This window comes from Pinus tabuliformis, chromosome 5_2, assembly GCF_031772625.1.
Source record: "Pinus tabuliformis cultivar Carrire ecotype Pingquan chromosome 5_2, CPIR1, whole genome shotgun sequence".
NCBI lineage: Eukaryota > Viridiplantae > Streptophyta > Pinopsida > Pinales > Pinaceae > Pinus > Pinus tabuliformis.
Window position 1 is genome coordinate 84,456,262 of NC_142306.1, and position 288,358 is coordinate 84,744,619.

The following is a 288,358-nucleotide window of genomic DNA, read 5'->3' on the forward strand; positions in this document are numbered from 1 at the left end:
AACATTTTTCTGAGGAATTCCCTAGCTCATATTGCTACACTTTAGCATCAATTTTTCATCTTGACGAGTTGGACCTCCTCAAGCAAGCAAACACTTCCTTGACTTGGCAATTTTATCCATATTTTGAGGATTAATAGAGGAGTGTATTAGGAAAGGAGTTTCCACATGGCATGAGGATGATTATTGCATGATCAAACTAGCACAAGACAATGCAACATCTTGCATGAGTAGAGGACAAGTGGCACTCCCACTCATTTTTTCTAAATATTTTATTAAGGTGTAGTTTCACTTATCTCTGAAGAGGTTTTGAAGTAATACTTACTTTTCTTGGAGACAACTAGACCTAGATTTCACTCAATTATATTTTATTGTAGAAGTGATTGAGTAAAACTGTATGTAAATAGTAGCTCTCTCATTTGTTTTTCATGGTTGGTGATGAGGCTAATCAATAGGTACATTATAAGGGTTGTGATGCCATCCTCCAACTTTAGAACTAGCTCTTTCTCACATTTATTTACAATTTTGTTATATTATGCTTAGTGAGAAGGGTAAAAGATGTTTTCTATGTCATGTGGCATAATATTGTTTAATTGCATGAAATGGAGCATTTTTTAGATGATTTCTATGCAAGGGCTCGAAGTAGACAACAGGGAGAGATTCTAGGGGGTTGTCCACCTCTTTAACTCCTTCAATCAACCCAAGATCACAACACTCTCTCTCATCAGCTCGAGGTCATTGGAAACCAAGAAAGACGAGGTCATTGGTAGCCAAGCAAGTGCAGTTAATGAGGAACAAGATCCACCATTCTCGAGTTGTGGGAGACAAATATTCCTATTTTCTAGGGAGCTACTAGTAGCTACCCTCTTGTATAAATAAACATGTAAAATAGCTCATTAGGATTCGAGTTTTGTTTTCATCTAGGTAGCTATTGAGATCAAGTACTTGGCACTGTTATTTTTAAATTTTATGTGATGTATTATACATTGACGCGATGATAATGAGAAGTTGCTTATTGGTTCATCACTGAGTTAGTTCCAAAGGGCTGAGGCTTTTGGATTTGAGCCCAACCCCAGTGGATTAGGTCCTTCTTGTGTATTTGTATCTATTTTAATTCAGAATGCTTATTATTTTTTTTCATTTCATTAGAGAATAATCCATCAAAAATATGTGATTGCAACCTCTACCTCATCTCTCTCATGGGAGCATGAATAGAAGGATTTACAACCACAATCCAAAAATATTATGTTTATGATTTCTTGGAAGAATATTGATGTTGGTTACCTTGTTTGCATGTGATTTTTATAGCTTAGGAGTTGATTTATTGATTAGATCAGAGTTTTTGCATAGATTAGATAACATTTAAATTCAACTCATCTTTTCCACTATTAGTTGTTTCATTTTGTCAATGATAAATGGGTATATGCATGTGATGATTACAGGGATATTTGGATCTATAGGTAAGGGCACCTTAACCACGTCCATCTTGGACTTCCTCACCTTCTCTTATGAATCCAAAATTCTATCCTAAAAGTTATGTTCATGAGATCATTTTCCTAGACCACCATGAGCATCTCTCTTAGTGAAAAATAGGCCTTCAAAAGGCTCTGAGCTTGGCTAGGGGATTTGGCCACCCTTCATTCATTTACCTCAACCTCCATCCACCTTTCCATACCCTGAACCCATCATTTCCACCTCATAAACCTTCTTGGCAGTCTTCCTATAGCATTACAGGCCTTCTTGTAGCAATGCAGGGCACCTGTAGCAACCTGTAGCAGTCTATTTCTTCACCAGTTTTGACCTTTGTTGCAATTTGGAATCAATTTAAAACGATGTTGTCCCCCCATATATGACTCCATGATAAAGGGCAGCTCTTATGCCTCTCCAAACCCTCCTTTCCCTTCACTGCAAAACATAATAACATTATTTCCCTTAGCACAAATTTGGAACAAATAGAACATTGATTGATATGCAAGTGTAAGCTAGATAGATGATACATAGAATCTTGAGCTATGAGTTGATAGGTTAGCTTCTTGTCTACAAGTAGATTTGATACCTAGATGGTTGATTGCAAGATAGTGTAGTTTCCTTTCTGCAAGTAGTGTAGCTCTTGCCTCTTCATGAATTGATCCAATAGAATTTGAAAGTTGAAGTTAATAACATTTCCATTTTCATAGTTAGAGGTACCTTCTAAATTTCACCTTCATTAGCTAGTTTTCATTCCAATTTAGTAGGAGTAATGGTCTTGGAGCACTATTGATCAAATGTCTTAGTTGAGGGTGACAAAGTGAAATCCCATGTATTGTGCATATAGCACTCTTGGTGCAATACCAAGGCTCACCAGTTGGGTTTGTGAGGAGATCCCATCCAAGCCTAGTTGAAGATCTTTGTGAGAAAAGTTAAGGGTCTTATTCCATGTGAGATTTATCATCTTCTTTAATCATTCATGGATGGATTCTTTTGCTGCAAAATCTCTTGCAAATATGTTGTAAATACCTTTTGTTAAGGGGTATTTTTTCCTGTGGAAGAAGAATCAAAGGTTGAGGTTAAATCCTCCTTGTTCTTGTGTTTGGTTATATATACTATATTCTTTTGATGTTGTCATTTATGTATATGAGAGGTTGCTACTTTATTTATATGATCATGATTACACAACTTTATAACTGATTTTTAATGGTTTTCTAAGGCATGCCTTTGGAAGGACCCTGTTACGCACTTGACCTGACATGAGAAAACCAGAATACTAGAAATATGAAACAATATAGCCCGAAGCACAGAAATATCACATGAATTGAGACAAGTTGCGAAAGTATTTTATTATTCAGAAACATAATACAATGTTACTTGCCTCTTCGAGGGGGAAACCTCTAATAGAGTATTTCTCAATTACAATAAGACTCGATGTTTCTTCTCCTACTATCTAATACTATTTATAGTTTAATGACATCCAAAACCCTAACTTCTAGTGGTCCCTTTCATAACACGGGTTAACCACTTTATTTATTAACTATGGCCCATCTATAACTATTTGTGGTCCCTTTTCTATAATGCGGGTCAACCACTTACAATTATTATTAATGTGGATAACCACTTATGGGCTTTATTCGCTCAACTAACTAACTATGTCTTTGACCATGCCCCTTGGGCTTATTACATAGATAATTGGGTTAGGGTTGGATCCTAACATGTCCCCCCCCCATCAAAAGAAACCTTGTCCTCAAGGCTGAAACAACGGAACAACTGAAGAATAGTGGTTGGTTCCCATGTCGCATCTTCTAGAGAGGTATCTTTCCACTTGATGAGGACTTCCTTGATTGTGTGGCCGCAGATATATCTTTCATGAGTATCGAGTGTTAGGGTCCTGTATTATAATGATCTTAGTCATTTTAGTCTTTCTATGTACTTGAAGTCAATTTGTAAAGTATTAGTCTTGATCTCATGAATATTATCGTCTAAAAAGGGTCATTTGTCAATAAAAGTCTAAGGTCTAGGTTTTAAGTGGCATATAAAGGTTCTAAGGTCCAAAAAAATCTCAAAGGGGCCCATTTAGAAAAGTAAAGGTTTGGTGTCATGTGATGCCATGAAAAGAGAGAAAGTGGGGGTTCATTTGTCATCGTGAGAAAAGTAATGAAATATGTCATATCATGAGTGGTATCAGTTATTATGGGTCAATTATGATGAGTCATAGAGGTCAATTGTAGGAATCATATCTTCATCATCACAACAAGGAATGCTCTAGACTTTTTTTAGGAATAAATATGCATCCTTGTTTTCAAAATCACTCACCAAAGGCATGCATTTGTTCCTTGGACACTCTTGGAATCCACAAGAAGCTCGCTACGTGTTGTCTGCAGGGGTGTTGTGCTTCTACCATGGCATCAATTTTTTGGTAATAGAGCATGGTTTTTGGCACTAATTCCTATGTAGGAAGGTACAAGGAGGTTTTTTTGAATGTCAACATCATCTCTTAGTGATTTTCTCAATCAGAAGGTCAACATCGGATCAAATAAAATAGATGAAGGTTTATTGCGAAATTGTGTTACATTTTTGCTACAAGGAGAGTTTTTTAAGCTTGGAGGTTTGCGCTTGGTTTACAACTTGTCTGATGGATTTGCAAGGTTGCATGGATCATTCCACACCAACCCATAGCCTTCATCATTTCAAAGGATGAACAAATATAGTTCAAGATTGGAGTGTTGCGCAAGTACGTTGCGCATTTGAAGAAACACAACACCGATTGTAGAAATTTTGAATAATATGACACTTATTCATAGAGATTATCCTGATTATACACTATTGCGGAATGCATGCATAATACATAACCTCCTCTACGTTGATCATCAATTTTGCGGAATTAAAAACAATGAAACATCAATCGCATGCACACATAAACACAGTATGTAACCCGGGGAAAGCATACAGCTGAAAACCCCACACTATCTGTATATTATAATGATTGAGAACATGTAACAATACATAGTACAATACTCCTCACAAGTACTCAATACTATCTCCACCTGTTACACACAAAACTAGCTCAGATCTGAATCAATCACAGGTTCAAATCTCCTCCACTGCTTTGCCTGCCTCCACTGCGCAATCCTGCATGAGAATAATGATGAATGGCTGAAGCAAACTCGTATTTCCTTGGCTGAACCACGCAATCCTCATTGGCATTACTCAATCCCATTGATTGTGCAAGATCTCATGCACAACTATAGTCACAACTGATAGCAATCTCAACCTCTAACACCTGTCTCCATTGAACTGTCCATGCACTGAGTTAACTGATGTATTCTTTAGTTGCTTTATGAGTTAATAATTAGTGAATTAATTTAACAATTAATTCACATCACTCATCACTAGTGTATTCTGTAGTTAGACTAAATACAACTAGTTTAACCAAGTCAAACTGAACACAACTCCATCAACTCCTCAATCAACTCCACCAAAACTCAACCACTTGAGTTCTAACTAAAGTCCACCATGCAATAGCTCAACTGACCCACAAGAAAAGCGTATTTCCTTCTAACAGCTGCATGTGCCACATCTGTAGCTCAAACTGAAGTGCTCCAAGAGTATAAGATAATGTTTATAGTCCAAATATTATTATGAGCTAATAATATTCGACTGTTCTATTTTTAGCCTGGCAGTCTAAAAATAGAATCCGCCCATATGTCTAAAAATAGAAGTCCATCTATTTTTACCAACATGATCAATCATCCACAAATAGCATCCTGAAACTCATAGACCATGATCCATATGTCTAAAAATAGACATAGTCTAAAAATAGACTTTGCGCCAAAAATAGCCTGCGGGCCCACTTAGTGAAGACGACTCCTTTCCACTAAGCTCCATCATCTTTTTGCATTTTCAACACCGATCACTGTGTTTTTAGACAATCAACATATTTTCACCTTATCTCTTAGACCTTGTACCCATTTTACCTTAAAATTGTATAATAGATGCATGGGGGTGATATGAATAAAATCAGTAAATTTCAAGTCAAAATGTTTCATGGTTTTCGAGAAACAAGCCACCGTCATCTACAACCATTTTTGGATTTTCTCGAAATTCGTGAGACGGTTTTGGCTCAAATTATTTGTGGAGAAGAACTATGATGATATTAACCCACTGACCAAAAATAAGCTCAACCTAATTCAATGTTTAGGAGATATTAAACAAATATCAATCATAGGGGAAGTGTTGCACATGTTTGTTGCGAATCTGATAACAAAGGGAGATAGTGTTTTCAAGGCTTACTTTTAGTTTTGAATATGTTTCATGAGTTCATGAGCTTCTCATAGAAATTTCAAGACAACCCACATGCTTCATAATGTCAAATATGGACTGGAGATATGCACAACTTGGATTGCTGCAAAACTGGAGATTCATAGCAGATTTGTTGTGTTTTTGACACAGTCGACATTTCAACATGCTATTTCAAATTTTTGGTTTCTACAAGCTATTTTAATTATTTTATTAGGTGTCATAGAACTTTAGGAGAATGTAGTTATGCACTGTTGTGGAAATTAAATGCTTTGATGATGTATCAAGTTAAGATTTGCAGTAGGTAATTAGTTCCTATTTTTCAGCATAGTAGGTGAAAATGCAATGTATCTGGTTGTTGACTAGATTTCTTTTGAAAAAATCGACCTTGCTAGGTGGGAGTGGAATATTTTGATGTATATAATATGTAAAAAACAAAGAAAAAAAAATTTGGGTCAGATTGGAGAAGAAGAGACTTGTGTATGTTGTATTTTGTTTTTGAATATTTACTAGCGAATGAAAGACATAGGTGATTTGTAGGGATTCATGTGTCATATCTTGATGGCGTTGTGCTTATTTTGTGTTGTAATTTTTCCTTATGTTATTTGCATATCTCAATTGTATGTCTTCATGCTTGGTTGAACCTATTTCCAGAATTCATCTAAAAGGCACTATGTTTAGTTTAGCCAGTGATCTATGTTTTCTTCTTAAAAGAACATTTAGAATTTATCTTCATTCTGATTCTCTATATATTGTTCCACCTTTTCTCACACTAACCCTCCTACAATGAATTAATTTGATTCCATCACTAAGGTTGCCTACCTTTCCCCTGTAGAAGATCCTTTCCCTCTTCATCTTATCACTGGAAAAATAATCAACATAACATGACTCCATGCTCAATGGACCTGTCTCCTTTTTTACTAGAAAATCTTTTAGAATCACACCCTATTGAGAACTATAGCTAGCCTAAGATCAGAAAATCATTCAGTCATCTAATTGACTAAGAAAACCTTAGTGAGAGAGCCCTCTCCAAGGCTAGATAGGCTAGATTCTAGCCTAAAAGTGGTGTGTGGTTACCTTTGTAATCCTTTCTCAGCCTAAAGGAAATTACAGAGTGCTAACATTTTGGCGCTATTGTCGGGGAATAAAGGTTTCATCTTCTACGGGAAAGATCATCAAAGTTTCTAATTTGACTGTTGATGGTGGACAACAGTCAAACACAAAAAGGTTGAATTCACCTATTGACTCCAAAAGTTTGAATTAGATTTGGAAACTCCATTTGAAGACAAGCCTTGTCAACATAAAGATGGAAGGACAGTAAGTGAAACTCAGGTACTTAAACTTGAATTTTCCTCAGGATATAATATTATGTTTTATCAATTGCCTCCGTCCTTTCTCGAAAATGTCAAAAGGATTTTCCTTTATCTACCATATCTGAATTAAGGCTACAAATTTGCACATGATTCCCCTTTTAAAATTGCATATCATTCCTTTGAAGCTGCAAATGCATCTCTTTATTGTATTAGTGATCTTGACCAAGATCCAAATGGTAATCATATTCAAGCAAGTACAAGTCCACCTCAAAAAACCACAGTCATGGTTGTTGCCCGATATGCTCCATTAAATCTGCAAGCTCCTTTACATGATTTACCAAAAAACTATGGTCAAAGGTTCCCTCAATTTAATGGCACAAGAGAAATTATAGCTCAACAAAATGCAGACAAAATAATTGATTCATAGATCTAGAGGAAGTGGATCATGAAGATATCAAATTGAGGCTTTTAGCTCAAAGACTTTCAGGAGTGGTTAAGGAGGATCATTTTCGTCATCGGATCATAAGCTGGATGCATTGGTGAAAATCTTGGAAAGGTTGATGGAAATGTTCACTTTGCAAAACAACCCTGTTGTTAGAGATTAGCGAAGAAGACATCATTTCCAAGAAAATTTGCAAAAGAAGTAGAGGTCGTTGATTCATGTCATGAACTAGAAACTAATTTTTTATATATATTCACTTGAAGACAGTCATGAAGAGCAACAAGCAGCATGTTCTCAGCAAGAGGATTTTCAATTTCAGCAATTTAAGGAAAGTAGTCAACCTGCGTATTTCAGTCAAGACAACAATGAAGAACATGAAGAAAATAACGAATTAGGTGAAGAAACTTTTCTCTTGTGTTTTGCTTCATTTCAATTACTAAATCAGAAATTTTATAGTGTTATAAGTCATATGTCTCATAGTCTTGACATCAAACACGAGGAAAACAATGAGTTTGCTAATGGAAACCATCTACCCTTATATTTCGCTTCATTTGAATTGTTGAAAGAAAAATATAAGATTACTAATGAAGCAGGAAATCAAGATGACAATAGCATAGATTGGCCGCAACAAACTTATGTATTTGATGATCATGTTACTTGTTATATGGAAGAATTCATTCAGTTCAAAATCGTAGCCATTGACTAACCATGAGATTGAAGATGCAGTTGGAGGATTGAAACATGAAGAACATTGTGAATTAATTCAAGGTAGTTCTTTGCCATTTACTTTTGCTTCTTTTGAGTTCCTTAAGAAATTTTTTAAAACTATCACTAAAGCAAAAGATGGTGAGCCTATGAAATATCATATAGTCTCATTGGAATTAATACACAATAAATTACTGCAGTCTTCTTAGGTTTTCAATGATCCAATAGATAGTTATTTGGATGGTTTATCTACTCAAAATTCTCCTCCTTTAGCTAGTTGTGAGCCTGAAAATAGGGGTGAGGAAGACTTAGTTCGACATCCATCATCATTTTTTTGTCTAGCAGGGGTCCCATTAAAAAATTCAAATGAAGGTTTGCAGCCCTATCATGACAGTTATAAGATGAAATTGCATGAAAGCAAGGATACATATAAAGGTTTGTTTTCATGGTATGTAGACCACCTAGAGCAAAATTATAATATGTCGAATGAGCTTAACTTCAGTGATCATTCATTTGAGGATCCTTTTGCAGCATTCTTGGAGTCAACAAGTGGGCTTGAGTTCTTAAATTCTGTCAAAGTTGAATTTGTTTGCAATTCTTTGTCATTCATTAGGTTTTCTAATTTTCTCATGAACAAGTACATGTAGAGAATTCAACCAATGAATAAAGTGCTTGCATGGTTACACTAGTTGTTTGAATTCACTAAATCAAATAGCTTGTGGATCAATTAGAGTGCATAGGTGTGATGAATAATCTCAACACCCTGAGAATTCTTTTCATTTTCAGTTTGCAACAAAGGTTTCAATGTACAATGTAAGTTTCAGTTTGAAGAATGGATTTGGTTCAGTTTGAGGATTGGAATAGGTTTTCAGTTTGAGTTTTAGTTTGCATTTGGCTTCAGTTGAAAAATCAAAGCATAAATCAATTTGCAGGTTTTCAAGATTGGGAACAACCCAATGGATTAGGCACTTGGTCTACGGTGTTCTTGGCACCTCATAAGGAGGATGTCATTCCCATTGGAGCCAATGTTTGGGTCCTATATTATAGGGATCCTAGTCATTTTAGTCTTTTTATGCACTTCAAGTCAATTTGTAATGTATTATTCTTGATCTCATGAATATCATGGTCTAAAAAGGGTAATTTGTCAATAGAAGTCTAAGGTCTAGGTTTTAAGTAGCATATAAAGGTTCTAAGGTCCAAAAAAATATCAAAGGGGCTTGTTTAGGAAAGTAAAGGTTTGATGTCATGTGATGCCATGAAAAGAGATAAAGTGGCGGTTCATTTGTCATCATGAGAAAAGTAATGAAAGATGTCATATCATGAGAGGTATCAGTTATTATGGGTCAGTTAAGATGAGTCATAAAGGTTAGTTGTAGGAATCATATCTTCATCATCACAACAAAGAATTCTATAGAAGTTTTTGTAGGAATAAGTATGCATATTGGTTTTCAAAATCACTCACCAAAGGCATGCATCTGTTCCTTGGATGGACCTAGAATCCATAAGAAGCTCATTGCGCGTTGTCTACAAGGGGTGTTGTGCTTCTACCAAGGCATCAAATTTTTGGTGATAGAGCATGGTTTTTGGCACTACTTCCTATGCACGAAGGTACAAGGAGGTTTTTTTGAATTCCAACATCATCTCCCAACCATTTTCTCAATCGAAAGGTCGAGCTTAGATCAAATCAAACAGATGAAGGTATGTTGCGCAATTCTGATACTCATGTATTGTTCCACCTTTTCTCACACTCACCCTCCTACAACAAATTAATTTGATTCCATCATCAAGAATTCCTACCTTTCCCCTGTAGAGGATCCTTTCTCTCTGCATCTTATCATTAGACAAATAATCAACTTAACATGACTCCATGCTCAATGGACCTGTCTCCTTTTCTACTAGCAAATCTTTGAGAATCATACCCTAATGAACTTTATAACTAGCTTAAGATTAGAAATAATTCATTCATCTAATTGACTGAGAAAACCTTAGTGAGAGAGCCCTCTCCAAGGCTAGAAGGGCTATACTATACCCTAAAAATGGTATGTTGTTACCTTTGTAATCCTTTCTCAGCCTACAAAGTGCTAACATCAATGACCTGTTATGGTCAGAGCCAATGTGAGTCTTCCTCATCCAATTATGGCAGTGTTGTTGGGAAAAGTATCCAATACGGAATGACCCTATCCCACTCTAAGGGTGATAGTTCCTTAGCAACAATCAAAGCAAAGCTATTTGAGATTACTTCTTTATGAGATGTAAAAGAGGGGAGAAAGAGATCCACTAACTGATGTCTTTCGCTAATGATTGATCCAATCTTCTCTCCTTGCTACTTGCCCCCAACTCCTTGCTCTTTCACCGGCCCAGCTACACCAAGATCCTGCAAAATGGCAAGAGAGGGAAACTACAAGAAGCATACATTCATAATTGATTCAAGGATTAGAATAAATCAAATACACAAGTATAACAATACACCATTGAGACACATGCATATAGAAGAACCTCAAATGCTTTATTAATGGAAGAAGTAAGATTCAGGAAGTGATACAACCATAAGAGGCCCAATCCAGCATCACCTTCCCAGCAGAAATAAATCTCCTCTTCACCTCCTTCAAAGCAAATCACCCAATAGTTCTAAACTCAAACCAACAGCAATTCTTTACATTCACAAGATTCCAGCCTCCCTAGACCTCATGAGAGAGATCTATATATAGGAGTTTTGGAGAAAGGATGAGTCAGCTTGAGGCTGGCATGAAGCTGACTAGTGTCCTCTCCCACTTTAGTTGTTGAGTCCACTTGGAGGTTCTTGCTTCCACTTGGAGATTTGGAACCTCTTACTCATCACCAGTCGAATTCCTTGATCCAAGTGTCATTTTGGAAGCTTCCTGGGCATTGACAACTTGAGGAATGACTTTGCCACATGTCCAAACTCGCCCAGCGCAGGTAGCCTTCTTTGCAGTTAACATTCAACGCAGGTAGACAGTGGAGCAGTTGACATTCAGCGCAGATGCTCAGTGGAGCAGTTGACATGATCCAGAATTGCCTTGTTTTTGAGTGTTTTCAGGTGGAGAACTTTTGTTCAGTGCTGTGGTTTTCCGGCCTTGTTACTCTAGGGGTAGGAACAACATGTTTAGGGACTTTGGATCCCTTAGATTATGGACATTTCATGCTTCATGCTGTAAGGCACAAAAATGTCTATAACAGTTGCCCCCTAAAGTATGAGGTCGTTTATCGGGTGAAATGCTTTATCAGGAGGATCCGAAGTTCATTCAATCGCTGAGAGGTGACCTATAATAAGATACAATACAATACATTATTTTTCATACTGCTTTCATGATCTAGCTGAGGTGGGCATTCCCATGCTCAGTTTTATAAATACATTTTTCTGTACATAGAACAGACAATCGTCTGATGGTAGACTGATAATTCTCTGTTGAAATTATCATCCTTTGAGTAGGATGATCATCTGTTGCACATGTCAATGTCTTTATTTCCTGAATATATATCGCAGCCCGGATGGATGAAACTAGATCCGGGGTCTTCAAACTCATCCGATCTTCACTCTAAGTACAAGTCGATCCATGTGAGAATTTCTTGGAGTCGAACATGGAAAGACATCGCTTGATTACCAGTCAATGATGTAAACTGTTAACAAGCGCGAGAGGAATCACCGATAATGATGATGACCCTCAAGGTACGGCAGTACAATCCACGTGGTGTGAATAAAGGACTTGGCGTCGAACACCACACAAAATCTTTCGGTCGAAGGTCATTGATGTATACCTATCGCCGGAAGTGAGAAACTTGCCATTGAGGCATGCAAGCTTCAAAGTACTGAGGGGGTTGTTCCTAGATCAACTTCTTGGATAATGAGCTGAAGTCGACAAGAAGCGATCCATCAAAGGAGGGCCTTAATGAATCCCACATCAGTGACACGGAACGGAGCTAATGATTGTGATGGAGGTGAAAACGATCTGTGAAATATGATTCAGGGTGGCGGTCATGAAAGGATGAAAGATGATGTATGGTAGTGGATGGGACACGGTTGACTCTTTCTGAACAACATCTCTTGAACATATAACGACACTGATGCAATGGATCGGTAGCATTACCCCAAATGTGGATGGTTTGGCGAGACCATGGTGATGAGACCGGTGAATGAAACAACCCAACCCGATGTGGTACGGAAAAGTGTCATGTTCAAGAGCGACTTGCTACCATTAAAGCTTTGAGGTTCTCCCAATTTTTCCCAAGTCATTTCTGACCAGTACCTCTTTATTTTTGTCAAGCTTGAGGAGGATAACATATGCTTGTTCTATAACCTGCCCTTCGGGCAAGCCCATCGCTATGTTTTAACGAGCCTAGCGATAGGGAAACTCGTTCTCGTCTAAAGACAAGTTTGTCGCTATTTAATCATTTTAACGAGTCTAACGACAAGGAAAACTCGGTCCTTTTCATTTTTAGAGAGTCTGAAAAGGTACATAAAGTCAACTCCAAAATTCCTTTTTCGTCATCTAATCCCTTAAGTCCGAAAAAGTATAAAACAATGCAGAAGGGATGAGTCTTCGATATCTTTAACGAGCCGAATCAAACAAGCGCTCGATCTTTTTGTGCAATAATCCCTCAGGTCCAAAAAGATTAAAATCTAGAGGAGGGATAGCTCTTCTGGTCCTTTAACGAGCTGGAAGGCCACAACTCGGCAATCTTTTCATATTTTACGAGTCAGTTGAAAAGAGCTTAAAGAAGACTCGTCTTTTGAGGAACGAGTGATAAACAGGGATAGCAACTGATTCCAGGTACAGGTTGGAATTTTCCAATCACGGCAGTGTCACAAGGATGGCTAGGTGAAATCACTCTTCGCAGCTGTTCCTCAAAATGGGTAAACAATCATATGGAGGTGAACGATCGGCCAAATGAAAGTGGAGGTGGCAGGTGCAAACACAACCAAGGCTTTTTATGGCTGATAAATTTACGATCACAATGGTTATTTACCGGGATAGGTTCATTTTTTATTTAAAAATGAGCTTAAACTCTGGAGGGAACATTGCTCACTGCTTATATTTATTTTTTAACAAGCATGAAGACCGCGTTAAAACTGCTCGGATCTTGCGTTTATTTTTTAACGAGCATGAACTTTATGCTAAAACTGCTCGATTATATAGTCAAATTTTGATTTTTACCATAAATAGCTTTTCTCTTTTCAAGGATAGTACTGCATTCTCAATTTCTGCAACAAACTTTGTTAGAAATGAATAATATTTGCATGAAAATGAGATTATAACCCTAATATTTCGCTTTGAACTACGTAAAAAGCCATTAAAAGGTGTTTTTACCTCTCATTTTACCATTTCATTTGAATTTGGTTTGTTGGAGCTCTGGAGGTGCCTCTTCCCCCTTGATTTTCACCAGCCGATTCCGGGAGATTCTGTGGACGATTCTCGGCGCCGTCTGGACTAGGTAGGAGCTAAACCTTAGCTCTTTCTTTTCATGGTTTCCTTTCTTCATTCTATGCCTGTTTTCCAGTCTTTCTGAGCCTCAGGGGTTTTGCCAGGGCGCCCTAACTTCAGCGCAGGTTGCCCATTCGAAACCTGCGTTGAATGTCAAGCTGCCTTAAGGCAGCCTGACCTTCAACGCAGGTAGGACACTATCTGCCTGCGTTGGGCTCAGAAAACTGAGTTTTTAGCACATTTTTTGATGAATTTTTGCCAGTTTTTCATCAAACTCAGGAACTTACTCCTTCTCATGTTTGTTTTGCAGGGAACTTTGAACAAAATGTCCCTTACATGGCGAGAACGAGAACATGAAGAGGAGGACATGATTGCCCTCCATGACCCCGTCACGGTGAACGCGCTGCGGAACTGTGGCCTGCTGAAGTTTTTCCGTATCTCTAGCATGAGAGCACAGATCACTTTGCTGCAGTATATGCTTGATGCTTGGGATCCCATTAACCAAGAATTCCAGATTAGGGGAGAATCCATCCCCTTGACCATAGAGGACATTTACTTCTTGACTGGATTGTCAAGGCGAGGCGCCCCCATTTCTTTGTCAGGTTCAGCCCGAGGGACTGATTCCGTGAGAGATTATGTCCGCCAGTATTGCAGGGAAGGTTCCCAGCCGAGCAGAGACGGCAAGGTTGTTATCCGTGAGATTACTAATAGGTCTCTCAGGTCCATTCTGTATACCATTGGTAGGATGGCCGGTAGCGCAGCTCTACATGTTGCCAACAGATCTTATGTGCAGCACGCCTTGGAGTGTCTCCAACCGAAAGTATTCAAATGGTGTGATGCAGTACTTGTTCAGATGAAAATTCAATTGACCAAGGTAAAGGACGGGAAGCTGAAGAACTTTGGATTTGGTTCTATTCTGACTGCCTTCGCCTTGGAGAAAATCCCACTGATGCAGCCTCAGTATATTATACTCGACTTGCCTTCTTCGACCGAGCCACGCATGCAAAGGTGGGTCGATCATATGTCTAGGCATGTTGGTCAACCTCAGATTACTTTCACTAATGCCTTCTTCAGGTGGTTCGAGCGCCAGGAGATGGTCTTTTCCGAGTATCCATATGTGGGTATGGATTTCCGAGGTGATCCGGATTTGGTGTTACCGGATGGCGAACAGTGGGGCGCTATTGGTAAACTCTTTGACCATATCACTGTTTACTGCTCTTATTCATAATGTTGTTGTGCTTCATTCTATCAAGACTTTTAACCATACTCTTGGGTGCATGCAGATGTTAGTCCTGTTCGCCCAGCAGTTCGTCCGAGACCGCCAGTTGCTGCCCCGGCAGTGGAGCCTGCTAGGAGAGTTATCCTTCGCGACCTTGATGATACTGAGACCCTTACAGCTGTGCAGGAGCAGGTTGAGAGCCTTACTCTCGGTATTCCGGATGTACGGATCGATGAGTTACCTTTACAGTTGCAGCGGCATACTACTGGTGTGCCTAGACGATGGACTTGTCTCTTGCGCATGATTGCACAGGCCGTGACGTGCTATCATGAGCACCACTAGGCTAGGGTGCCCCCTAGCACTTTTGAGTTTTTGGGTCATATGACCGATTTTGTCTTGGTTACAGAACATTATGTATGAACGATAAATAGCTTATATATATTTTGATTTTCGAGTTTTATTCTGGTTGAGTTATATGATCCATATGTACAATTATTGATGATGTATCCCTTTTTACAAATATCGCAAATGTCTATCTAACACATAATTTGCTAATGAGTCGGTTAATGTGTTTAAGCTTCTGGAAATATGCTGGTATTGAATTGAATCAAACTGTCTTTCCAAAATCTTGACCCTTAGGAACATGCGATAAATAGCTGGATTGCGAACGGAATATATACCGTTGAGCTGTAGTATTACGAGTTGTGAGTCTAGCCTGACAATTAGTCGGCGTATGCCATGTGTGATGGCATCAGAGAGTAGTTCTATCAACGCGCTATACTCAGTGATGTTGTTCGTTGATTGCCCAATACACACACCTCTGAAACTTACTAACTCGCCGCTTGGATCAAAAATGGCCCAGGCTGCGGAAGATAGGTTCCGCGAACTATGACTCGCTCCGTCGGTATATCCAACACATGTCTCTAGGAGGTTCGACATCTGCAACAAATGAAAAAGGTGGATCACTCGACCAGAACAAAATACAACAAAAGCATGCAGGTTACTATTTAAGCATAGTAACGCTTGAGGTACAACCTGTTACGGGGCTGCGCCAGTGGAATTCCGTCATAATCCATTAACTCGTAGGCTCCTTTTGCTAGCACCCTTTTAACAATATAGGGGCCCATCCATAAGGAATTAAATTTACCTGCTCCCAATTTATCGGATTCTTGGTCATAAAGCAAGACCAAGTCACCTTCTGAGAAGACACGGGGTTTGACATTTTTGTCGAACTGCGCCTTGACTTGTTTCTTATGGACTTCGTTAGCCAAAGCGGCATCACGACGGGTTTCATCCAACTGGATCAATTCCAAGAAACGAGCCTCTTCCTCTGAAGTTCCGGGGAGAAGATCAATTGCGAGTTTAAGCGACGAAATTTCGCACTGGATTGGCAAGACTACTTCCAGGCCATACACCAGTTGAAAAGGTGTGAACCCGGTCGCGTTCTTTACCGACGTTCGGTAAGCCCACAAGGCTGAGTACAGGATTAGGTGCCATCTTCTTTTATGAACCCCGATCATCCTTTGCAACATACGCTTCAGGACCTTATTGATTGCTTCAACTTGTCCATTGGCCTGCGGATAATACGGGGTAGAGCTGTCGTGAGATAGCCCTAGCTTGGCAGCTAATTCGACCATCATGTGATTGCGAAAATGCGATCCATGATCTGTAACTATAGCCTGTGGTACGCCGAACCTGGCGACTACATGATTGAAAAAGAAAAGGGCAGTTCTTTCACCAATGTTATCCAATGTAGGCATCGCCTCAGCCCATTTGGTAAAATAGTCAACAACGACTATAATATACCCATGCCCCCCGGTCGAGGTGGGGTTACATTGCATGAAATCGATGCCCCATTTGGCGAAAGGCACAACAGCAACTATCGGCTATAAAGGTGCGGGCGGTCTTCTGGTTTTGCTATCAAAAATTTGACAAGCGTGGCAACTTCTGACTGCGATTATGCAATCTTTGAACATGGTTGGCCAGAAGTATCCTGCTCGTAAGATTTTTTGTGATGTTGCATATCCAGATTGATGCCCCCCACACGCGCCTGAATGACACTCATTCAGGGATTTTTCGGCCTCCTCATGGGTAAGGCACCTCCTCAGAACTGTATCGATACCACGACGGTAAAGTGTATCACCGACGATCATGTAGTCTTTTGCTTGGTATCGTATACGTTTTTGTTCGGAGTGAGAGGTGTTTGGCCTGGATTTTTGGGTTTGGAGATAAACTATGATATCTCCATACCACTCATCGCTTGTAGATATCAGAAACAAACTTTCGTCCACGATTGACTCTTCTGATGTTTCATCGTTGGACGACGATGGGAGATCACACAATAATTCTGCGAAAACTAGAGCTTTCTTTGATTTGGATTTTACAAATTCCAGATCAAACTCTTGAAGGATCGCTATCCATTTTGAATATTTGCCCCCCAGCAACTGTCACGACAGCATATAAGTCATGGGGTTGCAATCTGACAAAATGGTAGTTTTCCAAAAGAGGACATAATGTCGAAACCTTTGAATCGCTTGAACAGCTGCAAGCGCTAGTTTTTCAACATAAGAATATTTACTTTCTGTATCATTTAAGTTTTTACTTAAATAATATATAGGATGTTCAATTCCATCGACTTCTTGAACTAAAACCATCGCAATGGTCGTATCCGCTGCAGCCAGATACAGGTTAAAATCTCTTTGATAGTCTGGGGCGCACATTAATGATGCTTTTACTAGACAATCTTTCAGAGCATCAAAGGAAGCTTGCGCCACCTGGTCCCAGACGAAAGGTACATCCTTTTTCAAAAGACGAGTATAACCTTTAGCAAGTTCTGCGTAATTTGGAATGAACCTCTCAGAAAGTTTGCTTTCCCTTGGAGTTTCTGAATCTGAAGCAAATTTGAAGGTGGAGGCAAATTAATGATTGCCTGAACCTTGCAAGGGTCGAGACGAATCCCATCCTTAGAGACTACAAAGCCAAGTAAACGACCAGAACCGACGCAAAACACACATTTGTGTGGATTGAGTCTTATCTTGTAGTGTCGGCAACGTAGAAATATCGCTCTTAAATGCCGCAGATGATCAGTCCGCTTTCGCGAATGAGTCGGAAGGTCGTCGAGATAAGGTTGAACAATGTTCTTGATGTCATGGAAGGCATAATTCATTGCCCTCTGAAACGTCACCCCTGCGTTCTTTAAACCAAAGGGTAATTTTCGATAAGCGAACGTGCCCCACGGACAAATAAATGCAGTCTTCGACTGGTCCTGTGGGCGGATATTTATTTGATTATACCCGGAAAATCCATCCATAAATGAAAAGATTTCACATCCGGCGCATTCATCAATTATCTGGTCGATGAAGGGTGTAGGGTAGTTGTCCTTCGAACAAGCTTGGTTTACATCCCTATAATCGACACACACTCTAATCGTCCCTTGTTTCTTCATAACAGGGACAATATTCGATACCCAATCGGTTAGAGGAACCAGGTAGATGAATCCAGCATGGAGAAGTTTTTCAACTTCTGCCTTAATGGCAGCGGCTTTCTTGGGGTGCACCTGCCGAAGCCGTTGTCTTACTGGTTTGACATCAGGATACATTTTAATTTCATGTTCAACGATACTCGAGTCAATGCCTGGCATTTCATCATATGACCAAGCAAAGACATCTCTAAATTCGCGAAAAAGAGCGTTATATATTTCCAGTTCTGAAGGGGAACAACCTTTGCCAACATAAATATTCTCTACAACATTTGTTTTAGTCGAGATATTTATGGCTATAGTCTCTTCAATATTGGATAAGTTTCGCTCGGGATCCACCGTATTTACAGTATTTGTTAGGAATTCAAAAACTGAAGGGTGATAAAGGTCACATTGAGTATCTTCTTCATATTCAGGAAGAAGGGAACGATGGTGGTGATCGTTCCATGGCGCCCCCTCAATCAACATTGATTGTAAGATTCCTTCGTCGGTCCCATGTACTTTCGACCAAGGATCTAATGGGGTACCATATTCTCTAGACCTATCTACCCAAACGCTTGACGAACGTTGATTTGGGTTCGCCTCCCATGCTTGAAACATTGATTGCTACAATATTTCTAAAGGGCTTGGGGGCAAAACAATTGCATGATCCATGTCGACCTTGTCTTTTGCGACCTTCGTGGAAGATATCATGTTGCAGGTTGCTACAAACGGTATATTTCCTATGTAAATAGGAGGTGGTAGCGTGAAAGTTTCCATCAATGTGGGGTCTTTCAATAATCCTACTCCGATATCTTGAAGCGAATGGTTGCTCTCATGGATCATGGGAATGCTTCCTGTAACCTGTGAACTATTAGGGAGGAAGTTCTGTTGGTCGACGACCGTAATCCCTCCTTCAAACGGGAATGCGATCTTCCTAAAATAAGTCGACACAACAGCTGCCATGGCATAAATCCATGGTCTACCCAGTAGGATGTTGTAGTCAAGATTTCCATCGATGACCTCAACATCAATTTCTACTGTTTTTCCTCCCAGTTCAACTTTCAAGTTATTAAGGATACCGTATGGGGTATAAGTCCTTCCGTCGAAAGCTTTTAATGTCGTCGAAGATCGCGACAAGGTTGGAGATCCTAAAGTTTTCCAGCAACTCATCGACATAATACATGTAGATGCTCCCTCATCAATAATTGTTCTGTGAACAGTTTTGTTGAGGGCTTTCACTTGAATAAGGAAAGCTAGTTGAGCTGGTAACTGAGGATCGTATCCTTTGTGATCAAAGGATACAAGATTGGAATCCTTGGGATCAACCCCACCAATAGCCGATAACAAAGCCTGCCTTTGGGATGGCAAATTTTGTAGTACTTCAAGAGTCGACATAGCGAATGGCGATTGGGCCAAATCTTCCACTATGTTATAATGTTGCGCCGCCCTGGCGCGAGGATTAAATGTCGACTTGTGTACTACTCCCTTTGGCGGTTTTATTGTTAATTCAGGAATGATGGGCGGTACAACTTCTGTCGAAGTTGTTGTCGAACTACTGGGTTGGTCTTTACCTTTGTCGTTCGACAGCTGAGGATTCCCGTAATCTTTGTTCCTCGTCGAAATCAAAGCATCATTCTGCTGTTTTGAAACCGACAACATAAGCACTTGAGACAGGGAAGCATTTCCGCTATCAACCAGATTTTGACCTGGGTTGGGAAATGGATCAGTTAACACAGCTGAGGTTTGGGAACTTTTAAAGAACCTCTTCAACTCAGCTTTGAATGGACAATTCCTTGTGTAATGATCCTCTTCATCACATACTTGACATGGATAATTTGGTTTCCCTTGCCCAGGAGGGTTTGAAGAATTTTTTCCAGGAGATGATTCACCCTGTTTCTTCTTCTTCCCTTTATTTTGCTTCTTCTTGCTTCCTGGTTGATTGGTTTCTTTGCCTTTATCTGCTGATACGGCATTTACTTCCGAAGCAAGAATTTCTTCTTTTGCATTTTGATCCGAATTCTTACGGGCTTTCTTAGACGAAGCCTTTATCGATTTCGCGTTTGCCGTGCCAATCATGCCATCACCGGCATGAGAGTCACTATTGGATTTTGGAGGAGGAGGAATTGAAAATTCCGGTCTAGGGGCGTCAGGTATTTTGTCGTAGAGCGTGCCGGACTGAGTATAAACTAAGTCCAGATACTGTGCACGAGCGATAACTTGCTCCTCTGTTACGACTCCCCCCTTTGCCACATCTTCCGTTATAGCAAGAAGTAACGACTTTATAAACCATTCAGCTAATAGCTGATCGGGAACGTACGTTTTTACCATCCTTCGACGATGACGCCACTCATGTATATGATCAGATATGTGAGTAGCGGTTGTCTATTTGAAGTTGGTTAATATTTCTGTTCCCATTTCATACCTTATCGGTAATTGAAAATGGGTTAAGAAAGTCGTGGCTAAGGAACTAAAATTGTCGAAAGAGGCTCTAGGTAATTCAATATACCATTTAGCCGCTGGACCTGTCAATGTCCTCTGAAAAAGGCGAAGCCTTATCGAATCGTCGTTCAGGGTGTTCGACGAACACCACAGATGAAAAGTCATCACATGATTCGATGGGTCTTCACCTGGATTTCCATTGAATTTAGGAATGTCAGATGGAAGTTTGTGAGGAATCGCTGGCCACCAAGGGGCATAAGCAATCGGATCGTTGGTTAACCGGTGTAAATCGGGTAACTCTAAAGTTGCCACGAATGGTAACTGTTGATTCAGGTTAGGCGAAGCGTAACCAGGGTACGATGGAATCGCTTGAGCAGTGGGCCTTTGCATACCAGCATAATGTAATTGATGTTGGTATGATTGATACGGTTGGTGGACTTGACCACTGTAAAGTGGTTGGTTTTGACCGTTTTGGATATACGGTTGTCCACTGTTCGCAAAGATCTGCTGCTCAGAACCTTGGTACACCTGCTGGAATTGTGGTTGTTGGTATTGCACTAGCCACGGTTGTGAAGCCATGTTCTGTTGTGCTATGCTAACCGTTGGACCAAGGTGTGGGGTAATTGTACCCGTTTGGACCTGTGTCGCCCCACCAGTTGGCGATTGTGGTTGTGACCCATGGTCAAGTGGCTGTTGCATTACAACCTGAGAAATCTGAGGCTGACATGCAACAGGCATCGCTTGAACTTGTGACACTGTTACAATAGCCGGTGTGGTTGGGATGTTTGTCATAGGTGCACACTGTTGCATAGAATATACAACCCTTGGTTGTTGAGGTAGCATAGGTACCCAACCACTTGATGTAATTCCAATATAACCTGAATACTGTTGCGAACTCCCATATGGGTACCCTCCCGGAGGGGGTAATGAAAGGGCATACTGCCCCCCATACGGTAGCAATCTGGAACTCAAGGGGATTGATTGTCCTTGGGGACTGGATTGCCCAAATTGACCTCCAAATGGATCAATTTGGCGAGTCTCAACATAAGAGTTGCCGGATATTACTCCGGATGAACAAACTGGAACAGACCACACTGTCGAAATAGTCCCTTGGTGGACTCCTTCTAGCGGTTGTGAGCTAGTTGGGACAGATGGTATGCCGGCAAACATTGTTGGAGTGACGGCAGGGGCTTCTGCTGTCGCTGTGTCGTTTGACATAGTCCTAGATGATGACGGTTGTTCAGACATTTTAAGTCTATCCAATAGATTGCCTAGCGATTCTACAGGAACCTCCACTTGTGGTGGATTAACTTCTGATGAAGGAAATAGAGTGACCCCGACTCCAAAATGGGTTGGAGTACTTGCTTGCGGATCCTCTGCAATTTCCTCTATCGCAATCAAACCCGGTGGAAGAGGAAGACCGTCAGGTCCGTAAAATATTTCTGATGCCGAAGAAGGGGTTGTTTCGACAGCGACAGTTGTTTGAGGAACAAAACTTTCTGGACCGGTTGCAGATAGAACTGGTTCAGTTACACAAGTATTTGCCCCCAGACTAGGACCAGTATTACTGTCCTTCTGTGGCTGTTGAACTTCTTCTATAGAGGCAGGGTTTCCAGAAATTTTTGGAGTGACCGGAACCTCAGATGTAGTTGGAACACTTGTTCTAACTTTGATAGGAGATTTTGAACCGGTTAAACGAGTTCGCTTTGTCCGTACTGTTTTCGATTCTGGAGACAAAGACGGTTGACTCGTAAGCCTCCGCGAACGACGGGGTTTCAATTGACTTTCTTCGATGATTGCAGATTACTCGATCAACCAAAATATTAAAAGGGGAAATTTTTGTTTCCGAACTGAATGAATTTTATTAGACGCTTTTAGACACAACTTGCTTTTTCAGTTTTAAAGAGTCGAGAAAAAGCTAAAGATGACTCTAGTCTCCTTCGATGTTTTAACGAGCCCGAAGTGACAAATGCTCGGATGGACTTTTTCTGTTATAGAGTCCGAAAAAGGCCAAAAGAAACTGCTCTGGAGATCTAGGCAGAGGGTGTGCCAAACTTTTCGCAAAACCACAAAATACGTTTTACGGTACGGGTGGTCGATCTTCGTGAATGCTGTGTTCACTGCATTGCGATCAGTAAGGCGGCCGACACAGCTTCCTAAGGATAAAAGATATATGCCTATAGGGGTCTCCCAATATATACGCAACGGTACGTGGGAGGACAATCCGTATTAGCGCCACTGACTCTCAGGAGGAATCACCCACCTTCTTCGAGATCGACAGTCACTATGTTTAACGACGCCGGAACACGTCTCTAGCCTAGACCTCTATGTTGTGCATTATGTTACAAAGCGTTGTTAGGTTCATTCAGTTTATTTTAGGTTGATCTTTTTAAAGTTTGCCTTTCAAGTTTCACCACGAGATGTATGATACAAATTCCTAAATGCAGTCTAAGATGATAAGCAAGCTTTACAATCTTTCAACTTTGAAAATCCTAGCTACTAAGGGAAAAGAGAGCGACTATCTTTTCTCAAAGAGCAATCAGCACACTCTAATGCACTTTCCCTAAATCCAGCATGCAAACTTATCAAATGCAAAATGCACAATGCAGGTATTTATTTTCTCTTTCTTAATGTTGATGTACTACAAAAAGAAAGTTGTTGTATAACTTTGAATTCAATTTCAAGTGAAAGCAAACAAGCTTTTGTCCAAAATCAAAAGACACCTTAAGATTTACTTGTTTCAACACTAGAAATACATAAATTCAAACCATATGACGAAAGAAAAAGCTCAATCAGATATGAACAGCAAACAAACTAACTCTTAAGATCAGAACGACACTTATCACAGGTCTAGATCTAAGAGGCCACAGCAAGACTAGTTCACTTTCGTTATGGGAAACTGCAAATGATGTAAGAAATACACAAAGAAAAAATACAGTTTCTCTATACAACCGAGGCGGAATAGTGGCAAAGAAAGGTGGTTTCAGATAGGTACATTGACTGATAACAGGCTGCAAAAACAGGGCTGAAAACAGGGCAACAGAAAGCAGAGAACCCCAGTTGCACAAGGCCACACTGGTTCAGCGCAGGTAGAACACTGTCAGTTTGACATTCAGCATAGGTAGCCCCTTTGGGACCTGCGTTGAAATGCAGACTGCCTTCACAGTGCCTGCAATGAAGGAGAAACTCTCGTTTCTCTTAGGTTCTGGGTCACAGATTTCTCAAAAATCAACAGTTTTTGGCCAAATCAAAGCTACCAATCAAGTACACACTAAAGGATGATTCAAAGGAGGATGAAAAGCTATCACTAAGAGCTGTTCAGAGTCCTTGTGGATCAGCTCTTCAAATCATAAACATGCCCAGAAACTGAGCTAGAGTAGCTGCCCTCTACTTTGCATTTGAAAGATCCAAATGCAGTTCGATTCGGTACTCCCTGTGTTTAGGAAATGAATAGCAAAAACACAAACAACCAACAAGATACGTTCCCCAGTGGAGTCGCCAATTTGTTGTTGGGAAAAGTATCCAATACGGAATGACCCTATCCCACTCTAAGGGTGATATTTCCTTAGCAACAATCAAAGCAAAGCTATTTGAGATTACTTCATTATGAGATGTAAAAGAGGGGAGAAAGAGATCCACTAACCGATGTCTTTCGCTAATGATTGATCCAATCTTCTCTCCTTGCTACTTGCCCCCAGCTCCTTGCTCTTTCACCGGCCCAGCTACACCAAGATCCTGCAAAATGGCAAGAGAGGGAAACTACAAGAAGCATACATTCATAATTGATTCAAGGATTAGAATAAATCAAATACACAAGTATAACAATACACCATTGAGACACATGCATATAGAAGAACCTCAAATGCTTTATTAATGGAAGAAGTAAGATTCAGGAAGTGATACAACCATAAGAGGCCCAATCCAGCATCACCTTCCCAGCAGAAAGAAATCTCCTCTTCACCTCCTTCAAAGCAAATCACCCAATAGTTCTAAACTCAAACCAACAGCAATTCTTTACATTCACAAGATTCCAGCCTCCCTAGACCTCATGAGAGAGATCTATATATAGGAGTTTTGGAGAAAGGATGAGTCAGCTTGAGGCTGGCATGAAGCTGACTAGTGTCCTCTCCCACTTCAGTTGTTGAGTCCACTTGGAGGTTCTTGCTTCCACTTGGAGATTTGGAACCTCTTACTCATCACCAGTCGAATTCCTTGATCCAAGTGTCATTTTGGAAGCTTCCTGGGCATTGACACCTTGAGGAATGACTTTGCCACATGTCCAAACTCGCCCAGCGCAGGTAGCCTTCTTTGCAGTTGACATTCAATGCAGGTAGACAGTGGAGCAGTTGACATTCAGCGCAGATGCTCAGTGGAGCAGTTGACATGATCCAGAATTGCCTTGTTTTTGAGTGTTTTCAGGTGGAAAACATTTGTTCAGTGCTGTGGTTTGCCGGCCTTGTTCCTCTAGGGGTAGGAACAACATGTTTAGGGACTTTGGATCCCTTAGATTATGGACATTTCATGCTTCATGCTGTAAGGCACAAAAATGTCTATAACAGGCGAATTGCTTGAACCATGCAATTGTTCCCGACAACTTTCTTGAGGCACAATACATGGAAGACCAAATGGATTTTTGAAGTATTGGAAAGGCTAGTTTTTAAGTGTCTGCTCCTATACACTGAAGTACCTGATAAGGCCCTTAGAATTTTGGTGCTAGTTTCTAGAAACCCTTTTCTTTGAGAGAGGTATGCTTATACGATTGGATTTGTAGGAACACTTGGTCATGTACTTGAAATGATTGCTCGGAACGAAGTTATTCATCCTATTTATTCATTCCGTTTTGAGCTTGATGTAGATTATCTTTGAGATGAGCGATCATGGCAACGCGGCTCTGTAGGAGTTGATCAAACGTCTGTTCTTTGGAACATCTGGGGATATAAAAAATATGGTGAAGGTGGGATCTGGCCATACACTGCTCATATGGCGTCATCTTGGTGGCTTCATGATAGTTACTATTTATACCACCATTCAGCTAAAGGTAGCCATTGTACCCATTGATGTTGCTTGTCTGAAGTGAAGCACCACATTAGATCTCCAAAAAAAATTTGACTGCTTTTGTTTGACCATCTATTTCGGGATGATAAGTTGTACTCAGTTGGAGTTGCGTACCCTAGAGCTTGAAAAGTTCCTACCAAAATTTGCTGGTGAAAGTGGGGTCTCGATCAGACACAATGAAAGTTAGCATGCCATGTAGTTTAAAGATTTGGTCCATGAAAACTTGAGCCACCAATGTTGGGGTAAATGGGTGTGGTAGAGAGAAAAAATTAGCATATTTGGAAAGTTTTTCAACAACCAACATGATGATTGATTTGTTTCCTAACTTTGGGAGACCTATAATGAAATTCATGGAAACATTCGTCCAGATTGAAGCAGGGTGTGGCAATGGTTGTAAGGTTCCTAATAACTTGATCATTTCCTGTTTTTTGTGCTGGCATACATCACATTAAACTACAAAATTAAGAATGTCGTTCTTCATGTCAGTCCAAAAGAAAGAGCGATGTGCTCATGCATAAGTCTTCTGAAAACCTGAATGTCCTACAATTAGAGAGGAGTGAAATTATTACAAGATGTGGGTTTTGAGTGTGGAGGTTAGGGATAACACTACCCGATCCTTGTAGCAAAGAACCTAATCCTTCCAAGATTAGTCTTTTGAGCCATTAGGATTTTCTCTTAAGTTATTAATGAGTTGGGATGGAGAGGGTTGGGGGAACCATTCATGGCGGGCCTCTTCAATCCAATTTGGTATGGGTAGAGAGAATGATAAAAGGGTGCACTCATCCTCAAATTGGTGCGATAAGGCATCAACCACTACATTGTCACGCCCCTTCTTGTAAATTATCTCATAATCATATCCCAACATTTTTGCAAGCCATTTATTTTGTTGTGGCAAATATAGACATTTATTTAGAAAATATTTTAGACTTTGATGGTCAGTGCGGATTTGGAAACCTCGTCCCAATAAGTATGGTTGCCAAGTGTCTATCGCATGTATGATGACCATCATTTCTTTCTCATATGTAGATTGACCCATATGTTTGCCACTAAGTTGTTGATTGGTGAAAGCCAATGGTCTACCTTCCTACATTAATATTGTGCCAATTCCCGTACCTGAAGAATCACATTCAATCACAAAAGATTTGATGAAGTATGGTAGCCAATATTGGAGTGGAGCACATGGCCTGTTTTAGAGACAAGAAGAACTGTTGAGTTGCGTCAGTCCAGAGAAATGAATTTTTCTTGAGAATATTAGTGAGGGGTATGGAAATGCATCCATAATTGCGGACAAATTTGTGATAGTAGCTTGTGAGATCCAAGAATCCCCACTGACTCCTCAAGGTTTTTGGTTGGGGCCAATCTTGCATTGCCTGAATCTTTTTCGGATCAACCCTCACTCCGTCACGACCCTCAATGTGTCCCAAATACTCTATTTCTTTGATGCCAAAGGAGAACTTGAATAATTTGACAAATAATTTGTGATATTGGAGTAATTGCAATATATGGTCAACATGCTGAAGGTGTTTGTCCCATGTTAGATGAGAATGTCATCGAAAAATACCATGACAAATTTTCTGAGATAGGGTTTCAAAAGGTGGATCATGAGGCTCTGAAAAGTAGATGGAGCATTACAAAGACCAAATGGCATGACTAGGAATTCATAATGGCCTTCATGAGTTTAGAAGGTTGTCTTGGGAATGTAAACTTCCTTCATGTGTATTTGGTTATAGACCGAGTGGAGGTATAGCTTGGTAAAAAAATTAGCACCATGCAGTTCATCTAGTAGATCATAAACTACTGGAATAGGAAATTTGTCCTTGAGAGTGAGCTTATTAAGGGCCCTAAAGTTGGGAATCATGCACTATTCTCCATCTTTCTTTAGAACCATGACCACTGGAGATGAATAAGGGTTGGTTCTAGGACACATAAAGCCGGGTTCGAGGAGTTCCTTGATGATTTTTTCAATTTCATTCTTTGTGCAAAATTATATTGGCATGGGTGGACATTTATCAGTTGGGCACCCGAGACCAAATGGATGCTATGATCATGTTCACCCTTAGAGGGTGGGAGCTCCTTAGGTTTGTCAAATACCCGTTGGTGGTGATCTAATACCTATTTCATATCAGGATGAATATGAGGAGGAGTGGATTCAATGACCTAGATGGCATTAAATTGGGCTACTACCCCATGATGGCCCTTTTTTAAAAGCTTCTCCATTTTATGTGAGCTGATGATAGTAGGAGCACCTGCCTAGATGATCCAAGTGGATGTGGTTGGAGGTTTGCATATTCCACTGGGAACCCCCACCACTGTCTCTTTCAGTTTTTCAATTTCCTTAATTGTAGCACAATTTACTATTTTTGGCAGTTTTTTGGGTCCTAAACTTCTGGAATTGTTTTAAGGCCATAAACGACATTTTTTGGGAAAATTGAGGCCAACAAAGGCTTTGGATTAGTTTTGGCCAGTTGGAAGTTGTAGTCCTTGGATAGATATTTCTAACGAGGTATTGTGCACGTCAAACGAAGATTGTATGCCAAAGTTACAACCCCGTGAAGTTGATGTACCAATTTACCCAAACGGGGCCCATAGTTTTGGCGCTTCATCTCTTAGGGTTGGATTTTTTGGATGTTTAGGGTTTTCCATCATTTCTCAATAATAAATAGGCCTCCGAGCCTCATTGTAGCAAAGTTCAGAGGCATGTAGCCACCACATCTCTTTTCAGAGATAAGCTACCATTGCCCGAGCTAGTCTTATTTCCATTTTGTTTGTAAGCATATTTTAGTATTTGATATTAATGAAATGAAGTGTTATTTTTGTTGCATATTTTTACTTATGGTTATATCTGTAATTTTTTGCATTCCTATTTAAATTCAGATTAGTGGTATTAGAGTGGTTTTCTCTTTCTATGTTTTTCTTTACATGTCTCCAACGAGGTCAGGATATAAGGAGTTAGGGCTCAAACTAGTTGAACCTTTGCAAGACCAACCTCACAAATCTTGATAGCCTCCCATGGCAGAAGAGAAGAAAGACAAGAGGGTAGGAGATCCTTTCAAAATCTTGCTCGAAAAGCCCTCGAGCAATAGAGGAACACGATAATGGAAAACTTTTCCCAGATCCTTCAGCAGCTACCCAAGTGCGACGTATCTCCTTCTAGAAACTACTCGGGAAGCACCACACCCTTTAAGGTAAAAGTTAACTTTTACATCCCCATATTTGAGGTTTAGATAGATGCTAACATTGTAGATAAATGGTTAAATCTGCTAGAAGGATATTTTTTATTCATGATTTTTCTAGCTGGGAAAAGATTACTTTTTCACTTCTCAAAGCCGCCCCCCACATCAAGGACTGGTGGGAAACCTATTGTGAGAATAAGGAGAAAAGTACACCCTCACTATTTTCATTCGCACCTGTTAGGACTCCAGGAAACTCTCCTAGGTTGTAGATTGGAGATGCCTCGTAACATATAATCTTCAATATTGTTCTCTGAACTATTGGAATAAATGATGGTTTGGATCAAGCCAGATAAACATTTGAACTATGTTTTTACTCAAGACATGCATGAACACCCTCAGCTTACAATGCTTTAGACCACTAATGCTCAACAGTTTGTAGTTTCAATGAATGGATGGAGAATACTGACCATACCGGCAGATGCATACATAAACATAAATGAATGGCTAGCTACAGGCAACAATAGAAAATACTAACTGTACCGGCAGATGCATATATGACCACATATGAATGGCTAACTACAGGCAGCAAATAAGCTTCTAAATCTAATTTATCAAAGAAAATATAACTTGACAGTTATCTGGCCTTAGACACAAAAGAAAACATGAACAAACTATTCAAGTGCAAGCTTAGAGCAGAAGAGAAAATGGAATATTGAACATATAACAACAAAAGAAGCTTGTATTACTAATGAATGAAGATGAGACACTTGAGTAGCAAAGTCTCTACAGTCTCCAGAAGTTTGAACCCGTATTACATCTTACTTTTAGCTATTTATAGCCTGTTTACAATGCTCCTGAGCTCTAAGAGGCTCGGAGTCTTAATCTATCTGATATGTCTTGTTAACTGATTGATTCCCTTGATAGGAAAGCATGGCTCAAAGGTTTTCCCTTTCTGACAGAAGAGTAACCGCTTTCAGATATTTTGGGTAGTTTGTTGCGCTATCTGGGAGCTCTCTCGTGCCAGAGATGCCCCACAATTGATTCTGTTGTTATGGATGAGCTGCGTTGTGCTGTTGATCCATGATCACTTTCTGGCCTTTGTTTTCACGGCAAACTATCTCCCGGACTATGCTATGAGGTGGAAAGGGTCCTCAAGCCTCTGTTTTCCCTTTGAAATGCAAACAATGACTACTTTCTATTATAAACAGAGAAATGATGCAATACTGAAAAATCCCGCCTAATCTGTGTATTTTGGACTTCAAAAGTCCTAAGAAATGGTTTATTCACCTATCGGGTTCACCCTTAGGGTTATCGCAAGTCGCATTCGGCCCGAGTCCCTTGCTTCCTTTGTATTTTGACTTACACCTGAAAAAATCTGATAACATGGGAAAATTGGCCTTTGGTGGACTTCAAAATATATATATTTCACTTCCCGAACCCTTTCAGTTCCAGGCTTCATCGCAATCGGTGCTGCCTTGTTTCCCTTTGTATTTCGTTTAAACAACGAAATACACAAAAAATGCATTAGAACTGGCTTTGGCGTGGACCTGAAATCTTATGAAACATCATTTAAAATGTCGTTGGATCCGCTAATCGGGTCGCACATATGTATATGCAAAGGCCTTGCCCCATGGTCAGCACCGATAGTGATCCTGCGATGTAACGTGGGCAGTCGATCTGCGCACATGATCAATGGTCCACGTTTAATCACCAATCGAAATCACTCATTTTGTATTGTAATTGCCGATACCTCTGCCGATGCGACCCGCTGATCCGATTATTGGTGATCGCTGATCGGAAGTGTCTTGTGCCAATTGCCACTACCCGCCTGTGCTGATTAGATCTGCTGATGTGATTTACCGCTTAGATCTGGGTTTTTGATTGGCCAAATCTAACGGTGGCTGTGCCTTCTCAGTTTTAAGCCTACGATAATGGTTTTTTGTGATTTTGAAGTGTTTTAGCCTCTCGATAGTGCATTTATGCCCTTCCAAGGGCTCTCCTCCCTCGCTTGTTTCGATCTTTGGATGATCTTAAGTACTTTTGAAGACTTAGGGAGCCCTTTGGAGCATATTTGGATCCATTTGCATGATTTTAAGCAAACTTTGGAGACTTTGGGAGTGTTTTGGGTCCATTTTTGGGCCAAACGCCTCCAAGGCTAACATTGGCTCCTTCTGGGGATGAAATCCTCCCTGTGAGGTTTCAAGAACTACAGAAAAATGTCTTTCATGTAAAAAACAAGATCAAATCTTCCTCCTAGTGTTGCATTGGGCATGGAGTCTATTTAGCATGAAATAAAAACTTGAAAAAACATATTTACAATACCAAGGCTTGAAAGCCTTAACTAAAATAAAGTTTCAAAAACTGCCCATTGACTGGGCCATCAAAAACATATCCTTCCTTTGATGCATCTCTTTTGAGAGAACAGTCACCAAACTGAAAATTGACCCTTTTTACCTTTCTATCAAAGACTTGCAAAAGCCTATTGATTTGATCCTCTACTTCAAAAACTTTCCAGCATTTGACATTATCAAGCAGAGATGGTCTATATTTCACCTCATCTCTGTATGCTTTCAACCTTGGATGTTTTGCTTGGAAGGTTTTGTACACCTGTTGAATGATAAGGTCTGCTTCATACTCTGTTGTGTCATTTGTGACTTGAAAAGTTAATATAAAAGATGAATCAATGCATTCTTGTGTGGGGGACACAAGGACTTCACCTGTTCTTGCAACTTCCTTAGAGCAAGCCCCATCAAAGAACATGTCCCAAATCTGTGGGCCTTCTTCCTCTGTGACCTGGAAAACTGGCTTTTTAAGCTGAGTAGAGGCCAACTGATAAGGCTTGGTAATTTCAAGACCGAGCTTATCCATGACATCCTTGGGCATTGGATTATGGCTGGCTCCAGTGTCTAGAAGGTAACTATGAAGGATTTTATCATGAATAGTTAGAGAGACATAGAATGATGGGGAGTTGTCTTCACAATTTTCAATCATTGGGTTGATAATAACAGCTGGTTGGTAATCTTGTAGATTTACATAGTCAGTGGAAGCTTGGATGGCATTAGGCTCAAGAGCCTCAAGGATAGATTTCTTGAAGGACTCATTCATCACTAGTTCAATCAGAGGCATAGGTATTCTTGGCTTCTGAATTTCTGATTGAAAACTGAAAGAAGAAGGGGACTTGTCAAGGCCTCTTACCTCTATGGCCGGAGCTTTGAGGATGGTAGGATCAACTGTTGGTTGCTTCTGCTTATTAGCTTGTTGTTCTGCAGGGACAACAGCTTTATGAACAAGAGTCTCCTTGACATTATTTATCTTCAACCTCAGATTATATTGGTGTTAATCTTTAGTTTGTAGAACAGCTTCACCATCCCATTCTTGTTTGATCTGGTAATTGAATAATGAATTCTCATAGGCATATTTTGTTAAAAAAGTGGTGCTACCTTTGTCTTCCATACAATGGATCTCATCATCTTCTTCAAACTGCTCTTCTTCCATGACTGCATTTTGAAAAGAGGTCTTCACCCTTTGGTCTTCATTGGCATCTTTGTTTCTTTGAAAAATCTGCAAGTGCTCATTTTCTCTTCTATATGGATTTGGATTTGGAGCAAAGGTATTAGGAACCCTTCCTTTCCCAGAATGCTGCTCAACCTTTAATTTGGCAACTTCAGAGGCTAATGACTCTATCATCTTGGCCATTTTATCAATCTTGGGATCTGAAGATGATGAAGGCTCGCCCCTCTGTCTTCTTCTATCAGCATTACCTTTGAGCTTTTCTAAAACCATGATGTTTGAATCTACTTCCAGGGCTGCATCTTGCATATCAGTAAAAGAAGCACATCGCCTCTCCCTCAACAGTAAACAGAAGTCAGAATCAAAGGTGCTGGCATAGATGAGTCTATTAGAGGTAGTGGTGGGTTTCACTTCAGCTGGTATCTTGTTGTACATGCAGTTAACTCTCTTATTAAAATCAGACAGCAACTCACCATTTTCCCTCTTTAAGTTCCCAAACTCAGTGTGGTAGTAGAGGAGATCCTTCTTATTACCCCAATGCTTTAGAAATGCATCATCCAAAGCCTCAATATATACTATAGATCTTGAGGTCAGTTCTCTTAACCATTTTCTAGCCTCTCCACCTAGGCTTTGGACAAAGACTCTCATCCAGACATCATCTTCACTAATGTCCAGGTTATCAGCATAGTTATAGAATGACTCAAGATGTTCTTTAGCTGAAACACCTTCAGTCCCAGTGAACTTAGGCATATACTTCTGATATTCTCCAGTAGGCATAACATTCAAAAGAGTGGGCAGTATTAGGGGTCCATACCTAGCAGCTATGATTCTTTCCATTTTGGTAGGTGCTTGTGGGCCTGCCATAGCTGTGGTGGCTAAAAGAGTACTGGCAGCCTGAATGATAAAGAGCTGAGGAGTGGCTGATAAGACTAAAGGAGTATGATGGATAGGAGGTGAGGTTTCCTTTGGGCATACAACAAAAGTAGAGCCTAAAGAATAAGGAGCTTTATGAATCTCTAAGAGTTTTTCTTCGCTGCTAGTATTAGAGGCTATACTCTCAACATATATTTGCTCTATTACAGGCCTTTCTTGAAGAGATATAGAAGATTGTTTAGGTTTACCTGAACCTGATGCTCCTTTCTGCAATACCTTTCTTTCTTTGATGATCTTTTCAAGGTCAGGTACTGGGTCAGCTTGTAGCTTCTGAGGATTTCTCCGAGTATGCCTCACAAAATGAGCCAGAACTATGAAGTGGAGTCACCAAGAGGTTCGACCGCCAGTAGAGTTGCCAGATAGATGATTACAACCAAAAATGTGCCCAGAATATGTCTATCATCAAAGCTAGATCTGTGTCATTTCCCAGGGAAGCTGAGCTTCAGTTTCCTCTCCCCGGCAATGGTGCCAATTATGTTAGGACTCTAGGAAACTCTCATAGGTTGTAGACCGGAGATGCCTGGTAACATATAATCTTCAATATTGTTCTCTGAACTATTGGAATAAATGATGGTTTTGATCAAGCTAGATAACCATTTCAACTATGTTTTTACTCAAGACATGCATGAACACCCTCAAATTACAAGGCTTTAGATCACTAATGCTCAACAATTTGTAGTTTCAATTAATGGATGGAGAATACTGACCATACAAGCAGATGCATACATAAACATAAATGAATGGCTAGCTACAGGAAGCAAAAGAAAATACTGACTATACCGTCAGATTCATATATGACCACATATGAATGGCTAGCTACAGGCAGCAAATAAGCTTGCAAATCTAATTTATCAAAGCAGAGATAAGATGACAGTTATCTGACCTTGGACACAAAAGAAAACATGAACAAACTGTTCAAGTGCAAGCTTAGAACAGAAGAGAAAATGGAATATTGAACATATAACAGCAAAAGAAGCTTGTATTACTAATGAATGAAGATGAGACACTTGAGTAGCAAAGTCTCTACAGTCTCCAGAAGTTTGAACCCGTATTACATCTTACTTTTAGCTATTTATAGCCTGTTTACAATGCTCCTGAGCTCTAAGAGGCTCGAAGCCTTAATCTGTCTAATCTGTCTTGTTAACTGATTGATTCCCTCAATAGGCAAGCATGGCTCAGAGGTTTTCTCCTTCTGACAAAAGAGTAACCGCTTTCAGATATTTTGGGTAGTCTTTTTGCACTGTCTGGGAGGGCTCTCATGCGAGAGATGCCCCACAATTGATTCTGTTGTTATGGATGAGTTGCGCTATGTTGTTGATCCATGATCACTTTCCGGCCTCTGTTTCTTGGCAAACTATCTCCCAGACTATGCTATGAGGTGGAAAGGGTCCTCAGGCCTCTGCTTCCCCTTTGAAATGCAAACAATGATTGATTTCTATTATAAACAGAGAAATGATGCAATACTGAAAAATCCCACCTTCTTTGTGTATTTTGGACTTCAAAAGTCCTAAAAAATGGTTTATTCACCTATCGGGTCTGCCCTTAGGGTTATCGCAAGTCACATTTGGCCCGGGTCCCTTGCTTCCTTTGTATTTTGACTTATGCCTGAAAAACACTGATAACACGAGAAAATTGGCCTTTGGCGGACTTCAAAATATATATATTTCACTTCCCAGACCTTTTCGGGTCCAGGCTTCATCGCAATCAGCACTGCCCTGTTTCCCTTTGTATCTCGTTTAAACAACGAAATACACGAAAAATGCATTAGAACTGGATTTGGCGCAGACCTGAAATCATATGAAACATCATTTAAAAAGTCGTCGGATCCACTAATTGGGTCGCACATATGTATATGCAAAGGCCCCGCCCCATGGTCAGCGCTGATAGCGATCCTGCGATGTAACGTGGGTCGTCGATCTACGTGCGTGATTGATGGTCCACGATTAATCACTGATTGCAATTGCTCATTTTATATTGTAATCGCCGATACCTTTGCCGATGCAACCCGCCGATAGTGACCTACCGATCCGATTATCGACGATCGCTGATCGGCGGTGTCTTGCACCGATTGCCACTACTCGCCTATGCCGATCAGATCTGTCGATGTGATTTACCGCTTAGATTTGGGTTGTTGATCGGCCAGGTCTAACGGCAGCTGTGCCTTCTCATTTTTAAGCCTACGATAATGGTTTTTTGTGATTTTGAAGTGTTTTAGCCTCCCGATAGTGCATTTATGCCCTTCCAAGGGCTCTCCTCCCTCGCTTGTTTTGATCTTTGGATGATCTTAAGCACTTTTAAAGACTTAGGGAGTGCTTTGGAGCATATTTGGATCCATTTGCATGATTTTAAGTAAACTTTGGAGACTTTGGGAGTGTTTTGGGTCCATTTTTGGGCGAAATACCTCCAAGGCTAACAGCACCCACTTGGAATTCATTTTGGGATGCCATCAAGGAGTAGTACTACCCTGTCAGGAACTAAATACATAAAGTGGACCACGCTATGACAGGGTGCAAGAGTTTATCAATATTTTTCATACCCTTCGTACGAAGTTGGGTATCAAGGATTCTAAGCGGAATTTGGTACTCAAATATCGCAGTTTCCTACACAGGTACATCCAGGACGAGATGGAGTTCATAGATATCTCCTCGCTCGGCACGACATACTGATACAATTTCAAGTTTGAGTAGAAGTTCAAACAAAATAAGCGAGACTTTGGATCTTCGAATCTGAAGTAAGGGAAAGGTTCCCCCAAACCAGAGAAAAAAGGACAAAGCCAAGGTGAGGTGACGCAAGACAACCTGTCAAAGCAACAAGAAAATAACAACACCACGAAGTCAAAGAAGGACATTGGAAAGTGGTGTTAGTTCCATAAGAGCCCCACTCACAACAAAAGTGAGTTTCGGGCCAGGCAGTCGCTGGTGGCTAAGTTGAAGGCTTCAGAATCAGATGCATGTTTCGAATCATAGTCAAAACCCGACAAGAGGAATGACAAAGGGAAGCAAATTATTGATGTCGAGTCCAACGTGATTATTTCCACCACCAAGATCCAAAAGAATGAGCCCGAAGATCCAGAGGAGGGGGAGCGTCTCTTCCACTCACAGATGTGGGTGAAGGGTTTGCCACTGCAATCCATTGTCGATAGTGGGAGCCAAAAGAACCTCATTTCACCAGAGGTCGTGAAGCAGCTAGGCCTACCGACCACACCACACCTGCAGTCGTACAACATCAAGTGGCTTCACCAAGGACGAGATCTTTGAGTTAGCCAGTAGTGCCACCTTCCCTACAGCATCAAGCCCTTCACAGATGAGGTATTGTGTGATGTTTCTCCTCTTGACATTTGTGATGTATTATTAGGACAACCATACTTGTGGAAGCAACATGTTGTATATAAGTCGAGAGCTCACTTTATTATTATTTCTCTGGGTGATACATTATACAGGATACCGGAGGTAGCTCTGCCTACCGCCATCTCTTTTATCTTTGCTAAGAAATGCAGTAAGATCATCTCCCAGACTGGGAAATTTGTTTTCTTTTTTATTCACTCTCAAAGTAAGGGAAAGATCCTAGCCACATCCATGGCCCCTGGGAAGGTTTCATCCACGCAGCAGAAGCAAGTGGATACAGTTGTCTAAGAACATAGGAACATCTTCTCCTCTACCACATGGGTACCCTTGCACTGTCAGTTCAAGCATCTGATCAATCCCAATCTCGGAGCACCTCTACCTAACAAGCCGATATATCACCGCTCCATTATGGAAAATGAACAAATCAAGCGGAAAATCCAAGGTTTGTTTCAAACAGGACACATCCACCAGCAAGTTCACAACATCTTGGAGAATTTAAATGCAAAGTACAAGCAGCAACATTATCAACATCGAGCACCACACAAGTTTTAGGTGGGCAACAAAGTTTGGTTGTATTTGCAGAAAGAACGCCTTACCGAAGCCCATCAGAAGCTCAGACCACTCTGATATGGTCCTTACACTATTACCAAGGTTGTGGGAGACAATGATTTTGAGCTTAGAATTCCCCCATTCTTGGCCTACACCCATTTTTCAATGTGGACCGCCTTCGACCATATTTTCCACCATTACTGGACACATAAGACATTGCAGAACAACTTAGACCAACAGAGTTAAACCCAGACTGCATGGAACAAGCCACAATTGGTCGGATTATAGAAAAACAGGTCAAGAACACTTGCCAACAGAATATCCAATTATATCAAGTTGTCAAAGCTGGACAACGCCTGCCCCAAGGAAAGTGGCTCACTAGGGACCAAGTTCAACAAAAATTTCCCTATCTCATGGAGGCACTCAACGTAGTGGGGACCATTGCTTACTAAGGGGGGAGGATTGAACCAAGTGGATGTGGGTGGCCATCCACCTATTCCACTAGGACCCCCCACCACAGTCTCTTTCATTTTTTCAGTTTCCTTAATTGTAGCACATTTTACTATTTTTGGCAATTTTTCGAGTAATGAACTTCCATAGCTGTTATGAGGCCCTAAACGACATTTTTTTGGGAAAACTAGGGCCAATAGAGGTGATTGACTAGTGTTGGCCCATTGTAAGTTGTATTCCTTGGATAGATCTTTCTAACGAGGTATTGTGCGAATCAAACGAAGATCGTATGCCAAAGTTACGACCCCGAGAAGTTGATGTACCAATTTACCAAAATGGGCCCCATAGTTTTGGCGCTTCATCTCCTAGGGTTAGGTTTTGGATGTTTAGGGTTTTCCATTATTTATTAATAATAAATAGGCCTTCGAGCCTCATTTTAACACAGCTCAAAGGCATGTAGCTGCCACATCTCTTCTCAAAGATAAGCTACCATCGCCCAAGCTAGTCTTATTTCCATTATGTTTGTAAGCATATTTCAGTATTTGATATTAATGAAATGAAGTGTTATTTCTACTGCATCTTTGTATTTATGGTTACATCGATAAATTGTTTCATTCCTATTTAAATTTGGATCACTGGAGTCCCCTTAAAGTATGAGTGTGGCCATTCTTCTTAAAGCTCATTTATAACTCTTGGAAATCCATTGTGATAGGGCCCATTTGCGGAGCCATTCAACACCAAGGACAATGTCGCAACCACCCATTTCAATGAAAAACATGTGGGTTTTGAGGTGAAATCCCCTATCTGAAGCTTAATATTTTCACAATTTCCTTCACATTTCATGGTTCTCCCATCAACGATAAGGACTTGGAAATTAGATACCACTCGTACAAAACAATGAACGACTTCTACTACTCTCTTATGGACAAATTTATGAGTGTTGCCACTATCAATAAACACCACCACTGGCCAATGCTTAATAAAACCTTGGATTTTGAGAATCTGAGGCGAAGAAATTCTAGCCAAGGAATGTAGTGATATAATCGGCTCATTTGGTGAAGCTGTGAGATCATTGTCTGGGCCAGTTTTGGGTTCACCCACTTCTTCCTCAGGCACTTCAGTGGATGGAGCTTCATCGACTGAATTGTTTTCAATAGCATCAATTTGAAATAATTTTGGTTCCTTGCATTTATGTCCTGGGAGTACTTGTCATCACAGTATTAGCAGAGTCCTTGTTTCCTTCTTTTGGCCATTTCTGTCGGCGACACCTTTTGAACCTTAAGTGTTTGGGTGGGGCCTGTAGCCGGGGTGGGACGTGTCTTTGCGATGAAATTTGGACGACTAGACTGAGAATTTAAGGCAACTTCTACATCTAAGGCCTTGTGGCATGCATCCAACCAAGTAGTTGGGTGATGCATTTGAACATGGGCTTGGATGGCTTCCTTTAAGCCATTGATGAATCATTCAAAGTAAAATTCATCTCCTAATCTGTTAGTTCTGATGGCCAATTGTTCAAAAGCTGCAATGTAGTCCCTTACTATACCTGTTTTCCTAAGCTTAGTGAGATGACCCAAAAAGTGAGATTCCCGATCAAAGCGGTCACATATGGATTTTGAGAACATGTTCCAAGTTGGCCTCCCTAGATAACATTTTTGATGCCACTACCACCACTTCAATTTCTCTTGGTCCAAGTAAAGGGATCTAACATGTATTTTAGCTCCATCCTCCCAGATATTATTAAGGGTGAAATACTATTCCATTAATACCACCCATACTGCGGGGTTAGAGCCATCAAATTTGTACATGTCTAACTTGGGTTTTAGGTGGCTCGAAGATTGGTGAGCTCAATGGAAATGAATGTGATGGTTGGATTCCCCTTCTACATGTGCACCAACACTAGGTTCTTCCTCATGGGTTCACGAGACCTCTTCAGGTCAATCAATACTTCAGTGATGTTGTTGAGGGATGCCTGGAAGGTCTTGAATTTTTTCTTGAGGGTGACACCTTTTTAACCTTAAGTGTTTGGGTGGGGCTCGTAGTCGGGGTGGGATGTGTCTTTGCGACAACATTGGACGATTGGATTGGGAATTTAAGGTGACTTATGTTGATCAGTGGTTGTCATTGATGTCAACCCAAACAGCACCAGGGGCTACCCCTATATTGCATGGGAATTTGACTTGACAACTTACTCTATTATGAGTCAAGGATATTCTAGATGGATTCTACTCATCAAGATGTTTCCGTTGATATATGACACACCAAGTAATTCTTCACAGTTTGAGAGATATTCATGTTTGAAGTTAGTAACCCCAATTAGTGGGATAAAACCCTATGGGGTTGTGGCATGGCATTCATAATTGACATTCACTTGTTGAGGACCCTCTCAACTCAAGACATTCATATAAACAATGACCCTCATATCCTCCTCTAGTAGGGATTTTGTGGCTTCAAACAGGTCATCATGGAATTTTCACTATAACTTTTTTTCTGCGAAGCTTCAGAATCTGAAATTAAAACCCATTTGAGCCAAAATATTGATGAACCTTGTGACCAAATTTAAGATCTTGGTACGCTATATTTTCGGAGATATGATCTGAGGAAGTTAGGTTTTTGCAGGATCTCGAATTCCATCTCAAACAGGCGACGTTGGGAAAATCATCATAACTTTCTCTCTGAGCATTGGATTCAAATTTTGTAAATAGTCAAAGAAAGAGAATGGATTGTATTTTGTTGAGTAGCATTTTCAGGGCCGAAGGTCACGATAGTGACACGTGGAACTTTGTACAAGTTTTCGCTATTGAACTAGTCTATAATCAGGTCATCGTAGGAGATTGGACATAACTCTTTCTTGAAGAATCCAATCTTGATCAGACCTGTGGAGTTGGAAAGAGGACTCATAGGACTACCACACAACGAAATTTTAGACCCTGGAGATCCGAAATTACATAAATAAAATGAATTCAATATCGAGCTCCTAGAAGGCAAGAAAAAGAATGCATTCAAGGATCACTACAGTAAGGACCACACATCAACAGTCAAGGGTAAGTCTCCTACAACAAGGTATGTATGATTACTATTTACATTTGAAATATGAGTATCATATCTGACATATGTTTGTGCAGGACAACGTAATTATATATAGTGTCTTAGTTATATCTCTATGTCTCTATATGTCACAGTTATTTTTTCGGATATCCTATTCTTGATACTACACATTTGATGCTACATATTCTTTATGCTACACCAAGTCTGCTAAATCTATATGATGTCGTAAGTTCATGTTACTTGTCTTGTCATAGTTGATATAATGATCTATATTGTTGTACTTAGAACTTGTTCCATCACAAGTCTAGGGTTTGTCATCAATTTTTTTTGTATATATCTTTAGGCCAGTTTTGGATATAGTTTTGCATAGAGTCCAGACCTATATCAAGAGTGAGAGTCTTTGTCTACTGCTGCAACAAGTCAACAACAAAAGTGAAAAGCACACACTAGGTACGCATTGTAATTTTAATTTGTATTTATTCATTATTATGCACTTACATGTGTTTTGAAGGCAGAGGTAAGTTGAAGGGTATTTTGTTTTGTTTTGGGATTGGTTTCGCCAGGAAAATTTTGGATGCAGGTAGAAGAAGATTCATGTACAACTTCAAGCAAGAATCCAAGAGAAGAAGTATCAAATCAAAGGAAGCATTGCAACGAGACATCCTTTGAAGACATGACAACCATCCATATATTGTGAAAAAGTGTCAAGGCCAAGAGTCATCATTGTAAAGTTGTAAAAGAGTCATTTGTAAAAGTGTCATCATTGGAAGAGTCATTATTGTAAAAGAGTCAACCTGCCTACAGTTGAAAAGGCATTATTGGGAGGTATAGGAGTCTCAGTTGGAATGATGTCATGGTTGGGTTGCAAGTCATAGTCTGATTGGGTGTTCGGTCAAAATCATTGTAAATCATATTGTATCGTGGATCGTTGTCCCTGGTACGAGAATCCACACTCTTGTCTCATTTCAGTGATTATAGGGTGGTAGGGAGGTGCTAGGCTGGTGCATGAAGTCGCCTACAGGTTGGAGCCTGTGAACACTTCAGGGTGGTAGGTTGGTCTAGGATGTTAGGGCATCCATTTAGTTGACTATTGAAGAAACCAGGGCATTGCGGAATCCTTCCAGTGGGAGATGGAGAAGAATGTTTTTCTAGAATTCTAGGAAGTTTTTGCTTTCATTTCAGTTGGGGCTGAAGATTAAAGAATTTATTAGAAAAAAGTTCGGTGGTTTTTGACCCGGAGGGGGTTTTGCACCTAAAATTATTGTGTCTATTGTGTTATTTTATTTACTGTTATTATTGCATAAACATTAATAATAATTGAAGATTAACTAATAATGATTAAAAGTTAAATTTGCTAATTTCTAAGGATATTCATCCCCCCCCCCCCCAGTATTTCCAACCATTGGTATCATAGCTTGGTTCCTTCAATAACATCTTAACCGCTGGAAGTCAATTTGTAGAGCATAGAGATGAGAAAGTCAAAGAAGCATGTTACAAGGATTTCAAAGGAAGGTACAGGTACAACAAAATCTGAAGAAAGTGAGTATTGTGTACCAACCCCTGATTTTGATGCAGATAATTACTGGATATGGGAATCCATGATGGAAGTACATTTGCAGACACATGGAGTATGGGAATCAATTGTTTTTGGAGACACATCTACCAATGAAGTGAAAAGGTACAATTTAAAGGCCATGAATGTAATTTTGAATGTTTTCCCAAATTCTATGAAAACAAAAGTTGGTCAATGTTCAAAAACAAAAGCTCTTTGGGAAAAGCTTCATAATATCTATTCAACAAAGCAATCAAGTCAAGATTTTATTGAAAATATAGATCCTTCTGATTATGATGAAGAAATGGGAGAAATGAGTAAAACAGAGTTTCAAAATCAAGTGATCAAGGTGATAAAGGAACTCAAAAGTAAAAAGGAAAATAGAAGGCTTTTGGAAGTAGAATTCAAGACAAAAAAAAAACTCATCAAAGAAAATGAAGAGTCCGAGAGGATGATTAGTAGTCTTAGAACTCAATTGTAAGAAATCAAGAATACAGTGACACGAGACCTCAAGAGAGAAGTCCAACAGAAGCAACAAGAACTCGACACAGCGTTTGCAGAGATTAGAAGGATCACACAACAGATGTAGGAAGCAGAAATTGAAAGGAAGGAATCTGATCAAAGATACATATTCAATGTTGAACAAAAGAAAAATGAATTAGAAACACTTCAGTAGAAATAAGTAGGCTCAGGATTGAAAATGAGAAGCAAAAGGAACAGATACAGGTTCTCAACAGAGAAGTAGAGAAGACCAGTCTTCTCAAGCTACAAGTTGAGGAGGCAGAAAAAAAGAAGGAATATCTAGAAAAGATGGTTTCAAGAAGATCTTTCTCAAAAGCAAGAAGAACTTGATGCAACTTGTGACGAGATCAACAAACTCAAGGGATCACAAAAAGAACACTTACAAGAAAAGACAAATGAAGAAGAAAAGATGAAGGCAATTAAAGATGGTAAACTCCAGTTAATGAAGGTACAAGCTCCACATCTTCACAGGATTATTCTAAGAAGGAAGTTGATCAAATTGAAAAGCCAAAGAAAAATGTTTCAACTCCAAAGAACAAGACCAAATCAATCAAGAACAAATGACCACAACAAACTACAACACCACCTCCAAAGAAGAATGAAAAATCTTCCAGGTATGTTTGTTTATTTAATGGTTATTGTTTTTCATGTGCTAACTATGGACATATGACCAAGGATTGTAAAGTTATTGACATGTACAACTATCAAGAACCATCGCATTCGAATGAACGATTAAGGTACACACATTTATTTAATGGTTAATGCTTTTTATGTGCTAAGTATGAACATATGGCTAGGGATTGTGAAGTTTTTGACAGGTACAATCATTGTCTGCAAAACCCTAGAAGTAAGTTTGCAGGATCACGAGTAAGGATCCACGATGATTTTGTCATAAGATAATATGTGCTAGATGGGCCAAACATTTAATGTTTCAAATTCCATAACTATGGCCATAGCGCTCACAGTTGCAGATATCAGATGGAATCACCTATGGACAACATTGAATGCTTCAAGTGTCATAACTATGGGCACATGGCTCAAGATTGCAGGTATAAGAAGGTCTAGAAAAGGAAACATGTACATGAAGACAAATCAGATAACAAGGTTTCAGCAGTTATGCTTCCAGGATTTGTAAAAGCAAAAGGTCATGAGGAATTAACAGTTGCTTCAGATAATGACTCAAGTCAAGATGGCTTGTTAGGTGACTCACTATTTTGAACAATACGGCTTGTTGACTCCTTAATGTTTGTAGAGGATGAGTATATGCAGAAGTATATGGCACAAGTCTACAATTGACAGGAAGGTAGTTTGAACAAGATGGCAGTTTCATTACAAGTTAAGGGGAGCAAAACAGTTGAATAATTACAGGTTACCAGGAACAAGGCAAGATTAGTCTGCAAAGGATATGCACAGGTTGAAGGAATCTATTTTGAAGAAAAAATTTCTCCCATTTCCAGAATGGAAGCTATCAGGATGTGTCTTGCTTATGCTTGCTTGAGAAAAATAAATGTCTACCAAATGGATGTTAAGTTAGCTTTTCTAAATGGTGGATTGGAGAAAGAAGTTTACAATGAAAAACCCGAAGGTTCTCTGCTCTCTGACAAACAAGACTATGTTTTCATATTAAAGAAGGCTCTGTATGGTCTCAAGCAAGCACCTAGGGTTTGGTATGCTCATCTTGACAAATATCTACATCAATAGGGATTCAAGAAAGGAAGTGCTGACAACAATCTTTATGTGAAAGTGGATTGAGATAACCTAACAATTATCGAAGTATATGTGGATGATATAATCTTTGGAAGCAGTGATGACATATTAAGTAAAGACTTTGCCACAAAAATGCAAAGTGAGTTGGAAATGTCTATGCTTGGAAAACTAACATACTTTTTAGGGCTTCATATTTCTTAGCACGATAAAGGAATATTCATATATCAAACCAAGTACATCAAATAAATTCTCAAGAAATTTCAGATGGAAGATTGCAAGCCAGTTCTTACCCCCATGGTAACAGGTTGCAAGTTAAGCTTAGAAGACTCATTAAAGGATGTGGATCAAAGTTTGTATAGATCCATCATTGGTAGTCTCCTATATGTGACATCCTCCTGACCTGATGTGATGCAGGCAATTGGACAAGTAGCAAGATTCCAAGCAGCACCAAAAGAATCTCATATTATTGTTGTCAAAAGAATTCTTTGATATCTCAAGGGCACAATGGAATATGGTCTATGGCATCCCAAAGGAAATGATCTAGTCATCCAAGCTTATATAGATGCAGACTAGGCAAGAAGTGTTGATGATCGTAAGAGTACCAGTGGAGCAACATTCTATCTAGGTGGTTGTCGTGTTTCATGGTTAAGTAAAAAGCAATCTTCAATCTCGTTATCCATAACAGAAGCAAAATATGTCGTGGAAGTAGCTTGTTGTACTCAACTTCTTTGGATGAAACAAACTTTGCAAGATCTTCAAGTCAATTTCGATGAGCCTATTCCCATCTTTTGCGATAACACCAGCGCCATCAGTATATCCAAGAATCCTGTGATGCATTCCAAAACGAAGCACATTCCGATTAAATATCATTTCGTTAGAGAGCAAGTCGCTGAAAAGAATATCAAGATTGAATATGTTGGCACAAAGGAACAAATTGTTGACATCTATACCAAACCATTACCACGTGAAGCATTTGAGTATCTTTGCAAAATCTTGGGATTCTCCCAAGTTTTCATTAGACTCTTTCTCTTATCTACTTGAGTAGAAAGGGGCAGTGGGGGTGTGTACATGTCCTAAGGATAGTTGTTTGTCAGGGGGAGTTACCCTTTGCCATTGATGACAAAGGGGGAGAGAAGGCAGTAGGAAGAGGTGTCATGATCGCATGGGGAGTACTTATGTTGCCATCAATGCCAAAGGAGGATATTTTTGATAAGTGGTTGTCATTGATGTCAACCCAAGCAGCATCAGGGGCTAACCCGATCTTGCATGGGAATTTTGACTTGAAAAATTATTGTATTCTAAGTCAAGGACCTTCTATATGGATTCTACTTGTCGAGAGGTTTCCGTTGATATATGGCATGCCAAGTAATTCTTCATGGTTTGAGAGATATTCATGTTTGAAGTTAGTAACCCCTGTTAGTAGGATAAAACCCTATGGGGTTGTGGCATGGCACTCATAATTGGTTTTGGTCATTGAATAGTCAATAATTAATAATAAAAAAATCTCCTAAAAACTCTCCAACGTTAACTTGTTGAGTACCCTCTCATCTCAAGACATTCATATAAATAATGACCCTCATATCCTCCTATAGTAGGGATTTTGTGGCTTCAAACATGTCATTGTGGAATTTTTTCTATAATTTTTTTTTTATGCGAAGCTTCAGAAGAAGAAATTAAAACCCATTTGAGCTGAAATCTTGATGAACCTCGTGACCAAATTTCATATCTTGGTTCGCTATATTTTTAGAGATATGATCTGAGGAAGTTAGGGTTTTTGCAGGATCCTGAATTCCATGTCAAATAGGGGACGTTGGGAAAATCGTCATAACTTTCTCTCTGAGCATTGGATTCAAATTTCATAAATAGTCATAGAAATGGGATGGACTTTATTTTTTTGAGTAGTTTTTTCAAGGCCGAAGGTCGCAACAGTGACATGTGGCACTTCGTACAAGTTTTCTCTACTGAACTAGTCTATAATCAGGTCATCGTGGGAGATTGGGCATAACGGTTTATTGAAGAATCCAATATTGATCGGACCTATGGAGTTGGAAAGAGGACTGAGAGGGCTACCACAGGAAGAAATTTCAGACCCTTGAGATCCAAAATTACATAGATACAACAGATTCAATATCGAGCTCCTAGAAGGCAAGAAAAAACATGCATTCAAGGATCACTACAGTAAGGACCACACATCAACAGTCAAGGGTAAGTCTCCTAGAACAAGGTATGTATGATTAGTGTTTACATTTAAAATATGAGTATCATCTATGACATATGTTTTTGCAGGACAACGTAATTATATGCAATGTCTCGGTTATATGTCTATGTCTCTATATGTCACAGTTAGTTTTTTGGATGTCCTATTCTTGATACTACACATTTGGTGCTACATATTTTTGATCTACATATTCCTGATGCTACACCAAGTCTGCTAGATCTATATGATGTTGTAAGTCCATGTTACTTGTCTTGTCATAGTTGATAGAATGGTCTCTGTTGTTGTACTTAGAACTCGGTCCATCACAAGTCTAGGGTTTGTTATCAATTTTTATTGTATATATCTTTAGGTCAGTTTTGGATATAGTCTTGCATAGAGTCCAAGCCTATATCAAGTGTGAGAGTCTTTATCTACTACTGCAACAAGTCAAAAACAAAAGTGAAAAGCACACTTCAGGTACGCATTGTAATTCTAATTTGTATTTATTCATTATTATGCACTTACATGTGTTTTGCAGGCAGAGGTAAGTTGAAGGGTATTTTTTTTTGTTTTGGGATTGGTTTCGTCAGACAAATTTTGCATGTAGGTAGAAGAATATTCAAGTACAACTTCAAACAAGAATTCAAGAGCAGAAGTATCAAATCAAAGGAAGCATTGCAGCAGGACATCCTTTGAAGACATGAGAGCCATCCATATATTGTGAAGAAGTGTTAAGGCCAAGAGTCATCATTGTAAAGTTGTAAAAGAGTCATTTGTAAAAGTGTCAACATTGGAAGAGTCATTATTGTAAAGAGTCAACCTGCCTAGAGTCGAAAAGGAATTATTGGTAGCTATAGGAGTCTCTGTTGGAATGATGTCATGGTTGGGTTGCAGGTCATAGTGTGATTGGGTGTTCGGTCAAAATCATTGTAAATCATATTGTCCCTGGTATGAGAATCCATACTCTTGTCTCATTTAAGTCATTATAGGGTGGAAGGGAGGTGCTAGGCTGGTTCATGAAGTTGCCTACATGTTGGAGCCTGTGAACACTTCAGGGTGGTAGGTTGGTCTAGGATGTTGGGGCATCCATTCAGTTGACTATTGGAGAAACCAGGGCGTTGGGGCGCCCTTCTAGTGGGAGTTGGAGAACAATGCTTTTCTAGAATTCTATGAAGTTGTTGCTTTCATTTTAGTTGGGGTTGAATATTAAAGAATTTATTAGAAAAGCGTTCAATGGTTTTTGACCCGGAGAGGGTTTTCCACCTAAAATTATTTTGTCTGCTGTGTTATTTTTATTTTATTTACTGTTATTACTACATAAACATTAATAATAATTGAAGATTAACTAATGCTCTGAAAAAGATTTAAAAGTGATAATTGCTAAGGAATACTGATTCACCGCCCCCCCACCCCTCTCAGTATTTCCAACAACTTCTACATCTAAGGCCTTGCGTCATGTGTCCAACCAAGTAGCTAGGTGATGCATTTGTACATAGGCTTGGATGGCTTCCTTTAGGCCACTGATGAATCATTCCAAGTAAAATTCATCTCCTAGTCTGTTAGTTTTTATGAGCAATTGTTCAAAAGTTGCAATGTAGTCCCTTACTGTACCTATTTGCCTAAGCTTAGTGAGACGACCCAAAAAGTGAGGTTTGCAATCGAAGCGGATGCATATGTCTTTTGAGAACATGTTCCAAGTTGGCCTCCCCGGATAACATTTTTTGATGCCACTACCACCACTGCCATCTCTCTTGATCCAAGTAAAGGGCTTCCGCATGTAGTTTATTTCCATCCTCCCATATATTATTAAGGGTGAAATACTATTCCATTCGTGCCACCCATACTACGAGGTTAGAGCCATCAAATTTGTACATGTCTAACTTGGGTGTCAGGTGGCTCGAATATTGGTGAGCTCCATGGAAATGAATGTGATGGTTGGATTCTCCTTCTACATGTGCATCAATGCTAGATTCTTCCCTCATGAGTTCGCGAGACCTCTTCAGGTCAGCCAATGCTTCAGTGATGTTGTTAAGGGATGCCTGGAAGGTCTCAAAAATTTTCTCGAGGGCTTCGAATCTCTCCAATGCCTTCTTTGCAGCCATAACTTGAGACCTGGTACTTTACATACACTAGCCCCAGTCAATTTTTGAGCTTACTTGAGAGTAGTTGGTTGGAAAGAGGGAAAGCTTAGGAGTCTAGTGACGTGGGTCACTTGAAGGCGCATCGGGAAAAATTTAGGACTGCACGAAAAGTGGGGGCTTACAATTGAATGGTACCACTGTGACCAACTTGTCATCCTGAATGTTATGGGCTAGGTCTCTTGCAAGTGTCTTGAAATGGGCCCAATTTTTTTTTTACTCCAAAAGGATTTTTACTCCCAACTGATCAATACTGCAGTGGACAAATTCTAGAAAGCTTGATACTGCCAAATAGCCTGCAAAAATAGGGCTTGGACTGTAGTAATAGATACCCCAAGGTCTTGGTACTGCAAAATGTGTTGTAACAATCTGATCTGGACTATGACAGCCAAAACCAGTCTGATCTACATTGTGAAAACCCCAAATGTTGAATCTAATTTGTATGACAAAGGCAAAACCCCAACTGTTGGATCTAGTCTAGACAACGACAATCGAACCTCAACAACTGGATCTGATTTAGAATAAAAGGTGGGGGTGATCTTCAGATGGATGAGGGAACAAGTTCTCAAAGGAGTTTCAGGTGCTATAGATCACAATATATGCAGAGGTCCAACAATAGTACTCGGCCCAATCTTTCAGGGTGTTAACTATGGAGGATCGACCATACCCTTAATTGTACTACCTGACTACCCTATTGTATGTGTAAGTAATCTCCCTGAATGTTATTCTCAGTGTATTATAACAGTAAGACAGTCGAAGACTTATCTAAGGTTAGGTTTCAGGTTACCCTAGGGGGCTTCTGATATCCCCAAGGGTATATGGAAGTCCAGTATGTGTGTGGTTCTGTCTAATGCACTACTACTCAAAGGGGTACCCACAGGGGTTACAAGGGATTCCAACAAGTGTGACCACCTCTTGTAGTTCATGCATGCATGCCTCCCCAAATCTGCAGGTTTATATGCTCAACGATAGATCCTATGGTTTAAAGACGTCAAAACATGTCTCTATCCTAAAAACAAATTGTGAAAATTGGAGGTAGAATTGGCCTTGGAAAGTGTTTTGATACCAATTGTTATTCACTTGGCCTGTGATAAAACCAGAATACCAGAAATACAAAACAATATAGCCAGAAACATAGAAATATCACATGAATTGAGACACGCTGCAAAGGTATTTTATTATTCAGAAGAAAAATACAATGTTCACTTCCCTCTTTGAGGGGGAATCCTCCAATAGAGAAGTGCTCAATTACAGTAAGACTCGATGATTCTTCCCTTACTATCTAATATTATTTATAGCTTAATGACATCCAAAACCCTAACTTCTAGTGATTCCTTGCATAACACGGGTTAACCACTTTATTGATTAACTATGGCCCATTTATAACTAATTGTGGTCCATTTTCTATATGCGGGTCAACCACTTACAATTATTATTAATGCGGATAACTACTTACGGGCTTTATTTAATTAACTAACTAACTATGACTCTTACTAGGCCCCTTGGGCTTATTACATAAATAAAGGGGTTAGGTTGGACCCTAACATACCCTTATATTACTTCTACATATTGATTAAGGTTATGTGGTTGATTAGTGCATGTTGTTAACGGCCCAGTTACACCTCCATTCATTTAAACCAACCTTTTTGAATCTTACCTTGACTTAGCTACTCAATTGATAGGCATTGGTCTTGATCCACCATCCCATGTTTTCTAAACTTTATCTTACACCTTACTTAGGGATATCCGCCATATACGAGAGGAGAGCCAGCCAAAGATGAGAGAAGCTATTGTGGTGACAATGTATAGTCCTTCTAAGTTCTATGTATCACTAGAGTGCAGGTTTCAGAGGTACCAAAGATCATAGTTTCACGCTTTTATACTTAATGAATCATACATGTTTCTTTTTTAGAAAGTACACCAAACAATAAATCATAATGTAGGCATAGTCAATATTCCACATTATGAACTTGATTAATCAAGTTAAAAATGCAATACTCATAGAATTTAACATCAATTCAAAGAAAAAAACTACAATGAGAACATTCAATGCAATGTTCTAAATTGACAAGTCATGTAAAATCATTTACACCTAAAGATTTTATAGCCTCTCAACATTGGCAACACTAAAAAAATATACTAACATTATTAAAAATACCATTAAATATTGTGTAACTTATAATATAGAAATTGATTTCTTATATACTCTATTGTAGTAGGGTAAAAACACACTAACAAAATGCTTTTCTAGCGAATCCACATAATCTTACATAATACCTATGTGACCATGCGTCTTCATAAGTTTTGGAGAATAATTGAACATGGGATTGCTTTGTTTACTTGTATCACTAGTAGTTAAAGCATTTGTTCATTGCACTGAGAGTTGCATTCTACACCCCAGTATGAGGGTGATGTGTAAGCATGTCACGGTCCAATAAATAAAAATAAATAAATAAAATTGGATAATGTGGGGTTTAAACAAAAATATAAATAACCATATAAATACACAGTAAAAATCAATTTACACAATAATTTGAATTTGAGTTTGTATAATATCTTGATTTTATAAGAAGTTCAACAGAGAAAAGTTATCTATCTATCTATGTATCAATCGACGGATCAATCGTTGAGGACAAAAGTAGGTGGGAACATGAGGATGTTTGTGCAAAACTATTCGCTAATTAGATTTCTTCTTCAACATGTTGAGGCTACAATTAAAAAGATAGATGAGTCAACAGGTTTGGTCAGATCGACTCTTGTAAAAACCCTAAAATATGACAAAAAAATATATGGATCCCTCTCACTAGACTACACAACACCATGAATTTTTTCTTTTAAAATCATATGTCCATTTAATAATCACCCATAGTATTGTTGTTGATAAAGTGGATTGCATGACAGGTGAGATTAAATAATTACAGATAGTCTTCACAACCTGGATTTAATTATACAATGCCTTTATCAATAGTAGCTTTTGTCAAATCCATTGTCTTCATTATAACGTTACTTGAAATTTGGGGCATTTATAAACATTATAAACAATTGTATAAGCTGTAAAAGTCCACCTTTTAATGCATTTTTGTCTTTCATTCTCTTGATAACTTTGTAACTTGCAATTGATATGTGGATCAAATACCCCAACAATTATTATTGCAGCTCATCGTTTCATACAACCCAATTAAATTCAGATCAAGTCAACGAAAGCTTTTGAGCTTTGGAAATTAACGAGTTTGTAGATTACCTACCAGTGTCACTACTATATTCATGTATCATACTAAAGTTCTTGAGTTATTTTAAGCAATATTAGATTACAAATATTATTCGCTAGACTCAGTGCCAGTATGACTCGATAAATTACTGATCCATATAATTTATAATCCTTCAAACACTTTGAACTTCAAATGTCAGAGGTATTGAATCTCACTTGGCCTATGTCGTGACCCATTATGATAAGTTATTATGGCAGACAGAGATCTCTTTTTGCTTCATCTTAATGTAATCAAGAGAATTGTATGTTAGGTCTATTAAGATATAGACAAACTCAGATAAATATACTTGCTAAATCAAAAGAAATGTAAGATCATAAATATCCTTGCTAAATCGAAATTAAATTAAAATTATAAAAATATAAATTTGTATTCTTCCCATCAACCAACCTAAATAACCACATATAAATAAAACTTGAATTTTCCAAAATTTGATTTTTCTATTTTTCCCACTTTAGTAATCACATTGGTCGTCTCCAAGAAAATTTGAAAATGGATAAAACTTAAATTTGTCAATTTTTCATTTGTTCATTGTATTTGCTAAGATAGAAGCTGACTGTCCAATGTTAATAATGCTTTTTACCAACACCAATAGACAACATTTTTATATGCCGTTCAATAATGTAATTATAATATATTTAAAAATTTTAGTTCAACAAAATAAATTCTTCATTTACGGATAAGATTTTCCTTATAAAATATTTTTCCCATTTATTAGAAAACAAATCATTTGAAAAAAAAAATATTATTAAAACAAAAAATCATTTAATTCAAAATCATAAATAAATTTGGAAAATTATAAATTTTATATTTCTCATAATACAATTTTAAATATATAGTATTTAAATTTTAAATTTCCAAAATAAATATGAAAAGTTTAATTTCACTTTTTCAAAAAAAAATATGATTTTTATCATTCTTACGGTACAATCTTAAATATATTGTATTTAAATTTTAAAAAGTAAATTTCCCTATTAAAGATAATACTTTTATTTAATTAAATCATAAATATGTAAATTAAATTATTAGTAATGTTTTATATATTTATTTGTTTTTAATTAAATGGGTAAGAATACATAAAGAGATAAAGGTGTATAGAGGGGAGTGACAAAGAAGAGATGGAGAGATTATTTATGTTTAGGGTGAGACAAAGAGACAAAGAATGAGAGAAGGAGAGAGGGAGGGAGATAGTGACAAAGTTGGAGGACGGAGAGAGAGTGGTGGGGGGAGTCGAGGGAGGGAGGGGAGAGAGCAGGAGGCAAGAAGAAATACATAAAGAGAGAGATAAAGACAAAGAGAGAGAGAATGAAAAGGGAGAGGAGAGAGAGTGACAAAGGGAGGAGAGAGGGAATGACAAGGGAGAAGAGAGGGAGTGATAAGGACGAGATGGAGAGAAATTATATATGTTTGGGGGCGAGACAGAGAGACAAAGAAGGAGAGATGGAGAAAGAGATGGATATGGTGACATAGTTGGAGGACGACGAATGAGAGAGGGGAGAGAGGGAGATTGGTGAAAAAGGGAGAGAGAGGACTTGAGAGAGAGGAGAGAGGGAGGGAGAGAGAGACAGAGTTGGAAAGGGAGAGAGAGGGAGGCAAGAAGAAAGACATAGAGAGAGAAAGATAGAGATAAAGAGATAGGGAATGACAAGGGAGACAAGAGAGAGTGACAAAGAGGGGAGAGTGGGAGGGAAGAGAGGGAGAAGGGGAGAGAGGGAGAGAAGGCAAAGAGAGAGATAAAGGGGAGAGAGAGAGAGGAAGAGGGGGAGAGAGAGTGTCTGTGAGTGTATGTTTGGGGGATGAGATAGAGTGACGAAGAAGGAGAAACAAAGGGAGATATCGATATATATGGAGGGGGGAGAGAGGGATGGAGTGAGAGATAGATAAATATGGAGAGAGAGAATGTGTGCGTTTTGGGGGGGTGGGGGGGTGAGATAGAGAGACAAAGGAGACATGTGTTGAGAAATCTATTAGGGTAGTTTTTATTATGATTTCCCTTACCTGAAATTTACTTGTGAAATTATATTTGTCTTATGTTGATTATATTATTGTTTTCATCATCAAATAAATGCCAAAAATACAATGAATAAGATATATAGGCACTCAGCAAGGGAAAAACCCCTGAGGAGGGGAAAACCCAATCAAACTATTCCTTAATAGAATCAAAATCAAGTTGAGACATATCCAAGACCTTCTAGACTAAGATCCTCCTCCATCAAGTTAGCCTCCTCAGTCCTTGTAACTTTGCTTGATCCATAATAGACTTGACTCTTCCTATAATTGAAGTTTGGTCCTTTACTACTATTTCCTTTGCCCTCTTCTGCAATAGTGACTTCAGCCCTATATTGTTGTGCCTTCAGCCCTTTTACCTATAATAGAAACTTTGATTCTTGTAGTGTTGTGCCTTCTACTTTAAATAGTAACTTCAGCCTCTTTGTAGTTGTAATTTCCCTCCTTTTGACTATTTCACATCCCTTGAAAAATCGTAGATAGAACTTATTGTCCAACTAGGTCGAGCTCACTTTTCTATATATAGTTGTTTACACTTGTTCTATTGGCGTCGACATGAAGGAGGACACAACCAACTTGATGGAGGAGGATAAGACATAATTTTTACATAGAAATTTTATTTCTTGGCTTTAAGGAACCCAAGAAGGGTCTCTTACAAAAATTGACTTTTACTTTGACTCAAAAATCCTAGAAGCCTACAATGGAGGCTTAACGTATTGACTATTGACCCATGCTTTAATAAGTCAAACTCCTTTAATAATATTTCTTTCTTTCTTTCTTTTGACCAACACTAGTTACATTCTTCAACACTCCCTCTTAACTAGGGAGGTATTCATCATACATATATACATAGGTACATGGAATATCTCAAAATGATATGCTCTATGAAGAGGTACAACACACGCAATGCTACAAATTAGATACCTATCCAGGGTACTCTAATTAGGTGGGACAAAGGTGTACTCAAGCTTATCCACTCTAGGTACCATCAAGCTTTTAAGCTCTAACACCAACCCAAGGATCTAGGTGTGTATCCAAGGTAGGAGGTCCATGACCAATGCCACCCTCCCCACTTCAGGATCTAGACATCAACACATAGGTCGACCAAATGTCCTCCCAAGCATCTTGTTGCCACAAGATGCTTCATCTCTCCTTATCAACTAAATCGGATATATATCCATGACTCCAAGCATGCTTCAAATATTCAATCCTTTTACGAAGAGATCTTGTACATTCACAACCCCAATTAGTAATAAACCTTCAAATATATATACAAGTAAACACAAACCTTCGGGTCTTTAAACATTTTGATGCTACTTATATCATCATCAAGTTATCCAAATACAACTTATCAGAAGCTTTCTTTCTTCTTTCACTTCTTCAATAGCACCAAATACAACTTCAATGCTTCTCAAATCTATTTGTAGTACTTTCATTCATTCTTCAGTTTCATTCTTTCGTCAAGGTATTTACTATGACCGTCATAATATGGCCTCCCTCTTAACTGGGGAGATATACCCTTTCTAAGCTCCCTCTCAATTCAACAGTTTCCTTCTTTTATAACATTGGAGAGGCTTCAAACTTTCAAGGCTTCATTTATTTCTCATGGCATCAAGGTCATCTTGATCATCATCATTTTGATAGCTTCCTTCATCATGCTCGTTATTATTATCATCTTCAACATCTTGGAGATTATGTACTTGCAAAACTTTCAATAGCAAGTACAACCAAATACAGATATATAGAAGCATGAAGTCAACCATATCAAAATCATAATGGAAGCATTAAAACATTCAAGCTTTAAGCATCAAATACCTAAACCAAGTTAGGTTCATAATTAGAAATGGTCAAATATTTAATATACTAGACTTAAACATCTTGCTAGGGTTTTGTCATAAACCCTAGACTTCAAAAAGCTTTAGATATCAGCGACTCAATCAATCTAATAATAAAGTTTCAACAATGCGATTTTAGAATTACATGTCAAACTCTACCAGGGTTTGTTGCAAACCCTATATTTCATCATCAAAACTAAATCATATCAATAATTGAAAACAATATATTTCTAGGATTTCATTGTCATGCTCTAGAATATCAATCTCTACTAGGGTTTTGTTATAAACCTTAGATTTCATTAATCAATAGTCAAGTTAGCATACTCATATATACATATCTAGGGTTATCATGCACTAGCATCTCATATCAATATCCAAGATACAAAAATCAATACATAGAAACTAGATATACAATAATTTGACCAGGCTAGGGTTTCAATCATACCGATGAATATACACCAAGGGTTTCATTCCTAGGATCTTACTTTAGTTATTACAAGGGTTTTGTTCATAAACCCCAATTCACCAAACCCTAAAAATCTAGGATTTCATATATAATCAAAACCCTAAACTTAAAAAAAAAAAAAATAGGATTTATTATTATTATCAACAACCCCTAACGGTTTCATTATTAACATTGACATACCCTTAACATCAAGAGGCTTAGGGTTTTACAATGAACCCTAATGGTTAGGGTTTCACCAAAAAATGATCAAACAAGAGATATTATGATGAGGATAGATTCAATCTAATGATTAATCACCTAAACAAGAATCTTGATGATTCAAAATCCTAAACATGAGAGAGTTAGTAATATAGAGAAAATTTAAAAATGATCGTAACTTTTAATATGAAGAAGACTAATAACAAATTATGTGGTCTTAAACATACCATGAGTTGCTCCTTTTTGTAAACCTTTTAGTATCTTCATGATCATATGAGTCAAGTATCAATTTAATTCACCAATCCATCATTCTATCTTATCTTTGTTTCCTTCAATATATACATATCTCTACAAAATTCTTTGACAAACACAACCAAAACATACAAGCACAATAGCGTGATGACTTTCTAGGTTATTTTTATTACCTTTTTGGAGAATGGATTTTTAGTGATTTAGAGCACAAACCTTAACTAGCTCTAAAAAGCAATATGTCATAACTTAGACATTATCCAATTTCATTCATCTCAAGTAATGTTATATATTTTACAAACCCTAGACATTAGGAATGTTGAGAGAAAACAAGCATATGATGTTATCATAACTATGTACAAGAAACTAAACCCTAAAGCATTTTATACCTTGTCTTTCATGAATGGAGAATTGACATTTCAATTGAGTTTGATGCCTTTTCTTGCAAACTGAAGACACATATTAGATAACTAAAAACACAGAGTTATATCAATACTTACTTGGGTTAACTGAGGACATCAAGTTGTTCTCAAAATGCTAAGTGCCTTCTTTTGTCTATAGAGACTTCCAACGAAGAGCTGCTACATGACACATTGTAGTCCCGGTTACAGTTCTTAAACTTTATCCTTCAACAAGACTCCTAAGCCCATACTATACTTCTCCTTGCTATCTTTTATCCTTCTTCCAAAGAATGCGGATTTTTACATTCTTGAAGATGCCATACTTTGTTGTAGAAATTGAGATTGTAGGTCACTATATTTCTGAGATTACTATGGTGATTTTGACTTTTTGGTTAGGGCATGGAAAGATCTCTCAAGAACTGTGGTCCTTCCTGTTATCACCCTAAGAAACTCTCCTAGGTCGTATCTCGGAGATGCTCGGGAACATTACAAAACTCAACAAAATGTTGGAAATGGATTAATAGAAGGGATGATGCATATTCAACCCAGATAACCACTTCTACTATGCTTAACCCAAGACATGGGTGAACACCCCCAGACTACAAGGCTTAAGACCACCAATTACTCACAGTTTGAGGATTAGGTGAACATGGAGAATACTAACCTCACCAGCGGATGCAGAAGACCATGTGATGGCCAGCTGCAACTAGTAAAGAGGCCTGCAAATCTATTTCCTAATGCACAGACAGGATGACAGCTCTCTGGCACTAAGAAAATAGAAACCTGCATAGCATATTCAATGATACATACTAGATTCTAACACCCAAGTGGGATGACAGCCCCTCTAATGCTAAACGTCAAGAGCACATGAAAGATGCATAACATGCACAGCGTGAAACAAAGAAGAAGTGGAAAGTGAGCAATTAACAGCAAAAGAAGCTTGTATTAGCTAAAAAAGAAGACCAGACGCTGCAGGTATCACAGCAGTTACAGTCTCCAGAAGTTGAACCTTACATCAAAACAACCACCATCAACCACATTACATTGTCTTTTTTGGGTATATATAGAGTTTGATTACAAAATTGCTCTACTGCTCTATGCGTGGAGGGGTCATGATGGACCACCAACCACATTAACTTTTTGATATGGGTCTCTGCTGCAATTTGCTGGCTTTAATGAACAAATTGACCTTTTCTGTTTTTCAGCGGTCCTTCTCTGAGCAGGTGGAGTGTTGACAGAAAGAAGCTCCATAACTGATTAATGCTTTGATCTGCTCGAGGTCGTCCTTTTTCTTCTCGGCCATCCTCTTCCTTAAATACAGTTGTTGAGGATTTATTACGCAGAGTGCTGGATTCTGGCCTTCTTCCTCCTTCGGGTACACTGGACAGGCTATGGACACAGGTAATATGGCGGAGGCATGGTGGAGAAAGATCAATCGTTGATATGCATGAATTGACGGCGAAGAGCGCTTACTAAGGAGTATAGGGAGGTATGAAATGATCGGACAATCATGGGCCGTCGGATCGCAGTCGGGCAGATCCGACGGCGATCGGAGGTCGAAAGTATGCGGGGGTTAACAGGCGGGAGACGGGCGAGACGGCGGTAAGCGGTATTCCCCGCACCACCTTTGGAGTTGCAGCAGTTTTCGTATAATCCCGTGCGATTCCACTCAACACGCAACGCGTGGCGGACTTGACGGGCGAGAAACCGCTTTCCTCGCGCGTTAACGAGTAGGCGAATCACGCGATCGAGAGGAGCGACTACCGTTAGATCTCATAGTGGATGCGATTGACGGTGGGGAAATGAACAGGGTTTAGCACGCGGGAAAAAAGGGATGTGGTGGCGGGGACCGTTGGATCAGGATGATCAATGGTGGGGATTAAATCAACGAATTATGAAAGCGCCAAGTCATACGGTCGGGTCATATGGTGGATTTAAACTTCGCGCTTAGGAGTAGGGCTAAAAAAAGGGGTTTTGTCGAATTTTAGAGGGTTTATTCGGGGAATGGAGAAGTTCTATGGAAGAAAAAAGAGATAGCAGGGCTAGGGGAGTATAAGGGAAATGAAGGAGGAGGGAGGAAAAAACTACAGCAAGCTTTCTTTAAGCACAAACAACACGGCGGAGTTGGTATTTTGTCCCCCAATTGCTGAAGTTTGTAGCAGAGCTAACAATGGCTCCTTATGGGGATGAGATCCTCCCTGTGAGGTCTCAAGAACTGCAGACCAATGCCTTCATACAAAACAAGCTTAAAAACAATGCCTAGTATCCATTGGGCATGGAATCAAATTAAGTCTACACTAAAACCTGTAAAAGAAAATGCTTACAATCATTAAGGCCTGAGGACCTTAAACAACATAAATATTCAAAAACTGGCTAACTGATGGGCCATCAAAATTGTTTCTCCTCTTTGAAAGAATAACTTCGGCGTAAATCACATGTAGACATACATTTGTCGACGCGTTTCGAACCAACTAGTGTGGTTCATCGTCAGGATAAGTTGAAAAAACAGATCCAGCTTAGCATGATAAATAGTCTGAGCAAAGTCTCCAACGGCTAAATCGGCTAATTTTGACCTTAGGACCCAGGTCAAATTCTTATTTATTAATTTAATATTATTATTATAATTAATATTATTATTTTTCTTATGGAAATAAGTTAAATTAGGTAAAATGGTTGTTTTTAAAAAGAATATATTTATTTATTTATTCAACTTATTAAATAATTATTATTGGTATTATACGTGTATATATATATATATTATTAATTAAAATCATAATACTAGGTTGACTAGTATTTTTTATTCAATAATAATTCAATGGTTAGTTTATTTATATGGAAGTTAGTTAAAATATAATTTTAAGGTTAAAGATATATATATATATATATAAATCATAGATTGAGAAAGTAATTAAATAATTTATTTATTAATAATCAAATATATATATAATTTTAAAAAGTAATTTAATAATAATAATAACAATAATAATAATTAATTAATTAAGTTAAAATAAATAATGGAAGGTTAGTTTAAAAAGGTAATTTATCTAATTATTTATTGCTAATATTATATATATTATAATATTAGGATGCTTTTAAAAAATAATAATAATAATAATAATAAAATAAAAATAAATAAATAAATAAAATTGGAGGGGGCAGAAAAAACGACTAAGAAGAGAGTGTTGGAATCCAGCATCTACTGATTTTCCAACCATCATCTCTATTGAGATTGCTCGGCCTCTTCTCAATCTCAATAGCTTCCCTCAATTTACGATGGTGAAACTGAGCGACTTTGGCAACAACCTTGGCCTCCTCAATACACACCTGATGCTTGGTCTTTTCCACATGCTCTGCTAATGCTGAAGACCTGGATCTCCCATGTCTTAGGTCGGCTGCATGCTCGCAGATCCTTTGATGGATGGAGCGTCCTGTTTCCCCAATATAGGGGGTCCCACAAGAACAAGGGATCAAGTAGACACCCTTCATGTCCTTAGGGTTAACGGGATCTTTCACCGATCGGAGGGAATTGCGAATGGTGTTGAGGGGCCTAAAGGTTGAGGGAATTTTTTTTTTAATTTATTTATTTATTTATTATATTATTATTATTATTATTATTATTTTTAAAAGCATCCTAATATTATAATATATATAATATTAGTAATAAATAATTAAATAAATTACCTTTTTAAACTAAACTTACATTATTTATTTTAAATTAATTAGTTAATTAATTAATTATTATTATTATTTTATTTTTTAAATATATTATTAAATTACTTTTTTAAATTATATATATATTTGATTATTAATAAATAAATTATTTAATTACTTTCTCAACCTATGATTATATATATATATATATATATATATATATATAGTTTTAATAATAATTATTAAATAATTTAAATTAATTAATTAAATTATCTTTTTAATCTAACCATTGATCCTAACTTTTACCTTATAACCTAATATTATAACTTTAATTATAGAATATATATATAAGTTAAATAAATAATTACATCTTTAACCTTAAAATTATATTTTAACTAACTTCCATATAAATAAACTAACCATTGAATTATTATTGAATAAAAAATACTAGTCAACCTAGTATTATGATTTTATTAAAATATATATATACGTATAATACCAATAATAATTATTTAATAATTTGAATAAATAAATAAATTATAGTTTCAAACCAACTATTGAAATTATTAATCCTAATTTTACCTTAATAACCTAATATATAAATTAATATATATATATATATATATATATATATATATATAATTTTAATTTAATAAATAAATATATTCCTTTTAAAACCAACCATTTTACCTAATTTAACTTATTTCCATAAGAAAAATAATAATATTAATTATAATAATAATATTAAATTAATAAATAAGAATTTGACCTGGGTCCTAAGGTCAAAATTAGCCGATTTAGCCGTTGGAGACTCTGCTCAGACTATTTATCATGCTAAGCTGGATATGTTTCTTCAACTTGTCCTGACGATGAACCACACTAGTTGGTTCGAAACGCGTCGACAAATGTATGTCTACATGTGATTTACGCCAAAGTTATTCTTTCAAATATTATGGATCACAGAAGCCTCAATTCAACTAATGTTTCTCCTCTTCTCGGTCGGTTCATCATAGAGCTGCAAAACTGGATTTATTTAATCATCTACCTCAAAAAGTTTAGGACGTTTGAGCTTAATAGGTAGATATGGATCAAATTTTATCTCCCTTCTGTATGCTCTCCTCCTTGGATGTTTTTCATGAGAGCTTCTGTACACCTGCTGAATAACCATGGTTGTTGTGTACTTGTCTTTGTCATCTGTGGCCTGCACAATTAGTATAAATGGTGTACCAATGTATTCATGTGTGGAGGACACAAAGACACCATCTGCTCCTTTATTTTTCTTAGAACAGTCCACATCCAAGGAGGAGTTCCAAGACTGTGCACCCTCTTCCTCTGTCATCTGACAAGCTGCCTTTTCAATCTGTGTGGAGGCCACCTGAGCAGGCATCAGAATATCAAGACTGAGATGATCAGTATCAGCCTTGGGCTTTGAATCATGGCCTGCCTCAGAGTTCAGGGGGCAACTTTGAAGGATTGTCTTTTGAGCAGGCAGAGGGACAAAAGATGATGGGGAGCTTTCCTCTCCTTTTTTGATTACTGGTCTAGGGATAACAACAGGCTGGCTAATTTGTAGATCTGCATAGTCATTGGAAGATGGGCTGGCTTCAGGCTCTTCGAGGATGGTTGGACCTGCTGCTGGTTGCTTCTGCTGATCAGCTTGTTGTTCTGCAGCTACAACAAACTGGTGAGCAGTGCCTATAGATAATGACTTTTCATAGGCAGCTCTGGTTAGGAAGGGGGCACTGCCCTTATCTTCCAAACCATGGACCTCCTCCTCTTCTTCATATTGCTCTTCCTCCATGACTATAGTTTGAAAAAAGGTTTTCACCCTTTTTTCTTCGTTTGTATCTCTACTTCTTTGCAAAATCTGCAACTGCTCCTGTGCTTCTCTATATGGATTTGGCTTTGGAAGAGTAAGGGAACAAGGAGCTCCTGCTTCCTGAGAATACTGCTCAGCCTCCAGTCTGGAAACTTCAAAGGCCAATAGCTCTATCATCCTGGTCAATTTATCGATCTTAGGATCAGAGGATGATGAGGACTCACCCCCCTGTCTTCTGCTTTCAGTATTATCTTCGAGCCTCTCTGCAGCTATGATATTTGATTCTACTTCAAACGCTACATCTTGCATATCAGCCAAAGAAGCACATTTTCTTTCTCTTAACAACAGGGAGAACTGAGAATCGAAGGCATTGGCATAAGTGAGCATAGCAGAAGTAGGAGTGGGTTTCACTTCATATGGTATTCTGCTGTACAAATGGTTGAATCTCTTGTTGAAATCAGACAGCAACTCACCCTCTTCTCTCTGCAAGTTCCCAAATTCAGTATAATAAAAGAGCAGATCTTTATTATCCCCCCAATGCTTTAAAAACACATCATCTAAGGCCTCAATGTCTGCAATGGACCTAGGGGGTAATTCTCTGAACCATTTTCTAGCTTCCCCATCTAGGCTTTGGACAAAACCCCTCATCCACACATCCTCTTCATTGATATCCAGGTTATCAGCATCGCTATAAAAGGCCTCAAGGTGCTCTTCATTGTTACGCCTTCTGTACCAGTAAATTAGGCATATATTCTTGATAATCTCCTGTAGGCATGGGATTTAAAGGAACAGGCAGAACCAGGGGTCCATACCTGGCAGCTACAATTCTTTCTATCTTCGTAGGTGCTTGTTGGCCTGCCATGATTGGGGTATATGAAAGGATACTGGTACTCTGAGTGGTATGGATCAATGAAAAGGATGACAGAGACAGAGGAATATGATGGACCGCATGGATGCTTCTTTGGACTGAGATCCGAAAGGGAAATGAATGACTAAGGAGCTTTATGAATCTCTGAAGGTGATTTTCACTAGTAGAGATACATGGGACTTCTAAGGCTTACCTGGTCCTGATGCTCCTTACTACGAAATTTTCTTCTGCTTAACGATCTTCTCAGGGTCAGGCACTGGTTCAGCTGGTGATTTCTGAGGATTTCTTCGAGTATGCCTCACAAACTGAGCTAGAACTACAATGTGGAGTCGCCAAAGGTTGGTCTTCCTCCAGTGGAGTCGCCAGATAGATGATTACAACCAGAAATGTGCCCAGACCTTGTCTATCATCAAAATCTGGAACTGTGTCATTCTCCCAGGGAAGCTGAGCTTCAATCTCCTCTCCCCGGCAACGGCGCCAATTAATGTTATCACCCCAAGAAACTCTCCTAGGTTGTATCTCGGAGATGCTCGGGAACATTACAAAACTCAACAAAATGTTGGAAATGGATGAATGGAATGGATTATGCATATTCAAGCCAGATAACCACTTCTACTATGCTTAACCCCAGACATGGGTGAACACCCCCAGACTACAAGGCTTTAGACCACCAATTACTCACAGTTTTAGGATTAGGTGAACATGGAGAATACTGACCACACCAGCAGATGCACAAGACCATGTGATGGCCGACTGCAACCAGTAAAGAGGTCTGCAAATCTATTTCCTAATGCACAGACAGGATGACAGCTCTCTAGCACTAAGAAAACAGAAACCTGCGTAGCATATTCAATGATACATACTAGATTCTAACACCGAGGTGGGATGACATCCCCTCTAATGCTAAACGTCAAGAGCACATGAAAGATGTATAACAGGGATAGCTTGAAACAAAAAAGAAGTGGAAAGTGAGCAATTAACAGCAAAAGAAGTTTGTATTCACTGAAAATGAAGACCAGACACTACAGGTATCACAGTAGTTACAGTCTCCAGAAGTTTAACCTTACATCAAAACAACCACCATCAACCGCATTACATTGTCTTTTTTGGGTATATATAGAGTTTGATTACAAAATTGCTCTGCTGCTCGATGCGTGGAGGGGTCATAATGGACCACCAACCACATTAACTTTTGATATGGGTCTCTGCTGCAATTTGTTGGCTTTAATGAACAATTTGACCTTTTTTGTTGTTCAGCGGTCCTTCTCTGAGCAAGTGGAGTGTTGACTGAAAGAAGCTCCATAACTGATTAATGCTTTGATTTACTCGAGGCCGTCCTTTTTCTTCTCGGCCATCCTCTTCCTTAAATACAGTTGTTGAGGATTTATTACACAGAGTGCTGGATTCTGGCCTTCTTCCTCCTTCGGGTACACTGGATAGACTATGGACACGGGCAGTATCGCAGAGGCATGGTGGAGAAAGATCAACCGTTGATATGCGTGAATCGATAGCGGAGAGTGCTTGCTAAGGAGTATCAGGAGGTAAATGATCAGACAATCGTGGGCCGTCGGATCGTGGTCGGGCAGATCCAACAGCGATCGGAGGTCGAAAGTACGCAGGGGTTAACAAGTGGGAGACGGGCGGGACAGCAGTAAGCGGTATTCCCCGCACTGCCTTTGGAGCTGCGGTAGTTTCCGTATAATCCCGCGCAATTCCACTCAACGCGCGACGCGTGGCGGACTTGACGGGCGGGGAACCGCTTTCCCTGCGCGTTAACGAGTGGGCAACTCACGCGATCGAGAAGAGCGACTACCGTTAGATCTCACAGTGGATGCGATCGATGGTGGGGAAATGAGCAGGGTTTAGCGCGCGGGAAAAAAGGGCTGTGGTGGCGGGGACCATTGGATCAGGACGATCAACGATGGGGATTAAATCAATGAATTATGAAAGCGCCGAGGCATACGATCGGGTCATATGGTGGATTTAAACTTCGCGCTTAGGAGTAGGGCTAAAAAAATGGGTTTTGTCGAATTTTAGAGGGTTTATTCGGGGAATGGAGAAGTTCTATGGAAGAAAACAGAGATAACGGGGCTAGGGGAGTATAAGGGAAATGAAGGAGGAGGGAGGAAAAAAATGCAGCAAGCTTTCTTTAAGCACAAACAACACGGCAGAGCTAGTATTTTGTCCCCCGACTACTGAAGTTTGTAGCAGAGCTAACACTTCCCTTTTCTCCAATAACTTTTTTGGGTCCTTTAAATAGGTCGTTTCAGATTCCTCAGTATTTTTTTTATTTAAGAGAGTTCTCCCAACCTATCACAACAAAGTAATTGGAAATACTACCCAGGTCTTGACCTAGAATGTGACTATGTATTTCAGACTTCAAGATGTGTGGATATTATGTTCACTTCACAGTATCTTGTAAAGTTATGTTCGTTGTTATAGAGCTCTCGGTGTCTCTTATATTAATATGTATAGGTCTTTCAATTATTTCATACCTCAGAGATGATCGACTTTGTTGGCCTATGATACTATGTCTTGGTTCCTTATTTCGCTAGTTAATGGGACTAATTTTGGTCCATGAAAGATTTTTTTAGACTCGTGGCTTGCATACACAGACTTATGAATTTTTTAATCTTCTGAAATGATATTACATACCATAATATACATGCCCACGACATCGCTTCTTCAACACAAAGGATTTGGTTATGTCAAGTCTAGTGATCTAGCCTTGAGGATTTCCAAAACAATGCTTCTTGGCTTCCCTAAGTACTTCAACCTATAAGCTCAGGTTTGTATCCTATTGCACATGTATATTTGTAAACAAACCCAAAAATGAGTTTCCTCAATTCAACTCTCTTTTGAGATGATCCAATCTTCAAGATTAGGCTTAAAACCTCTTTCCTTAATCACATAAGTGGTTTCCTTGCTGCCTTTTATCCCTTGACCTTAGCTCTGATACCATGTTGAGAAATCTATTAGGGCAGTGTTTATTATGATTTCCCTTGTGAAATTGTATTTTTCTTGTATTGATTATATTATTGTTTTCATCATCAAATAAATGCCAAAAATACAATGAACACGAGATATAGGCACTTAGCCAAGGCAAAAACCCTAAGGAGGGGAAAACCTAGTCAAACTATTCCTTAGTAGAATCAAAATCAAGTTGAGACATATCCAAGACCTTCTAGACTAAGATCCTCCTCCATCAAGTCAGTCTCCTCAATCCTTGTAACTTTGCTTACTCCATAATAGATCAACTCTTTCTGTAATTGAAGTTTGGTCCTTTATGACCGTATCCTCGACCCTCTTCTGCAATAGTGACTTCAACCCGTATTCTTGTGCCTTCGGCCCTTTTTCCTATAATAAAAATTTTGGTTCTTGTAGTGTTGTGCCTTATACTCTAAATAGTAACTCGATCCTCTCTACAGTTGTAATTTCCCTCCTTTTGGTTATTTCACATCCCTTGAAAAATCGCAGATAAAACTTATTGTCCAACTAGGTCAAGCTCGCTTTGCTATATATAGTTGTTTATGCTTGTTCTATTGGAGCCGACATGAAGGACACAACCGACTTGATGGAGGAAGATAAGACATAATTTTCACATATAAAATTTCTTTCTTGACTTTAAGGAGCCCAAGAAGGGTCTCTTACAAAAATTGACTTTTAGTTTGACTCAAAAATCCTAGAAGCCTACAATGGAGGCTTGAATTATTGACTATTGACCCAAGCATGAAACTCATGCTTTAATAAGTCAATTTCCTTTAATAATATATTTTTTCTTTCTTTTGACCAATACAATTATGAAGACCGTCACTAGTTACACTTCAACAAGATGGAGAGAGATATAGATATAAATGGCAGAGAGAGAAAGAGAGGGAAGAAGAGAGAGACAAAGAGAGGGAGGGAGAGGCAGAGAGAGGGAGAGGGATATACAGTGTTATTCACTTAAATAAATGCATTTATTTCTGTGAAGATGTTGACTCCTAATCCTATTTGATTGATTGCACTAGCTGCATTGATTTTAGTGTAGTTGTTGATTTTTAATCTTATTTGGTTGCTTGTACTAAATGCATTGATTTCAATGTAGAGGTTGTTTTCTAGTCCTATTTGATTGAGATGCATTGATTTAAGTGTAGATGGTGATTTCTAATCCTATTTGATTGCTTGCACTAGATGCATTGATTTCAGTTAGATGTTGATTTCTATTCCTATTTGATTGTTTGCACTAGATGCATTGATTTCAGTGTAGATGTTGATTTCTAGTTATATTTTATTGCTTTGCACTAGGCACATTGATTTTAGTGTAAATGTTGTGAAAATGTTGATTTCTAATCCTATTTTATTGCTTGCATTAGATGCATTGATTTCAGTGTAGATGTTGTTTTCTAACCCTATTTAATTGTTTGCATCAGATGCATTGATTTCATTGTAGATACTGATTTCTGATTTGATGTCACTGGATGTATGATGGTACCTTAAAGTGAATGGATTAACAATGTGCATTGATTTCAGTATAAGCACAAACAAATTATTGACAATGTGCATTGATTTTTGTGTTATAGTAATTCAACCTTTTAATATTGGAGAACAAGAAAGACAAGGTATGGTGTTTACTACAATAGCTTGAGTTAAAGATCTAAATGGTTTACGATTTCAATTGCCCTTTTCATATAATCAATATGAAAATATGACAAAACTAACATGGGTGACAATTAGAATAGTAGAATACAATAATTTGAGATTGATCAGAATGAAAACTATTTGTAATTGACTACATTCTTATTATTCATATTTTCTATCATTCAACACTATTACGTTGTCACTTTGCATTCAAAATTTGTATTTCATCATTTTTCATTATTAAAGTTATTAACAATATCTATCATTTCAACACACTGAGTTAATTGAGCAAATTTAAAATTAAAATGACTAGATTAATCACAGACATATTTAGCATATTTATAATGGTTAGAATAAGTAGATGTTCAACAAATTTTGTGTGACTACGCATGACTAAAACCAACCTAGATCCATCTGACACCGAATCTATCATGCGTTGAGAGGGATCATATCTCTCGATGTGCAAACATTTCCTCAAATTGTACACTCGTATAAATCTTGCAACTGTAAATTATTAAAAATAATTTTCAAGATATTCAAAATTAAATGAAATAGATGTGCAATATCAATCCTCTTGCAAACTATTGACAAGATTGTCTCCCTTCTTCATCACCAACTAATTACTAATAAACAATTACATACACATAGAAATATAACACAACAACTATAACATTCACAAACATTACCATCCAAATCCAAACACATAAACACACAAACCACTCAAAGTATCCAAACGCAAACATACAAACCATTCAAAGGAAACAACACAAACTAAATTAAAGAAGATAATGATATGGCCATGTCAAGCAAAGAAAACATAGTGTAAATTTCAAAGTAAGAAGTTTATCTCAAACATATACATAATAATGATATTCTAAAAACATGACATTGTTGCCCGGAACCAGTGTAGATCCATCTAATCCATCTTAACACCGGATCTATCATACACTGAAAGAGATCAAATCTCTCAAGATAGAAACCTCTTTATTTTGTACAAAACCTGAGGAAAAGTTCACACTTCGATATCTCTCCGCCCATGATAAATCCAGTAGTATTGTTATTCAAACGATTAAAACAATAAATGCAGGATCCTTTTAGTAAAATGCTCATCAATAATTTTATTTTTATTTCTATAAATTAAACGGGAGACATAGAACGAGGAGTACGTCAAGGAATCAAAAAATGACATTATCTGACCTGAACACCAAATTACCAGATCAAATCAACTTAAGAAAAGCAAAAAAGCCTTGTGTTCCTCGCTAACTCGGATTTTATAGTGATATTCAATAGATTCGCTCTACAGTTGAAACTGGACGAAGAAAAATAACAATTACTGTTACATTATCTTTACTCCCTCTTTCCACGGCCGTGGTTGCAAGTCTTTTAGAGCACATGCCGGGTTCTTTAACAGTATCTTTCATAAGAGATATCACTTCTTCATTGCTTATTGTATCCCAAAGTCCATCACTTGCCATCACCTGAAGCAACAAAAACTATTCATTTTCTAGTGGCTCTTCAACATGAATAATGAATTGCATTGAACCTTCTACAATAGATGGTTCCGGGATGGATGAATTTTTAATAAAGCGTATTATGTTTTTTCAGAGCCATCTAATAAGCACTTCTAGTAATATTTAAATAAAAATTGGAAAAAGAAAAGGGAATACCAAGAATTCATCATCTGTTGATAATAGAGTCTCTGTAATTTCTGGCTCCGCAGTTACTGCTGGCTTCACATCGTCGTCACCAATGGAACGTGTAACCTGCTAAGAATGAGTATAACTAGTAAGCATTAGATTTTATTATTCTTGTCAGTCTTTCTGTATTATTACTCAACCATAATTCAAACTATAATTTTCAATGTAAAAGCCAATACTACGTTTTCTATCTTGCATATTCGCATCTATGGTATTTTAGATAATAACAAAAATTATCCAGTTATGCACTATAATTGTTCCGACTTTTTTGTCTAGACATACTCAAATTTGATTTGTGAGAAAATAGAGTGACTACAAATTTCATTCTTCAGCCTTTTTCTTTCATCGTTCTTTTCTATGTTTTGCTTCTTTACATTTTTTTCCATAAAGGGCTTAGGGGATGGTAGAATTATAATATTGTCTCAATTCATACAGTGCATGAGAAAATGAATATACACCCTTAATATTTGCTTGAGATGTAAATCGTTTCATAAATAAACTCAATAAGAAATAAAGTTTATCCAAGTTTCAATTCAAGGCTACGAGAATCTTGATCTCAATGGAGCATGAAAGCATGTTCAATAGAGGTTTTTGCAACGTCCTTTTAGGTGCAATGAAAGTTCGTCTGATGAGAATGGTGGAGCTTAACATTAACGGCCTTGATACAGCAAAGGTGTTTGCATTATCAATATACCATAATTAAAGTATAGATAAGAAAAAGATGCAAGAAATTGGGGGAGAGGGGTTCACTAGCAATCTAATATGAGGAAACACTGGTAAAATGATTGTAAGAATTTTCTCTCACCCCACATATTCTGAGTACAATAATTTAGATGTTCTACTAGCAATCTAATATGAGGAAATACTGGCAAAATGATTGTGAGAATTTTCTCTCACCCCACAGCGAATTTTTTCCACCGAAATTGTCTCCCTAGCCATACGTTGAACCTTCTGCATCACCCTCTACACAGTGCTTGCGCAAAACCTCTGGGGATTTCGGCCTTCCTCTTACTGCCTCTTCCCGAGACTGGAATATTTCCACCTGGAATGCTGCTAATCTCCTCTACCACCTGCTACTCACCCTCTGGCTCTATCTTCTCTGCTAAATCTTTGCCATTGAGAAAATCGAATTGCCTAGACAACTCAATATCTCCACTGGTGTATTCTTCATCACCACATCGATCCCTTCTTATGTCTTCCTATTGGGACTCCAACGGCCAAAATTAAATCTTAATCAATGGCTCAAATCATTTCTAGATCGATCCGTGTGAGTTTTTAGACTATTCTTGTTAGTTTTGTAGCATCAAATCTGTTCTAGCCACGAAATTTGGTGGCAAGACTAGAATACATGTATTCTCCAAAACCCAGAAATCATTTTTGGAAATTCCATCTAAAGACGACTTAATTAAAATAATTAATCTTTTTCTAATGGTGCGTAAGTCTAAATTTAGGAAAACTGATAAATTAAAGGGTATTAATTAAGTCATGGTGAAAATCTTCTAGAAGAAGACATGGGTCGACTTCTAGTTAATCTTAGCCATCGATTATGTTTTAATCTTGGTCGTTGATGTCTCACTCAACAAGAGATTATAACAAGAAACTCAATGGGGCTTGGAGAAGATACACCAATGCAAATACTCAGTTGCCCAGGCAGATCGATTCTCTCAGTGGCTAAAGTTTAACAAGAGAAAATAAAGCCAGAGGATGAGTTGTAGATGAGAGAGAGAGGGCATCAGCAGTAGTCCGAGAGCGCAGGATAAATTCTAGTAGGGCCAGTGTGAGAGAGCACGCAGTTCATCAGGGCACTGCGCAGTCACTGCACAGAGGATGACGCAATGAGACCAGCGTAAGGGCAGCGGATCCGTTTCAGGGTCAGAGAATCGCTATGGAGAGTGAGAAATTTATTGCTAAATTTCTCTCAGTGTTTCTTTCTCTATTCTTGTTGTCTGATATCTTGTATATGAATTACTCTTGAAGATTAATAAAGAAACCCTCATATATTGCACCGGTTTTCCTGCATTGGATTTTTCCGGAGACGATTGTCCAAAAATAACTGTGTTAATGTGTTTATATGTGTGCTAACATTTCTATAATTTTATTTGCATTTATTTTTCCACGGTATTTTAACTTGTAAAGGCTACAATGTATTTATATCACTATTTGCCGTAAGAAGCTGCAAATAATTTGTTTAATTTATTTAACAAATAGAAGAGATAATATCAGTTGCTGCAGTAAGATCCCAGAGTAGGGAATTTTCACATGGTATCAGAGCACAGATAGAGCTAGGGAAATCTCAGTTGTAGGTAAGAAGAAGGAGCTTTGAAGTAGTTGTTGACCTCTAAACTCCAGGAACTGTGCAATCCACTTAGCCATAAAGCCAATTTTTGTGGAGAATTTTACTTCTTTGAGGGAGTCAACAGAGAAAGTAACATCTCCAGATCGAAAATTGTCAGAGGCAGAGGGAGCCGCAATAATTCTTTTGGAGGGCATATTTCTAGCTAGGACGCAACATTTTGCAGTAGCAAAATCAGCGTTGAGAAGGAAAGGAGAAATAACACAGAAAAATCATGGATAGAATCAGCAGCCATGAAGCCTCAGAATTGTCTTCCAGATTGGAAGATGAATTTGCATGCTTGTCAGGTTCAGCATCATCTAGTGTCTGGTATATTGATAGTGGAGCTTCAGCTCATATGACGGGAGTTAGAGAATATTTCTCTAGCTATCAGGAGGAGCAGATGGACTTCCAGATCACTATGGGGAACATAACTAAATGTACTCCGATAGGGAGAGGCACCATAGAGTTTCAGACTAAAACAGGAACCAGCACTAGTGCTACTAATGTACTGCATGTGCCAAGATTGGGTATGAACCTAATTTCAGTGTCCTAGTTGTAGGACAAGGGGTACGATGTACACTTTGTGGGGAAGAAAGTGTATGTCAAACACTCTAGTTGGAAGAAGGTGAGACAGAATGGAGCTAGAAGCAACAGGTTGTACAAGTCGCGGATTGATTCTCCAATGGCACTGATAGACAAGGACAATAGCAGTGGGAAGGAGTTGAACGAACTATGGCACAAGAGGATGGGACATTTACACCATGGAGCACTTAGGATGCTTAGAGAAACTGTAACGGGTGTTCCAATCCTCGGTATAGAACACGACGACGTTTGTAGAGGTTGCGTACTTGGGAAGTACGCTAATGCAGCATTTCCCAGAACTAATAGCAGAGCAAAAGGCGTGTTGGGATTGATACACTCAGATATTTGCGGCCCTATGTCCACCAAAGCTCTTAGTGGAAGTGAATATTTCATCACTTTTATTGATGACCATTCCAGGAAGGCCTAGATCTATTTTCTAAAGACCAAAGATGAGGTATTTGATCGGTTCAGCAAGTTCAAGGCTCTCGTAGAGAAAGCGACAAGAAAAAAGATCAAGGTGTTGCGTTCAGATAACGGTGGAGAATACACTAATAAAGACTTCACAGGTTTTTGTGCACAGGAGGGCATCAAAAGAGAATGGACAACTCTTACAACCCTCAGCAAAACGGAGTAGCAGAGCAGAAGAACAGAACAATAGTTGGCATTGCAAATGCTATGTTATATGACCAGGATTTGCCTAGATTTCTATGGGCTGAGGCATGCAACACAATGGTGTACATTCAAAACATAACACCTCATAGAGCATTGGGGAAGTAAACGCCAGAAGGAGTCTTCAGAAGGAAGAAGAATGAAGTAAGTCATTTGAGGATCTTTGGGAGCATGGCTTACTGTCACATCCTAGATGAAAAACGAAGTAAGTTAGATCAGACTACAGAGAAGGGGTTCCTCATAGGATATAGTGAGACCTCAAAGGCATACAGGATCTACATTCCTAGCAGTGGGAAGATTGTAGTAAGGCAAGATACAAAGTTCATGGAAGACAAAACTTTCAGAAAATCTCGAGAGATGCCTGCAGGAGATCAGTCAACAGAAGTTTTCTTAGTCCAGCAGCAGGGACAACAAGTTGGACAAGCAGGACTACAGTCACAGGGATCAAGTACAGTAACCAGTATCAACATCTCCTCGAGAGTAGGAGATCCAGGAAGTCCTCGGCAGACGGCGCAGCAAGAACAGGAGGAGGAATTGACTGAACCTCCCACCACCAGTGGTAGAGCCAGTAGAGAAGTCCTCCAGACCTTGAGAGACGCAGAGGAGTTTGTCAGAGCTCCTAGGACAAATAAAAGACAGCGCAGGCAACCTGATAGATATCAAGCCTTGGTAGCTCAAGTTGTAGAACCTTCTAGTTTTTCAGGAAGCCGCACAGCATTAGGTGTGGGTGGATGCCATGGTAGAAGAATATAGCTCTATCATGACAAATGATGTTTGGGAGGTAGTGCCTCGTCATGAAGATAGATCGGTTGTAGGTTCCAGATGGATTTACAAGATCAAGTACGATGCAGATGACAGTGTGGAGAAGTACAAGGCTAGATTCGTGGCAAAGGGGTATGCACAGAAGGAAGGAATAGATGATGAGGAGAGCTTCACCCCAACTGCCAGATATACCTCTATCAGATCCGTCATATCCCTAGCAACACAGATGGGATGGGAAATTCACAAGATGGATGTCAAAACAACATTCTTGAGCGGGGTGATAGAAGAAGAGGTGTACATAGAACCACCTGAAGGCTTTGAAACTCATGAGATGCACACTCATGTATGCAAATTGAAGAAAGCCCTATATGAGCTTAAGCGGGCGCCTAGGGTGTGGTACAGTCGGATTGACAGTTACTTGCAGCAGTTGGGACTCATCAAGCATGATGCATATCCCAATCTCTACTATCTAATGGTGGAGAATGAGTCTCTTGTTGAAGAATCTAGGGCAATTAAATTAATAAGATTCTTCTCACCATAATAACTATTTGTGAGGTACTTTTAATTTTCCTTATTAGCACAATCTTTGCTTGTTAATATTAGAGTGTGTCTTCTTAGTTCATCAAATAGTTACCAAAACAAAAGAGACAAGAACATAAGATGTTGGCTTTCTACCAGAGCCAAAACCTCTCACTCTTTGAGAGGAAAACCCACACAAAATTCTTCTTATAGAGGTTCCAATTGACGAATACCAAGACCATGACCCTTGACCTATTTAGCCCCTCCAAGACCAAGACACCTTCCTCTTCTTTGTCATTGCTGAGATTATCATTATCACTGTTGCTTCACCGAGGTCATCATTATTGTACCTTCACTGAGATATTCATCCTAACAATGAAATCATTGCTGCTACACCTTCACTGAGATCTTCACCTTATAACTATGTCTCCATCAGGATCATGACTATATCTATACCGAGATCATAATTGAATCTATGCTGAGATCATGACTGCATCTAGAAGTATGCTGAGACAGAGTGTGTTACTGTGTGTTAATTTTAGATATGTTCTATGCTTAGAGCAATTTATTTCAATTTTCACAGTTAGCTCAATATCTTTTCCAGATTAGCAATCACAGCAACATTAAAGTAAACTGCAGATAGAACATAAACATAAATCGCAGAAGACAAACCAAGACAAGAGGACACAAGACGTGGAGCTAGCCAAGGACAAACCCCAATGTGGGGAAACCCTTGATCAATTCTTCTTATATGTTCTTCAATAGTTCAGCAAAGAGAGAGATAGTACGTTTACAACATAAGTCAACACTTTGACTTATCTAGATAAGAGCATAGATCATCTCTAAGAATATGATATATGAGATCAGTTGAAGACATGCTGCTTCAACTGATTCTCCAAGGTGACTCCTTCACCTATCGTTGTGTTGCATTTTGTCATCATGATGCACCTCACTGTGCTGCACCCATCATCACTATGCTGCATCTCATCACGCTTCATTAATCATGACTGCACCCATCACTGTACTGCATTATGTGCCATTGTTGCACCATGCTGCCATACTGACCTATGTGTTGGTTGCACCTTGCTTGCTTATTGTCCCTTGCTTGCTTATTGTCCCTAGCATGCTTGTTGTCCTTAGCATGCTTACTGTTGCATGTTAGTTGTCCCTTGCATGCTAGATGCAACATTGCATGCTTGGTGTATTTGCGGCTAAGTACCATACAACTATCCCAATGTTAGTTAGCTATCCCTTGCATGTTGCTCTCCTTCGGAGATAAATGCTCCGACAATTCCGACAATTCTGGCTGTTCCCAGCAGTTCCAGCAGTTCCGGCAGTTCCAGGCAGTTCCAGTAGTTCTCGGCAGTTCCTGCAGTTCCCACAGTTCTCGCAGTTCCCGGCAGTTCCCAGCAGTCCCGGCAGTTCGCGACAGTTCCGGCAGTTCCACGCAGTTCCAACAGTTTCGACAATTCTGACGGTTCCGGCTGTTCCCCGCTGTTCCGACAGTTCCCGGCAATCCCGGCAGTTCCGGTAGTTCCCAATTCCTGGCAGTTCCGCAATTCCGGTAGTTCTCAATTCCCAGTAGTTCCAGCAGTGCCCGACAGTTCCAGCAGTTCCCGGCAATTCCAGCAATTCCAGCAGTTCCGGCGATTTCGGCAGTTCCCGGCAATTCTGGCAATTCCTGGCAGTTCCGACAATTCCCGGCAATTCTAGCTTCTGCCCTCTAGATTAGGGCAACATTATTCCTTAGGATCTCTCCTCTTACTAAAACTCAAAGACAAGTAGAGAGGAAGAGATCCCAAGTGTGTTGAAAATGACTTGAGCAGTCCCGGCAGTTCTCGGCAGTTCCCCACAGTTCCGGCAATTCCGGCTGTTCCAGCAGTGCTGGCTGTTCCTGACAATTCCGACAGTTCCCGGCAGTTCCGACAGTTCTGGTAGTTCCCAATTCCCGGTAGTTCCTGCAATTCCCGGCAATTCCCGCAGTTCCGGGCAGTCCCGACAGTTCCCGACAGTTTCGACAGTTTCGGCAGTTCCCGGCAGTTCTGGCAGTTCCGGCAATTCCAGCGGTTCCAGCAATTCCGGCAATTCCGGCAGTTCCCGACAGTTCCGGCTTCTGCACTCTAGATTAGGGCAACATTATTCCTTAGAATCTCTCCTCCTACTAAAACTCAAAGACAAGTAGAGAGGAGAGATCCCAAGTGTGTTGAAAATGACTTGAAGGCCACCTCTATTTATACTAAAACGTTGAGCACAAGTGGGGTTTATTTCGTTGCTGGCCGACCTTGACGAATTGTCCCATAACACAAATAAATTCATATCTCCATGAATACTTATTGGAATCGGATGATCTTTAGATCAATCCTACACCTCTCAATGAGAGGGATCTAAGAAAAATATCAGCTTCCATTAATAAGATGACCCACATGGAGTTTGGCCCTAGTAATTTTAACACTATGAAATCTCCTCATCACAGACATATCGAGACCATGACTGCATCTAGAAGTACGCCGAGACAGAGTGTGTTACTGTGGTTACACCCAACCTATTCACTGTGCTCATCCGAATCTGATCCGAACTCTTCTCTACCTTCTCCATCAGGTGACAAGGAAGTCGACCCCACCTTGTACAGACAGCTAATTGGGTCACTCATGTATCTGGTTAGGCCAGACATTTGCTTTGCTGTCAATACCCTTAGTCAGTTCATGGTGGAACTAAAAAAGGTACATTGGGCAGCAGTTAGGCACAGTCTCAGGTATGTGCATGGAACAGTCGGGCTATGCTTGAAATATACTTGAGGAGATGATGTCAGATTGAGCATATTCACAAATGCAGATTGGGCAAGTAGTTCAGTGGACAGGAAAAGTACCTTCAGGTACTACTTCAGCATTAGATTAGGGATGGTCTCTTGGTGTAGCAGGAAGCAGAAGTTAGTAACGCTGAGCTCAGCAGAAGTAGAAATCAGTAGAACTGAGCTCAACAGAAGTAGAATATATGGCACCCAGCACGGCTATGCAATGTCACATGGTTTGGGTTCGAGTTCGGGTTCGACAATGATTGGGTTCGGTTTGAGTTCAAATTTTTTGATGAGGTTCACTATTAGGTTCGTATATATATATAAACATATATTAATTTAAAATGAATTGTAGGATAAAATAGTAACAAATATGCTATCACAAACTTGGAAACTACGAGGATAAAATACAAGCTTGAGTTGTGACATGAAGTTTTGAGTTTTGATCTATGGACTTGGTCATTGGCTATGAGGTGCGATGAGGTTCGTCGAACCTCAAAACATTTTTGAGGTTCGCCAAAATTCAAACCTCAAGGTTAAAGTTCGACGAACCTTGTGACATAGCGGCTACGTGCAAAGCCATATGGCTTAGGAAATTGTTAGTGAGTTTGTCCAGGAAGAAAATGGGAGCAACCAGTGTTTACTGTGATAATCAAAGTTGTATAAAACTCTCTGAGAATCTAGTATTTCATGATAGGTCGAAGCACATTGATATCTGAGGTCATTTCATCAAAGATCGTGTTCAACGTGGGGCAATCCAGCTATAGTATGTTCCCACAGGTAATCAAGTAGCAGACATACTCATGAAAGCTCTAGGGAGAACTAAGTTCATCCAGTTCAGGGAACAGATAGGTATGGTGGAGAACCCGTTTCAGTAGCAGAAACAGATGGATTCTCAATTGTAGCAGTAGCAAATGAGAGGGAGTTGCAGTGCAGATGCAATAGTTGACAGCAGTACCGCAGAGTTAGCAACAACACAGATGCAGCGCATATCAGAGTTGCGCAGTAATTGATAGGCGAAGCAGCCAGACATCAGCAGTGTGACAAGAGGTGGTGTAGGAACAGGGTGTTGCTTCAGTGGGTTGTAGCACTAGAACACATTCCTTGCTAAGAGTGACTATTATTTTTTGTCGCATCGGATGTGTTCTAGCCACGAAATTTGGTGAAGAGGCTAGAATACATGTATTCTCCAAAAACCAAAAATTGTTTTTGGAAATTCAACCTAAAGACATCTTAATTAAATAAATTAATCTTTTTTTAATGGTGCCTAAGTCTAAACTTAGGAAAATTGATTGATTAAAGGGTATTAATTAAGTCATGGTGAAAATCTTCTAGAAGAAGACATAGATCGAGTTCTAGTTAATCTTAGCCATTGATTATGTTTTAATTTTGGTCGTTGATGTCTCAACAAGAGATTATAAGAAGAAACTCGATGGGGCTTGGAGAAGATACACCGGTGCAGATACTCAGTTGCCCAGGAAAATCGATTTTCTCAATGGCTGAAGTTCAACAAGAGAAAATAGAGCTAGAGGGTGAGTTGCAGGTGAGAGAGAGAGGGCATCAACAGTAGTCCGAGAGTGCAAGATAAATTCTGGAAGGGTCAGCGTGAGAGAGGACATAATTCATCAGGGCACTGCACAGAGGATGATGCAGTGAGACCAGTGTAAGGGCAGAGGGTCCATTTCGGGGTCAGAGAATCGCTGTGGAGAGAGAAATTTATTGCTAAATTTCTCTCAGTGTTTCTTTCTCTATTTTTGTTGTCTGATATCTTGTACATGAATTACTGCTGAAGATTAATAAAGAAACCCTCATTTGTTGCACCAGTTTTCCTGCATTGGGTTTTTCTGGGGACAATTGTCCAAAAATAAATGTGTTTATGTGTTTATATGTGTGCTAGCATTTCTATAATTTTCCATGCATTTATTTTTCGCAGTATTTTAACTTGTAAAGGCTGTAATGTATTTATTTCAATATTTGTCGTAAGAAACTGCAAATAATTTGTTTAATTTATTTAACAAATAGAAGAGATAATATTAGTTGCTACAATAAGATTCCAGACTACAGAATTTTCACAATTCTCACCTTATCTTAATTAATATTGATTAATTAACCATATTCCCTAAGTTTAGACTTAGGAAATATTAAAAAAAAATGGTTAATAATCTAATTGAAACACTTCTTGGTGGAATTTCCAGAAATGATTTCTAGGTTTTGGAGATCTCATGTATTCTAGCCTCTTCACCAAATTTTGTGGCTTGAACACATCTGATGCTACAAAAGCTAACAAATCTAAGAGCCTAAACATCAAGCTTAGGGTCTTGACTATTTGACCTCTAAGTTTAGTGGGCATCCACTTAGATTTCGTCCATAAAATCTCTTGCCCTAGGGATTTCCTTAAGAGAGAAACCCTAGCTATTCTTCCTCAACTTGGGGACTTCTTTGAAGATTGTATGTGCTTAGTACTCATTCAAGTATATCATAAGAAGTCGTTTCTCCTTATTTTCTTGATCATGGGAGTACCTATAACCAAGTTAAATCATGAAACCCTAGATCTCGTGCTTCTCATTCCTGTGCCTCTCATAGAAAGCGAAGGGCCTTTTGAAGCCTTATATCATAACTTTGAATTTTTCTTGAGAGGCCTTAGTCTATCACCTTACACCCTAAACCTTTAGAATACCTTTCATAGCTGATCATATCCTATCAACACTCCTCCCATCAATGAAAGTCTATAGCGTCCCCAACCACTTAGGAAGCTTATGACAAAGTTTGTTAGCCTAAAGTGGTTCCTGTAGGCTAAAGCTGGGAAATATTTAATAAAGGGGGACTTAAATTGCCTAAGGAAAACATTATAAAGTCCAAAAAAGAGAAAGGGTGATATTTCCTAGACAAATGAGAAGTCACTTTAACATTATAAAGTGAAATATCATAAAGTGACTTTATAAAAGTGAATTTAACAAAAAGGGAAGGTGAAAAGGCAACCCTAAACTCATAAAAGAAGGAAAATGAGGATACTATCCTCATGCGTGCATTTTGAGTTTTTGGAAAAAGAGCTCTTGGAGAGAGTTTGAAGGAGAAGCTTAGGGTTTTTGCAACCCTAGCCGGCATAACGGACTTCAGTGTTGAAACCAGACGCCCTAGTTTGGATATTGAGAGTGAAGTCACTCAGATTTCACCTTTGAACTTCAATGGAGAACAAGATTTACAAGATATACTGAGGTACCCAGGTGTTACCAGTTGACTTTATTAACTTATTGGGTATTTCCATTTCATCTTACAGGTTGAAGGAGAAGATATGGAGGGCCAAGTTACCAAGTTTGAAACTGGCCAACATTTGCTCAAAGAAAAAGACTAGAACCAGTGGGTTAGGTTCAAATCCTGGAGATTGAAATGCTAATCATAGGCTTCTAATAAATGATTTCTCTCTGCTGGAAAAAGGGACGAAATACCATTCTCATACACTGGGTGAGTCCTGTGAGATAATACTTGTTGGAGATTGAAGGAGAAAGTTGAATAGAGGTCAAATCCTTAACCAAAGAAGTCTGCACTCATTTATTTAGCTAGATGTAGATTTTGTCCTTGATGGAGGTCGTTTCTTTGCTGGGGTGGTCGTGTATCTGTTTGGAGAAGCTATGGGCACTTATCTCTCACTGTTGGGTGCTATTTAGAAGAAGAATGACGATGGCATACTTGAAATAGTGACTCCTCTTCATTGACTCAACCTAAGGCATTCTTCCTGAGTTTAAACCGATTTCTGGTCAAGAGATTCGAATAAGTGATAGCTGGGAAGTTTTTTGAGTGATTGGGGAGCTGATATAAAGAGTTGGGCCTGCATGTTACCTCCTGGTAGCATATTTCTCAAGCCAAGTACGAGACTATCATTTCAGGCTGAACTATAACTGCTGTATGTATCTTATTTAAAGGCTGTCATAAAAAATCAGGTTCCATATTTCTGAGTCCCTTACTGTGTATTCTGATTTTAATGAAAAAACTATTCTATGGGCTGCCTTATCATATATAAGTGATGTTATGAATTTTTGAGTGCATATAGTGAATGTATATTTGTTATTTCTTGGAAGCTGGTCGGTGCGTGTAATGTTGAATGCATTGTTCATAAAACAAAAATCACATAGAGCACCTACAGTGAAGTGTAGCCCATATGTTGAAGGAATTTGTTACTGAAAAAACTCAAATCAAAACCCAGAAATTTTGAGATAAACTAGCAGTTTTCCCGTCTGGAATATTACAGTGGTATTGTTGACCTCTACCGGTCAACTACCCATGCAGTACACCCCCTTTTTCTTTACAAGAAAAGGGCAGCACCTGATCAGCGTGTCCGTGCCATCCAGCAGTCATCAGCAGGTTGATCAATCTAATTGTAAACCCAGTCTGCATGTATGAATTGTAAATAATCTTAGCAGATCAGAGTCATGTATGTAAATTGCCTAGGTGGACCTAACTTTCTAGTGGTAATCTACATCCCGGAAGGTTTTTCGTCTCACCGATCCATGGATCGGCAGAGTTTTCCTTCAATCCTGACCCCAAAGCCGGGATGGATTTTGTCATTAGAACTTTAGGAGAATCCTAGTGTGTTGATCTGCTAGATTATAGTTGTGTCGCAGAACTGGGTGGTTTATGAGGGTCTGTATTAAGTGGGTTTGTCCCCTTGAGATGTAAATTGTAAAAAGTCATCATGAAATGTGTCTTGAGGGTCGAAAAATGTTTTAAATCCCCTCATGAGTCCTAAGTCCTAGGTCCTAGGTGATGTTTCCGAAGGCTTAGTTCGATGATCCATTTTAAAATGAATTAAGAAATTAAAAAAATGAATAAAAATAATAAAATATTCAAACGTATGACCATTTCCATGAGAGGTAGTCGTAACTGACTAATTTCTCATGATTTTTGAATAGTTCACTTAGCACTCATTGCATCGGGTGATGCTCACAGGGGTGAAGAAGTGGGATTGAAACTAGTGAAATGTGGAGAACGAATCACATAGCATCAATCATCACTTCCGGGGCTTGCACCCGGTAACCAGGACTTCCCAGGAGGTCACCCATCCCAGAACTCCTCTGGCTCAAGCGCGCTTAACTGTGGAGTTTTTCCCCACAATCAAGCCCACTTAGCTTGCTACCCCATTTGCAAAACCTTAGCAAGTATTGTGCCTCATGAACCATTCAAGTAGAGATCCCTTGACTCTTTTTGAATTTAAGTATGGGGGATTTACGCAGTGCATTATATTAGATATCATTTTTGAATGACTTACTTAACGCAGTTGAATCCCAAAAATGATATCTAATATAATGCACTGCGTAAATCCCCCATACTTAAATTCAAAAAGAGTCAAGGGATCTCTACTTGAATGGTTCATGAGGCACAATACTTGCTAAGGTTTTGCAAATGGGGTAGCAAGCTAAGTGGGCTTGATTGTGGGGAAAAACTCCACAGTTAAGCGCACTTGAGCCAGAGGAGTTCTGGGATGGGTGACCTCCTGGGAAGTCCTGGTTACCGGGTGCAAGCCCCGGAAGTGATGATTGATGCTATGTGATTCGTTCTCCACATTTCACTAGTTTCAATCCCACTTCTTCACCCCTGTGAGCATCACCCGATGCAATGAGTGCTAAGTGAACTATTCAAAAATCATGAGAAATTAGTCAGTTACGACTACCTCTCATGGAAATGGTCATACGTTTGAATGACTTACTTAACGCAGTTGAATCCCAAAAATGATATCTAATATAATTGATTGCGTAAATCCCCCATACTTAAATTCAAAAAGAGTCAAGGGATCTCTACTTGAATGGTTCATGAGGCACAATACTTGCTAAGGTTTTGCAAATGGGGTAGCAAGCTAAGTGGGCTTGATTGTGGGGAAAAACTCCACAGTTAAGCGCGCTTGAGCCAGAGGAGTTCTGGGATGGGTGACCTCTTGGGAAGTCCTGGTTACCGGGTGCAAGCCCCGAAAGTGATGATTGATGCTATGTGATTCGTTCTCCACATTTCACTAGTTTCAATTCCACTTCTTCACCCCTGTGAGCATCACCCGATGCAATGAGTGCTAAGTGAACTATTCAAAAATCATGAGAAATTAGTCAGTTACGACTACCTCTCATGGAAATGGTCATACGTTTGAATGACTTACTTAACGCAGTTGAATCCCAAAAATGATATCTAATATAATGCACTGCGTAAATCCCCCATACTTAAATAATAAAATAATAAAAAAATAAATAAATAAAAATGAAATAAATAAAAAATAATAAAAAAATTAAAAAATAAAGCAAAAACCCTAACTAATAAAATAATAATATTTTAAGTGAATGCATGCAAAATATTATTTAATAAATCGACGGATGAGATCAAGAGATGTCTTGATCCTCATCAACGGTCGAGATCATTTCAGCATGGATCACTCGAACTAGCCGTTGGAGTCATTTCCTTTATATAGGGTGCTAGGGGTCAGTTCAGATAATTCGATCTGTGAGTCTGAGACTGAAGAAGCTCTATTGTAAATCTGTTTCTGGTTAATAAAAGAAGACTTTGGGGTCCATATCTTGCTGGTGTTACTCTCTTAAAATGCTGTGAGATTGTTTCATTTTCTGCATATGTTATTTTCAGCCGTTAATAATAGCTTTTTGTAGAGTATTGTGAGCACAGGTATCTTGTTCACTTGCTGGGGTTTGGGTGCTGTTAGGGTTTCTGAAGTAATGGCAGGTATCTCCATTACTTCCTGAGATCTAGCAGCATTTTTGCCCTCTTTATTGACAGTTGTTTTGAGCTGTGCAAAAAACATCATTGAAGGAAATTTTGTGGGCGTTCGGGGAAGTTCTCGGCTGAACCAGCCAACTCCCGCAAGCATTTTTTGTTGAGCCCAGTTGGATTTGATCCTGGGTCTATCATTCAGTTTTATTTTCTAATTTGCATGGGAGATTTTCTGAAGTCCTTCACAGTGAAAATCTGAGATTTCTGTTCTTTAAAATATTTTCGTGCTTATTGCTGAATCTGGCTGTTGAGAGGGCCAAATCTGTAAATTATTAAGCTGATCTAGGGTTTTAATATTTTTTTTTCTTTATGCAGTTTTCATTAGGGTTTTGTTTTCGTGTACAGGGCTTTCATCAAGATCAAGTTTTCAAGAATTCGTGGCTGCCCATCCTCTGCTTAAAAGCGTGGCCATCATTCACTGCTTTTCTCTCCACTATCGTATCTGCATTTTTACCATTTCACACATCGGTTTCAGGTGTCCTCATCACGTCCACCCATCCAGTCACCAAAGCCATCTCTAACAGGCAAAAATCAGAAGTCTGTGCAGGCAGCTCATTGATTTAAAACCTATAAAAAGGAGGAAGTGCGATTGAAAACTGAGCATCCGTCTAGGCTTTCAAAAGAATCGACTTAAGTACACTGTTCTCAAGCCTCGGTTCATCTGCAAGCAATCTGTATACTGGCTGGTGTTGTGCCGCAGCCGAATTCGCCTTTCGCAGTCTTCAACCAACACGTTTCTCCTCACCGCCGTTTGAAGGCCGCATACGTTCAAACAGTGGCACGAAATTTTATTAAGTGGCAGATCCCGGATCTCAGTTCAAATCACTCAGGACCACGATTTGGCTCTGGTTATATTATCTTTCAAGATTTCTGAGCGTATGCGTGATTCCAGTCTCCTCAGCGCGTTAAATCCTCAGCGGCCAAGTATTCTTCAGCAAAATTTCTTTCTACGCACAGCAGTTCGATCGTGAGAGCACTGTTGGTATGCGGTATGATAATGTGTTTTGGTGCGTGAAGAGTCAGCATTACGTGTTGTGCATCGACTGAATTAAAGACAAAAAAGCGTTCAACAGTGGCATTTTTCCGCGTCAATACCGTCTGCCGCCATCTCCATTGTTGCGGCTTTTTCCGCAATCCCGTGCCTAAACCGATTTGAAAACCAAGTAAATCTGCGGCTCAGGTTGAAGTTTCTCAAACGATTAATGCATTTGCGTATCAGGTTATAGGTTGGGCGATCTTCAAGGATATCAGGTATTCGTAAATCATCCGTCGGCTCAGGTAAAATTTTTATGTCTGCGTTTAATCTTCGAATCAATATTCCCTGTCGTCGTTTTCCATAAGTCATTTCGTTTGATACGCGCAGTTAGCAGTTAGGGTTTGTATGTAGTTACGGTTCATTTTTTTTAGACTTCGATTTTGTTTAGCGTAGCTTTAGTTAGATTTAAAATTCGATTTTGTTTTATTTAGTTTAGACTTTTATAAAATTTTCATTGTAATGTTATTTCGTTTAGACGTTAGATGATATGTTAATAAGTTTTCAATAGATTAGATTTAGATTTAATTTTTTTTTTATATTTTTGTGTTATATTTAAAATAGATTTTAATTTTAGATTGTAATTTAAATTAACATAGATTTTAATTTATTTTTAGTTTAGGTTTTGGTTTTATTTAGATTTTAAAATAGTTTTAAATTTTGTTTTAAAAAAAAAAAAAAAAAAAAATTGGAAAATTAGTTTTGCCAGTTTCAGTGGTTTTTCATGTTATATCTTTCATGCTGAGATTTGAATTTTCAAGTCGAGATGCGAATATGATATCTGGTTAATAATTCATTATTCTCGTGATGGTTTAAGGCTTTCATCTTTTCAAGATTTTCAGTTGCTGGATATCGTTTTGGTCATTTTAAGAGCATTGTGATTTAGCTGATGATAGATGATTGCTGTTCATGGTTCATGTTTCTATATCATTTAACAAGTAATCATTTTTACAACAATCTCTTAAGGCACTGGTCTGCTAAGTTAATCAAATCCATTGAGTGCTTTTTACATCGTATCTCGTGTCTCCCAACCAACTGGTCGACAGTTGGTCACATCATCTCACAGGGTCTACCCCCCTTAGCCGCGGGAGACAGGCTTAAACGGAGGGATCGGGGATCAGAGTGACAGCCCCCGGTCTGAGCGTTGTCGTGTCAATCTGCGCGACAACATTTTTTGGCGCCGTTGCCGGGGATAGAGTTTTTCTGTCCTTGGTGTTTCAACATCTTTTCATCATTCATCGTTCATCTGTCTATCATTCGTTTGAGCCGGCAACGCCAACATTTTTTGGCGCCGTTGCCGGGGATAGAGTTTTTCTGTCCTTGGTGTTTCAACATCTTTTCATCATTCATCGTTCATCTGTCTATCATTCGTTTGAGCCGGCAACGCCAACATTTTTTGGCGCCGTTGCCGGGGAAATTGTTTTCTCGGCGTTTCAACGACAATCTTCCTTCTCATTTTTATCTTTTCATCTGGCCCGGCAACGCCAACATTTTGGTGTCGTTTTTCTGTTCCTGGAGTTTCATCGACATTCATTTTCTCATATTTCTCATCTCTCATTCGGGCTGGCATATTCAACTTTTGGGTTATCATTTGGGTATTTTATTGCCTTATTTTTCGTCATATCAGTAGTATCTCTTTGGTTTGTTTCTTGTTTGGGTGGCGACTCCTTTTTCTCATTTTTCCCAGACAAGAAGCCTTCTTCATATCTGCTTGCTGGTACCTTTTTGGATCTTAGAATCAGATTTATTGTTCAGGTGGCGACTCCATTTCTTTCATCTCTTAATTTTCTTGAGCAGAAATCTCTTTCCATCATCCTTTTAATCCCTTATCATTCATCATGGATTATTCATTTAAGCCATGTCGTTTTACTGAACGTCTCCATGATTTTCCGGAAGATGCCATTCCTAAGTTACCTATTTTCTCGGGTGGTGATCCAATCGCTGTTAGAAGGCATCTAGTCTTGTTTACTCGCATCATGATCATATACTGTAGATCCCCTCAGTTTAATCATGAAGATGTCAAAATGCGTCTATTTGTCCTTTCTTTAGAAGATGATGCTTTGAATTGGTTTAACAATTTTCCAAAGGAATCTTTCACTTCTTTAGAAGACATTGTCGATGCTTTTAAAAATAGATATGGTTATCCAAACAGCTTGCCTTCTGCCTCTAAAATTGTGCAACAGAATGAAAGTAATTTGATAAGAGGTCCAGCTGAAAGATCCCAAGACGATTCATCATGTCAGAATGTGTCATCTACCGGAAATATTGCAGATCAAGTTCATGATAGTGAAAAATCAGGGACAAATGACAATGAAAGGGAAGAGCAAAAACAAATTTTACGAGATCTAATGATGCTGGTGAGAAATATGGAAATCAATCAAACTAATTATGTCAATGATGTGAAAACTTTATGCACCCACCTGGAAAAACGTAATAGGGAGATTGAGGTCACGCAAAATCAGCATGCTAAAGAAATTGAGGCCATGAAAACTAAATATGAAACAGAAATTGGAAACATGCATAGCAAGATGTCAGTCTTAGAGGAAAATATGGTGACCATGAAAGCTGATCATGATAGGGAAATTGACTCTATGCAAAACAAGTTACTAACTATGGAAGAGGAAATGACTATCATGACGTTCAATCATAATAATCAGTTGGCTGACATGCAAGCGAATCATAAAGAAGAAATAAATTTCATGCAGCATTACTTGATAGACATAAAGGAAAAGAACAATAAAATGATAAAAGACATGGAAGAACATCATGCCAGACAAATCGGTGATATAAAGGTTGAACACTCTAGACAGATGGATGCCATTAGAATAAAGGTTCAAAGGTTTCAGCAATTGGAAGATGAAAGAAACCAGGTGACACCAATAGATCAGGAGCCTTCTCATGTGCTGCAACAAGCTCCATCTTATTATGAGGAGGTTATTGATTCGATTGAAAGATGGTTAATTGAAGGTGATCCGGATAGACTTAAGATTGATAAAGATCAGATGCGGGCTAAAGAAAGACATATCACGCATACTTCATCTGATAGTTTTGAAACAGAAAGTTCCAGGTCATCAGTAATTCAACCTGCCAGAAAGAAAAAACGTAAGAGAAAGAAAATAAGAAGAAGATTTGATGCATCAGACGGCCATGAGCAGCTTGATTTTCGGATAAGAAAGAGTCCTACCATATGCAAAATTGGACATGGCACATCCGACAAGCAGCCGACAGATTTGCCTGAAAGCAGGCAAATGCTCAGTATGCACTTTATTGAACACATGTGATGCCATGGGGCATCTTTTGTATCGTATTTCTATCCCTACACCTTGTCTTTTCAGCATTTCATTTCTGTTTTTAGGATTAGATTTACTTTTCATGTTGTTAGTTAGTCAATAAATGAAGAGCTTTTATCTTTCCTGTGCTTAATGTATATGATGATTTTGGATGGACGCTACTTATTTTTGTGTTGTATGGATGCAGATTCTGGATTCTCACATTCCTGCAAGCAGCAACGTGTCCCCAAGTAGAGCCAGATGTTGACCTCTACCAGTCAACTACCCATGCAGTACACCCCCTTTTTCTTTGCAAGAAAAGGGCAGCACCTGATCAGCGTGTCCGTGCCATCCAGCAGTCATCAGCAGCTTGATCAATCTAATTGTAAACCCAGTCTGCATGTATGAATTGTAAATAATCTTAGCAGATCAGAGTCATGTATGTAAATTGCCTAGGTGGACCTAACTTTCTAGTGGTAATCTACATCCCGGAAGGTTTTTCGTCTCACCGATCCATGGATCGGCAGAGTTTTCCTTCAATCCTGACCCCAAAGCCGGGATGGATTTTGTCATTAGAACTTTAGGAGAATCCTAGTGTGTTGATCTGCTAGATTATAGTTGTGTCGCAGAACTGGGTGGCTTATGAGGGTCTGTATTAAGTGGGTTTGTCCCCTTGAGATGTAAATTGTAAAAAGTCATCATGAAATGTGTCTTGAGCGTCGAAAAATGTTTTAAATCCCCTCATGAGTCCTAAGTCCTAGGTCCTAGGTGATGTTTCCGAAGGCTTAGTTCGATGATCCATTTTAAAATGAATTAAGAAATTAAAAAAATGAATAAAAATAATAAAATAATAAATAAAATAATAAATAAAATGAAATAAATAAAAAATAATAAAAAAATTAAAAAATAAAGCAAAAACCCTAACTAATAAAATAATAATATTTTAAGTGAATGCATGCAAAATATTATTTAATAAATCGACGGATGAGATCAAGAGATGTCTTGATCCTCATCAACGGTCGAGATCATTTCAGCATGGATCACTCGAACTAGCCGTTGGAGTCATTTCCTTTATATAGGGTGCTAGGGGTCAGTTCAGATAATTCGATCTGTGAGTCTGAGACTGAAGAAGCTCTATTGTGAATCTGTTTCTGGTTAATAAAAGAAGACTTTGGGGTCCATATCTTGCTGGTGTTACTCTCTTAAAATGCTGTGAGATTGTTTCATTTTCTGCATATGTTATTTTCAGCCGTTAATAATAGCTTTTTGTAGAGTATTGTGAGCACAGGTATCTTGTTCACTTGCTGGGGTTTGGGTGCTGTTAGGGTTTCTGAAGTAATGGCAGGTATCTCCATTACTTCCTGAGATCTAGCAGCATTTTTGCCCTCTTTATTGATAGTTGTTTTGAGCTGTGCAGAAAACATCATTGAAGGAAATTTTGTGGGCGTTCGGGGAAGTTCTCGGCTGAACCAGCCAACTCCCGCAAGCATTTTTTGCTGAGCCCAGTTGGATTTGATCCTGGGTCTATCATTCAGTTTTATTTTCTAATTTGCATGGGAGATTTTCTGAAGTCCTTCACAGTGAAAATCTGAGATTTCTGTTCTTTAAAATATTTTCGTGCTTATTGCTGAATCTGGCTGTTGAGAGGGCCAAATCTGTAAAATGGGTTTTAATATTTTTTTTCTTTATGCAGTTTTCATTAGGGTTTTGTTTTCGTGTACAGGGCTTTCATCAAGATCAAGTTTTCAAGAATTCGTGGCTGCCCATCCTCTGCTTAAAAGCGTGGCCATCATTCACTGCTTTTCTCTCCACTATCGTATCTGCATTTTTACCATTTCACACATCGGTTTCAGGTGTCCTCATCACGTCCACCCATCCAGTCACCAAAGCCATCTCAAACAGGCAAAAATCAGAACTCTGTGCAGGCAGCTCATTGATTTAAAACCTATAAAAAGGAGGAAGTGCGATTGAAAACTGAGCATCCGTCTAGGCTTTCAAAAGAATCGACTTAAGTACACTGTTCTCAAGCCTCGGTTCATCTGCAAGCAATCTGTATACTGGCTGGTGTTGTGCCGCAGCCGAATTCGCCTTTCGCAGTCTTCAACCAACACGTTTCTCCTCACCGCCGTTTGAAGGCCGCATACATTCAAACAGTGGCGCGAAATTTTATTAAGTGGCAGATCCCGGATCTCAGTTCAAATCACTCAGGACCACGATTTGGCTCTGGTTATATTATCTTTCAAGATTTCTGAGCGTATGCGTGATTCCAGTCTCCTCAGCGCGTTAAATCCTCAGCGGCCAAGTATTCTTCAGCAAAATTGCTTTCTACGCACAGCAGTTCGATCGTGAGAGCACTGTTGGTATGCGGTATGATAATGTGTTTTGGTGCGTGAAGAGTCAGCATTACGTGCTGTGCATCGACTGAATTAAAGAGAAAAAAGCGTTCAACAGTGGCATTTTTCCGCGTCAATACCGTCTGCCGCCATCTCCATTGTTGCGGCTTTTTCCGCAATCCTGTGCCTAAACCGATTTGAAAACCAAGTAAATCTGCGGCTCAGGTTGAAGTTTCTCAAACGATTAATGCATTTGCGTATCAGGTTATAGGTTGGGCGATCTTCAAGGATATCAGGTATTCATAAATCATCCGTCGGCTCAGGTAAAATTTTTATGTCTGCGTTTAATCTTCGAATCAATATTCCCTGCCGTCGTTTTCCATAAGTCATTTCGTTTGATACGCGCAGTTAGCAGTTAGGGTTTGTATGTAGTTACGGTTCATTTTTTTTTGACTTCGATTTTGTTTAGCGTAGCTTTAGTTAGATTTAAAATTCAATTTTGTTTTATTTAGTTTTATTTAGTTTAGACTTTTATAAAATTTTCATTGTAATGTTATTTCGTTTAGACGTTAGATGATATGTTAATAAGTTTTCAATAGATTAGATTTAGATTTAATTTTTTTTTTATATTTTTGTGTTATATTTAAAATAGATTTTAATTTTAGATTGTAATTTAAATTAACATAGATTTTAATTTATTTTTAGTTTAGGTTTTGGTTTTATTTAGATTTTAAAATAGTTTTAAATTTTGTTATAAAAAATAAAAAAAAATAAAAAAAAATAAAAAAAAAAATTTGGAAAATTAGTTTTGCCAGTTTCAGTGGTTTTTCATGTTATATCTTTCATGCTGAGATTTGAATTTTCAAGTCGAGATGCGAATATGATATCTGGTTAATAATTCATTATTCTCGTGATGGTTTAAGGCTTTCATCTTTTCAAGATTTTCAGTTGCTGGATATCGTTTTGGTCATTTTAAGAGCATTGTGATTTAGCTGATGATAGATGATTGCTGTTCATGGTTCATGTTTCTATATCATTTAACAAGTAATCATTTTTACAACAATCTCTTAAGGCACTGGTCTGCTAAGTTAATCAAATCCATCGAGTGCTTTTTACATCGTATCTCGTGTCTCCCAACCAACTGGTCGACAGTTGGTCACATCATCTCACAGGGTCTACCCCCCTTAGCCGCGGGAGACAGGCTTAAACGGAGGGATCGGGGATCAGAGTGACAGCCCCCGGTCTGAGCGTTGTCGTGTCAATCTGCGCGACAACAGGTATCAAAGCTTTAGTCTTGACTCAGCCATGAATTATCATTGAAAGGTGACATTTGAAGGATCATTTGCAGATTGACAGTGTTCATGACAGAAGAGAACCCTTATACAAGGATAACATATAGAAGGACACATACTTACAGAGAACCAACTCCTCTTAAGGAAGAATATACCCTGGACATGGAGAGTGAGGAAACACTTGAAGTAGAAGGGCCAGACATGGGTGGCCAGGAGGAGCAAGCTTTTAACAGCTTGCTCAGGGCCATAAATGACTTGGCCAAGGGCCAAAAAGAGATGGTGGACTTGATGAAAGGCATGACAAACACAAGGACTTCCACTGGGAAGGAGCCGTTGAATGGGGAAGGGTCCAACAGTGCGAGGGCAGTCAGGCCCATACTCATGTGTAGAACCAATCACGCACTGCTAGTAAATTGCCTAGACCCAATATGCCTCGGTTTGTACAATATGCTGCAGAGGACTTAACAGAGCAGGCTGATTTTGGAATCCCATATATGCAGATTACATGGAGCAATACCAAGCACTGGGATCGGAGTGAGGAAACACTTGAAGTAGAAGGGCCAGACATGAGTGAAAAGGAGGAGCAAGCTTTTAACAGCTTGCTCAGGGCCATAAATAACTTGGCCAAGGGCCAAAAAGAGATGGTGGACTTGATGAAAGGCATGAAAAACGCAAGCATTTCCACTGGCAAGGAGTCGTTGAATGGGGAAGGGTCCAAGAGTGTGAGGGAAGTCAGGCCCATACTCATGTGTAGAACCAATCATGCACTACTAGTAAAATGCCTAGACCCAATATGCCTGGGTTTGTATAATATGCTGCAGAGGACTTAACAGAGCAGGCTGATTTTGGAATCCCTTATGCAGATTACATGGAGCAATACCAAGCACTGGGATGAGATTTTCGCACTGCTATGAGTTTTACTGATTTTTGCCACCTTCAGTTGAAGAGCAGGCCCAAACCATCTCAGAGGTTCCCAAGGCAGAATCAAGAGCTACAGAAAAATTTGGGGAAGGTGACCATCCCCTGTTTTGATGGGTTGTCCAAATGTTCAGCTCGATCATGGGTACAGAAATTGGACACTTATTTTTAGTTGCATCATATGACAGAGGAAGAGGCTATCAAATTGGCCACCCTGCACTTGGATGGTGAGGCCCATGAGTGGTGGTACCATGGGTTGGTGATATTGGGGCATGGCAGCATCACCTCATACACAGAGTTCACTCAGAGATATATTGAACGCTTTCATAGGAAAGATCCTGAGATTCATTTTAGAGATTTGACACAGCTCAAGCAAACATGTAGTCTGAAGGCTTATATTGCAGAGTTTCAAAGGTTCGCAGTCATGGTCACAGATATTTCAGAGGCCAGATTGGTGATGCTATTTGTAGAGGGGTTGGAAGAACCTCTATGTGGATGGGTCAAGAGTTTTGAACCCACCACACTTCGTGTGACAATCAACAAAACCAGGGACTTACAAGATGCCGCTACCAAAAATAAATTCACTTTTAAACCTTCTTTCGCTCAAAAGGGAAAAGTGTGAAAATTCCTATACTCGAAGGAACCCCAACTGCAGCAAATCTGAATCTACTTCACCTACTTGATTTTTTAACATACATTATCAAGTTATTCTTCTGAACACTGAAGCAAATTACTTCTGCAGCCTACGCCAATTAAATATTTGATCTCATGAAATAGAAAACAGAGCAAAGAACAAGATACATAGGACACACTTAATTTTGGACACAATAGTCCCCGGAAAAACCCAATGCGGGAAAACGGTGCAGCATTTCTGAGGGTTTATTATTATGCAAGAGAAATTTTTGAATACAAATCTAGGATGCTCATCTAGCAATCCTTTACAGAGAAAATACTGGCGGAAAATCTAAGTGAGTTTTACCTCACTTCACCCGGCAAAATTCCGGCTAATCCAGCACAAGACTGGCTAACCCCGGCTAATTCTGTGTCACCTCTTCTGCCCTCTGTGTCATCTTTCCCTGCTGTTCCTGGCAGTTCCGGTTGTCACTGACAGTTTCGGCTTCTGCCCTCTGTGTCAGCTTTCCCGGCTATTCCAGCGCTTCCGTTGTTCCTGGCAATTCCGGCTTCTGCCCTCTGCGTCAGCTTTCCCGATTGTTCCAGCAGTTCTAGTTGTTCCCGGCAGTTCTGGCTTCTACCCTCTGTGTCAACTTTCTTGGCTATTCCCGCAGTTCCAGCTGTTCCCAGCAGTTCTGCCTTCTGTGTGACAGGCAGCTTTTTTGCTCTGTTGGCTCTCTCTGCCTCTCGGTCTGTATTCTCCGGAAAGTCCTTCTCCTGGATTCTCACTGTCCCTCTGCTATAGAATGATCACTTAATTCGAAATCCTTAGCAAACCCTGCCCTAGGAATCGAATTCTTGATCAATTCGTTCTCTCCGTGTATGTTTCCAAATGAACCCCAAGTTTCCATTTTATACTTTTCCTGTGGAGTCTTCAACAGCCGAGATTAAGTCTCTAATCAACGGCTAAGATTAAAACATGACTTGATCCGCCTTCTAGATCATTCTCACCCATATTTTGATTAATACCTATTAAATTTTTTTTCCCTAAGTTTAGACTAAGGAACTCCATTAAAAATATTAATTATTTAAATAAAATACAATCCAGGTGGAATTTCGCCAAATGATTTATGGGTTCTTACTCATGTGCCTTAGCCTCTCCACCAATTTTCATGGCTAGATTACATCTGATGCTACCAAAAACTAACAAAAAAAAACCAAGCCCTTTCAGAAGGAGTGGACCAGGGAACCAAAGATGGATGAGGAGACCTGGAAAGAGCTAAGGAAGAAGAAAGTTTGCTTCAATTCTCAGGAACCTTGAGCACCGGGACATAAGTGTGCTAGCAATGACAAAGTTGTTGATTTTTTTTGTAGCATCGGATGTGCTCTAGCTCCGAAATTTTTTGAAAGGGCTGGAACACATGAGATCTCCAAGACCCAAAAATTGTTTGGTGAAATTCCACCCAGATTGTATTTTATTAGAATAATTAATATTTTTAATCGGGTTTCTAAGTCTAAACTTAGGAAAATTAAAATATTAATAGGTATTAATGAAAATATGGGTGAGAAGCTTCGAAGAGACGAGGATCAAAGCTAATTTAATCTTAGCCATTGATTAGAGATTAGATCACAGCTGTTGATTTCTCAACAGGAAAAGTATAAATAGAGTCTTGGAGTCAGTTGGAGAGGACACACAAGGAAATCGATTTTCTGAGGCGAGAAGTTCTCAGGAGGGAAATCGATTGGGGAGATCTTGCAGCTGAGGGGCAGCGATAGTTCGGGAATACAGACAGAGAGGCGAAGAGAAACTTGTGGAAGTAGCGCAGTAGTCAAGAGAGTTGATGTTGGGCCAGTCTGGGCCCACGCAGCCTTGACGCAGAGCCAGGAGGGCCAACACAGAGGAAGAGTTGCCTTCCATGCAAAAAGTCAAGGAGCTGCTGAAACTGCTGGAATAGCCGGGAAAGCTGACGCAGTGGGCAGAAGTGCTGACGCAGAGCCTCAGAGAGCTCCACACAAGCCCACGCAGTTACTGCAAAGGGGCAACGCGAGCCAGCAAGTTTTTTTGTTGGATCAGCCAGATTCTACCGGGTGAAGTGAGGTAAAACTCACTCTGGTTTTCCGCCATTGTATTTCTTTGTCACTGGTTGTCGGGAGGGCAACCAACATTTGTATTCAGAACTTTTGCTTAGTAATAGAAAACCCTCAAAGTTGTTGCATTAGTTTTCCCGCATTGGGTTTTTTCCGGAGACATTTAGTCCAAAAATAAGTGTGTCCTTTATGTGTTTGTCTCATTTATTTTTCAGTACTTGATCTATATATTGGTGTAGGCTACAATGTATTTACATTAATATTTTCTGAATATTTCTAAAAATAACTTGTTAAATGAAGAACACAAGTAGGTAATGCAAATCAGTGTACTACAATAGGATTTCTAACTTGTTCAATTCAGAAATTTTTACAAAAGTGGGCAAGGCTCACTTTATTGAGGTATATTCGGAGAGTGAAAGTGATGATAAGGATGATGAGTCAGTACAGGGATAGGTATAGCGACAAATGCACCAAGCAGCTGGGGGCGAGTCCTCGCATGTAGAGGGAAAAACTCCTACTGTTGCCTCTATGTCAGGATTCCCTAGATATCATACCTTCAGAGTCAGAGGGGTTACAGTAAGACACAAGGTGACAGTATTGATTGACAGTGGGGCTTCCCACAATTTTATAGATGCGGAGATGGTGGAGCGAAGAGGGATTCCTACTCAGGAGTTCAATGGATTTACAGTTGTAATTCCCGAAAGACATCAAATGGACTGTAACAGATACATCCCTAAATTACAGCTCACCATGGGTAATTATACAATAACAGAGAATTGCTTTGTGGTGAATGTGTCAGCAACTAATGTGGTGTTGGGTTGTTAGTAGCTTTACTACATCAGGGAGTACACCATGGACCAGTGAAACATGGAAATGGAGTTCAACAATCTCGTAGATGGCAGGAGGGTAGTTTCGAGGGCTATGCATCAGTACCTGCCAAAGCTAGTTTCATCTAACCATATGGAGAAATTTTGAGATGAGGTGATATCGAGTGGGTAGTAGACTGCCTTATTACAGATACAACTCAGATGATATACAGGTATTGCTTTGTAAACATCATAAAGTTTTTGTTGACATTCCTCCAGGTAGACCACCAAATACAGGCTTTGAACATGCCATAGAACTTGAAGAAGGTCTGCAAGCAGTAATAACCACTCCTTATCGGCATCCCAAGATTTATAAAGATGAAATAGAGAAGGCCATAAAGGAGTTGTTGAGATTGGGCCATATCCACCCGAGCTCTAGTCCATTTGCTTCTTTGATAGTGATGGCTAAGAAGGACGACACCTTGCGGATGTGTATAGACTATCGAGCGCTTAATAAGAAAACAATCAAGAACTGATATCCTAATCCTAAGATCGATGAGTTGATGGATGAGTTGAAAGGGGCCAAATATTTTTCAAAGATTGATCTTTGTTCTGGCTATCATCAAATCCGAGTTCGGGAGCAAGACATCCTGAAGGCAACTTTCAAGTGCCACTGATCCAAAATGGATCCAGTTTTGCCTCCAGATCAAAGTCTTCAAATGCAATTGAAAGTAGAATCAAGTCGAAGTGCTCGTCGATACGATTCCAACGGTGCGAACGGCGCGTAAATCCGAGTCCGGATGAAGAAGTTAGGGCCAGTCAAACTTTTTGGGAAAATTAGGGCAAAAGCCAAAGGTCAATGATCAGTGAACGGTCAACAGTCAACCAAGTCAACGCTTACGTTAGCAAGGACACATGTCAACACGGGAATGAGCCACGGGTCTTGGATGAAGTCAGCAGAGGAGGTGACATGGCAGATTCTAATTGGTTGATATGGGCCAATCTGGTGCTGACACGTGGCAGCCCAGATTTTGCCCAATATCACCTATTTTCCAAAATTTTGGGGATCAGGGAGGATCGAACCCCTGACCTCCCGGAAGACTGAGTTTTTGCCGGAGGGGCCGCACCGGATGAGCTACGATGATTCTTGTTAAGATTGTGGATGACTTTGTATTTATGGTTGTTGGATTGGAGGCGCTGGAAAAAAAAGGGCCAATGGCCGGGGTCAACCCCACGACCGCCGGACCCCTTAGTTTGTTTTGGAATTATCCCACATCCACCGCAACAGACAACCACATATGGTATATATAACCATATATCCCATGTATAAGCCAACGGAGTGCAGAGATATATGCCACCAAAGTTTCATGCGAATATATGTTGCTATGTATGAATATTAATCCATATCAAAATGCCGGAGTGTCGGGCGGGGGTTTCGACCCGCCGACCTCCAACATTATATACCAACGCCTTCACACCTTCGGGCTAACCACAATGCCAAGGGCGGAGCTTGGTAAACCAAGCCACCAAAACTTTGTTTAAGGTTTATGCAGGTGCCAAACCAGTGAAACCACCAACGCGCAAACTGAGGTGGTATTGTGCAGACAGAAGTGGTTTTGCAGAGGGCAGAGGTGGTTTTGGATTTCTCCAGGGGGTCTGGAGGTCACAGAGGCCAAATATGGGCAAGTTTATACTTGTTTGACTCGAAATTTCGAGTTGAATGCAATGGTGAGATCCTTTGTCTCATTTGAGTCTCTGTTTTTGAGCTAATGTCTGGAAAAGCATTTTGAAGACTAATAAAGCGGTCACACTAGAAGCTAAGGACCCAGAGAGGAAGCAAGGAAGTCTGGTGAACTCCGTTATCAAATTGTTGTTGTGTTGATAAGTTTGATTATGTTTCAATTTGCTTATGTGTTTATGTTATTTGCAATCTTTTCGATCCATTGCACTAAGTAACATAAGCAAACTTCACATAAAGTCTATAATACCTTTTTCATTAACGGATCAAGTGGTATCAGAGCAGCAAGGTTTTTAAGGTCTGACAAGATTGTGTGAAGATTTGAATGCTTACTAGGTTAAGGCTCGAACGAGGTGAAGGTGAACTTGTTGAGGCAAATCCAAAGATTGGAAGGGTCTTTTCACAAAGAAGGATGACGGATGAAACCCCACTTGGGTCAGAATCTCAATTTCTGGATAGTTTCATGACAATACGCGCAATGGTGGAAGAGATGTATCGCGAGTTTAAGAAGAACAAAGAAGAAGGCACTTCATCACCTAAAGATCAAGAAGATAAGGGAAAGGGAGAAATGCTTCCTCCACCATCTCCTCCATCATCACCATCATCGTCATCATCATCATCTTCCTCTCATAAATCTAGTCCTTCTAAGAAGAAAAAGAAGAAATCCTCTTTGATCAAATTAGATGTAAAATTTGATTTGTCGATTTATGATGAAGAACTTAACGCTAAAAAGCTTGATAATTGAATAAGACAAATTGAAGTGTATTGCGGAGTGCAGAAAGTTGTTTTAGAAAGGAAGAAGATCCAACTTGCTAGCCTTCGACTTGGAGGAACCGCACTTGTATGGTGGGAAGGCAAGTCACAAGCAGATCTCAAAAAGCATGGTAAAATCATTTCAACTTGGAATGAATTTGTTTTTGCTATTAAAAATCAATTTTATCCTTTGGCTTATGTGCAACCAGCAATGATGAGTTGGCAAACACTACGTCAATTAAAAGGTCAAAGTGTTCAAATTTATACTCAAGAATTTCGTAAGAGAGCTTTAACATTAGGCATATCATTGGACTCACCAGAGACATTGTTGAAATACATAGGTGGCCTACATAGTTATTTGAGGCATACTATACTTATGTTTAATCCAACTAGCTTAGATGATGTATCGGTCCAAGCAACTCATCTAGAAGCTAGAGGCAAAAATGTAACCCATGATGTTGGAAAATCCTCCAAACCTATTGAAAGCAAGAATAAAGACAAGAAGAAACTTAAATGGAAGGAGAAGAAAACGAACACTGTGAAGAAAGATAAACCTTCATGCACTCATTGTAAGAAGGAAGGCCACGATGAGGCACATTGCTAGTCATTGCATCCAGAATTGAAGCCTAAGAAGTTTGGGAGTAAGGAGCGGAAGAATGTTGCTGCTATTCAAAAGGACTTGGGATCAGATTCAGGTGACGAGACAACGGTTACAACTACAGGTATAAAAGGTAAAGATTCTAAAGCATCTACAAGTACTTCTTCACATTCTGTTGATAATGATAATGATGAGAGGAAAAGAAATGAGCTATTTCACATTAGAGTCATTTCCAAGCATACTAAAATTGATACTTTATTTGATAGTGGTTCACAAGTTAATTTGATTTCTGAAGCAATTGTAAAGAAGTTGGGTTTAGAAACAAAACCTCATAAAAAGCCATATCCATTAGGTTGGGTGTGTGAGTTCACAAGTTAATTTGATTTCTGAAGCAGTTGTAAAGACGTTGGGTTTAGAAACAAAACCTCATAAAAAGCCATATCCATTAGGTTGGGTGTGTGATAAAACTAAACTACAAGTTACGAAACAATGTAAACTTTGTTTTGCTATTGGGTCAAAGTTTGTAGATGAGGTTGAGTTAGACATAGTCCCATTGGACATATGTGAAATTGTATTAGGAAATCCATACTTGTACGATAGAAATGCGCAAATAATGTAGTTAATTTTTTTTAAATGAGGTGGTTATTACTTATTATCTTGTGTTGGGGGTTTAATGCCAATTTTTTTTTTTTTTGTGCCCTAGGTTTGAATTAGTTCACTACAAATGTCAAATATTCCAAAAGCCTTGGACCCATTTTGGGAATATGGGGAGGCTGTTGGTGGGGCAAATCGGGCATATATATCATGCAAATTGTGTGGGACCAAGATGTCAGGAGGGGTTACACGATTGAAATACCATCTGGCTAGACTCCTTGCACACGATGCAGATGTAATGCGTTGTATGGTTTTTAGTGCGAAGGTTATACAAAAAGCTCTTGAAGCAATTGTTGAACAAGACATAAAGAAAGTTGCTAGGGAGAGGCCAATGGTCTCAGATAGATAGCTGCTAGTTTTATTTGTTTTGCAACTTTTGCTACATATAAGTTTATAACTCATGATGTTGAAATACTTTTAAAGTTTTATATATGTGATGTTATTTTGTTTGAGTCCTTGATTGGACAATTATCAGGGATCAGCAGGATATGCGACGTTATTTTGTTTGAGTCCTTGATTGGACAATTATCAGGGATCAGCAGGATTTGGTATCGCCTTTGAAGTTTGATGTATCATTTCTATTTGACATCATATATATCAGTGCTTTCTTCATATTTTTGTGCATTTTTTATGCTTGTCGATATTTTCGCCAATATTGCCAATAAGATGTTTTCTGGACCCTCGCCGATATTTTACCGATACCAATATTTTCAACACTGAGATGCTCCACTACCTAACATTGGAATGTACAGGTTATCAGCTCTAGAGAATGCAGAGATAAAGAAGCAAGTACAGGAGTTGCTCGATCAAGGGTTTATTCGACCAAGCACATCACTGTGCGGATCACCTATTGTGTTAGTGCGAAAGAAAGACGGTTCGTGGAGAATGTGCATTGATTTTAGAGCATTAAATAAAATCACAATAAAGAATCGTTATCCTCTTCCTCGTATTGATGATTTGTTAGATCAATTAAAAGATGCAATTTACTTCTCTAAATTGGACTTGTGAAGCAGCTACCATCAGATCAGAGTTGCAGAATAGGATGTATGGAAGACTGCTTTCAAAACAAAGCAAGGACTCTATGAATGGATGGTTATGCCTTTTGGCTTAACTAACGCTCTAGCTACATTCATGCGAGTCATGAATGATGTATTTAGACCATTCATTGATGATTTTGTAATAGTCTATTTAGATGATATTCTTGTTTTTAGTAGAACATGGGATGAACATGTAAAGCATGTAAAGCAGGTTTTAGATGTTTTGAAAAGAGAAAATCTCTATGTAAAACTGTCAAAATATGAATTTGGCAGAACATCTTTGAATTATTTGGGTTATATTGTAGGGGTGATGAATTGAAGATAGATCCCTCTAAGGTTGAAGTCATTGTAAATTGGCCTAAGCCCAATATTGCTACAGAAGTTAGAAATTTCTTAAGGGCAGCACAATATTGGAGAAAGTTTATTGCTAACTTTTCTTCGATTGCAGCTCCTTTACATGCTTTGACAAGTGTGAAACAGGTGTTTCAGTGGGGAGACAAATAGCAGAAAGCCTTCAACACATTGAAAGAAATGATTAGTACAGCACTAGTACTAGCACTGTCAGATCTTCAGCATCCATTTGAGATCGAGACAGATGCAAGTGAATATGCCATGGGGGCAGTGTTGATGCAACATAGAATGCCTATATGCTTTCATTATGAGACATTCACATTAGCAGTAGTTAACTATCCTACATATGATAAAGAATTGTATGCATTAGTTCAGAGTGTTAAAAAGTGGAAACATTACGTAATGGGTAAAGAAACAATCATACACACAGATCATCAACCACTTCAATATTTACACTCACAAACTAAATTGCAACAATCAAGACACTATCGATGGATGGGTTTTCTACAGCAATTTCATCTTGTTATCAGATATAAGAAGGGCATACATAATAAGGTTGTAGACATGTTATCAAGACCAATTATAAATGCATCCAGAATACTTAAGCATAATTCAGTAATTCATGAAAGTTACATTAAACAATATGCTCAAGACAAAGATTTTAAGGATGTATATGCAACTTTAAGTCATAGTAAGCAGGTAGAAAAATCGGATTATTTCATAAAGGACCAACTCCTATATCAATTGGGAAAGTTATGCATTCCACATACTGAAAGAGTTAATATAATTTGAGAAGCACATACTTCTCTCATATCAGGTCATTTTGGTGTAAGTAAAACAGTTGCACAGTTACAAAGATTTTGCTATTGGCCACGAATAAATGAGACAGTTTCTAGATATAGTAAAGGCTGTACTATGTGTGCTACAAGCAAGCCAAGTAATAAAAAATTAGGCTTGTATACTCCACTTCCAATTCCTTCTCGTCCTTGGGAAAGTGTTCCCATGGATTTTGTTGAGGGATTGCCAAAGTCTAGAAAGGGTCATGATTATTTGTATGTAGTTGTGGATAGGTTCAATAAGATGTGTATTTTGACACCATGTAATAAACAGGTCACAACTGAACAAACTACAAAGTTGTTCTTTCAAAAAGTATGGGTTCATTTTGGGTTACCCACTTCTAATGTATCCGATCGAGATTCTCGATTTGTCGGGAAATTTTGGAAAGGAGGAGTTCAATGACACAAAGTTAAAGAAGAGCACGACATTTCATCCACAAACAGATGGTCAAACAGAAGTGGTCAACAGGACAGTGATATAGTTGCTTCGAGGATATTGCAGCAAGCATCCCAAACTTTGGGATGAGCATTTGTGTTATGTGTAGCATGCTTACAACCATGCAAAACATTCTTCTACTCAGAGATCTCCTTTTGAGATTTGTTTTGTTTTTATACCAACGTCTCCCTTGGATTTTGTCTTTGGTAAAGACATAGTAGTATATGGGCACAGTGATGTGCACAAAGCAACCAAGTTCATTGAACAAATCCAGGAAATTCACTAGGCAGTACAGGAACAGCTGGAAAGAAGCCAAGCAAAGTATAAGGCGTGGCATGACAAGCATCGAGTTGAGCATAGTTTTTAAGTTGGTGATCAAGTCTGGTTGTACATCAGCAAAGAAAGACTGCAAAGGGAAGGTAAGAAGTTGAAACCAATTAGATATGGTCCTTTCAAAATACTTGACAAAATTGGTGAAAATGCTTTCCGCCTAGATCTACCAGCTTATATGCAGATCTATTCCATCGTAAATGTTGAAAACTTGTGATTGTATGAGCCTTCATTGATTGAAGATCCCGAAGAGCAAGGTCAATTACCTTCCATTGAAGATTTTTTGCCCGAGTATCTCAATGAGCTACAAGAGGATACAGTTCTTGATAGGAGGATAAGGACTTCGCGACGAGGAAGTGTTGAGTATCTTCGAGTGGGACTCAAAGGTACAAATCCAAGTAAAGCACGATGGATAGAGATTGGAAAAGTGAGGGAAGCATATCCTCACTTGTTCAACAACTAAAACCAACTTTTGGTGGTCCAAAAGCTTCTAGTGGGGAGGAGTGATCCAAAATGGATCCAGTTTTGCCTCCATATCAAAGTCTTCAAATGCAGTTGAAAGTAGAATCAAGTCGAAGTGCTCGTCGATATGATTCCAACGGTGTGAACGGCGCGTAAATCCGAGTCCGAATGAAGAAGTTAGGGCCAGTCAAAGTTTTTGGGAAAATTAGGGCAAAAGTCAAAGGTCAACAGTCAGTGAACGGTCAATAGTCAACCAAGTCAACGCTTACGTTAGCAAGGACACGTGTCAACTTGGGAATGAGCCACGAGTCCTAGATGATGTCAGCAAAGGAGGTGATGTGGCAGACTCTGATTGGTTGATATGGGCCAATCCGGTGCTGACACATGGCAGCGCGGATTTTGCCCAATATCACCTATTTTCCAAAATTTGGGGATCAGGGAGGATCAAACCCCTGACCTCCCGGAAGATTGAGTTTTCGCTGGAGGGGCCGCATCGAACGAGCTACGATGGTTCTTGTTAAGATTGCGGATGACTTTGTATTTATGGTTGCAGGATTGGAGGCGCCAGAAAAAAGGGCCGATGGTCGAGGTCAACCCCACGGCCACCGGACCCCTTAATTTGTTTTGGAATTATCCCACATCCACCGCAACAGACAACCACATATGGTATATATAACCATATATCCCATGTATAATCCAACGAAGCGCAGAGATATATGCCACCAAAGTTTCATGCGAATATATGTTGCTATGTATGAATGTTAATCCATATCAAAACGCCGAAGTGTCAGGCGGGGGTTTCGACCCACCGACCTCCAACTTTATATACCAACGCCTTCACACCTTCGGGCTAACCAGAATGTCAAGGGCGGAGCTTGGTAAACCAAGCCACCAAAACTTTGTTTAAGGTTTATGCAGGTGCCGAACCAGTCAAACCACCAACGTGCAGACCAAGGTGGTATTGTGCAGACATAAGTGGTTTTGCAGAGGGCAGAGGCGGTTTTGGATTTCTCCAGGGGGTCTAGAGGTCACAGAGGCCAAATATGGGCAAGTTTATACTTGTTTGACTCGAAATTTCGAGCTGAACACAATGGTGAGATCCTTTTTCTCATTTGAGTCTCTGTTTTTGAGCTCATGTCTGTAAAAGCATTTTGAAGACTAATAAAGCAGTCACACTAGAAGCTAAGGACCCGGACAGGTAGCCAGGAAGTCTAGTGAACTTCGTTATCAAATTGTTGATGTGTTGATAAGTTTGATTATGTTTCAATTTGCTTATGTGTTTATGTTATTTGCAATATTTTCGATCCATTGCACTAAGTAACATAAGCAAACTTCACACAATGTCTATAATACCTTTTTCATTAACGGATCAACCACTATGGGCACTACGAGTTTTTGGTTATGCCATTTGGGCTAACCAACGCTCTCGCGACTTTCTAGTCCTATATGAACCATGTGTTCAATAAGCAGTTGCAGAAGTACTTGTTGGTCTTCTTTGATGACATATTGGTCTACAGCAAGACATGGGAAGACCACTTGAGGCACTTGGACGAGGTGTTGGGAATTCTGGAGAAGGAATTATATGCAAAAGAGTCCAAGTGTGAGTTTGGTATGATGGAGATGCTCTATCTAGGGCATGTGATTGGTCACAATGGGGCATGGGTGCATCAAGACAAAATATGGCAAATCATTGAATGGCCCACCCCAAAGAATGTCACAGAGTTGAAGAGCTTCCTTGGTCTTTGCACTTACTACAGGAAATTTGTTAAGGGGTTTTCACAATTAACAGCTCCTCTTATAGACCTCACTAAAAAGGGAGCCTTCAGCTGGTTGGAGAAAGCACAGGAAACATTCGAGAGGATGAAGGAAGTGATGAGCACTTGCCCTATACTTGCTTAACCTGATTTTATCCAGCCATCCGTGCTGGAATGTGACGCTTCGGGACAAGAATAGGAGCAATTCTTATGCAGAATCAACACCCCATAGCATTCGAAAGTCGCAAGCTTAGAGATTATGAGTTGCACTATTCAATATATGACAAGGAAATGTTGGCCATAATGCATGCATTGGCCAAATTCAGGTAGTATCTGGTGGGATGCAGATTTAAGATAAAAGCAAACCATAACAGCCTGAAGTTCATCATGGGGCAGAAGGAACTGAGTGAGAAGTAGCAAAAGTGGACAAGCAAGTTGCAGGCCTACGACTTTGAGATAGAGTATGTCAAGGGAAAGAACAACATAGTTGTTGATGCTCTATCAAGGATCCCACCCACTTTCTCACTCATAGAGATGACAGAAGATTGGAAGTCGTTGTTGCTGGTAGAATATTCAAAGAATAAATTTGCTTGTGAAATTCTAGAGGGATTGATATGCGATTACAGGTACTAGGTTATGAATGACATTATTTACTATAAGACCAAATCTATCTTGTGCCAGAATCAAAACTCAAAGAGTGAATCATGCAATCAGCTCACAGCTCACCCTTGGCAGGGCATCTGAGATATCTAAAGAATTACAGGAATGTCAGAGAGAGGTTCACCTGAAAGGCCTCAAGACAGATGTGTTGAGATTTATAAAGGAGTGCAACACTTTCCAACGAAACAAGACAGGGCACACCCATCCAGTAGGGTTGTTGCAGCCCCTCCCCATCCCAGAGCATAAGTGGGAGAGTGTTTCCATGGAATTTATCACTGGCTTACCTCCGGTGCAGGGCAAAGATTGCATATATGTGGTGGTAGATTGGCTCACAAAATTTGCCCATTTCTTTGCCATATCATCAAAATATTCAGCTTCACAGGTGGCCGAGCTATTTTTCAAGGAGGTTTTCAGATTGCATGGGTTGCCAAAAAACATTGTCAGTGATAGAGATAGCAGGTTCATGGGCGGCTTCTAGCAAGAGCTTTTCAGACTTGTGGGGACTGAGCTAACTCCGAGCACTAGCTACCACCCACAGACTGATGGGCAAACAAAGATAGTCAACAAATGGCTGGAAGGCTATCTCAGGAATTACGTGACTGGTCAACAAAAGACATGGGTGAAGTGGTTGCATCTGGGGGAACATTGCTACAATAACACTTTCTACATGTCCATCGGCATGACTCACTTCAAAGCATTATATGGATTTGACACCTCGACTTTTGCAGACAGAATATTTGGGGACAGTCGGGCGCCACTGGCCAAAGACTGGATCCAAGAGAGCTAAGACATTTTAAAAGTCCTCAAGGACAATTTACATATGGCTCAGAACCAACAGAAACTATATGTAGACAGACACAGGGAGCGCAACTTTGAAGTGGGAGATATGGTATACCTCCGTCTTCAGCCCCACAGACAGTCTTCACTGAAAACCAAAGGGGCAGAAAAGTTAAACCCAAGTTCTACAGGCCATTCAAGATTTTGAGAAGAGTAGGAGAAGTGGCTTATGAACTCGAGCTTCCGGAGGGATGTAAAATTCACAACGTCTTTCATGTCTCATGCCTCAAAAAGACCTTGGGGCAGCATGTTATTATTTCCACAAAGCTTCCACCATTGGATGAGGAAGGAGAATTGGTCTTAGTTCCCGAGAAGATCCTAGATTCAAGGGAAAGGAAGTTGCGGAACAAAACAATCAAGGAGTACCTGGTAAAATGGAAATATTTACTGGTAGAAGATGCTACCTAGGAAGGTGAACAAGTGCTCAAACATCCTAAATTGAATTGCTTGAGGACAAGCAATCTTGGGCGGGGAGGACTATAATGTCCCCGACCACTTAGGAAGCTTATGACGGAGTCCACTAGCCTAAAGTGGTTCCCATAGGCTAAAGCGGGGAAATATTTAATAAAGGGGACTTAAATTACCTAAGGAAAACATTATAAAGTCCAAAAAGGAGAATGGGTGATATTTCCTAGGAAAATGAGTAGTCACTTTAACTCTATAAAGTGAAATATCATAAAGTGGCTTTATAAAAGTGAATTTAATAAAAAGGGAAGGTGAAAAGGAAACCCTAAACTCGTAAAAGAAGGAAACTGATGAAACTCTCCTCATTCGTGCATTTTGAGTTTTTGGAGAAAGAGCTCTTGGAGAGATTATGAAGGAGAAGCTTAGAGTTTTTGCAACACTAGCCGCCATAGCAGACTTCGGTGTTGAAACCAGACACCCTAGTTTGGATTTTGAGAGTGAATTCACTCAAATTTCACCTCTGAGCTTGAATGGAAAATAAGATTTACAAGAAACACTGAGGTAACCAAGTGTTATCAGTTGATTTTATTAACTTATTAGGTATTTCCATTTCATCATACAGGTTGAAGGAGAAGTTATAAAGGGCCAAGTTACCAAGTTTGAATCTGGCCAACATTTGCTCAAAGAGAGAGACTCGAACCAGTGAGTTAGAGGTTCAAATCCCTGGAGGTCGAAATGCTAATACTGGGCTTCTAATAAATGATTTTTCTCTGCTGGAAAAAGGGACGAAATACCATTCTCATACCCTGGATGAGTCCTGTGAGAAATTGCTGAAGATTGAAGGAGGAAGCTGAATAGAGGTCGAGTCCTTAACCAGAGAAGTCTGCACTCATTTTATTTGGCTGGACGTGGATTCTGTTCTTGCTGGAGGTCATTTCTTTGCTGGGGTGGCCATGTATCTGTGTTGGAGAAGCTGTGGGCACTTATCTCTCACTGCTGGGTGCTATTTAGAAGAAGAATGACAGCGGCATACTTGAAATAGTGACTCCTCTTCATTGACTGGACCTGAGGCATTCTTCCTGAGTTTAAACCGATTTCTGGGCAAGAGATTTGAACCAGTGATAGCTGGGAAGTTTTCTGAGTGATTGGGGAGCTGATATAAAGAGCTGGGCCTGCATGTTATCTCCTGGCAGCGTATTTCTCAAGCCAAGTATGAGACTATCATTTCAGACTGAACTATAACTGCTGTATGTCTCATTTAAAGGCTGTCATAAAAAATCAGGCTCCATATTTCTAAGTCCCTTACTGTGTATTCTGATTTTAATGAGAAAACTATTCTATGGGCTGCCTTATCATATATAATGATGTTATGAATTTCTGAGTGCATATAGTGAATGTATATTTGTTATTTCTTGGAAGCTGGTCGGTGCATGTAATGTTGAATGCATTGTTCATAAAACAAAATTCACATAGAGCACCTACAGTGAAGTGTAGACCATATGTTGAAGGAATTTGTTACTGAAAAAAAACCCAAATCAAAGCCCAGAAATTTTGAGATAAACTAGCAGTTTTCCCATCTGGAATATTACAAAGTCCGTAAAGGGCAGGGGACCTTGGTTGTGTTGACAGTGGGCCATAGTCCCATTGTTAACACTTAGACTAGCTCTTTGTCTTGTAGGGTCTCCCTCTCCAAGGCCTGCTAGATTTTGTGGTAACAGGCTACATAGTTATGGAAAGGGTGAACTAGGGGGCAACCCCACTTAGCCATTTTGTTTTGTACGTGGATCGATCCAAGCAATTGGACAATTCCAAAGGGAAGCTTCAAATTGTGCAGGATTTTGACTTCATCTGACACAAAGATCTGATGACCAAAGATGCCATGCTCAAAGGAACCGCTCCTAAGTGAATTCGAAAATTATTAAAGGGGCTAAGTCAATAATGGGGGCGAATTCTTTCCAAGACCAAACACACTCCCTTGATCATCAAACCAGACCAATTTAAGGTGTTAATTTCATGCTCCTGCAAGGTTGAGGTAAGGTATAAACTCAACAACAATCTTTTTTCTAAAAATTCCAAAACTTATATTTTCAGCATTTAGCTTAGGATCAATTGGCTTGCTGGTTTTTCATTCATTTATTTTTATTAGCAATGCTTGCTTTGGATAATATTGTTAAAATTGATAGATCTAATGAAGGATAGGTACAACCATTAGATTACCTGGAGAGCAGCTGAACCAACACGCCAAGTATCTACTTGCCATTTAACTTGTCCCCCTGCTTTGATGACTCTATCTCTTTCTTCCATGCAGCTTGCAACATGGTCCTGAATAAATATGAAATTCAGAGCCATCATGATGATGCTTATTAAAGCAATAGCAGATATTTCCTTTTACCTGAATGAAACTTGAGAAGAAATATTAATATGCTCACCTTACTAAGAGCAACTGCATGTCCTTTTCTGCACAAAATTGTCCTACAGTCACCAGCATTTGCTACGAAAACTCTGTTTTCTACAATCAATGCTACTGCAGCAGTGCAACCAGGGTGCCAATCCTTACGTTGACCTTTTGTTGTATAACAATGCAATTCCAGTTCATTACGAAACAAGATGTCCGTTCTAATAAATGCATTCACCAATGCTTCTGATGGGCTGCAATTTCAAGAACCAAACATTGGGAGGAATTTTACTGGTAAGCGAGTAGAAAGACAAAAAGTTTGGAATAAGAACTAGCTTAATCAAGCTTGTCAAATTGTTAAGTAATTCAGAGCATTGGTTTGGAGCATACTTCATTGATTTTATCAAATCAGTCCTGGAATATTGAAACCCTATGAAAATATCTAGTTGAGCACCAGGGAGTACATCAAATATACACACCTTTGGAATGAACCAAATGAATGCAAAATTCCTGGTATGGCATTTACTGCAAACTGTGCAGCTGCAGCACCTGAAAAAACATGAACATGATCAGGACCCGGATCCCTACTGCCCAAGATGAAGGATGCAAGACAATTCAGTTAATAAATTACCTCGATGACCATCAAAGATACCAAATGCAAAAGCATGTTTCTCATTTCCCAAATGAGGCAACAAAAAGTGTGTGTCCTCCATCATTTCTCGCCTACCACAAGTGGCAAATGAACCCCATGATAATGTTGGATGATACGCAGGATGTTCGGCTAAAGTTTTAATCCATTTCTTAACAGAAAACTGATCATCAGATTGGATTTTCTCTGCAGTTATTGCACCTTGATATGACCAATTGATATCCACTTGATTTTGATCATTATAGTTAAATGGAGCTGGACACTGTTGGTTTGCATCCAAAAGAGTATTAACATCTCTGTTCTTATTTTCTAGTACCTCATGCTTATATTGGGCAATAATTGATTCCAATCTTTTAACCAAAAAATCAATGGAAGGGCGCTGCACAGGATTGCCATCCCAGCATAGCTTTATTAGTGACAATAGACTGGATGGGAGCCCTGACTCTGGACCAGCAAGTACTGGGCGCAATCCTTCAGAGGTAATAGCTGCTGTAAGTTGTTGTTCAGTATAAGTCATTTCTAGTACTGTGTGAGCCTGTAGCCAAGCAGCATAAGCATCAAGAAAGTCAAAATTGAAACTATATTCCAAACATATTTCAAGTGGAAAAGCAATAACTTAACATATCTCCTTTTGGACACATAATCATGAAAATCTGGGATTTGACTTTTAGGTTACAACTAGAAAAACCAAATATCATTATTGTTGAAATCATGTTCAAAGATAAGCTTTACTTTTTGAATATTATACTTTATAAACAAAAAGATATTTTGATAGTCAACTTATAAACTCCAATCAGTTAATATATTAGTAAATTAAAACTCTGATAAGTTATGAGTCATGACTCATTAAATAGCAGTCACTACATCGGTGTCATTTCTTTATTCCCGCTCATTGTTGGAGAACATACTCACTCACCCAAAGATAAAGGCCCATAACTGGGAACCCAGAGGGCTTACCTGAGCCTCAGTCCGAAGGTCAGTGTAAGGAACAACACCTGTCACAAGTTCACTGTCCCCAGGGCAGAGGACTGAAAAACATCAGCATCGCACACAAGAAATGGCTTGCACAGAAAACATAAGAATTGATATTTCAATTTTTGCAACTTCTCAATTTATCAATTCACTTTCATAAATTTAACCATTTATTGCATTCCTTCTTTGACTTACTTGCATTCATCTTCTATTTTCTCTTAAACAAACATATTTTTGCAGCAAGGCCAGCCACAAGGATTGGTCAAAAATTAAAACACAAGATAAAACAAAATATCATATACAGTATGACATCGCAATGACCATAATCAAGGTGGAACTTCAGCGACTTGAAAAGTTAATGAGAAGAAGATAATTTGGAAAAATAAAAATATCATAGTTTATTCAAAGAAGTCAAAGACCACTTGCAAAGGCATCTGCACTGTTGAGATTCAAGATGAGAGGATCCGATGGAACCAACAAGAAAAACCCTAATTCTCAAATAAAGAGATTAATCCAGCACTAGGGAAAAATAACCCCCAAGAGAGAAAATAAACCCAAGCATAAGCATGATAAAAATAGAAATAACCCAAGCAGAGAGATAATCCAAGCACAAGAGAGCACAAAACTTTGATGGTGCCCTTACGCACAATACTTTAAGAAAGATGGAAAAGACTCCAGTTGAATGATTATTACAAATGAGAATTGGTGCATATATACACAATTCAAGGGATAGGGCACTTTCCTGAAGAGGGGTAGAGTCTACATTAACTAAGTTGGCCTTCACTAAACCTAAATATAATAAATGATGAAATATAGAGTTGGCCACAAGTGAAGCTTATACCGTTTCCAACATCTCAACATCCCCCCTTAAGCTGAATATGGGATCACAAAGAAGATGATAAATACAAATGAGAGTGGCTCTATAAACACCTAACTGAATACAATGTTGGCATTAACCAAAAAAATCAGAGTGGGTGCATAAACATCCATCTCAATAGAAGGTCGGCCTTGTCCAGAATTAAGGTTGGGTGTATAATACCCAACTCAATATAAGGTCAGTCATAACAAAAAAAGAGTAGGTGTATATACCAATGTTGCAAACATCGGCGAGGGGAAAAAATCGGAAAAAATCGTAAAAAATCAGTAAACATCGGCAACATTAAAAAAATAAAATAAAAAAGTCATTTTTTTTCAATTTTTTAAGTATCTAAAGCATCCACGATTTTTTGACGATTTTTATGATTTTTTGGCGATATTTACGATTTCATTGCAATTTTTATGATTTTTATTGCAATTTTTTCACGATTTTTTGGCAATTTTTACGATTTTTTCAAAATGAAAAAATCGCCGATTAAATCGCCATGTCGAAAAAATCGTGATTTTCGCGACACTGTTATATACTATAAATACCCAACTCGTTACTCAATATAAGGTCATTTGTAGCCAAAAAAGAGTCGGTTTATTATACCTAATTAAAATATAGGGCTTGTCATAGCCAAGAAATACCAGTAGGCTTATAAATAATAGACTAAATGCAAAGTCAATTGTAGTCAAAAATGAAGATTACGCCCTTGTATTCAATATCCACCCTTAATTTGAATGGGTGTGTAACGAATAAGGTACGTATACCTGCAATAATCTTCAGAATACTTCGAAGACAAAAACATCCATTGTAGGACAAGTAATTATATATAAGAATATTTAAATACAAGTGAGATGATTAGAAAAAAGAGTGAGGGTCTGGTTATATACCTAGGCAGGTACCTCTTCGCAAATAGGCATGTCCTTAGAGACATGCCTCTTCAATACTAATTACTAGTTAATTAATCATTAATTATGATTATTATTGTTTCCATTACTTTTTATTATTTTTCTATAAATTATATTCATAACACTACTGTTAAAATTGGCAACTAGGGCCAAACTCCATGTGGGTCTTCTTATTCATGGCAGCCAATGTCACATGGTTCGGGTTTGGGTTCGAGTTCGGGTTCGGCAATGACTAGGTTCGGTTTGAATTTGAATTTTTTGATGAGGTTCGAATGAGGTTCGCCATTAGGTTGGTGTGTATATATATATATAATGAAGTATAGGATAAAATAATAAAAAATCAACATCAGTAAACATCAAAAATGTTATCAAGGACATGGAAACTGCTAGGATAAATTACAAGCTTGAGTTGTGATGTGAGGTTATGAGTTTTGATCTATGGACTTGGTCAATGGCTATGAGGTTCACCGAAACTCAAAAATATTTTAAGATTCGCAAAAATTCAAACCTTAAGGTTAAAGTTCAACGAACCTTGTGACATAGATGGTAGTTGATATTTTTCTTGGATTCCTCTCATTGAGAGGTGTAGGATTGATCGAAAGATCATCCGATTCCGATAAGTATTCATGGAGATATGAATTTATTTGTATTATGGGGGAATTCGTCAAGGTCGGCCAGCAACCAAATTGCCCCCATTTATCCTCAACGTTTTACTATAAAAGGAGGTGGCTTGCAAATCATTTGTCACTCATCTCATGTGATCTTTTCCTCTCCACTCGTTTGGGTTTTGGTAGAAGCCTAATTCCTATACGTTGTTATGGAAGCCTAAATCCTATACGTTGTCATGGAATGGATGCCCTAAATCCTATACGTTGTCATGGAATGGAAGCCTAATTCCTATGCGCTGTTACGAAAACCTAAATCCTATACGTTGTCATGGAATGGAAGCCTAATTCCTATATGTTGTTATGGAAGCCTAAATCCTATACGTTGTCATGGAATGGATGCCCTAAATCCTATACGTTGTCATGGAATGGATGCCTAATTCCTATACGCTATTATGGAAGCCTAAATCCTATACACTGTCATGGAATGGAAGCCTAATTCCTATACGTTGTTATGGAAGCCTAAATCCTATATGTTGTCACAGAAGGGATGCCTAAACTATACACTGACATCCTTATGCTAAACGTTGTCATGGAGGATCTAGTCTCCTAGCCGCAGTACACGCAGCAAGAAGGGACACTTATACTCTGGTTCGAAGAGGCTTTCATCTAGCCCTATCCACAATAAAGGAGGTCCACTCTCAGCTGAGAATTTACAAGTTATAGCTTGTTGCTTTGCTAGGCTACAGGCCATAGCAAGTAGCTAAGGCCACAAGCCATAGCAAGCAACTAAGGTTGTCTTGAGCAATGTTGCAGGAAGCGTCACCCCCAGCGGTTCTAAGGCCCGAAGCGCGTCCCGTGCGGATGCGTCCAGGAAGCGTCCCCGGAAGCGCGCTTCCGCCTGTTTTGGACGCTTCTGGACGCTTCTGCCTGTTTTGGACGCTTCCTAGACGCTTCCTAGACGCTTCCTGGACGCTTCCTAGACGCTTCCTGGACGCTTCCGCCTGTTTTGGACGCTTCTGCCTGTTTGGGATGTTTGTTTCAAGTATAAATGCAAAAAAATATAAATATATATATATATAGCAGACACTTCGCTTCCTAGATTTTTGGAAAATGACGCTTTCGCGTCCCCGCTTCCAAAAAACGTCCCCGCTTCGTGCAACATTGGTCCTGAGGTCACAATGCAGCATGTATTATATAATGGTGCAACATAGTGCACAGTGATGGGTACAGCAGTGAATGGTGCAGCATAGTGCACAGTGACAGTGGTGCAGCACAGTGATGCATAGTGCAGCATGATGAATAGTATAGCATGATGATGAAGAACAGCATGTTGGGTACAGCATGATGAGGTACAGCTCAGTGATGGAGCAGCATGGTGCAGCACAGTGATGATGGAGATGGTGATGGTGCAGCACAATGATGATGGGCATGGTATGATGGTGCAGCACAGTGATAGCTACAGCAAGGTGATGGAATCACCTGTGTTCAAATCAGCTACCTCATGTGACATCTTCTTAGAGAAGATCTCTGCTCTTATTTTGACAAGTCAAAGTGTTGACTTCTGATGTAAATGTACTATCTCTCTTTCTCTCTGTCCTGAACTATTGAAGAACATAAGAAGAATTGATCAAGGATTTCCCCACATTGGGGTTTGTCCCTGGCTGGCGCCACATCTTGTGTCCTCTTGTTTTGGCTTGTCTTCTGCGATTTATGTTTATGTTCTATCTACATTTTACTATCATGCTAAATGTGATTGCTAATCTGGAATTCATATTGAGCTAATATTGAAAATTGAAGTAAATTTTCTATCAGCATAGAAGATACCTAAAATTAACATGGTATTAGAGGTGAGGCGAAGACAAAGCCCAAGCAAGAGTGAAAGAGCAATCACCGAATACAGTTGGACAAGGTCAAAGGCTCAATGGGTTCCTCATCCCTCTTCCCGGTTGAAGTCAAGCTCCATGAAAAATCTATCATGGATGGAAGATGTCTCTGAATCTGACATTGGAAGAACAAGAAGTGTTGGATTACGTGAAGGGTAAAATCCAGGAGCCTTCAGAAAATGCACCAGCAACAAAGAACAAGTACACTAAGGGTGGATGGAAAGGCAAACGCCTTGCTTACAATAAGTTTGGCGATTATGCGAAGGAGTGCCCGATTAGAAGGGACACATCACTTGATAATGATAACAATCATTCCAGGGGCATCTTCAGTGATCGAAGGAATGACATGTACAATGGCACAGGAAAAAGGAATGCTGGTCATCTCGGAAATGGTCGACTCTTCAAGAAAGCGAGGATCTCCAGGTATGAAGAATCAAATGTTGTTTCGGATAAGTAAGAGGAGTTCAGCCCTCTTCACTACCTCTCCTCCGGACACTTTGGAAAAGTGGTATATTGATAATGGTGCTTCAAGGCACTTCACTGGACACAGGGAAGTTCTCTCTAATCTGAGAGAGAAGGAAACAACTTGGAGATTATTCTTAGACACGATGCCACCTATCCTGTAAAGGGAGTAGGGAATGCTATTCTTCAATTGGATCGAGGTATATGTACCTGATCTCAAGAAGAGCCTAGTGTCCATTTTGGCAATGGAAAGGTTTCAAGGTGGCAATCATCAATGGAAAGGTAAGTGTTTGAAAAAATAATTTTAAGATGCTTTTGAGTTCAGGGTTGGCAATTTGTATCAAGGTGAAGGAAGTCCATTGGGGACTATGTCGGTTGACACATCTCTTCTATCGCACCAGAGGTCTGCTCATTATGGGGCCCTACCTGATGTGAGACAGATGGTGAAAGGGATGCCTGAATTCAAGAAGAGCATGGAGATACATGTCCTAGATGTACAGAAGAAAAACTTACAAGGGGACTATTCCCCTCATGTAGCAAGTCCACAGATTTGGAACAACCCGAGGGGTTTGATATTCAAGATCGGCAATCTCATGTATGCAGGTGGAAGAAAGCCCTTTATGGTTTGAAGCTAGCACCCGGGCTTGATATGAGAGGATTGATAGCTATCTGATGAAGCTGAGATTCACTAGGGGTGAAGTCGATCCAAACATTTGCTTTGAGGTTATAGATGATAGACCTCTCATACTAGCACCTTATGAGGACGACCTCTTTTTGACAGGTGCAGACCCTCTCATTTGCAAAAGTAAGAGGGAGTTGGATTCCAGATTTGGAATGATGAATAGCAAGCCCGTGACTACCTCGATGAAGCCTAGCTTTAAGAAGTTATGCGGTAATGATGCAAGACCTAATTTTGGAAATGCCTCTGAGTTTCATAAACTCATACTAGCATTGATGTTCTTAGTGAACTCCCATCCAGATATATGTTTTGCAATTAGAATGCTGAGCTCATACATGGTTGAGCCTCACTAGATTGGTGCCAAGAATCATTTGAGATATCTTCACGGCACAATCTCTCATGGATTGAGATACACTATCGGAAATGTAAAGCTGCATGATTATTCTGATGTTGATTGGGCAGGCAATGTGGAGGATCGCAAGAGCACTTCTAGGTGTTGGTTCTCTTTGGGTTTTGCTTCGATACCCAGGATGAGCAGGACGCAGAAGCCGATGGTTTTGAGCACCGATGAGGCCGGATACATAGTAGTGAGTATGGCCCCCTGTGAAGCTTGTCTAGTTGTGGAAGCTCTTCCGTGAGCTGTTTGGACACGTGTTGGATAACGTCATGATCTTCTGTGGCAACCAAAGGGGGATTCGTTTGTTAAGGAATCACGTGTTCTATGATCGCTCCAAGCATATAGACATCAGGTACCACTTTATTTAGGATATGGTACATCGAGGAGCAAGAAGGCTCCATTGCATTGGCACTGATGCGCAGGTCGTCGATATTCTGTCAAAGCCTCTCGGAAAGGTCAAATTCTTGACCTTCTGAGAATGACTAGGAGTCGTGGAGAGACTCTCTCCTAAGGATCCTGTATGATATGGACATTGAGCTCTGGGAGCTCTTGGGGGCTTGGGGGTACATCATGGAGTGATGAGAAACCATAGGGTGAGTGGTTCAACCTTCCCCTAGTGGTCTGCTATGTAGGCAGGATGAGTGGTTCATCCTTCTCCTACAAAGACACAGTCATAGGGTGAGTGGTTTAGCCTTCCCCTATTGATTTGTTGTGTACAGGGTGAGTGGTTCAGCATTCCCCTGGGATACCCCTAGCGACATGTAGGCAGGATGAGTGGTTCATCCTTCTCCTACTGAGACATCCTACTCATGCAATCTAGGACTCATGGGAAGTACCTCTCATCTGGCCAATGAGTAGGGAAATGAGGATAGGGACAATACTAGTACCAATGGACGCATCGTGTTACTATCGTACTCCCTATGCTAGGATGATATTGATCTTGGATCAATTGAAACTGACTTCAGGTTAGTAATAGTGATATAACTCACTCTCTTTTGGAACTGATTTCGGATCAGTAAGAGTGGTATGATACACTCTTTATTTGGGACTAATTTCGGATCAGTAAGAGTGGTATGAGACACTCTCTTTTATATGGCACTGACTTAGGGTCAATAGAGGATGGTATGATACATTCTCGATCACTTCTTCTTCTTCATAGTTCAGCAGAGCAGTTCAGGACACTGATGGCAGAGATAGTACAGTCTGGCAGATGGATTAGCAGATGGAGTTCTCCCTAATTGAGAGGGAGAGTTAAAACTAGCACTAGGGCCAAACTCCATGTGGGTCTTCTTATTCATGGCAGCTAATATTTTTCTTGGATTCCTCTCATCGAGAGGTGTAGGATTGATCTAAAGATCATCCGATTCCGATAAGTATTCATGGAGATATGAATTTATTTGTGTTATGGGACAATTCGTCAAGGTCGGCCAGCAACCAAATTGCCCCCATCTATCCTCAACGTTTTACTATAAAAGGAGGTGGCTTGCAAGTCATTTGTCACTCATCTCATGTGATCTTTTCCTCTCCACTCGTTTGGGTTTTGGTGGAAGGAAAAGTCACTAAGAGTATATGCTGCCCTAATGGATGCCCTAAATCCTATACGTTGTCATGGAATGGAAGCCTAATTCTTATACGCTGTTATGGAAGCCTAAATCCTATACGTTTTCATGGAATGGATGCCCTAAATCCTATACGGTGTCATGGAATGGAAGCCTAATTCCTATACGATGTTATGGAATCCTAAATCCTATACATTGTCATGGAATGGAAGCCTAATTCCTATACGTTGTTATGGAAGCCTAAATCCTATACCTTGTCATGGAATGGATGCCCTAAATCCTATACGATGTCATGGAATGGAAGCCAAATTCCTATACGCTGTTATGGAAGCCTAAATCCTATACGTTGTCATGGAATGGAAGCCTAATTCCTATACGATGTTATGGAAGCCTAAATCCTATACGTTGTCATGGAAGGGATGCCTAAACTATACGTTGTCATCCTTATGCTAAATGCTGTCATGGAGGATCTCGTCTCCAAGCCGTAGTACACGCAGCAAGAAGGGACACTTATACTCTGGTTTGAAGAGGCTTTCATCTAGCCCTATCCGCAATAAAGGAGGTCCACTCTCAGCTGAGAATTTACAAGTTACAGCTTGTTGCTTTGCTAGGCTGCAAGCCATAGCAAGCAACTAAGGCTGGCATGACGTCACAATGCAGCGTGTATTAAATAATGGTGCAGCATAGTACACAGTGATGGGTACAGCAGTGAATGGTGCAGCATAGTGCACAGTGATGGGTACAACAATGAATGGTGCAGCATAGTGCACAGTGACAGTGGTGTAGCACAGTGATGCATAGTGCAGCATGATGATGAAGAGCAGCATGTTGGGTACAGCATGATGAGGTACAGCTCAGTGATGGTGCAGCACAGTGATGATGGACATGGTGATGGTGCAGCATGGTGCAGCACAATGATGATGGACATGGTGATGGTGCAACACAGTGATGATGGACATGGTATGATGGTGCAGCATGGTGCAGCACAGTGATAGGTACAACAAGGTGATGGAATCACCTGTGTTCAGATCAGCTACCTCATGTGACATCTTCTTAGAGAAGATCTATGCTCTTATTTTAACAAATCAAAGTGTTGACTTCTAATGTATATGTACTATCTCTCTCTCTCTCCTGAACTATTGAAGAACATAAGAAGAATTGATCAAGGGTTTCCCCACATTGGGGTTTCTCCCTGGTTGGCGCCACATCTTGTGTCCTCTTGTCTTGGCTTTTCTTCTGTGATTTATGTTTATGTTCTATCTGCATTTTACTATCATGCTAAATGTGATTGCTAATCTGGAATTGATATTGAGCCAATATGGAAAATTGAAGTAAATTTGCTATCAAAATAGAACATACCTAAAATTAACATGGTATTAGAGATGTGGCAAAGACAAAGCCCAAGCAAGAGTGAAAGAGCAATCACCGAAGACAGTTGGACAAGGTCAAAGGCTCAATGGGTTCCTCATCCCTCTTCCCGACTGAAGTCAAGCTCCATGAAAAGTCTATCATGGATGGAAGATGTCTCTGAATCTGACATTGGAAGAGCAAGAAGTGTTGGATTACGTGAAGGGTAAAATCCCGGAGCCTTCAGAAAATGCACCAGCTACAAAGAACAAGTACACTAAGGGTGGAAGGAAAGGCAGATGCCTTGCTTACAATAAGTTTGGCCATTATGCAAAGGAGTGTCTGATTAGAAGGGACACATCACTTGATAATGATAACAATCATTCCAGGGGCATCTTCAATGATCGAAGGAATGACAGGTACAATGGCAAAGGAAAAAGGAATGCAGGTCATCTGGGAAATGGCCGACTCTTCAAGAAAGCGAGGATCTCCAGGTATGAAGAATCAAATGTTGTTTCGAATAAGTAAGAGGAGTTCAGCCCTCTTCACTACCTCTCCTCCGGACACTTTGGAAAAGTGGTATATTGATAATGGTGCTTCAAGGCACTTCACAGGACACAGGGAAGTTCTCTCTAATCTGAGAGAGAAGGAAACAACTTGGAGATTATTCTTGGACACGATGCCACCTATTCCGTAAAGGGAGTAGGGAATGCTACTCTTCAATTGGATCGAGGTATATGTACCTGATCTCAAGTAAAATCTAGTGTCCATTTTGGCAATGGAAAGGTTTCAAGGTGGCATTCATCAATGGAAGGGTACGTGTTTGAAAAAAAAGTAATTTTAAGATGCTTTTGAGTTCACGGTTGGCAATTTGTATCAAGGTGAAGGAAGTCCATTGGGGACCATGTCGATTGACACCTCTTGTATCGCACCAGAGGTCTACTCATCATGGGGCCCTACCCGATGTGAGACAGATGGTGAAAGGGATGCCTGAATTCAAGAAGAGCATGGAGATACATGTCCAAGATGTACCGAAGGAAAACTTACAAGGGGACTATTCCCCTCATGTAGCAAGTCCACAGATTTGGAACAACCCGAGGGGTTTGAGATTCAAGATCGGGAATCTCATGTATGCAGGTGGAAGAAAGCCCTCTATGGCTTGAAGCTAACACCCCAGGCTTGATATGAGAGGATTGATAGCTATCTGATGAAGCTGAGATTCACTAGGGGTGAAGTCGATCCAAACCTTTGCTTTGAGGTTATGGATGATAGACCTCTCATATTGGCACCTTATGAGGACGACCTCTTTCTGACGGGTGCACACTGCAGACCCTCTCATTTGCAAAAGTAAGAGGGAGTTGGATTCCGGATTTGGAATGATGAACTCCAAGCCCGTGACTACCTCGATGAAGCCTAACTTTAAGAAGTTATGTGGTAGTGATGCCACATCTAATTTGGGAAATGCCTCTGAGTTTCATAAACTCATACTAGCATTGATGTTCTTAGTGAACTCCCGTCCGGATATATGTTTTGCAGTTAGCATCGTGAGCTCATATATGGATGAGCCTCACTGGATTGGTGCCAAGAATCATTTGAGATATCTTCAGGGCACAATCTCTCATGGATTGAGATACACTGCCGAAAATGTGAAGCTACATGATTATTTTGATGTTGATTGGGCAGGCAGTGTGGAGGACCACAAGAGCACTTCTAGGTATTGGTTCTCTTTGGGTTTTGCTTCGATATCCTAGATGAGCAGGAAGCAAAAGCCAGTTGCTTTGAGCAACAATGAGCCCGGATACATAGAAGTGAGTATGGCCTCCTATGAAGCTGTCTACTTGTGGAATCTCTTCAATGAGCTGTTTGGACACGTGTTGGATAACATCGTGATCTTCTGTGACAACCAGAGGGGGATTCGATTGTTAAGGAATCTCGTGTTCTATTATCACTCCAAGCATATAGACATCAGTTACCACTTTATCTGGGATATGGTACATCGAGGAGCAAGAAGGCTCCATCGCATTGCGATTGATGTGCAGGTCATCGATATTCTGTCAAAGCCCCTGAGAAAGGTCAAATCCTTGACTTTCCGAGAACGACTAGGAGTTACGGAGAGACTCTCTCCTAAGGGTCCTGTATGATATGGACATTGAGCTCTGGGAGCTCCGAGGGGCTTGGGGGTACATCGTGGAGCGATGAGCAACCATAGGGTGAGTGGTTTAGCCGTCCCCTAGTGGTCCGCTATGTAGGCAGTATGAGTGGTTCATCCTTCTCCTACCAAGACACAGTCATAGGGTGAGTGGTTTAGGCTTCCCCTAGTGATTTGTTGTGTACACGGTGAGTGGTTTAGCCTTCCCTTGAGATACCCCTAGCGACATGTAGGCAGAATGAGTGGTTCATCCTTCTCCTACAGAGACATCCTACCCATGCAGTCTGGGACTCATGGGAAGTACCTCTTATCTGGCCAATGAGTAGGGAAATGAGGATAGGGACCATAGTATTACCGATGGACGCATCGTGTTACTACTGTACTCCCTATGCTAGGATGATATTGATATGGGATCAATTGAAACTGACTTCAGGTTAGTAAGGGTGATATAACTCACTCTCTTTTGGAACTAATTTCGGATCAGTAAAAGTGGTATGATACACTCTCTTTATTTGGGACTGATTTCGGATCAGTAAGAGTGGTATGAGACACTCTTTTATATGGGACTGACTTCGGGTCAGTAAAGGACGGTATGATACATTCTCGATCACTTTTTCTTCTTCATAGCAAAGCAGAGCAGTGCAGGGCACTTATGGCAGCGATAGTACAGTCTGGAAAATGGATTAGCAGATGGAGTTCTCCCTAGTTGAGAGGGAGTGTTAAAATTGGCAACTAGGGCCAAACTCCATGTGGGTCTTCTTATTCATGGAAACTAATATTTTTCTTGGATTCCTCTCATCGAGAGGTGTAGGATTGATCTAAAGATCATCCGATTCCGATAATTATTCATGGAAATACGAATTTATTTGTGTTATGGGACAATTCGTCAAGGTCGGCCAGCAACCAAATTGCCCCCATCTATCCTCAACGTTTTACTACAAAAGGAGGTGGCTTGCAAGTCATTTGTCACTAATCTCATGGGATCTTTTCCTCTCCACTCATTTGGGTTTTGGTGGAAGGAAGAGTCACTAAGAGTATACGCTGCCCTAATGGATGCCCTAAATCCTATACGTTGTCATGGAATGGAAGCCTAATTCCTATACGTTGTTATGGAATCCTAAATCCTATACGTTGTCATCGAATGGATGCCCTAAATCCTATACGTTGTCATGGAATGGAAGCCTAATTCCTATACGTTGTTATGGAAGCCTAAATCCTATACGTTGGTCATGGAATGGAAACCTAATTCTTATATGTTGTTATGGAAGCCTAAGTCCTATACGCTATCATGGAATGGATGCCCTAAATCCTATATGTTGTCATGGAATGGAAGCCTAATTCCTATACGCTCTCATGGAATGGAAGCCTAATTCCTATACATTGTTATGGAAGCCTAAATCCTATACGTTGTCATGGAAGGGATGCCTAAAATATACATTGTCATCCTTATGCTAAACGCTGTCATGGAGGATCTAGTCTCCTAGTCGCAGTACACGCAACAAGAAGGGACACTTATACTCTGGTTTGAAGAGGCTTTCATCTAGCCCTATCCGCAATAAAGGAGGTCCACTCTCAGCTGAGAATTTACAACTTACAGCTTGCTGCTTTGCTAGGCTGCAAGCCATAGCAAGTAGCTAACGTTGTCCTGAGGTCACAATGCAGTGTGTATTATATAATGGTGCAGCATAGTGCACAGTGATGGGTACCGCAGTGAATGGTGCAGCGTAGTGCACAGTGATTGGTACCGCAGTGTATGGTGCAGCATAGTGCACAGTGACAGTGGTGCAACACAGTGATGCATAGTGCAGCATGATGAATAGTACAGCATGATGATGAAGGGCAGCATGTTGGGTAAAACATGATGAGGTACAGCACAATGATGGTGCAGCGTGGTGCAACACAATGATGATGGACATGGTGATGGTGCAGCACAGTGATGATGGACATGGTGATGGTGCAGCATGGTGCAGCATAGCGATGATGGACATGGTATGATGGTGCAGCACAATGATAGGTACAGCAAGGTGATGGAATCACCCGTGTTCAAATCAGCTACCTCATGTGACATCTTCTTAGAGAAGATCTCTACTCTTATTTTGACAAGTCAAAGTGTTGACTTTTGATGTATGTTGAAGTTTCTAAGTTTAATTAGAAACCTTCCATGCACTTTATCTGATTTATTACTACCTACTTGTTATTTTCATTAACAAGTTATTTACACTGTAAATACTGAAAATAAACACTAGTGCATGCTCAACATATTACAGATCAACAACTAAAAGAAACAGAAACAAACACACCATATGACACCATTATTTTTGGACTAATGTCCCTAGAAAAACCCAGTGTGGGAAAACCAGTGCAGCTATCTGAGGGTTTTCTTATAAAGCAATATCAGATTGGGTGCCGAAACTGGCCTACCCAACAGAGAATTTCCTTGGTAGTAATACCTCTCCGTTTCTGACAAATCTACTATCTGAAACCACGGATAATCCTTCTAGCAGCGACTCAGCACCAATCTACCCTAGAAACCCCAGGGTTTGCCCAATCTGGACTGCGTCAGCCTCTCCTAACACAGTGCTGGCCCTACGTCAGCCTATCTTGGCCTGCATCAGCCCCAGGAAGCCCTGCATCAGCTCTTTGAGCCTCTGCGTCAGCTACGCTGGCCCCTCTAGTGCTCTGCGCAGCACTTAGCTGCCTCTGCGTGGCCCTGCGTGAGCATTTTCTGCTCGTGCGTCTCTCTCTCTGGCTGCTCTGCTGCTATCCCAACACTATCTCTACCTCTCTCTGTGTACTCAATGCCCCTCAGTTGCTCTCCCGATCACTGATTCGATCTCTCATAGCAAACCCCGCTCCAGAGAATAGAATGACTGATCACTTTGGTGCATCACCAAATGACCCTCAAGCGTCTTCTTATACTTTTCCTGTTGACATCTCAATGGTCGAGATTAAGTCCCTAATCAACGGCTAAGATTAGATCTGGCTTGATCCATGTTTTTTGAACCACTCTAACGCATATTCATATTAATATACATTAATATTTTATTTCTCCTGATCTGTTTAGAATCTGCCCAAACCCTTTCTGGGTATTGGAGATCTCATGTGCCCCAACCTCTCCACCAAATTTCGTGGCTAGAGCACATTCGATGCTACCCCAAATCAACATGTGTACTATCTCTCTCTCTTTGTTGAACTATTGAAGAACATAAGAAGAATTGATCAAGGGTTTCCCCACATTGGGATTTGTCCTTGGTTGGCGCCACATCTTGTGTCCTCTTGTCTTGGCTTGTCTTTTGCGATTTATGTTTATGTTCTATCTGTAGTTTACTATCATGCTAAATGTGATTGCTAATCTAGAATTAATATTGAGCTAATATGGAAAATTGAAGTAAATTTGCTATCAGCATAGAACATACCTAAAATTAACATGGTATCAGAGGTGAGGCAAAGACAAAGCCCAAGCAAGAGTGAAAGAGCAATCACCGAAGACAGTTGGACAAGGTCAAAGGCTCAATGGGTTCCTCATCCCTCTTCCCGACTGAAGTCAAGCTCCATGAAAAGTATATCATGGATGGAAGATATCTCTGAATCTAAGATTGGAAGAGCAAGAAGTGTTGGATTACGTGAAGGGTAAAATCCCAGAGCCTTCAGAAAATGCACAAGCTACAAAGAACTGTTGAAGTTTCTAAGTTTAATTAGTTTAGAAACCCTTCATGCACTTTTTCTGATTTATTCCTACCTACTTGTTATTTTTCTTTAACAAGTTATTTACAAAGTAAATACTGAAAATAAACACCAGTGCATGCTCAACATATTACAAATCAGCGACTAAAAGAAAGAAGAACAAACACACCACATGACACCATTATTTTTGGACCAATGTCTCCGGGAAAACCCAATGCGGGAAAACCAGTGCAGCTATCTGAGGGTTTTCCTATTAAGCAATATCAGAGTACAATCTAGGTGCGAAACTGGCCTACCCAACAGAGAATTTCCTTAGCAGCTATACCTCACATTTTGAAAGAAATCTCCTGGCTGAAATCCCATAAAACCCTTCTAGCAACTCCTTAGCACAAAACTGCTCCTGCAACCACAGCGTCTGCCCAATCTGGACTGCATCAGCCCCTCTCTATCTCACGCTAGCCCTGTGTCAACCTTTCTAGGTCTGTGTCAGGCCCAGGAGGCCCTGCGTCACCTCTGGGAGCCTCTGCGTTAGCTGCATTGGCCCCTCTGGTGCTCTCCACAGCACTTGGCTGCCTCTGCGTGGCCCTGTGTGAGCCCTTGATGGCTCTACGTCACCCTCCTTGGCTGCTGCGCTACTCTCCCGACACAATCTCTACCTTCTCTGTTTCTTTGTACTCAATGCCCCTCAGCTGCTCTCCCGATCACTGATTCTATCTCTCTTACCAAACCCCGCTCTAGAGAATAGAATGACTGATCATCTGGTGTGCTCTCCAAGTGACCCTCAAGCCTCCTCTTATACTTTTCCTGTTGACATATCAACGACCAAGATTAAGTCCCTAATCAACGGCTAAGATTAGATATGGCTTGATCCATGTCTTTTGGACCACTCTAACACAAATTCATATTAATACACATTAATATTTTATTTTCTCTAAGTTTAGACTTAGGGACTCCATTAAAAATATTAATTATTTTAATATCTCTTGATTTGCTTAGAATCTGCCCAAACCCTTTTTGGGTATTGGCGATCTCATGTGCCCCAACCTCACCACCAAATTTCGTGGCTAGAGCACATCCTATGCTACCCCAAATCAACACTCCCTCTTAGCGAGGACTATGCTCTAGCAATACTCCTCACTGAGTATTACTCTAATCATCCAGCATCGGTACCTGTGGTAATGCTAGGCCTTCCTGCCCAACATCCTCTGCACTGCTGCCTCCTGTACTGTTGCCCACGATTCTGCCACTGCCACTGCTGCATCTGTACGACAGCTCCCTCTGCATCCGTGCTGTTGCTGGTCCTTTCTCTCGGCACTGCATCCGCACTACTCCTCCTCTCATCAAGTTGCATTGTGTTGCCCACTACTACACTGCAACTCAGTTACTGAGAAGTAAGTAACTAACCTCCATGTTGGGCTAGAAACACCCACTAATGTTGAAGCTCCCTCTGCTGCTGACAAGTGCTCCCTCTCTCTGACCTCTACGCTGCTGCAACAACTCCCCACATCTCACACTGTTGCACACCTCTCTGTGCCTTCCTACACTAGTGCAATACTCCTGTGCCTCTCACACTACTGCAACCTGCTAGCTCTGCATTGTCTCGGAACTCCTGCATTGTAGCTCTCTCTATCGCTCCATCCGCATCTGTCTCTACCCACGCAGCCAGTCCTGCTACTCCTCATCGGGGCTCCTGTAGCAAGGTCTAATCCAAGAGGCTGGGTACCTCGAGGATCCTCCCCTCATTGCCTGTAGTCCGCCTGACTACAGCTCGATGTCTCCCCACTTCTTCTCAAGTGGTGTGTGTGCACTCATGGCACAGTCATTGTCTATCAAAACTTCCTTCTCTGCCCGTGTTGGCGCTACCTTAGTCTCAGAAGACTCTCCCTTACTCTTCTTCCTTGGACACTGGGTCGCATAATGACCCAGCTCCCCATAGTGGAAGCACTTGATCTTGGAGAGATCTTTCTTCTTCCGCTTCTCCTACTTTCCCTCAAATTCTAGGGCCACATCTTCCTCCTCCTGCTTAACTTTGATCCCCTTGCTTCTGCTACCTGTCTTCGACTGTCGTCTGATCTCTTCCTGGCAAAGAGCTGCCCACATCTCGTCTCACGATGGAAGTGTCCCTCTGCCCAGTATACTCTGGACAAACACTTCCTAGTCTTCTGAGACAGCATTCAGGGCTGTCCTCACCATCAACTCCTGATCCGGTGTCGCTCCTATAGCAATCAACTAGTCTCGGATCTCATTCAATCCTCCGAGGAAGGTGTCAATTGATTGTCGCTTCTTCATCTGATACGACCTCATCTAGTTCTCGAGCAGCATTCTTCTCTGCACAGAAGTATGCTGGTACAGGTTCTTGAGAGCCTCCCACATCTCAACTATCGTTTCCTTCTCGGCTACATGTGGTACCACATGATCCTTGACCCCGTCAAGGATAATGCACTTGGCCCTCACCATCACCTCTTCGTACTTGTCATTATCATTTGGGTCGACTGGGATAGCTATTGTCTTCAAGGTGAAGTTTTTGACACGATTCCTGTCAAGCACTGATAAGATTCTGGCCTTCCAGACTACAAAGTTCAATGCTCCGTCTAGTCTATTCTGGTCTCTTACCCCATGTAGTGCCATGACGTTCCTCTACTTCCCTCGTAGAAGTTCTCTGTTCGACTCCTCTGAGTCTCTACTTCCCGTCTGCAAGTTCTCTTCTGGACTCCCTCTGAGTCCTGATTTCCCTTCTGGAAATCCTTCTGCCGCTTGTCGAGATGACCCCGACTCTAATCGTCTTGTGCAACTGCACTGCTGATCGAGATTCCTCGACTAGAAACACTCGGTAACAACTCCTTTGTCCTTGCTCTATCAGGTACTTTTCTGACTACAGTACCTCACCAGCTTAACTCTGCAATATTTCAGCAGCAACTGCCTCTCGGTGAACTGCGTCAGCCCCTCTCTGCCTCACGCTAGCTCTGCGTCACCCCAGATGGGTTTGCGTCAGCAACGCTAGCTTCTCTGAGGCTCTGCACAGCTCCCGGCTTCTTCTGCGTGGCTCTGGTTGGCTCTGCGTCACACTTCTTGGCTTCTGTGGTGCTAGAAATAGCTTCTATCACCTCGGGACAACTATTTTCTGTTGCTATTGCTCCGCTCGGCTGATGTCTTTTAATCCTCCTGTGATCTGCAATCACGCTCTGACGCCATGTTGAAGCTTCTACATTTACTTAGTTTAGAAACCCTTCATGCACTTTTTCTGATTTATTCCTACCTACTTATTATTTTTCTTTAACAAGTTATTTACAAAGTAAATACTGAAAATAAACACCAATGCATGCTCAACATATTACAGATCGGCAACTAAAAGAAACAAGAACAAACACACCACATGACACCATTATTTTTGGACCAATGTCCCCGGAAAAACCCAAAGCGGGAAAACCGATGCACCTATCTAAGGGTTTTCTTATTAAGCGATATCAGAGTACAATCTGGGTGCCGATACTAGCCTAACCAACAGAGAATTTCCTTAGTAGCTATATCTCAAAGTTTGAGAGAAATCTCCTGGCTGAAACGCAGGAAAACCCTTCCGACAGCGCCTCAGCACAAAACTGCTCCTGCAACCCCAGCGTCTACCCAACCTGGACTACGTCAGCCCCTCTCTATCTCACGTTCGCCCTGCATCAACCTTTCTAGGCCTGCGTCAACCCCAGGAAGCCCTGCATCAGCTCTGGGAGCCTCTGCATCAACTGCGCTAGCCCCTCTAGTGCTCTGTGCAGCACTTGGCTGCCTTTGCGTGGCTCTGTGTGAGCCCTTAATGGCTCTGCGTCACCTTCCTTGGCTGTTGCGCTGCTCTCTTGGCACAATCTCTACCTTCTCTGTTTCTCTGTACTCAATGCCCCTCAGTTGCTCTCCCGATCACTGATTCTATCTCTCTTAGCAAACCCCGCTCTAGAGAATAGAATGACTGATCATTAGGTGTGCTCTCCAAGTGACCCTCAAGCCTCCTCTTATACTTTTCCTGTTGACATATCAACAACCGAGGTTAAGTCGCTAATCAACGACTAAAATTAGATCTGGCTTAATCCATGTCTTTTGGACCACTGTAACACAAATTCATATTAGTACACATTAATATTTTATTTTCCCTAAGTTTAGACTTAGGGACTCCATTAAAAATATTAATTATTTTAATATCTCCTGATCTGTTTAGAATCTGCCCAAACCCTTTCTGGGTATTGGAGATCTCATGTGCCCCAACCTCTCCACTAAATTTCGTGGCTAGAGCACATTCAATGCTACCCCAAATCAACAAGAACAAGTACACTAAAGGTGGAAGGAAAGGCAGATGCCTTACTTACAATAAGTTTGGCCATTATGCGAAGGAGTGTCCAATTAGAAGGGACACATCACTTGATAATGATAACCATCATTCCAGGGGCATCTTCAATGATCGAAGGAATGACAGGTACAATGGCAAAGGGAAAAGGAATGCAAGTCATCTGGGAAATGGACGACTCTTCAAGAAAGCGAGGATCTCCAGGTATGAAGAATCAAATATTGTTTCGGATAAGTAATAGGAGTTCAGCCCTCCTCACTACCTCTCCTCTGGACACTTTGGAAAATTGGTATATTGATAATGGTGCTTCAAGGCACTTCACAGGACACAAGGAAGTTCTCTTTAATCTGAGAGAGAAGGAAACAACTTGGAGATTATTCTTGGACACGATGCCACCTATCTCGTAAAGGGAGTAGGGAATGTTACTCTTCAATTGGATCAGGGTATATGTACCTGATCTCAAGAAGAACCTAGTGTCCATTTTCGCAATGGAAAGGTTTCAAGATGGAATTCATCAATGGAAAGGTACGTGTTTGAAAAAGTAATTTTAAGATGTTTTTGAGTTCAAGGTTGGCAATTTGTATCAAGGTGAAGGAAGTCCATTGGGGACCATGTCGATTGACACCTCTTCTATCGCACCAGAGGTCTACTCATCATGGGGCCCTACCCGATGTGAGACAGATGGTGAAAGGGATGCCTGAATTCAAGAAGAGCATGGAGGTACATGTCCGAGATGTACCGAAGGAAAACTTACAAGGGGACTATTCCCCTCATGTAGCAAGTCCACAGATTTGGAATAACCCGAGGGGTTTGACATTCAAGATCGGGAATCTCATGTATGCATGTGGAAGAAAACCCTCTATGGCTTGAAGCTAACACCCTAGGCTTGATATGAGAGGATTGACAGCTATCTGATGAAGCTAAGATTCACTAGGGGTGAAGTCGACCCAAACCTTTGCTTTGAGGTTATGGATGATAGACCTCTCATACTGGCACCTTATGAGGACGGCCTCTTTCTCACAGGTGCAGACCCTCTCATTTGCAAAAGTAAGAGGGAGTTGAATTCCGGATTTGGAATGATGAACTGCAAGCCCGTGACTACCTCGATGAAGCCAAAGTTTAAGAAGTTATGCGGTAGTGATGTCGGACCTGATTTGGGAAATGCCTCCGAGTTTCATAAACTCATACTAGCATTGATGTTTTTAGTGAACTCCCGTCCATATATATGTTTTGCAGTTAGCATGCTAAGCTCATATATGGTTGAGCCTCACTGGATTGGTGCCAAGAATCATTTGAGATATCTTCAGGGCACAATCTCTCATGGATTGAGATACAAAGTTGTAAATGTGAAGCTACATGATTATTCTGATGTTGATTGGGCAGGCAGTGTGGAGGATCGCAAGAGCACTTCTAGGTGTTGGTTCTCTTTGGGTTTTGCTTCGATATCCTGGATGAGCAGGAAGCAGAAGCCGATTGCTTTGAGCACCGAAGAGGCCAAATACATAGCAATGAGTATGGCCTCCTGTGAAGCTTTCTAGTTGTAAAAGCTCTTTAGTGAGCTGTTAGGACAGGTGTTGGATAACATCGTGATCTTCTGTGACAACTAGAGGGGGATTCGATTGTTAAGGAATCCTGTGTTCTATGATCGCTCCAAGCATATAGACATCAGGTACCACTTTATCTGGGATATGGTACATCGAGGAGCAAGAAGGCTCCATCGCATTGGAACTGATGTGCAAGTCGTCGATATTCTATCAAAGCCCCTGGGAAAGGTCAAATTCTTGACTTTCCGAGAACGACTAAGAGTTGTGGAGAGACTCTCTCCTAAGGGTTCTGTATGATATGGACATTGAGCTCTGGGAGCTCCGGGGGACTTGGGGGTACATCATGGAGCGATGAGCAACCCTAAGGTGAGTGGTTCAGCCTCCCCCTAGTGGTCTGCTATGTAGGCAGGATGAGTGGTTCATCCTTCTCCTACCAAGACACAGTCATAAGGTGAGTGGTTTAGCCTTCCCCTAGTGATTTGTTGTGCACAGGGTGAGTGGTTCACCCTTCCCCTGGATACCCCTAGCGATATGTAGGCAGAATGAGTGGTTCATCGTTCTCCTGCTGAGACATCCTACCCATGCAGTCCGGGACTCATGGGAAGTACCTCTCATCTGGCCAATGAGTAGGGAAATGAGGATAGGGACCATAGTAGTACCGATGGACGCATCGTGTTACTACCGTACTCCCTATGCTAGGATGATATTGATCTGGGATCAATTGGAACTGACTTCGGGTCAGTAAGAGTGATATAACTCACTCTCTTTTGGAACTAATTTCGGATCAGTAAGAGTGGTATGATACACTCTCTTTATTTGGAACTGATTTCGGATCAGTAAGAGTGGTATGAGACACTCTCTTTTATATGGGACTGACTTCGGGTCAGTAGAGGATGGTATGATACATTCTTGATCACTTCTTCTTCTTCATAGTTCAGCAGAGCAGAGCAGTGCAGGGGACTGATGGCAGGGATACTACAATCTGAAAAATGGATTAGCAGATGGAGTTCTCCCTAGTTGAGAGGGAGTGTTAAAATTGGCAACTAGGGCCAAACTCCATGTGGGTCTTCTTATTCATGGCAACTGATATTTTTCTTGAATTCCTCTCATCGAGAGGTGTAGGATTGATCTAAATATCATCCGATTCCAATAAGTATTCATGGAGATATGAATTTATTTGTGTTATGGGACAATTCGTCAAGGTCGGCCGGCAACCAGATTGCCCCCATCTATCCTCAACATTTTACTATAAAAGGGGGTGGCTTGCAAGTCATTTGTCACTCATCTCATGTGATCTTTTCCTCTCCACTCATTTGGGTTTTGGTGGAAGGAAAAGTCACTAAGAGTATACGTTGCCCTAATGGATGCACTAAATCCTATACGTTGTCATGGAATGGAAGCCTAATTCCTATACACTGTTATGGAAGCCTAAATCCTATACGCTGTCATGGAATGGATGCCCTAAATCCTATACGCTGTCATGGAATGGAAGCCTAATTCCTATACTCTGTTATGGAAGCCTAAATCCTATATAAATGGAAGCCTAATTCCTATACGTTGTTATGGAAGCCTAAATCCTATACGTTGTGATGGAAGGGATGCCCTAAATCGTATACACTGTCATGGAATGGAATCCTAATTCCTATATGTTGTTATGGAAGCCTAAATCCTATACGCTGTCATGGAATGGAAGCCTAATTCCTATACGCTGTTATGGAAGCCTAAATCCTATACGTTGTCATGGAAGGGATGCCTAAACTATACGTTGTCATCGTTATGCTAAACGTTGTCATGGAGGATCTAGTCTCCTAGCCAGAGTACACGCAGCAAGAAGGGACACTTATACTCTTGTTTGAATAGGCTTTCATGTAGCCCTATCCGCAATAGAGGAGGTCCACTCTCAGCTAATAATTTACAGGTTACATCTTGTTGCTTTGCTAGGCTGCAAGCCATAGCAAGCAGCTAAGGTTGTCCTAAGATCACAATGCAGCGTGTATTATATAATGGTGCAGCATAGTGCATAGTGATGGGTACAGCAGTGAATGGTGTAGCATAGTGCAGCATAGCGATGCATAGTGCAGCATGATGCATAGTGCAGCAGGATGAATAGTACAGCATGATGATGAAGAGCAACATGTTGGGTACAGCATGATGAGGTACAGCTCAGTTATGGTGCAGCACAATGATGATGGACATGGTGATGGTGCAACATAGTGATGATGGACATGGTATGATGGTGCAGCACAGTGATAGGTACAGCAAGGTGATGAAATCCCCTGTCTTCAGATCAGCTTCCTCATGTGACATCTTACAAAAGATCTCTGCTCTTATTTTGACAAGTCAAAGTGTTGACTTTTGATGTATATGTACTCTCTCTCTCTCTCTGCTAAATGATTGAAAAACATAAGAAGAATTGATCAAGGGTTTCCCCACATTGGGGTTTGTCCCTGGCTAGCGCCACATCTTGTGTCCTCTTGTCTTGGCCTGTCTTCTGCGATTTATGTTTATGTTCTATCTGCATTTTACTATCATGCTAAATGTGATTGCTAATCTGGAATTGATATTGAGCTAATATGGAAAATTGAAGTAAGTTTGCTATCAGCATAGAACATACCTAAATTTAACAATTACCTTCCTCTTCAAAAAGTTGTCCTCAAAGCTTATGGATGAGAAAGCATGTCTCATGTTTCTTGGTCTTGTAATTTGTTTGCATTCCTCTGAATTCTTAGAGTTGTCATCTTTGTTGATACAAGGTGATAGGATCCTTGGAGTGATAAATAAAATTGTCGCACTGAGAAATGATCTAACCATCGCAAATCATATTTCTATGGAACTTTGCAATTACTTGATAGCTAATGTCATGTCCCTTCCTAAATTATTTTGGAACAGTATTAATTTCTACATTTTGGGGCCAATTTTGGAGGTGATGGAGGCCGATTCAATTTTATTAGGAGGCTAGACTTAGTCAAAGTTAATTCGATGTGGTTAAGTATACGTGGGGGGCACCCATACTAGGGGAATACGCATTCCCTAGTTCGATTTGCATGGAGGGGAAATCGATGGTTATGTGAGGGACCCACAATGAAGGGAAAAGTGCTCAACGAAATCTATATAAGGAAGGAAGCTCTCCTCATTTGGATATCTTATCTTTCGACATATTGAACTTAATCTTAGTTGCTCGAGGTGCTTAGCCGAGTTGCTGTGTTGTTTAGCACATGAGTGTCTCCGAGCGAAGATCTCAACCCTTGCTTCGGTGGAGTTCGAGTGCCACCCTAGAAGGGAGTTCTTCTTCATCTCAATTTGTAGCAGTAGCACGGAGACGAGTTACAGCAGTTGTAAGTCGAGTACCAACAACAAAGGGAGTAACAACAACGTAGGGATTATGCAGTCACAGCATGAGACACTCTGGTTAGTTGGGGAGAGAGGAGCATCCTTCATCATTTTCAGGAGTATAGAGGGAAGCTACAGACAAGAGGGCCATCCTACATGCAGCTCTCTTTTCATCACACACAAGACTGTGTCATCTCTTCCATGACTGCGCAGTCATTGGAGTGAGACTCTTTGGGGCAACACCATTCGGGGGAGTTTGGAGCTAGGAGGCTGGGAGATCATTTGGAGGGCCATTTGAGGAGGATTGCTAGAGTTGGGAGAGCAAAGATTGACAGGACCAGTCACAGCGACAGAGTTCAAAATTGGAGGAGGGCCAAGCTGTGAAGGGTCAATTTTTTAAGGTTGGAACCAAGGGAAACCCTTTCTGGGTTTTTCTGGGTTTTGGGCAAAGATCACACTCCTAATTTTATAGAATTTTCTGGGCAGATCTAAGGGGTCAAACAAGGGTCCCAACTTAGCGAGCAGCAGCTAGAGGAGCTAAGGGGAATTTGGGCCAAAATTCCAAGGTCAACATTTGGCCAATTCCTTCGTGGGTTATTCTGGGTATTTGGTGGAGAGGCTGGGGTTAATTTCCCGTAATTTTCTGAGCACCAGAGGTGGGGTTTCCAACAGCATCTTTGCAACAGACATCATAGTTTCACATGGGCAGCGCAGGGCATCACTGCAGTAGTTATTTGTGCCATCTGGGCTTGATCACACTTTCCCTTGAGGCAAGCCCAGGTGCACCACTTCGACACTATTGTACTTTTCTCCCAGATTATAATAAAATGGCTCAGTTGTTGGTTATTCCTAGACTTTTATGGGTGTGCACTGAATGTTTCAATTTTATGGTGTTGTTTTTATTGTTTGTTTTGCATAGCACTATTTTTCCTAGTTTGGCACATTACAATGGTATCGGAGCATGATCTTGGCCCAGCTGTGGGAAATTAGCCAGAAGATCATGGAAGCTTTGGGCATAAGTGCACAGTGACGGGTGATACCGGAGACAAACCCATGGCTCAAGGGAAATCCAGTATGCATAAATTCTGGGGTAGAATTCATTGGGACGATAAGAGGTTGGCTCAGTTGAGGAGGGTAACAGACCAAACTCATCCTCACCCTTACAACAGAGACGTTAGAGGTGAGTAGGCCATGGGGATGCAGCCATCTACATCATGTGGGGAAAGTCGACTAGATCAGGGAACCAGAGCTCCTGAAAGGGAGCAGGCAGGACAGAGACACTTAGAGAGTGAGACGAGGCAGCACTTTTGCTAGTAGAGACCCGGTTTTAGATATCAGGAGCCAGAGGAGGAGGTTGAGCATGATGCTGAGAGCCCACAGGATGGTGAGGAGCACATCGATATACCCGGTGTGGCGCAGGAGTCACCTTTATTAGAGACCTCTTTGATAGCCCCAGTTGACACCTTGGTGGAGAGGATAGAGCCTACACACATAGAGACATCTGTTGAAGGGGTGCCACCTGTGGACGAGATGCGAACAGTTGCTGCGGTATCTAGAGTCGTGACCGAGTTTACAGGTGATAGATGCCCACGATAGTTCCATCAGTTTCAGGCCGACCTTCTAGCATTAAAAAGGAAGGTCGCGTTAGTGCGTGAGGCTATTCTATAGCAGAACGAGGAGCTGGAGGGCATGAGAGCGGTTTGGGCCGAGTCCACGGCCAAATTGACTCACGTCAGGGAACAGTTGGATTCCCTACTGAAGCAGCTAGAGTGCACGTTGGGGCGTGAGAGAATCCCTCTTCGAGCATACATAGATGGGGTTGGCAGCACTGTTAAGTTACCTTGGCCCATTGGACAGAGAGAGACAGAGCTACCTAGTTAGATTTCATGTATTGACCAGGATAGTGAGATGAGATGACCTGAGTTGCACAGGGTGCAGCACCCTCATGTTGGAGTTATTCTATGTGCAAGAATTTGTGCATTCGATCCCTCTCTTGGGGTTGGATGGCGAGAGATTCTAAGTTGGTACCCTGAGGAGTGGGCTATGGACATGGTGGTGGACCTGGGTGTAGCTCAGCAGGAGCTCCTAGGCACTAGGGATATCGGCAGCGCAGACTGGCTATTGGGCATGGAATCCCCCCACAGCATGTTTTGGGGCTCAAAGCCCAAGTTTTGAGTACTATTGTTGTAAAGACTCCGTGAATTGCGGGGGCGAAGTGCAAATTGTATGTTAGAATCATAAGGTTGTCTGCCCTAAGTTTTGAATGTAGTGTCGGCTTACCCATGGTCCGCAGACCATGGGATTGTATAAATAGAGCGAGGCTCTAAGTTGTAAAGTAGTTAGGAAGAAGTAAGTTGAAAAACGAATGGAGTCTAGAAGATAACAAGCATAGAGTAAAGGTCTAAGTGCTATGGGTCGTAGTAGTAGGCAAAGGCTCTGCCACTGAGTGCGTAGAGGCCTAGTAGAGTCTGCAGCTGAGTGCGCGGACCCCTGCAGCTGAGTGTGCAGGGTAGAGTCGGGTCTGTAACCGGGAAAAGAGATAATAAAGAGAAGTTTGATTCCAAATCTTGTGTATTTGTTTGGGTTATTATATGGTTGATATCTTTTGCAATTGCACTGTTTTATTTATTGCGCGCACTTGTATGAATGATGAACACTGTTAAGAATAACTAAACACATACAGATAAGCTAAGTGATCAACTAATATTGGGTTAAAGGGACTGGGTAATAACGCGGATTGAGCCCGAGTAGGGCTGCACGAAGGCAGCATCGCAGGCTGCAAGGTACTAATCGGTGCGCGTAGCAACGTGCGCGCAGGGTCAAGCCACGGACCACTGAAAATCATCAGACATCTCTAGGGTGCGAAAACCTGGTTCTAGCACCCTCCCATACTACTTCGAGTGAGACCTCAATCCGCACTCCGCAAACTGTTGCCAAAAGGGCTAGTAGTACCGAGATTTGTTTAGCTAAATCACCTCTGAACCTGGGTCAGGCCCCTACAAGCCAACAAATGGTTTCGTTGCCGGGACTGGGATCTACATAAGGGATGTCTGATGTCGTGTCACTGGAATCCAACCAAGAAAGAAATTGAAGGGTGGTTGGACAAGAAGATTCACGAGTTCGCAGCGCAAGAAAACAAGAATCCGCAAGTATCTAAGGAACAGTGGTTAGAGCGCTACTTATATACAGAAATCCACAAAATTTTCTTTGCATCCTTTCCTTCTAAGTTGTATGAGTGGATCGCAAAGCTAACAGATAGTCAGGGAAGGTGTAGGCTCGACAAACCAATCGTGTGGACTCCGGAATTAGTGCGCAGACTAGAAACGTCAGAAGATAAGATCGCGCTAGCTGTGGACCAATGGCTCGATCAAATTATAGGAGGATTTATCACTAAGTTCGCGGTAGATACGACCGTCACCTACAATGAGGCGGAACGACACTTCCCCGAAGGACCGCAAGGTAAGTATATTAAATCTTTGAACACTTGCACTAAGATGTTATTGTGTGAAAAGCGGGTTATGCGAATAAATTAATGTTTGGGACTACGCGAAGTGGGAAGATCTACAGAAACAAAAGTAGTGAAGAATTAGAAACTAGTCCCTTAATTTCACCCTCGCGGAAAGCGAGGAAGAGCTCGCGAAAGTTTCTCCGAGAAGCGCGGTCAGTCTGATAAGGCAACGAATTTTGCGCTTACCACCTCCACCTACACCACCACCCGTCTCACCATCTTCACCTCCATCTCCACCCACCCCACCTCCGCCACCACCACAGTTTAGTATGGCGAGTGCAATCAAACTGCCGATATTCAGAGGAGTAGGGAATGAAGATCCAGACCAATTCTGGTTCGTGGTAAGGGCAGTATGGGAAGCACAAGGAGTCAGGGATGACAATATAAAGAATGCTAAGCTGGTAAGCGCGTTGCAGGATCGCGCATAACATGGTACATTAAGCATTCAAATGACCATCCAAACGTAGAGATCGCAGAAATCCAGGCCGCGCTAAACAGGGAATTTAGCATGCCAAAGTCGGAGACACAATCAATTATCGGGTTTAAGGAGATTGCGATGCTCCCGGGCGAGACCCCCTGGGATCTGGACCAGAGACTGAAGAGTATGATTCATAAAGCCAACATGATCTTGACGGATGGACAGCACCGCGCATGGTTTGTAGCGTCATTAACACCGCATTTAAGGACGACGCTGTCACAACAAAAGCTTTCCACCCAGGCCGAAGCTTTAGAGATGGCAATGAGATTGCATGAGACCCCTATACAAGATCCTGGTCTAGGAGTCCAACAAATCCACGCGCAACTGCAAAATTTGTGTCTAGAAATGCAGAGTTTGAAACAAGACAGGACACCTTAGCCAGAGGCGCACGAGGAGGTATGGTGCATAAAATGCAAAGGCTAGGGGCATGACAAGGACCATTGTCCAGTTTTCGCGAATTACTTGGCAGGAGGAGGGCCAATGTCGTTAAGACCTGAGGCACAAGCAGGACCAAGCGCGGCGCCTGCACTATGGTGCGCGATCTGTCAGATAGGAGGAAAACACACTACGGATAATTATCATCTATTACAGAAGTATACGCAGACGTCCCAGCAATTGTTTTGTAATTTCTGCAGGTCGGTAGGCCATGATGAACGCACCTGCAGAAGCTACGAACTAATGATGGATCGAACTCCTTCCTACAGAGTACAAACCGAGACGCGAGCTCTCGACCCAAATGCAGGAATGGCGCGCCCTAGATTTCAGGGGCACAGACAAGATCGAGGTGGAATGGGACCAAGAAGGGGTCGTGGATAGATAATTTGTTACAATTGCGGAGGGCTAGGACACTATGGCCACGATTGTACGAATCCGACGAGAACATCATGTTTATACTGTACTCAGTTTGATCATGAGGCAGACGACTTCCCTACACTGATAGCAAGGCTGCGCGAGAAACAAGTACTCCAGCCTCCCCCGACTCAGAATTTGCAAATGATGAGGTCTGAGCTGCGCGAAGAGGACTCGAATGTAAACATAGTGCTCAGAAGCAATATCACGACAGGAGAGGACAAAGGTAAGCAGCCTGAAGAAAGTGCGTGGGTTCGCAAGGCGAACCTGAATTTGATCTGGAGCGTGCAAAGGAGACATTCATGGAAGCTAAGAAGAGCTTCACGGAAGCCTCCACTTCAGGTTGTAAGGATCAACTAGAACCAGGGATGGATCCTTCAATGCTCGCTACCTTTCTGGAGACATGCATGAAACTGCTACGTGACAGCAAGGCTGTAAAAAGACTATAGGAACTTATCACTAGGTGCACAGGGTCAGGAGAACCGTGCGTGGTCCGGAAACTTGGAAAGCATGCATTACACACAGGAAGGGAAATGAGACTGACTGCGCAAATTGGAGAGTATGAAATGGATCAGGTAATTCTAGATCTCAGATCGGACACGAATGTACTGTCGAAACAAACATGGGAACGCATGGGCAGACCCACACTACAATGGTCTCCTATCCAATTACGAATGGCGAACCAGCAGAAGATCTTACCCATGGGAAGATTGCAAGGAGTAACAGTGGATATTGAAGGTGCGAGCGCACTGGCGGATTTTGAAGTAATAGAGATTGTCAACGATAGCAATCCCTATCCCGCACTACTGGGCATACATTGAGCCACGGATATGAACGGAGTCATAAATCTAAAGAAGCGCAAAATGATTTTTGAGAAAAATTCACTATGCGTAGTGGTGCCTTTAGACCCTGCGGAAGGAGCGCGCTACACGGAGCCAGTGCACAACGACGAGAGCGATGACGAGCTAGACTGTATCTACAAAATAACCGTTCGGGAACAGGATTGGGTGAATCCTACAACAGATGGTTGGATTTCGTGGGAGCGCGAAATCTCCTGCACATCAGATTCGGATGAGGAAACAGAACGATGGAAGAACCGGTTACACGAGGTAACCACGCTCAATTGCAACATGATGGTTAGATCACTGTGTTGCGTGACAACAGAGGTAAGGGACTACCTATATATGACGGGTTGACAGCGGTGGATGAATTCCTGAGCAAATTTGAAAGCGCAGTGTTGGAACAGTAGCGGTTCGATGCTCTGAAATGGGCACTGCGCGCGACGCCCGCAAGGTGGTGGGGTACGCATCAGAGAAGCTTTGAGGAATGGCGCGAATGCCGCAAGGGGATGCTTATACGATTTGGAAAACCTCATCTACGGATGGGAGTCGATTATGACAGGCGAAACAGCTTGCGTGCCCACCTTTTTAGATGGATACAGGCGTATGGTACGTAGCCCGCAAGAACGCACATCGCTATCACAAGAGGAAACAGGAACAACAAGCAAAAGCAGGGAAGACAAGGGTGCGAACGACGAAGCATGATAAAACCTAGCGCGCCAAACATCATACACGCGGAAGCCTTTGACAAGGTGTGAGAAGTGTTGAACAGGGTCCACCATGTCAGACGCACCGACTGGGACCTACGCATACCAGCGGTTGTATGGGCTTATAAGACCATGTGCAAAACTCTGACCGCGCAAGCGTTTCCGAAGCCGGAGTATGAAGCAGGGGATGTAGTCCTTGTGGAGCATGCAAAGACGAGTCCGCACATAATAGCACCCGTAGATACGATGGTCCACGCCGACCGAAACGAGGTAATCGCACAGTTGCGCGAAACAGAACATATAAGACTTAAGGGAGAAATCCAACGAGGAAATTGTAGACTTCGCGCACTTGAAAAAAGACCAGGTACGGCTAAGGGAGAAAAGCGTTTTAATGGACGCAGAGGTCAAGAAGCTGGAAACCGAGATAAAGGAAGCATTTTTTGTCGAGAAACCAAGGATGGCAAGGCAAGGTGCGTATAGTCATACTGAGAAATTGGAAAGCTATCGTTGGGAATTGATTAGTCTGCTGCCGTGGCTGAGACCACATCTCACCAAACGTAGTGACCAGGGCAGCGCAGTACAAATAGTAGTGCGTGATGCCGATCACTACAAGGGAAGATGAGGATTCTCCACGAAACATAATGGAGGACGAGATGAAGCCCTGCACGGGTGGTGCGCCCACCTGACTAGCCGTAGGAAGGACAATCTTAGCACTCCAGGCAGTTGAAAGGGAGCGCGGGACTATAAAATATTTTGCCTGGGGGCTGCATGATATGCGAGATGCGTGCAGGAACAAGACGTCACAGGGTTCGCGACCACGCACGGAGGTCTGCGCTGTCACGCGGGTCGACTAGAAAGTGACCATTGATGTCCTATTCATGACGGGATGTCCGATTTAAGGCCAAATGGAGCGGGCAGTGGGCATTTAAGACAGGAGTTATGGGTCAGACTTCGGAAAATCTGCCGCCAAGAAAGCATTGATGGCCCGAATTGGGGGGAACGGTCAAATTCGAATTCAAAAGGCGTTATAAAACTAGCATTTTTAGAACTGCTTCCTTATGGCGCACTGCATCCACTTGCTCTTTTAAAGCCTTCACAATCACGGCGGATATTGAAGGAAAGCTCGCGCAGATTCAAGGAATGCATGCACAGATGCAGCGCAACACGCCGAAAACAGAGGGTTCAGAAGCAAGAATGCAGCAGGTTCAACAAGCAGCAGCTCAGTGCGTTGCTGACATTCAAACCGTTCGGGACCAGTTGGAGGGACTCCGCGCCAAGATCGCCGCGCCGACAGATTGACTCGAGGACGAGTCACGATGTTTGTGTTGGGGCCCTGTTGGGCATGGAATCCCCCCACAGCATGTTTTGGGGCTCAAAGCCCAAGTTTTGAGTACTATTGTTGTAAAGACTCCGCGAATTGTAGGCGCGAAGTGAAAATTGTATGTTAGAGTCATAGGGTTGTCCGCCCTAAGTTTTGAATGTAGTGTCGGCCTACCCATGGTCTGCGGACCATGGGATTGTATAAATAGAGCGAGGCTCTAAGTTGTAAAGTAGTTAAGAAGAAGTAAGTTGAAAAACGAATGGAGTCTAGAAGATAGCGAGCATAGAGTAAAGGTCTAAGTGCTTTGGGTCGTAGTAGTAGGAAGAGGCTCTGCAGCTGAGTGCGCAGAGGCCTAGTAGAGTCCACAGCTAAGTGCGTGGACCCCTGCAGCTGAGTGCGCAGGGTAGAGTCGAGTCTGTAACCAGAGAAAAAGATAATAAAGAGAAGTTTGATTCCAAATCTTGTGTATCTGTTTGGGTTATTATATGGTTGATATCTTTTGCAATTGCACTATTTTATTTATCGCACGCACTTGTATGAATGATGAACACTGTTAAGGATAACTAAACACATACATATAAGCTAAGTGATCAACTAATATCGGGTTAAAGGGACTGGGTAATAACGTGGATCAAGCCCCGAGTAGAGCTACGCGAAGGTAGCATCGCAGGCTATGAGGTACTAATAGGTGCGCGTAGCGACGTGCGCACAGGGTCAAACCACGGACCACCGAAAATCATCAGACATCTCTAGGGTGCGGAACCCTGGTTCTAGCACCCTCCCATACTACTTCGGGTGAGACCTCAGTCCACGCTCTGCGAACTGTTGCCGAAAGGGCTAGTAGTACCGAGATTTGTTTGGCTAAATCACCTTTGAACTTAGATCATGCCCCTACAAGCCAACACTGGCATTGGGCTCCCGTGAGACTACCTATCATTTCCCAAGTATACCGGTTGACTACAACCGGGATGATGCAGTTGAGCGCGCACATTCGCTAGAGTCTCGGTCAGCACCAATGGTCAACCAGTTTATGGATAGACTCTTTTGGTTTTCTTGGTATGGCATTTGTGAACGAGATCACTGGGTGATCAACATACTCTGGCAGGAGTTTGTCGGAGGAGGTGGCATTGGCAGGCCACCAGACAGTGCCTTGTATGGAGCTGGGGACTCTTCACTTTTGCATGGGGCACAGAGGACACAAAGGAGCGGAATAGTGGTGGCATCACTGCTGACACAGGGAGAGTCACTTCTCGAATCCCTTAGGGGGCATTTAGAGGGTAGATCCATTCTTCGGCGGGGATAGTGATGCGATGGTGGAGGTGATGATACTGATCAGGTGTGGCCTGATGTAGAGACATAACTCTAGGCCATCACATCTAAGGATGTGCGGGAACATATAGCGTTGAGAAGTGGTCCACAGGTAGGCATGGAGATGCATGGTGGTGTGTTGTAGTGTGTTGGACTATGTTGTGGAGTGGGAGTGCCTCACATCACATTGAGTACTGGGATGATATGTGGTATGCAGAGGCATATGGTACTGCACAGCGAGGTGTTGGAGTGTTGCCTCTAGGGAAACCCACGGACGAAGATACCGGGCATACCTTTGGGTGTAGTTCACCCATGATCGATGGGGACACAGATGAGGGATACTTTATGGTATCCGCGGGGACTCACACACTTGACCCTCTCCTACATCACTTCCAGGAACGGGCGATCTGGTTGTTGTCCTTTGACACTTTGGGCACGAGCAGTAGGGGACGGGGAGCTCACCCAAGATATTTGGATGACACTTGGTGCGATAGAGGGGAGACTTCTCAGCGGGGGCATCGAGTCGGTGCACGAGTTGACAACCACAGGTCAAGGGATGAGGTGATCACCGACAGGGATGGCATATCATTCATCATTGATCCTATGCCTGGGGAGCTAGTCATAAGGGAGACATGTGTCACTCTTTCCAGAAGGCATGTCTGGACCATGCATGAGCAGAGGATACCATGTACAACTGAGACGGTTTTCCAGTATGTATCCGGGTTCCCGACATTGTATCGGCACATTCTCTAGGGGGCGGGTAATCGAACCAGTGGCGATGGCTGGCAGGAGCAGGATGGATCTGCATACACTGAGTCAATTCCGCGTATCAGATACCCATCTATTGGTTGCATCCAGGGGGTAGCTATTTGGCACACGTGGTTTCCAGTGGTCATCAGTACTACACAGTGGCAAGCACAGGACAGTTTAGCATGCTTCAGATTAGTTCATGATGTATGGAACCTATATATAGGTGGCATGCAGGGACTAGAGATGAGGGCCAAAGGGATTCCATCCATTGACAAGGTTATGCCGCAGCAGGTCTAGCTATGGGATGCAGGGATTCAGTTGATCGATAGATCACTCGTGATGAGCTGAGTCATGGCAGAGAGTGATATAGTTAGCTCTTGGGATGACACATGGGGGTTCACAGAGGGTTTCATCATATCGGGAGGCAGACATTCTCTGTTGCTACACAGGTATGGAGTTAGATTTGGATGGGTAGGCCTTGGCACCATGGAGATGCCCAGGCAAGATGTGTCTCGCCTCTTTCAGTATTCCACCATCGAGTTTCAGGAGAGGAGGATACCGACTGCGCATGATGGGGAGTATGACATAGCCAAAGTAGTGCAGCGTCAGCATGGTGGCACCACTCTGGGACTAGCAGGGAACTGGGGTATCACAGCTCTTCACAGCTCAATAACCTTTAGGGATGCGTCGGCTACTGCAAGGGGAGATCATACAGATCTTCCATTGGGCTTTAGCGAGTCACTGATGGGGCAGAGGACTTCTGGTACTTGCACCGGGCAGGATAGTGAGTGGAGCGAGGGGAGCTTCATGTTGGACAGGATGGCCTGGGATCCTGGTATTGAAAGATTCTTTCATATCAGGTCAGTGTTAAGGTCAGGGACGATTCAGTGGCACATATGGGACCTTGGCACATGTTGCAGTGACAGTGGGGAGGAGCAGTTAAAGAAGACGCTCGTTCAGGCATTGCTTGAGGACAAGCGATTTTTGGTGCATTGGAGGAGCTTGCCGGTTGAGAATGCTACTTGGGAGGGCGAGCACATACTTGAGCATCCAGCACTGAAGTTGCTTGGGGACAAGCAACATTTGGGAGGGGAGGATTGTCGTGTGCCTTCCTAAATTATTTGGGAACAGTGTTAATTTCTACATATTAGAGCCAATTTTGGAGGTCATGGGGGCCCATTCGATTTTATTAGGAGGCTAGACTTAGTCAAAGTTAATTCGATGTGGTTAAGTATATGTGGGGGCCACCTATACTAGGGGAATACGCATTCCCTAGTTTGATTTGCATGGAGGGGAAATCGATGGTTATGTGAAGGACCTGCGATGGAGGGAAAAGTGCTCAACGAAATCTATATAAGGAAGGCAACTCTCCTCATTTGGATATCTTATCTTTCGACATATTGAACTCAATCTTAGTTGCTCAAGCTGCTTAGCCGGGTTACTGTGTTGTTTAGCACACGAGTGTCTCCAAGCGGAGATCTCAACCCTTGCTTCGGTGGACTTCGAGTGCTAGTGTTATGAAACCAGCTCACATAAAGATAGAAAAGAGAGATCCACGCCTTAGAATTCAGCCTCTTCGAGGGGGCAACCTCCTTTACATTACATAAATGAATAATTCTTGGATGATACAAATGAAAAGACCTCCTTTCTATATATAGGAGTCTAAGGGTTAAAACATAATCAGAGCCGACATAACAATAATAATGTAAGGCATAATAATAACAATATGGGCTTCTATGGGGCACAATAGTAACAATATGGGCACTACATGGTACATCAATATAATAAGTGGGTTATACTAATAACAATAAGGGGTTACACTAGTAGTATAGGGCCTAACATGCCCCTCTCCTTCAAAAGCGTTGTCCTCAACGCTTGAGTAGTTCTTGATGCTTCTATATAAAATTCTTGTCCTCCCATGTGGAATATTCAGCGGGTAAGTTCTTCCACTTGATGAGATACTCTGAAATTGATCGATTTCGTAGCTGTCGGGTTCTTGTTTCTGTGACTGCTCCAGGTTCCAATATGATTTTTCCTTCCTCTTCAATTTCTGGCAATATTGCTTGAATTGGGATCTTTTGCAACTTTTGAATAAGTGGCCATACTTCTTCGTCTTCTTCCATTCATCCGTTGCTTCGTTTATCCAATTTGGTTGGATAATATAAATAGCACAGAACAATGCTTCCACATCCTCATCCTTGAAGCGTCTTCCCATTCGGTAAGGTCGCCATTTTTTAAGTGCATGTAGTATTGCCAACATTTCCTTCTCATAAATAGCTTGCTTGAGATGTAGCAGTAAAAATACCCAATCACTTACATCAAAACATTTTTCACTACGATGTTGATCTACCTGTTGTTTCATTTGATTTTGCACCGAAGTGGCGTTATCCTTTAAAAGTTGGAGAACTTGCTGTTGATGCTCGATATGATCTTTCTCTGCTTGAACCTTTTCTTCTTGATATGTCCTTCTATCTTTTGAGGAGTGTAATTTCTTCCAGTCCTTTACAAGATATGGTCGGATTCATTTCTTGATGCTCGATGTGATCTTTCACTTCTTGAACATTTTTCTTCTTGATGTGTCCTTCTATCTTGATAGTTTGAGGATGTGGTAATTTCATCCATTGAATTACAAGATATGGTTGGATTCATTTCTTCTTTCTCGATGTGATCTTTCACTTCTTGCACCTTTTCTTCTTGATATGTCCTTCTATCTTGATAGTTTGAGGAGTGGTAATTCTTGCCAATGCTTTACAAGATATGGTCTGATTCATTTCTTCTTCTCTGGGTGGTGTCCTGACGTATATCCTCTTCTTTTGATGTTTCTTGATCCTTTTCTTCCTCCTCTTCATATTCTATGTAAAATAATTTCTTCTCAGCACACCTATGACCTTTAGTGCATTTGCTATCACAATTGTAACAAAGCCCTTTTTCTCTTTTTTCTTCCAATTGTTGTGGTGTAACCCTTGTAGGTTGTGGAAGGCTGGGAGAAACAACACTTCCATCTTTATAGTTGTGAGGGGTATGCTTCCTGGTTTCCATAATTTTGCTTTCCATTATGTCACAAAGCGCTTTTACTCTTTCCAATTTTTGTGGTGTTGCTCTAAAGAAGGTGTTGCTCTTTGTATCCTCATAATGTGCTATCATTTCCTCCGTGAAAATTGACCACGTAACAAGTTTTTTTACGAGAACAAAGCCCTTTGTACCATAAAAATTGATCTGGTTCTAAATATGAAGATGCAATACATACCTTTTGTAACAGTTGTACACCATGTATATCAAAATATTGCTCCATCTGAAGTATCCAATTTACCGGATCCTTGCCATCAAACTTCCTCATCTTGCTTTTTCTTGATTTTAGGAGCTCTACCTTGAAACAACTGTAACTCTGTACTTTCGGATCTTTAAGTTCTGAAATTGTGACCTGTAGTAGCCCTCTGTGTCCTCTTTCCAATGCCACAAGTCTGATCCAAATTGGATTCTCCAAGAAAGAGTTATGCACAATCTCCCGCAGTGACCTGATTATAGACTAGTTCAGTAGAGCGAACTTGTATGAAGTGCCACGTGTCACTGTTTCAACCTTTGACTCTGAAAAATATATAAACAGAAACTACAGTCCGTCCTCTTTCTGTACCTTCTTACGAAATTTCAATCCGATGCTCAGAAAGAAAGTTATGACGATTTTCCCCAGGTCACCTGTTTTGAATGTAATTCAGGAGTCTGCAAAAAGACCAACTTCCTCAGATCATATCTCCGAAAATATCGCGTACAAATCTCTGAAATTTGGACCCAAGGTTCAGCGTCAATTCTTCTCAAATGGGTTTTTTTTGCGACTTCTGAAACGTCACAGAAAAGAAGTTATAGCGAAAATGCCACGATGACTTGTTTGGAGCAGTGAAACCCTAGAATCCAAAGCTCTGATACCAAATGTTATGAAACCAGCTCACATAAAGATAGAAAAGAGAGATCCACGCCTTAGAATTCAGCCTCTTCGAGGGGGCAACCTCCTTTACATTACATAAATGAATAATTCTTGGATGATACAAATGAAAAGACCTCCTTTCTATATATAGGAGTCTAAGGGGTTATAACATAATCAGAGCCGACATAACAATAATAATGTAAGGGCATAATAATAACAATAGTGGGCTTCTATGGGGCACAATAGTAACAGTATGGGCACTACATGGGTACATCAATATAATAAGTGGGTTATACTAATAACAATAAGGGGTTACACTAGTAGTATAGGGGCCTAACAGCTAGCCCTAAAAGGGAGTTCTTCTTCATCTCAGTTTGTAGCAGCAGCGGGGAGAAGAGTTACAGCAGCTGTAAGTCGAGTACCAGCAGCAGGGGGAGTAACAACAGCGCAGGGATTGCGTAGTCACAGCGTCAGGCACTCTGGGAAGTTGGGGAGACAAGAGCATCCTTCATCATTTTCAGGAGTATAGATGGAAACTACAGACAAGAGAGTCATCCTACACACAGCTCTCATTTCATCACACGCAACACTGCATCATCTCCTCCATGACTGCGCAGTCATTGGAGTGAGACTCTTTGGGGCAGCACCATTTGGGGGAGTTTGGAGCTGGGAGGTTGGGCGATCATTTGGAGGGCCATTTGAGGAGGATTGTTGGAGTTGGGAGAGAAGAGATTGACAGGATCAGTCACAGCAACAAAATTCGAAATCAGAGGAGGGCCAGGCTATGAAGGGTCAAGTTTTGAAGGTTGGAACCAAGGGAAACCCTTTCAGGGTTTTTCTAGGTTTTGGACAGAATCAAACTCCTAATTTTATAGAATTTTCTGAGCGGATCTAAGGGGTCAAACAAGGGTCCCAACTCAGCTAGCAACTAGAGGAGCTAAGGGGAATTTGGGCCAAAATTCCGAGGTCAACATTTGGCCAATTCCTTCATGGGTTATTCTAGGTATTTGGTGGAGAGACCAGGGTTTATTTCCCATAATTTTCTGAGCATTGGAGGTGGGGTTTCCAACAGCATCTTTGCAGCAGACATCATAGTTTCACAAGGGCAATGTAGGGCATCATTGCAGCAGTTATTTGTGGCATCTGGGCTTGACATATTACCACCTGGGCTTGATCACACATGCCATTGAGGCAAACCCAGGTGCACCACTTCCACATTATTGTAATTTTCTCCCAGATTATAATAAAATGGCTCAACTGTTAGTTATTCCTAGACTTTTTATGGGTGTTCACTGAATGTTTCAATTTTATGGTGTTGTTTTTATTGTTTGCTTTGCATAGCACTATTTTTCCTAGTTTGGAACATTACAGCTAAGAAAAATTGTTATTGTGAGTCTAAATTGTATTGACATCATTAGTATTTGGATCATAAGTCTGTTGTTTTTGTTCTGAATGATACTGATACGCAAACTGATTAACATATCTGCGCTTGTGATTCACCTTGATTGTTCCATAGAGTTTGAACTGATAATTGTGATATGAATGTATAATCTCCAATGTTTAATTGTAAATTGGTTATGTCATATTTTTTGTTGTCAAAATAATCTAATTTTTTTATTATACTTGACTCGGGAATCACTAATTGGTTTGCTATTTTAGGCTTTATATAATTTTTATCTTCGACAAGCGTGATAGCAATAGTAACATATTTTCCTACAGTAGACCCTTTAACTCTAAATAACACTGAAGTATACTTATGTGAAGTTTCCAGAAATCTTCCTTCATTTCAAGATTAGAGTCTGTTCTTTTTTCTTCAATGGTTGATTCCATTTTGTTTTGTTGAGAAAATAATATTTTTTTAATAAACCTTCAAAATGTTACCCTACTTTCCCTTTTTTTTAAATTTAGTTTTATTAATAATTTTTTTAATGATAATTTTTTTCCTTTCTTTTACTTCAAAATATAATAAGTCCCTCTTAATTATCTTTTTTACACTATATGATGCATATGGAATATTATCTTATAGCTCTTCAATTAATAATGTATCCCTCTTATTGCCCCTTTTTTTTCTTAATAACTATCATTTATACTTTTATAACTTCCCAAACCTTTTATGAAATAATCTTATTTTATTTAATAATTTGTATTTCTTTTATTTCTCCTGCATCCACTTGTAACTCTTATAACTTTAATTGGGCTAAGGCTTTTCTTCTTGATAACAAGGTATGGCCCAATTAAAATTTAGACCAATCGATAATGTCAATAGGCGTGACCCTTTGATTGTTAATTTTAATCGTTTTCAAAGTGATATTGGCAACATACACATACACTGAACGGATAATAGCCTGCAATGAACACTGTGGCAGCAAATTTTATGGTAAGTCATACGACATCGAACTGAGGAAAGTTGGTTGAACGTCCAACGATGATTGCTATAGGGTGGGAGTGGCGGTTTAGATGGCGGCACTGGGAAGAGTCAACGGTGGCAGACTGGCGTGTGGCTCACAAGAAGAAACTCATGGTAGCGGTGACTGGGCCTTCGAATGAAGTGATAACAAAGTGGTGAAGAAGGTGCTACCGATAGGGACGAAGAGGCCAGTTGCAATTGAGAAGAACTCAGCTGGGGTGGCCAGTGACGGATGTGGGTGGCCCATTCGCAGCGGTGTTGCAGTGTTGGTGGTAGTTAATCTGGGCAATAGACGCGACGCGAAGCAGGGTGGTGTTGCGGTGGAGGTAGTAGTACAGTAGACGACTGCGAGGAGAGTGCGGCTGCAGTGGGCACGGAGGCAGTGGTTCTGTCTGGGTACTGCAGCGTGACCTGCACGAGTGCGTGTTGTGGCGGGGCCAAAGCGGAGGCTATAGCTATCGTGGTCCTTTGTTTTTCAATTTTTATGCTTACAACTTTGTATATATATGTTTTCCAATTTTTTTAATACAATATTTTTTTAATAATTTTTTAATATACGATTTTTTCTTAATCTTTTTTTCAATATATAACCTTTTTTTAATAATTTATCTTTACATATATATATATTATAAGAATTTTTTTAATAATCTTTATATATATAATATATAATTTTTTAAATTTTTATTTTCCTTATATATATACTTTTTTCTTCTCTCTCTTTTTTCAATTTTTTTTAAAATTTTATTTTCCTTCTATATATACTTTTTTTCTTCTATCTCTTTTTTTTTCCTTTTTTTTAACGGCCAAAGGCCTCAATGGTGAAAATTGGCAGAATGAAGAAACTCCAACTATGTAGCGAAACGCTTGATCACACAACAACAAAGTTGACAGAAGTTGATAGCCAAGGGTTGGGATTAGTCAACATGGCTCTGATACCAATGTAATAAACAAGGTTTGTATACCTACAATAATCTTCAAAATACTTCGAAGACAAAAACATCCATTGTAGGACAAGTAATTATATATAAGAATATGTGAATACAAGTGAGATAATTACAAATGAGAGTGAGTGTTTGCTTATATACCTAGGCAGGTAACTCTTCACAAATGGGCATGTCCTTAGAGACATGCCTCTTCAATACTAATTACTAGTTAGTTAATCATTAATTATGATTATTATTGTTTACATTAGTTTTTATTGTTAATTTATTCATAACAGGGTGGCCACACAAAGAAGACATTACATCACACAATTTATATCCCTCCTAATGCTAAACAAGAGCAGAGAAGTTATTGAATAAAATCCCCCTTGAAGCCATATTTCCCACACCAATACGATTCCACAAATTGGTGAAAAGTGGTTTTATCAAGATGTAAGAAAGGTTGTCTATCAAGGGCACAAAAATTGGCACAAGTTGTTCCTAAGAATGAAGCGATCAAATGTAGTGGATTAGGCCCAAATAGACTTTTCTAGGATGGGAGCCAAGTGATTCACAGATAAGGTCCTCATCATCAACATTTGTTTGTCAAGTCATTGTAGTAGTAACATCATGACATGGAAAAGAAAAATCCACTGAAACACAGAGATTCTTATATTTCAGATCTTCTGAAGTAGTATGCTAAGTATACAAACCTTGTTCGTTACATTGGTATCAGAGCATTCCTCTAAGTATACAAACTTTGTTCGTTACACAAGTGGAATGAAATACAACCTATTCCAATAAATAAGCACTTATCGTCATCACCAAGATTGCATAGTATTGGTATTAGCATTAGATAGTTCACACATTATCAGTATTAGCATCAAATAGTTCACACAGTATCAATATTAGCATGAGAGATAGTTCACACAATATCAATAATTCTCATACGTGTCCCAGAGAGATGGTTTTGCAAAAGCATTATACAGGGTACATTCACTCTCCAATACAAAGTGACCAAATTATCATGCATATTCCTCACCATGTTCTTCCTAGCAATGTGAATGATCAAATGATCCTTCACTGAATCAAAGATGATTCACTTTGCCCTAACCAGAGTCTTGGTATGTTCTACCGAGTCCTTGGGATTAGTGGCAGGTATGATCTTTTTATCCACAAGATACCACAGTTCAACTTCCTCCAACAGATTTTTTATCCTACACTTCCACGTTACAAAGTTGGAAGCACTCTCCAACATGTGACACTCTCAAAGGCCAAAAGTAGCCATCGCTGCAGAGCCGAAAAGCACACTTGAATAAATAGATCATTCTTAAAAGAAATCAAATCTACAATTGATCCCAGGTGCAAATTACCTATTTCAAGTCAATGACAACCTTCCAATCACTAGAAGACCCTGGGCATCTCACCCAACAACCTATCACAGGTCCAATGCCAATCACTAGCACAGATCTAGTTCAATCACTGCAGAGCATCACAACCACTGAAACCCTCTCATAGCTCCCTCTTACAAGCAATTAATTTTTCCATACATAGAATCCTGGAAGATTACAGTAAAAGTGCTTTGATACCATGTTATTTTTCAGACCATGGTAAGCAGATTTTGCACTCAGATAAATTAACTTTACACACTAGGTAGGTAAAAACTAAAACTTTCAATCAAAACAACAACCAAGTACATAAATCTATAAATGCATAATACTGGAAATACAAACAGAAATACACACATTTGAACTCTCAAAACAGAATCTGTATTCTATTAACACAAAACAGTAAACTCTCAATGCACACAGCTCAAAACATCAAATCCGTAACCATCCCTGTCAAATACCCTATCCCTCTTTTATAGACTAGGAGGACTAGGGTTTACAATTAATGTGATCCACTTATGTGGTACACCTAGCATGAAGGTGGAAAACCCTAATTGCCTTGGGTAGTATGCCAAGCTTGAATGGGTAAGCTCACATATGCAAGCATCTCAAACACAGGCTTTATTACACCTTCCTAGAATAGAAAGCTATCTCATGCAGTGCACTTTATCTTGTAGAGATAGGCACCACCTTAAATCTGGAATAGTATGGAGAGCTGTGCCTAGCTAAAAAGGAGAAACCCTAATCTAGGATCATGCTCATGGCTTAAAACTTGACAGCAACAAACTCAGACTGAACAACATTTCTAAATTAGGAAAATACCAAGGTTGGTGCATGCATGATGTGAGTTACAACATGCATGCACCTTCTATCGTAGAACTATATATATCTACAGCAGCACCTCATAAAGGCTTCCAACAGTGCAGCAGTGCCCTCAAACGTTGACCTCTCTGCTACAGAGAAATCGAGGTATGTTGGATCTGCTGAAGCACACCAATGCCAGAGGAGAATCAAATACTGAGAAACAAAGGTAAAAATCATGAATGAGGTTTTAAACCCTAAAAATACATGATCCAATAACCCTAGTTCCATAGCCCTTAGGTGACCCGAATAGCCAAAAATCTTTGGATCAGCTGCTGAATTGAGTAAGGTTCATAATCACTCTAACCATATAAAGAATCAAGATTCACAATAAATAGCAAGAGAATCTAATGAAACCAACACAAACCCAAATTCTGCAATAAAGAGAGGAATATACCACCACTAGGGCAGCACAACACTTGAAGAGAAATCAACCAAGAGGAGTGCAGCCCTGAAAGGAGAGTGAATGCAAGAGCAAGTGCACTAGAGAGAGAAACAAACTCAAGCACAAAAGAGCACAACACCTAATGGTGTCCTTGGGAAAATTATTTTATTAAGAATGAAAAAGAATTGCTTGAAGTAAATTACAAATGAGAGTTGGTTTATAAATACCCAAATTAAGACGTGGGACACTTTACTCAATAGAGATTATGAGCCTACATGTACAAAGTCAACCTTAACCAAGCATAAAATATAATTAAAAGTATCACTAATCATATGATATAAGGTCAGTCATGGCTGAAAGTGAATATTACACCATTTTCATCAAAGAACGTGTCTGGTTGGCAAATACTATTTGACAGAGTGTAATCAAATTAAATTTGGTTCACTTACTTGATTGTGATTGCAAAACTATATATATCTGACTTCTCAGTATGTATTTCTTTTTTGAGTACTTCGGGTGCCATATAAATAAGTGTTCCAACCATGTTCTTTTTATGGAAACCCCCAGTTGGTTTCCCAGATGACTTCCAATTTTGTACAGTTGTCTTTTCAAGATCTTTTCCATAGACTGCCAATCCAAAATCCGCAAGGTGTGCTTCCAATTTGTTGTCAAGCTGTGAAAATCATACAATGGATGCATCAGGGAAGAGAGTAGTATAATTCTGAGCACATAATATATACTTTGAAGGATAGAATGTAACAGAACAAAGTCTGCAAAAGTGAGAGATGGGAACTCATACAAGAATATTTGCAGGTTTGATATCCCTATGGACAATTCCAAGCTTATGAAGGTACTGCAAAGCCCTGGCTGCCATAACAAATATATATATGTAAGATTGGCTCCCAAAACACATACTTCAATTAAAAAAGTAACAATAAACTTATTCACTCCCGATTCTCAGCAGAAAAGTAGTTGCCTTCTTTTGTTTTACATAACAATCTTTAGCTTGCTAAAATGTTTCAGCAAAGAATGAGGAAAATGGAAAAAGAACCAAGGTGAGTTATGCAATTTAAAATGGTCAGGGTACATTAAAAGCTATGGATATGGACACTGCAGTACAGGAAAAATACATGATTTTAAATAAGTATGGCACTCTGTAAAACAATATGGCAGCATACATTATAATTTCATCAAAAATAAAGAATGGTTGAGGGATTTTTATAATCAACAAAAACTCAAAAAGTATTCAAACTTGTGCATTGATCAATCGCTCTGTAATGTTCTGAGGTATCTTTTATAGACATCTGCATTGGAGAGCAGCCTTTTGGTGATCCATGATTTTATAAGAAGTCAACTTGGACCTCTGATTTGTTCTCCGCTTTACCAAAGTATCAGTTTATGGACATTAAGATGTAGGGTGGGTTTTGATGGTATGAAACAAGATTTATGTACTGCAGATGTGCATTGTCTGATAGAAGACATTAACAGCAGTATCTGCTAAACTCCCTCTTATGAAGTCTCAGTTCAGCTGAGCTAGGGTTTAAGACAAAGTATAATTTCTTTTATAACCTTCCGTTGGTGATGAATTGTTTTGATCTCCCTAGCCTGCCCTATGACCTCCATAATCCATGTAGTTTTTACTGTTTAGTCTTAATCTCTTTAAAAATAAAATTTAAAATTCGGACAATACAAGGAGTATAAAAACTGTGAATATACCTACCATAAACAATCAATCTTGCAGCTTGAAAACAGGTGCTTTATCCATGATAACTTGCAACACATTGGTTGAGCGGCGAGCCTACTTGCTCAATAGCAGCAATTAAAATTTCAGAGATGAAATTGATATCGTTACCTCACCTGCACAATCTTATGCTCTTAAGAATATTTCTCCTTTTGGTGATGTTGAAATGGCATTGATCAATGGCCTATGCCTTGTACCAATGCACCCATTTGAAATAATGGAAACCCCTGAGCTACTCCATGAGCTACAAATTGGTCTTAAAACATACCCAAAAGTTACCTCCATTTCTTGAGAAAAATTGTTTGTACCCTTGAAATCTTGACAGGCTTTGCTAATTGCCCGCACCAAATACTGCCAATAGGGGGACCAACCCCACATTAAAATGGATACCACAAGTGGAAATGGCCCTTGCCACTCTTGTTTTAGCTTACTCTCTCCCTTGATTACTGAGCATTCTCACCAATCTGCTTTCTTGACATGCAGCTTGAGGTCTGAATCCTCTGATAACTCTTCTTCAACCTGTGCAGCCCTCATCCTTACTTCATGGACAATCCTTGGCTCACTGCTAACAGCAAAGCAAGTATTGCTACTGATATTGCTTTTTTGGTCTTTCAACTTTTGAGCAACATTATGCTCTTTCTCAAATTTGGCCCTTACCTCCTAATTTCTAGGATGCGCACAAACATCTACACCCTTTACCCCTTCATGCAAAATATGATCCTTCACTCTTGCCTAAGGCCCCTTGTAAATGTTGCCATTATTACATAAATTACACCTCATTCACAAAACCCCTATTACCCATTTGTTTGAGCTTGATAACTTCTAAAAAGGATAGTATTATTGTTTCATGTTTTCTTGAGCAGGTTTAGACTCTAGAGACATGAGAATTGTCACTTTGAAAAGTCATGAATGCTCCAAAAACAATAAAGAATGTTAGTTTTTTATTATGATGGTAGCATCGGACAAGTGTTCTAGTCTCAGATGGTGCTAAGAGACTAAAGAACACAGGATCTCCAATACTCAAAAATGGTTTCGTGAGATATGGTTCCGAAGCACCTTAATTAAATTATTTCCCAAGTTTAACTTAGGAAAGTTGGTTAATTAAAGTTAATTAATTAAGGATGTTCGAGATTGCTCTAGAGACTTCTATTAATGAAGTCTAATTGATCTTAGCCATTGATGGAGATTTAATCTTGGTCGTTGAAGTCTCAATGAGAAATTATAAGAGAAGCTCAAAGGGTTGGAGAGAGAACACATCGAGCATTAGTTTTCTCGGCAAATAAAGCTACCCAGTTCGCAGAAAGTGAGGGTGCAGTTCAAGCCAAAGGGAGAGCATTGGAGAGAGGGAGTAACGGAAAATCAGAGAGCAAGATTCCAGAGAGTTTTCCAGTGTTTCTCCAGTGTCGGATTGGCAAGAGAAAGGAGGCTGAATTATCTGTAGAGAGGATCGCAGAAGCCAGTGCGAATTTCCAGAAACCCCAGTGCGAGTTGCTGGAAGAGCCACAGGTCAACAGCTAGAGGCCGGATCTATTTCTAGGAAGAGGTGCGAGTGGTTTCCAGTGATAGAGGGAGGCAAGACGGCTCACTTGGAGCCAATTTCCAAGTAGTACCAGATTCCCAAGGCCAGCAGCGTGAATTTCAAGTTGTAGTGCGAGCAATGAAAGTGGGGTTCGAGCAGGAAAAAGGGAGGCCGATTTATTTAGCAAAGGAAATCTGGAATCTCCAGATTCTTTTGGGCTAATATTTGCTGGAGGATTACCAATTGTGCATCCAGATTATTGTACTCTCAAATTTGTTGCATAATAATAAAATAAATCCTCATCTGCTGCACTATGTGCATCTATTTCTCAGTTCCTGATTTTACTTCCGCAATGTAATTTTATTGTGAAGAATTGCAGTGTATGTTATTCGTTTTTTGCCCTATAACAAATAAATTGCTAATCATTTAGAAGAATAAACTCCAGTTGCTACAATTTAAGGAAATTTCACAAAGAAATACGCTCTCTAAAGATAAAGCTTCCCACAACCTTCTTTTTGTTGGAAATCCACCAATGCTTGCTCCATATGCTCCAAAACATAATTAAAATGCTTGTTGTTTCTATAGGAAGCTCTTCTTGCTGAAAAAAGAGTGAGGAATGGGAGAAAAGAAGTGGTTTCTTATAAGAGATGAGAGGTAGTGGTTTCTTATCAAAAATGAGAAGCAATGGTCTCTTACAAGAAAAGAAACGCTGATAGGGTTTCCAGAAGTTTCTATTTTTTTCAAGTGAATCTAAAAATCATTTCAATTTCTTCCCTGATAGACCTACATTGTGGTTGAGTTTTATACTCAGAAGGTCATCATTGGAGATCGAATACATGTTGTGGCCAAAGGGGTTCAAGTTGGTGGTATTTATACATTGCAAGCAAATCCAGTGAAGCATGGTGCCCTAGTGCATAATAATGGCAAGCTATGTAAACATTGGCATAGGCACTTTTGTCACTTACGTTATGGAGCACTTCCTCTCTTGAAGAACAAGGCGCAGGGATTGTCGAACTCCAAGATCAAGAAAGGAGTATGCAAGGGATGCACACTTGGAAAACATACCAGCAATTCTTTTCCAAGTAGTGAGCAAAGATCGAGAGGGTTCTAGAGTTGATCCATTCGAATGTATGTGGACCTATGTCTTCCTTTTCTTTGAAAGGTAATCCATATTATGTTGCTTTCATTGATGATTACTCAGGAAAAACTTGAATTTATTTTATGAAAACTAAGGATGAAGTGTTCAATATGTTTATAGAGTTCAAGGCCTTAGTTGAAAATCAAACAAGGAAGAAGATCAAGGTGCTTCATTCAAATGATGGATGTGAGTATTCGTCTAGGAAGTTTGATCTTTTTGCAAGGAAGAAGGGATCAAGAGGGAAGTGTTAGTGTTTTACAACTTGCAACATATGAGGGTTACAAAGAGGAAGAATGGATCTATTCTTATGTTAAATTATTGTAAAACCAGTGATCTAAGCAAACAAATCAAATCTAGTTACTTTGCAGGTAATATTAACTTTTGCATGTAGTGGAAAACGAGAAAAGCAATCACACAATACACAAATATTTTTTCCCTTCTAGATCAGTTCATCATTCAAAATTATCTCCAAAACTTACAAGAGCTCCCTCATAGGGGAAAATGGCTCCAAGAATTAATCAAATGAACAGCAAACCTGAAAATTACAGTTTGCATGGAAATTGAGGAAGCTTGCCCTCAAATCCGTATGACAATACCTGATCCGTATGGACTGCGGTACAGACTGCTCTATTGGGTTGTTTGACTACTCCTGTCCTTGCTGCTAACTAGTTGCCTGTCCTGCTGAAGGCCGGTTGCCTTCTCCTTGTTGAAACACTGCTGAAATTCTTGCCAGTGGCTGAAAATCAGATCTCTGATTTTTCTCCTTCACTCACATGGCTTGTGAAATGAATGTTCAGTGTAGGAGAAAATCAGAGATTTGATTTTCAGCCATTGGTGAAAATTTCAGTAGTATTTCAGCAAGGAGAAGGTAGCTGAAAATTTCAGTAGTATTTCAGCAAGGAGAAGGTAGACAGCCTTCAACAGGACAAGCAACCTATTAGCAGCAAGGACAGGAGCAACTAGACAACTTAGCAGAGAAGTCTGTACCACAGTCTGTACAGATTTCGTACCACCGTATGAATTTCATACCATCATACAGATTTGAGGGCAGGCTACCTCAATTTCCATGCAAACTAAAATTTTCAGGTTTGTTGTTCGTTTGATCAATTCTCCAAGCCATTTTTCCCTATGAGGGAGCTCTTGTAACTTCTGAAGATAATTTTGAATGATGACTTGATCTAGAAGGGCAGAAATATTTGTGTATTGTGTGTGATTGCTTTTCTCGTTTTCCGTTGAATGCAAAAGTTCATATTACCAATACGAACAAAATAACTAGATCTGATCTGTTTGCTTAGATCACTTGTTTTAGGAAATTTCCACATGGTACCAGAGCTCCGGCTCTGAGAGAAAAGCATATCTATAATTTTCAAGTTACTTCGGCGATAAAACTAGGGACAGCCATGTCAATAACCAGTGTGAAAGTTGTCCACAGGGTCTTGGATAGCCAGTGATCGGGTGAATTGTTAAGGCATTCCTAGATGTTAAGTCACCGTTTCAATTCCCCGCCCTATTCGGGTATTATTATTGGACATGACCATGATGTAGCATCACCGTTGTTGAACTTGAAAAAAAAAAATCAAGTGTGAAAGTTGGGATCGACTTGATGGGTTTTGAATTCTTGCCATGGAAGGCAAGAATCTCAGTGATCTTGAAGGAGCAAGACTTGTGGGAAATCGTGTCCAACCCTCCTCTAGCTCCAACATGGGCCTCAGGGAGCACGCAGACACCAGCAAGAGTAAACCCTATTATGTAGGCAGCATGGGATAAGAAGGGCAATCCTTGAAGCTATTAAGGATCATTTGATTTTGCATGTTGCAGAAAAGACCAGATCTAAGGAGATGTTTGATGCCTTAGTATTGCTTTTTCAAAGTGATAACATGAGTTGGAAAATGATTCTCAAAACTAAGCTTAGAGAGTGTAGAATGAACCCCTTCGACAATATAACCAACTACTTTATGAGGATCACACAGATCCGTGACCAGCTTGCAACTATTGGAGAAGTTGTATTGGATGCAAAGCTAGTGAATGTTGCTCTGAATGGGTTCACCAAGGCCTAGGAACCATTCATCATGGGCATCTATGCTCGAGAACATCTTCCCAATTGGGAGAGACTTTGGGATGATTGCATCCAAGAGGAGACTCATAAAGAGTCCAAGACCAGTAAGCAAGGAGAAGGAGCAATAAATGAAAACTTGGCCCTAGTCAACAAAATAAAGAAGACCAACGGGAAAGTTTCCATCAAGAAGGGTGATAGTCAGGGAGAGGGACAACAGTCCGAGTGTTAAATTTCTTGAAACTTTGCGCACTACTTAGATGAATTTTGGAAACAAGGCAACTAAAAACTCAAACCAAATTTACTTTCACCAAGATACAAAGTTTCTTAACTTTCAACATGTAGTGGAAAATCGTTGACATAAAAACACATGCACACAAAATTGACACGCTTGTTTTACACAGAAAACCCAAAAGGGAAAATCTACGTTCTTTGTTGTGGCATTTTATTTATTGTTCTTTGAGGAAATGGATCTTATACAATTCTACTGCAACCAAAAATTTGTCTCTGAGAAAGCGCTAGGCTTCTCCTAACTATTCTCAGCTCTACAATTGTTCTCTGCTAAAGATAGTCTCGAATTTCCCCGAAAATCTTGATCCTTGTGCCACAATTCTTGTGCACTCTAGGCTCCTCAATCCTTGTGCACTTAGGCTCCTAAATCCTTGCGCACTTGCTCCTAAATCTATGCACACAATTGATGTGCATTCCACAATAAAGAATGATTTCTGATCTTGTGCCTTCATCCTTCTCTTTATAGATAGAAATTGATGCATGCAATAGGTCTGGTTGAATTTCAATTTGCACTAGTGTCACGAGTTTCCTTTGCTAGTTAACTGGAGAAAGTCCCAGTTACACTTGGACTAGCTCTCAGTTAACCAGCTCGAGTTCCTCCTTGATTTGCTCTAGTTGTGATTGCGAGTTAACTGCAAACTCAACTCATTCTCCCTCCAATCACACAAAAGTCTTAATTTGTTCTAACTCAACTTGTCACTACCACCTCATCCTACAGTCTAAATGAAGAAGACTACAACTAACTGAAGCTCCAACACAACGCATGCAAACTTGATGACCATTCCAGTAAACTAGAAATCAACTCATTGTAACTAAAGTATATCTCATGAACTCGCATTCATGCTAGAGGAAGACTAATTCGTGGTCTTAACTGGCTAAGGCACAAGTCAGAAGACCTTCCATCGCTATATTTTCAACACCGAGCAGAAGAGAGATATGAGCAAAGATCAAATGTTATATCTGCCATAAGAATGGGCACTTTGCTTCTCAGTGTCCACATAGGAAGAAGGGAAAGGGGAAGTCACAGACAGTTGCAAGCGACAACAGAGATAGTTGAGCGAGCTTGCTTCCAATTTCAATAGTGACTTTTCACCTGTGTCTTGCTTTTCTACCAGCACCATTGTTAGAACCACCTGGTACTTGGACAATGGCACCTCCCGCCACATGACAGAGGCTAGAGAACTATTCGGTAGTTTTGCAGAGGATGACTCAAGGATCCATATTGAGCTTGGCGATGATGCCAAATATGCAATGAAAGGACAAGGGACAATTCAATTCGAACTTGAGTCAGAAGGGTCCTTTGATGCACAGGAGGTACTCTATGTACCTGGCCTAAAGAAGAACCTTTTTTCCATATCAGTCATGGAGTACAAAGGATATGAGTCTAATTTTCAGAGGGGGCAACTATTCATCTTCCTAGAGGGAGCCAGTCCAGAGACTATAGTGAGGAATGGATTTCGAGAGGGGAACCTGTATAAACTTCAGGGTCATCCTACTCAGGCACTAGTGCACACTAGTGAGAGCATGTGTGAGCTTTGGCACAAGAGGATGGGATATCTCCATCACAGGGCTCTACCATTACTAAGACAAATGGTCATTGGGCTTCCAGACTTCGGTCTAGACTCTAGACTAGCAGTAGGCATGCAAAGGGTGTGCACTTGGAAAGAATGTCAAGGCATCCTTCCCTAGTAGTGAGACTCGATCCAAAGGCATTTTGGATCTGATCCCTTCTAATTTAGCAGGCACTATTTTAGTATCTTCAGTAAAGGGCACATCTTAGTATGTGACCTTCATTGATGATTTCTCCTGAAAGACCTAGATCTACTTCATGAAGACCAAGGGTGAGGTCTTTAGTCATTTCAGAGCTTTCAAAGTTCAGGTGGAGTGTGATAGGAAGGAAGATCAAGGTGCTCAGGACAGACAACGAGGGTGAATACACCTATAATGAGTTCACATATTTCTACAACGAGGCAGATATCAAGAGGGAGAAGACAGTGGCCTACAACCCATATCAGAATGGGGTTGTAGAGAGGAAGAACCAGTTTATCATCAGTGCAGTGAAGACCATGATCCATGATCAGAGTTTGTCAATGTTTCTGTGGGCTGAGGCATGCAACACAACTATATATTTGCAGAATAGGAGTTCACACCGGATTTTCGAGGATAAGACATCGGAGGAAGCATTCACAGGCAAGATATTTTGGAGATAGGACTTTCTAGATATTATTTTTAAGTCTAGAAAGTCAAAAGTGACCTCCAAGACCGATTCGGCCCTACCAGAGGAAGTCGGCCTAGTTTGAGGCTATTCAACCTCCACATAAGCATATATATAGAAGCTGCTCGACCTCATTTGGACACACACTTTTGCAATTCGATCTTAAGCAAGAAAGAAGAAGAGAAGGGAGAGAAGGTCTAGGAGAAGGAAGCATCTCAAGAGGAAACCAAAAATATGAGTTTTGTGATTATTTCTACTAACATGTGTGAGAGAATTAGGGTTTTTGCAGTCTGATGGGGGTTGAAATTGCAGGTCTGAATTTTAGACCTGAAGTATAGGGCCGAAACTATGACTTGGTGCAAATTGAAGAAGGTTTGATTTTTGTTGAACATGTTGACTTGAGCTTGGTTGAGGAAACAGTTGTTGGAAGGTTGACTTGGTGCTTGGAGGAGGTCTTGACTTCCGTCTTTGGGCCTTGGATTTCTCATTTGAGTTGATTTTATAAAAAGAGAAGAGATTGTTTTTGGGTTTTGCCCCTAGAGAGGTTTTGCCTTGGCTTGGAGCCTATATTTTGTGTCTATTGTCTTTTATGATTTTTATGGTTTATGCTCTTGATAATTGTTTGATGAAAAAAATCTAATAAAGAATAATAAGAAGATGATATAAGTTCACAAGTTGTTATCAAGGATAGGGAGAATTGTTTTTAATAGCTACCCTACTTGATTCTCCAACATGGGATCAAAGTTAAGGTGAGAAGAAGGTAGCTAGAAAATAATTGTTGTTGGCATAAGTGGAAGACATCCATTGAAGAACATCATACTAGGTCAAGGAAGACAAGGAAGCATCAAGAATCCTGGGAACATCATCCACTCTTTGGAGCGGCTTGAAGATTGTTGAAGGCATCCTAGAAGTCATCGCTCCAAGGCATCTTTGAAGTTTTTTGAAGATTCTTGAAATCATCCAAGTGCAACACATTCAGAAGATTTCTCTGATTTGGCCATAGATCTGAAGCACCTCAGCAAAGGAGAAAAGAAGCATAGTTTTGTGACTTTCCATGATTGTTTGGAGGGCCGATTTTTATAGGTAGGAGGTCGAAGGATGGGAGAAGAAGTCTGGGCATTTTTGGTGCATATCTAAGGTGTGTTTTGTTGAAAATAGTACCAAGAAGAGGTGTTACTAGGGTTTTATCCCTTTTAGCCTAGTGAGCACATTAATGAGCTTTGTCTCAATGATATTTATGAGTTATATTAATGTCATAGGTAGAAAAGGTACTTAGAAGTGTTGTACCATGTACTTTTTCTAATATTGAAGTCACTTGTACTTTATAAAGTGACTTTATTTGTAAAGTACTATGTGTACTTTTATAATGTTAAAGTGAGGTGAAAAATCACTATGAGAAAAATTTTAAAAAGTACACAACTTGAAAAAGGTACTATGAGATTTTTAAGTGATGGGGTCAATGTATGAGAGGAATCATTTGGGAGAATTGATCTCAACCACACATATTGAGATTTGCGGATAAAATCTCAACCATTGGATCCTAGGTTTAGGAATTCAATCCTTTCCAAGGAGACAAAAGAGGGAAAAGGGAAATCATTCTTCACTTCACACTTGAGAGAGAGCATCAAGAAAACAGAGAAGAGAAACTTCATGTAGGAGGAGAGAAATTGCAGCTACTCGAATCCCAAGGAGGAGGACGTACAGCAGGCACGAAAATCAAGGAGACAGCAGCACAATTTTTGAGATGTGGCACAGTTTTCAAGGAACAGCAGCAAATACTCGGAACGAATTTCGAGGTAAGAGGCACAAAAATTGAGAGAGGAAACAGCTACTGTTAGGCCTGAAATTTGAGGCACGAATTTTGGGACAGCTGCTACAAGAAGTGCGAAAATCGAGGGTTTCTATCGCTGTAAGGCACAATTTTCAAGGAGGTATAGTCATCCTTCAGCGCAGAATTTGAGGCACCTTCCAGCACAGGTTCTGGGCACTAATTCCAAGGAGCTGGGCAGAGATATTTTGCTAAATTTCTGGGCATGTAAATTTGTGGAAATCTGAAAAATTCAGTGGGCACAAATTTCCAGAATAAGTACATTAATGCTTCAACAAAAAGGGAGATAAGTACTGTGTTTTATGTACTTATTTAAATTTCTCAAGCAATATAATCCTCCTTTGAAGACCGGTTTTCCCCAAGAGGCTGTGGGTTTTTCCGGGTCAGATTGACCAAAAATTAGTGTCTCAAATGTGTTGAATGCATTCATAATTTTTTTGCATTAATTATCAGCTGATAGGAAAGTGAAAAATTAGTAGAAGCACTCTTTAATGTTTGCAATAACTGCATTTTGAAATTTATATCAAGATGACAAAATATGTGGGTTGGGCCTGAACAAACACATGCAAACCTGTAAACTAGGTTAAGGGTGCAGTTCATTTTATTTTCAACACATTTCTATTTCTGATTAGGCCGCAGACCTTTTGTTATATTGTAGGTAGAAGGACTCTCTCTTAAGGAGAGTCGAGAGACCTAGGAAGTCTCCAAACTCTAGGCTGCATACATACTACATAGAAGTGCCAACACAATTGATTGGAGGAGAACGCAGGTCTGTAAGGAGGGTTTGTAGCAGAGTATTAATACTGACATGTGCCCTAACTAAGTCTGATAGAACTCAATGAAAGTACATCAGGTCACTAAAATATCCTGGAGGAATCAACTATATAGAACAAGGATGTCAAAGGATGAAGATATGTCCACCTATCTTATGAAAATCTCACAATTAAGGGATCGGTTGCAAGGGCTTGCGGAAGTCATTTCTAATTCAGAGATGACTATGTGTGTGCTAAATGCTTTGCCATCTGAATGGAGCAGTTTTGTGATTAGTGTCTACTCAAGAAAAGATACTACTCTATTTGATGAACTGTGCTCAATGTATCTTGGAAGAAATAAGGATAAAGGCAAAGGATGACATCGGACTGAAAAGTCTGAAGCTTTTATTGTAAAATCCAAGAAGAAAAAGAAAGTGAAGTTTGGAAAGTCCAAAGGAAAACCAGATATGTCCAAAATTCAATGCTATGGATGCAATGAATATGGACATTTTAGGAGGGACTATCCAAACAAATCCAAAAACAAGAAAAACAACAAAAGGAAGGAAAGGAGTGGAGCCCGCACAGCTGAAGAAGAGGAAGAACCTGAGAAGAAGCCGAAAGGTGAAGATCCCAAGGATCTATACTATTGAAGGAAGCTCCATCTCTATCAGGTTTATGTACAGTTTTTCTTTCTTTTATTAGAAAGCAGCAGTTAGAGTAGCATGCATCATTGCATTCTCTAGAAGAGTTTTTATTTTTGTAGCATCATGAAAGGAAGCATGGCATCATAGAAGAAAGCATATGATAGTAGAGGAATTAGAGTCTACATGATCAAGTTGCTTTGGAAAAAGTCATCTAGCTAACAAGAATGAGAAGATTTGGACCATCTTGCACATCATAGTTCATCCAAGTATTTTCTAACATAATGTTAGAGGTAGTCATCTTGCAAAAGGATCATCAAGATCCTACTATAAGAACCATCATTTAGGGAAGGTTCTTTAACTTAGAAGCATCATGACATGACTAGTATATATTCCATCTAGTATGGAAACAATAGTCTTGAAGGATGAAGAGAAAATGAATTTCAAGTTGCAGCTTGAGAGGCAGAATTAAATTATTTCTCCTCTTAAGGGAAACTTATCTTCGATAAGGAAAAAATGAAGCTCATTCAAAGAAAGGATAGCTAGATGGTGAAAGGTATGCATGTCTTCAGTTACTCTTCTCGAAAATGGTAAAATTCATAAGAATGTGCTCGATAACATGAGCATGAGAAGGCTTCCATGTAATTACTCAACACTTGGAAGGAGTTTGGCATGCTTTGGAATGGTTAAGGATCAAGACTTTGTTGTTTTTCCACAATCCTGGTGTCTAGGATAGAATCTTAAATCACTGACGCTACCAAACCAAGAATCACAACGAAGATACTTTGCATAGCAGAATATAAACAACAGTAAATCTACTAGTGCACAAAATATAGACAACCTTTTACACAATTTTGTACAATAACCTAACTTCGTTATATTAATCCAACTAAATAATACAACAGTCTAGGGCTCTCGTACCAGGGATAATGGCCCTCATACATTCACTAGTACAAGATACAAAATTGGAGCTTGGTGTCAGTCTATCAACAACCAATCTACCCTCAACAAGATACTTTGACCATCTAGCTGATGTAGATCTCCTCATAGCTACCTTGGTTGTACCCTGTACTTGCTCGGTCCTTTGGTTCCTGATTTGCAGCACCGCCTCTATCAACGATCCAAGTTCATCTGGCCACTAAACCTCGGCTATCCAATTTGTTCACTAGTTGTGCCTTAGTCCATCAAGGGCTCAACACATCGAGACTCTTGTTGAGTTGTTCACAACTCCGTTTGTGAACAACTCACATCTACCCACTGTTGCTCATCAGCTACTCAGGGACTTCAGTCCACTATAGTCTTCCTGCACTGCTCCAATGATCACTGACATAGGGCACGAAGGGCTGCCACCTGTCACCATCAAATGTCACTTCTTCAATGATGAACACAGGACGCAACAAACTGCTCCTCTAGTTGATCAGACCTATGAGCTCCAACAAACTACGTCTCCTAACAGCCCTTAGTCCATTAAGGCACTGCACATAGGGCTCCATAGTTGGGCACTTTCACACTGCCCTCCAACAGACCACAAATGCCCAATATAACACCAATACATGTGTCCTTTCCTAAGACACCATCCACTAGCATCCACTCATCATCAAGGAGTCATCTACAACGAACTGTTGTTGCCTCCTTGCCTCGGGATCTGTGAATCTAGAGCATTGGTTAGGCCACACCAGCAGCCCTAGACCCTGCTCCAAATCTGTGTTGCCCTTCCAGACTTGTTGCCCTCTTTCGCTTCCCTTACCAATCTTCTCTTTGCACTGTTGTAGGCCTTGGGCACCTCCACAAGGCTCTCTACAGCTCGGGAATCTTCCTTCTAGCAAAGGTTAGTACCCCTATTCCACCTGCGCTAAGCTTGGAGAGGTTGCGGCTAGGGTAGAGGAGCCTTCCTAGCCCTCTCAGCCCACTCAAACAGACCTCCCACACTTGTTGTAGCTACAACTACCTTTGCGGCCCAGAACAGACACTAAACACACATTATTATATGCACAAAATAGTCCCTTACCTCACCTTATACTTGCGGCCTAACTCTGTAAGGGGATCCACACCCAAACCTGTCCAAAACTTGCCTTCTAGGCCTGCTTGTTGTCTGCCTTAGACCTTAGACACCTGTGGCCTATCTCGACAAGAAATCTACATCAACACAGAGTGTAATATCCCTTTTCAAGGATATCCCTCAAACACAAGCAAACTCCAACCAGAGATGGACAGGGAGGGCGTTTACCAGATATGTCGCCTCTGAAAAGAGGACGAGATCTAGAGGCTACCTGGTCCTTTCCAGACTCTGTCTAAGAGTATAGGAGAAAAACACACAAGTGGTATAGTAGCCGGGAAGCTCAAAGAGATAAAAAAAGCAGTAGTGCAACATACAATAATGTATACATAGAATATAAGCAGATACTCAAGAAATGCAGAGAGAAATGCTAAGCCATTTTATTATACTGAGTAATGGAAAGAGTACAAGAGGTGATCAGAAAGATAGCACCTCGACTTGCACAAGGCAAGTGAAGAAATACACTCAGAATGGTAAGGAAATGGCCTCTCTCTGAACTGCGTCCAAGTTGCCGGAGAACTGCTGTGCTGCTGCTACTGCTGGAATCAAGTGAGGATTTGGGGTTGTTCCCCTCCTCAGAAAATGTTGAAACTATGGAATCAGCCTCTGCTCAATAATCCCAACAAAGCCCGGAAAGCTTTCCTAAAATGGCTGACCCTCGAAAATCACCCCCTTGAGGATCTACGCTATTCCTCAAGGCTCTGTGCTGCCACTCAAGAGAATCTCCCAAAACTCTGCCCGAGACTCTGCCAAAATCCTCCAATATGCAAGGGTTGATCCCTTGCTCAATCTCCCAACTCAAATCCTCCACCTAAACCCAATCCGGAGCTCCTACCAAAAGAGACTGCATCCTCCTCTCTCAAGACTGCGCAGTCATCAAAATGCTCAACTCCTCCTCAACTCCAAAGATCAATCCTCCTACAAAAGACTGATGAAAATACCCTGCCCGAACAGGGACTCGAAGTCCCCCGGGCTAAGGGTGAGATCTCCGAACGGAGACACTCGATGCACTAAACAGTGCTGCAGACAAGCTAAACAGCCAGCGTGCTCTAAGTCGAAGTGACTAGCTCAAATGCAACATAATCGAATGCCAAAATGAGGAGGCTCCTCTCTCCTTTATAGCGTTGGCCTCTCTCAAAACCCTAAGGCCCACCTCCTCCAACGTAGCCTCTCTCTTGCCACGTGCTCCTCTCCATCTGCGCAGTCCCTCCAAGTGTCTACGTGGGCCCCCTTCTCTACGTGGTCCTTTGGCCCCCTTGGCTCCCCTTTTAAGTTACAACGTTGTGCTACTAGGGAGTGACTTTATTCAAAAAGTGAGTTATGTCCCCCTTTCCTCACCTTTTTATTTATAAATAACTATAGAAGGCAAAATTGAGCAAAATCGAATATTCCAATTAGCCATGGCTAATTAGGAATATTACAGTCTCCCTCGGCAAAATGTTGCTTGTCCTCAAGCAACTGAAGTGATGGATGCTGCAAAATTTTCTCACTCTCCCAAGTGGCATCCTTATCTGGTAAATTCTTCCACCTCACCAGAATTCCCGGACCATCCTGCTCCGTAGCTGCCTCTCCCTGGTATCAATAATAGCCTCTCGCTGCAACAACAAATGCCCCTCATCATCCGTGGGTGGTAGCTCATCTGTCACTGTCACCTGCTGCCCCAATGCCTTTTTCAGGCATGATACATGAAAAACGTTATGAATCTTGCTGCCTTGGGGCAGCTCCAACTCATACACAACCTATCCAATCCTGCGTATCACCCTGTATGGCCCATAAAAGCGAGGCTTGAGCTTCTCAGCCCCCTTCTGCTTCAGTGACAACTGTCGGTATGGCTGTGATCGTAGGTAGACCAAGTCCCCTATCTCAAACTGTCTCTCCACCCGACCCCTGTCAGCATACAGCTTCTGCTGGTTCTGCGTTGTAGCCATATTATCCTTGACAGCTCGAAGAATATCCTAACTCTCTTGGATCCAAATCTTGGCTCTCGGAGCCTTGCTAGCACCAAACATCACGTCAGCAAAAGATAAAGGATGATATCCATACAAAGCATAGAATGGCGACATACCAATGGACATGTGATGTGTAGTGTTGTAGCAGTACTCCCCCAGATGCAGCCACTTTAGCCATGCTTGCTGCTGCCCACTGACGTAGTTACGCAAGTAGCCCTCCAGCCACTTGTTAACTATCTCTGTCTGCCCGTCCATCTGTGGGTGATAACTGGTACTCGGTGTCAACTCCGTCCCCACCAACCGGAAAAGCTCCTGCCAAAACCCACCCATGAAATGGCTGTCCCTGTCACTGGTGATGGTCATAGGTAGACCATGTAGCCTGAAGACCTTTCTGAAGAACATCTCGGCCACCTGCGCTGCTGTGTAGTGTGCGGATATGGCGAAAAAATGTGCGTACTTTGTCAGTCGATCAACGACGACAAAGATACAATCCTTGCCCTGCACCATGGGCAACCCTGTGATGAAGTCCGTCGAAATACACTCCCATTTCCCCTCCGGAATGGGAAGAGGCTGCAATAATCCTGCGGGATGGCTCATCTCCCCCTTGTTCCTCTAGTAAATATTGCACTCCCAGATATGCTGGAGTACATCCTCCTTGAGGCCCTTCCATGAGAACCTCTCTCTAATGGCCCTGTAGGTTTTGGTAAACCCCTGATGGCCGGCGAATGGTGAATCATGTGACGCCTGAAGTATCTTCTTCATGAGCTGAGATCCCTCAGTCAAGAAGATCCGGTCCCTGTAGTAGATGATCTCATCGACCACCCTGTACTTGTCATCCGCCACCTACCCATCAAGAACCTCACATGCAAATTTGTCCTTGGAGTACTCTACTAAGAGTCGAGCCCTTCAGTCTGTGTCCAAGCTCATAAGAGACAACGTGGTTGGTCTACGTGAAAGGGCATCTGCTACCACGTTGTTCTTACCCTTGACATACTCAATGTCAAAGTCATACTCTTGGATCTTACTGATCCACTTCTGCTGCCTCTCATGTAGTTGTTTCTGCTCCAAAAAGAACCTGAGGCTGTTGTGATCAGTCCTCACCCTGAACCTGTTACCCACTAAATATTGTCGGTACTTGGCCAATGCCTGCATAATGGCCAGCATCTCCTTGTCGTATATAGAATACAACCTCTCGTGCGGAAGGAGCTTCCGACTCTCAAAGGCTATAGGGTGACCTCCCTGCATCAACACTGCGCCGATCCCCTCTCCCGATGCATCACACTCCAAAACAAATGGCTGCGAAAAATCCGGCAATGCAAGCACTAGGCAGTTGCTCGTAACCTCATTGAGCCTGTCAAAGGCTCGCTGCGCTGTATCTGACCAAATGAATGCCCCCTTCCTCGTCAGATCTGTCAGGGGTGCAGCAAGCTGTGAGAAACTCTTGACGAACTTCTGGTAGTAAGTACAAATGCCAATGAATCTCCGAAGTTCTGTCACGTTCCTCGGCTCCGGCCAATCTCTGATGGCCCTGATCTTCTCCTCGTGGACTCTCACTCCGTCCACCCCTATGATGTGTCCCAAGTACAACATCTTCGTCAACCCAAACTCACACTTGGAGAGCTTGGCATAGAACTGCTGCTCCTCCAAGATGTGCAACACTGTCTCAATGTACTGGAGATGCTCCTCCCAAGTCCTGTTGTAAATGAGGATATCATCAAAGAACACTAACACAAACTTCCTTAAGTGACTGCGGAAGGTGTGATTCATGCAGGACTAGAATGTAGCTGGGGCATTGGTTAGCCCGAAGGGCATCACCAAAAACTCAAAGTGCCCATAGTGACACCTGAAGGCGGTCTTGGGAATGTCCTACTCCCTCACGCGAATTTGATGGTACCCAGATCTCAAATCAATCTTTGAGAAGAACCGTGCTTCTCTCAACTCATTGATCCTGGGTATGGGGTACCTGTTCTTCAGTGTCTTCTTGTTTAGGGCCCCGTAGTCAATGCACATCCTCAATGCGCTGTCCTTCTTCTTCACCAACACCACGGAAGAAGCAAAAAGACTCGTGCTCGGCCGAATGTGCCCAAGAGCCAGCAACTCTTGAATGGTCCGCTCAATCTCATCCCGATAGGCCTTGGGATGCCTATAGGGGGTAGTAATCACTGCCTGTATGCCCTGCTCAAGCTCAATGGTGTGCTCAAACCCCCAGTCCGGTGGTTGTCCCGGCGGAATCTCCCCAAACACTGTGGCGTACTGGTCAAGGATGGACTGTATCTGGGTGCACCGTCTGCCCTGTAGTCCCTGCCTCTGATGCATGCAGCTCCACTGCCCACTCTACGTCTCCCTTCCGGAAGACTACCTCCATCCGATGAGCCGAAATAGTCTGAGGCGGATATGTGTGTTGTCCCCGTATCTTCTCATGCCTCCCTGTCTTCTCATCATCCCACTCCATCTCTAGGGCCTTCCAATCTATCGTGACCTTCCCTAGAGTGATAAGCCACTGAACACCCAGTATCATGTTGGTGTCCGGAATATTGACCACGAAAAAGTGGTCAGTCAGTGTGTAGGTGCCCATCATCACTGATAACTCTGGAACATAACGAGCACACACCATGGTCTGATCTCCTGGGACCAAAACTGAAAATCCATCGAAGCTCTCTGTCTGTATACCTCTCCGCTCAACCATCTGTGCATCGATGAAGTTGTGGGTTGCCCCATTGTCAACCAAAACTGATACTCGCTGGCCACGTACTGTCCCCCGTACGCGCAACGTCAAATACTTGGGAACTCCTCGCAATGTTGCAAGGGCCCCTCCGGTAGGTGCAAAAGCTGCACCACCTGCTGGTGGTGGTGGAGGTGGCATGACTATCTCCTGCCTCCACATCATCCTCCTCATCCTCTTCCCCGCTACTCTCAGAGAAGACCTCAATTAAATGTGCTTTGCCAGCAGCACATCTATGTCCTGGTGCCCACAGCTCTTGACAGGTAAAGCACAACCGCTTCTTCTTCAGCTCCCTCCTGGCATCATCATCAATCTGTGCTCGTCCTGGATTCCCCTTTGGAGGCGGAATCCTCACATCCTTCCCCTTAGGCTGGAAAGCCTGTCTCTGGGGGTAAGGTGTCCGGGTCCTGGGTAAGGCATCCTGTAAGTCCCGAGTCCTGCTAATAGCATCCTGGAGTGTGGCTGGTCTAGTTGATCTGACTAGACCCCGAAGTGGCTCTGCTAACCCCTCAATGAACATGTAGGTCCTCCGTGCCGTGGATAGATATGGCACCATCACTAAAACCCTCGAGAAGTCTGCAATGCAGGTCTCTGGGCTCCCGGTCTGTTTGAGCCTCGTTAGCTCAACAAAGTGTTGTTCTGGATCCCTCCGGTCAAACCTCTCTAGCAATCTCCTGGTGAACTCAGCATATGTCGTCACTATGGAGTGTCCGAGTGTAACCATCCCATGGAACCACCAGTCCTGGGCCTCACCATCCAAATGTAATGTCGCCACCTTGATGGCCTCTGTCTCCGCCATCTGGTTAAGCTGGAAATAGATGTCCAGCTTCTCCACCCAAGACTTTGCCGAACTGTTTGATGTACCATCAAACGTAGGCAAGTGGAATCTACTAGCTGTGCGGTGGGTATCTCCGTCATGATAATGCCGGTATCCTCTGTGATGGTCGCGGGGTCTACTATCCCGCTGGAGCTTAACGAAATCTTTGAATGAGAGAGCATTCCTAAACTCCTGCCCATAGGCCTGGTACTCTGCAAAATAATCGCCCATATGACCAGCCTTTGCCTCCTGCTGGGCTCCGGCCCCCGTGTCTGCTCCTAGGAAAGTGGGCATGGTAGAGCGTGTAGGGGCATGTGAGGCCATCTGCTGAGTAGTATCACGCTGAGTGGCACCCTGCTCTGGCAAATGGTGGGATGTACCCAATCCCTCACCAACCTGGAAAACCCGTCTGTTCTCACACTGTCTAGCCTCCACCGCCGTGAATCTCTGCCCCATCACCTCGATCTGACTCGACAGATCCTACACTGATTTGAGGAGCATGTCCGCAAACCTCTTCCCGTCCTCATCTGCCATCAGATCCTCCTGCTCTGCGTCCACCACAGGCTCCTCCTGTTCTGTGTTCACCACAGACTCCTCCTGTTCTGTGTCCACCACCCGAACATAGTCTCCCTCTCCGTAGGTGTTTTTCAAAATACACTCGATATCTCTGTATTTCCTACCTCTGTAACAGATGTAGGGCTTCTCCCTTGGTGTCATAGACTGGTAGCTCCACAGGCTGAGCCAAATCTATGCTCTGATACCACAGTAATATCCCTTTTCAAGGATATCCCTCAAATGCAAGCAAACTCCAACCAGAGATGGACTGGGAGAGCGTTTACCAGATATGTCGCCTCTGAAAAGAGGACGAGATCTAGAGGCTACCTGGCCCTTTCCAGACTCTGTCTAAGAGTATAGGAGAAAAACACACAAGTGGTATAGTAGCTGGGAAGCTCAAAGAGATAAAAATAACAGTAGTGCAACATACAATAATGTATACATGGAATATAAGCAGATACTCAAGAAATGCAGAGAGAAATGCTAAGCCATTTTATTATACTGAGTAATGGAAAGAGTACAAGAGGTGATCAGAAAGATAGCACCTTGACTTGCACAAGGCAAGTGAAGAAATACACTCAGAATGGTAAGGAAATGGCCTCTCTCTGAACTGCGTCCAAGCTGCCAGAGAACTGTTGTGCTGCTGCTACTGCTGGAATCAAGTGAGGATTTGGGGTTGTTCCCCTCCTCAGAAAATGTTGAAACTCTGGAATCAGCGTCTACTCAATAAACCTAGAAAATCCCAAAAAGCTTTCCTAAAATGGCTGAACCCCGAAAATCACCCCCTTGAGGATCTACGCTATTCCTCAAGGCTCTGTGCTGCCACTGAAGAGAATCCCCCAAAACTCTGCCCGAGACTCTGCCAAAATCCTCCAATATGCAAGGGTTGATCCCTTGCTCAATCTCCCAGCTCAAATTCTCCACATAAACCCAATCCGGAGCTCCTACCAAAAGTCACTGCGTCCTCCTCTCTCAAGACTACGCAGTCATCAAAATGCTCAGCTCCTCCTCAACTCCAAAGATCAATCCTCCTGCAAAAGACTGATGAAACTACCTTGCCCGAGCAGGCACTCAAGTCCCCTGGGGCTAAGGGTGAGATCTCCGAACGGAGACACTCGATGCACTAAATAGTGCTGCAGACAAGCTAAACAGCCAGCGTGCTTTAAGTCGAAGTGACTAGCTCAAATGCAACATAATTGAATGCCAAAATGAGGAGGCTCCTCTCTCCTTTATAGCATTGGCCTCTCTCAAAACCCTAAGGCCCACCTCCTCCAACGTAGCCTCTCTCTTGCCACGTGCTCCTCTCCATCTACGCAGTCCCTCCAAGTGTCTACGTGGGTCCCCTTCCCTACGTGGTCCTTTGGCCACCTTGGCTCCCCTTTTAAGTTACAACGTTGTGCTACTAGGGAGTGACTTTATTCAAAAAGTGAGCTATGTCCCCCTTTTCTCACCTTTTTATTTATAAATAACTATAGAAGGCAAAATTGAGCAAAATCGAATATTCCAATTACCCATGGCTAATTAGGAATATTACACAGAGAAAGGATACTCCACAAATCTTCCTTCTTGCTTGCTCGCTATTCTGCCTCAGATCCGCACCAATTTTAGAGGTTATCTTGATGGATGATCTCTTTGGATCTAAGTTGCACGAAACGTCGAAACGTTTCGGAGTTTCCGAAACAGGTACGTTTAGAAACGTCACCTCCCAAAAATGGAAACGTCAGCTGAAACATTGTCCGAAACGTCATATATATGTATGTATGTTGCACGAAACTTCTAGGAACCCTACGTTTCGGGACGTACCCATACCCGAAACTCCGAAAACCAACCATTATCTAATCATCTATGAGAGTTAATATAGACTTGGTTTTTGTTCTAAATTATCATCTAGGGTCTCTTCTAAATTATCATATATGGGTCGTATTCCCTTTTTTCTTGCAAGATAATGTGTTATTCACTTATTTATAAATTTCTTTTTATATATATGAACATATATGGCATTTCAGCCACCGTTTCGGCCGACATTTCCATTTTTGGGAGGTGATGTTTCTAAACATACCCGTTTTGAAAACTCTGAAACGTTTCGGCGTTTCGTGCAACTTATATATATATATATATATAAAGTGAATAAAACAATATCTTGCAAGAAAAAGGGGAATAAGACCCATAGATGACAATTTAGAAGGAAAACCAAGTCTATATTAATTCTCATAGATGATTACATTATGGTCGAGTTTCGGCCGAGTTTCAGAGTTTCGGGTATGGGTACATCCTGAAACATCAGGTTCCTAGAAGTTTTGTGCAACATAACTTTGGATGTGTCTAAATGACCTCCAAACAACTCTTATTTATACATGTCTCGTGTGTGACATCTAGCCTCTTGGGCTCTCCAACAACAAGGTCGACTTGTAATATGGTGCACAAACCCACATATAAACTTCAAAAATTAATATCTCCACTTCTACAACTCAGATTCAAGTGATTTTCATTGCGTCTGGTCACTCTCGGAGTCCTCTATCAACTCAAATCATCACATGTAGAAATCTTATCAGAATTTTGGCCCAACAACTTTGGGTGCAAAACCCCAGGCTTGGGTTTCAAGCCCACAAGGCCACTTGTGGAGCTCCTTCCTCCAAACCATTGATCCTCAAGGCTTGGAGTTCCTCCCAAGCTACAAATCTCAACCGACTCTTCCACAAGATGACATGACTTAGACATGACGATATTGATCAACATCAAATATGGCTTCCTGAAGAAAGAAAGAGAGTTGATAATGACAACTCCAAGGAAGAAGAAATTCTAGCTTGCTGGTCAGTTTGCTCCATGGGCAATTTGATTACACGCAATTAGCATGGAGAAAAATCTTTGGTGAAAGATGAAGATAGGCCATGCGAAAGGATGATGATCCCAGAAGTAAGCAGAATCCGAAAAGGCCATCATATGGAGGTAAGTTTGATATTGATGTGTTGGTTTTGGTTATTTGGTTGATATATGATTTTGCTACCTGGAAGGATATTGCAGAAAATGCACAATAGCAATTGAGGCAAGTGCATCTACAACTGCTTTGAACTCAATTCAATATAAATGTGGATTGAGTGGATGGTTGTGTGGTCAAGATGTTACATCACCTTGCGATTAAGAGGTAGCAGTACAAAGAGATAACTCGATGATCATGTTTTGATGACGATAAAGATCACTTTCATGTTTAAAAGGAGCTATTGTTAAGCTCTATTTTGATTGGCTACATATAATGCCTTTGTTGATGGTGACTAAAGGAAAGAGATGTGAATGGTTGATGGCCTAAACCCTATCACAAGGAAGTTTGGCTCCATTACAAAAGCTCAATATTATGAGATGAAGAAAGGAAGGAGGATCCATGCAGCTACTTGAAGATCTCCATGAAGAAGCTATTGTATTGATGAAAACACACAAAAAAGCTAACTTCCCAATTGAAAGGAAGTTAGGAATCTCCTCTATACTTAAGAGGGAGTAAGACGACTCCTTAATGTTGAAGTTTCTAAGTTTACTTAGTTTAGACACCCTTCATGCACTTTTTCTGATTTATTCCTACCTACTTGTTATTTTTCTTTAACAAGTTATTTACAAAGTAAACACTGAAAATAAACACCATGCATGCTCAACATATTACAGATCAGCAATTAAAAGAAACAAGAACAAACACACCACATGACACCATTATTTTTGGACCAATGTCCCCGAAAAAACCCAATGCAGGAAAATCAGTACAGCTATCTGAGGGTTTTCTTATTAAGAAATATCAGAGTACAATCTGCATGCCGAAACTAGCCTACCCAACGGAGAATTTCCTTAGCAGCTATACCTCACAGTTTGAGAGAAATCTCCTAGCTGAAACCCCGAAAAACCCTTCCGGCAGCTCCTCGGCTCAAAACTGCTCTGCAACCCCAGCGTCTGCCCAAACTGTACTGCGTCAACCCCTCTTTCTCTCACGTTGGCCCTGTGTCAGCCTTTCTAGGTCTGCGTCAGCCCCAAGAGGCCCTGTGTCAGCTCTGGGAGCCTCTGCATCAGCTGCGCTGGCCCCTCTGGTGCTCTGCGCAGCACTTGGCTGCCTCTTCGTTGCCCTACATGAGCCCTTGCTGGCTCTGTGTCACTCTCATTGGTTGTTGCACTGCTCTCCCGGCACACTCTCTGCCTTCTCCGTCTCTCTGTACTCAATGCCCCTCAGCTGCTCTCCCGATCACTGATTCTATCTCTCTTAGCAAACCCCACTCTAGAGAATAGAATGACTAATCATCTGGTGTATTCTCCAAGTGACCCTTAGCCCTCCTCTTATACTTTTCCTGTTGACATATCAACAGCCGAGATTAAGTCCCTAATCAATGTCTAAGATTAGATCTGGCTTGATCCATGTCTTTTGAACCATTCTAACACGGATTCATATTAATACACATTAATATTTTATTTTCCCTAAGTTTAGACTTAGGGACTCCATTAAAAATATTAATTATTTTAATATCTCCTGATCTGTTTAGAATCTGCCCAAACCCTTTCTGGGTATTGGAGATCTTATGTGCCCCAACCACTCCACCAAATTTCGTGGCTAGAGCACATCCGATGCTACCCCAAATCAACACTCCCTCTTAGCGAGGACTGTGCTCTAGCAATACTCCTTACTGAGTATTACTCTGATCATCCGGCACTGGTACATGTGCTAATGTTAGGCCTTCCTGCCCAACATCCTCTGTACTGCTGCCTCCTGTACTGCTGCCCATGGTTCTGCCACTTCCACTGCTACATCTGTACGACAGCTCCCTCTGCATCCGTGCTATTGCTGGTCCTTTCTCCCATCACTGCATCCGCACTACACCTCCTGTCATCAAGTTGCATCGTGTTGTCCACCACTGCACTGCAACTCAGTTACTGAGAAGTAAGTAACTGATCTCCCAACTGACCTCCCTGTTGGGCTAGAGACACCCACTGATGTTGAAGCTCCCTCTGCCGCTGACAAGTGCTCCCTCTCTGACCTTTGCGCCACTGCAACAACTCCCTGCATCTCGCATCGTTACACACCTCTCTGTGCCATCCTGCACTGGTGCAACACTCCTGTGCCTCTCGCACTATTGCAGCCTGCTAGCTCTGCACTGTCTCGGGGCTCCTGCATTGTAGCTCTCTCTGTCGCTCCATCCACATCTGTCTCTACCCACTCAACTAGTCCTGCTACTCCTCGATGGGGCTCCTGCAGTAAGGTCTAATCCAAGAGGTTGGGTACCTCAAGGATCCTGCCCCTCATCGCCTGTAGTCTACCTGACTATAGCTCGATGTCTCCCCACTTCCGCTCAAGTGGCGCGTGTGCAATCATGGCACAGTCATCGTCTGTCAAAACTTCCTTCTCTGCCCTTGCTAGTGCTGCCTTAGTCTCGGAAGACTCTCCCTTATTTTTCTTCCTTGGGCACTGAGTCGCATAATGACCCATCTCCCCACAGTGGAAGCACTTGATCTTGGAGAGATCTTTCTTCTTCCGCTTCTCCTACTTTACCTCAGATGCTAGGGCCACATCCTCCTCCTCCTGCTTGACCTTGATTCCTTTGCTGCTGCTACCTGTCTTCGACTGTCGTCTGATCTCTTCCTGGCAAAGAGCTGCCCACATCTCGTCCCAAGGTAGGGTAGTCCCTCTGCCCAGGATACTCTGGACAAACACTTCCCAATCTTCTGAGACAGCATTCAGGGTTGTCCTCACCATAAGCTCCTGATCCGGTGTCGCTCTATCGCAGTCCACTGGTCTCGGATCTCATTCATTCCTCCGAGGAAGGTGTCAATCGATTGACCCTTCTTCATATGATACGACCTCATCTAGTTCTCAAGCAGCATTCTTCTCTGCATAGAATTGTGTTGGTACAGGTTCTTGAGAGCCTCCCACATCTCAATTGTCGTTTCCTTCTCGGCTATATGTGGTACCACATGATCCTTGACCCTGTCAAGGATAATTCACTTGGCCCTCGCCATCGCCTCTTCGTACTTGTCGTTATCATTAGGGTCGACTGGGATAGATATAACCTTCAAGGCGAAGTTCTTGACACGATTCCTGTCAAGCACTGATAAGATTCTAGCCTTCCAAACTGCGAAGTTCGATGCTTCGTCCAGTCTATCCTGGTCTCTTACCCCGTGTAGTGCCATGACGCTCCTCTACTTCCCTCCTGGAAGTTCTCCGTTCGACTCCTCTGAGTCTCTACTTCCCATCTGGAAGTTTTCTTCTGGACTCACTCTAAGTCCTAATTTCCCTCCTGGAAATCCTTCTGCCGCTTGTCGAGATGCCCCCTACTCTAATCGTCGTGTGCAACTGCACTACTAATCCAGGTTCCTCAGCTAGAAACCCTCGGTAACAACTCCTCTGGCCCTACTCTATCAGGTGTTGTTCTGACTACAGTACCTCACCAGCTCCACTCTGCAATATTTTTGCAACCTTCTAGATTTCAGCAACTGCCTCTCTGTGAACTACGCTAACTCCTCTCTGCCTCACGCTGGCTCTGCATCAGCCCTGGGATGCCCTGCATCAGCAACGCTGGCCTTTCTGAGGCTCTGCGCAGCTCCCGGCTTCTTTTTCGTGGCTCTAGTTGGCTCTGCGTCACACTTCTTGGCTTCTGTGCTGCTAGAAACAGCTTCTGTCACCACGGGACAGTTGTTTTCTGCTGCTATTGCTCCGCTTGGCTCATGTCTTTTAGTCCTATGATCTACAATCACGCTTTGATACCATGTTGAAGTTTCTAAGTTTACTTAGTTTAGAAACCCTTCATGCACTTTTTTTGATTTATTCCTACCTACTTGTTATTTTTCTTTAACAAGTTATTTACAAAGTAAACACTGAAAATAAACACCAGTGCATGCTCAACATATTACAGATCAGCAACTAAAAGAAACAAGAACAAATACACCACATGACACCATTATTTTTGGACCAATGTCCCTGGAAAAACCCAATACGGGAAAACTGGTGCAGCTACCTGAGGGTTTTCTTATTAAGCAATATCAGAGTACAATCTGGGCGTCGAAACTGGCCTACCCAACAAAGAATTTCTTTAGCAGCTATACCTCACAATTTGAGAAAAATCTCCTGGTTGAAACCCCGGAAAACCCTTCCGGCAGCTCCTCAGCTCAAAACTGCTCTGCAACCCCAGCGTCTGCCCAAACTGTACTGCGTCAGCCCCTCTCTGTCTCACATTGGCCCTACGTCAACCTTTCTAGGCCTGCATCAGCCCCAGGAGGCCCTGTGTCAGCTCTGGGAGCCTCTACGTCAGCTGCGCTAGCCCCTCTGGTGCTCTGCGCAACACTTGGCTACCTTTGCATGGCCCTGCGTGAGCCCTTGCTGGCTCTACGTCACTCTCCTTGGTTGCTACACTGCTCTCCCGGCACACTCTCTGCCTTCTCTGTCTCTTTGTACTCAATGCCCCTCAGTTGCTTTCCCGATCACTAATTCTATCTCTCTTAGCAAACCTCGCTCTAGAGAATAGAATGACTGATCATCTGGTGTATTCTCCAAGTGACCCTCAACCCTCCTCTTATACTTTTTCTGTTGACATATCAACGGCTGAGATTAAGTCCCTAATTAACGGCTAAGATTAGATCTGGCTTGATCCATGTCTTTTGGGCCATTCTAACACAGATTCATATTAATACACATTAATATTTTATTCTCCCTAAGTTTAGACTTAGGGACTTCATTAAAAATATTAATTATTTTAATATCTCCTGATCTGTTTAGAATCTACCCAAACCCTTTCTGGGTATTGGAGATCTCATGTGCCTCAACCTCTCCACCAAATTTCGTGGCTAGAGAACATCTGATGCTACCCCAAATCAACACTTAAATGTTTGAGAAGGCGAAAGGATCTATTCCCCAATCAAGAGGAATGGGGATCTCCTCTCTAGGGTGAGAGGGAGTGATGTTAATGACATCATATTCTCCATGTGTCATGCACTAGACTAGGACTAACAACTGTAAGTCTTAGTGAAGGCACTAGGAAGGAGAATGGAGGATTGGATAAGCATCTAAGATTGATACTCTTTCAGGATAAATAATCCAAGATAGGAAGTTGACCGACACTCTTTGAGCATTGGACAGGTATCCAAGATAAGAGTGGTTGAAGAAGACTGGAATTCTTTGAGGATGGGTAATTCAAGATAAGGATAGTCCTAAAAGGGCATACCTAGTGAATATCCGGATGGGTTATGTGCCTTAGGAGGTAGTGCGGTGTTTCACGTAAAGCCTCCTAGTGTCATGCTCTGATATAAATAGAGCTTGTCAGTTAAAGGTCTTACTATGATGACAATGTTGGTTAAGATGTTGATGCTTGAGAATAGCTCATCAATCTGAATCTTCTTATGAGAACTCTTCAATTTGAGAATATCCTTGTATCGGTTGTACAATTATGAATACCTCCCTAGTTAAGAGGGAGTGTTGGACAATGTACCGAATTTCGGTCTTCATAATTGTCATTGTAATCATGTCATTATATATATCTTATGTTACAAGAAAAAGAAGAAAGAAAAATATTATTTTTAAGCATGGGTTTCATGCTCCATTTTGTTGGTCATCTAGGTCAAGCATGCATTTCATGCTCCTAGGGTTTGTCAAGTCAAAAAAATATTTTTCTTGAGTCAAGAGAGTCTTTATCATTTGTATAAGACCCTATTGGGCAAGTTGTAATGTGTAAAAGATATTGTTTTTAAGTCTAGAAAGTCAAAAGTGACCTCCAAGACCAAGTCGGCCCTATCAGAGGAAGTCAACCCAGTTTGTGGCTATTTGACCTCCGCAAAAGCATATATAAAGAAGTTGCTCGACCTCATTTGGACACACACTTCGACAGTTCGATCTTGAGCAAGAAAGGAGAAGAGAAGGGAGCAAAGGTCTAGGAGAAGGAAGCATCTCAAGAGGAAACCAAAAATATGAGTTTTTTGTGATTATTTCTGCTCACATGTGCGAGAGAATTAGGGTTTTTGTTGTCTGTTGGGGGCCGAAATTGCATGTCCTAGTTTCAGACCTGAAGTATAGGGCCAAAACTATGACTTGGTGCAGATTGAAGAAGGTTTGACTTTCGTTGACCTTGCTGACTTGAGCTTGGTTGAGGAAACAGTTGTTGGAGGGTTGACTTGGTGCTTGAAGGAGGTCTTGACTTTGGCCTTTGGGTCTTGGATTTCTCATTTGAGTTGATTCTATAAGAAGAGAAGAGATTCTTGTTGGGTTTTCCCCTTGGAGGGGTTTTCCCTAGCTTGGAGCCTATATTTTGTGTCTATTGTCTTTTATGATTTTTATGGTTTATGCTCTTGATAATTGTTTGATGAAAAGAATCTAATAAAGAATAATAAGAAGATGACACAAGATCACAAGCTTTTATCAAGGAGAAGGAGAATTGTTTTTAATAGATGCCCTATTTGATTCTCCAACATAGAGAACCTAGCAGGGCCAAAGATGACCCAAGTTTTCAATGCTAAGTTTTAAGTACTCTTTTAGACCACTAGATGGGCCGCTATAAGTTTGGCTTGGATGATCTTCAACAATAAGGCATTCAATGTCATATAGCAGCCTTAGAAAAGGCCCTAAAAGGATCTTCAACAAGAATGGGACAAGGTCTTCAAATAGAGGTTAGGGCTTGACTAGGGTAAATTATATTATGGCTATTAGATATGCATAAACAGCAAGACAAATGGATGACATCAGCCTTGTTTAGGTATGTTAGGCTATCCTTTATGCTAGATTTTGCTTGTAGATGATTTATAGAGACTAAACCTAAACAATGTGCAAATTTCATCTATCACAACAACTGGAAATTATTTTCCTAATTGTTAATTTACTTAAAAATTTATTTGTAATTTGCCACTGCAAATACCAAATAATTCTCACTGTGATTTTCACAAATAAATAGTGCGGAAAAATAATAGCGATGGAATCTGAGAAAATCTAGCGCACACAATAAAAATGACACCGTTATTTTTGGACAAATGTCCCCGGAAAAACCCAATGCGGGAAAATTGGTGCAACAAATAAGGGTTTTATTTTGTTATGCAGCAGTGAAATCTGAGTATAATCTATGGATGCCCAACTGGCAATCCAAACAGCGAGAAAATCTAGGCAAAATTATCTGAGGGAATTACCCTTCTTCCACAAGCAATCCCGCCACAACTTCTCTTCAGAAAGCACTTCTGTCAATCCTAAAAACAATGTCTCCAACCAAAAATCGCACCCTTTAAAAGTCACATCCATAAATATCACATTTTACCCAATGTAGCAAAAAAGGTTAGCTCGCACTCTTTTAGAGAGGAATAGAATACAATGTGTAATGATGGGGAATGAAATGAGGGGAGGTTCTATTTATATAAGACCTATCCCACTTATTTTTATAATAATTCAACTAAATAAGCCCTATTGACAATTTTGCCTTATGTGTTCCACAAGTTAGAGGTTACAAGCCAATCTCATAGCTCAAAACATAAAAAAGGTGCCATAAATGCCCATATGTGTGGGAGAAAATACTACTCAAGCATGATGTCATCCTCTAAATGAGCTCTAGATGAGGCAAAAAGGTGTCATGTGGGCTAATGAGTGCGCCATAATCCAAGATGAATCTCCTATATCATAGGCAATCCTCCAAAGTGTCTTTATGCCAACACATTGTCTCCATGGTGCCCAACGTCATCCTCAAAAGGACAAGAGGGGTGATGTGGCACTCTCTAACTCAAGCATTGGGGCTCTAAAGCGATATGGAAGCCCTCCCCTATCATCACAAGGATGACCATCATCATTTGGACTCTGGAACAAGTGATGCCCATCAAACAGTGTCAAGGCTAGCCCGAGGGCATCTTGGGTCCATTGGGCACATCATCAATATCTCCAACACCAAGCTTCATGGGCTCAGTGTTTCAGCATATGAGGGTCCCACAAAGTGTCGAGCATCATACAAGGTCATCAAGTAACCAAATATTTGTTCTAGATAGGTAATGTTGCATCATCAAAGTCAACCTCTCTCTCTTTCTCTCTCTCTCTCTCTCTCTCTCTCTCTCTCTCTCTACTAAGAAGGTGGGGCAATCACCTCAAGAAGCCATATGTTGTCGTGATGAGAACCACCTAACAAAAATCCTCTCAAGATCAAGTGCAAATCATCAATCATTAGGTAACAAAAACCATGGATGCATCATAGTGGACCATACTTAATGTTAGGGGCACAATAACACTTCACACAAGGTCACCTTCAAATATCTAACTAGAGCAAGTCTCATATAAGTGTTTCCTCCTTATGTTAGGGATGGCTAGTTAGATAACTCTATTATGTCTTCCCAGTCCCCAAGGGGAAGTAATGGGTCCCAAGTTAGCCCATCAATCCATAGGTGCATGTGAATATGGTGGAAGTGGGGTGAGAATGACTTCAAGGCAAGGTGCCATAGCCAAGTGGCGAGCTAATGGTGGTCCAACATCATGATTGTATAGATGTAAGAAGGGAGCAATCGTGGAGTAATGAATCACCCATTTCCTCGGCTTGCTTTTTCCACCCCTCTAGTGCGCCTTTTACTTCTATATGATAATGCTTTGATTTGAGTGCATAGCTTAACATTTAATTCCCCTTAATGATGAGGCAGTTTATCACTCATCAAGGTTGGGACAATACAAAGGTTCATTTTATAGATGGAGCATCATGTACTCTAGGAATCAGGTGATGCATAATGAGGGGCGTAGAGCTCATGCTAGGCTTTTGCCCACGCGCTAATTAAATGTCCCAGCTGTGAAAAAATCATCTATCACAGCAACTGGAAATTATTTTCCTAATTGTTAATTTATTTAACAATTTGTTTGTTGTTTACTACAGCAAATATTAAATAATTCACACTATGATTTCACAAATAAACTATGGAAGAAAAATAGCACTTGAAACTGAGAAAATCTAGCGCGCACACACGCAATAAATATGACACCGTTATTTTTGGACAAATGTCCCCAGAAAAACCCAGCTTGGGAAAATCGGTGCAGCAATTGAGGGTTTTATTATTAAGCAACAATGAATTTTGAGTACAATTTATGGATGCCCAACTGGAAGTCCAAACAGCGAGAAAATATGGCCAAATTTATCTAAGGGAATTATGTAATGTTCCTTTTTCTGGTGTTCCTTATGACATGGTTAGGATGGACTTTCAAAGTTGGGGGCATGTTGGTGTCATCAATGGGCCCAATGAATTTTGGAGGGGTTTTGAGGAGTTTCTATGAAGTCCGATGGCATTCGCTTGGTATGTTCCATCATTCGCACAGCTTGTCTTGCGTTCTGTTGCATTCCGACAACTTTCAAAAAACAGTGTTATTATTGGACCTAACTCAATTAATTACGCTTAAAGTGGCATTCTGGGGGGAATACTTGACAGAACGTCTTAGTGTAATAGCTCGTTGGAACCGGAACAAGGAGATCTACAGGATGGGATGGTTAAATGTGAGTTTCAGAGACCTAAGGAGACATGGTGGCCAATTTACCCTTTTCCCGCGTTAAAAAAATATATATATTTTAATTGAAATAAAAGAGGGAAAAGTGCTCCATGATTAAAATAATAATAAAATAAGAGTCCATCAGATCTATAAAAGAGGAGGAGGAGGCCATTGGAGAACATCTTGGATTTGACATTACTTCATGTATGAGAGGTTGAGAACCTGGTTCTCTACTTCATTGATAACCCCAAGACGGAAACCCTTGAGTGATTTTGGTGAGAGTGGACGGAAACCCACCTCATCTCCTTGGTGGATTCAATCAGAGTTCATAGGTGCAGTGATTGATTTTAGTTCAATTTTGGGAGGCCGGTGCAGCATTGGAGCAAATTTGTCAAGGCCATTTTTTCATCTCAACTATATTGATTTTATTTGAATGTAACCCAGTTTATCTATCATAATAAAAGCTGAGATTATTTTTTGCTTATCGTGTTATGGAATTGCTTGCACTCTATCTGTTATATTTTACATGGCAATCTTCTGTTAATAGAATGGTAATTTTACAGTGAAATTTTTGTTGAGTCAAATTTCTGCATATTTAGCAAAATATCATGCTTGGGACATTACAGTGGTATCAGAGTTGTGCATCCTACCACCCTGAGGGTTTATTGCAAAAGATTTTCCAATGCTGAAGCAAAAACCATTTGTTGGATGTATTATTGTGAGCAGGAGGATTGAACTAGATTGTTCTTTTATGGCACTAGTTCGAAATTGCTATTTAGGGTTTTCTTCAAGTTTTTGAAGTCAATTGCAGGAGGACAAAATTATCTGAACTTTCCTTCCGTAAGCACGCCAAGATCATACACCTCTGTGGGACGAATCTTGTCTTATTAATATTAGCAGGACGAGATTTCTGTTACTATTACAGGGATCAAGCTCAGTATACTTACAAGGCCGAGAGCACAATTTCATTTGGGTCGAGCAGAAGCGAATTTTCGTTTGAGGCCTAATTGAAGTGGTGTAGGGTCTGAATAGAAGCAAGGCCGCTCATTGTTATAACTGCGGGATCATACCTCTCTCCACACACAGAGAAAGAATAGGAATTGCACCAGTTGATTTGGGCATCAAGAAAGGTCGATTTGCCTTGAAGGACAAATCTAATCATCTATTGAAGTCGCTTTGGTGTTATGTCAGTAGTTGCGTGTGATGTGGTTGTTATAGCTAAGAGACGAATGACGATATGCGTATGTAGTTGTTTCTCATACGAATTGAATCTGATCTAAATTTTGTGTTAATTAAATCGGGCCAATTCAACGATTGTATTATCTTAACGCATAGGCTATGAGTTGCACAATTGTTGAGTCGAAGGAGAGGCAGTCGAATTATCCAGACGCTAGTGATTACACGTGGATCTGATTGATGGATCTATAAGCAAAGCAATTCATCATTCCATTGTCATCGACATGGCGAAGGTTTGAGTCAAGGAGTCTGGGTTGAGACGTCAAGCAGTCATTTTAGTATATGGACGCCGCGTTGACTATAGGAAGAAATTATGTATCGATCCTGTTACCCACCATTTTGTGGGTAATATCCCTAGGAGAAAAAATTTCCCCAAGATGGTCCTCAGCGCGCAGCCCCTTGCAGACATCAACTAGCTCATTGTGCCATTTCACCACCACCTGAGCCAACCATGTGATCCCTCGCCCATCTGCCATGATCGTATCTTTGAAGGTGGGCCTGCCGAACTAAAGGTATGCCTTGTCATTTTGAAATTAAATATTGTAGTTTGCTTATCATGGACACTTATGGGCATGAATTAATGGGGGGAATCAGCGGAAAGAATGGGCTAGGTTTGTGCTTATGTCCCCTAAACCCCTTTTAGGAATTAACCTTGGATTCTAGTCTCGTGGGATCTCTTTTACTGACCATTTGGTTTCAGGGATGCTATTTCACGGGAAACCCTGATTTTGGTTGTGTGGTCCCGCTCCCTTATCCGCTTATATTACCCTCTTTCCACTCATTATTACCCCATCCATCATTTCTCCCACCTAGGTCCACATTCCTCCATCGGGTCCACATAAGGCCTGCTTGCTCCTTCCCCTTGCCCACACCTTGGGTCATGGCTTGGAATGAAGCCCGGAGGTTGATGCAGCTAAAAAGAAAGTTAAAAGCATAAATGGCCACATTCAATAAGAAAAGTACCACAAAATGCAAAAGATGGCCGGGATAAAAACATTTAGCACGTGGGCAAAAGCTAATACATGAGCTCTACCCCATCATCATGGTCATCACCCTGGTTCCAACAGGTTCTATGAGCCTTCTTCATCATATAGGAACCTATGATTGTCCCAACCCCCGGTGGGCGATGAACCGCCCCACCTTAAAGGGGGGAATTCACTGCTATATCTTATACATCATGCTCTAACCCCTTGAGCCCCGAGCAGTTAATCAAAGAAAATCATAAAAGGGAAAAAGGCATATAAAGAAGGGTGGAAAAATCAAGGCCGGGGCACCTCATGTATTATGATTGCTCCCTCCTACACATTATAAACCCAAGTGTGGGCTTCCCTCTTGATAGTTGTGCTTGTACCCCAGCATATGACCCAGGGTTTCCCTTTCCCATTCCCTAATTCTAATTCATTCACCTATCTGCCACATGCCACCACCTTTTGACGGATGTACCTTGACTATATTATCCCCTTTAGAAGCAGAAACCACCTAATAGGGTACTTGGCTAACTCCATTAGGAGTTTAAGAGACATTGACACATCCTAAAACCCATTATGGAAGGGCAGGCCATTATGAAGTCCCCGCCTGTGGTCCATGATTAGGTAAGCTTTGTTGATTTCTGGTAGCATCGGATGTGCTCTTAGCCTCAAAATTTGTAGGGAGGCTAGGACACATGTATTCGACAAAACCCAAAAATCATTTTGGGAAATTCTCCCCAGAGACAGTTTTATTAAAATAATTAACTATTTTTAATGGGTGCCTAAGTCTAAACTTAGAAAATTAAAATAATTAAAGGGTATTAATCTAACTATCGGTGAAACTTCTAGAAGAAGACGATGATCAAGCCAAAATGATATGAGCCATTGATGATCCGGATTTAAACAAGAACGCAACAAATTACAGATATAACCATACATATAGAGATGCAGCAGAAATAATACTTCATTTCATTACTATAAAATACTGAAATATGCTTACAACCAGAAATGGAAATAAACAAGCTAGGGCGATGGTAGCTTATCTCTAAGAAGAGATGTGGCGGCTACATGCCTCTGAACTGTGTTACAATGAAGCTCAAAGGCCTATTTATTGTTGAAAAACAATGGAAAACCCTAAACATCGAAAAACCTAACCCTAGGAGATGAAATGCCAAACTATAGGCCCCATTTTGGGTAAATTGGTACATCAACTTCCCGAGGTCATAACTTTGGCATACGATCTTCGTTTGACGCGCACAATAACTCGTTAGAAAAGTCTATCCGAGGACTACAACTTTGGGAAGAGCAACATTGGTCCATGGAACCATGTTGCTCCTAGATTTCCTAAAAAACGTCGTTTAGGGCCTCAAAACGGCTCCGGTAGTTCAGGACCCAAAAAACTGTTAAAAATAGTAAATTGTGCTACAACTAAGGAAACTAAAAAACTGAAAGAGACAGTTGTGGGGGTCCAAATGGGATAGGCGGGTGGCCACCAACATCCACCTGGATCATTCCTCCCCCCTTAGGAAGCAATGGTCCCCATTGCGTTGAGTTCCTCCATCTGCTGAACTTGATCCCTAGTGAGTTGTTCTGCAACCTCTGATGTGTCCAGTAACGGTGGGAAGCATGGTCGAGGGCGGTCGACATTGAACACTCGATGCAAGCTAAGGAATGGGGGAATGTTGTGCTCCAAAGCATTGTTCCCCACAGCCTTGGTACTGGTGTAAGGACCATGTCGCTTCTTGTACTTGTCATTTTTCAAAATGGAGCGGTGATATATTGGCCCGTTGAGTAGAGGTGCTTTGGGAGTCAGATCAAATGAATGCTTGACCTAACGGTGCAACGGTACCCCTGTGGGTGCGGAGAAGATGTTCCTGTGTTATTTCATGACCGTATCCTTCTGTTGCTGCTGCGTGGAGGAACCCTTCGCAGGGGTCATGGATGTGGCTACAATCTTCCCTTTACATTGAGAGCGAACCAGACAAAAAATAAATTTCCTAGTCTGGGAGATGAGCTTGCTGCATTTCTTAGCAGTGATCAAAGAGGTGGCAGTAGGTGGGGCTACCTCTGGTATCTTGTATAATGAATTACCCAAAGTAATAATAACAACGCAAGGCCTTGACTCATACACAGCATGTCGCCTCCATAAGTATGGTTAGCCTAATAGTACATCACAAACATCAAGAGGTGCAACATCACACAATACCTCAATTGTAAAGGGCTTGATGCTGTAGGGAAGGCGACACTGCTAGCGAACTCGGAGATCTCGTCCTTGGTGAAGCCACCCGATATTGTACGGCTGCGGGTGTGGTGTAGTCGATAGGCCCAACCGCTTCACGACCTTTGCTGAAATGAGGTTCTTTTGGCTCCCACTATCAACAATGAATTGCAGCGGCGAACCCTTCACCCACATCTGTGAGTGGAAAAGACGCTCCCCCTCCTCTGGATCTTCGGGCTCATTCTTCTAGATCTTGGCAGTGGCTACAATGGTGCTAGGCTCCGCGTCAATGATCTGCTTCCCTTTGCCATTCCTCTTGTCGAGTTCTGACTCAAGGTCGGAACATGCATTTGATTCTGAAGCCTTCAACTCGGCCACCAGCAACTGCTTGGTCCGACACTCACTTGTGTTGTGAGTGGGGCTCTTGTGAAACTCACACCACTTTCCTGTGTCCTTCTTCGACTTCATGGTATTGTTCTTTTCTTGCGGCTTCGATGGGTTGTCATGGGTCACCCCACCTTGGCTTTGTCCTTTGGTCTTCAGATCCGCAGATCCAAAGCCTTGCTTCCTCTATTTAAACTTTTGTTCGATTTTGACAGCGTATTAGTACGCCATGCCAAGCGAGGAGATGTTCAAAAACTCCATCTCATCCTAGATGTATCTATGTAGACAGACGCAGTATTTGAGTACCAAATGTAGCTCAGAGTCCTTGATACCCAACTGTGTGCGAAGGGTATGAAAAATGTTTGTGAACTCCGGCACATCTTGGTCCCTTCCCTGCCGCAACGTGGTCCACTTTATGTATTTGTCCTCATAGCTTTTGACAGAGTAGTATTGCTTCTTGATAACATCCCGGAATGAATTCCAAGTGGGTGCAGCTGAAAATAGTGAGCCCGTACTTTCATCCTTCTGCTCGCAGTAGGTTCCCCACTAGTCCTTGACATGGGGGGATACCTTGAGAAGAGCGAAAATAATCTTTTCCCGACTGGAAAAATCATAAATAGAAAAATACCGATCTAGCAAATTTAACCATTTACCTACGGCATTTGTGTCTATCTGACCCTCGAATATGGGGATTTCAAAATTAACTTATACCTTAAAGGGTGTGGCGTTTCAAGAGTAGTTGTTGGAAGCCGATGCGTCGCCTCTGGGTAGCCGCTGAAGGATCTGGCCAAAGTTGTCCATCATCGCATTCCTTTGTCGCTCGAGCGCTTCTTCGAGCAAGATTTTGATAGGATCTCCTGCCCCCTCGTCTTTCTTTTCACCCGCCATGGGAGGCCGTCGGGATTTGTGAGGCTGGTCTTGCAAAGGTTCGACCAGTTCAAGCCCTAACTCCTTATATCCCGACCTCGTTAAGGACATGCAAAGAAAAACAAAGAAAAAGCAAACCGCTCTGATACCACTGATCCGGATTTAAACAAGAACGCAACAAATTACAGATATAACCATACATATAGAGATGCAGCAGAAATAATACTTCATTTCATTACTGTAAAATACTGAAATATGCTTACAACCAGAAATGGAAATAAACTAGCTAGGGTGATGGTAACTTCTCTCTAAGAAGAGATGTGGCGGCTACATGCCTCTGAACTGTGTTACAATGAGGCTCGAAGGCGTATTTATTGTTGAGAAACAATGGAAAACCCTAAACATCCAAAAACCTAACCCTAGGAGATGAAACGCCAAACTATGGGCCCCGTTTTGGGTAAATTGGTACATCAAATTCTCAGGGTCGTAACTTTGGCATACGATCTTCGTTTGACGCACACAATAGCTCTTTAGAAAGATCTATCCGAGGACTACAACTTTGGGAAGAGCAACATCAATCCATGGACCCATGTTGCTCCCAGATTTCCCAAAAAACGTCGTTTAGGGCCTCAAAACGGCTCTGCACCCAAAAAACTGCTAAAAATAGTAAATTGTGCTACAGTTAAGGAAACTGAAAAACTGAAAGAGACAATTGTGGGGGTCCAAATGGGAGAGGTGGGTGGCCACCAACATCCACCTGGATCAATTGATTAGGATCTAGTTTGGGTCGTTGGTTGTCAACTAAAGGATTATAAGAGGAGGCTTGATGGGCATTTGGAAGACACATCGGGTGGAGATCAAAAGATTGAATTTCTGAAGCACAGCAATTGTCGGAAGAGGAATTCAAAGTGATATTTTGCATTGAGGGGTAGGGATAGTATCCGGAGGGAAGTTTTCCTAGGTCGGAGAGTACAAAGCAGAGAGGGCAGAACGACGTCCAAAGAGGCTGACATTAGGCCACGCGGATCTATGTTGTGGCAACGCAGGGCCTGAAAGAGAGATCGAATTCCTACTGAGGAAATTGAGTTTCAGAAACCGGGAGTCGGGGTGTGAGACCGAAAGGCTGAGCGCTGAATTTTCTAGCCAGCAGAGGATCAGAGGGAGGGGCAGCGCAGTCCCAGGAGAGGTGACGCAAAGACTACGTGGGGTTGACGCAGTTCTACGCAGAGGCTCATTTCCAGCGCGATCAGAGTCGGTTCTTCCAATGACAGGGTGAGATCATCTCACTATTTGTTTTGCCCTGTTTCTCTCTGTATTGGATAGCCAGTTGAGCATCCAACGAATTATACTCAAAATTACTACTACTTAATAATAAAACCCTTAGTTGTTGCACCGGTTTTCCCGCATTGGGTTTTTCCGGGGACTTTTGTCCAAAAACAACAGCGTAATGTGTTGTGTATTTCTTTCTTGCTTAGTTTCTTGTTTCCTCTTATAATTTAATTGGTGGAGACTACAGTGTATTAGTTTCAGTGTTTACTATAAGAAATAGTAAATAATTTGTTCATTATTAACAAATAGAAGGAACTTAATCAGTTGTTGCAGTGGTGATTTGGGTAATCGAATTTTCAAATGGTATCAGAACTTCAGGTGAAACAAGAGAGCAGAGTCGGAAGAGCCCAACGTTGAAGAGGAGGGTCGAAGTGCTGCGTAGGCAACAAGTCAAATCCCCAGAGGGATTGCACAGTCAAGGCCAGGAGGGCAAAGATTTTCGAGGAAGGTCTCTCTCTGAGTGAGTCGACAGAGAGGTAAGACTTCCATATCGAAATTTGCCAGTGTCAGAGGGAGCAGCGCAGCAGCTTTAGCAAAGAGGCAATTTTCTGGTGAGACACAATTTTCTACAGCAGAAAAGCGTCGGAAGGAAGAGGGAGACACTGTTGAGGGAAGTTCTTCTTCAGAGAATTCCTAGCCAAGAAATTCGATTTCTCTATTGCTGAGCAGCAGCAGAGAAGAGCAAATCTACTAACTCCAGCAGGGAGTGCATAGACCAGACCAGTGCTGCGTAGAGGAGAGAGGAAGCAGTTCGACACTTTCGTTGGCAAAAATGGCAGCTAGTGGGTTACAAGATCAGGTTCGGTTGGATGGAGCATCCAACTATGTGATCTAGAAGGCAAGGATGGCATACCTTCTGGATGAACATTTTCTCAAGATCTACGTCGACAGTGTGGTAGCTGAACCCGCGGATCCAGATCCGCTCAAAAAGTACAAGGGAGAGATGGCGAAGGTCAAGCGAATGATCCTCAACGAAGTGAAGGATCATGTAGTATGTCACATCTCAGGCAAAGGTACTGCCAAGGAGATGTGGGATGCCTTGTCCGTGCTATATCAGGGATCTTCGAAGCAGCGGAAGATGTACTTAGAGTAGGAGATGAGATCCATGCAGATGCAGAAGAGGGAACGCATTGATCTGTTCCTTGCAAAGCTTCAGGAAACCCGAGATGAGTTGGCAGTTGTGGGGTCAACACCTCAGCCTACCGAGATGGTGAGGCTGACTCTAAATTCAGTCTCAGAAGAATGGCATTTGTTTGGCCAAAGCATCCTAAGCAGAGAGAGATTGCCAGATTGGGAAGGGATGTGGGCCGCTCTTCAGCAGGAAGAGATGATGAGAGACTTAGTCAAGTGCAAACTTGATAGTAGCAGCAACAGCGATGGGAAGAAGCCGAAGGAGGAGGAAGAGAATGCAGCCCTTGCATCCAAGGGGCAGCAAGAGCAGCGGAAGCGAAAGAAGGACGTCCCAAAGATCCAAGTGTTTCGGTGTGGTGAATTTGGTCACTACACTACACAGTGTCCTCTCAACAAGAAGCATGATCCGAAGGCTGCATCCGCAAAGATCGAGGAGGAGGAGAAGTTTGCCATGATTACCCAGATACCTCCAGGGGAGAGGTGGGGTGATCTAGTACTATAGTTCGAAAGAACTGCAGATCGGCAGGATCCTTGAGGAGTCCGCCTCTTGGATCAATACCTTACTACGGGAGCGCAGATCAATAGTAGCAAGATGGACAGGGTCAGTTGATGCAGAGGAGTGCCGGAGTGACAGTTGCAGTGGCTAGGAGCGCCAGAGACTGAGCAGAGCAGAGCTAGAGTTGGCAGCAGTGTAGTTGGCACAGAGCAGAGTCAGCAGCAGTGGCTTCAAAGGGTCAGTGCAAAGACTAGTAGCAGTCAGAACTCCAGCAATAGCTGCATCATTCTGAACAGTTGTTCATTAATTTTTGGATGCTTTTCCATTGCTGATGTAGTAGCAACAACAGTTGGAGAAGGTTGCAATGCAGATGCAGTGTTGGCAATGGCAGTGCCAACAGCAGCTCAAATGCAAAACTTATGAGAGTTGCAGTACAGATGCAGTGTTGGCAGTGGCAGTGTCAACAACAGTACAGACGCAGCATTTGCACAATAGTTGGTAGGCAGCGATGTCAGACATCAACAACGCAGAGGGAGATGTTACAGAGTTCGGGTGATGCTTCAACAGGTTGCATTACTAGAGCCCATTCCTCGCTAAGAGGGAGTTGATTTCTAGTAGCATCGGATGTGCTCTTAGCCTCAAAATTTGCAAGGAGACTAAGACACATGTATTCCACAATACCCAGAAATCCTTTTGGGAAATTCCAACAGAGACAGTTTTATTAAAATAATTAATTTTTTTAATGGGTGCCTAAGTCTAAACTTAGGAAATTAAAATAATTAAAGGGTATTAATCTAATTGTGGGTGAAACTTCTAGAAGAAGACGACGATCAAGCAGAGTTGCAGTACAGATGCAGTGTTGGCAGTGGCAGTGTCAACAGCAGTACAAACACAGCATTTGCACAATAGTTGGTAGGCAGCGATGTCAGACATCAACAACGCAGAGGGAGATGTTACAGAGTTCGGGTGATGCTTCAACAGGTTGCATTACTAGAGCACATTCCTCGCTAAGAGGAAGTTGATTTCTAGTAGCATCGGATGTGCTCTTAGCCTAAAAGTTTGCAAGGAGACTAGGACACACGTATTCCACAATACCCAGAAATCGTTTTGGGAAATTCCACCCAGAGACAGTTTTATTAAAATAATTATTTTTTTAATGGGTGCCTAAGTCTAAACTTAGGAAATTAAAATAATTAAAGGGTATTAATCTAATTGTGGGTGAAACTTCTAGAAGAAGACGACGATCAAGCCAAAATGATCTGAGCCATTGATTAGGATCTAATCTGGGCCATTGGTTCTCAACTGAAGGACTATAAGAGGAGGCTTGATGGGAATTTGGAAGACACATCGAGTGGAGATCGGAAGATCAAATTTCTAAAGAACAACAGTTGCCGGAAGAGGAATTCGAAGTGATATTTTGCAGTGAGGGGCAGGGATAGTATCTAGAGGGAAGTTTTCTTGGGCCGAAGAGTACAAGGCAGAGAGGGCAAAACGACGTCCAAAGAGGCTGACGTTGGGCCACGCAGAGCTACACTATGGCAGCGCAGAGCCTGAGAGGGAGATCGAATTCCTGCTGAGGAAATCGAGTTTCAAAAGCCGGGATTCAGGGTGTGAGACTGGGAGGTTGAGAGCTGAAGTTTCCAGCCAGCAGAGGATCAGAAGGAGGGGCAACGCAGTCCCAGCAAAGGTGACGCAGAGACTGCGTGGGGTTGATGCAATTATGCGCAGAGGCTGACGCAAAAGGGACGTAGAGGCTCACTTCCAGTGAGATCAGAGTCGGTTCTTCTAGGGCCATTGGTTCTCAACTGAAGGATTATAAGAGAAGGCTTGATGGGCATTTGGAAGACACATCGAGTGGAGATTAGAAGATCAAATTTCTAAAGTATAGCAGTTGCTCGAAGAGGAATTCGAAGTGATATTTTGCAGTGAGGGGCAGGGATAGTATCTGGAGGGAAGTTTTCCTGGGCCGAAGAGTACAAGGCAAAGAGGGAAAAACGACGTCCAGAGAGGATGATGCTCGGCCACGCAGAGCTACACTGTGGCAGCACAGAGCCTGAGAGGGAGATCGAATTCCTACAGAGGAAATCGAGTTTCAGAAGCCGGGAGCCAGGGTGTGAGACCGAGACGCTGAGGGCTGAAGTTTCCAGCCAACCGAGGATCAGAAGGAGGGGCAGCACAGTCCCAACAGAGGTGACGCGGAGACTGCGTGGGGTTGACACAATTATACGCAGAGGCTGACACAGAAGGGACGCAGAGGCTCACTTCCAGTGAGATCAGAGCCGGTTCTTCCAGTGACAGGGTGAGATCATCTCACTATTTGTTTTGCCAGTTTCTCTCTATATTAGATAGCCAGTTGAGCATCCAACAAATTGTACTCAGAATTACTATTGCTTAATAATAAAACCCTCAACTGCTGCACCAGTTTTCACACATTGGGTTTTTTCGGGGACTTTTGTCCAAAAACAATGGTGTAATGTGTTATGTATTTCTTTCTTGCTCAGTTTCTTGTTTTCGCTTATAATTTAATTGGTGAACATTGTAGTGTATTAGTTTCGGTGTTCACTTGTAGGAAACAGTAAATAATTTGTTCATTAATTAACAAATAGAAGGAAATTAATTAGTTGCTATAGTGGTGGTAATCGAATTTTCACAAGCTCATCTACTCAATTTCTCTAATGACTTGTTGTACTGGAAGCCTAGGGGACGCATCGAATTTTATGCAGAATTGCAGATGGTTTCCATTTGGTGTCGGTCTCCCTATACGGGGTCCTAATCCTCCAAAGGGCTACATTGGCACATATAGGGTGAGTGTTGAGAGCCATGGGCCTCCACAGTAGCAGATTGCACTTCATGGATCCCCACAGCCATTCAAAGATTGCTCGTGGTTCACTTATTGGACAAAGAGGATGCACCTAATCCATCATGCCCAGTTGGCCCCAGATCTACACCATACACTTGGCAGATGATCTAGGACTTCCACGATGATGTGGCATCTCCTACATTATCATCCTAGCCTTTGAGGGAAACCTAGAAGCATCTTCAATTTGTGTGGAGACCCATGAGGACACTTGTGTGCCCCCACAGTCATTTGGAGTACCACGGGTTATTACAAGGGGCCACCCTCGTCCACTACTTTTGAGGGTCCTATTCTTTATTGTGGCACCCTTGGACCTCATTAGTCCTCTTAGAGGGCCCTACGACATCCATAGATTATTATTTGACCTCTTGAGAGGCTTATTTTTTCATTTGTGAGCTAGTTTGGTGGGCTTGTCACCAAAAGGTTGTATTTTTAGCACATTATTTTATTTTTGGGGCTTATGTAGGCCAAGGAGGCTAATTCGAACTCCTTAGATGTGTATAGATACAAGTGAGGTGAGACCATTTCTCATCATCACTTTGGATTGGATCTCTCTCTTATTTAGAGAATTTCGCACTTTTTGTTGCAAGATGAATTGGAGCATTTATGGACTAATTTTGATGTATGGTTATTGGTTTGTCTCCTCTTGGAGCTTCGTTATTGTCATTTGTGAATGGTTGGGTATACTCTACTGCATTGTAAGTACGAAATTTTTTATGCTATTCTTGTTACTTTTTCATATATGTTGGATGGGATTTTCGTTATTTTAGGGCTAATTGCTACATGCAAATAGTTGCTTAATACTGTGGGATTGTCTCTATCATAACTTATGTCCCAAGGTTCATCAAGCTTTAACCTTGAGGATCGAATTTTGACGAAGCTCAAAAAAATTTTGAGGTTCGGTGAACCTCATCGAACCTCGGCCATTGACCAAGTCCATAGATCAAAACTCATAACTTCATGTCACAACTCAAGCTTGTAATTTATCCTTGCAGTTTCCAAGTTTGTGATAGCATATTTTATGTTTATTGATGTTGATTTGTTACTATTTTATCCTATAATTAATTTTAAATTAATATATGTGTATATATATAGACGAACCTAATAGCAAACCTCATCAAAAAATTCAAACTCAAACCGAACCTAATCATTGTCGAACCCGAACCATGTGACATGATTCATAATGTTCTCTCCATGCATTGGCCCTTGTGGTACGAGCGAAATCTCCTATAGGTAAAACTTGACCTCAACAAGCCATTCCTCTTGTGCATTTGAAGTATAAAAGCTACAGGATTGCTTTCACTTGACCTAGAGGATTTGTGAAGCAATTTTGAGGCCTCCTTGACTGGAAACCAAGAAATCTTACACCTAATCAACATAGACTCCATTCTCCCAAGCATTAAGGCACTAATCTACCGAGGGTGGTCACCAAAACTCCTATTCTTTCATTTTCTCCCAAGTTTAGCCACATTGGGGTGCTTAGGGCATCAATTTCCCGACAAGCTAGCCACTAAAAAAATTCAATCTCCTAGGTTCTCCTACGTTGGCCTTTCCTCTAGCCCTTCTCCAGATTTGAAGACATTCCGACGATGGAATTGGAAGAAAAGCCAAGGCCTAGCTCCGAGATCAAATCTTGCCCTGCCATCCCCAAGGCTTGCACTTCCCGGGGTCAAAACAACATCATTGAGTGAAATTCTTTCTTTGATCCTTCCCACCTTGTCTAGGGTAAGAAAATCATTGATTACTTCATACCTTCCTCATACTCTATACCAGGTCCACTTGGCCTTGTGTGTGTTAGTTTTTGGGAGCATCGAAAGTGCTCTAGCCTTGAAAATTGGTGGAGAGGCTAAGACACATGAGTTCTACAGAACCTAGAAACCGTTTGGTGAAATTCCACCCGAATTGTATTTTATTAAAATAATTAATATTTTTAATGTAGTTCCTAAGTCTAAACTTAGCGAAATTAAAATATTAATGGGTATTAATCAAAATATGGGTGAGAATGATCTTGAAGGCGGATCAAGTCATATTCTAATCTTAGCCGTTGATTAGAAACTTAATCTCGACCATTGAAGACTCAATAGGAAGAGTATTAAATGGAGGCTTGGGGTTCATTTGGAAACACACATAGAGATTGAGGAAATCGATTGTCTAAGGTGAGAAGTTCTCAGGAGGAAAATAGATTGGGAAGATCTTGCAATTGAGGGGCAGGGATAGCAGCTTCCGGAGAGAGTGATTCTCAGCCGGAGATACATCAGCAGAGAGAGGCAGTAAGTAATCCAGAGGCCTTGACGCAGAGGCTAACATTGGGCCAAAAGGGCCACGCAAAGGCACAGTGAGCAAGTCGAAAATCAAAGCAAGGGTCAGTTTCAGCAGCCAGAAGCCGGGGTGTGAGACCAGGAGGCTGAGAGCAAAGACTCTGGGCTTCTCATCGAATTCCAAATTGGCTGACGCAGTGCCTGCAAGGGTTGACGCTGAGACAACGTAGAGGCAGCACAGTGCCTGCCAGGGGCATCTAACTAGTAACCGAAACGGCCGAGACTTTCCTTAGTGATTGTGTGAGGTAACTCACAAAGCTTCTACCAATATTTCTCTCTGTAACTGAATAACTGTATTTAGTTATGTATTCATATTTTTCTATTGCATAATAATAAAACCCTCATAGTTGTTGCACCGGTTTTCCCGCATTGGGTTTTTCCTGGGACTATTGTGTCCAAAAATAAGCGTCCAATGTATCTTGTTCTTTGCTCTATTTTCTGTTTCATGAGATCAAATATTTAATTAGTGTAGGCTACAGAAGTAATTTGCTTCAGTATTCAGAAAAATAACTTGGTTAATATATATTAAAAATCAAGTAGGTGAAGTAGATTCAGATTTGTTGCAGTAGGGATTCCTTCAGTGGTTGGAATTTTCACATGGTATCAAAACGTTGATTTGGAAACAGGGAGAGCAGATTCAATGCTGAGCAGTGAGGAGCTGCACTTGGCAGCAATTCGAATCCCCTAGAAGGGATTGCGCAATCCTTGCCAGGAAGCAGATCCAAGGAAATCTCTCTCTGAGTGAGACAACAGAGAGGTATGATTTCCAGTTCAGGAGTTTGCAGAGGCAGAGGGAGTGACGCAGAGCCTCAGCGCAGTGCTTGAAGGGCGCAGTTTCTACCGAGGCAAAAATCCGCTGGAAAAGAACGAAGACACGTAGAAGGGGAATTTTCTCCTCAGAGAACTTTTTGCCAGAAAGTTCAAATTTCTCACTTGCTGAGCAGCTACGCAGTGCAGAGCAGACACTAGAGGAGTCAGTTTGACAGTTGGGTGAGATGGCATTGCATGGGCTCAAAGATTAGGACAAGTTGGAAGGTGCTTCCAACTATATCATTTGGAAAACCAAAATCTTAGTTGTTCTGGAGGAGTACGATCTTGAGGCCTACGTCAAAAGTGTTGGAGTTGTTCCTGCTGACAACGATCAAAAGAAGAAGCACAAGGCCGAGCAGGGGGAGGCGAAGAGGCTCATTCTCGATGGAGTTTGAGATCATGTGGTCTCACACTTGCAGGGCAAGGATACAACCCAAGAGATGTGGGAAGCTTTGTCTTCTCTGTATGAAGGCTCTTCCGAACAGCGGAAGATGTACTTAGAGCAAAAGTTGCAGCGGACCTTGATGCAGAAAGGAGAAGGGGTGAACCTCTATCTTCAACATCTTCAGGACACTAGGGACCAGCTTCCTGCAGTGGGGTCCACTCCTCAGCCAACCGCGACAGTGAGGATAGCCCTGATGGAGTCTCGGATGAATGGCAAGTTTTTGTCCAAAGCATATTGGGCAGGGAAAAACTACCTTCATGGGAGGAGATGTGGGCGGCTCTTCAACAGGAGGAGTTAAGGAGGGACCTAGTGAAGGTCAACCTCAGTGGCAGCAGTGGAAGTGGCTCAAAGACAAAGGAGGAGGAGGAAAACGCAGCTCTGGCATCGAAGGGACAGCAGAAGCCGAAGTGAAAGCAGGATATTTCGAAGGTGAAATGTTTTAGTTGTGGCAAGTTGGGCCACTATGCATTGTATTATGCTAAACACAATTAAGTTCAACTAATTTTGGATGTTTTTCAGTTGCTTCTCTCAGCAACTAAGTTGCAGTATGAATGCAGTGTTAGCAGTGGCAGTGCCATTGAGATGGACTTAGTGTTAGCGAGATGGACTGTGTCAGATGATGCAGTGGATTGTTTGGAGGATAGATGCAGTAACGTGGGACCAAAAACTAATCAGCGCAGAGCAAGGTTGGCAACAGTGCAGAGCTCAGCAATAGTGTAGAAGATTCAGAGGTTTAGCAATAGTCAGATTCTGACATTCATTGTATTATGCTGAACACAATTAAGTTCAGCGAATTTTGGATGTTTTTCAGTTGCTTCTCTCAACAACCGAATTGTAGTACGAATGCAGCGTTAGCAGTGGCAGTGCTAGGAGCATAGCAAATGCAGCGTTTGAGAGGGAGTTGTAGTAAAGATGCAGCAATGGCAGTGGCAGTGTCATGGGCAGCAGTACAGTAGCAGCAGCAACACAGTGTTGGTGGCAGCAACAGTGCAGAAAGGAGGTGCTTCAGAAACAGAACAACATGCAGGTGGACATTGTTGCTAGAGCACTTTCCTCACTAAGGAGTGTTAGTTTTTTGTAGCATCGGAAGTGCTATAGCCTTGAAAATTCGTGGAGAGGCTAAGGCACATGAGTTCTAAAGAACCCAAAAACCGTTTGGTGAAATTCCACCCGAATTGTATTTTATTAAAATAATTAATATTTTTAATGGAGTTACTAAGTTTAAACTTAGGGAAATTAAAATATTAATGGGTATTAATCAAAATATGGGCGAGAATGATCTAGAAGGCGGATCAAGTCATGTTTTAATATTAGCCGTTGATTAGAGACATAATCTCGGCCGTTGAAGACACAACAGGAAAAATATAAAATGGAGGCTTGGGCTTCATTTGGAAACAAACACAGAGAGATTGAGGAAATCGATTTTCTGAGGTGAGAAGTTCTCAGGAGGAAAATCGATTGGGGAGATCTTGTAGTTGAGGGGCAGGGATAGCAGCTTCCGAAGAGAGTGATTCTCAGCCAGAGATACATCAGCAGAGAGAGGCAATAAGTGATCCAAAGGCCTTGATGCAGAGGCTGACACTGGGCCAGAAGGGCCACGCAGAAGTGACACAAAGGCAGAGAGAACAAGTCGAAAATCAAAGCAAGGGTCAGTTTCAGCAGCCGGAAGCCGGGGTGTGAGACCAGGAGGCTAATAGCAGAGACTCTAGGCCTCTGATCGAATTCTGAGCTGGCTGACGCAGAGCCTGCAAGGGTTGATGCTGGGACAACATAGAGGCAGCGCAGAGCTAGCACAGTGCCTGCCAGGGGCATGATGCATCTCAACCATTAACCGAAACAACCGGGATTTTCCTCAATGATTGTGTGAGGTAACTCACAAAGCTTCTACCAATATTTCTCTCTATAACTAAATAATTGTATTCAGTGATGTATTCAAATTTTGCTACTACATAATAATAAAACCCTCAGAGCTATTGCACTGATTTTCCCGCATTGGGTTTTTCGGGGACTATTGTGTCCAAAAATAAGTGTGTCCTATGTATCTTGTTCTTTGCTCTGTTTTCTGTTTCCTAAGATCAAATATTTAATTAGTGTAGGCTGCAGAAGTAATTTGCTTCAATATTCAGAAGAATAACTTGGTTAATGTATATTAAAAATCAAGTAGGTGAAGTAGATTCAGATTTGTTGCAGTAGGGGTTCCTTCAGTAGTTGGAATTTTCACTGTGTGGTCTCACTCCTTCAAAGGAACATTCTTCAAGAACCATCCAAGATACCTACTTTAACAAGGATTTAGGGTGTGGGGAACTCCTTTCAAAGCCTATTCTCATACACCTAACCCCCAAAATCCTCTTTTTTTTCCCTAGAAGAGCATAGTACCTTGCTTAGAAAGCAAGCTCCATCTTTCAAAACTTTCTCGGGAAGGGTCTAGGTCACTCATATCCATTGACTTATCATTCATTGGTGACTCCATACATATCGAGTCTCCTCCCATCGGTGAAAGTCCGTAAATAGAAGGGAGCCTTAGCTAAGGTGACAGTGGGCTAAGACTCCATTTGTTGCCCTTGGCCTAGCATTTGCCCTTTAGGGATTCCCCTTAGGTCCCCTGCTAGTTTGAGCAGTAACAGATCCCAGTGACAGTAGTTGTTGAGCAGCGTGTGCGCCTGTAGCTCAGTTTGGTGTCAAACAAAGATTAATGGATCGTGGACAAAGTGACTGTGCACAGAGAGATTCTCAACCACCGAGCAAAGTTACCACTTTCAAGCAATTTTCATAAGGGGGCAATTGATTTGTGGAAAAATTCCATCAAGTTTTGGTCCGGCCAATTCGCTAGCCGATTTTCGGGCCACATTATTATTTTATGAAGGCCAAATTCGCTAGTTCGCAGGAGGCTGCATCATTTGTTTGACCGGGGCCAAATTTAATTACATAATTGGTTAAGAACAAATCTATGGTTGTGTCAAAGCACCAAGATTGACAGTACATGGTCGTGTTTGCAATCAAATTTGATTGTTAGAGATAAAACGATTTCCAGTTGTTTATTTTGCATGTGGTCGAAGCCAAGCTCGTGTCGCATTTGTGATCCATTGCGATAATTATTCCGCGTAATAGAAGTTGTCAACCACACTCATCGAGAGGACTGGGTGAAGTTGATTGCAATTAAAGCTCTTGTGTTGGACCGAGCTGTCACAAGAATTGACATCATCGATTCATTGCAAGTGGGCCGACTAGGGCAGGTCCTGCAGGGCTAGGCTCATCTATTGGTCAAAATCAAGTTTGGGAAAGTTGTAGCAGAGTGCGGAGTTTATAAACCTGTGTGTGGCAAAGTGGAATGCTGGAACGACTCAGCATAGTAAGAGGCTAAATGAAGGTTGAATGTGCGAGTGTGTTGTTGTGCATTGAATCAAGGACGCAGAAAGAGAATTATGAAGAGTATGCTTATGTCTTAAGACTGGTTGTATACATTCGCTGGAGTATACTATAGCAGCACATATACCTTGTGTTGTTTGGTGTCACTGGTTTACAACAATATTTTGGGGCAAATCATGTGCTAATAGACAGAATTTAAACTGCCTGTAGCAGCTTATTGACAGAGGACGAGTTGGTGTTCCTTGTAGCAGTTCATCAGTGAATATTTTGGGCCTACATGATTGAAGGAGAACTGAGTCCCTTGGTGAAGTGACTACACTATTCTGGGAGGTGTATTCGCCTTATAGAGGCTGAGTTCATAATTTCTTGAAGAACTGCCTGAAAGAGTGTATTATTAAAGTCTTTGAACTGCTAAGCAAGAAAAAGTTGAGTCAAAATTTGTAAGATGTTGTAGCATTTATGCAATATTGTTGAAGTAAAAGGTTGTTGCTTTATATTATATGTCAGGGTTGAGTCAGCATTGATCGTGTGATGCATTGTAAGCAAGAGTACTGAAGCAGATTGCATTCTTGAGCGTCGTGTTGAAGTGTATCGCGTTACCAGGATATCAGGTTTTTTCTGTAACTCCTATAGCATTGTATTTTCTTACCAAGTAATGTAATGCCCATATTATATCAGCCTTCATAACTGTTATTTGTAAGTTCTCTTGAAATTTAAAGCAATATGCTAGCTCAACAAAGACATGATTCTAAGTTGGACCTTGAAAAGTCCCTGGACACTCTCAAGAGCCTCCTCAATGGATCGAATCAACATCAGTTCAAGACCCCAAGCAACAATGCTTCATTAGACCAGCAGAATAGCAAACCATTCTCAAAAGGGGTTCATGCCCTTCTTCAACAAGAGCAGCTCAAGGATGTGCAGAAGGGGTAGGAAATAGGACACAAAATCCTTGCACTGAGGACAGATTTAAAACACGAGGGTCATATGGAAAGTTCTCTTGAAACTTGATGAACTAGATGCACTCATTTCCAAAGTGAGCCAATTAAAAGGGAAGAAACCAATGTTGCGAACATCGGCATCGGGATAAAATCAGCAAGGGTCCAGAAAACCAAAAAATCGTTATTTCGAGATAAAATCGGGATGTTATCGAGATGTTCGCAACACTGGAAGAAACTAATTTGGGCTCTAAAACCAGTTATGCTTTCTCTCATACAACACAAGTTCTTGGAGGAACCTTGTGAAGGGGTTAGACTTTCAGTTGCATTTTGTCTCAGTAACAGCATGAGACTAACCGCCCCTATAGTTCCTTACAATGATGATGTTATGAGGAAAGTTTTTAGGCTGATAGTAGAGACTTTCCAGGACTTGGACAACAGTGCGGGCTCTACCTTTGGGAAGAAGCGTAAGATTTTAGAAGTCATGGACATGGTCAAAACATATGACATCATGCTTGATTTGGCTTGTGATGACTTGATCCATCAGATGTTCCCATGTTCCTTTAGCATTAAGAAACATCACCCTGACACAGTGAAAACAAACATACTATCCATTTTATCTTCAGTTATGGGAGATCGTGATGCCATTTGCAGGGAGTTACGGGCTAGATTGTTGACCATTTGGAGGAGAGAACAATTGGTTTCCCCTGTTGTTTATGAACTGGCTGAAACGTTGGTTGAGCAAAACATGGGTTGTTCAGGAGACAGTTGACTAGGGAGGAGCTACTCAGGATTGGTGGATCATGCAGCAAGAATGAGCTGAAGAGGAAGGGTATCTACTTCATTTGCTAGGGACCTTGGGGACCTGATCACTCATGCTTGAGTGACAATGGGGAGATGATAGAGGTTCCTTTTGACTTTCAAGGTGAGGATTCTTCTTTGGACGAGTCCATGGGTTCATACAAGAATGGCTCTGAGGAGCATGAGTCATAAGGAGTTGTTAACCGCGGCCTAGATTTATATTCAGGTGTGTGTGGTGAGCATTCAGTGGACCGTATGGGGGACATTCAGGATGATGAGTCGCCAATGATGAGTCAGCATGAGACACATATGGTGGAGCATGAGTCAGCTGAGGAGGAGGATGCGTACAATATGCATGATGAGCCTTTTGGGGAGAGCCAATTGGAGGTTCATATTGAGCCCATGATGGAGGAGGATGGGCAGCCACCCTTAGGGTCAGCCATTGATGAGGAGCAGGTAGATGTATAGACAGCTAGTAGGGTGGCAGTATCTGCAAACACATGTCCTCAGGAGGTGCGAGGGTGTGACGGCATAGTTTTGTAGGAGGTTTGTAGACTAAAGGAGAATATAGTTTCCAGCCAGATGAGGGTGGATCTTTTTGAGATAGTGTTGCATCCCTCTTTGAGCCGACCCACTGATGAGGTGCAGGTACTTGCATAGGCAGTTCAAAGTTGGCATAGTTGTAGTACTTTCAGGGAGCAACCCTCTCCAAGAGTACATAGATAGGGCTTGCAGCACAGTTTGGCCACTGGTACGCATTGCAGGGAGAGGAAGGGTTTTCTCGATGGATATTGTTAACTAACCAGGGAGGGTTGCATGAGTTGGGCACAGTGCAGCATAGGGGACTTATCACATATACAGGTGCCTATGCATCTGATCCTTCCCACAGGATGGATTGGCAAGACATCATGAGTCGGTATCCTTTTAAGTTTTGATGGAGTATCAACCTTAGTCCAGGCCACAACACAACAGGGTGCTCAGATGAGACAGTTACTACATGTTCCAGTGGGCAGTGGGATGTGGACTGACAATTCATCAGTATTTCAGTAGCACAAGCCCAACATCAGTAGAGTGGGATTGACCTTAGCCTATGCTAGAGATGGGATTGGAGAGAGTTGATGAGTTGGTATTCGCTTTATGGAGCAGCAGTTATAGCCGGAGACAGAGCACAGTCTGAGCCATGGGACTTAGCCAATGATTGGCCATGGTGGCATTGGGATCCAGGGGGATTGGTTGATGACAAGCACAACCAGAGATATGATTTTTCATAGGCCCACATTGTTCTTTGCTTTGATAATTGCATTTCTTCATTAATACATTAAGTTCACCCCATATCATCATTACATTATTCAGATCTACACCATTATTCATCAACATATGCAATTATATAGAAAGAACAACATCATCATCATCAATGCAACGAAACATAAAGGAACAATAGAAGAAAAGCATGCACACACATCGAGACACTAGCATTGGTCCGAGACCAGGAAAAACCCACTATGGGGAAAACCCTTGCAAATCTTCTTCTTCTTAGATCATCATCAAATGATTCAGCAAAAGAGAGTACAATGATCCATAACTTTATCTATGATTCAGCAAAAGAGAGTACAACGATCCATAACTTTATCTATGCAACAAAACAACTATGATATCCATGAAACAAATCTAATCACACTTATAATCAAAACCCTGATTCTGAGGATTGTAATGTGTTGTCACTAACTGAAGTCAATTGTTGGATATTGTTGTACACTACTGTCACTGAGCAGAATCTTTGGAATACTGAAATCTCATATTTGAGTCCCGGACGCAAGGAGGAGGGGTTGTGCGAGCGTCTATAGCAATTCTGGACGCTCTCTGCAGAATTGGATGACAGTGTCTGGAACAGATCTAGACGCTCCCAAGTGAACTGGATGAGGGCGTCTGGGGTCAAACATACTCAGATTTGTCTCAAACCCTGGACGCTCTCATAAGGCTTCTATGCGAGCGTCTATGGCAGCCTGTACACTCTCAGTACAATACTGTGTGTGCGTCCAAGGACCAAACTGAGCAGCGGAAACCCTAGCCTCCTGGACATTCCCATAAACACTTTGTGCCAGCGTCCAGGGTTTTCTGGATGTTGTCTTGACCACTGTGCTAGCGTCCAGGGACTGAAATGCCCAGTTTTGTGCCAGCGTCTAGGAATCAGAAAACCCTAGATCAGTGCGAGCTTCACTTTCGGACCCTTGCACGAACTTCATCCGTCAAACTTGTGCAAGCCAAGACAAAAGAAAAGAGTAGAAGATGGCTTGATCCCATGTGTCCAAATGAGCTTGAGGTCTCTTCTATTTATAGGCTTTCATGAGGGTCCACTTGGGGTTGAGGCCAACCTGTCCAATTTACCATGTGCTTAGGGCCAACCTAACCTAATATACATGAGTGAATAAATAAATTCAAAAACCAATTTTCGCTTGTCCAAATAAGGTGATCTTTAGGTCGATTTTGGTCCTCTCAAAAAGAGGAATCTAATGCAATCATCATCTCGGTCATCTGAGTTGTCCAAGGTGAAATTTGACTACAGTTGCAAAAATTAACACTCCCTCTCAACTAGGGAGAATTCCACCTGTCAATATTTGTCTATCGATCAATATGCCATTCTTGATCATCTCTGTCATGTAGTCATCATGCCATGACCACCTCAAGTATCTCATCATCACAAATCATCAATGTACATCTCGATCTATCCCTTGCTTATTCTTGCTTATCTCTTGATTGTTCCTGCTCGTATGTTGAACATTCTCGAATCTAGAAGAAGAAGAATTTGTTACCAAAGGGGAGCTTAAGCTACCACCCTCTATCCATCAGGCTGCTACTTGGAATCTTTGCCAGCGGGCTACTACCCGGAATATCATCATCAATCGTCATCAGAGAGCATATCATCAAGGAGAACATCTCAACTGGAACCACATCGGGGAACACATCTCGACCTAGAATCTCATGGGGGAGCTATACATCTACAACCCCATATCGAGCAATAGGATATCCAAACACACAGGGGAGCACATCTTGACCCTGGGATCTCATCAGGGAGCTCAATCTCAACCTAGAATCGCATAGGGTTATCTCAACCCATCCTATTGCCTACTGATCTTCCCATCGATGACCCTAAATAGTCATGTGGTAGAACACCTGCATCATAATCGACTTGGGTTGTACACCCCAAGTACACTCTCAACTCGTTGGCCAAACGAGGAGTAGTATTCCCGACAAGCCCAACTTGTGGGTATGATGCCAACTAGGGTATACTCTACAAAGACCAGACAGGGGAGCAGCATTCTCCGACCCTATGAAGATAGGGGAGCAACATCTCCAACCCTATGGGTAACAGATAGGGGTCATACCCTATTGTCCAAACTTCCCTTAGCCCCAAGAGACCTTCTACCTCAATTCCTCACCCTGGGAGCTTAGACAGGGAGGAAGATTTGGCTCAGTGTCCTCGATCAACGTTGCTCTCATCATACTCAAATCTGGTATCAGCTTGTCTCAATAGCAGTTTTTTCTTGTTCATATAGGACATCAAATCAAATATCATGTCAGAACATAAATAATCATATAAATCACAAAAGGATACCATAATCATCCTCCCTCTCAAGGAGGTGCCAACTACAAGCCTAAACTTGTTTCGACCAGCTGCGTTATCTCAATATATGAGAGTATCTTGGTCCCAACTATAAATATGGGATTTTCTGCCAATCAGATCTCACTCTATGTCATCACAATGTATCCATGTCATATCTAGATCATGCTCAGACAGATCTCTAAGGAGCTTCTTCATCCTGCCTCACAGCTAGCCATGCTAGCAACATCATACTCATCCTCAATCGTACTATGGACCTCTCATCCAAGATATCATGGCAGATCTCATACTAAAGCAACATCCAAATGTGCTTAACAATAATCTCTATCAACAACAATACATCCATGCAGTCACATATCATAGGAGAAATATCTCAGCCTCAAAAATAGAATATCTCATGCAGATATTTCAAAGGATGCTTGGTGGAAACTCTATGTGAATGAAGCGGCTCACTCATGAATTTATTCAGGTTCTATGCACATCATATATATACAGATGGATGTTCAAAACGGAACATCAATGCTTCAATCAACAATCGAATGCCATGTCAAGTTCAACAACATCTTTGAACTTCAAATCGGAGTATCCAAGGATTTGCATTTTCATTATTCAAAAACATTTTTCAATAGCTTTGCAATATAGAATTTCTTTTCCAAATTCCAGAAATTGATTCATCATGCCATGATACATCATTTCGAGCTTCAGAAGCTATCTCCCTCTGATTTAGATCATCAAAGGCTCATCACTTGTCAAGGGTAGACCATCAAAACCATAATCAAAATCAAAGCCATACCTTGGAACTCATCATCCTGACTTCATCAGATAACTGTCAAATATAGACATATCTGGATCGGGGAGCTTGCTTCATGCAATGCTCTAAGCATAATGCCTTGCTAAGCCATCATAATCAGCCTTACATAAATCAATGTTGTACCATCACATCAGCAAAGTCAGCTCATCAAAGTTTAGAAGCCAAATCACAACCATTATCAAAGTCATTATTATCACAGTATCAATACTTTCAACCAGGTGACAGGGAGAGCTCATATCAAGTCGTGACTTCATTTATTATTATGCCAACAAGTTGTCATCAACCATGCATTATCAATCCAAACTTTATCAAGTCATTCTCATAATCATAATACAAGTCATTTCTATCACTAGGTGCAAATGCATACACCAAGGATGAGTCATGCAAGTTCCATGTTCATGTTGAATCACAGCTATCAATACCTCAACCATTGTGCTAGGAACAAGGAGGCCAATTTTCGAATACCCACATAGCATTGACATCAAGGCAAATCAACAATCGTCAGATCAAATCATTAGACATCAGGTCAAGTCCAAATTTGCTATTGTAGAGAGATCTATAGTCAAAGCATATCTCAATCATCAATTCAAAGTTATTGTCAAGCATCATGACAACACACTGTTCATCTATATCAATCAGCCAAATCATGCCAACCTCTTATAGCAAAAATATAGTGACATATCTATATGTATGTCCCGGTCACCTGCAAACACAAGTTCAGTCTACATGTTCATGTTATGGAAAACATTCAAGCTTTTCCTGCTTCCAGATCTTGTTATCTACAACATATATGTGGAACTGATATCTTCCAGGTGACCATCCGATTTCATGCACAATACTTCATTTTTATGCGATCAACCATTTAACCCGACTTCAGAAATCAGATTACAGTGGCAGAATATGTCAGAGACACCTTGATTCAGAGTTCAGACATCTTCAGAAAGCTTCAGATGATGGTCAACTATAGTCAAACCCATGGACGTTCCCTTCAGGTTAGCATGGGAGCACCTTTAGCTACATGGACGCTACCTAAGCCTTAGCATGCGTGTGTCTAGGGACAAGATTTCCCGGTTTTGTGCCTACATCCGGAACAGAACCCTAATTTTTGTACAAGCTTCAGATCTGAGACTTTGTTGTAGATCAATTATGCTAGATGCACATAAATCGTACTTCAACCGTACAGAGTGCAAATAGTAATAAAAGTAAGAATCTTGAGAAGAGATTCAGCCTCTGACTGGGAATCTATGTCATCAACTTGTCTCTACTAGAGTCAAGCAACACCAGATATGTTAGATCATAGACATATATCTATCATGGTTATCCACATCATGACATCAATCTTTAGACTCAAAGCAACATATAGATGCAACATCATATCTCAAATATTATGAACACAATAGCACTTTCTATCAAGTCACTTCATCAAGTTAAGACATTCAGTTTAACCATATGTCATCAAGACATGACCACAGGTAGTAAGAGATCTAGAATATCAATCTCATAGTTATACCTCTAACATCAAGGCTACCATGCTTATCATGATCAATAAGATCAAGTTAGGTCATTCAATAAAACTTTACCAAAACAACAAGAGTGTCAATCTCTCATGCTTATTACAAGCATTTATGTATAAGAGTCAATGAGCTATCCTTTTATATGAAATCCATCATGACTTATGCATGACAAGTATCAAGAGTATCCTCTACTAGAGCCAAGGTGCTAGCCTTCTTTATAGGATTAAGATATCCAACAAATAGATGTTAGCCAAACATCAAGTGTATCAATGTATCAACATTAGATAGCCTCATAGAATTCAAGAAGATCAAAATGTTCAATACCAGGTGCATCATTTCATCATAGGAAACATAGATCCAAGTCACTTTCATATGCATGTATGGGCTGTCAAAGAAAGAGACATTCTCATCATACCTTAGGGCTTACGAGCCATCCAATGTTACAGCTGAAATACAGCATTCCATGCATACCTTGTGGTATTCAAATACCTGTGCACATTTTTCATTAGACATAGGTCGCTTGAAGCACTTTGTCATCTTTTCATATAGTGCCTTTTAACCTTTTCCAACTCTAGCCATCCTTCCTGCATTTCAAATGATCCTCAAGAAGGATCTATCTCATCAAGGAGGTTAGAAACATCCATATACTCAAATACATATGCAGGAAGTATAATAATAATCAGATCCATAAGTCTAAACAAAAGTAAGAGGCATCATGAGTCAAGAAATACTTATCTTCAATGAGAGGTGATCCTCTCCCTCTTGAACCAATCTTCAAGAGCCATCAATGTCCATGGTCCATATACCAATGTTGCCTTCAATTATCCAACCAGGTCTGCTAAGGATTATCCCATCTAGGGCTTCATCAAACCTTTTACAAGTGCTTGAGCATCTTCACATTGACCATACTATATCTCATATCGTTTCCATAAACCAGGTTTTCTTTCCAACCCTAACCTCAAAGAATCCATCAAACCCTTATAATCAAGTTGCCTAGGGTTTTCTTCAAACCCTAGAATTCTTTTACGTCTTCACCATCCTCCTCTTGCTTCCATCAAAAGTGTCATCATCGGGGTGATCTCCATTTCTTTTCTTCAGCCCAACTTTGATCCCATGTTAATTTTTCATAGGGCCACATTGTTCTTTGCTTTGATAATTGCATTTATTCATTAATACATTAAGTTCACCCCATATCATCATTACATTATTCAGATATACACCATTATTCATCAGCATAGGCAATTATATAGAAAGAATAACATCATCATCATCAATGCAGCGGAACATAAAGGAACAATAGAAAAAAAGCATGCACACACATAGAGACACCAGGATTGGTTTGAGACCAGGGCAAAACCCACTATGGGGAAAACCCTTGCAAATCTTATTCTTCTTAGATTGTCATCAAATGATTCAGCAAAAGAGAGTACAATGATCCATAATTTTATCTATGCAACAAAACAACTATGCTATCCATGAAACAGATCTAATCACACTTATAATCAAAACCCTGATTCTGAGGACTATAATGTGTTGTCACTGACTAAAGTCAACTGTTGGGTACTGATGTACACTGTTGTCACTGAGCGGAATCTTCGGAATACTGAAATCTCATCTTTGAGTCCTGGACGCAGGGAGGAGGGGTTGTGCGAGTGTCTATAACATTTCTAAACGCTCTTTACAAAACTGGATGACAATGTTTGGAACAGCTCTAGACGCTCCTAGGTGAGCTGGATGAGGGCGTTCGGGGTCAAACATAGTCAGATCTTACTCAAACCCTGGACGCTCTCATAAGGCTTATGTGCGAACGTCTATGGCAGCCCGAACGCTCTCAAGACCATACTGTGTGTGCTTCTGTGGACCAAACTGAGCAGCGGAAACCCTAGCCTCTCGGACACTCCCATAAACACTTTGTGCCAGCGTCTAGGGCTTTCTGGACGTTGTCTTAACCACTGTGTGCCAGCGTCCAGGGACTAAAATGCCCAATTATGTGCTAGCGTTCAGGAATCAGAAAACCCTAGATCAGTGCAAGCTTCACCCCTGCTATTTCGAACCCTTGCGCGAACTTCATCCATCAGACCTGTGTGAGCCAAGACAAAAGAGAAGAGTAGAAGATGGCTTGATCCCATGTGTCCAAATGAGCTTGAGGTCTCTTCTATTTATAGGCTTTCATGAGGGTCCACTTGGGGTTGAGGCCGACCTGTCCAATTTAACATGTGCTTAGGGCCGACCTAACCCAATATACATGAGTGAATAAATAAATTCAAAAACCAACTTTTGCTTGTTCAAGTAAGGTGATCTTTAGGTCGATTTTGGTCATCTCGAAAAGAGGAATCTATTGCAAACATCATCTCGATCATCTGAGTTGTCCAAGGGGTAATTTGACTGCAGTTGCAAAAATTAACATGGGACTTGCGCGATGATTGGCCATGGTGGCATTGGGATCCAGGAGGATTGGTTGATGACAAGTACAGCCAGAGATCAGTTTGGGATCCAAGCATTGTAGGGTCCATTCATGATGGGTTGAAAGTTGAAACAGAGGCAAAACATCACCCAGTGGTTCGTTTAGGATCCAAGCATTAGGTCTCAGTTGCGTTGGGCCACCAGATTGATCCACAGGTTTGGATTGCTTGAGGGCAAGCAATCTTGGGGCAAGAGGATTTGTAATGTTCCTTTTTTGGTGTTCCTTATGACATGGTTAGGATGGACTTTCAGAGTTGGGGGCAGACAGGTCACAGGTGCAGGTTGGTGTCATCAGTGGGCCCAGGGGCTTTTGGAGGGGTTTTGAGGAGTTTCTATGAGGTTTGATGGCATTTGCTTGGTATGTTCCATCATCCACACAGTTTTCCTTTCGTTCTAGTGCATTTCGACAACTGTCAAAAAACAGAGTTATTATTGGGCCTCACTCAATTAATTACGTTTAAGCTGGCATTTCGGGGGGAATACTTAACAGAATGCCTTAGTGTAATAGCTCGTTGGAACCGGAACAAGAATATCTGTAGGATAGGATGGTTAGATGTGAGTTTCAAATACTTGAGGAGATATGGTAGCCAATTTACCCTTTTCCCGCATTAAAAAGAATATTTTAATTGAAATAAAAGAGGGAAAAGTGCTCCATGATTAAAATAATAATAAAATAGGAATCCATCAAATCTATAAAAGAGGAGGAAGAGGCCATTGGAGAACATCTTGGATTTGACATTACTTCTTGTATGAAAGGTTGAGAATCTGGTTCTCTACTTCATTGGTAGCCTCGGCACAGAAACCCTTAGGTGATTTTGGTGAGAGTGGATGGAAACCCACCTCATCTCCTTAGTGGATTCAGCCAGAGTTCACAGGTGCAGTGATTGAATTTAGTTTAATTTTGGGAGGCCGGTGCAGCATTGGAGCAGATTTGTCGAGGCCAGTTTTTCATCTCAGCTATATTGATTGTATTTGAATGTAACCCAATTTATCTATCATAATAAAAGCTAAGATTATTTTCTGCTTATCGTGTGATGGAATTGCATGCACTCTATCTATTATATTTTACATGGCAATCTTTTGTTGATAGAATGGTAATTTTATGGTGAAATTTTTGTTGAGTCAAATTTCTGCATATTTAGCAAAATATCCTGCTTGGGACATTACAAATTACCCTTCTTCCACAAGCAACCCCAGCACAACTTCCCTTAAGAAAATGTGTCCTCTTAGACCCTCTGCATCAACCTCTGTGCAGTGCTTGTGCATACCCTCGAACATCTAAGCCCGGAACTGCCTCTAATGAAATCGTTCTGGATGTCTCTGCTGAGGAAACTGATTCTCCGACCCTCTAGAAGACTTTCTCGGCCTCTGGATGCTGAATCGATTTTTCCTCCAGTCAAATTGAATTGCTTTTTTGAAGCAACTGTGCAGTCCTCTGTGCTACCTCATTGGGAATAACTCGGCCTCCTTGCTACTGTCTCTCCGGATCTGGAAAACTTCCTTCAGATCATTATCTCTGCGCCTCATTGTCTCTACTTCCTCACTGAAGCTCGAACACTCCGGCAACTGACTGTTGCTACTCTGGAAAATCGAATTCTCCAAGTGTCTCTGGTGTATTCGCCATCAACACATCGATCCCTTCTTATATCTTCCTGTTGGGACTCCAACAGCGAAGATTAAATCTTAATAGATGGCTCAGATCATTTATGGATCCGTGAGTTTCTAGAGAATTCTAAACTTGACTTAATTAATTCTGATTAATTAACCAGTTTTCCTAAGTTTAGAGTTATGAAACATTAAAAAATAGGTTAATAATATAATTAAGTCATCTCTAGGTGGAATTTCCATAAACGATTTCTGGGTTTTGGAGATCTCGTGTATTCTTCTCTCTAGTGCTGCACATCTTGCCACAACATCTTGTCTATGTATCACCTCTCGTCATGCTGCTGATGTCTGGCCAGACTGCTCATCAACCACTATGCAACTCTGATGTTGCATTTGTGTTGTTGCTAACCCTGTTGTACTGCTGCCAACTCTGCAACTGCACTGCCACTCCCTCTCATCTGTTGTTGTTGCAACTACAACTACTACAACTAAGAAAGGCGCTAAATCATCTGTGTTCAGTATGATACATCTGTCTCCCAGGTCTTGAAGGCTACTAGCTACTGCATTGTCACTGAAGACTCTTCGCCACTGCTAACTCTACATTGAGCCACCTGCTATGTTGTCAACACTGCACTGCGCTCCTCAGCACTGACTGCTACTAGTCTGCAACTGTCACTCTGGTACTATCTGCATAATTACCACTGATCTATCCTGTTACTGAATACTATGGGCCCCCGTAGCAAGGTACTGATCCATGAGCAGGACACCTCAAGGATCCTACCTAACTCTACGACTCTCGACTCTGATCTACTCATACTGTTGCTACATCTGCACCGTTGCTGCAACTACTGCAATAATGAGATTGATCTCTCAGATACTGAAGAACTAGCTTCCATAGGGTTGCTCCCTCTGAGTTTCAATCTCCCATTGGGAAATCTCTGCACTAGGGATATTTTGGCTGGAACTGCACCTGCATCGTGCAACTGAGAAATTCTCACTACCTGTATCACTACATCTAGCTCTGCATGTCTCATGTGTACTGACTGCAACTACATCTGCAACTGTCTAACGACAAATTGTGTCTGCTGACACTAAACCTGCTAATATGATAATGTGGACCCCCGTAGCAAAGGGATGGTCCTGCTGCAACAACCTAAACTGATCTAACTGATCTCCTAGTTGCAACTGCAATAGACCCTGCCCATCTGCCACACTGGAGTCTCATATCCTCCTCCTCCTGGATCTGGTGCCCCACTATCTCCTTTTGAGCCTTGTCCCTGGCTGGGACCCTTCTTCACTTTACAACTTACATTGGGTAACTCATACTTCCTCCGGCACCTGACTCTGGCCACTGTAAGTCGATCTCCTACCCAGATCTGCATTTTGGCTAACTCGCACAACCTCCTCTGGCAATCTCATACGACCATCTCTGCAAAGTTGCAAAATATGCGAAACTCAAAAACTGGAGAAATAAAACTAAAAAATATCCCTCTTTCCCTCTGCTTGACTGCTTCTCTGCTACTCGCACTCCCTTCTGGAATGCACAAATCTGCTAGTTGCTACTGCCAATCTGCAATGAAAAATCGAACTTCTGGAACTTGAAGTTCCCTGAGAGAAATCTTCCCTTTGTTGTGTGTGCTTTTCTCTTCCACCCGATGTTGATTCTGCAACTGTAAACCACTGCAAAACCCTCTACGTCCAACTAAGGAATCTGCTCAGCGAAAATCTGAGTTGTTGTTGCTCCCTCTGACTATTGGAATCACTATCCCGGGCAACTCAAATTTTCTGCCAACCTGCAACTGAAAATAGAATTTATGCCCCAACAATTTGGCCTGCCTGTCAATAAACTGCACATCCTCTAGTAATTTCGGCCTGCTACTCCCTCTTAATAGTGAAATTCTCTCCTCCGCTTCTAAGCTTCTCGACTAATCACTCACGCTCTGATACCATCTGAAAATTTCATCTATCACAACAACTGGAAATTATTTTCCTAATTGTTAATTTATTTTACAATTTATTTGTTGTTTACTACGGCAAATATCAAATAATTCACACTGTGATTGTCACAAATAAACTGTGGAAGAAAAATAGTGCTAGAAACTGAGACAACCTAGCGCACACAATAAAAAAGACACCGTTATTTTTGGATAAATGTCCCCAGAAAAACCCATCTTCGAAAAACCGGTGCAGTAGCTGAGGGTTTTATTATTAAGCAGCAACGAATTTGAGTACAATCTATGGATGCCCAAATGGAAATCCAAACAGCAAGAAAATCTTGCCCAGATTATCTAAGGGAATTACCCTTCTTCCACAAGCAACCCCAACACAACTTCCCTTCAAAAAATTTGTCCTCCTGGACCCTCTCTGTTTGCCTTTGCATAGTGCTTGTGTAAAACCTTGGATGTCTAAGCTCGGACTGCCTCTGATGAGGTCATTCTACTTGTCTCTGCTGAGGAAATTGATTCTTCAGCCCTATGGAAGACTTTCTCAGCCTCTGGAAGCTTAATCGATTTTTCTTCCAACCAAATCAAGTTGCTTTTCTAAAGCAACGTCGTAGTCCTCTGAGTTGTCTCACTGGGAATAACTTGGCTTCCTTGTTGTTGCCTCTCCGGATCTGGAAAACTTCCTTCGAATCACTGTCTCTGCCCCTCACTGTCTCCGCTTCCTCACTGCTCGAACTCTCCAGCAACTTACTGCTACTACTCTGGAAAATCGAATTCTCCAAGTGTCTCTGGTGTATTCCCCATCACCACATCAATCCCTTCTTATATCTTCCTATTGGGACTCCAACGGCCAAGATTAAATCTTAATCGATGACTCAGATCATTTCTGAATCGATCCGTGTGAGTTTCTAGAGAATTCTCAAACTTAATTAATTCTAATTAATTAACCAGTTTTCCTAAGTTTAGACTTATGAAACATTAAAAAATAGGTTAATAATCTAATTAAGTCATCTCTAGGTGGAATTTCCAGAAATGATTTCTAGGTTTTAGAGATCTCATGTATTCTAGCCTCTCCACCAAATTTCGTGGCTAGAACACATATGATGCTACAGAAACTAACACCGGACATCTTTTGCAATTTATCTTATTCTTTCATTGTGGCTTTCTTATGCTTTTAACTTCTTTTAGCTACATCATCTTCCAGGGCAAAGTTTTTCAACCTAGACTCAAGGATAAGGATGAGAGGATGTCAATCCCCATGACAAATGACCACCATCCCAAAGAATGGAGATGGAATAATGGAAAAGATGGAAAGTAAAAAGGGATACCATGGACATGCTACTTCAATCAAAGCCTCCTTAGTAGTATCCTTCCTAAAACCCTAAAGCCTTAGAGGAGGTCCCACTGGGCTAGAGTTAAAGACTAACCTCCCAGGTGAAGTGAGGGAACACGAATACAGTGAAGATCGGCCAATCATCCAAATCACCACTTGATCCATATTAGTATGCCCAAAACATTAAGTGAAAGCACCTGATTACAAAATGGTCAAAGTACCTGTCGATGGATGACCCATCTTCCTTCAAGAAGGAATGATGGATGGGAGAGACAAATCTGACCGAAGCGAGAAGTGGAGGATCCTAGCAATCATGTCATGAGTTGATCAATAGGGTTGTTGGTTGGTTGGCTGTTCAAGGAGGAGAAAAGTTTTCTCCTATAGGTTACCCATTTTTTGGTGTGTAACAATACCCATAGGATCCTAAAGGGCAAGACACTAGAGGAAGTATTTATGGGTGAGAAACCTGAGCTATCATATTTTCATGTCTCATGTAGTCCAATTTATATTCATGTTCCTAATGAGAAAAGGATTAAGTTGGAACCCTCAGTTATCAAGGGTATTATTGTGAGATATAGCAAGATTTCGAAAGCTTACTAGATCTACCTTCTGGCTATGGAAAATTTATGATGTCATCTCTAGCATCAGTCATAGTAAGAAGAGGTTTCTCCATGTACAACTACAAACCCTTGCTCCAAAGAACTAAAGTAATTTGATCTATCCAATATCATAATTAGCCCTATTTAATCAATAAACATCCACTTTGAGTCCATTAGGCTTTGACAACAACACAAAGAATCATCTATAAGAAAAAAATGAAATCTTTAGAAATTCTCCTTTATCAACCCAAGAGCGAAAGAGAAGTATCAGATTCTTCCAAAATAATTATGTAGTGCACTACCTCTTGCTACAGAATAAAGGAAGGAAGAGTGAGATCGCCTTGAAGAAGGGTTTAAACCCTAGGAAATCCTAGAAAAAGAGATGATCCAAAATGTTATTTCTACAATCACAAACAAACCTTAAGCAATGCCACTAGCCCAAAAAATCTTTAGAACAACTGCCAAATTGAGTAATTGAGGTTCACACCTGCTCTAATACAATGTTGGATTTTACAAGATAGAGAAAGAATCAAACAAAAACAACACAAAACTCTAATCCTATAATAAAGTGAGAAATAACTAACACTAATGCAACGCAACATTAAAGAGATATCACAAGTGCATTGTTAGTTTTTGTAGCATCGAATGTGTTCTAACCATGAAATTTGGTGGAGAGGCTAGAATACATGAGATCTCCAAAACCCATAAATCGTTTATGGAAATTCTGCCTAGAAATGTCTCAATTAGATTATTAACCATTTTTAAATATTTCTTAAGTCTAAACTTAGGGAATGTGATTAATTAATCAATATTAACTTAGATAAGGTGAGAATCATCTAGAAACTCACTCGAATCGATCCAGAGATGATCATAGCCATCGACTAAGTTTTGATCTTGATCGTTGGTGCTCCAACAGTGCATTATAAAAGGAAGTCGATGTGGTGATGGAGAAGGCACCCGAGTGCAAATACTCAGTTGCTCTAGCAGTTCGATTTTCTCAGTAGCAGCAGCTCAGCAGAGAAGATAGAGTCAAAGGGTGAGTAGCAGGTGGAAGAGGAGGGAAACAACATTTCAGGAGGAAGATTTCCAATCCCTGGAAGAGGCAAAGGAAGGAAGGCCGAAATTTGCAGAGGGCCAATGTAAGCTCTGCACAGTGGGTGACATAGGGAGCTCAGCACAGAGGCTAGGGAGGCATTTTCGGAGGTAGAAAATAGCTGTGCGGTGAGAGAAAATTCTCATGATATTTTTGCTAGTATTTTCCTCAAATCAGATTACCAGTTGGGCATCTAAATTATTGTACTCGGAATTGTTGTTGAAGATTAATAATAAAACCCTCATCTGCTGCACCAGCTTTCCCAAGTTGGGTTTTTCCGGGGACAATTATCCAAAAAATAACTATGTCAAACTTCTTATGTGTGTGCTAGAATTTTTCAGTTTCCAGTATTTTATTTTCCGCAGTATTTTTATGGTGAAAATTGCAACTGTGATTTTATTTGTTTTTTGTCATAGCAAATAAACTGCATAATTAAATTTTCAATTAGAAGAATAATTTCCAGTAGCTGCAATAGATAAAATTTCACATGGTATCAGAGTTCAATTGATCAGTCAGAGAGCTCAGAATAAAAAAGAAGGAATTTCGCTGCTCAATGTAGGAAGAAGGTCGAAATTCCCAAGGGGCAGCGCAGTCTTTTTGCTAGGAGGCTGAATTGCTTGAGGAAGACCGATTTTTCTAAGAGGGACAAAAAAATTCAATTCTTCTAGACCAAGTGATTCCAAAGGTAGAGGGAGCAACTCAGATTTTCTTGTTGAGCAAATCTCTAGCTAGGCGTAGAGGGTTTTTGTAGTTGTTCGCTAGAGCAGAGACAACGTCAAGGGGGAAAGAGGAATAACACTAAATTCTTCTGCATAACCATGGACAGAAGTAACATTCAAGAGACTTCAAATCTGTCTTCTAGATGAGAGGATGAATTTGCTTGTTTAGTAGGATCAGCTTCACAGGGAGTCTGGTATATAGACAGTGGAGCATCAGCTCACGTGACAAGGGTTAGAGAATATTTCTCTATCTACAAAGAGGAGCAGATAGACTTCCAGATTACTATGGAAAACAGAACGAAATGTACTCCAGTAGGGAGAGGTACCATAGATTTTCAGAGGGAGTCAAGAGCAAGCACCAGCACTACAGATGTATTGCATGTGCCAAGCTTGGGTATGAACCTGATTTCAGTATCCCAATTACAGGATAAGGGGTCTGATATTCACTTCCTAGGGAAGAAAGTGTATGTCAAACACCTGAGCTGGAAAAAGGTAAGACAGATTGGAGTTCGAAGTAACAGATTGTACCAGTTACAAATCGATTCTACAGTGACAGTAGCAGTGCGAAGGAGCTGAATGAGTTATGGCACGGGATAATGGGACATCTACACCATGAAGCACTCAGGATGCTCAAGGAAACGGTAATAGGGGTTCCAAAACTTGGAACAGAACATGATGATGTGTGCAAAGGATGCGTACTTGGGAAGTATGCTTAGGCAGCATTTCCAAGAAGTGACAACGGAGCTGATGGCATGTTAGGACTCATACACTCAGATATTTGCAGCCCGATGTCCACTAGAGCTCTCAACAGTGCCGAATATTTCGTCACCTTCATTGATGACCATTCCAAGAAAACCTGGATCTACTTCTTGAAGACCAAGCATGAGGTCTTCGATCGTTTCAGAGAGTTTAAATCTCTTGTGGAGAATGTGACAGGGAAGAAGATCAAGGTGCTTCGCTTAGATAATGGTGGAGAATATATTGATAAGGACTTTACAGATTTCTATGCGAAGGAAGGCATCAAGAGAGAATGGACAGCTACATATAATCCACAACAAAATGGTGTGGCAAAGCGGAAAAACATAACTATTGTTGGCGCTACAAAGGCTATGTTATATGACCAGGATCTACCCAAATTTCTATGGGCAGAAGCATGTAACATGGCAGAATATATTCATAACAGGACTCCTCATAGAGCATTGGGGAAGAAAATGCCAAAAGGAGTCTTCACAAGGAAGAAGCCAGAAGTTAGCCACTTCAGAATTTTTGGCAGCATTGCTTATTGCCATGTGCCAGATGATAAACAAACCAAACTAGATCAGACTGCATAGAAGGGGTTCTTTGTTGGGTACAGCAAAACCTCGAAGGCATACCGAATCTACATTCCTAGCAATAAGAAGATAGTAGTAAGGCGAGAAGTAAAGTTCAAGGAGGACCGAGTTTTCAGGAGATCTCGTGAAATGCTTGTAGATGATCAGAATCAATTAGCAAAAGCTCCTTTGGTCCAGCAGCAGGGTCATCCATTAGGACAGGTAGGAGGACAGTCACAAGGATCAAGTATTATGACTAGCACCAGTATTCCCTCAGGTGCAGGAAATCCGAGGAGTTCTCAGCAGATGGAGTAGCAGAGACAAGATGAGGAGCCGATGAAACCTCCCATGACTAGTAGTCGAGCCAATAGAGAGGTTCATCAGACATTAAGAGATGCAGAGGAATTTATTGGAACTCCTAGGATGAGCAAAAGACATTGCAGATAGTCTGACGGGTACCAAGCATTGGTGGCTCAGGTTACAGCACCTTCCAACTTTTAGGAGGCCGCACAGCATCAAGTGTGGGTAAATGCCATGGTAGAAGAGTATAGCTTTATCATGACGAATGATGTTTGGGAGGTAGTGCCAAAGCGAGAAGACAGATCAATTGTAGGTTCTATATGGATCTATAAGATCAAATATGCAGCAGACGGTAGTGTGAAAAAGTACAAGGCTAAGTTCGTGGCAAAGCGGTATGCACAAAAATAAGGGATAGATTATGAGGAGACCTTCGCCCCAATTCCCAGATACACTTCTATCCGGTCAATTATATCTCTAGCAGCTCAGATGGGATGGCAGATTCACCAGTTAGACGTCGAGACAACCTTTTTGAATGGGGTTATAAAAGAAGAAGTGTACATAGAACAGCCAGAGGGATTTGAGACTCATGTGTGCAGATTGAAGAAAGCTTTATACAGACTCAAGCAGGATCCCAACGCATGGTATGGTAAGATTGACATCTACTTGCAGCAGATGGGATTCGTCAAGAGTGACGCAAATCCCAGCCTTTACTATTTGATGGTAGAGGGTGAGCCACTCATTCTAGTTTTGTATGTGGATGATCTCTTTTTGACAGGATCATCAAGGCTCATAAAGGACTGCAAGAGGAACCTGGCAACAAAATTTGACATGAAGGATTTGGGGTTAATGCACTATTTCCTAGGATTGGAAGTGTGGCATAAGGATGGGGAGATCTTCCTTGGGCAAGGAAGATACGCTACAGATATTCTGAAGAAGTTCAGAATGCAGGATTGCAGACCCATGTCTACGCCCATGATTACCAACTGGAAGAAGATAGATGCATCAGATGACAATGATGTTGACCCCACCTTGTATAGACAGCTCATTGGGTCTCTCATGTATTTAGTCAACACTAGGCCAGATATCTACTTCGCAATCAATACCCTTAGTCAGTTCATGGTAGAACCGAAGAGGGTACATTAGGCAGCAGCGAGGCATATTCTGAGGTATATTCGCGGCACAGTGGAGTATGGATTGAAATACTCGAGGGGATGACGTCAAACTTTGTGGGTACACAGAGATGCAGATTGGGTAGGCAGTTCAGTGGATAGGAAAAGTACCTCCGGGTATTGCTTCAGTGTTGGATCAGGGATGGTTTCTTGGTGTAGCAGGAAGCAGAAGTCAGTAGCACTAAGCTCTGCAGAAGCAGAGTATATGGCAACCAACATAGCTACGTGTGAAGCTATATGGCTTTGGAAGCTACTGGTAAGCTTGTTCAGGCAGAGGATGGAGGCGACCAGTGTCTATTGTGATAATCAGAGTTGCATAAAGATCTCTGAAAATCCAGTGTTTCATGACAGGTCGAAGCACATCAATATTCGGTGTCACTTCATCAAAGATTATGTACAATGTGGAGCAATCCAGCTACAGTATGTTCCCACAGAAGAGCTGGTTGCAGATATACTCACGAAAGCTCTAGGGAAAGCTAAGTTCGTCTATTTTAGAGAACAGATGGGTATGGTGGAGAACTCGTTTCAGTAGCAGTGACAGGCTATTCAGTGGCAAATGTTGCAACAACAACAGATGAGAGGGAGTTGCAGTGCAAATGCAGTGTTGGCAGCAGTATGGCAGTATCAGCAGCAACACAAATGCAGCGTATATCAGAGTTGCGCAGTGGTTGGTGGGCAGTATGGCCAGACATCAGCAGCGTGACAAGAGATGATGCAGAGATGAGGTGTGCAGTAGCACTAGAACACATTCCTCGCTAAGAGGGAGTTTTAGTTTTTGTAGCATCGGATGTGTTTTAGCCATGAAATTTGGTGGAGATGCTAGAATACATGAGATGTGTTAATTAATCAGTACTAATTGAGATAAGGTGAGAATCATCTAGAAACTCACTCGGATCGGTCCAGAGATGATCATAACCATTGATTAAGTTTTAATCTTGGTCGTTGGTGCTCCAACGGTGGATTATAAGATAAAGTCGATGTGGTGATGGAGAAGACACCCGAGTGCAGATACTCAGTTGCCCAGACAATTCGATTTTCTCAGTAGCAGCAACTCAACAGAGAAGATAGAGCCAGAGGATAAGTAGCAAGTGGAAGAGGAGGGCAGCAGCATTCCAGGAGGAAGATTTCCAGTCCCTAGAAGAGGCAAAGGAAGGAAGGCCAAAATTTGCAGGGGACCAACATAAGCTTTGCGTAGTGTGTGACGCAAGGAACTCAACACAGAGGCTAAGGAGGCAATTTCCGAATTTCAAAGGCAGAAAGTAGTTGTGGGGTGAGAGAAAATTCTCATGATATTTTTGTCAGTATTATCCTCAAAGTAGATTGCCAGTTGGGCATCTAAATTATTGTACTCAAAATTGTTGTTGAAGATTAATAATAAAACCCTCATCTGCTACACCGGTTTTCCCAAGTTGGGTTTTTCCGGGGACAGTTGTCCAAACATAACTGTGTCAAAATTCTTATGTGTGTGCTAGAATTTCTCAGTTTCCAGTATTTTATTTTTAGCAATATTTTTATGTTGAAAATTGCAGCTGTGATTTTATTTGTTGTTTGTCGTAAGCAAATAAACTGCATAATTAAATTTTCATTTAGAACAATAATTTCCAATAGCTGCAATAGATAAAATTTCACAAGCGTGGCCCTATAGAGAGAGAGGAGTTAGAGAAGAACAAGTATCCTAGAGACAGAAAGAAACCTAAGTGCAATGTTTGGTAGGTGCTCTTAGGAAAATCATTTTATCAGAAGAATGAATGAGACACTTGAATGATAAAATACAAATGTGAGTTGTTAAACACAACTTAAGAGAAGGGTACTTCCCCAATAGGGTTTTGAGCCTACAAGTAGAGGGCAGCCTTAGCTAATAACTACAAAAAAAATAATCATACAATTTAAGGTCAGTTGTATCCAAAAGAGATTATTACACCCTATTTTCAACAAGTTTTGCATCAGTTTTGATCTAGAAAACCCTTATTTTGTCGATTCTTACTAATACTTCAATTTAGTTGTCCAGTTGGTTCCTGTCCAATCCTGATATAACCCTGAGTTGAATCTGATTCCAATAACATTGCATTGAATGTGACAATGGAACCCTCATTTTGTAATTTGCAAGTATTCATTAATGTATGTTTACATCGTACAAGTTTGCATAGTATCATTAATGATACTAGATAGTAGTGATAATGATCTAATATGATAATCTCTTTTAGGTTTTAGGCTTCTAAATCTAAATGATGAATGGTAGTTTGTTTTTTTTTCTTGCGAGATGTCTCAAGGTCAATCTCGTGGTTCAGTTTCCTCCATTACATACCTCACTTGATGTCCCTCTTGGATCAAGTGCCATAATCAGCATCGATAGGTTAATGTTGGATACCATCCGCAATATGTCAGGAAGTGTCTGGATTTCCCCACAAAATTTTCCTTGGAAAAGAAGAATATATATATATGTTGTTCCCCTGTCATAACATATCCAATCTATCCGAAATTTGTTGTATTCAGCCTCCTTATATCTCCATGTTTGTTGTAATGCAACTTAGGAATTTTTAAATATATAACAAGTGGAAAACAAAATTTTAAATACCATATGATTCTCTGCACTATGAAAAAATGCTCATAAAAGAAACAATAGAGGTTAAGAGAATCCAACCTAGTTGTATTGTTATTGTCAATATTTGCTCCACGGAGGGATTCCATTCCTTAGCATGCAAAGCTTGAGCCAAGTTACCATTCTCATAGAAGGGGAAGAAAAACATGTAATTTGGGGGTCTTGCATGTGCTGCCACCAAATTCGCTATGCTAGGATGATCCAACTTGCTGCTCCATAAAAAATTATATTGTCACCAAAAATTACATGTATTGTGTATAACCAACAAGTTGAAGGGGGCAAACAAATTCAAATATAGAGCTCTTTGGGAAGCCATAAGTAAAATAAAACAGCTATGAGAATAGACACCAACCATAAAATTTGCAATTCTTTATGAAAACGGTCCAGATCTTCTGCAGTGGATAAAATGGGTTTCTTTGCTGCCACTTTGTTTCCTTCCAACATTGCCTCATAAACAATGCTCTCAGAGCCTGAGAGCGTTAGAACAACAAAAAAATAAGAAACGAATATCCCTTTAGAGTTTAAAGAGTGTATAAACAAGAATATCTTAGCAACCAACACAACTATATGGCACTGAAAACTCGATATTAAAAACAGAATGAGATTCACAATTCAAATGCATTCCTCATCTATTAATATCATAGAGGTTCCTATTTTTGTAAAATTTATATTAAAAAAAAAAAATTAATAACAAGTTTGTGAATTTGTTGCTCCTAACATGTTTACTAAATAATTTCCTTCATTCTACTTCATCTCCTAAGTTTTAGGAATTCCCTTAATTTGAAGTCTCTATTCGGTGTTCATTGTGGTTAGAAATTAGAATAGTGATTAGTCATCATCACTTTTATGTATAGAATAAGAGGGAAGCCGCCACACATAGAGAGATTTTTGAAAGCCAGTCAAAATCCCTTTATGCATATTGGTGTAGCTTTTGTATCTGTATGTAGGGTGACCCTAATAGAGCATTGAGGTTTCAGTTTAGAAGAGTTCAGAGTGAAATTTAGCTTCTTCTTTATCTATTGATTTGTGTCTCTTCTCCATTTTAAGTTCAAGAAGAACATGGAAAGTTTAGAAAAGTCACTCAAGGAGGTCGCCACTCTCATCTTCTTCTTTGCTCTGCTTTTATGTTTCAGAGATCTCTGTACTCAGTTTTTTCCTTCCTCTCTCCTCTTTAATTCTGTTTCATATTTAATCTCTAAAAATGGTAGTCTAAGACCACATAGCCTTAAATAAATGGGAATTTCATATGGTAAGGAAAGAAATAAGGGTTCTCTAGGCATTAGATAAAAGACGGAAATGAGACAATAAATGAGGCAATATTGGACTGAAGCAAATAGATCTCAAGAGGATACAACCTAAGAACGAGCAAGTAGTGGTTGACGAAGATAGGTGAGGGGGAAAATTCAAGGCTAGAAGAACTTGACAAGGAAAACATACAAATAAAGGAGAGTAAGCAAGAGATTACAAGTGACTGTGATTTCAAGGACAGACAGAAGATTGAGTGCTCAAGTGAATTTGAGAAATTTGAGGAAGACAAACAAAATGACAGCGAATAAACCTAGTCTTATGTCCCTTTCCACTACTAAAGTATCAAAAAATTGTTTAGTTATTTTTTTATATTTTGAATTCTCTCCTCGTCTCTTTTACATGACCATTTTGTATTCTTATATAATAATTTTTTTAATGGAACTTATATTATTTCAAATATGCATCAAAGTTACAATAAATAGAAATACAAGTTACATGAAAATTCTCTTCCTATGACAGTTAGGAAGGCTAACATATGGACCTGTCTCCTAAGGGACAAGGAGTCTACATCCTTCCAAAACATATGAACTCTATCTTTGACGTGAACTGACCTATCATTTTGGAGTACTCTTAAATCTTCCAATCATGGGGGGAGGGGGGGATTATATCCTTGAAAAGTTGATGTGCACCATATTTTCCGAAGGAAATAAATATTAGACAACCTTATCATATGCCACTGTCTACCTCAATCCTTGATCATGCAAGCATCACCTAACCTTGACAATGGGAGTCATGAACACCTACTGAATTTTGCTTGTAACCATGCCCAACATGCCCTAGCAATTGGACACCTCCACAAGACATGCTCCATTAATCCTTCTCTTTTACATTGAACAGAAAATAAGTTGGAGATGTTACTTTATTGTATCTTGTTTTAACCACCAAACCCTGATGGAGCATCAACAAATCCAAACCTTTGTACTTAAATGAGTTCCTTTCCTTCCAAAGAGTCCAACATTCACAAGTCCCACCTCCTCCCAGAGTCACAAGTCTGACAGGTCCTGACCTTATTTCTTCCCCTCAAAGAGCCTAGAAGGCCTTATTATTTTGCACTTACCGGGTGAAAATGAGAGGGTTGGGATCTAAGTTGCAGGAAACGTGGCCCTAGGGGGCGTTTCGCCAGGGGAAACGAAACGAAACGCGTTTCCCCGTACCGTACGGCCTGGAAACGCGTTTCCGGCCGTACGGCCACGTTTCCCGAAACGGAAACGTGGCCGTACGGCCGGAAACGCATTTCCAGGCCGTACGGGTCACGTTTCCCCCAAAAAAACATTTGTTTTTTAATTTATTTTTTTTTCTAATGTAGATCTCTTACATTTGTTTGCCCTAGTGTTGATATGCAGTTCATGGTAATGTTAAATTCTTAAAGTAAAAGTGATATTCTCCTTTATTTTTCATTTTCATCCTTTTACTTAAATTTTTAACATTACCATGAAATGACTCAGGATGTTTGAGAGTGGTTTCGCCGTCATTGGATTTCATATGGAGAAAGTAGAATTTTAGATCTTACTCAAAATCCAGCAGACTTATCTGTTTTTCAGGATTTCAGGATTGGGGGGATTTCAATGTTTCCATTGGATTTTATCATGTACTAGGGTATGGAACTTGTATTTAATCGAGAGAACAAAGCCCTCTATGCAGGGGAGACTCCCAATAATCAAGAGAATGTAAGGTACTAGGGTATGAAACTTGTATTTAATCAAGAGCACTAAGGTCATTCGACTATGTAGGAGGAGACTCCCAATCAACCACGAGACAAAAAATTAGAAATTTCTCGTGGCTGATTTTGGATATTTCTATTTTCATTATGTGATTATTCATGAATAAATGTGATGTAAATTTAGATACTTATAGTCTATGCATTGACAATTGACAATTTTATCATAATGTAATAAATTAGAATGTATCATATATGCTTTATGATTGCACATATTTCTTAAATTCCTAATATATATATATATATATATATATATATATATATATATATATATATTCGCGTTTCCCCGTTTCCAAAATTTGGGGAGGTCGCATTTCGTATCGCTTCCCGTTTCAGAAACTCGTACCCGTTTCCCCGTTTCGTGCAACCTTGGTTGGGATACAATGCATGCTCAGGTAAGGTAAGTGACCTTGAGCTATGCTCAGGTAAGGTAAGTGACCTGATTGGTGCATGAACCATTTGAGCAGTACGAAGTTTATACAATAGTTCTGCCCGCTTGGGTGGGTTATACAGCTCCAACCCTATTTCAAAATAGGCTTTCTGCTCACCCAATATCATCTTTGTGACAATTAAGGATGTTTCTGGTAGAATGGCTCGACATCGTTCAAGGATAATGGTCCTCGTGAAATCTCTTGGATTTATCGGACCAATTGTTAATCCAAAGAAGCGTAATTGCTTTTCCTTTGAGCTCATCAGAGCTAGAAGGGGATCTCCTGTCACGATTCCCACTAGTTGTTTTCCTATATATATGCTATAGAGAGAGGGTCGCCTTCGCGGAGGCATATATGGGGTACAGCGCATTGGTTTTCCTTTGCCGCGGGCTGGTGATTTAGCTACAACAACAAAGGGCATAACATGAGGAAGTGGTGGACCGGCATAGGAGAATGGATGGAAGGAATAATCCCATAGTTGTAATTTGTATTATACATAGTCGAGAGAGGTTGCAGAAGACCACGCACAAATTGGAATCGAGACATCATTGTACGAAATAAGAAAGGATTTGTTACGAGAGCTTTTTCATATTGAGAGTCATAGGAATATGACTAAAACGGAACGATACAGCGACACTAAGTTACTCAGAAAAAGCCATAATTCTATTTTCTATGTAATAATGCTTTTGCGATCATATCCGAAGGTTTTTGACCGAAATTCGAATAGTAAATCCTTTAAGAACTCCGATCCATTCACCGAGATATTTGCCAAGAGGGAAGGTAGCTAGAATTAGGTGAAAAGTGGGTCTTCAATCCGATAGGGAAGTGGATCTTTAGTTCGAGAGGGAGGTGGGTATAAGTCCGATAATTAGGATCTATAAACTGGTAAAGGGCTGGCTGACTGGCAATGGCAATGGAATCAATGGCTGGCTAGCAAGGGAAGGTCACTGATCGGAGAGAAGCCCATTGAAACTTCAATGGCTAGAGCGGAGCCCACTAGAGTATTTTAGAGAGAGAATCTGGGATAGCCTAGTATCGACTTAGTATGGTATGTCGGCCTGACCTTAAAGTGGAAGAGGTTTGTTTAGAAAGAGAGCCGAGTCATAACGGTGTCACCTATAGGAAATAGATAGACTGGAATGGAAGAGCCACTACACGATAGGGTGGGTAGCGGTGGCTCGGTGTACCTTCCCATTCCAGTTGAAGGAGAAATGTACTAGTAGAGCCAGCTCGTACTCACTCCCCTTCCTCTATCTACTATGAGATCTATCCGAATCCCTGCTCGTCCTAATCAATCAATTAATCGATTGAAGCGGATCTCCAACTTCCTATGAAGAACTATTAACAGGTTATCTAATCCTGGTTGGACTGGCCCCTACTCGATGGATGAGCATTTGGTTAGGGACCCCTACGGACATTTGAGAGAGGTACCGGTCACTATATTATTAATTATGTTACCAGGGGACAAGGGAACCAATTGCTCCTACCTAACCCAGACAAGGAAAAAGGCCCTCCATGAGATAAAGGCTAGTCCAGAGGAAGGGTTTCTCTCTCTAGCTGGTGGCTCTATTTTAGAGTGAGTATGGATGAAAATGGGAAGTACTTCCACCACGTCCTATTTATATGCCTCGCTCGGTCATCATTTCTACATGCCCGTCGAGGGGCTTTCTTCGCTCTCACCCACTGGTCTGTCCTTTCCAGCAAACTGGCCTACACTGCTTGGACCTACCTATCATACCTATAACGACTTGCTTGTGAGCGAGAATGGATATGGGTGCCCGACCGGGAATATATATATAGGAAGGTGGGTGTTAGTGGTAATAACACAAACGAACAAATGAAACTACTGCTTTCTTGAGTGTCGTAATTCTGTAACTATAGATCTTGCCTCACCTTCACTACGGTGATCTAGGTCTTACGCATAGCGAAGGTAAGGTCCCTATATTTATTCCCCTCAAAGCCTAAACACAAAGGTAAGTAAGGAGAACCTGACCTGAACTACGCAAAGGAAAAGGATTTCGCTACGGGGCTTCCCTTCATTCAAAGGTCCTGAAAGGAGGTGAAAATGTGAAATTTCTAAGGTGTTGTGTCCTCTCCCGTTGGTCGAGCCCTGCTTACGCATCCTCTCCTAATACTATGAATTTCATGTTGGTCGAGCGAGAAATCGGGCCCTAACGGTCGAGTGTCTAAAGATCCTAAGTGACTTATTTGGTGGAGGGGAAAAACCCACTAAACAAATGTAGATTTTTGAAAGCCACTCAAAATCCCTTTATGCATGTTGGTGTAGCTTTTGTATCTGTATGTAGGATGACCCTAATAGAGCATTGAGCTTTCAGTTTAGAAGAGTTCAGAGTGAACTTTAGCTTCCTCTTTATCTATTGATTTGTGTCTCTTCTCCATTTTAAGTTCGAGAAGAACATGGAAAGTTTAGAAAAGTCACTCAAGGAGGTCGCCACTCTCATCTTCTTCTTTGCTCTGCTTTTATGTTTCAGAGATCTCTCTACTCGGTTTTTTCCTTCCTCTCTTCTCTTTAATTCTGTTTCATATTTAATCTCTAAAAATGGTAGTCTAAGACCACATAACCTTAAATAAATGGGCATTTCATATGGTAAGGAAAGAAATAAGGGTTCTCTAGGCATAAGATAAAAGACAGAAATGAGACAATAAACGAGGCAATATTAGACTGAAGTAAATAGATCTCAAGACGATACAACCTAAGAACGAGCAAGTAGTGATTGACGAAGATAGGTGAGGGGGAAAATTCAAGGCTAGAAGAACTTGACAAGGAAAACATACAAATAAAGGAGAGTAAGCAAGAGATTACAAGTGACTGTGATTTCAAGCACAGACAGAAGATTGAGTGCTCAAGTGTGAGAAATTTGAGAAGACAAAAAAAATGACAGCGAATAAACCTAGTCTTATGTCCCTTTCCACTACTAAAGTATCAAAAAATTGTTTAGTTATTTTTGTATATTTTGAATTCTCTCCTCGTCTCTTTTACATGACCATTTTGTATTCTTATATAATAATTTTTTTAATGGAACTTATATTATTTCAAATATGCATCAAAGTTACAATAAATAGAAATACAAGTTACATGAAAATTCTCTTCCTATGACAGCTAGGAAGGCTAACATATGGACCTGTCTCCTAAGGGACAAGGAGTCTACATCCTTCCAGAACATATGAACTCTATCTTTGACATGAACTGACCTATCATTTTGGAGTACTCTTAAATCTTCCAATCATGGGGGGAGGGGGGGATTATATCCTTGAAAAGTTGATGTGCACCATATTTTCCAAAGGAAAGAAATATTAGACAACCTTATCATATGCCACTCTCTACCTCAATCCTTGATCGTGCAAGCATCACCTAACCTTGACAATGGGAGTCATGAACACCTACAGAATTTTGCTTGTAACCATGCCCAACATGCCCTAGCAATTGGACACCTCCACAAGACATGCCCCATTAATCCTTCTCTTTTACCTTGAACAGAAAATAAGTTGGAGATGTTACTTTATTGTATCTTGTTTTAACCACCAAACCCTGATGGAGCATCAACAAATCCAAAACTTTGTACTTAAATGAGTTCCTTTCCTTCCAAAGAGTCCAACATTCACAAGTCCCAGCTCCTCCCAGAGTCACAAGTCACCCACTTACTAATTAAGAACGAAACAATAGGGATATTAAATATTGAGCTATTGTACAAGCTCTTGGTGTCATATTTCAATGATTTCCCATCATTCCACTTCCAAATCCACTTTACTGCTGATTGCCAATGTAATTTCCAAATATAATTTGTGAGTTAGATATTGCCCTAATGGCTGCTGAAATGATCCAACAGTTGTGTATTTTCAGTGTCAACACTGTGTATGTTGCCTATGATGATCTGATGTTCCAGATTTGGAAGTTTGAATATGATTTCCAGAGATATCAGATTGTAGGGCAGAAACACTTTTGAGTGTAGAATCGTGGCAATTTTGTGAGGAGAAATTTTTCATCTGCACACGAAATTCTAATATTTTCCATTTCTCCTTGTTTCATTGTTTCTTAAACTGTTCCTTGCACGCACTCTTTTTTCATACCTCTGTCCTTTGGCCATTCCCAGTTTTCAACTCCATTCAGCCAATCCATTCCCTACATTAAAACCTATATGTAGAATTAAACAAAACACAATAATAAACAGATAATTGGACTAACATCACACTAACCCTAAACCAAGCAGACCCTAAATACCCCCCAAAAAACGCTATTATATATTCTTCATTGCAATATGAATTAATTCCACACTTTTCTAACTTTGTAACGTGCCACTCTTTTTTATCTCTCCCTAATTATGGGTGAATTGATCACCCGATAAGTCAGATAAAAAACTCTTTAACGCAGTTCTATCCAGAAACTCGAGCAACAACTTTCGGTCAAGCCATTATACGAAAACTCCATACCATGCAACGTAGGGCAGAAAAAGTAGCTAAGTGACAATTGACAAGCCATTATACTAAAAATCTAACATGGAACGTAGGGCATAAAAGTTAACTAACTATGAACATAATTTCAGAATCTAGAGATAAATCACTAGATGCTATGTCCCAAAACTAATTTGTCACAATCAAGCATTGGAGTTTTGTTTTATACATGTTCTGATTGTGCCAAGAATCACCAACAAGCATGCACCTCTGTCACAACCTTCAACGAAATGAATTCTTCCTGAAATCAAGTGGAATACTTCTCTTGTTGACATGGCAAAACACTCTTCATGTGACTTGTATTAAGTTCATTGCTCCAATCTATGTTACCAATAGTCCCCATTACAATAACATCATGAGAAAGCAAAATGCTAAGACCCCTTTAATAGTCTGACATTGACAATTAATTTGGATTAACTTGTCCATTAGGGGTTATTCAGTATTGGATATCAGGAGTTTATGGTCACGAGAGAATACCAGGACTTTATCACAGTACATCATGATGAAATGTCATGGGTTCAACTTTTCTAACATAATGATCATCATAGTGATATTAGAATTGTTTTCCTATTTTTTAAGGAGTTATTGTGTAACTCGTATATATCTTGGAGTTGTGCTCCTCGCTCACGTTAGTGTATACATGCCACATGGTGTGTGCTTTTGGTTTCTTGTGATATTTTAAGTATCTGGACCAAAGTTTACAGAAGTTGGCATATGTCAGTGAATCTATATGATGTCATGTCAGGGAAGAGTTCATGGACCTGTAAACTCTTGCTCAGACCATAGTTTGTTATGATCTTGGTTTTGGACTAGAGCCACTTCCCTGGGTAAGTACCCTTTTGATGCTATCCATTTGCTATGTATTTGTTTTTGGTTTTAATAACAATCATTGTTAAATTAACCCCTCGGGCAGCTCAATTGGCGATTATCGTAATAATGAAATGTTATGTACCATGAGATTCCAGGTTCAAATCCCCCTGAATCCCCCAAATTTCCCCCAAATTTAATCGTGGCCACATGCTTGGGGCGTCATGGTTCATCTATGGATTATAGTGGTGGCAGTCAGAGTCAATCTTTATGGTTCATCTAGGGATTATGGTGGTAGCAATCCAAATCAACCCTGTGTCACACGAAGTAAAAAACCAGCCCCAGTTGCCCATTCCTCCCTCTAATAAACAAAAAAACAAAAGAAAACAATCATGCTAAATTTATCCGAAGTGCTCGAAATTGTTTTTGCCCTTGAAAATGTCCAAATTTATGCCTTGATTTTTGGGATGCTGACAAGAGTACGCATCGCCCTGTTCTCAGTGAGTAATTACTACATACGAGCTAATCCTAATGGACCCTACAGCAGGTTGGTTTTTGATGAAAACAGGTGGACCTCTCTCGTGCTACGTCTATGTTGGAAAATTATTTCTCTGAGCTGTTGTCTCTGTTGTTGTCGCAGGTGCTTCAAGAAACACATCCAAAGGGGCTGTGCCGCGTACAGCATAGTTCCTTCAGCTTAGGTGTCAAGTAGGTAGGGTAAGTTGTCACTATTCTGCCAAAACCATCAGTTACTGGTACCTGGCCTCATCGCTTTCAAACTCTTTCCATTTGGGCAATGGACAGGGTAGACAACAGTGAGAAGGAGACCCTGCTGGACAGTTTCTAACTCGATCAACCTCAACAGTGAATCAACACAATGATCTTTTAGCAAATTAGCGTCATAATTCTAGTTACAGTTCGGTTCAATCTGGGATAGATTATTTAGTGAAGAAACATGGTTTAGAAACGCCACTTGGAGTTCGTGCAATGATTCTCCATTTTAGTACAAAAGAAAAATCTATTAATAGCAGAGGGTGACAGTATAATAGAATGAATTGTTAAAGCAGGTGAAAAGGTTACCTCTGGCGATTTGGGAGAGTAATTTAAAAGAAGAATTGGGAACAGAGAGGCGAACGGTGTCAATGCTGCAGCATCCCCGCACGCATGTGTTTGAGGGAACTGCGTCTGCTTCCGGCATCTTCACAGAGCGTTCGCTAATCACGGATTGCTGCGTAACTTCACTTCAGTCGAGATATGCTGCTCGCAGACACTCTCCGTATGGACAGTGTGAAGCTCGTAATAATAAAGAGAAATCGCTTGCTGCTCTATGTGGTGGCACTCTTCGGCAACATCGGAAAAATCGTCGTTGACCAGTGGTTAAATTGGAACCGTATTTATGCGTTTTCTTTTTAGTTAACCATTATATCTAACAAATTATAATACTGCACGTCATTATCGAGTTCTATTCTATTTTTAAAAACGTCAAATTCAAACATACCCCTTTATGGTATATTTATTAATATATATTTGTAAATTTGTCAAATTTATCTATACCTATTTATATGTTACTTATCAATTATATTTATAAAGTTGTTAAATTTATCATATTATATTTATTGTTAAATTTATGTATACCCATTTATAGCATACATGGTATATTTATTATTATTGAAATATATTTATAAATTTATCAAATTTATATATAATATTTCTTCATATTTTGAAATCATAATATTTAAAAATAAATAAGAAAATGTAAGATGAGCGTAGTGACTATTTAAAATACGCACAAAGATATTTACAAAATAGTATTACAATAAATAAATAGAAGATAAAATTATAATAGTTTAAAAATTATTAAAAATTTTAAATATATTAAAAATATAAATTTTTAAACGAATTATAATTAAAATATGAATAATAATTTATTTTCAAAAATTTTAATTAAATTTCATATATTTGAAATTTCATATGACAAACACTAATTCATTAGATTTCAATTCAACAAATGTTTTAGTTACAAATACTTTGTTTATTGGTATATTTATATGAATTTTAGTTAAAAATATTTTGTTTATTTGTATATTTAGATGAAAAAGGAGATGAATTTTAATTGTTATTGATGTGAAAGTAGGCTTTTTGTTTGGAGGAAGAAAGAATTGGAAATTTTAATACATTATTTTTATAGTTTTAATTATGGAAACAAGTTATCAATTATTTTTATAGTTTTAATTATGGAAATAAGTCATCTTTATAGTCTTAATTGCTCCTTATTTAGTTTAATATTGACCAATCCAAGTTATAATGTTTAATTTTGAAAAACAAATATTTATTTTTTAATATTATTGAAAATTTTATTTTTCAAATATTTGATTGGACCATGACTTTGAAGTTTATTGGAGCCTTTGGGTTAAAATAGCAACAAGACATCCTAATTTAATTTGTCCTTCAATTAAATTAGGAATTAAATCGAAATTTTATTCTCATAGCAACTTGTAATAGTTAAGTAAGTTAATTTGACTTAGTTGGCTCAATAAATTCCAGTTGGAAGTCTATCTAGAGTCATGTAGAGTGATTCCTAAATTTTAGGGGTCCAGGTTGAGTTCTTTTGAGTTGTTAATAATTAACTCAGTCTAACTGAGTTAAAGTCAATTAAACTAGTTCAAAGAGTGGGAGGAACTAGTAAGAGGTCTAGTAGTAGGGACAAGCACTAGTGCAGCTTCACTGCTCCACCAATTAACTGAAGATTAACTCATAAATAACTCATGCATGTCAGTTCAAAGGAAGACCCAGTTGAGATTAGAGTTCAGGGATAGTGTACTATCAATTGTATAATTTTTTGAGTTGTACAGATGGTGCATGAAATCAGTTGAGGGCCTATGGATGGATTGCGCAATTATGGAGAGAGAATTTCCAAATTAAATTAGGGTTAATTCTCTCAGGAATTTTGCAAGGAAGTAGGGGCTTGGCAGGCAACAAATTTGGCTAAGTGTTAGCTTGAGCTAGTTTGTGAAGCAGAGAGATAGATTGTACTTGTGCAAGAATTGTTTGGGTTGAACAAGCATTGTATTTTCTTCTCAGATCTTCTGGTTAATGCAATATAGATAGTCGAGGTTTTGAGCAGTTTCTTTCCCCATAAAATATTGTGTTATGTGCGATTGAAATTCTTCCTTTTCTGCTTAGTGTTTTCATTGATCAATTTTTGTTTCTACTGATGAGTAGAGTAGATTTTTGTCTTATGTTTTAGCATATCACATAAGTTGTTGAATCTACAAGTAAAAATCTACATGGTATCGAAGTTGAAGACATTATAGAAGAGGAGAATTCGAGTTTGTTGTGCAGGTGAAATCAAATTTGTAGGTTCATACTTCAAAGTCAACAGTATGTCATTCTACGGTTTGAGACTTGAGTATGCCCTAGAGGGCAGCTCGAATTACATAGCTTGGAAGGACAAGATGGAGGCAGTGCTGGAAGACAACAGGCTAAAGGAATTCATAGATCATGATATTCTGAAGCCTCTAGCATCTGATGCTAAAGATCTGGCTGAATGGAGAAAGTGTGTGGCAAAAGCGAGAAGGATTATCCTAGAAGGAGTTCGAGATCATATTGTCTCAAATCTCCATGGTAAGGAAACTCCATTTGCAATGTGGAAGGCATTGACAGACCTGTTTCAAAATAGTAGTGACCACAAGAAGTTGGCATTGAAGGACAAACTCAGAAAGATCAAGATGGAGAAGGGCGACTCTATTCCGAAGTACTTGACCAAGAGCTGGCACAGTTACCACGACTTAGTTAATGGGAGGGAGAAGCTACCAGAGTGGGAGCAATTGTGGTCTGACTTGGTACATGAAGAGATTCGGCGAAACACCAGAGACGAATCATCATCAAAGCATGATGATGAGGAGAATTATGCATTAGCGGGTAAAGCAAAGAAAGGGAAGGGGAAGTCATTCCATTCCAAATTAGATTCTTGTCAAGGCGACAAGAAGAAGGACATGTCGAAAATCAAGTGTTTTCATTGTCACGAGCTGGGACATTTTTCCACAAAGTGTCTGCATAAGAAGGTCGGTAAGAAGCCCTCAGGAGGAGGAGCGGAAGGTGAGGCTCTTGCTTCACAGTTCAAACTGGATTTTACCCTCATCACTTGTATGGTGTCATCGATGATGGGTAGTGTGTGGTACATGGACAATGGAGCTTCTTTCCACATGATTGGTAACAAAGAGATCTTCAGTAACTTGGAGGAGAAGGATCTCCAGATGCATATCGAGATGGGTGATGATGGGAGGTATAGTGCAACCGACATCAGTACAATTACCTTTTAGAGGGAGTCTGGTTCTCCCCTCACTTTGCGAGATGTTATGTATGTTCCTGGTTTGAAGAAGAACTTGGTTTTTATTGCCATGTTGGAGGATAGAGGCTATGATGTGATATTTAGTAAGGGAAATGTGTTCCTTCATCACATAGCCACAAGACAGGTGAAGAGGATAGGGGTTCGAGTGAAGAACCTCTACAAGTTGGAGGTAGAAGATTGTGTTGCCTTGAGCACTAAAGCAGAGAAGGTGCAGAGTCGAGATATTAGTGAGTTGTGGCATAGGAGGTTGGGTCACTTGCGCCATGGCGCTTTGAGGATCATACAGCAAATTATTACCAGTCTTCCCAAGTGTACACTAGAGCAATTAAACACATGCAAAGGGTGTACATTGGGGAAGTACACCAAAGCCTCCTTTCCTGACAAAGATAGTTGAGCACAAGCGATCCTCGATCGAGTTCACTTGGATGTGTGTGGACTATTCTCGACAGCATCCACATCCAAACACAGGTATTATGTGATATTTGTTGATTATTTTTCTCGTAAGTGTTGGATCTTCTTCATGCAGAAGAAAGATCAGACTTTTTCTAAGTTTTGTGAATTTAAAGCACTTGTCGAGAAAGATACTATGTAACACACCCCTCACACATCCACCCAAGTAACCATTCCAACTGGGGTAAACATGATACGAGAGGCTACTATGATCAAATTCGACCTCCTATGTGACCTTAAGGAAGTGGAATCGATAGAACATAACACACAGTCATCCAACATCATCAACAGAACCCTCAGGAGATATGTCAGTCACCCAGACAGTCTGTCCCTGCATCCCATTGTTGTTTTGGATCTCTTATGCCATAGTCACTCTCATGCTATGGGAAAGGGAGTGACCAACAACCTAAATTCACTCTCACAGGCTTGCCTGCTAGTGACCAGAGACCAAAATTGCCAGTTTTGTGCCAGCGACCTCAGGATTTAAGCCACTTTTTCGGGCCCAAAGCCCAACCCACTACCAAGAATGGAGTGATAGCTTAGAATCAATAAAAATACAGGGAAACAATGATGCAAAAGCAATAAATTGAACAATACCATAACCAAACCCCTACTAGCCATGACAAGCATTTCGTCAAACACGTCATCAACATGTAACCTACAGGTGTAAACAATAGAATTAAGTGTAGGGATCTCATACTTATCTGAGAATCACTATGAACCATTGTTCTCTCATGTCAATTGTTGTATTATCCTCTATTAGGTCATAGACTCATTATCCATTCATATACAAGTAAAAACATGTTGAGAGCCATATATAGTTGTTGTCATAAAATATACTTATAACAAACATAATGGGAATATAAATACCATAAACATATCAGCCATCAAAATCCACATATACATCAATACATTTACACATGAAAATCAAGGGAATGGATTTCTCATTAATGAATGCAATGAACCAACCAGAGATGGGACTACCACATTCCACCCGACCATATATTGGTTGAGCCAAGTCTCTCTTCATCCAATCACCCTCGTGCCATATTCCAAGCATGAATGTGGGACTCATAAAACACATCAAAAACACTAATCAATATGGATGCCACCAGAGTTCTCTGCCTACACTGTGAGGAATTTGAGTGCCTCCTATTCTCTCAGGCTTTACCGTGCATCCACAGTCTGATCCAGGCATCACTAGGCCCTACGCCAAGACATACTCTCCAGGCTTTATGGTGCATCACATCCCGGGACCACTAGGCCCAATGGAGAGAAAATCCACCTCTTGGCTTTACCGTATATCCCACCATTCACTGGAAAGGGTTCCTAGACCCATCAAGGCACACAATCTGGCTTTACCGCAACCCATAGTTTGGTTCAGGGGTTACTAAACCAATGGCTTCATGATCCTTAGTTCGGTTCAGGGACCACTAAGACCATGTGTTTGTCAATTCAGAGATCCACCCCACTCAGCTTCGAATCCAATCAGACCATCCCACATAAATAGAAATGAGAGAAGCCATCTCATCAAAGCTATTAGGAAATGGCAAGGCTAGGCTGAAAATACCATTACACTTGGAAAAACCCATGCCATGGTAGAAAAGAAACACATGCAATCCCATGCATGCCAAGTTTAGCAAGGAAAATACACATGCAAGTCGATACCTGCAATGAAGCCCGTTGAAGCTGCTTGATCCTGCCTTTCTCTGCTTGATCTTTGCTTCCTCTTGCCTTTCTTGATCCAATGCCAAAGTTATCCAAGAAACCCCAAGTGTCCAAGAGTATGAGAGAGAGAGATATTAATGAGAGAGCTCCAAAACTCAACTGACAAAAGGTCACCCACTGATCCTCATAATCCTTTTTATGAATGAGGTCTCTATTTTCTTCATTTTCCTCCTCACATGTAACCTATGACCTTTCACCTCCTTTTCCTCTTAATTTCCATTATTTTCATAAGTAATTGTGCAAAAAATGCCATTTTTCCTTTCCAAAGCCTTAGCCATTGCCTTTTCCAATTTCCTTAGCCATAAACAACCAAATGAACACCCCCCTAGGATGTCTTGCCCAACATTCATCTTGGATTAAGTGTCCCATCAACCCTGGTTATTATTTTTAACTTTTATTACATGGATTTTTCACCAGGGCTGTTACAGAACCCTCCTCCTTGGGGGACACCATCCTCGGTGTTCAATCACACATATACCTCAGCAACCCGCTAAAAAACAACATACTGCTCATGGAGCTTTATAACACATCTCGATGCAATATTTACAATGAAATATATGCTCAAAACAAAACATCATGATAACATACTGCATAGTGGAGCTTTATAACACAACTCATTACGGTATTTACAATGATCATCCTGCTGAGTGCCAACCCACATGACATCATAACATCATGATAACATAACCACATGATAGCATAGTAACATGACAAAGTAATCATAGTTACATAACACCCATACTACATAGTGGAGCTTTATAACATAGCTCATGGCGGCATTTACATCCATACACATATGTACATATAGCAACATCATCAAAATATATATCAAAACCATATAACAAATCATACATTAAAACATATACTAAACACCATATCTAAGCATATATCAAAACATCATATAGCATATACCAAACCATCATAAAGCATATATCAACCACCATAAAGCATATATCAAGCCACCATAAAGCACATATCAAACCACCATACAACATATACCAAACCACCATAAAGCATATACCAACCACCATAAAGCATATACCAACCACCATAAATCATATACCAAGCCACCATATCGAAGCTACTTTGCCTCAACCAGTAAACAAGGAAGGATACATAGCCTGCATCTGATCCGCCATCTCCCATGTAGCTTCATTAGGCCCAAAGTGCTTCCACTGCACTTTAACTTGCTCGATTGCTCAGTTCTAGAGCATGAGCACTTTTTTCTGCAATATACACTGAGGCTCTGGCCAAAATTCTCCATCTAGTTCCACCTGCAATACAGACCAGTTAATCACATGATCAACATCCTTAACATACTTCTTAAGCAATGATACATGGAAAACATCATGGACTTTCACTGTTGGAGGCAGTGCAAGTCGATAGGTTACTAACCCAATTCTCTCAATGATAGTGAAGGGTCCACAAAACCGTGGTGCCAGATTGGCACATGATACAATCGATAAGGAGCTCTTCTTTGGTTTGATGTGCAAGTACACATGTTCCCCAACCTGTAACTATTTGAACAACCTATTACTATCTTCATAACTCTTATGCTTATCCTGTGCTGCCTTTAGATTCTACTTGATCACCTTCATTTCTTGTTCCATGGCTGCCAACATATCTGGTCCAATCAATATTCTGCTAACCGAATCACTCCAATTGATGGGAGTGTTACAATTCTACCCATACAAAGCCTCAAAAGGACTCATCCTCATTGACTCCTGATAATCATTGTTATATGTGAACTCTATTAAAGGGAGATACTCTTCCCACTTCATTAGCTGATGCATCACATACATCCTCAACATGTCCTCCAATATCATGTTGACCCTCTATGCCTGCCCATGTTTCTACGGATGATAAGTTGTGCTGGAGGCCAACTATGTGCCCAAACCTGCAACTAATTCCTTCCAAAACTTGGATGTGAACTTCGCATCCATGTCTGACACAATCTTCTTTGGAACACCATGTAGTCTAACCACATCTGTGATGAATACCTATGCCACATCACTAGCTGAGAACGTAGACTTCACCGAAATGAAGTGTACAACCTTTGTTAACCTGTCTACAATGACCATAATGGAATCATGTTGTTTCACTGTCTCCGGCAACCTTGTGAGGAAATCCATGGAAATAACCTCCCATTTCCACTCTAGAATCGCAATCAGTTGTGGCAGACCACCTGTATGTTTACACTCTGCTTTCACTTGCTGACAATCGAAACACCTCGCCACAAACTCTGCTACATCCCTCTTAAAATTCGGCCAATAGTAGAATTTCTTCACTGATGTCAGTGTCTTCTGATAACCTGGGTGACCTGAATAAGGTTTCGCATGAAACTCCCTAAAGGTCACCTTCTTGAGCTCACTGTTATCCGGTACATATATCATGTCTCAGAGCCTTATCAATCCATCCGTTGTAAGGCAATAATCCATACCCTGTGCACCTGGGCCCACCGCTTATACCTGGGCTTATACTTCTACCTGTACTTATGCATGTATCTACACATGTACCATCATCTTGTTGTAACCTGTGCACAATATCCATATACCTAACATCCTGCTGACCCGCCTGCAAGATCCTATCATGTAAGTCTGTCCCGTAGGAGATCATAGATACCAAGTGATATGCCTATACTTGTATGCTGAAAGCATCTGCCACCCTGTTCTCTTTAACTTTAATGTACCTGATCTCAAAATCAAACTCGTTGATCGTGGCCAACCATCTAGCCTGCCTAGCATTCAGATTCAATTGATCAAACAAATACCTCAACTCAATATGATCACTCATAAGTTCAAACCTCCTGCCAAGAACATAATGTCTCCACATCTTCAATGCATGTATGATTGTTGCTAACTCAAAATCATGTGTCGGGTATTTTTTTCTCGTGCTCGTTTAGTTTCTAAGATGCATAGCATACCACTTTTCCATCTTGCATAAGGACTCCACCAAGTCCTCTCTTGCAAGCATCTGTGCATACCACGAACTCTTTGTCCGGATCTGCAATCTGTAACACTGGTGCATGTGTCAACAACTGCTTAAGTTGCTCAAAGCTAGCCTCAGACTCCTCTGTCCACTCAAACTTCTTACCTTTCCTTTGCAATGATGTGATAGGATAAGAAATATGCAAGAAGTTCCTGATGAATCTCCTGTAATAGCCTGCCATACCCATGAAATATCTCACCTCATCCACACTCGTAGGAGCTACCACTCCATGATTACCCTTATCTTTTCAGGATCTACTGCAATGCCCTCCTCGGAGACAACATTCCCCAAGTAGTGCACCTCACTCTGAAAGAAACTACACTTGTTGAGCTTAGCATACAACTAATTCTCCCTCAACAACCTCAACCCTACTGCTAAATGCTCGACATGTTCTTTCTCATTTTTAGAATATACCAATATATCATCAATGAACACAATAAAAAACTTATCCAAATATGGACGCATCACACTATTCATCAAACACGTGAATGTAGCTAGAGCATTAGTTAAGCCAAATGGAACAACAACAAACTCATAATGCCCATACCTGGTCCTAAAAGTAGTCTTGTAATTGTCCTCCTCTTTGATGCGTACTTAATGGTATCCAGATCTCAGATCAATCTTGGAGAACACTACTGCTCCATTCAGCTGACCAAAAAAGTCATCAATCCTCAGCAATGGGTACCTGTTCTTGATGGTCACTTTGTTCAACTGCCTATAATCAATGCATAATTTGAGAGTACCATCTTTCTTCCTCACAAACAAGACTGTTGCGCCCCAAGGTGATACACTTGGCATAATGTATCCCTTATCCAACATTTCCTTTAACTGCAACTTTAACTCAACCAACTTAGGTGTGCTCATCCTGTAAGGTGCTTTTGATGTTAGAGTTGCCCCTGGCACTAACTTAATAGAAACATCTACCTCCCTGTAAGGTGGAAACTCTATAATGTCCTTAGGAAATACATCCTGAAACTGTTGCAATACTAGGTACCTACTCAATACGTCTGCATCCTCAACCTCCTTACCCTTATCACTAGAAATGTGTATTGCAAATAGCTTGCACCCTTTCCTGTAACTACACTTTGCTTGCATAGTTGTTACCATCCTAACTGATGTGGCTTTCTTCTTACCCTACAAGTCTCTTGGTTCCCCATTGTCATCAACACACTCAATAGCTTTGTCATAGCAGTCTACCTTAGTTCTATGAAGATACAAACAATCTGTGCCCAATAACATATTGTATTATCCCAATGGTAATACATTTAGATGTGATGCAGTAGGCATACCATTCAAGTCAAATGTGCAAGCTCTTACCCAATGATGAACTCGCTTCTTTGTACCTATAGCCAACTAACCAAGAATCTGCATGCAATTCCTTACTCAAACCACACTTATCCACCAAGTCAAGACTAACATAACTATAATTAGATCCAGGGTCAATCAAAATAGAAATAACTTAATCACAAAGCTTACCATCCATCTCAATGATAGATGCCTGGTGTTCTGCCTACGGTACATACCTCAATAGCTCCAGGAACTTGGTCATGTACTCTTCATTTGTCATTGATCCCATCTTTAGCTCATAGAATTCTTTAGCCTTATTGTCATAGTACCTCTTTGACAAGTACTTCTTCCTGAAAAGTCTCTTGAACTCCCGCCAACTCAAGTAATCTGGCATGTTATCTTTGACCCGCTTAACATCTTCCCACCAGATGTCTACTTTTCCTTTCAAGTTGAAGACAACTATTATGGCCTACATGTTATCTGTGTACTCATGAAACTCAAATAATTTTTTCATCCCAAGTATCCAAGCCTTTGCATCTTCTAGCTTCTTCACATCTCCATCAAAAGTAGGTGGCTTTTCTTTCTTGAATTCATCCAGGAAGTATCCCCTATCATTCCTCATGTAAGGATGATAGTGATGATGATCATGATGTCTATCAGAACCTGAACTAGAATAGTACTTGTACACATCACCCCTCCTATCCAGAGTGTCTAACAACCTGCCATCTCTCACTATATCAGATCTATTTGACCTGTGTCTACCATGAGACCTACTGCCATATGCTCCATTAGTTCCATCCTCATGTCCATGGCTTATCCAAAGCAGCCCTTGTCATTGCAATTCTGACAAACTCTGAAGAAGTATAGCATTAACCTCTTCTTGCTTCTCTTGTGCCAATATGATCTGGTCATTATCTTCCTTACAACTCCTTATCTCTTCCTTTAATCTCCTCATTGTAACTGTCAAATTGTAAGGGTTTCCAACAACATACTACTCTTTGGATTCATAGGGAGAGTCTTTGTAGTCAACCATCTTGCTAGCCATTTGACATTTCTTCCTGCAATGCATAATATGTCAGAAAAAACTAAATTACAATAAATCGACGTACCTTAGTATAGCTCGGGGAGGATACCTTGTCTGCAAGATCACCAAATCAATGTGATACATGTATAACATAATCATAACAACATATAGACATACGCAAATAAATGTATCAACACATAAACATCACTCTAGCTAGGGTCCAATCATCGATGCAAGGCCATATCAACAATGCATGCTATGACCTCATGCATGACAAAAACCATTACTCCATTGTACACATTGCCACATGCAACCAACAACATGCATAAGCAATGCCTAATCAACTACACATACACATAAACGCATGTAGTCAAACATAAGAGATCAATTATTATAATCAACCTACAAGATTAATACATTTAATCAACATATTCAAGAATGTAACCTAACATACAAGGATGTAAGTAGGCATCATAAAATCAACATGTAAGTGACATATAATCCATATGAAACCAGCCACATACTCATGACAAATACATTCTGAAAGATCAATATCAAATTCTCCATAACAACCATACTACAACCATAATCAATCATCAAGCCAATGCAACAAGCACATGGAATGCAAGTGTAAGAGACACACATGCAACTGACATGCATGCATGATCAACGCACACCGCCCATCCAGTCTAAGAGTTGAACCATGCTATGTTACCACTCTGTAACACCCTCCTCGCACATCCACCCAAGTAACCATGCCAACCGTGGTAAACATGAGATGAGAGGGCGCTATGATCATATTCAACCTCTTATGTGACCTTAAGGAAGTCGAATCGACAGAACATCACACACAGTCATCCAACATCATCAACAGAACCCTTAGAAAACAAGTCAGGTACTCATATAGCCTGTCCCAAAGTCCCACTATTGTTTTGGATCTCTTAGGCCATAGTCACGCCCATGCTATGGGCAAGGGAGTGTTACACTAAAAAATGTCACCATGACCACTTACAGTTAGTATGGCTCAAATCAACAGTCATGCTACCCTCTTAGGCAAGTCTTATGCCTCTGCTATCCATCTCAAACTCAAAGAAGAGAGAAAGTCTTGTCAAAAATATGTTTATCTCTGGGGTCGCAGGTTCTCTCTAGCCTTACCTGCGGGGACGCTGACCATGTTCACAAAAGGTGCGTCCTTGGACGCTCTGTATGTTAAGGGACAGGTGCGTCCTTCTGTAAAAGGCAAAATGCGCGAGTTTCATCTTAAAAAAGTTACTTGTGGTTACTTCTAGAACTTTCTAGAGGTCGGTTTGATGATTTGGATGCGCTTCCAGTTGGTTCATGTATCTCTATTAAGGGGGAACTTATCCCATCAATAAGGGAGCTATCCCACCCAAAGAGGGGGATTATCCCATTGATGGTGGACCTGAATAACCTCTTTACAACACTATAAATAAAGACATTGAGCCAGAGGGAGGAGAGGTTGGAGCTATACATTTTCTTTGGGTAAATGCTGCAGGAATTAGGACTCCCATTTAGAACCTTGTGAGGAGAGATTGTCTTTGCTTGATTCTACTTGGAAGTGGGTGAGCTTTGTCAAAGTAGAGGAAAACCCTTGATGGACCCTGGGAGGAACTTGCACAACACCAAGGCCAGGTTGTAAGAGTTTCTTTGTTTCGTTATTAATACAAACTGGTTTATTTTTCTCAATAGCTTGTGTTAGTGAGTTATTTCATGTGTTCCTTGGTCTGCATGTTGAATGTATATTTTATTATATGAAATGCAAGTGCTTGGTAATTGTTTGATTGTTGAAGGAGGAGCTCATCCGGATCGACAAGAACGGACTTCAACAACAGCGTTTTGGAATAAGGTAAGCCTAAACACTTGTAGTTTTCATGTTGTAAAAGGTATATTTAGAGAAAGATCACTCCATTTTGTCTTGTTTGTCGCTAGAGAGTTTAGACTCCTAGGGAGGTCAGTTGTGCCCGCACAAACGACTTTTTCCGCCACGACAAATTGGCGACTCCGCTGGGGAATCCATTAATGAGAAAGTCTTTTCCTTTGTGTGAACTTTGCTCTGAGAAAATCATTTTTATTTTCTGGTTTTTGACTGTGAGAATTAGTATTTGGGTGGCTTAGCTTTAGATTTAGTTAGATTTGGTTTTTCTTAACTTTTCCAGAAGGACGCACCCTCTGAGTACTGCACAGTGCGTCTTTGGACGCGCTGTTGCCGTTTGCACAGAGCGGGCCCGCGCCTATTCTAACGGGTTGCCTGCGTCTTCCTGTAAAAATTTAGGAAAACTCCATTTTTGCTTTAATTGCTTTTAGATTTTGGTTTTTCTTAGTGTTTTCTGCCCAGATCCTTTAGTACCCTGTCAAAAATTTTCACCTGAACTTGTTTCATTAGCATTCCTGCTTTTAGCTTTCATCAATTGGGTGTTTTGAGTCTCTTTTTTGAGAAATTCTTAATTTGATTTCCTTTGGTCATTACTTGGAGGTTTCTCTCAGTCTTTTCACAATTTTGCATCTTTTTGCTTTTGTTTTTGCAAAAAAATTTCCCCCTCATTCGCGGGGGGGGCTAAATTGTGTATGAGTGTTAATCGCCTTTGAGTGTTTTTATGTTTTGATCTTTGGAACTCTCACCCAATTTTCTCGACTTGCACTTGATTGGTTCTCAGATTACATTAGAATCATCTTGTGTTTGAGAATTCTCTTGCATAGATCACATTTGCATAATTAGAGTTCTCAGTTTCAGAATATGAATGAAAAATGTGCATAGATTACATTTGCATACTTTTCATGTGAATTGTGCATAGATTACAATTGCATAGTTTACATTCTGAAAAATCAATCGTAGATTTAGATCAGCTTTCTTTGATTTGAATTTACACAAAAATAAAAATAAAAATTGGTTTGGAATTGATTTGCATTAGTTTTTTTTTGATGAAATTAGTGCATTAGAGAATTTGTTAAATTTTCTCTTAATGATCAATTTTTTGCATTGTTGGAAGTGAATGGAAACTCTCTCCTTACTCTAGTTAGGATTCATCGAATTGAAAGGATTGCATTATCATATTCGATTGCATTCAGTTGGGTCGGGTCATAACACCATTGGTTTCATCTCCATTTACCCATTTGAGTAATAACAGCCTTAATAACACAGCGCTTAATTAAAATTCATCTAGTAATTTTTACATTTCTAGGGCTCTGAAACACCAACATAGCTTAGGCTAGGGTCTTGGAGTAGGTGAGTACTTAACTCTCCAAGACTACAAAACCAAACAGATAGTTTATCTTGAGTAGAATAAATCCAATTGTTTCAATTGCACTCTGGGAAAGCTCCTCTTAAAGGAGAAGCACGAGCTCGTGTCCGAACCAGTGAGGGGATCATTCCCCCCTCGTTGGGAACGACGCCAGACAGTACGTATTACAAACGGTAAACCTCGGATTAACCATTGTCGAGGAGCCAGGGGTCACTTATCGGTAAACCTTGGATTGTTGTCAAGGAGCCGGTAAGGGAATTGAGCTTGCTACTCTGCCCTTGCGTGCTGTCGGAGTTTAGACTGTTCCCCCAGGTGTATTTGTTACAGTTGGTGACCTTAGTGACCATAATCTTTAGGGTTCTACCGAGGTGACGGTGGAGGGAAGGTCCCACTGTACCTGGAGCAGACGTCGGTTATACTCACTTGGATTTTCCGGGGGGTTCACTTCACTTCGAGACGGTTAAAGTGGAGGAACTTGTGCCGGTCTATTCATTAAGCAGGTTGTCGGGGTAACTGTTCCACCCGCCATTTCTGTACTGAATTCTGCGAGGTTGGGCTTCATCACCAACTAGTGTTTTCGGTCCGGAGAGCTTACTGTTTGTGTGTGGTTTGACTCCTAGATTTGATAGTGCTTGTTAATTTGTTTGTTTTTACTTTTAGAGACCATAGGTGTGAATTGTGAATTTTAGTTGTTAAGTGTGAATTGTGAATTGTTAATTTTAGTTTTAAATTGTTAATAAAATTCACTGAAGTTGAATATAATGGCAAATGTTCCGGAATTTATCATACTAGGAACCCCTCCTAATGAGAATCCTAGTACTTTTCCTTACTTTGGAAATGTTGGTCCTCCTTATATGGCTACTTTGTCATTACCTGGATTTACAATAGGTTTACCGATATGGTTATTTTCAACTTCGTTGGCCCAAAATACTCCAATTGTTCCATCTCAACCGGATGCTTCACCTCAACAGAGTTCACCATCTCAACATCACCAACCTTCTGTTGACCCTTTACCTTCTTCGCCTAATCTTTCTTCCTCCATTTCTTCCTCTTCGCCTGGTAAAAGCCTTGATGTTAGTAACCAGGAGGCTAAGAAGAAGAAGAAAGGGAAGAAGAAGAAAAAAAAGAAGAAGCAAGATAAGAAAGAAGTCAACCAACCAACCATGGCTGTAAGTGTTAGTTGTGTTGAGGAAAATTCCGACATGCATCGTAAACCCAAATACCCTTGCAGGCTTTGTAAGGGTGACCACTTCCTTGTCAATTGTCCTGGTATTCCAAAGGTCTTGGAAGTATGGTCAGAAAAATCTCATCAACTTTCCATTGATCTATCAACCAGTGATAGTCAGGTTCCTGGGAAAAAGGGTAAAGTTAGGTTTCCTTGTAAGTTATGCAAAGGGAGTCATCAAACTCACATTTGCCCTCACATGGATGAAGCCTCAACATTGTTGGAAAACCTTACTGTTCCACAGCAAGAATTTCCAACTGGTTACCGTAAACTTTCTCCCAACCTACCGTCAACTGACGGAGTGATTGATCTAAATTCAAGTACAGTCGATCACACTCTCCCATTGGAGAGTGAAACTCATGTCACTCAGGTTGATGATCCATTAGTTGATCAAGTGGTCAATTCAATTTCACATTCGGTCGATCACACTCTCCTTTTCGAGAGTAAATTTCATACCGCTGATGTTCTTCTTGTTACATCGGATTCTTCTATGCCGGGGGGCATTTCACCTGTTTCTACAGAACCCCCTCCAAGTACTGAGGTCTTTTCCTTTGATTGGAATAGATTGACAGAACCTCGTCTTCCTTCCTCCATCCCTTTCCAAATCATTGTCAAGGCTGGTGGTAGGGACATACATCGTACTCAGGTAGATGAAGGTGCTTCTGTTAGTATTTTATCTTCAGCTGTTTGGAAAGCTTTGGGTTCCCCTCAGCTTGCGCCTATTACGCAGAATCTGAAAGCTTTTAACAGAACAATTAGTGAACCTTTAGGGATCCTTCCTAAGTTTTCTATTACCTTGGAAGGTAAAACTGTTTGTGTTGATCTTATGGTAGTTCGAGGTCCCTTGGATTTCAATTTACTCCTTGGGCGAGACTATGTTTATGCAATGAAAGCTGTCGTATCGACACTCTTTCGCGTGATGTCTTTCCCTCACAATGGCAGTATTGTGACTGTAGACCAGCTTTCGTTCCCTAGTTTTTTTTCAACTACCAATAATATGACACCCCTAAATGTTCCTGATTCTAAAGTGGTATCTACCCTGCCACGGGTTAATTATGTGGCAACCGGTCCCATGATTTCAGTTACCGATGTAAGTGAGCCTCTCACTGTTTGCTCATCTTTCTTTGATTTAGCTCCGGTAATTGACATGGAAAACTCTATGGGATTACTTGAACACGATGTTCTTATCCCTTTTGAGTCCCTTGACATGTGTTCCTTCCCAAGAAGTATTCTTCCTTCGGATGAAGACCTCTTGGAAGCCATGATCAAGGTGTGTCCCTTGACATGTCTTTCCTCCAGTTGGAAGCCATGATCAATGTTGCGAGGATAGTTTTTCTTGTATCAACCTCGTTAAAAAATGAAACAAGAGGTACGAGGATAGTTCCTTTTACTGAGTCAACCTCGTTTAAAAAAATGAATCAGCTAGATTTTAGGTTAAGTAGATAGATTGTAGAAAGTAGGGTTTTGAGGATAGTTCCTGTTACTGAGTCAACCTCGTTAAATAATGAATCAGGTTTGAGGATAGTTCCTGTTACTGAGTCCACCTCGTTAAAAAATGAATCAGGTATGAGGATAGTTCTTTTCTTGTGTCAACCTCCTTAAAAATGAAACAACTCCCTTTTCAAGTTAAATATTGAAAGTAAACCTTCATTTCATCCAGCCGGTTGAATGCTATGAAGCCTGGGGGGCGTATACCTCGCTTTGCATCATTATGCTGGGGGCATGCGAATTTCTGAGCATAGTTCCTTGTCTTGTGTCAAGCTCATTAAAAAATGAATCAAGGATTTTAGAGCACAGTTCCTTGTCTTGTGTCAAGCTCGTTAAAAAATGAAACAAGGGTAGGTTAAGTAGGTAGATTGTAGAGCATAGTCATGAGCATAGTTCCTTGTCTTGTGTCAAGCTCATTAAAAAATGAATCAAGGATTTTAGAGCACAGTTCCTTGTCTTGTGTCAAGCTCGTTAAAAAATGAATCAAGGTTTTTAGAGTAGAGTTTTTGTTAGGTAGATTGTAGAGAGTAGTTATGAGCATAGTTCCTTATCTTGTGTCAAGCTCGTTTAAAAAATGAAACAAAGGTTTTGAGGATAGTTCTTTTCTTGTGTCAACCTCACTAAAAAATGAAACAACTCCCACAAGTCATTCCAAGATCTTGAAAGTAAAGCTTCATTCCATCCACCTCATTGAATGCAATGAAGCTTGGGGGGCATGTACCTTGGTTTGCATCTTTATGATGGGGGCATGTGAACTTATAACAAGCATAGTTTTTCGTTTCAAGCTTGCGTAAACATGAAACCGGATCCGAGCATAGTTCTTTTCCTGTGTCAAGCTCGTTAAAAAATGAAACAAATCCTCCTCTAATTGAGTCGAGAGTTTGACTAGATCTCATAAATGTTAAGTATTTAGGTTAGTTATTTTAGTTTTGCGTAATTTTCTTATAGTTGTAGGTCGAGTCTTTCAAGTGATCTCGTAACTCAACCTTCATTTCATCCAACTGGTTGAATGAAATGAGGCTGGGGGGGCATGCGCTCTAACAGTTATGCTTAGGGGGCATCAAGCACAGTTTTATCTCTGTTTCAAGCTTGTGAAAAAATGAAACTACTTTGAAGCATAGTTTTTCTCTGTTTCAAGCTTTTGTAAAAATGAAACCTATCTCGAGTCAATTTTAGTTATTTTCAAGACTCGTTAAACTCATGAAAATACCGAGATTATTTTGCTATCTTTCATTCTCGTAAAACAAATGAAAATGCCGAGTTCTTTCCGTCTTTTCCTACTCATAAATTAAATTGAAAGTCGGCCATATGAGTACATTTTTATCATTTTTTCGAACTCGTTAAAACTTACGAAAAAGTGAAAACCATGAGTACATTTTTATCCCTTTTTCGAACTCGTTAAAACTTACGAAAAAGTGACACCTTAGAGTCATCTTTTAAGCCCTTTTCTGACTCCTAAAAAATGAAAAGATCGCCGAGCGTTTCTTTTACACTCGTTAAAACGGAATTAAAAGACGGTCCCCTTTTAAGCTCTTTTCTGACCGCAAAATCAGGAAGAGATTGTCGGGTTTTTGTCGTTTCGAACTCGATAAGGAAATAAAACAACGTGTCCTTGATCGCTTTTTACTTTTCAGGTCGACGACACTATTATGAAAGTACTCCTTGGTCGCAAGATCAAGCGGTTCCCCCAGGTATTATTTTATACTTTTTCGGGCTTGAGGGACACAAATATACGAAAAAGTTCAACGTGGAGTCTCCTTTTGTTTTTTCAGACTCTCTAAAATTGAAAAACGCCGAGTTTCTCCTATACTGGGCTCGTTAAACTTTTACAGTAAAGGACCTGTTCAATTACAAACAGGAACGAACCACTCCTTCCTAGGGTTCGAATTTAAACTAGGTTGGACTCGTCCGAAGGATGAGCTTATAATCAAGCATATGTTATCCTCCTCAAGCTTGTTAAAAATAAAGAGGTACTTGCCAGAAATGGTGGGGGAAAAGAGAGAAGAATGAGCCTATTTGTTACCTTTATCTCAAAAGAAACTTTATTACCACTCTTGAACACGACACTTTTCATTCACCTGGGTTGGGAAATCTTTTACCTCACAGTTGACCAAACCACTTTGAAAGTCTTTAACCGGGTTTCGGGGATTAACTTTGAGTTATTCGTCACCAAGCCATCTGTCGTGTCGTTATGTGTTCAAGAGGTCTGCAAGCAAAAACTTTCATCTACAAAATACTTGTCATCCATTTGACCATCCCTGAGTCAGTCCTTACAGCAACATTTCTTCAACTTGAACAATGATTTCGTGTTGTGGGCTTGCATGCAACGGGTCGCTTTCTATCGACATCGACACATTATCTAGAAAGATGACTTAGGAATCGACAGCACCTTGAAGTCTGCATGCATCAATGGCAGGTTTCTCGCCTTTGACGTCAGTTTACATCATTGACTTTCGATCAAAGGATTCCGTGAAGTGTTCGACATCAAAACATCTATTCACATTTCACGGGTTGTGCTTGGTACTTTGAGAACCATTGACATTACTGGTGGTTTCTCTCACGCTTGTTAACAGTTTACATCATCGACTGGTAATCAAGTGGTTTCTAACATGTTCGACATCGAATCATTTAATCACATGGCTAGAATCATACCAATTCGGGAAGTAGAAGTGAAGACCCTGGATCTAGTTTCTACCATCCAGGCTGCGAGGAGTTTTGTATTCATTATCTATGTAGACTAATCATAAACAGATGGCTGCGTCCATACTGTGTCTACAAAAGTCTATAAAAATGATGTACTGCAAGATCATTCCTGTATCAGAATAGTTAGTCCATTAGTTAAAGTTTTGAATCTGAGTATGGGAATGCCTACCTCAGTGATGATATAATCTTATCCATGTATTTTGTGTTGAAAATTGCAGGTTCCAACCAGGCCATCCACAAGACAATCCTTGAAATGATAAAGCGCTTCACCCTTCCTAGAATTACAAAACCCTAAATCTATTCCAGGCTTCGCACTTTAGGGGGCAATCTGTTACACTAAAAAATGTCACCATGACCACTTACAGTTAGTATGGCTCAAATCAACAGTCATGCTACCCTCTTAGGCAAGTCTTATGCCTCTGCTATCCATCTCAAACTCAAAGAAGAGAGAAAGTCTTGTCAAAAATATGTTTATCTCTGGGGTCGCAGGTTCTCTCTAGCCTTACCTGCGGGGACGCTGACCATGTTCACAAAAGGTGCGTCCTTGGACGCTCTGTATGTTAAGGGACAGGTGCGTCCTTCTGTAAAAGGCAAAATGCGCGAGTTTCATCTTAAAAAGTTACTTGTGGTTACTTCTAGAACTTTCTAGAGGTCGGTTTGATGATTTGGATGCGCTTCCAGTTGGTTCATGTATCTCTATTAAGGGGGAACTTATCCCATCAATAAGGGAGCTATCCCACCCAAAGAGGGGGATTATCCCATTGATGGTGGACCTGAATAACCTCTTTACAGCACTATAAATAAAGACATTGAGCCAGAGGGAGGAGAGGTTGGAGCTATACATTTTCTTTGGGTAAATGCTGCAGGAATTAGGACTCCCATTTAGAACCTTGTGAGGAGAGATTGTCTTTGCTTGATTCTACTTGGAAGTGGGTGAGCTTTGTCAAAGTAGAGGAAAACCCTTGATGGACCCTGGGAGGAACTTGCACAACACCAAGGCCAGGTTGTAAGAGTTTCTTTGTTTCGTTATTAATACAAACTAGTTTATTTTTCTCAATAGCTTGTGTTAGTGAGTTATTTCATGTGTTCCTTGGTCTGCATGTTGAATGTATATTTTATTATATGAAATGCAAGTGCTTGGTAATTGTTTGATTGTTGAAGGAGGAGCTCATCATGATCGACAAGAACGGACTTCAACAACAGCGTTTTGGAATAAGGTAAGCCTAAACACTTGTAGTTTTCATGTTGTAAAAGGTATATTTAGAGAAAGATCACTCCATTTTGTCTTGTTTGTCGCTAGAGAGTTTAGACTCCTAGGGAGGTCAGTTGTGCCCGCACAAACGACTTTTTCCGCCACGACAGGGAGCGACCAACGGCCTAAAGTTGCTCTCACAGGCTTGCTTGCCAGTGATGAGAGACCAAAATTTCCAGTTTTGTGCCAGTGACCCTAGGATTTAAGCCACTTTTTCAGGCCCAGAGCCCAGGCTACTGCCCAGAATAGAGTGATAGCTTAGAATCAGTAAAAATATAGGAAAAAAATGATGCAAAATCAATAGACTAAACAAAACCATAACTAGACCCCTACTAGCCATGACAGGCATTTCGTCAAACACATCATCAATATGTAACCTACAGGTGTAAACAACAGAATTAAGTGTAGGGATCTCATACTTATCTGAGAATTGCTATGAACCATTGTTCCCTCATGTCAATGGCTGCATTATCCTCTATTAGGTCATAGACTTATTATCCATTCATATACAAGTAAAAACATGCTAATATCCATTTATAGTTGTTGTCATAAAATATACATATAACCAACACAATAGGAACATAACACCATAAACATATCAGTCATCAAAATCCACATATACATTAATACATTTACACATGAAAATCAAGGGAATGGATTTCTCATTAATGAATGCAATGAACCAACCGAAGATGGGACTACCACGTTCTACCTGACCATAGATTGGCTTAGCCAAGTCTCTCTTCAGCCAATGATTTTCGTGCCATATTCCAAGCATGAATTTGGGACTCATAGAACACATCAAAAACACCAATCAACATGGATGCCACTGGAGTTCTCCGCCTACACCGTCAAGAATTTGAGTGCCTCCTAGTCTCTCAAGCTTTACCGTGCATCCACAGTTTGATCCAGGGATCACAAGGCCCTGCATCGAGACATACTCTCTAGGATTTACGTGCATCGCATCTTGGTACCACTAGGACCAACAGAGATAAAATCCACCTCTTGGATTTACCGTATATCTTTCCATTCACCAGCAAAGATTCCTAGGCACACAATCTAGATTTACCGCAACCCACAATCTGGTTTAGAGGTTACTAGGCCAGTGACTTCATGATCCTCAGTTTGGTTCAGGGACCACTAAGACCATGTGTTTGTCAATTCAAAGATCCACCTCGCTCAGCTTCAAATCCAATCCAGCCATCCCACATAAAGCAAATGAGAGAACCCATCTCATCAAAGCTAATTAGGAAATGGAAAGGCTAGGCTGAAAATACTATCACACTTGGCAAAACCCATGCCATGGTAGAAAAGAACTTCATGCAATCCCATGCATTCCAAGTCTAGCAAGGAAAATACACAGGCAAGTCAATACCTGCAATGAAGCCTGTTGTAGCTGCTTGATCCTGCCTTTCCCTGCTTGATCTTTGCTTCCTCTTGCCTTTCTTGCTCCAATGCCAAAGTGCTCCAATAAACTCTAAGTGTCCAAAAGTATGAGAGAGAGAGAGATTAATGAGAGAGATCCAAAACTCAATTGACAGAAGGTCACCGACTGATCCTATGAAGCCTTTTTATGAATGAAGCCTCTATTTTCTTCATTTTCCATTATTTTCATTCATTTTCCTCCTCACATGCAACGTGTGACCTTTCACCTCCTTTTTCTCCTAATTTCCATTATTTTGATAAATAATTGTGCCAAAAATGCCATTTTTCCTTTCCAAAGCCTTAGCCATTGCCTTTGCCAATTTCCTTAGCCATAACAACCAAATGAACACCCCCTAGGATGTCTTTCCCAACATTCAGCTTGGAATAAGTGTCCCATCAACTATGGTTATTGTTTTTTACTTTTATTACATGGAATTTTCACCAAGGTTGTTACATACTGGCAGGAAATTTAAAGCTCTCAGGAGTGATAACGGTGAAGAGTATGTGTTGAATGAGTTCAAAAACTTTTGTGCATCAGAAGGCATTCAATGGGAGTTGATAGCACCTCATAACCCACAACAGAATGGGGTGGCTGAAAGGAAGAATAAGAGTATTGTGGGAGCAACACGAGCAATGTTGCATGATCAGGGCCTACCATTACACTTGTGGGTTGAAGCATGCAACACAACTGTTTATTTGCAGAATAGAAGCCCTCATCAAATTCTTGGGATGAGTACACCAGAAGAGGATTTTTCAGGGAAGAAACCAGATGTGGCACACTTTAGGATCTTTGGTTCATTAGTCTACTTCCATGTTACCAAAGATGCATGGAAAAAGCTAGAGCCAACAACAGAGTTGGGCATATTTGTGGGGTACACTGATACACTTCACAACTATTGGGTGTACCTACCAACCAATAGGGTGGTAGTGGCTCACAGAGATGTAAAATTTGATGAAGAGAAGGCCATGAGATGTTCCCTTGAGAGGGGGCTTCAACTACATGTGGTTGAGGAGCTTTTAGCTCCTAAGGAGGAACCTCAGGATGATATGGAGCAGGGAGGGGAGACACCCACTCATGTAAAGTCTTCCAAAGATGGGAGAAAGTGCACCAAAGAGGCTGATAGGTTATTTCATGATGCTAGAGAGAATGTGGGAGCACCCACATCACAACACATGGAAAGGAGGTCACTAGAGAGGTACATTGGCTACATGGCTCTAACGAGCGAATGTACATAGATTGAGGCATCCTCTTTTGAGGTAGTAGTGCAACAAATAATTTGGGTTGATGCAATGATTGAGGAGTATGACTCTATTGTTAGGAAAAGTGTTTGGGATGTGGTCCCAAGACCGGAAGACAAGTCAGTGGTGAGTTCCATATGGCTTTACAAGGTAAAGCGAGCAATGAATTGTAGTGTGTAGAAACACAATGTGAGGTTTGTGGCCAGAGGGTTTTCTCAGGTGGAGGGGATTGATTAAGATGAGACTTTTTCTTCTGTTGCAAGGTACTCATCAATCCGGTCCATTCTAGCACTGTCAGCGCAGATGGGATGGAATATACATCAAATGGATGTAAATACAACATTCCTCAATGACATGATTGAGGAAGAGGTGTATATTGAATAGCTTGAAGGATTTGAGACCTTCAACAGAGAGTCGCATGTGTGTTGACTCAAGCGAGCGTTGTATGGATTGAAACAAACACCCCATGCTTGGTACACCAGGATTGATAGCTATTTGACCAGGTTGGGCTTCACCAAAAGTGAAGCAGATGCAAACCTTTACCATATTGTCATTGAAGATAAATGATTGATTATTGTTTTATATGTTGACGATTTGATTCTGACAAGTGATGATAAGCTGATCAAGTCTTGCAAAGAGGATCTTGCAAGAGAGTTTGAAATGAAGGACTTGGGGCTCATGCACTACTTTCTGGGGATGGAAGTATGGCAAGGTGACGAGGAACTGTTTGTCTCTCAGGGCAAGTATGTCAACGAGATGCTCAAGAAGTTCCACATGGACAATAGTAAACCCATGGAGACTCGTTAGCTGGTTACTGGAGGAAAGAGGATGCTAGTTCCGGTGAAGTAGTGGAGGCTACTATTTACAGGCAACTTGTGGGTTCACTCATGTATTTGGTGAACATACGACCATACATGTGTTATTCAGTTAACCAACTTAGTCAAGCAATGGTTAAGTCGACCAAGTTGTATTGGAAGGCAACCAAACATGTGTTGAGATACCTCAAAGGCACTACTTAGTATGGTCTTTGGTACATATGGACAAAGGGAGTGAAGCTTCAAGGCTTCACTGATGCAGATTGGGTAGGGAGTCCATCTGATAGGAAGAGCACACCAGGTGGGATATTCAGTATTGGGTTAGTAGTTGTTCCTTGGTACAACACGAAACAAAGATTAGTTGTACTCAGTTCAACAGAAGCGGAGTACATGGCTGCTAGTCAAGCAACTTGTGAGACTATCTGGACGAGGAAGATTTTGGTTGGTTTGTTTGGTCAGCAGATGGACCCAACAATGATTTACTGTGACAATCATAGTTGTATCAAACTCTTTGAGAATCCAGTTTTTCATTATCGGTCCAAGCATATTGATATCTAGTATCATCATCTTCGAGATTGTGTTCAGAGGAGAATTATGTTCTTGGAGTACACTCCCATAGAGGAACATGATGCAAATATTTTGACAAAGGCCTTACCAAGATGAAAATTTTAGTTTCACAGAGGCAGGATGGGGTAGAAGATAATCATTTTCTTATTGAGAGGGAGTGTTAAAAATAGCAACAAGAAATCCTAATTTAATTTGTCCTTGAGTTAAATTAGTAATTAAATCAAAATTCTATTCTCATAGCAACTTGAATAGTTAACTAACTTAATTTGACTTAGTTGACTCAGTAAATTCAAGTTGGAAGCCTATCTAGAGGCATGTAGAGTGATTCTTAAAGTTTAGGGGTTCGGGTTGAGTTCTTTTGAGTTGTAATTAATTAACTCAATCTAACTGAGTTAAAGTCAGTTAAACTAGTTGAAATAGTTGGAGGAACTAGTAGGAGGTCTAGTAGTAGGGACAAGCACCAGTGCAGCTTCACTGCTCCACCAATTAACTGAAGATTCACTCATAAATAATTCATGCATGTCAGTTCAAAGGAAGACCTAGTTGAGATTAGAGTTTAGGGACAATGTACTATTAGTTGTATAATTTTCTGAGTTGTACAGATGGTGCATGCAATCAGTTGAGGGCCTATGGATGGATTGTGCAATTATGGAGAGAGAATTTCCAAATTAAATATGGGATAATTCTCTCAGGAATTGTGCAAGGAAGTAGGGGCTTGGTAGGCAACAAATTTGGCTAAGTGTTGGCTTGAGCTGGTTTGTGAAGCAAAGAGATAGATTGTACTTGTGCAGGAATTGTTTGGGTTGAACAAGCATTGTATTTTCTTCTCAGATCTTCTGGTTAATGCAATATAGATAGTCGAGGTTTTGAGCAGTTGCTTTCCCCAGAAAAATATTGTGTTATGTGCGATTGAAATTCTTCCTTTTCTGCTTAGTGTTTTCATCGATCAATTTTTGTTTCTGCTAATGAGTATAGTAGATTCTTGTCTTATGTTTTAGCATATCACATAAGTTGTTGAATCTACAAGTAAAAATCTACACTTTGTGCCATGTGGATATTTTTTTTGCCATAATTTATGGATGTAGTTGCAATATTTATGTCATGATTTTTAAATATTTGTGCAATGATTTTTCATTGTTAAGCTTCATAATTAAAATCCTTTAAAATAACTCATACTCACATAAATAACCATCAATTACAACCAATCATAATTTAATCAATTATTTGCATAAAAACAAATAGGAACAAGATGGAAATAGATATACCTAGACCGAGAGTTACTACCTACAATTATTTATGTTTTCTTCAATGCTTTAACATGTAGGAGTAAAAGTGTAAATGGGCCATCTTAGTAGTAGTTACTACCCACCAAAAATTTATGCAATATCCTTATCTCTTAGTACATAATTAATTTTTCTACTTCATATATCAATTTGAAATTTTTCTAAAAATATAACATCCACTTAAGTGATAAGGACTACATTGCCTGCAACATTTATTTCTATTAAGTCATTTTATCTTCATAAGCTTAGCCACTCCTGATTTCTATTAGGTAATCACAACTTCTTAATCTTAATTCTAGTAAGTCATTTCTCACAAACTAATTTAATATATTATTTCCTTCATGATTGTTCTTTAAAATTGTAATTATTTGACATCATTGTTCTTTAAAATTGTAATCATTTTGACATCCTTGCTTGTATAGTGTTCATTCATTATGAATGGATTGTTCTTGTATAATAATCCCATTTAAAAAGGAATTGTGGTATATTAATGGATTGTCCATTTATGATGATGGGATCTCAAAAGTAAATATGGCATTTCAAATTGCTTGAAATAAATAAAGTTTTAATATTTTAATAATGTAAAAATCAAAATTATATTTTCATATAATAAATTATTTATTTAACAAAGTAATGTGTTGCTTTTTATTAAAGTTTAAATATATATAATATAATAATAACAAAAACACATATAATAGATTTAATTTGAGTTGGTTTAATGGTTAAGAACATGTTTTTTCTTGTAAAAAGGCATAGTTTAAAATTTAGAAGGGTAGAATATGTACACCTTCATAGACTTTAGCAGTCATATCATCGCAAGGAGGGGGATCCTTGTCCCATAAACAACAGGGTTTTTTACCCCAATTTGGTGGTTAGTTTAAATTGCAGACTTCCACTTCTCATTGTGTGGAGGGGGACCCTTATCCCATAAACAAGGGGGTCTCATACACCAATTTGGTGTCTAAATTTTGGCAACCTCTAATAACCTAATGGCGGTCCATAAAAGAGAAATTTCTAATAACCTATTGGTGGTCCATAAAAGAACAACCTCTAATAACCTATTGGTGGTCCATAAAAAAGAATACTTCCACCTCTATGAGATTCCTATATGTCTTGGGTCATTAACTTGTTTCCTTCCATCCAAAAAAATGATCTCCAAACAAAAACAATTTATGGTAACCTTGATTGCACTCTGTTGAAATGCCTATTGTCGCTCCTAGAGACAACCTTGGATTTATTACAATAGTAGTGCCTAGGTACATCTAAATCGGTGTGCTTCAAATGATTCTCAAGCAGGAGGAGACATCACCCGTGTTGTATACATATATATCAGAGAGTTGGTTCTTTCATCCAAAGATACAAGCCGTATGTTTCAACATTTCTACACACACATAGTTCCCAGAAATATAACAGAAATAGTGAAGGCCAAGCACTTCAAAGACTTACAGTTTAACCAACTTTATAAGATGAATGAGAAGAGATAAAGAAAAGGGACAATTCAGGATATAGAGCTCAGAGTACCAAGAATTCTATATATAAAATATAGAGTCTGAAACCATAAGATTTACTATAACTATCTGAGTGACAAGAAGATGTAATGGACAAAGTAGAAATGAATGGTATGCTTCATGCAATACAGTTTTGGAAATATAATTTCAACCCCTCACACAGGGATATGCATTAACACTTTAACGCAGATGAATCCGTAGACAAGTATGAAATATCAGAATATCTATTATAACATGAATTCAAAGAGGAAAACATACAAGATGAATGAATAAAAGTAATATACTGTAATACATCAAAGGAGGAATCACCACTACTCCTGTAATATTCTGCAAGATCTATGTGACTAAGTGATACAATTTTCACAAAAATATCTGACTTTCTTTTAGATTTCAGAACCTCTTTTTAGTGCTGCGACCCCCTATTTATAAGAAGAGGGGGGTGCATTTAATCATGTTTCAATACATAAAATCTTGGGCCAAGTTTCAATTGTCAAGTCAGCTTGCTCTCTCAGCCAGGGGAAGTTTGGTATCCAAAAACATTTAAAATAGTAGTAATGGCCTCCTAGAGGAAAGCACATCATAGAATCGCGGAATAGGTGAGACATTAATGCGGATCCCAGCACCCCATCCCTGTAATCACTTATGTTTCATGGTTGCATTTAGTTTCAACTAACTCTTGTTATTTCGTCTTTAAGACCTTCGATGCCGATCTTGAGAACGGGTTATGGAGAGCCATTTCTAGGGGGTGCCCATACTTGGTTTTGAATGCTCCCTCTCCTAATTCATTGCTACAGCTGCCTCGGGGGCCGATTTTGTCATTTCCGCCATAAAAACCTTATGAACACGATTGACACCCTGATCTGGCCTGGGGGTGAGTTCTCAGTTTAATGATGGAAGTCTCAAGGGGCACATATATTTACCTCTTCAAACAGGCGAAAGGGCACATGTGTTTTACCTCTAGAATAGGCGAAAGGGCACATTTGGGTTTTCCCCTTAGCTCTGCTTTATTATGGCACCTTTTGTAGTGCTTCGCATATGACCAGGTGCTAGTTCTGTGGGGTTGTAGAGATTCTCGGACCCGCTAGGGATGATCTTTGTGAGGCCAATTTGGGCTCAATTTTCCGTATTCATGGGAGGGCTTCACTAATTTCATTACTGGATGTACGGACTGGTTATTGGACCTTTAAGATTAAAGGAAATTCTTTTGTTGATTCCAAACATGGTTGATGTGCAGTAAGTTTTCCCTTTTGTAACTTCATTTCATTGTGTATTTCTTCCTTAAAACAACGTTAAGGCAACTGTCATGTTTTTGGCTGATAAATGGATTTTTCTTCACTGCAAAATAAGAGAGAGTAACTATGTGAGAGCACAAAATTACTTATGTTATATTTATGCATGCAGTACTTGTCATCCTTCAGATTTACTCGTGTCTGTGAGTAGCTTATAGTACCTGTGGTGGCTGAGACTTACCTCAAATGTTGAGACAGAGATTGATACTCATTAATATGCAGCCTGAAGCTTTACACTAGCTCCCCTTATTGAAATATAGTGGCTAAGAACTCTATTTATTACAACCCTCTGCACTTGATTTCCTCCTTCTCCTCCCCTCTCCATCACCAATTCAAATTTAGTTCAAGTTGTCTCATTTCCATGTGTAGGCCACCAAAAGAAGAAACCATTTCTCTTTGAGATTGCTCCATATACCCCCAACATTTAGATTCATGAGTTGGCTCGAATCTCCCTCATTAAAGGCCTATTGAACCAAACCCTCTTACAACCATCTTCATTTCGTGACAATTGAAGTGTTGCAAACCCCTCTCATACCATCTTACAAGCACTCCTCTATTTAAGATTTCCTAGACACTGGTCTACAATCAACCCATAGGCTATCTCTAGGGAGCTTTCTTTTCCTCTTGTTTTAATTGTGCTGCAGGTGCAAGATTTAGCGACAACATCTTTCTGGCGTCGTTGCTGGGGAACGTATTGAAGGATTTTTCCCTTGGGATACGACAAATTGAGCACCCTTCGTGTAGGTGAGCGAAGTCTGTTCTGATTGCATTCACATCACCTTGGCGACTCCACACCCCCCTCATTATCATTCATCACCCTGGCTTTTAGAAGGCCTCATACTCGCTTAGACACCTCACAATAGAAAGCCCCATTTGTTTCTAACCCTGAAAAATTAATTTTCAGAAAAGTATGGAGAGAGAAAACTCCCCCTGCCTCTGCTACCATCTCACTAGCCTTTGTCACTTCCTCCTCTAGTTCTCAACCCATTGTTGCTCACAATTCAGGACTTGCTCCTAAGACCCTGACATACCCTCCTTCCCCTTCAACCCCTACGGTCTTGACCTCAGTTCCTCAAGCAAATTTTAATCCTCCTCCACCAATCCAGATGGCTCTTCCAAGCTTTTTACTAAACAAGTATGTGCCTCTTTACTTACCTCAGCCCTTAAGATCTATGCCCCAGGACTACTTGAAGCTTTTGCCTAGGTTTAATGGGGAAGATGATAATTCTGCTCAGAGACACATTCAAGCCTTTTGTGCTTTTTCTGAGAACCTGAATGTAGAACAACTGGATATGGTCCTGAGACTTTTTGTACAATCCCTTGATGGTTTAAAACCCTTCCCGATGCCTCCATCACCACCTAGGAGGAACTAGAAGCCTACTTCACACAAAAATGGGGTGAGAAGAGAGATCACGAGTGCCGCCTCACAGAGTTCAATGCCATGAGGAAGAAGCCGAAGGAGAATATCTCATATTTTAATAAGAGATCCAATAAGCAATATACCAACTTGCCTGCTAAGATAAAACCTCCTTTAGCTGATGCTCAGGTAGTTTACTTGGGAGCCTTTGAATCTGACTTTGGTTTCACCTTAAGAGAAAGGAAATCTCCTACCTTAGATAAACTCTAGGTCGATGCTCTGGAAGTAGAAGCAAATTTTGCCTCCACAGGGAAGTCAAGTGTGTTGGGAGCGGGATCCCCCAAGGATAGCTTTGGGTCTAAAAGTCCATGTTTTGGTCAAATTTTGTAATAAACTTGTAAAGACTATGCATTTTGTGGTTGCAGAGCGCGAAGGTGTCATGTGTCATAAAGGGTTGCCCGCCCTTAGTTTTGTAAAATAAAGTCGATTGTAAGAGATCTACCCATGGTACGGGAGCCATGGGATTATATAAAAAGAGCTAATCTCTAAGTAGTTTTAGAGTGATATCATGTAAGAGAGTCGTAGCTCTGAAGTAAGAAGTCTAAGTTTCAGGTTGTAGCGTAGGTAGAGGCTATGCAGCTGAGTAAGCAGAGGCCCAGGGTGGAAGTCCGCAACTGAGTGTGCAGACTCCTGCAGCTGTGTGTGTAGGGTGGATAGAGTCTGTAATTGCTTAAAGATATCAATAAAGAGAAGTATTATGCAATTTCTGAGTCTTTCCTCCGATTAATGCATCTTGTCATTTTATGTATGAATTTACTGTATAATGCTTATATGATGCGTGAATGAATGCAATTACATTGGAAAATTGAACGCAATTAAGGATATTTGCTTACGCGGTGCTAATTATAATTGTTTAATAAGCCAAGTAAGACACTTAGACTAGTTTGGGAATCTGCATGGTATGGCTGCCATAGCAATGCGAAAGTACCTGAGCCATAGGTTAGGGCTACACGAAGGTTAATCATACCTTTTTTGGAGGTACTGAAGGGCATGATAAAGGGCTCATCTAGCAAGCTCTAGAGCGAAGTGACCTACATGAAGGTAGGAATAGAAGGAATAAACCGACATCACAACCATCTCACGCTGCAGAAACTTGGTTCTAGCATCTCCCCATACTGCTTCGGGTGAGACTTCAGTTCGCGCTCTGCGGGCTGATGCCGAAAGGGCTAGTAGTGTAGGAATTTGTCTGGCTAATTAATGATGAACCTGGTTCAGGCCCCATTAAGCCAACAAATGGTTCCATTGCCGGGACCAGAATCTGCATAAGAGATGTGTGATGTTGTATCACTGGAATCCAACTAAGAAAGAGATCGAAGACTGGTTGGATAGGAAAATCCACGAATTTTGGGCACAGGAAAACAGAAGTCCACGATTGACAAAGGAACAGTGGTTGGACAGATACCTATATACAGAGATCCACAAAATCTTTTTTCTCCTTTCCGGTTGAGCTATACGAGTGGATCACGAAGCTAGCAGATAGCCAAGGAAGGTGGAAACTTGACGGTCCTATTGTGTGGACCTTAGAGCTAGTATGGAGGTTGGAAGCATCTGAGGATAAGATCGCCTGCATTGTTGATCATTGGCTCGATCACGTCATAGGAGGATTTGCAACTGAATTCGCGGTCGATACCTCAGTCAGCTACAATGAGGTGGAGCGACGCTTTTTCAAAGGACCGTGAGTTAAGTACGTGAAATCTTTGAATACTTGGATTAAAATTTTATTGTGTAAAAAACAGGTTATGCAGCTACCTTGATGTTTGGAGCTACGCGAAGTGGAAAAACTTACAGGAACAAAGGAAAAAAGGGTCCTGAATATAGTTCGTTGATTTCACCTCTGCGAGGTGACGAAGAGGGAATAACATAGGTTTCTTCGCGAAGTGCTATTAAGTTAATAAGACAAGGATTCCCGCGACTGCCACCTCCACCCACACCACCTGCAACTTCACCACCATCACCTGCGACTTCACTCGTAACACCTCCACCTGCGACTTCACCCATACCACCTCCACCTCCACCATAATTCAATATGGCAAACTCAGTAAAGCTGCCTTTGTTCAAAGGCTTGGGAAATGAGGACCTGAACTAATCTGGTTCGTTGTTAAAGCTGTGTGGGAAGCTCAAGGCATTACAGATGATAACATGAAGAAGGCAACCCTGGTTAGTGCTTTGTAGGATCGCGCGCTAACCTGGTACATCAAGTACTCTAATGATAACCCGAATGCGGGAGTGGCAGACATCCAAACTGCATTGAACAAAGAATTCAGTAGGCCTAAATATGAAGCATAGTCTAGTGTGGGGTTTAAGGAAATTTTGATGAAACTAGGCGAGACACCTTGGGAATTATATTAGAGGTTGAAGTGTAAAATCCGCGAAGCTAATATGAACTTGATAGACGGGCAGCATCGCGAGTGGTTTGTGGCTTCACTACTGCCACACTTAAGGGTTGCGCTGTCACAACAGAAGATAACGACTTAGGAGGATGCCTTTGAGATTGAAATGAGACTGCATGAAACCCTGATGCAAGAGTTCAACAAATCCATGCGCAGTTGAAAAATCTTTGCCTTGAGATGCAAAGTTTTAAGCATGACAGAACAGTTCAACTAGAGGTGCTCGAAGAGGTATGGTGTTTGAAATGCAAGAGTTGGGGGCATGAGAAAGACATTGTCTGGTCTTTGTGAACTATATTGTAGGAGGAGGACCAATTCCTTTGAGGCCAAAAGCTCAAGTAGGACCGAGCGTAGGGCCTGCATTGTGGTGCGCTATATGTCAGGTAGCAGGAAAACATGCCACAGATAACTGTCATTTGTTGCAGAAGTTTGTACAAACACCGCAACAACTATTCTGCAACTTCTGTAGGTCAGTAGGACATGATGAGCGTAACTGCAGAAGCTACGAATTGATGATGAATAGAACGCCTGCCTATAGGGTCCAGGCAGAAACGCTGCCCCCTGACCAGGGCGCAGTGATGGCACGGACAGGATTTCAAGGGCGCGGATGAGGCTGAGGCAGAGGAGGACCTGATAGAGGTCAGGGACAATTGATTTGCTACAATTGCGGAGGACCATGACACTATGCCCGCTATTGCACTAACCCTACGTGTCTATCGTGCAAGTATTGTACTATGTTTGATCATGAAACAGAAGACTGTCCTACGCTAATAGCTAGGATACATGACAAAGGGGTGCTACCACCTCTGCCAACTCATAACTTGTAGATGATGAGGTCTAAGCCACGTGAAGAGGATCCAAATGTGAATATAGTGCTCCGAAGTGGAATCGCAACAGGAGATGACAAGGGGAAATAGCCCGAAGACAGTATATGGGTTCGCAAAGCTCCGGTGAAAGAGGCTGAGTTCGATTTAGAGCACACACGTGAAACCTTCATGGAGGCGAAGAAGAGATCCGCTGAGGCCTCCACCTCAAGAAGCAAGGATAAGCCTGATAACGAGATGGATCCTTCTATTCTTACAACCTTCTTGGAGACCTACATGAAGCTACAACGCGATAGAAAGGCTGTGAAGGGGTTGCAGGAGCTCATAAATAAATGCATCGGAAACACTCCGGCTGAGTCATGCATAGTATGAAAGATTGGTAAACATAAAATAAGGACGGGACGGGAGATGAGACTGACCACGCAGATAGGAGAGTATGAAATGGATCAGGTTATTTTGGACCTGGGGTCAGATGCGAACATCCTAACGAAGTAGACTTGGGAACGAATGGGGAGACTCGCGCTGCAATGGTCTCTGATTTAGCTAAGAATGGCAAAACAACAAAAGATCATCTCCATGGGGCGGCTGCAGGGGGTGACTGTAGATATTGAAGGTGCGAGCGCGCTTGCTGACTTTGAAGTAATAGAAATTGTAGATGACAGCAACCCTTATCCTACATTCCTTGGAATTGATTGGGCTACTGATATGAATGGGGTAATAAACCTAAAGAAGAGGAAGACGATATTCGAGAAGAAATCGCTCTATGTAATAGTACCCCTAGATCCTGCTGAAGGATCGCGCTATACTGAACCAGTCCGCGATTATGAGAGCGATAAAGATCTGGACTGTATCTATAAGATAAGGGCGCGAGACCAAGATTGGGTGAATCCAACAGCTAATGGACGAATTACATGGGATCACGAGAGTTCTTGCACCTCAGACTTTGATGAAGAATTAGAGCGCTGACAGAATCGGTTACACAAAGTAACTACGCTGAGCTGTAACATGATGACTAGGTCGCTGTGCTGTGTGTCATCTTAGGTAAGAAATCTGCCTACTTATGATGGCATGAATGATGTAGATATCTTTCTGGATGCATTTGAGAGGGAGGTACCAGAAAAGTAGTGCTTCTAGGCGTTGGACTGGGCACTGTGCGCTATGCCCGCAAGATGGTGGGGTACGCACAAGGGAAGCTTTGATGATTGTCACGAACATAAGAGAATGATGAGAACTCACTTTGGGAAGTTGAAAATGCGAATGACAAACAAGTATGATGGGCAGGATGATCCATGTGCACACTTGGCCAAATGGGCCCAAGCTTATGGAGAGAAGCCCCAACCTGAATGGGTGCACTTGTTTTGTCACACCTTGGACATTGTCCCAATGAACTGGTACGTAGAAACGGAGCTCCGCCATGGTAGAAGTGAATGGGATATTCTGCGTGAAGGATTCATAATGACATTCAGTTTTGAAGACGGGTTTGACTGTATTGATGAGGCGCTACAAGAGGTGAAAGCAACAATCTTTAGGATACCGCAGGATCCTTTAGACCTAATTCAGCCTGAGTGGGCTACTCAGCTGAGTCACGTGCTAGAATGCTATAACGTGACCGTTGAAGAAGAAGATGAGGATTTGCGAAAGATTAACATTCCTGAAATAGAAGGTCACCGTGAGATTGCAGGACCGTAGATTGAGAATCTTGATATAACCGCGCCGCTGAAAACAAAACAAGTAAACATTGGTACGGAGGCAGAACCCAAATTCGCAAAGATTGGAGACTACTGGGACGACGCAACGGTGGATAAGGTCATTGAATTGCTCTGCGAATACTAGGATCTATTCCCTACCAAGTTTACTGATCTAAAAGGGATAATCGAAGACCTAGTTGTTATGAAGATCACGTTGAAGCCCGACGTGAAGCCGGTTAAGCAAAGACCTTACCGTCTCAATCCGAAGTATAAGTAGAAGGTCCACTTAGATTTAGACAAGATTTTCACGGTAGGCATCATTGAACCTGTGGAAGAATCTGACTTCGTAAGCCCAATGGTGGTATAGGAGAAGAAGCAGAAGGATGAAATAAGGATATGCGTGTATCTCAGATTGCTGAATGAAGCTTGCATAATGATCCTTTCCTGACTCCATTCACTGATGAAGTGTTGGACAATGTAGTTGGCCAGGAAGCATATTCCTTCACTGATGGGTTCTCGGGGTACCACTAGATCAAAATCGCGATGGAGGATAGGAACAAGACAACCTTCGTGACTGAGTGGGGTTGTTTCCAATATAGTGTAATGCCGTTTGGATTGAAGAATGCGCCTGTGATCTTCTCGCGCCTAGTCATTGCTTCGTTCAAGGAATTTATTCATAATTTCTTGGAGGTATCCTTTGATGACTGGACTGTGTTTGGGCTGTTAAAACGCCATGTAGCAAGCTTACGCCTGATGTTGGATACCTATCGAAGATACCAAATCGCGCTCAATCTAAAGAAGTGTCTATTTTATGTTCCTTTTGGGACCCTGTTGGGTCATGTGGTTTGCAGACAGGGACTTATGGTAGATCCCACGAAGATCGTGGTGATACTAAACTTGGAAGCACCAAGGAGTGTGAAACAGTTGCATGCTACATTAGGACACACAGGATATTACATAAAGTTTATCAAAGGCTATGCCCAGATCACCGTGCCTATGGAGAAGTTGTTGAAGAAGGATGTCACATTCTGCTGGAATGAGGATTGTAAGAAGAGCCTGGATGTATTGAAAGAAAAGATGGTCACTGCGCTGATCCTAGTCTTCCCGGATTGGAAGAAGGAGTTTCATATACATGTCGATGCATCGTGTATAGTGTTGGGAGCAGTACTGACATAGGCTGGTGGAGAAGACTTGGACCATCGTATTGCGTTTGCAAGAAGAAGGTTATCGAAGGCAGAAAAGAACTATTCCACCACCAAGTGCGAAGGGTTAGCCATGGTGTATGCACTCCAGAAGTTTAGACACTACTTGCTGGGAGGCCATTTTAAGGTGTATATAGATCACTCTGCGCTAAAGTACCTGGTCAATAAGCGTGTGTTGGGGGGGGGGAGAATTTGCAGATGGATGTTATGGTTCCAGGAATATGATTTTGAAGTTATTGTGAAGGCTGGACGACTAAATGCGAGACCATACCATATATTGCGCATCGAAACAGGGGAAGAGCCCACTAATTTGGAGGAGGGATTGCCTGACGCGCAGTTATTTGCAGTGCACGTCACGGATGGTCATTTTGAGGATATAATACACTTCATAACAACAAGAACTACCCTGGAAGGATATACCGTTCAGCAGAAGAAGGAACTAGTGGTGTGCGTTGCAGATTTCTCTGTCATTGTTGAGCATCTATACAAAATGGGGTCTGATGAGATATTGCGACGATATGTACCTGAGTTTGAAAGAAGCAACATCCTCGTGGATGTTGATGGGGTGCCGTGGGAGGATATTATGTAGGGAGAGAAAACACACAGAAGATTCTACGTGCAGGGTTGTGGTGGCCAACCCTCCATCGGGACTCAAAAGTGTATTGCAAGACGTGTGATGTGTGTCAAAGAACTGATAGGCCATCGCGGAGGGATGAGATGCCTTTTAATCCACAGATGACATTGCAACCCTTTGAGAAACAGGCGATAGATTTTATGGGACCCATTCAGCCCCAAGGAAAGACGAGAGCGAGGTACATTATCACTGTGATTGAGTATTTGACTCGTTGGGTGGAGGCACAACCTGTGAAGGATTGCACAGGTGCGATTGCTACAAAGTTCCTCTTTGAGCATGTACTAATGTGATTTGGCTGTCTAAAGATCTTCATGAGTGATCGCGGTATGCACTTTCTAAATGAAACGATTAGCACACTAATGGAGGAATTTCAGGTAGATCACCAGAAGAGCACTCCTTATCACCCACAGGCTAATGGGATGGTGGAAACATTCAATAAAGTGCTGGAGAATACGCTGACCAAGGTTTGCAATGCTCAGCGAAGTGATTGGGACCTACGCATACCTGCAGTACTACGGGCTTATCGGATGACATGCAAGAAGTTGACTGGACGAACTCCCTTTAGGCTAGTCTATGGCATTGAAGTAGTAATGTCTATGGAATATATTATGCCTAGTCTGCGCATAGTGGCACTCATAGGTATGACAGATTGCGGAGCCCTGGAGGAAAGGCTCACACAATTGGATGAGCTTGAGGAAGAGAGATTTCTAGCGGAATTTCACCAATAGGTCCAAAAGCAACGCGAAAAGGCCTGGCATGATTGGCACATTAAGCTGCGCACCTTTAAGGTAAATGGCCTAGTTTTGTTATATGATAGTAAGTTTGATAAATTTCCAGGGAAATTTAGAATGCACTAGTTGGGGCCCTATGTCATTAAAGAGATTACCGACAGAGGAGCGGTACAACTGGTCAAATTGAATGGAGAGCCCTTCCCAGGAAAGGTGAATGGCAGTCGCTTGAAGCCATACACTGATGGTCCGACCATGTGACTAGATGAAGGCGGCACAGTCTTAGCGCTCCAGGCAGCTGAAAGAACTACACTGCTTGGATTGGGGCGCTGTGCGATTAGAGGATTGTGCAAAGCAAGGAAGTGTCACAAGGTTCACGACAGCGCGAAGGGAGCTGCGCTACCCAGGGAGAAATCACGTAGGTCGGCAGGAAAGTGATTTTTAAAGTCACTATTCGTGATTTGACGGTAGAAATGCAGCCAAATGGAGCGGGCGACCGGCATTTAAGACGAAATTTATGGCTCAGATCCTTGAAAATCTGCCACCAATCCGACATTAATGGACCGAATTTGGGGGGAACGGTCGGATTTGAATTCAAAATGCCCTATAAATTACAAGTGGTTGTCCAGTGAAAAACACTTGGCATTTTGAGAATTGAGTTGTTGAGCTTTCAGGCGCATATGAATTGCGAGCACTACGAACTTCTGATAGCCAGTAAAGTATTTGAGACATTGCCAAAGGAGACACAAGAGTTCTTATAGAAAATCATGTCAGCGCCCACAGAAGCTATAGATACTGAAGGAGAGGAGTCGGTGCTAGAAGTTGAGATGGAGGCAGAAGTAGCTGCTCTAGACGTCACCGAAGTACTTGCCGAAGTCCCCAAATCACCGAGGATGCCGAGACCAAAGCCAACCCCCACCAAGGAGACCGCAAAGGATAAAAATGGCAAGCATCCTGCTATACCGGTGCGCACATCACCAAGGAGAAACCCACCAAAATCCACCACACAGGAAAAAGGTAAGGCCATAAATTTGGAGCCTGAGGAGGAAGACATTGAAGACATCCCGATGGATGATGAGGATGTGGGAGTTGAAGTGGAGGAGGTTGAAACCTAGGGTGTGTACCCTATTACTCGGTTGCTAGATTATGTCCCTCCGCGCAAGCCCAAGGCCAAGGTACCAAAGGACACCGATGAGAGCAAGACTCCCATGCAAACCCTTCTGCTGTCGGACAAAATTGTTTTCAATGGACCGTGCTTGGCACGAGTGCTGCTGCTGAAACTTGAAGACTGGGACTTGGCTGATAATGAGAAGTTCCCACACCTGGCGACCAAGTAGTTGATGCACCACATCATTTATACGAATGCGGGAATGACCGTATTGACAGTTTTTGTCATCAAGCATTTGTTGTTCTTGGTGCATGATGGGTGTTTGTGGCTGGAGGAGCCAATACCCATCACGGATAGATTGATTCACCATATAACATGATTGCCGTATATAGGAGAGAATCCAACCATGATATTTGGAGGAAAAGGTGGCGAGCAAGCTCTCGTAGCCTCCATGAAAGAAAAATTTAAACTGGTGAAGAAGTCGTGTGCATACACTATATCCAACATCTGCGACCCTGCTGTGAAGGTAGTCACATAGATCCTTGCAAGGAAATTGATGAGGAAGTGTCGTGTTGATGAGGTGCCAATGCCTGTCGTCGCGTTAACAGCATAGTGCGCTGAAGGAGTCCAGTTCAACTGGTCAGACTACCTTCGCGGAGAGTTCCTGGCGAATTGTCATGAATCGTAAGAGCTCAGAAAGACATTCCACTATGCGTGGCTCTTGATGTCAATTGTGTTGGTAGCGTGGGAGCTACCAGAGGACAGCCAGTTCCCTTCGGTCGCACCAGACCTCCCAAAAGTAGTAAAGTACGCTTCGTTGTGGGTGACCAAGGACGCACAGTGAGTTCGGGACAACAATATCTTTTGGATCTTGATGGAGATGAACATTCGGATGGCCATCAACCACAAATCACGATTGTCACCCACATGTACGCCAACCTGCAGGGCTACATTGAATTTAAAGCAGACTTCCGTCGAGTATCCATCAGGGTGTGAAAGGACCCTGCGCATAAATGGTACGACTTGCCTTATCTGGCAATGAATGACGCCATTGACGCGGTGCTTGGTCAATGGCCGGCAGAGTGGCGCTCTACAACAAACTTGGCGGTGGGAGGAAGTAAGTCCGTCGCGCAAAGAAAAAGGAGGAGGCTAAGCTTAAGATGACATAGCTGGCTGAAAAGAGGAAAAAGGTGGCCGCTGATAAGGCCTAGGTGGGGCGTGAGGCCGCGCAACAGACAGGGAAGCAGATAGGTGGGACAGATCAGGGCTTTGACAAAGGCACGAGGTTGCCCTCACTTGAGACAGAGGAGGAGACAAAATAGCATGGAGTGGACCCTCAGGAGATGTCGACCCGCATTAAGTGCCCAAGGGAGCTGGAGAAAGGAGGGTCCAGGAAGAAATCAAAGGCGACCAAGTCATCACTGGGCCCTATCACAGTAACAGAGGGCGACTTACATGATATCGGTGACATAGTGAGGGATGTCATCGCAGAGGCCCTGCAATAATTTGAGTAGCAACATCATATCATCTTGGGGGCTATTCAGATAGGGTTGCAGGAACTGTAGACCCGCGCGTCGTAGGTTGGCATGGTGTCTACCAGCCGGGCTATCAACACGTCAGAAGCTGCCGATATGCTGTGCACGAAGGCCTCCAGTGTGATAATGTTGCCTGATGGAGCACTGACCACAGAGAAAGAGGCTGATAGGCCCAGTGTCAGTACACTAAATGGAGTAGGGTTGAACCTAGCAGTGCTCCCGTGAGAAATGCTCCACCTATTGTAGGATGGAGTGATTGCAGAGCTGAGGGCCCAAGAGCATCGTGCCCTCCAGGTGATCAGTGAACAGTGGATCAACAACGAGTAGATGGAAATACATAGAGATGCTGCTATCGCCGCTGAGACTGAGGTGACCAATCAGAGCAAGCATATTATGCATGTCGTTGAGGAGGCTTGTCAAATGGTCCCAGAGTTGGCCATTACGGAGGAGGAGCCAGTCGAGGTACAAATCCGCAAGCTGGCCACAGGGGTGCGTGACACCCGTGCTGAGATGGCGCGGGTTTAGTTGGAGTTGAACCTGCAAATCATGGAGTTACAGTTGAAGGCCCAGCATTCAACTCCGCCAGAAGTGAAGGAGTAGCGAGCGACCGCTGTCACAGAAGCAGTAGAGGTGGTGGATAGTGCAATAGCAGACTGCACGCAATTGTTTGAGCAGTCATTTAAGGTCCTGACTAGCTTGCAGGAGGACCCCAATGTACAACGGCTAGAGACAGAAGTGCGCGAGCTACAACAACGCTATGATTAGGTTAAGGGCACCGCACAAACTGTCACGCTGACACAAAGACTAGCCAAGCTGTAGGAGGCCAAGCAGCTGAAGGAACAGGGGGACACAACGCTGCATAAGGAAGTCGTTCGGAAGGCAGGACTGAATCCCTCGCTGGATGAGGCTTACACAGTGACAGGATCTATCGAAGGCAAGCTTGCGACTCTGCAAAATATTCAGGCTGACAGTGCAGGAGCAGTGGCCAAGTAGACAGTGGAAGACGTGAAGCAAGCGGCCGCACAGTGCACGACTGAGGTTGCGGTCATACAGTTAAGCTGGAAGGGCTTCACGCAAAGATCTCTGTGCCTGCTGAGTGACTCAAGGATGAGTCACGATGTTTGTGTTGGGGGCCTGTTGGGAGAGGGTCCCCCAAGGATAGTTTTGGGGTTAAAAGCCCATGTTTTGGTCAAATTTTGTAATAAACTTGTAAAGACTCTGCATTTTGTGGTTGCGGACCGCGAAGGTGTCATGAGTCGTAAAGGGTTGTCCGCCCTTAGTTTTGTAAAGTAAAGTAGGCTGTAAGAGATCTACCCATGGTCCATGGACCATGAGTTTGTATAAAAAGAGCTAAGCTCTAAGTAGTTTTAGAGTGATATCGTGTAAGAGAGTCGTAGCTCTGAAGTAAGAAGTCTATGTTTCGGGTCGTAGCGTAGGTAGAGGCTCTGTAGTTGAGTGTGCAAAGGCATAGGGTGGAAGTCCGCAGCGGAGTGCGCAAACCCCTACAACTATGTGCGCAGGGTGGATAGAGTCTGTATCGCTGAAAGATATCAACAAAGAGATGTATTCTGCAATTTCTGAGTCTTTGTTATGATTAATGCATCTTATTGTTTTATGTATGAATTTCATTTATAATGCTTATATGATGCGCAAATGAATGCAATTACATTGGAAAACTGAACGCAATTAAGGATATCTACTTACGTGGTGCTAATTATAATTGTTTAATAAGCCAAGTAAGACACTTAGACTAGTTTGGGAATCTGCACGGTACACTTCCATAGTGGCGCAAAAGTACCTGAGCCATAGGTTAGGGCTGCGCGAAGGTCAATCGTACCTTTTCGCGGAGGTACTGAAGGGCAGAATAAAGGGCTCATTTGGGAATATCTAGAGTGAAGTGACCCGCGTGAAGGAAGGAATAGAAGGAATAAACCAACATCACAACCATCTCAGGGTGTGGAAACTTGGTTCCAGTATCCCCCCATGCTGCTTCGAGTGAGACTTCAGTCCACGCTCCATGGGCTGATGCTGAAAGGCCAGTAGTGTAGGGATTTGTTTGGCTAATTAATGCTGAACCTGGGTCAGGCCCCATCAAGCCAACAAAGTGGAAAATAGGAAACCACCAGGAATAGAAGAGGTAAAGAGGAATCTTCCTCCTGTGGTCAAACCAGAGAATAAGCAGACCAAAATTTGGAGGAGTTGGATAAACTCATCAGGAGTTTGTCACATAAGGTTGGAAAGATTTAAATTCAGAACAAGAGTCCCTTCAAACAGAATGCTCAAGGAAATAATTGGGGATATAACCCCCAGAATATAGAAGGCCTCCATTAGAGATATTGCCAAGGGAAAGAAAGGAATAGCCGGATCAGATCCCTCATTCTCTATATTTAGAAAATGACCTCGATGAGCAATGGTCAGATACATAGGAGATGCAGGGAAACTTATATTTTGCTTTCTCTGAAGAAGAACAGGAGAATATGGTTCACCAAGAGGTCAGTCATGATGGAGAAGCAACAAATAAGCAAGATATAGATTATTATTGCAAACAGTTTGCAGAGTTCATGCTGGCACAACCACAACGTAAATATAATCTAAGATCTTTAAATAAGAGGTCAAGAGAACCAACGTAACAAGAGGAAATTTCTCCCCAATTTACTCCTCCAGTACTGGACAAAGGGAAAGGCAAGATGAATTATGACCCAACCAGGATAAAAGTCCCCTTGAATAAGGAAAGAAATGGCTCAGGGGAGCACACAACAAAGGAAGCACCTGTCTTGATGAAAAACATTGGTGGTGGTGAAGGGGAAGCTAAGCCACGAGGTTTAGAGAAGACCCAATATACATTCAACCTTCAAATGGAGCTTGAAAAGGTAAACATTTATGTTCCACTGACTGAGCTTTTGAAGTAGCCTATCTATAAAGCTCAGGTATCTCAATTCATGCTCCCATCTGTTTTATCACCCAACCAGGATTCTCTAAATATTCAAGAAGAGAGGCCAATGATAGTCTTTGGGCCACATGTGGAAGAACTTGATCCTTATACTTCACCTTTCTATGTAACTCTGGGAATTCATGATCTTCTTTTACATAATTTCATGTTGGACTCTAGAGCCTCCCACAACCTCATGCCATTGGGAGTAATGGAATAGCGTGGATTGTAGATCACTAGGCCCTACAAGGACCTTTACTCTTTCAACTCCAAGAGGGTTGATGTTTGGGTATGATAAAGGATATAGTGGTGAGCCTTGCTCAGGTCCTTGAGAAGAGCGTGGTAATGGACATAGTGGTGGCAGATATACCCCCTCATTTTGGCATGCTGTTATCTAGATCTTGGGGTTCCAAGGTAGGAGGCTCTATCAAGTTGGATTTAACTTATCCCACCATTCCCACCTTTGGAGAAGAACAAAGGAGACTATATAGAGAATCTAGGTTTGTAAAAACTATGACCTCAACTAAAGGCTCAAAACACTCCCTAGTGCATGGAAAAGAAAGTGAACTCTCCTACCTATTTCTAGAAGAAGATGAGGCTATCATAGAAGAAACATCAGTCCACCTAACATGGCAGTTAGAACATCAACATGCAAGTGAAAGAAAAGTATGGAAACTATATTTTGATGGAGCTAATTGAAAAGAGGGAAATGGGATAGGAGTATTGTTGGTATTTCCCAAAGGGCGCATGATACCCCTCTCATTCAAATTGGACTTTGAAGCAACCAACAACATGGTGAAATATGAAGCATTGCTCCTTGGGTTACAAACTGCAAAAAATATAAATATTGAATGTCTAATAGTTTATGGAGACTCTGAGCTGGTCATAAGGCAAATCAGGAATCAATGCCAGGCCAAACACCCCAGACTGAGGATGTACTAAAATGAAGTATGGGACTTTATTGATAATTTCTTCCTGGATTTTAACATCCAATTTCTGCCCAAGGAAGAAAATAGGATGGCAAACTCTCTTGCTGTAGCTGCAAGTACTTTCAAGCCCCCCAAAAATCCTCTCCTCAAATATGAGGTGGAAGTCAGGTGTAGACCCTCCATACCTGATAACATCAAGAACTGGTAGGTGTTCGAAGATGATGAACAAGTGAAATGATTCATAAAGGTCATTGGGGAGTTTTCTACCATCGAAGAAGAAGAAGAAGAAGAAGAAGCCACTTCATGGAAAGATGCAGTGGTTGGGCACAAAATTTTTCAACTAAAAGGGAACACTATCCCTCGTGGACTAGTCCCACTAGAAAGGATTTTTAATAAAGATGACATAACCGCCAAACAAATAGCTCCTGAGATGGATGATCAAGTACACGATTGCAAGATTGGATCAGAGGAGGAGCCTCAAATGATCAAGCTGTCAAAAGTGCACTATAAACAGAGGTATTTAGATCTTTTTAAACCCTACAAAGATGTTTTTGCTTGGTTTTATGATGATTTGAAAACGTTTGATACTAACATCATACAACATAAGATTCCTTTGAAAAGCAGAGTGAAACCCTACAAGAAGAAACTTAGACAAATAAATCCACTCTTACTCCCCTCCATTGAAAGGGAGATAAGGAAGCTGCTATAGGCAAAGATTATAGTACCTATAATATACTCTAAGTGGGTAGCACTATGTGTAGACTTCCAGAACCTAAACAGGGTGTCTTTGAAAGACAACTACCCACTACCCAAGATGGATAATATATTGCAGAAGGTGGTTGGTTCAACTATAATGTCCATGGTGGATGGGTTCTCTGGATATAATCAAGTAGTTGTTCATCCCGAGGATCAAGAAAAGACTACTTTTACCACCCCATGGGGAACGTTTATGTATGCTCGCATGTCTTTTTGTCTGATAAATGTAGAGGCCACATTTTAGATAGCCATGGACATAACTTTCATGGGAGAACAAGATAAATTCGTGGTGGTTTACTTGGATGACATCACAATATTTTCCAAGACTGAGGAGGAACACATCCTCCACTTAGAACTCACCTTTGAGAAGTGCAGGAGATATGGTTTCTCCTTGAATCTTAAGAAATCCCAATTTTCCCTAAGTGAGGGGAAGCTGCTAGGACATGTAGTATCGCAGGAGGGTGTGAAAATTGATCCTAAATGGGATGTCCATTAGCCACATTCCTATGCCCAGGAATAATAAAGAAGTCCAATCCTTATTGGGAATAATAAATTTCTTAAGGTGATTTATACCAAACTAAGCAGAGATTGTCGAAGGTATTACAGACATGCTGAAGAAGGGAAACGAAGTCAAGTGGAGCCCTGTCCCCCGTGATTCTTTTAGCAGAATCAAAGAAGCTTTGGCTGAAGCCCCAGTGTTAGCCAGTCCCAACTATTTAGTGCCTTTCTACATCTTTTCTTTCGCCTCTCCACATACCATTTCCGTAGTGCTACTACAGAAAAATAAAGTGGGTTATGAGCAGCCCATTGCCTTCTTCAGCCAAGTACTAAGGGACGTTGAACTAAGATATAATATATTGGATAAACAAGCTTACGCACTAGTCAAGGCTCTAAAGGTATTTCATGTGTATGTGCTGTAGTAAAAAATCACAGCGTTTGTCCCAACAACAACAGTCAAGGACATCCTGGTGCAAGGAGACAGCGAGGGAAAGAGGGGCAGGTGGATAGCAAAAATACAGGAATACGAGCTGGAAATAAAGCCTACCAAGCTCATTAAAGGCTAAGGGCTAGCCAAGGTTTTGTCTAAATCCAACTGCCAAGCACTAGGGATAAATCTGACCACAGAGGAAGACAGACCAAAGGAGCACCAAAGCAGTATTAAAAGATATCAGTAGAAAATCTATGGCAAGTACGAGGGATCACCGTGGTAAAAGAATATCGTTCATTACCTCTTATTCTTGAGGTGCCTGTTGGGACTGGATGCCTCCAAATATTGAAGCCTGAGGTTGTGTTGAAGCCCCGAAAATCGGGTCTACAACAAGGGGGATACCCGCCCGGTCCGGACCTTGGTTGGCAGCTCCTTTTCCGTTTGGTATAGCGGGTCCGACTGGGGATATGGGACTAGTTTCCCAATATGTGTGTGTGTGTGTGAGAAAGATGGATATTTCTGTTTCTAACAGTTTCTAAATGGAATACTTCTACTCTAATTCTAATCTAATAATAAGGAAATTATATTCTAATAAACAGAAATATGTAAATCTATACTAACCCGGGGTGAGATCTTTCTTCTATGCGATCTAAAATGATTTCAAACAACAACTGGTAATAAAGATCATTCAGATGTTATGAGAAAAGAGTTCAATAAAGATGAACCACTTCGTATAAAAAGTTAGACGAAACAGTTGTGAAAAACATATCGCATAATGAGCTATTCATACACTAAGCATAAATAAATAGCTATCACCGTACAAAAGTGCCAAATGATAACTCAGGCATTCATACATTAATATATAGGTAACTGAACTGAAAGTAACTCTAACACAAGGCAGAAATAGTTAAGAGATAGAAATACCATTTATAACTAGTCCTACTCATGAGCTTCAAGTGATAATGGTTTATCTCTTCTTGATCAAATATCTACTAAGAGTACAAAAGTGAAACATCAGTAGCAGATATCAAATGCAAACATCAATAAATCCTGTTCCATTCATTCATCAAAACCTCCACAGAGGGTACAAAAGTGCATGTTCTGGGGATAAGTTTTTGATAAATTTCAGGACCCTTCTCTAAATGCATGAGAAGGGTTTAAATACTACTAACTAAATCTAAAAATAAATTATTACAAAAATATAGGATGCGATTTAAATGACCGTCCTCTTTTCAGGAAAATAAAACAAAATTAAACTAAAATTGAATCTAAAATTAAACTACTTCTGTATTTGGTCCTTGAAATCGCACGCATGCAGCATCTGTTTGAGAAGAGTCGGCTGGCCGACTTCCGCTTTTAGCTGAGTTGAGAAAACAGAATCAACAAGAGTTGGCGCCATTTTTTCGGCTGAATTGATGATACACTTAAGAGTCATCCATTGGCTATGTGGCTTTACCAAGTAAGCCCAGTAATAATCCCAGTTCAACTTGGTTAACCCTTGGATTTCTTGTGCCTTTTCTTGGGCCTTCTGTTTCCAATCTGCCTGTAGTTGCTGTGCGTTAGGTAAATATCCTGGAGTGGTCTCTGCGATCAAATTTTCCCTGTGCAAATTTTCATTTACACAATCAATAATACTGCTTGCTGCCGTGGCTGCTCCTTCTGCTGCTTGCTCTGCCTCTCTGATTTGGTCGTCCCATTTGTTAAAGAGCATTTCTTTATGATTTTCATTTATCCTTGGTGCACCTGCTCTTTTTCCTTCGTCTGTTTCTTGCCAAGCCAAATATTCAGTCACTCATTTATCAATTAGATCATAGTCACTTCGTAAATCTACCACTTGATTAGTGGTTTTATCACTTATTTCACAATAATATCTCCACTGCGATATCTTTTGGCCCAACGTTTCTTGCTGCTGTAGTAATTGTTCATTTAAGGAAATTGACTTTGTGATAAATTCTGTGAGTTTAGGATTGTCCTTGTGCATCTCCTGTAAATCCTGTAACTGCTTCCCTTTCTCATCCAAACTTTTCTGATATCCTATCTGCATCTGCTGGAAGTCCTGCTGTAACCTTTCAAGCTGTTTTTGTGCTTCATTGTTGGCATTAGCTTGTTGCAGCTGTTGTTGCAAAGCTTGTATCTGGTCTTCCTTTTCTTTTAGCAATTGCTATACCTCAGATGCTTTATCAATAGTCGCAGAGGCATATGCTCCTGTGATCTGAGATAGTTTGGTTAGATCCTCAGTAGGATTGCTAGTGGGATCTTGCCACAGGACATCTAATTGCTCTGCGTCTTGAGGGAGCACGTTTTCCAATTTCCTTTTCTTCCTCTGTCTTCTTACTACTGCTTTGTGTTGTGGGCTATAAAATACATCAAGAGAAGGAATTTCTTTTATTTTGAGCATAAGCTCAGAGGATGGGGCAATAGGGATATGCTCCATATCTGAGACATTGCTAATTGTTCTTGTGACTACTTCTTTTGTTACCTGTGCATCGCTCACAGGTGTTTTTATGGTTTGTCCTTCAAGATTGATCAAGTCATTGAAGGTTTCCCATTCTTTATCTAGTTCAGTTGTGACTGGCGGTGTTTGAATGACGAGAGGGGGAGGATCTCTTTGCGGAGAGGCAATAACCTGTTGCTGTAGAAGTTCCGTTGAGTGGGCAGTATCTTTTACTGACCCTTCGCTCTTATCCTGTTCACTTACGGATCTTTTAGAATGTTCAGATGTTTCTTTTCCAGACTTGGATTTAGATCCGTTAGTGCTTGAACTCCCACTAAGACTAACACTTGGAGTTGGTTCCCTTGCGGGTTTTAGGCGTAGTTTCTCTAAAGGAATACTGGCTAACCTTCTTTCCCTGTATATTTTGAACTTTTGAAATTCTTCTGGAGAGAATTGCAATTGGGCTGCATGCAGAATTTCTTCAAGTGTGCTTTTCTGTTGGAATATATCATCGAATAAATCCTTTTCTCCAGAGAACACCTTTATCTTGACTGTAGTGGTGAAATTCTGGGCAACCTCATTAGGGTCAAATGGTCTTCTTGAAAATTTGAATAACTGTAAACACGTCATATTATTTACTTCTGTGAATGCGTGGCCTACATCAAATAGCGAAAAGGCCCCACAGGCTACAGGAAACTGTGGCCATATAGCCTTCTTTTTGTCCTTCAAATATTTAGTTAGACCGCCTTCCCCACAGGTTTGATAGGCAATCTCTCGAGCTAACAGTTTATCAGGGATATACAAAGGTAGGACATGAGGAGAAGTAGAACTTCCAAATACCCGTTTCTGATTTCTGCGTTGTCCAGTATCCACTTCACCATGTCCGTGTATGGGAGAATTTTGGGCCTTGCTGCTATCCGATGCAAGAATGAGCAAGCTAGCTCTATAAGGGATGCCTCAGAAGAACCATTTGAGCCCGCGGTAGCAACTACTTCCATTACTCTGGGATTCTCCTCTTCGAGCAGATTATACATGCCTTCCCACGTAGCAATTCCCGCGTCTCTGTTACATGCCGTGTCTGTATACAGGGGCACCATTTCCTTTTCTTCTGAGCTCGGGGCTTTGCTTTTCTTTCCCATTTTACCCTGCATATTGCTTTGTATTGGCTTCTGTTCTCCGTTCTTGCAATTCACAAGTGAAGTGAAAATGAATGACAAGGAAGGGTGATAGGAAAGTTTTAAATGC

At 40.9% G+C, this 288,358-nt stretch overlaps 1 protein-coding gene across 1 annotated transcript; it reads right to left on the bottom strand.

Moving 5' to 3' along the window:
• Positions 1-69,432: 69,432 nt before the first annotated feature.
• LOC149157663 (protein kinase family protein / protein phosphatase 2C (PP2C) family protein) lies at positions 69,433-239,106 on the bottom strand. Its single transcript, XM_089435949.1, has 12 exons — positions 238,813-239,106; positions 229,352-229,469; positions 229,042-229,208; positions 155,848-155,915; positions 155,498-155,721; positions 111,658-111,709; positions 110,683-111,235; positions 110,531-110,600; positions 110,086-110,305; positions 109,874-109,978; positions 70,008-70,103; positions 69,433-69,818 (listed from the first exon to the last, which is right to left on the bottom strand). The coding sequence occupies exons 1-12, from the start codon at positions 238,928-238,930 to the stop codon at positions 69,624-69,626; spliced, it is 1,986 nt and encodes a 661-aa protein (XP_089292075.1). The 5' UTR covers positions 238,931-239,106; the 3' UTR covers positions 69,433-69,623.
• Positions 239,107-288,358: the final 49,252 nt, after the last annotated feature.

Coding starts and splice junctions, on each gene's coding strand:
- LOC149157663 (XM_089435949.1), bottom strand. CDS start 238,930: ATGCCGGAAGCAGACGCAGTTCCCTCAAACACATGCGTGCGGGGATGC. Junction 229,209..229,351: donor AAAGAATTGCAAATTTTATG/GTTGGTGTCTAT, acceptor TTTATGGAGCAG/CAAGTTGGATCATCCTAGCA. Junction 110,601..110,682: donor TATCTTTGATGGTCATCGAG/GTAATTTATTAA, acceptor ATGTTTTTTCAG/GTGCTGCAGCTGCACAGTTT.